Source organism: Myotis nattereri (assembly GCF_964212035.1).
Source record: "Myotis nattereri genome assembly, chromosome: 9".
Lineage (NCBI taxonomy): Eukaryota > Metazoa > Chordata > Mammalia > Chiroptera > Vespertilionidae > Myotis > Myotis nattereri.
In genome coordinates, this window is record NC_138084.1 from 33,944,960 (window position 1) to 34,233,317 (window position 288,358).

At 42.7% G+C, this 288,358-nt stretch overlaps 5 protein-coding genes and 5 pseudogenes across 17 annotated transcripts; 5 read left to right on the forward strand and 5 right to left on the reverse strand.

The window, feature by feature from the left end:
* Positions 1-8,364: 8,364 nt before the first annotated feature.
* Positions 8,365-12,008, forward strand: LOC308525636 (parathyroid hormone-like; the record flags this gene model as incomplete). The annotated part of the gene is made up of 3 exons (XM_081100401.1): positions 8,365-8,422; positions 11,543-11,633; positions 11,747-12,008. The coding sequence occupies exons 2-3, from the start codon at positions 11,548-11,550 to the stop codon at positions 12,006-12,008; spliced, it is 348 nt and encodes a 115-aa protein (XP_080956527.1). The 5' UTR covers positions 8,365-8,422; positions 11,543-11,547.
* On the reverse strand, positions 10,205-10,480 carry LOC308525409 (non-histone chromosomal protein HMG-17-like; annotated as a pseudogene). Its single transcript has one exon. The product of its transcript is annotated as a non-histone chromosomal protein HMG-17-like (transcript).
* A 5,738-nt stretch (positions 12,009-17,746) lies between the features above and the next one.
* Positions 17,747-18,022, reverse strand: LOC308525410 (non-histone chromosomal protein HMG-17-like; annotated as a pseudogene). The gene has a single exon. The product of its transcript is annotated as a non-histone chromosomal protein HMG-17-like (transcript).
* Positions 18,023-22,236: 4,214 nt separating this feature from the next.
* On the reverse strand, positions 22,237-23,208 carry LOC308525413 (non-histone chromosomal protein HMG-17-like; annotated as a pseudogene). Its single transcript has 2 exons — positions 22,932-23,208; positions 22,237-22,295 (listed from the first exon to the last, which is right to left on the reverse strand). The product of its transcript is annotated as a non-histone chromosomal protein HMG-17-like (transcript).
* A 1,264-nt stretch (positions 23,209-24,472) lies between these two features.
* LOC308525603 (parathyroid hormone-like) lies at positions 24,473-24,925 on the forward strand (the record flags this gene model as incomplete). The annotated part of the gene is made up of 2 exons (XM_081100370.1): positions 24,473-24,558; positions 24,676-24,925. The coding sequence occupies 2 exons, from the start codon at positions 24,473-24,475 to the stop codon at positions 24,923-24,925; spliced, it is 336 nt and encodes a 111-aa protein (XP_080956496.1).
* Positions 24,926-31,394: 6,469 nt separating this feature from the next.
* LOC308525414 (non-histone chromosomal protein HMG-17-like) lies at positions 31,395-32,366 on the reverse strand (annotated as a pseudogene). Its single transcript has 2 exons — positions 32,095-32,366; positions 31,395-31,453 (listed from the first exon to the last, which is right to left on the reverse strand). The product of its transcript is annotated as a non-histone chromosomal protein HMG-17-like (transcript).
* Positions 32,367-33,650: 1,284 nt separating this feature from the next.
* LOC308525415 (parathyroid hormone-like) lies at positions 33,651-34,104 on the forward strand (the record flags this gene model as incomplete). Its single annotated transcript, XM_081100241.1, has 2 exons — positions 33,651-33,739; positions 33,999-34,104. The coding sequence occupies 2 exons, from the start codon at positions 33,651-33,653 to the stop codon at positions 34,102-34,104; spliced, it is 195 nt and encodes a 64-aa protein (XP_080956367.1).
* An 8,331-nt stretch (positions 34,105-42,435) lies between these two features.
* On the forward strand, positions 42,436-105,594 carry BTBD10 (BTB domain containing 10). Of its 4 annotated transcripts, XM_081098891.1 has the most exons (9): positions 42,436-42,611; positions 61,225-61,380; positions 80,059-80,255; positions 82,348-82,633; positions 85,879-85,981; positions 88,547-88,667; positions 97,818-98,015; positions 101,628-101,738; positions 104,468-105,594. In XM_081098891.1, the coding sequence occupies exons 2-9, from the start codon at positions 61,280-61,282 to the stop codon at positions 104,776-104,778; spliced, it is 1,428 nt and encodes a 475-aa protein (XP_080955017.1). In that variant the 5' UTR covers positions 42,436-42,611; positions 61,225-61,279; the 3' UTR covers positions 104,779-105,594. The 4 variants fall into 4 exon arrangements, with proteins under 4 accessions (XP_080955017.1, XP_080955018.1, XP_080955019.1 ...); XM_081098892.1 differs by lacking the exon at positions 61,225-61,380; XM_081098893.1 differs by lacking the exon at positions 61,225-61,380 and having other exon boundaries at positions 42,438-42,611; positions 80,082-80,255.
* BMAL1 (basic helix-loop-helix ARNT like 1) lies at positions 105,490-213,215 on the reverse strand. 5 transcript variants are annotated; one of them, XM_081098886.1, is made up of 22 exons: positions 213,046-213,143; positions 180,490-180,562; positions 149,731-149,774; positions 144,845-144,969; positions 142,150-142,268; positions 141,043-141,189; positions 140,333-140,353; positions 138,678-138,716; positions 138,360-138,401; positions 136,724-136,881; positions 134,922-135,001; positions 129,811-129,903; positions 128,618-128,735; positions 125,846-125,995; positions 121,577-121,823; positions 120,360-120,466; positions 118,881-119,031; positions 117,977-118,065; positions 116,396-116,504; positions 112,901-112,994; positions 108,015-108,117; positions 105,490-106,871 (listed from the first exon to the last, which is right to left on the reverse strand). In XM_081098886.1, the coding sequence occupies exons 6-22, from the start codon at positions 141,180-141,182 to the stop codon at positions 106,711-106,713; spliced, it is 1,902 nt and encodes a 633-aa protein (XP_080955012.1). In that variant the 5' UTR covers positions 141,183-141,189; positions 142,150-142,268; positions 144,845-144,969; positions 149,731-149,774; positions 180,490-180,562; positions 213,046-213,143; the 3' UTR covers positions 105,490-106,710. The 5 variants fall into 5 exon arrangements, with proteins under 5 accessions (XP_080955012.1, XP_080955011.1, XP_080955014.1 ...); XM_081098885.1 differs by lacking the exon at positions 149,731-149,774 and having other exon boundaries at positions 213,046-213,210; XM_081098888.1 differs by lacking the exon at positions 140,333-140,353.
* Positions 213,216-284,185: 70,970 nt separating this feature from the next.
* On the forward strand, positions 284,186-284,578 carry LOC308525143 (small ribosomal subunit protein eS24-like; annotated as a pseudogene). Its single transcript has one exon. The product of its transcript is annotated as a small ribosomal subunit protein eS24-like (transcript).
* The last annotated feature ends 3,780 nt before the right edge of the window (positions 284,579-288,358 follow it).

The following is a 288,358-nucleotide window of genomic DNA, read 5'->3' on the forward strand; positions in this document are numbered from 1 at the left end:
TGGTTTTCAATATTTCCTTAGCAGTAAGATTACTCAAATTTAAAAAAGAGCAGTGTTATTGTAGTGTTCCATTGCTTAAAGGAACTTGTTAAATATGTTAAAGAGAGAATTGATAAAAGTATATTCCTTTAAGTGCCTGTTCTTAAAAAGGACAATGTTGCTTATGAACAGGAAAAGAAATTCCAACTTGAGTGGACAAAGATTATGGCATTTGTCATAACTATCTTGAAGAATTTTATTATTTTATATGGATATTTCTAAATATGCATCCAGCATGGGAGCAAGTGAAATCATCATGCATAGTAATGAAGAAGGAAATCCAAATTCATGACAATGTTCTTTTTTTGTCAATGGGTAACTATTTAAAATTCATTGATTAAGAGACAAAATGTTATCCTAAAGAATGGAAAGCCATTTATGTCATGAAAGATGGTATTGTATGCTTTACAACATCCAATGTGAAGAGCAGTTCTTGGAATTGTTGATTTTATTACAGTACATAGTCAGGATATCAGCTCAAATGATAATGTTGAGCATGTTTTCTTATTATTAATGCACTAGAGGCCCGATGCATGAAATTCATGCAAGTGTAGGCCTTCCTTCCCCCAGCTGCTGTCACCGGCTTCCCTCTGGCACCTTGGACTCAGGCTTCCCTCTGACCGCCAGCAGGTACCTGGGACCTGGGCTTCCCTCGCAGCCCTGGCTTCATCTGGAAGGTTGTCCAGTCTAATTAGCATATTATGCTTTTATTATTATAGATGTTCAATGGAGAAAACCATGAAGTAATTTAGATGTAGAAGCTCTGTTATAATGTAATTGAAACATGAACTCTAACTGCAGGAAATCTTATAAGCCAATGCTACAAAATAGGCATTGTTAAGAAAAGCCAAATCAATCCTAACTGGTTTGGCTCAGTGGATAGAGCATTGACCTACGGACTGAAGGGTCCCAGGTTTCGATTCTAGCCAAGGGCATAGGCCAGGTTGCAGGCTCAATCCCCAGTAGGGGGTGTGCAGGAGGCAGCCAATCAATGATTCCCTCTCATCATTGATGTTTCTATCTCTCTCTCCCTCTCCCTTCCTCTCTGAAATCAATAAAAATATATTTTAGGGCCTTAGAATGGAACAAGAGCAAGGTGGCGGCATAGGTTAACGCCGGAGTTTGCTGCCTTGAACAACTACTTAAAAAGTGAAACCAAAAAACGGAAGGGACATCACCCAGAACACAGGAACGCTGGCTGAGTGGAAGTCCTACAACTAGGAGGAAAGAGAAACTCATACGGACACTCAGAGGAGGCGCAGTGCTGAAGTGAAATTCTGAGGTGCGGAGTGCGCGGAGCGGGCTGGCAGTGGAGGGCGCGGTTGGCGTTTTCAATCGGGAGGGAGTCGCAGACTCTGAGCTCCAGATCCGGGCGAGTGTTTAGGGACCCAGACTCAAACGGGAGAAGCGGGACTGTCTGGCTTTGGTCAGAGCGAGTGCAGCTTTCTCTCTGAGCTTTGCAGCGGGTGCTGGGACTCAGAGAGGCAGAGCCCCTGGGGACAGGACTGAGAGCCGCCATAACTGCTCTCTCCGGCCCACCCTGTTGATCCTGTGCTACCCGCCCCACCCAAGCCCTGCACAAAGGCATTTGCCGGATAGCCTCAGGCAAAGGCTAGATTAGCACCTCCCTAGAGGACAGAAGTTCTCTCACTGCTGACACAGCTGATTCTCATAGCCACTTGGCCTGGAGGTCAAACCCTCCCTGGAATTAGCTACAACAATCAAGATTTAACTATAAGACGGCAAACAAAGACCACTAGGGGGTGCACCAAGGAAGCATAACAAAATGCAGAGACAAAGAAACAGGACAAAATTGTCAATGGAAGATATAGAGTTCAGAACCACACTTTTAAGGTCTCTCAAGAACTGTTTAGAAGCCGCCGATAAATGTAGTGAGATCCTCAAGAAATCTAATGAGACCCTCGATGTTATGATGGGGAACCAACTAGAAATTAAGCATACACGGACTGAAATAACGAATATTATACAGACTCCCGACAGCAGACCAGAGGAGCGCAAGAATCAAGTCAATGATTTGAAATGCGAGGAAGCAAAAAACACCCAACCGGAAAAGCAAAATGAAAAAAGAATCCAAAAATGCGAGGATAGTGTAAGGAGCCTCTGGGACAGCTTCAGGCGTACCAACATCTGAATTATAGGGGTGCCAGAAGATGAGAGAGAGCAAGATATTGAAAACCTATTTGAAGAAATAATGACAGAAAACTTCCCCCACCTGGTGAAAGAAATGGACTTACAGGTCCAAGAAGCGCGGAGAACCCCAAACAAAAGGAATCCAAAGAGGACCACACCAAGACACATCATAATTAAAATGCCAAGAGCAAAAGATAAAGAGACAATCTTAAAAACAGCAAGAGAAAGAAACTCAGTTACCTACAAGGGAGTACCCATACGACTGTCAGCTGATTTCTCAACAGAAACTTTGCAGGCCAGAAGGGAGTGGCAAGAAATATTCAAAGTGATGAATACCAAGAACCTACAACCAAGATTACTTTATCCAGCAAAGCTATCATTCAGAATTGAAGGTCAGATAAAGAGCTTCACAGATAAGGAAAAGCTAAAGGAGTTCATCACCACCAAACCAGTATTATATGAAATGCTGAAAGGTATCCTTTAAGAAGAGGAAGAGGAAGAAAAAGGTAAAGATACAAATTATGAACAACAAATATGCATCTATCAACAAGTGAATCCAAGAATCAAGCGAATAAATAATCTGATGAACAGAATGAACTGTTGATTATAATAGAATCAGGGACGTAGAAAGGGAATGGACTGACTATTCTTGGGGGGAAAGGGGTGTGGGAGATGCGGGAAGAGACTGGACAAAAATCGTGCACCTATGGATGAGGACAGTGGGTGGGGAGTGAGGGCGGAGGGTGGGGCGGGAACTGGGAGGAGGGGAGTTATGGGGGGGAAAAAAGAGGAACAAATGTAATAATCTGAACAATAAAGATTTAATTTAAAAAAAAATAAAAAAATAAAAAATAAATAAAAATATATTTTAAAAAAAGGAAAAGCCAAATTGCCGGGGTCCAACCCCAGAAATATAACTTTAAAAAGAGGTATGTAATTTAGATACTTATCATTGATTTCAGATAAATACAAATAATTTTTAGTATAAATATGTCCTATGTAATATTTTTTTTTTATTTCAGTGTATATATGCATAGGCAATTAGAAATCATTCTAATTTAATTCAGTATCATGTGGGGTTTTCTTAATTCTTTTTTTTTTTCTAATTGTAAAAAGAACATTGAACATGAGATCTACCCTTTCAATAAAACTTTAAGTATACAATATAGTATTGTTGACTGGTTTCCAGTGTTTTTTGTTTGTTTGTTTTCTGGTGGGGAGGAGGGGGAAGCAGGGGAGGAGTAGGCAGCCCATAAGGTCAGAGCCAGTGTCTGACCTGGGCCACGTGCCCACCTGGTGATGGCGAGTGTTTTTATTTGTTGAATCTGGCAACCTTAGTAATGCTGGGATCTGAATTAAGATCTTCTGGATTTAAGTCTAGTGATCTTTCCACTATGACTTGCCTTGTAGTTGAGTTCTTAAAATAACCAACCACATGAGTATGAGTATGTTTGGAATTAAGCCTCACAGTAACTTTTTCACATTTCGTTGGTACCTTAGACACCTGGAGAATGTCCCTGAAGGGGAAATAGAATCTCATCTTCCTGCCTCTCTTTTTACCTATTATAGCATTCTTCTGGACAGTTTGTTGAGTTAAGCCATATGGGAAATTTTCTTCATTGTTGAAAGATGAAGTCAATAGCATTCTAGGGCCGAAACCGGTTTGGCTCAGTGGATAGAGCGTCGGCCTGCGGACTGAAAGGTACCAGGTTCGATTCCGGTCAAGGGCATGTACCTGGGTTGTGGGCACGTCCCCAGTAGGGGATGTGCAGGAGGCAGCTGGTCGATGTTTCTCTCTCATCAATGTTTCTAACTCTCTATCTCTCTCCCTTCCTCTCTGTGGAAAATCAATAAGATATATTTTAAAAAAAAAAAAAAGATGTGAAAGATATTGTATTTTTTTCTAGTATCATAGGGAGAGTAGTGCATCACTAAGATTCTATGTAATCCAAAGGAAGATCCACATTCACGGAGGAAAACATATTATCTGAACTACAAGTCAGAACACTTGCTCTGCAAACTATGAGTACTTTCATGGGACAATAAAAATATATTGTGTAGAATTAAGAGTGATGACATCAATGGTCTGGTCAGCTCACTGAAAAAAGTCTCTAAAAATTTGAGACTTTACTTCTCAATGAAATTTCTGTGGCTGTCCAAGTTCCTTATGATTAAAAGGGGGAAAAAAAGCTCTCAATTAAGCCTACTTTCCCCCTACTATGTCATATCTTTAAGAAACAGAGGAGAAAAGTAGATTAAAGCTCAGGAGCTTTTGAATGAGGAACACCCCAGGACATGTTCCATTCTTAACCTATGTCACAGAGAATGTCACAGAGACATCTGAACAACTAGAAATCTTTTTAACCACGTAAAGACTCTAAGGTTTCCCTAAATGGCATCCTGTTTTACACTGTGACAAGACAGAGACATTCCTTGCTGTATTTAGAAAGATTGCCTCATCCCAGGCATCCAGTATCTCACTATTTACCCTTACTCTCCTACGTATAGAAACGCCTCTTTCTGACTGAGCATGTCATCCTAACACTCCCCCGTTCCATATAAACATGCAGAAGGCTGCAAACACATGCAGGATGGACATTCACTGATAGAGTAGACAAGAAACAACTAGTAGTATTTTGTCTGTGAGGGTAGTTGTATACTAGTGTTTTATCGTCAAGGGCTACTCAAGTATAATGTATCCCAGGGTTTATAACAGCCCAAGAATGTCAAGAGAACAATGGCTTACTAAATCCTGCCAAAGGGTCCCAGGTTCGATTCCGGTCAAAGGCACATACCCCAATTGCAGTGTTTCTCTCACATCAATATTTCTCTCTGTCATTCTCTCTCTCTCACTCTCTCTAAAAAAATCAATGGAAAAATACCCTCGGGTGAAGATTTTTAAAAAAGCTGCTTATTAGAGTATCACACTCAAAGAATCCGTCCATAAGAGGGTTATCAAGAAAGAAAAATAAGGAACTGCACATTACAAAAAGAACTAGGAAAATTCAACAGTTATTATATGTTGTCTTTTGAAGCATTTTTGTCATTGTCTGAAACTATAGATAAATTCAGGAAAGGGAAGAGGGAAAGTTTTCTGTCAGATCAGGAAGAGCTCAGTAGCTCAATACCCCACAGAGGAGCTAAAAGCAAAAAAGTAAGTCAACTTCCCCCATCCTCTGGGGAGCAGAGAGGGTTTGGAGGCTGAATTAATAATCAATTATGCCTATGTGAGAAAGCATCCATAAAAATCCCTTAACATGGAGTTCAGAGAACTTCTCGGTTGGCAAGCATATCCACATGCTGGAAGGATGACACATCTCAACTCTAGGGGATAGAAGCCCCTGCTCTCAGGGACCTCCTGAAAAAGAAAAAAAAATTAAGTCAACTGTTAAAACAGACACCATTTAATCTGTTGATAAAACATGAAATTAGGAGAACTGTGGCTGTATTTTCAAGCCCTGGAAGTTTCTTCAATGCCATACTAATTCTAATTGAGCGAACAGAAGGAAAAACATATCAGTCTCAAATTAAACCTCCTAAAAAGCAAGAGAAAATAACACATGACTCTTCATTCTTCCCAAATGTGAGGCATACAGTAGGTTGTCAGAACGTGGCTTTGGAGAACTTGAGAGTGCTGAGAAAGGCTGAGCTATTCAAAGCAAAAAGCTGTGCTCAGCTCTTCTCTGTCACTGTGACATCAGCCTCTTGTGCCCACATAACCCTGAGTCCTCTTTTTCGTTAAATGATTTCCTTCTATCTAATGCCTGCAGTCCCATGGCCTGATGGCTCAGATAAATCATGTGCAAAATCTTGGCAGCTATATCTCTTCTTTGTGGGAAGGTCATGTAGTCCCTTAAAAAATCTGAAGGACACAAAAATATTACTAATACACATATGGGTTTAAAGGGGACTACAAGATAAAACTCCTTGGCATGCAAACAAAAGCCTTCCATAATTTGTAACCAACTTCCTTCTTTAGGGTCCTCACCCATTTCTCCTCTCCTTCCACTAGCACATATTCTGTCTACTGCCTCTGTGTCTTTGCACATGCTGTTCCTTCTGTCCTTTCTCATCTTCTCCTATGGAAACCTCATAATCATCCTTAAGAACATTTCAGATTCTCTGTAAAATATCTTCCAACAACTCCAGGGAAATTTAGTCACTTCTTTGTGCTTTTATAAAGCTTTGTTCATTTCTTTACTATAATGCCTGTCACATCATACTGTACTTATGTGTTAAATTTGAGGACAGAGATCATGTCTTAATCATCTAGTGATTAATGCAGCCCCTGGCAGATAGTAGGTACTCAATGCAATTTTTGAATGAATGAACATCTAAATTGTTTGCTTTATTTTTCTGTGAAACTAGCTTAATACTGTGGTTGTCTCCAATATGACAATTTATTCTTAAATACCTATAATAGGAGGAAGACAGTGAACAAACTAATTGCATCTCTCCTGGAAAGCTGCTAATTCTGTTAAATTTACCCCTCAAAGTGGGGGAAATGTACAAATTACAATGTTAAATGTGGCTTTATAATTATAATGAAAACGGTGTTTATAAAACCATTTCCATTTCCAATTCTCCTTTCTCTCAACAGAGTAAGTATAAGAAAAAAAAAGATACACAAATATCCAGTATAGACTTCATCAGAAGAGGTCTTTAAAAAGATCAAATCAATAGATTTTACCTTCAAAAGAGACCGCTTGGTCATTTGATCAATTCTGTCATGTATGAATCTCTATACTAATCTCCCCGATAAATGCTTACCTAGTCTCTACTTGAACATTTCCAGTGATGAGAGAACTCACTATTTAGAAGGTACTTGATTCCTTATTTTAACAATGATATTATCCAAGTTAGCTCAAATCTGCCTCCTTGAATTCGTTAACAATTGAAGTCAGTCCTTTCGTCTTAAACCACAGAAAATATACCTTCTTTGTTATGGTTACTCTATAAAAAATGAAAAACAGCTATATAGTCACTCCAAGCTTTCTCTCCCTCCCCCCCTCCCCCTCCCTTCCCCTCCCCTCCCCTCCCCTCCCCTCCCCTCCCCTCCCCTCTCCTCTCCTCTCCTCTCCTTTCCTTTCCTTTCCTTTCCTTTCCTTTCCTTTCCTTTCCGTTTCACTCCACAGCCTCTCACGTCATGTTTTCCAACATTTTTATCAACCTGGTTCATATCTGCAGACACATTGCAGTCTGTCTCTGACACTTCTGAAATTAAGTGATATTTGCCTACTGTAGAGGACTCCCCAGAGCAGGACTAACAGATCTCTCTCATTCAGGTACTATTCAAGCTTGGACTGGCTCTTTACATGGTGTAGAGTCACACCTCGGCAATGGTTAGGAGAAAAAGGGATAATATGAAGCCTGGATAGGACCAGAGATAAGAGAACTGATCCCATTCTGAGACTTTAGCTGGGAGATAAGCTGCTTAAATGAATCCTAGGTACACCAATGGCATTCAAAGGGCCTTGATGGAATACATGGAGACCAGGGTGTGGCCATATTTGAAATCAGATAGGTGGCAGCATTATGCCTCCATTAGGTTTTGGAGCAGGTCTTCCATCATCAGGTGGGGAACACAAGAATCCAGACGTGAGCAAAGCAGCTGCAAAGGGCGAGGCAAATGAAAGTCAAGAAGACTGGAGTTCAAAGAAGGGATATCTGTTAGTTTCTAGGGGGAAAGTGAGGGAGTAAGAATAAAAATGAAGTGCTTAAAATTCGTTATATACTAAGAGCATTTTCTCAAAATATTTTTAACACCTCTAAGAAAAGCACTATATCTATTATTTTAAAAGATGTACAGGATTGATGTGGATTAGTTGAAAATGGCTTGTAAAGTAAGAATAACATAATAGGATTCATTATAATCCTCATAATAACTGTATCAAAAATATGGTTATAAACATATACTTATTTTCAGTTTCTATTTTCAGTGATGATGTTTTACTTAAAATGATGACTTCACCATAAATGATTGAAATCAGTTTTTTGTATAATACAAATTCATTAACCCAGTGAGAATTCAGAATTGCAATTTAACATTTGTTAGAAATCTTTGCAGAATTCTTTTTCCCAGCCACCAACTGTTTTTCTGTTAATATCTAATGATCTAAATCTTAAGAGGAATGGGCACCACCCAATGGGGGTATCTGTTGTTCTGGTCCTATAGTGGCGATCAAGAGAATTGGGAGTGATGACATCTGTAACAGTAAAAGAGCTTCTTTTGGTGAGAAGAAGACCTACATATAAAAGTCACCCTAAAGCGTCTACAATCCAATTCATCAGCTTTCTCAAGTTTAGTCAACTTTAAGAGAGCACCAGCTGCTAATATACCTGAAAGATATTGTCCTAAGACACTGTGTGGTGAGTAATCTTTACTTTCTGTTTTAAATCTCATATAAGATAATTGTTATAATCTAGGTATTATTTGATGTGTATAATTTTCTACAAGTAGCATGCTGTTTGTTCAAGTTACAATGTGAAAGGAGGGTTAGACTTATGTTTCATATAAAATTTCACAACACAAAATAAATTTATGCTACTAAAATACTCTGAAATCATTTATTCTTGTGATGAAAGTCTTTTGAGGGGCCTTGCTTTTTCTAAACTTATCTGAAATTACCCACAAAAAAATTATAATTTGGCATCATATGCTTTACTGGTATCTTACTGAAATTTTCAAATAAAACAGACTAATGAGGAATAAATCATTCTGATTTAAATAACCAATATATGTTTATTAAATTGAGTTAGTAGTCCATTTTTCTTGCAGAATATCCTTATCAAACTGTTGGTTTTATGACTCATGGAGAACTCAAGTTGCATACGAGAGCTGGAGAAACAGTTTTACCACTGAATATTTATTCTCTTTAATAAAATTTTTTTCTAATTTTCTATTCTGAAAACTGTACATGAATTGTAAAAAGCTGATTTTTGAGCTTTTTCATGACATTCTTGTAAGAAGCTTGTCTCTATTAGGAATAGGAAACAAAGCAGAGATGTCTGACGTCACTAGGTGAATGTGATAGACCTAGGATTAGACACCGATGCTGCCGTCTTCTAGCTACAGTGCCTTTTTAAAAATAACATAAACCAAAATTGAGGTATACGTATTTGTTGCTCCACCAATAGCGTTATATTATATCGCACAGTGAAAATAAATGTAGTAGATCATATTTCTCATACTACTTCTTTTTTTCCCCCCGACTGCATCCAGCTTTATTAAAGATACTTTTCATAAACAATCATGGTATTTCAGGCAGGATATGGGCAATCGTTAACAGTATACAACTTTCAAACTCCCTTCTTCAATGAACTACCAAAATCAGAAAGCCACCATAAAACCCAGTGAAGTCTTCATCTGATGCTGTGAATAGGGAAAGTTTAGAGTGCGGGTTGACATTTCACATGGAGCATGTTGTGTAACAACTTTTCACAAGCCGACCCTGACTTTCAGGAAATGAAATGAAAATGGCAGAGCATATCAGTAGATCCACAATCTACAAAGGAACTGCTGATCTTTAGAGGGAGGCCATCTCAGTGGTGACACTGGAAAGCTCAGATTGCCCAACCGACTGGAAATCAACGTTTTTGGGACAGGTCCCAATAGGTCTCTGGGCTTAAGAGAGCCAAAGTCTATGTATGCTAAAGTGGAGAGGGAGAAATGGACAGAAAAACAAATTTTAGTTTCCCACACGACAAGGTGTTTGTGCCAAGATGGCTAATGTGTGTCAACATCAAGAGATCCTCCTCCCAGGAACCAAGAGGAAGTTTCTCAAAACTAGAAGGGAAAGGTATTTCTCCCCATGTCAGTCCAGCTTTGAAGACATTCTATTAGTACTATATGTCCTTCCCCCAAAATAACAATGAAGTGTTCTGTGTGCTAACAACATAGCTTAAAAAATAAAAGAGTAAAACAAAATTCTGCATTTTTATAAAACTTGATAAAAAATAGTATTTCTAACTGTACAGTCACCAGAAATACACAGCTATCAAAAATGCACACACTTCACCTGGCATCTCCAGCACCTTCAGCTTTCTGTGCCTGGTCTGCTTGGCATCTCCATTTTCTGCAGGGCTATTCCCATCTTTGCCAGCATCAGCTCTCCCTTTTCCCTTTCCGTACCTTCTCTCCCTTCTTTGCAGGGGCCTTCTTAGGCTTGGGCTCTGGTTTTGGAGGAGCAGGTTTAGCTGATAACCTGGCAGATCTTCTCTGTGGTTCGTCCTTCACCTTGACTTTATCTCCTTCACCTTTAGCATCCCCTTCAGCCTTCCTCTTGGGCATGATGGTGATGGTGGCAGGACATCAGAAGGGATGCGGGGCGGGGGTAGGGAGTGGCGGGGGTGGGAGGGATGAAATGCAGCAGGGCACAGGCTTTGCTGGGACCTGGGTCTATCTTGCCTCCTCATAGTGCTCTATTTCTTATACTACTTCTGAATGATGCACCACTTCAAAAATAAATAAATAAAGCCATTTCCCTTTAAAATATGAGTGCATAGTGACTCTATGTGTACGTTAAAAGAGAACAGTAAGCATTAAGAAAAAGCACTTCTGTAACAATAGGCTCTGCAATTACTGAAGTGCAGATTAAGATAAGACTATTCTATTTTGAGATGAAAAGCTTCATGAACGAAAGAGGAAAGTGCTAACAATTATACTTAGGATAGTTTTAAAAGAAGCTGAAGAAAAACAAACAAACAAGCATTTTATATGAAGCCAAAGCTCTAAATTCTTATAATTAATTAGATGATTTCTAAATACTTTGACACATTTTTAAATGGTAGAAGTATGCACTAATTTAGTAAAAATATCTATAACAGAGATTATTAATTTGGTACTTATGGTTATTATTGCAGTGCCTGAAATGACGTTGATTTATGATAAAGAAATTTTCTAAGTAAATAAATAGTGTTAATAATTTACCTAAGTAAGAGAATTAGCCATTATCCAAGCAAATTATAAGAACTTGGTCATAAGCAACATAAAATGTAGGAGGAAATTCTAAAAAGTAAGCATTTTCATTCCTCATGTGGCTTAAAATTCATATATTAAAACTTGCACAAGAATTCTCAAAAAGATCGCTAAAAAGTAAAACTAATTTACCTAGAAAGTAAAACTAATCTGTGTGATTTCTACGTCAAATTATGTGTATATATGATACATACTAATGTATCTGTAAAATAAAGAGGCTGATTACAAAAGTCCTTCATAAAAACCAATGCAATTAGTTGCTGTACCACTCTGTGTACAGTTGTGTAGTTATAAATGTAAACTGCTAAAGTTAATTACATAATGTGTAATAGTAAAAATATTTTTAAATGCCTGCATTTTACTTTTCCTTTTTAGTGAAGATGATGTCTGCAAAGGACATGGTTAAAGTAATGATCGTCCTGTTTGCAATTTGTTTTTTTGCAAAATCAGATGGGAAACCCATGAAGTAAGTACTGTTTCTTGTTCTGCATGGCGAGGACTTGGGGATGGATTTTTAGGGCTGGCTTTATGAGAAGCGGAGAGCTAATGGAGTGGCTTCTCTGTTTCTGTGCCCTACAGGCGGAGATCTGTGAGTGAAATACAGCTTATGCACAACCGGGGTAAACACCTGAGCGCGATGGAAAGGACAGAGTGGCTACGGAAGAAGCTGCAGGATGTGTATAATTTTGTTTCCCGCCAAGCATCTGTGGTTCCCAAGGATGATGCTTCCCAGAGGCCCCAAAGAAAGGAAGACAATGTCTTGGCTGAGAGCCATCAAAAAAGCCTTGGATACACAGACAAAGCTGATGTGGACGTATTAACTAAGGCTAAATCCCAGTGAAAACACATCTCTCAGAGCACTGCTCCAGTCAGCCTCTAGGTCTAGGGCAACAATATTACATGCTGCTAATGTTTCCACCCTCTATTATGGTTACCAAGTACCAATATTTCTAATATTACCAAACTTTATATGTAATCCATTCCTAGCCATGATAGCTATAATTTAATTGATTATTTTGATTTAATTTTATTCAAGAGTCTTTTAATTATCCTATTTCTGTGCCAGCCTGGCTGTTTATTCTTTTTAAAGTATGTATTGCATAATTTATAAAAGAATAAAATTGCACTCTTTAACCTCTCTCTCATCTTTCAATGCAAAATAAAATTTAATGATCATGGTTCTAAAAACGTGAAGTAAAGAATTTGTTATTTGTTATGAAAATATCTTTTTGGCAGAAACTGGTTTGGCTCAGTGGATAGAGCGACGGCCTGCGGACTCAAGGGTCCCAGGTTCGATTCCGGTCAAGGGCATGTACCTGGGTTGCAGGCACATCCCCAGTGGGAGATGTGCAGGAGGCAGCTGATTGATGTTTCTCTCTCATCGATGTTTCTAACTCTCTATCTCTCTCCCTTTCTCTCTGTAAAAAATCAATAAAATATATTTTTAAAAAATATCTTTTTGGTTATAGGTAATACCAACATGTTTAAATGGATCATGACTAGGAAGAACAACATAAAATGGTTTTATTTCCAGTTTTATTGAAAAATAATAGACATACATCACTATATAAGTTAAAGGTGTACAACATGATGGTTTGATTTACATATATTGTGAAATGATTATATATTGAACATCATCCTTTCAGTAATATTATCAAAGTACCAGGTCCCCAAATCTTAGTAGCTAGATACTTTTGTCCTCTTCATTTCAGGAAAGATAATGAAATACTCAGCAATGGAGAAAGTGATTTGAAACTTGAATGCAAAGGTATTTGCCTATGCCCAATCCTACTGATCATATTTCTAGTCTGAACCCCAAATTCCATGGAATAGAGTTTTTGTATGTTTTAGAATATAACTTTATTTATTTGTCATTTGACACATCTATTTAGGGTTCATTACTTGCCGTGTACTATATTAGGCACTGGACATACACCAGCAAGCAAAATAGACACAGTTCTTGTCTTCATGGGGCCAATAATTTAGTATGGAAGACAGACATTAATTCATTATTAACTTTGATAAGTGCTCTAAAAGAAATGCACAAGATACATCAGGAGTGTAAAATACACAGCCCTGATCTACTTAGGTCAATACTGTCCAATACAACTGCCTGTGATGATGGAAATGTTCTGTGTTCTATGCTGTCCAATACCATAGCCACATATGCATTTAAAATGTGGCTTATGCCCAGATGGTCTCACGCAGTCACAATCCCCACTAGTTTTTATAGCCAGAAGTTATGGGGACTTCTCTCCCTGGTACTGGAACTCTGTTTAGGAGGCCTGATGTGAGGCTATGAGCCCTCACTCCTCAAGAGGGGGCTTCACAACCAAGATATCCCTCTCACACACGTGTTTTGTGTCACCGCCCCTCCTTCCAGTCTCAATGAGGCTTCTTCTTAATTCCCTAGTTAGAGGACTTCCAGTCAGCTAGATTTCAGGTAGTTCTGAATGATGGTTGATCTGTACTTTTAGTTTAGTTGTAATTTTGATGTGTTTCTAGGGGGAAATTGAGGTAGTAAGAATAAAAATGACTCTGGAGTCATAAAAACCGTTGTTGAACTCCATTTTCTTTACTTTCCAAACCTCAGTGTCCTCACATGAAAATGGGGCTAATGATTGTATTTATTGAAAGGATTGCTACAAAACCTCAGTGGAATAGTATATGTAAAGTCTTCATATAGTTAGTGTGTATCAAATGTTTTATTATTGCAAATTAAATGCATGAATAAAATGTAAGTTATATAAAGGTTCAAATTATTTCACCTTTGAAGCCCTTACAATTCATTATATACTAAGAGCATTTTCTCAAAATATTTTTAACACCTTTAAGAAAGGCACTATATCTATTATTTTGAAGGATGATAAGGACTGATGTGGATTACTTGAAAATGGCTTGTAAAGTAAGAATAACATAATATGATTCATTATAATTCTCATAATAACTGTATCAACAATATGGTTATAAACATATACTTATTTTCAGTTTTTATTTTCAATGGTTTAAGTTTTAGTTTAAGTTTTACTTAAAATGATGACTTCACCGTATATCATTGATATCAGTTTTTTTAATATGTCAAATTCATTAACCCAGTCAGAATTCAGAACTGCAATGTAATATTTGTTAGAAATCCTTGCATAATTCTTTTTCCCAGGTCCATACTGTGTTCCTATTAATATATAATGATCTAAATCTTAAGAAGAATGGGCACCACCCAATGGGGTTGTCTGTTGTTCTGTCCTATACTTGTGATCCAGAGAATTGGGAGTGATATCATCTGTAACAAAAAAAAGCTTTTCTTGCTGAGAGGAAGACCTACATATAAAAGTCACACTTAAGCGTCTACAATCGAATTCATCAGCTCCTTCAAGTTTACTCAACTTTAAGAGAGCACCAGCTGCCAAGATACCTGAAATATATTGTCCTAAGACATTGTGTTGTGAGTAATCTTTACTTTCTGTTTTAAATTTCATATAAGATAATTGTTATAATCTAGGTATAATTTGATGTGTATAATTTTCTACAAGTAGTATGCTGTTTGTTCAAGTTACAATGTGAAAGGATGGTTTGAGTTATCTACACTAATAAAAGACAAACATGCAAATTGACCGTACTTTCACTATGCCTTAAGCCACGCCCACCAACCAATCAGAGCGACTATATGCAAATTAACCAACCAATATAACAGCCACAGCCACAAAGCTGAAGCAAGCTGGAGGCTTGGTTGCCCCAATGATGGAGGAAGCCAAGCTTCCTGTCTGCCATGGCAGCTCTGAACTCCACTCAAAGAAACAAAGTTTCAATTATAGAAGGTAAATACATCCCAGATACCTGCTTTTATCCAGCCGTGGCCACGGAGCTGGAGCAAGCAGGGGTGGGTTGTCCCTGGAAATGGAGGAAGCCAAGCTTCACCCTTGTCACGGCAGCTCTGAGCTCCACTCAAAGCAGCAAAGTTTTAATTATAGAAAGTAAATAAATCCCAGAATAAAAAAGAAAAAAGGAAAAAAAGGAGAGGCTGGGAGCTTCTGTTGCCGGGGCGGGGGCGGGGGTGGGGGGGCTTGGCCAGCCTGAACATGGCCCTCAGCCCCTCAGTCAGACTGGCCAGGCACCCCAGTCAACCCCAGACCCTGAAGGGGGTGTGACCAGCCTGAAAACAGCCATCAGCCCCTCACCCAGGCTGGCCAGGCACCCCAGCGGGAACCCCACCCTGATCCAGGACACTCTTAAGGGCAAACCAGCCGGCCCCCACCCATGAGCCAGGCCTCTATCCTACATAATAAAAGGGTAATATGCAAACTGACCCTAACAGCAGAACGACTAGGAATAACTGGTCACTAAGACATACACTGACCACTAGGGGGCAGACACTCAATGCAGGAGCTTCCCCCTGGTGGTCAGTGTGCTCCCACAGGGGGAGCTCTGCTCAGCCACAAGCCAGGTTGATGGCTGCCAGTACAGCAGTGGTGGTGGGAGCCTCTCCCTCCTCCTCAGCAGCGCTAAGGATGTCTGACTGCAGCTTAGGCCTGCTCCCTGCTGGCAAGTGGACATCCCCCGAGGGCTGCCGAGATGCCAGAGGGATGTCTGACTGCAAGCTTGGACCCGTTCCCCCAGGGAGCAGGCCTAAACCAGCAGGTCGACATCCTCCGAGGGGTCCCAGACTGCAAGAGGCCATAGGCCGGGCTGAGGGACCCCCCTGAGTGCACAAATTTTTGTGCACCGGGCCTCTAGTGTTTAATATAAAATGCCACAACACAAAATAAATTTATGCTACTAAAATACTCTGAAATCATTTATTCTTGTGATGAAAGTCTTTTGAGGGGCCTTGCTTTTCCTAAATTTATCTGAAATCAACACACAAAATTATAATTTGGCATCATATGCTTTAATGGTATCTTACTGATATTTTCAAATAAAACAAACAAAGGAGGAAAAAATCATTCTGATTTAAATAACCAATATACATTTATTAAATTGAGTAAAAAGTGCATTTTTTTCCTGAAGAATATCCTTATCAAACTGTTTGTTTTATGACTCACAGAGAACTCAAGTTGTATACTAGAGCTGGAGAAACAGTTTTACTGCTGAGTATTTATTCCCTTTAATACAGCTTTTTTCTAATTTCCTATTCTGAAAACTGTACATGAATTGTAAGGGTATTTTACACCTGATTTTTGAGCTTTTTCATGACATTCTTGTAAGAAGCTTGTCTCTATTAAGAATAGGAAACAAAGCAGAGATGCCTGAAGCCACTAGGTCAGTGGTTCTCAACCTTCCTAATGGCGCGACCCTTTAATACAGTTCCTCATGTTGTGGTGACCCCAACCATAAAATTACTTTCGTTGCTACTTCATAACTGTAATTTTGCTACTGTTATGAATCATAATGTAAATATCTGATATGCAGGATGTATTTTCATTGTTACAAATTGAAAATAATTAAAGCATAGTGATTAATCACAAAAACAATATGTAATTATATATGTGTCTTCCGATGGTCTTAGATGACCCCTGTGAAAGGGTCGTTCGACCCCCAAAAGGATCGTGACCCACAGGTAGAGAACTGTTGCACTAGGTGAATGTGATAGAGCTAAGATTAGACACCAATGCTCCCATCTTCTTGCTACAGTGCCTTTTTAAAAATAACATAAACCAAAATTGAAGTACATGTATTTGTTGTTCCATCAATAGCTTTATATTGCACAGGGAAGCTTCATATTGCACAAGGAAAATAAATGTAGATCATATTTCTTATACTACTTCTTTTTTTTTTCAAAATGCATCCAGCTTTATTAAAGATATTTTTCATAAACAATCATGGTATTTCAGGCAGGACATGGGCAGACAATTATTAACAGTATACAACAGCTTTCAAACTCCCTTCTTCAATGAATTACCAAAATCTGAAAGCCACCATAAAACCCAGTGAAGTCTTCATCTGATGCTGTGAATAGGGAAAGTTTAGAGTGAGGGTTGACATTTCACATGGAGCATGTTGTGTAACAACTTTTCACAAGCCGACCCTGACTTTCAGGAAATGAAATAAAATGGCAGAGCATATCAGTAGATCCACAATCTAAAAAGGAACTGCTGCTCTTTAGAGGGAGGCCATCTCAGTGGTGACACTGGAAAGCTCAGATTGCCCAACCGACTGGAAATCAACGTTTTTGGGTCAGGTCCCAATAGGTCTCTGGGCTTAAGAGAGCCACAGTCTATGCTGAAGTGGAGAGGGAGAAATGGACACAAAAAAGAATTTTAGTTTCCCACACGACAAGGTGTTTGTGCCAAGATGGCTAATGTGTGACAACATCAAGAGATCCTCCTCCCAGGAACCAAGAGGAAGTTTCTCAAAACTAGAAGAGAAAGGAATTTCCCCCCATGTCAGTCCAGCTTTGAAGACATTCTAGTAGCACTATATGTCCTTCCCCCCAAAAAACAATGAAGTGTTCTGTGTGCTAACAACATACCTTAAAAGAAAAAAGGTAAAACAAAATTCTGCATTTTTATAAAACTTGATAAAAAATAGTATTTCTAACTGTACAGTCACCAGAAATACACAGCTATCAAAAATGCACACACTTCACCTGGCATCTCCAGCACCTTCAGCTTTCTGTGCCTGGTCTGCTTGGCATCTCCATTTTCTGCAGGGCTATTCCCATCTTTGCCAGCATCAGCTTTCCCTTTTCCCTTTCCGTACATTCTCTCCCTTCTTTGCAGGGGCCTTTTTAGGCTTGGGCTCTGGCTTTGGAGGATCAGGTTTAGCTGATAACCTGGCAGATCTTCTCTATGGTTCGTCCTTCACCTTGGCTTTATCTCCTTCACCTTTAGCATCCCCTTCAGCCTTTCTCTTGGGCATGATGGTGATGGTGGCAGGACATCAGAAGGGATGCGGGGCGGGGGTAGGGAGTGGCGGGGGTGGGAGGGATGAAATGCAGCAGGGCACAGGCTTTGCTGGGACCTGGGTCTATCTTGCCTCCTCATAGTGCTCTATTTCTTGTACCACTTCTAAATGATGCACCACTTCAAAAATAAATAAATAAAGCCATTTCCCTTTAAAATATGAGTGCATAGTGACTCTATGTGTATGTTAAAAGAGAACATTAAGCATTAAGAAAAAGCACTTCTATAACAATAGGCTCTGCAATTACTGAAGTGCAGATTAAGATAAGACTATTCTATTTTGAGATGAAAAGCTTCATGAACGAAAGAGGAAAGTGCTAACAATTATACTCAGACAGGATAGTTTTAAAAGAAGCTGAAGAAAAACAAACAAACAAGCATTTTATATGAAGCCAAAGCTCTAAATTCTTATAATTAATTAGATGATTTCTAAATACTTTGACACATTTTTAAGTGGTAGAAGTATGCACTAATTTAGTAAAAATATCTATAACACAGAGACTATTAATTTGGTACTTATGGTTATGATTGCAGTGCCTGAAATGACGTTGATTTATGATAAAGAAATTTTCTAAGTAAATAAATAGTGTTAATAATTTACCTAAGTAAGAGAATTAGCCATTATCCAAGAAAATTATAAACACTTAGTCATAAGTAACATAAAATGTAGAATTCTAAAAAGTAAGCATTTTCATTCCTCATGTTGCTTAAAATTCGTATATTAAAACTTGTACAAGAACTCTCAAAAAGATACCTAAAAAGTAAAAACAATTTACCTATAAAGTAAAATTATTCAGTCTAATTTCTAAGTCTAATTATGCGTATATATAATACATACTAATGTATCTCTAAAATAAAAAGGTTGGCCCTACCTGGTTTGGCTCAGTGTATAGAGTGTCAGCCTGGGGACTGAAGGGTCCTGGGTTAGAATCCAGTTAAGGGCACATGCCTGGGTTGTGGGCTCAACCCCCCAGTAGGAGGCATGTAGGAGGCAACCAATCAATGATTCTCTCTCATCATTGATGTCTCTATCTCTCTCTTCCACTCCCTTCCTTTCTGAAATTAATAAAAATATATTTTTAAAAAAAGAGGCTGATTCCAAAAGTCCTTCATGAAAACCAATGCAATTAGTTGCTGTACCACTCTGTGTACAGTTGTATAGTTATAAATATAAACTGCTAAATTAAATTTTAGTTTGGAATACTAAAAATATTTTTTAGATACCTGCATTTTGCTTTAGCTTTTTAGTGAAGATGATGTCTGCACATGACATGGTTAAAGTAATGACCGTCCTGTTGCAATCTGTGTTTTTGCAAAATCAGATGGGAGACCCCTGAAGTAAGTACCGTTTCTTGTTCTGCAGAGCGAGGACTTGGGGATTGGATTTTTAGGGCTGGCTTTATGATGGGAAGAGGCGGGCTGATGGAGTGGCTTCTCTGTTTCTGTTCTCTACAGGAGGAAAACTGTGGGTGAAATACAGCTTATGCATAACCTGCAGAAAAATCTGTACACGGAGGAAAGGCAGGATTGGCTACTGATGATGCTGCAGGAAGTGAACACGGCAGGTTCTATAGTTCCCAAGGATGATGTTTCCCAGAGGTGCTGAAGAAAGGAAGACAATATCCTGTTTGAGAGCCATCAAGAACGCCTTGCAGAAGCAGACAAAGCTGATGCGGACGCATTAACTCAGGCTAAATCCCCAGTGAAAACACTTCTATCCGAGCACTGCTCCAGTCAGCCTAGCCCGAGGGCAACAATGTTTACCGGCCGTTAATGGTTCCACCCTCTATTATGATTACCAAGCACCAATATTTCTACTATTACCAAACTTTACATGTAATCCACTGCTAGCCATGATATTGTTTTTGTTTGTTCATTTTGGTCTTTCTGAAACGGTTTTTAGGTGATATTCATGAAGAGCAGTCCGTACCTAGAACTGTGCCACTAATGAGAGGAAAACTGTCTGAGAACGTGTGTCTCCCACCCTTGGGGCCTCTGCTGGGAAAACAGAATCAAGTCTCAAACAATGCCTTCTTAATTGTACCTCTAGTATTATAGACGTAGGGCAGTACGGTATCATACTTCTGTGAATGGAAAATACCTTGTACCTGCTTTATGATACGTAATCGTGACCGTGCTTTATCAGAGCTGTTTTTAAAGACGTTATCCTAGAATGTTTTCTTTCCAGATGATGATGGAGAAGCTTAAAAAGAAAATGGTGCCAGGAACCACAACAGTAACAGAACTTTGCTGTTTTCTGGAGATTTGTTTTTTACTTCTTTTTTTTATTATTGGAGTGTGCTGGATGTCTATAATTTTGTTCAGATGACTACAGAACCTGGAAAAGCTGTTGCTGCTATTGATGCATAACATACTGCTATTGGCCTTTATATATATACATATATATACACACACACACACACACACACACACACACACACACATATATATATATATATATATACAGATATACACATACATACATATATATAATTTGAATTTTTGGAAACTTTAGCTGTGCTGTCAACTTTGGAAAAACTATCCCAGTTGTACTGTGTTGGGTTGGCATTGTACAGAAATTAACAGCCATATTGGTCTAGAAACGTTAAACATAATTTTTTCCATTTCTACAGGGGTAACGCACTGTATAAAATATGTAAGGTCTTAATCTGCATGGGTTTGATTACAGAAACTAATAAAGTATTCTTTAAATAATGAAAAAAAGAAATCAGTCTTTTTTAATAATACAAATTCATTAACCCAGTCAGAATTCAGACTTGCAATTTAATATTTGTTAGAAATCTTTGCATAATTCTTTTTCCCAGCCCCATACTATGTTACTGTTAATATCTAATGATCTAAATCTTAAGAAGAATGGGCATCATCCAATCGGGTTGTCTGCTGTTCTGGTCCTATACTTGTGATCCAGAGAATTGGGAGTGATATCATCTGTAACAACATAAAATCTTCTTTTGCTGAGAGGAAGACCTACATATAAGTCACACTGAAGCATCTACAATCCAATTCATCAGCGTTCTCAAGTTTACTCAACTTTAAGAGAGCACCAGCTGCTAATATAGCTGAAAGATATTGTCCTAAGACATTGTGTGGTGAGTAATCTTTACTTTATCTTTTAAATCTCATCTAAAATATTTTTTATAATCTAGGTATTATTTGATGTGCATCATTTTCTACAAATAAAATGCTGTTTGTTCAAGTTACAATGTGAAAGGAGAGTTCTATCTATATAATAGAAGAATATGGAAATTAGCAGGGACACCATAATTTCACAACTGAAAGAAAAAGTAGCAATATTGAAATATTTCCTCTAATTAATTCCCTTTAAATGTGCACAAATTTCCTGCACGGGGTCACTAGTGTTTAATATAAAATTCCACAACACAAAATAAATTTATGTTTCTAAAATACTCTGAAATCATTTATTTTTGTGATGAAAGTCTTTTGAGGGGCCTTGCTTTTTCTAAATGTATCTGAAATTACACACAAAAAATTATCATTTGGCATCATATGCTTTAATGGTATCTTACTGAAATTTTCAAATAAAGCAGACTAATGAGGAATAAAACATTCTGATTTAAATAACAAATATACATTTATTAAATTGTGTTAGTAGTCTATTTTTCCTGCAGAATATCCTCATCAAATTGTTTGTTTTATGACTCACAGACAACTCAAGTTGTATACTAGAGCTGGAGAAACAGTTTTACTGCTGAATATTTATTCCCTTTAATAAAGATTTTTTTTCACTTTCTATTCTGAGAACTGTACATGAATTGTAAAAAGCTGATTTTTGAGCTTTTTCATGATATTCTTGAAAGAAGCTTGTCTCTATTAGGAATAGGAAACAAAGCAGAGATGTCTGAAGTCACTAGGTGAATGTGATAGAGCCAATGCTCCCATCTTCTTGCTACAGTGCCTTTTTAAAAATAACATAAACCAAAATTGAAGTATATGTATTTATTGCTCCATCAATAGCTTTATATCACACAGTGAAAATAAATGTAGTAGATTATATTTCTTACAACAACTTTTTTTTTCAAACTGAATCCAGCTTTATTAAAGATACTTTTCATAAACAATCGTGGTATTTCAGGCAGGATATGGACAGACAATCGTTAACAGTATACAACAGCTTTCAAACTCCCTTCTTCAATGAGCTACCAAAATCACAAAGCCACCACAAAACCCAGTGAAGTCTTCATCTGATGCTGTGAATAGGGAAAGTTTAGAGTGAGGGTTGACATTTCACATGGAGCATGTTGTGTAACAACTTTTCACAAGCCGACCCTGACTTTCAGGAAATGAAATAAAATGGCAGAGCATATCAGTAGATCCACAATCTACAAAGGAACTGCTGCTCTTTAGAGGGAGGCCATCTCAGTGGTGACACTGGAAAGCTCAGATTGCCCAACCGACTGGAAATCAACTTTTTGGGGGGTCAGGTCCCAATAGGTCTCTGGGCTTAAGAGAGCCAAAGTCTATGCTTAAATTGGAGAGGAAGAAAAGGACAGAAAAACAAATTTTAGTTTCCCACACGACAAGGTGTTTGTGCCAAGATGGCTAATGTGTGACAACATCAAGAGATCCCTGCTCCCAGGAACCAAGAGGAAGTTTCTCAAAACTAGAAGGGAAAGGTATCTCCCTTCATGGCAGTGCAGCTTTGGAGACATTTTAGTAGTACTATATGTCCTTCCCCCAAAATAACAATGAAGTGTTCTCTGTGCTAACAACATAGCTTAAAAAAAAAGTAAAACAAAATTCTGCACTTTTATAAAACTTGATAAAAAATAGTATTTCAAATTGTACAGTCACCAGAAATACACAGCTATCAAAAATGCACACACTTCTCTTGGCATCTCCAGCACCTTCAGCTTTCTGTGCCTGGTCTGCTTGGCATCTCCATTTTCTGCAGGGCTATTCCCATCTTTGCCAGCATCAGCTCTCCCTTTTCCCTTTTCGGACCTTCTCTCCCTTCTTTGCAGGGGCCTTTTTAGGCCTGGGCTCTGGTTTAGGAGGAGCAGGTTTAGCTGATAACCTGGCAGATCTTCTCTATGGTTCGTCCTTCACCTTGGCTTTATCTCCTTCACCTTTAGCATCCCCTTCAGCCTTTCTCTTGGGCATGATGACGATGGTGGAGGGAGGTCGGACCAGGACACAAGGGTGAAGCTCCCTGCGGGCTTTGCTGGGTCCTGGTTTGATCGCACCTCCTTATATAGCTCTATTTCCTATACTACTTCCATATGATGCCACCACTTCAAAAATAAATAAAGCCATTTCCCTTTAAAATATGAGTGCATTGTGACTGTATGTGTATGTTAAAACAGAGAACATTAAGCATTAAGGAAAAGCACTTCTATCACAATAGGCTTTGCAATTACTGAAGTGCAGATTAAGATAAGACTAGTCTATTTTGAGATGAAAAGCTTCATGAACGAAAGAGGAAAGTGCTAACAATTATACTCAGACAGGATAGTTTTAAAAGAAGCTGAAGAAAAACAAACAAGCATTTTATATGAAGCCAAAGCTCTAAATTCTTATAATTAATTAGATGATTTTTAATAATACTTTGACACATTTTTAAATGCTAAAAGTATGCATTAATTTAGTAAAATTATCTCTAAATCAGAGACTATTAATTTGGTACTTATGGTTATTATTGCAGTGCCTGAAATGACGTTGACTTATGAAAAAGAAATTTTCTAAGTAAATAAACAGTGCTAATAATTTACCTAAGTAAGAGAATAATTCATTTTCCAAACAAATTATAAGAACTTAGTCATAAGCAGCATAAATGTAGGAGAAAATTCTAAAAAGTAAGCATTTTTATTCCTCATGTGGCTTAAAATTCATATATTAAACTTGCACAAGAACTCTCAAAAAGATCCCTAAAAAATAAAACTAATTTACCTAGAAACTAAAACTAATCTAATTTCTAAGTCAAATTATGTGTACATATAATACACACTAATGCATCTGTAAAATAAAAAGGTTGGCCCTACCTGTTTGGCTCAGTGGATAGATGTCGACCTGCAGACCGAAGGGTCCTGGGTTTGAATGCAGTTAAAGGCACATGCCTGGGTTGTGGGCTTAACACCCAGTAGAAGGCATGCAGGAGGCAACCAATCAATGATTCTCTCTCATCATTGATGTCTCTATCTCTCTCTTCCACTCCCTTTCTTTCTGAAATCCATAAATATATATTTAAAAACAAAAAAGAAAGAGCCTGATTCCAAAAGTCCTCCCTGAAAACCAATGCAACTAGTTGCTGTACCACTCTGTGTACAGTTGTGTAATTATAAATGTAAACTGCTAAAGTTAATTATATAGTGTGGAATAGTAAAAATATATTTAAATGCCTGCCTTTTGCTTTTTCTTTTTATTGAAGATGATGTCTGCAAAAGAAATGGTTAAAGTAATGATCGTCCTGTTTGCAATTTGTTTTTTCGCAAAATCAGATGGGAAAACCCTGCAGTAAGTACCATTTCTCGTTTTGCAGGGCTAGGACTTGGGGATTGGATTTTTGGGGCTGCCATTATGATGGGAAGTGGAGAGCTAATGGAGTGGCTTCTCTGTTTCTGTTCCCGACAGGAAGAAAACTGTGGGTGAAATACAGCTTATGCATAACTGGCGTCAACATCTGAACAAGAAGGAAAGGCAGGAGTGGCTACAGAAGTTGCTGCAGGAAGTGACCATGGCAGGTGCTATGGTTCCCAAGGATGATGTTTCCAGGAGGTCTCTAAGAAAGGAAGACAATGTCCTGGTTGAGAGCCATGAAAAACGACTTGCAGAAGCAGACAAAGCTGATGTGGACGTATTAACTAAGGTTAAATCCCAGTGAAAACACATCTATCCGAGCACTGCTCCAGTCAGCCGAGGGCAACAATACTTACCTGCTGTTAATGTTTCCACCCTCTATTATGATTACCAAGCTCCAATATTTCTACTATTATCAAACTTTACATGTAATCCATTGCTAGCCATGATAGCTATTATTTAATTGATTATTTTGATTTTATTTTTATTCAAGAGTCTTTTAATTATTCTCTTTCTGTGCCAGGAGGGCTGCTTATTCTTTTTAAAGTATGCTATTGCATAATTTATAAAAGAATAAAATTGCACTCTTTAACCTCTCTCTCATCTCACAATGCAAAATAAAAAATTAATGATCATGATTCTAAAAAAGTGATGTTAAGTATTTTTCACTTGTTATAAGAATATCATTTTGGTTATAACTAATACCAACATGTTTATATAAATGGATCATGACTAGGAAGAACAACAGAAAATGGTTTTATTTCCAGTTTTATTGAAAATTAATGGACATACATCACTATATAAGTTAAAGGTGAACAACATGATGGTTTGATTTACATATATTGTGAAATGATTATATATTGAACATCATCCTTTCAGTAATATTATCAAAGTACCAGGTCCCCAAATCTTAGTAGCTAGATACTTCTGTCCTCTTCATTTCAGGAAAGATAATGAAATACTCAGCAAGGGAGAAAGTGATCTGAAACTTGAATGCAAAAGCATTTGCCTATGCACAAACCTACTGATCATATTTCTAGTCTGAACCCCAAATTCCATGGACTAGAGTTTTTGTATGTTTTAGAATATAACTTTATTTATTTGTCATTTGACACGTATCTATTTAGGGTCCATTACTTGCCATGTACTGTATTAGGCACTGGGCATACACCAGCAAGCAAAATAGACACAGTTCCTATCTTCATGGGGCCAATAATTTAGTATGGAAGACAGACATTAATTCATTAATAACTTTGATAAGTGCTCTAAAAGAAAAGCACAAGATACATCAGGAGTGTAAAATACACAGCCCTGATCTACTTAGGTCAATACTGTCCAATACAACTGTCTGTGATGATAGAAATGTTCTGTGTTCTATGCTGTCCAATACCATAGCCACATATGCAGTTAAAATGTGACCTGTGCCCAGATGGTCTCATGCAGCCACAATCCCCACAAGTTTTTACAGCCAGAAGTTATGGGGACTTCTCTCCCTGGTACTGGAACTCTGTTTTGGGAGGCCTGAGGTGGTGCTATGACTCCTTCACTCCTCAAGGGGGGGCTTCACAACCAAGATATCCCTCCTGATTTTTATCCACCACACAGGAGTTCTGTGTCTCCGCCCCTCCTACCAGTCTCCATGAGGCTTCCTCTTAAATTCCTTAGTTATAGTACTCTCAGTCAGCTAGATTTCAGAATAATGGTTGTTCTGTAATTTTAGTTCAGTTGTAATTTGATGTGTTTATGGGAGGATTAGGTATCACATTTACCTATGCCACCATCTTGACTAGAAGTCCTTTACTTTTATTATTGTACTGGAGGCCTGGTGCATGACATATGTGCACCGGTATGGTCCTTAGGCCTGGCCAGTGATCAGAGCCGAAGAGGGCCTTTGTGTTTCCCGCTGGGGCCTTCCTTCACCAGTTGCTAGCTGGTGCCTTTCTTCATTCCGTGCCGCCCCCTGGTGGTCAGCACATGTCATAGTAAACAATCGAACTCCCAGTCTCTGTGTCGAACTCCCAAGGGACACTTTGCATATTAGCCTTTTATATATATAGATATACAAAAGCATCAATAAAACATAAATGTAAATTTTCAAAAATATATAAAAAGTGAACGCCATTACTCACTACTGAGATTATGAAACAGAATATTGCCAGTATCTTAGAAATTCCTTGTTAGCCCTTCCTCAGTCACATCCATCTTCCTCCTGGCCTCCTTTTTATATTTATCATTATTCTCTTCTCCTTTCTCTTTTCTTTCCTTCCCTTTCCTTTCCTTTCCTTTCCCTTCCCTTCCCTTCCCTTCCCTTCCCTTCCTTTCCTTTCCTTTCCTTTCCTTTCCTTTCCTTTCCTTTCCTTTCCTTTTCCTTCCTTTCCTTTCATTGCCATTTCTTTTGTTTTCCAGTTTCACTCAACTTTTTCTCACATGTCATGTTTTCCAACATGTTTATCAACCTGGTTCATATGTGCAGACACATTGCAGTCTGTCTCTAACACTTCTGAAATTAAGTGATATTTGCCTACTAGAGAGGACTCCCCAGAGCAGGACTAACAGATCTCTCTCATTCAGGTACTATTCAAGCTTGGACTGGCTCTTTACATGGTCTAAGTCACACCTTGGCAATGGTAGGAGAAAAAGGGATAACATGAAGCCTGGATAGGACCAGAGCTAAGAGAACTGATCAAATTCTGTGACTTTAGTTGGGGGATAAGCTGCTTAAATGAATCCTAGGAACACCAAGAGCATTCAAAAGGGCCTTGATGGAATACATGGAGACCAGGGTGTGGCCATATTTGAAATCAGATAGGTGGCAGCATTATGCCTCCATTAGGTTTTGGAGCAGGTCTTCCATCATCAGATGGGGAACACAAGAATCCAGACGTGAGCAAAGCAGCTGCAAAGGGCGAGGCAAATGAAAGTCAAGAAGACTGGAGTTCAAAGAAGGGATATCTGTTAGTTTCTAGGGGGAAAGTGAGGGAGTAAGAATAAAAATGACTCTGGAGTCATAAAGACCTTTGTTGAATTCCGTTTTCTTTACTTTCCAAAGCTCAGTGTCCTCATGTGAAAATGGGGATAATGATTGTATTTATTGAAAGGATTGCTAGGGAAACTAGGTGGAATAATATATGTAAAGTCTACATATAGTTAGTGCTTATCAAATGTTTTATTTTTGCAAATTAAATGCATGAACAAAATGTAAGTTATATAAGGGTTTAAATTATTTCACTTTCGAAGCCCTTAAAATTCATTGTCTACTAAGAGCATTTTCTCAAAGTATTTTTAACACCTTTAAGCAAAGCACTATATATATATTTTTTAAAGATGACCAGTACTGATGTGGAAGTTAAAAATGGCTTGTAAAGTATGAATAACATAACATGATTCATTTTAATCCTCAGAATAACTATCAATAATATGGTTATAGACATATGCTTATTTTCAGTTTTTTTCTTTTTTTTTAATTAAATCTTTATTGTTCAGATTATTACATTTGTTCCTCTTTTTTCCCCCCCATAACTCCCCTCCTCCCAGTTCCCGCCCCACCCTCCGCCCTCACTCCCCACCCACTGTCCTCATCCATAGGTGCACGATTTTTGTCCAGTCTCTTCCCGCATCTCCTACACCCCTTTCCCCCCCAAGAATAGTCAGTCCATTCCCTTTCTATGTCCCTGATTCTATTATAATCACCAGTTCATTCTGTTCATCGGATTATTTATTCACTTGATTCTTAGATTCACTTGTTGATAGATGCATATTTGTTGTTCATAATTTGTATCTTTACCTTTTTCTTCCTCTTCCTCTTCTTAAAGGATACCTTTCAGCATTTCATATAATCCTGGTTTGGTGGTGATGAACTCCTTTAGCTTTTCCTTATCTGTGAAGCTCTTTATCTGACCTTCAATTCTGAATGATAGCTTTGCTGGATAAAGTAATCTTGGTTGTAGGTTCTTGGTATTCATCACTTTGAATATTTCTTACCACTCCCTTCTGGCCTGCAAAGTTTCTGTTGAGAAATCAGCTGACAGTCGTATGGGTATTCCCTTGTAGGTAACTGAGTTTCTTTCTCTTGCTGCTTTTAAGATTCTCTCTTTGTCTTTTGCTCTTGGCATTTTAATTATGATGTGTCTTGGTGTGGTCCTCTTTGGATTCCTTTTGTTTGGGGTTCTCCGCGCTTCTTGGACCTGTAAGTCCATTTCTTTCACCAGGTGGGGGAAGTTTTCTGTCATTATTTCTTCAAATAGGTTTTCAATATCTTGCTCTCTCTCATCTTCTGGCACCCCTATAATTCAGATGTTGGTACGCCTGAAGCTGTCCCAGAGGCTCCTTACACTATCCTCGCATTTTTGGATTCTTTTTTCATTTTGCTTTTCCGGTTGGGTGTTTTTTGCTTCCTTGCATTTCAAATCATTGACTTGATTCTTGCGCTCCTCTGGTCTGCTGTCGGGAGTCTGTATAATATTCTTTATTTCAGTCAGTGTATGCTTAATTTCTAGTTGGTTCCCCAATATAACATCGAGGGTCTCATTAGTTTTCTTGTAGATCTCATTAAGTTTATCGGCGGCTTCTAAACAGTTCTTGAGAGACCTTAAAAGTGTGGTTCTGAACTCTATATCTTCCATTGTCAATTTTGTCCTGTTTCTTTGTCTCTGCATTTTGTTATGCTTCCTTGGTGCACCCCCTAGTGGTCTTTGTTCGCCGTCTTATAGTTAAACCTTGATTGTTGTAGCTAATACCAGGGAGGGTTTGACCTCCAGGCCAAGTGGCTATGAGAATCAGCTGTGTCAGCAGTGAGAGAACTTCTGTCCTCTAGGGAGGTGCTAATCTAGCCTTTGCCTGAGGCTATCCGGCAAATGCCTCTGTGCAGGGCTTGGGCGGGGCGGGTCGCACAGGATCAACAGGGTGGGCTGGAGAGAGCAGTTATGGCGGCTCTCAGTCCTGTCCCCAGGGGCTCTGCCTCTCTGAGTCCCAGCACCCGCTGCAAAGCTCAGAGAGAAAGCTGCACTCGCTCTGACCAAAGCCAGACAGTCCCGCTTCTCCCGTTTGAGTCTGGGTCCCTAAAGACTCGCCTGTATCTGGAGCTCAGAGTCTGCGACTCCCTCCCAATTGAAAACGCCAACCGCGCCCTCCGCCGCCAGCCCGCTCCGCGCACTCCGCACCTCAGAATTTGACTTCAGCACTGCGCCTCCTCTGAGTGTCCGTATGCGTTTCTCTTTCCTCCTAGTTGTAGGACTTCCACTCAGCCAGTGTTCCTGTGGTTCTGGGTGATGTCCGTTCCGTTTTTTAGTTTCACTTTTGAAGTAGTTGTTCAAGGCAGCAAACTCCCGCGTTAACCTATGCCGCCATCTTGGTTCTCCTCAGTTTTTATTTTCAATGATGATGTTATACTTAAAATGATGACTTCACCATAAATGATTGAAATCATTTTTTTAATAATACAAATTCATTAACCCAGTCAGAATTCAGAATTGCAATTTAATATTTGTTAGAAATCTGTGCATAATACTTTTTCCCTGCCATACTGTGTTCCTGTTAATATATAATGATCTAAATCTTAAGAAGAATGGGCACCACCCAATGGGGTTGTCTGTTGTTCTGTCCTATACTTGTGATCCAGAAAATTGGGAGTGATATCATCTGTAACAACATAAAAGTTTCTCTTGCTGAGAGGAAGACCTACATATAAAAGTCACCCTTAAGCGTCTACAATCCAATTCATCAGCTTTCTCAAGGTTACTCAACTTTAAGAGAGTACCAGCTACTAATATACCTGAAAGGTATTATCCTAAGACATTGTGTGGTGAGTAATCTTCACTTTCTCTTTCAAATCTCATATAAGATATTTGTTATAATCTAGGTATTATTTAATGTGTATCATTTCCTATAAATAGTATGCTGTTTGTTTAAGTTAAAATGTGAAAGGAGGGTTTGAGTTATGTTTCATATAAAATGCCACAACACAAAATAAATTTATGTTACTAAAATACTCTGAAATCATTTATTTTTGTGATGAAAGTGTTTTGAGAGGCCTTGCTTTTTCAAAAATTTATCTGAAATTACACACAAAAAATTATAATTTGGCATCATATGCTTTAATGGTATCTTACTGAAATTTTGAAGTAAAACAGACTAATGAGGAATAAAACATTCTGATTTAAATAACCAATATACATTTATGAAATTAAGTTAGTAGTTCATTTCTTTCTGCAGAATATCCTTATCAAACTGTTTGTTTTATGACTCATGGAGAACTCAAGTTGTATACTAGAGCTGGAGAAACAGTTTTACTGCTGAATATTTATTCCCTTTAATAAAGATTTTTTTCACTTTCTATTCTGAAAACTGTACATGAATTGTAAGAGTATTTTACACCTGATTTTTGAGCTTTTTCATGACATTCTTGTAAGAAGCTTGTTTCTATCAGGAATAGGAAACAAAGCAGAGATTTCTGAAGTCACTAGGTGAATGTGATAGAGCTAAGATTAGACACCAATGCTCCCGTCTTCTAGCTACAGTGCCTTTTTAAAAATATAACATAAACCAAAATTGAAGTATGTATATGTATTTGTTGCTCCATCAATAGCTTTATATTGCACAGGGAAGCTTCATATTGCACAGGGAAAATAAATGTAGTAGATCATATTTCTTATACTATTTCTTTTTTCAAACTGTATCCAGCTTTATTAAAGATACTTTTCATAAACAATCATTGTATTTGAGGCAGGATATGGGCAGACAATTATTAACAACATACAACTTTCAAACTCCCTTCTTCAATGAGCTACCAAAATCAGAAAGCCACCACAAAACCCAGTGAAGTCTTCATCTGATGCTGTGAATAGGGAAAGTTTAGAGTGAGGGTTGACATTTCGCATTGAGCATGTTGTGTAACAACTTTTCACAAGCCGACCCTGACTTTCAGGAAATGAAATGAAAATGGCAGACAACATCAATCTGTAGATCCACAATCTAAAAAGGACCTGCTGATCTTTTGAGGGAGGCCATCTCAGTGGTGACACTGGAAAGCTCAGATTGCCCAACCGACTGGAAATCAACGTTTTTGGGTCAGGTCCCAATAGGTCTCTGGGCTTAAGAGAGCCACAGTCTATGCTAAAGTGGAGAGGGAGAAATGGACAGGAAAACAAATTTTAGTTTCCCACACGACAAGGTGTTTGTGCCAAGATGGCTAATGTGTGACAACATCAAGAGATCCCTGCTCCCAGGAACCAAGAGGAAGTTTCTCAAAACTAGAAGGGAAAGGTATTTCTCCCCATGTCAGTCCAGCTTTGAAGACATTCTATTAGTACTATATGTCCTTCCCCCAAAATTACAATGAAGTGTTCTGTGTGCTAACAACATAGCTTAAAAAAGAAAAGTAAAACAAAATTTTGCATTTTTATAAAACTTGATAAAAAAATAGTATTTCTAACTGTACAGTCACCAGAAATACACAGCTATCAAAAATGCACACACTTCTCTTGGCACCTCCAGCACCTTCAGCTTTCTGTGCCTGGTCTGCTTTGGCATCTCCATTTTCTGCAGGGCTATTCCCATCTTTGCCAGCATCAGCTCTCCCTTTTCCCTTTTCGGACCTCCTCTCCCTTCTTTGCAGGGGCCTTCTTAGGCCTGGGCTCTGGCTTTGGAGGAGCAGGTTTAGCTGGTAACCTGGCAGATCTTCTCTATGGTTCGTCCTTCACCTTGGCTTTATCTCCTTTAGCATCCCCTTCAGCCTTTCTCTTGGGCATGATGGCGATGGTGGCGGGATTTCAGAGCAGGACATGGGGGATGCCGCAGCGCAGCGTCTTTGCTGGGTCCGGGGTCGATCTCTGTTTCTCATACTGCTCTGATTCTTATACCACTTTTAAATGATGCTACCACTTCAAAATAAATAAATAAAGCCGTTTCCCTTTAAAATATGAGTGCATAGTGACTCTCTATATGTATGTTAAAACAGAACAGTAAGCTTTAAGAAAAAGCACTTCTATAACAATAGGCTTTGCAATTACTGAAGTGCAGATTAAGATAAGACTAGACTAGTCTCTTTTGAGATGAAAAGCTTCATGAACAAAAGAGGAACGTGCTAAAAATTACACTCAGACAAGATAGTTGTAAAAGAACCTGAAGAGAAAAAAAAAATGACAAGCATTTTATATGAAGCCAAAGCTCTAAATTCTTATAATTAATTAGATGATTTTTAAATACTTTGACACATTTTTAAATGGTAGAAGTATGCATTAATTTAGTAAAAATATCTCTAAATCAGGGAGTATTAATTAGGTATTTGTGGTTATTTATGCAGTACCTGAAATTACGTTGACTTATGAAAAATAAATTTTCTAAGTAAATAAACAGTGTTAATAATTTACCTAAGTAAGAGAATTAGTCATTATCCAAACAAATTATAAGCACTTAGTCATAAGCACCATCAAATGTAGGAGGAAATTCTAAAAATTATGATTTTCATTCCTGTGGCTTAAAATTCATATATTAAAACTTGCAGAAGAACTCTCAAAAAGATCCCTAAAAAGGAAAACTAATTTACCTAGAAAGTAAAATTAACCTGTCTAATTTCTACGTCAACTTATGTGTATAGAAAATACATACTAATGTATCTGTAATGGCTCAGTAGATAGAGTGTGGGCCTGTGGACTGAAGAGTCCTGGGTTTGATTCCAGTTAAGGGCACAGCATGGGTTGCGGGCTCAACCCCCAGTAGAAGGCATGCAGGAGGCAACCAATCAATGATTCTCTCTCATCATTTATGTTTCTTTCCTTCTTTTTTTTTTTCATCATTTATGTTTCTATCTATGTCTTCCTCTTCCTTCCTTTCTGAAATGAATAAAAATATATATATTTTTAAAAAGAGGCTGATTCCAAAAGTCCTCCATGAAAACCAATGCAATTAGTTGCTGTACCACTCTGTGTACAGTTTTATAGTTATAAATGTAAACTGCTAAATTTAATTATATAGTTTGGAATAGTAAAAACATTTTTTAAATACCTGCATTTTGCTTTTCCTCTTTAGTGAAGATGATGTCTGCAAAAGTAATGATCGTTAAAGTAATGATCATCATGTTTGCAATTTGTGTTTTTGCAAAATCGGATGAGAAACCCATGAAGTAAGTACCGTTTCTTGTTCTGCATGGCTAGGACTTGGGGATTGGAATTTTAGGGCTGGCTTTATGATGGGAAGACAAGGACTGATGGAGTGGCTTCTCTGTTTCTGTTCCCTATAGGGGGGAAACTGTGGGTGAAATACAGCTTCTGTATAAGCTGCGTAAACATCTGCAGAAGTTGGAAAGGCAGGAGTGGCTACGGAAGTTGCTGCAGGAAGTGATCCTCGGAGAGTCTACAGTTCGTAAATGATGTTTCCCACAGGTCCCTAAGAAAGGAAGATAATGTCTTGGTTGAGAGCCATCAAAAAAGCCTTGCAGAAGCAGACAAAGCTGATGTGGACGTATTAACTAAGGTTAAATCCCAGTGAAAACACATCTATCCGAGCACTGCTCCAGACAACCGAGGGCAACAATGTTACATGCAGCTAATGGTTCCACCCTCTATTATGGTTACCAAGTACCAATATTTCTAATATTACCAAACTTTACATGTAATCCATTGCTAACCATGATAGCTATAATTTAATTGATTATTTTGATAAAAGAGTCTTTTAACTATTTTATTTCTGTGCCAGCTGGGCTGTTTATTCTTTTTAAAGTGTGTTATTGCATAATTTATAAAAGAATAAAATTGCACTCTTTAACCTCTCTCTCACCTTACAATGCAAAATAAAATTTAATGATCATGATTCTAAAAAAGTGACATTAAGTATTTTTCACTTGTTATAAGAGTATCTTTTTTTTAAAAAATATATTTTATTGATTTTTTACAGAGAGGAAGGGAGAGAGATAGTTAGAAACATCGATGAGAGAGAAACATCGATCAGCTCCCTCCTGCACATACCCCACAGGGGAAGTGCCTGCAACCCAGGTACATGCCCTTGACCGGAATCGAACCTGGGACCTTTCAGTCCGCAGGCCGACGCTCTATCCGCTGAGCCAAACCGGCTTTGGCAAGAGTATCTTTTTGGTTATAAGTAATACCAACATGTTTAAATAGATCATGACTAAGAAGAACAACATAAAATGGTTTTATTGAAAAATAATGGACATACATCACTATATAAGTTAAAGGTGTACAACATGATGGTTTGATTTACATACACTGAGTGGCCAGATTATTATGACCACCCTATCAGTACTTCATTGACACTTCCAAAAATAATGAATATTGAAAACTTCCTAAGCAAATACCCTCAAGGTTTTATTATTACTACTAGAGGCCCAGTGCATGAAATTCATGCATGGGAGGGGGGGTCCCTCAGCCCAGCCTGCACCATCTCTAATCTGGGACTGCTGGCTCCTAACCGCTCACTTATCTGCCTGACTAACTGCCCCTAACCCCTCTGCCTGCCTGATCACCCCTACCGCTTCTGCCTGCCTGCCTGATGCCCCAAACTGCTCCCCTGCCTGCCTGCCTGATCACTCCTAACTGCTCCCCTGCCGGCCTGATTGCCCCTAACCACCTCTGCCTTGGCCCCCGCCACTGTGGCTTTGTCTGGAAGAAGTCTGGTCTAATTAGCATATTACCCTTTTATTAGTATAGATTATTTGCATAACTAATTCACTTCATTGTACTGATGGGGTGGTCATAATAATCTGGCCACTCAGTGTAAATTGTGAAATGATTATATGTTGAACATCATCCTTTTAGTAATATTATCAAAGTACCAGGTCCCCAAATCTTGGTAGCTAGATACTATTGTCCTCTTCATTTCAGGAAAGATAATGAAATAGTCAGAAAAGGAGAAAATGATCTGAAACTTGAATGCAAAAGCATTTGCCTATACACAAACCTACTTATCATATTTCTAGTCTGGACCCCAAATTCCATGGACTAGAGTTTGTGTATGTGTTAGAATATAACTTCATTTATTTGTCCTTCGACACGTATCTATTTAGGGTCCATTACTTGCCGTGTACTATATTAAGCATTGGACATACACCGGTAAGTAAAATAGACACAGTTCTTGTCTTCATGGGGCCATAAATTTAGTATGGAAACAGACATTAATTCATTATTAACTTTGATAAGTGCTCTAAAAGAAAAGCACAAGATACATCAGGAGTGTAAAATACACAGCCCTGATCTACTTAGGTCAATACTGTCCAATACAACTGTCTGTGATGATGGAAATGTTCTGTGTTCTGTGCTGTCCAATACCATAGCCACATATGCAGTTAAAATGTGGCTTGTGCCCAGATGGTCTCAAGCAGCCAAAATCCCAGTAGTTTTTACAGCCAGAAGATATGGGGACTTCTCTCCCTGGTACTGGAACTCTGTTTTGGGTGGCCTGAGGTGGTGCTATGACCACTCACTCCTCAAGGGGGGGCTTCACAACCAAGATATCCCTCCTGATTTTTATCCACCGCACATGTGTTCTGTGTCTCCGCCCCTCCTACCCGTCTCCATGAGGCTTCTTCTAAAATTCCTTAGTTATGGGACTTCCAATCTGCTAGATTTCAGGTAGTTCTGAATGAAGGTTCTTCTGTAATTTTAATTAGTTGTAATTTTGATTTGTTTATGAGAGGATTGGTATACCACATTTACCTATGCCACCATCTCTACTAGAAGTCCTTTACTTTTATTATTGTATATACACAAGCAGGTATAAAACATAAATGTATATTTTCAAGAAAAAATACAAAATGAACACCTTTTCTCACTGCTCAGATTATGAAACAGAATACTGCCAGTAGCTTAGAAATTCTTTGTTAGCCCTTCCTCAATCACACCCCTCTTCTTCCTGGCCTCATTTTTATATTTATCAATTATTCTATTTTTTTTCCTTTCCTTTTCTTTTTTTTTCCTTTCTTTTTAAAATCTGCTCCCAAGGATATTTTTAAAGAGATTAAGGCAGAGAGACAGAGAGAAAGAGATATGAAAGAGAAACATTTATCAGTTGCCTCCCCTACACACCCAGCTAAGGTTTTCTTGCTTCTCTTGCTTATCTTTATAAAATGTCAAGATCCCTTAATTAGATGAATAGTCTAAAATCATTTTTTTGTTTTGTTTGTACTCACCTGAGGATATTTTTTCCATTGCTTTTTCTGAGAGGATAGAAGGGAGGGAGAGAGGGAGAGAGAGAAACATTGATGTGAGAGAGACACATCAACTGGTTGCCTCCTGCACACACCCCAATTGGGGACAGAGAGCAAACCCCAGAACCTAGGTATGTGCCCCTGACCGGGAACTGAGTCTGAGATCTTTCCATGCGGAGGCTAATGCTTAACCACTGAACCACACTGGCCAGGGCTCTAATATAATTTTTTAAATGTATACTTTTGTATAACATGGACTCTGTCTTTCTAGCTCATGATATATATTTTCTCACTGTCCACTATAGCTAATCCCTGCTCCATATGTTTAGGTTTTTGTTAGTGTTTAACATAAAGGTACTCATTTCTGAATTAGTTAGTGTGAACAAATTGCTGTGACAAAAGTATAGCCACCTAAATTAAATAGAAGTTGGTTTCTTGTTCACATAACAGTACTGGAATGTTACATTACTGGGCTGGTTAAGAGGTCAACAGGGTGGCTAGGAACTCAGTTTCTATCATTATAACCCCAGGACTGTCTCCATTCCAGTTAGTTGAAATTAAAAATTTAGAAATGTCATGGGGGAAGTTTTTACCGGGTAGGCCTGGGAAAGGTGGCACCATCTCTTCATATTTCAAATAGCTTAGGGCCCTCACAACCTAAATGACCAGACAGACGACCAGTCACCAGGAAGTGTATGGAGCACCTCTTGGTTCCTCCCCTGAGGCCCACAGGCTCCTATCACAGCAAGGCTGGCAGCAGGTGGGTGGGCAGGGCGGCGGGGGGGGGGGGGGGGGAGCAGGGTGAGGTAGGCACAGCAAGGTCGTTAGCCTCCAGCCCAGAGAAAGAGAGAGGCGGGGCCTGATTTGCAGGTGCTGTGGAAGTTGTGGATCAGGCCCAGAGACAGGCTGGGAGGGAGAGATAGCTGTCAGCGGGGCCATCCTGGATTTTCCAGAAGAGCCAGTGGCTGCCTAGGAGGCAGAGCTTTTGATGCTGACTGGCATAGAAACTGACCAATCAGAACCTAATCTGGGTGAACTGCGAGGACAATTAGGCCAGCAGGGGAGGGCAGTTGGGGGCAATCAGGCTGGGAGGAGAGGGCAGTTGGGGGCTAGATCAGGCCGCCAGGGAGGGTAGGTGGAGGCGAGATCAGGCTGGCAGGGGAGGGCAGTTAGGGGCGATCGGGCCGGCAGGGGAGAGCAGTTGGGAGCAATCAGGTTGGCAGGGGAGCAGTTAGCATGATCAGGCAGGCAGGCAGTGGTGTTTAGGGGCAATCAGGTAGGCAGACAGAGGCAGTTAGGGGTGACCAGGCAGGCAGGCAGGTAGAGAGGTTAGGGGCAATTAGGCAGGTAGGGAGAGGCAGTTAAGGGTGACCAGGCAGGCAGGCAGGTGAGTGGTTAGGAGCCAGCGGTCTCAGATTGCAAGAGGGATGTCCGACTGCCGGTTTAGGCCTGATCCCATAGTCAGACATCCTCCAAGGGGTCCCCGATTAGACAGGATGCAGGCTGGGCTGAGGGACCCTTCCCCCCCGCCCCCATCATGCATGAATTTCGTGCATCGGGCCTGTAGTTGATTATAATATAGTCATACTTTATATTGTAATATTGTAATGGCCTGGGGCAGCTGGAAAATGTAGTCTCTGGTTGGGTAGATATTTCCCTGTGACAACTCTATACTGTTTTCCATACATGGTATGCCAATTTACATTCCCACCAACAATTTACAAAGGTTCCCATTTCTTCATATTTGCTGCTCATTGTCTTTTTGATAATAGCTATTCTAACAGGTGTGAGGTGATATCTCATTGTTGTTTTTTAAACTTTATTTATTTTTGTTAATCTTCACCTGATGATATATTTTTCCATTGATTTTTAGAGAGGGTGGAAGTGGGGGTGGAGAGAGAGAGAGAGAAACATGGATGTGAGAGAGACACATTGATTGGTTGCCTCTCTCATCTCAATCAGGGGGCAAGGCTTGAACCTGAAACCTAGGTACATGCCTTGACCGGGAATCAAACTGGACACTCTTGGGTGCACAGGCTGATACTCTAACCACTGAGTCACATAGGCCAAGACTCATTGTTGTTTTGATTTGTATTTTCCTAGTGATTACTCACATTGAGCACCTTTTCATATACCTGTGGGTCATACATACTAATACATGTCTTCTTTTGAGAAATGTCTATTTAAATACTTTGCCAATTTATAAATAGGGTGGGTTGTTTATTTTGTTTTGCTATTGAGATGTGAGTTTCAGACATTTTAAAAAGTAAAACAGCCCTAGCCGCTTTGGCTCAATGGGTAAAGTGTCGGCCTGCTGACTGAAATGTCCCAGGTTTAGTTCCGGTCAAGGGCACATGCCCAGGTTGTGGGTTCCATCCCCAGTCGGGGCATGCAGGAGGCAACCAGTCAATGATTCTCTCATTATTGATGTTTGTATATCTCTCTCTCTCTCTCTCCTTTCCTCTCTGAAATCAATAAAAATATATTTAAAAAATAAAACAGTATAAAAAATGGGACCCAAAGAGTTAACTGTGATATGCAATCCAGTAGCATAGCTCTTTGAGGTATAATTTACATAAAATTCACATATTGTATGCAATGATATTTAGCATTTATAAAGTTGTGCCACTATCACTCATCTAGTCTTTACCATCACTTCAAAAGTTTTCTTGAGCCTATTTGCAGTTAATCTTTGCTCCTACTCCTAGCCCCAGGCAACCATGGATCAGCTTTCTATAAATTTGCCTTCTTTGGTCAGTTCATCTAACATCCTTATACAACATGTGTGAATCATATCTCTTCTTTAAGGCCCCAGATCAAACATCCTCCCCTTTCATTCCTCTTTCCTGCACTTTCTTCATCTCTTAAGAGTAATCTTTTTTATCTCTGACTCCCTATAACACAAATCATTTTCCTTTTATTTATCACTTAATTACATAAGTCATTTATGTCAGTAGAACCTGTATATTAATAATGTTTGTATCTCCCCTAATGTTCTTACCCAGGGTCTTAGCCAATATTTGCTGAAGAGTACTTTTTGTGTGAATATTATTTTCATGTTCCTGCCATTAGGTGGCAGTGCTCAAATCTTACAGTACAAAGAAATCCGAAATTTTAATGCAAAGAGGATTCTGTGTCTGTGATTTATCATTAATTTGTTGAGTTAGTATTTAACCATAAGTCTACCTTATCCTCTGCTGTGAAACTATCGTGAGTTAGCATGTTATGAGGTGCAATGATACAGACAACCAAAGAAGCTTGTTTGTTCATTGCTTCTACATGAAACATTTTTTCTCTTAAATTGGAAATTCCGTATTGACCTCTTTGGTACATGCATTGATATTGTGGGAGGAAGACTTTCATTAAGGGTCTGAACCTTAGCTTATTCAGTTAGCATTTACAAATTATTGTGCAGAACAGTTTGTGATGGTGTGAATCAATGGCATTACCTACTGGATATATAGCTGCTACCCATGCTTCCAAATTATAAAGGTTTGAAACGTTAACTTTCCTTTTAAAGCAGACAACACTGGAACTTTATCTCTCTCTCTTTCTCTCTCTTTAAGGAAAGAGATGAACTACTAGTATAAGTCCCTCACAGCAAGATAAAATAATTTGACTGGATTCTGTCATACAACAAAGTCTCTGTATTTCATCTGAAATTTCTTGCTGGTATAATTTTTCCAGAGTTTTCTGAAAAGTTCCTAAAACTTGGGTTAGCACTTGTGAATTATGCTAAGCGGAGCACTTGATTGGCCCACAGCAGGGTTAGAACTACTTTTTGTTTGTTTTCTTATTAGGTGTTGGGTTTATTTGTAGGAAGAGTAGGGTGAGCCAAATGAAACTATAGTATACATAAATATAGGTAGTATTATGAAAAGAATGTGTCTAAAGCAGTGGTTCTCAACCTTCCTAATGCCGAGACCCTTTAATACAGTTCCTCATGTTGTGGTGACCCCCAACCATAAAATTATTTTTGTTGCTACTTCATAACTGTAATTTTGCTACTGTTATGAATCGTAATGTAAATATCTGATATGCAGGATGTATTTTCATTGTTACAGCTTGAACATAATTAAAGCATAGTGATTAATCACAAAACAATATGTAATTATATATGTGTTTTCTGACGGTCTTAGGCGACTCCTGTGAAAGGGTCGTTTGACCCCCAAAGGGGTCACGACCCACAGGTTGAGAACCGCTGGTCTAAAGGGAGATTGGTGGAAACTATATAGTGGATTACCAGAGACTTTTTTTTTTTTTTTTTTTTTAGAAAATGATGGTTTCTATTTTGATATAGGGAAATATTTCCTGTTTGACAGACCTCACTAACCCTAACTTGCACTATAGAATTACCTCCCTGGATCTTATCTTACAGAACAAAATTCTGATTGTTAATCAAGATTGGTGACGTTTTTGTTGCCTGAGGATTTAAAAAAATTTCTCCATGAGATTACCTGTCCTACAACATTCCTGCTTAGATTGCTCTTCTTTCTTAGAAATCTTCAAAGATTACTGACAATTTCCAATGTCGCAGAATGTTGGCAATAATAACAACCTGCTATAGTGGGACAATAACCTGCTTCCCTTAGGTAAGGACTCTGATATCGAGGTGTCCTTAGAGGAGGACGAGAATGTTTACTGTCCTACGTTGCTCACGTTCAACTGTTCATCTCAGTATACATGTTGCTTGGAAAACACTTTGGTTTTTCACACACGAGGGAGTCTGGGAGTTTTTTTTCTTTTTCTTCCGAACTAAACAAAGATTCAAAGTTGTTGTTTTTTAAACCAAATTCTTCCCGCAAAAATCCGTTTTCAACCCGAATTAACTCCAACCAGGCTCTCTTCTTTGCTACCTCAGCTTGCAAAGCCCCTCCCACTCTTCTAAAAACTGGGTAACTCTTACTCATCCTTCCAGATTCCGCTCGAATGTCCCTCCCTGGTGGAGACTTCCTCGACGTGGCAGGTAGAGCCGGTTACTCCCTCCGTTCCCACAGCGAGCAACTCGGCACATGGGATTATCACCCGTGTGGGATTATCTGTTTTCCGGCGGTAAACACCCCCCTTCCCCCCGCCCCACGCCTCGGGTGTGAGCCTCGAGGGTGGAGACCGTGTCTTTTTACTTTTTCCGTTTTAACAGTCCAGCGTTCAGCACATGGTGGGTAAAGTTGCGCGACTGCAACTATTACTCGGCGACTTTCTGCCCACAGGGAGCAATACCGCATCCAAGTTACCCGACCGGCGGCCGACTGACTGCAGGAGTTCCCGCGGGCACCCCGGTTCCCGCCAACCCAGCGTTTAAAAACAAACAGCTGTGCACGTTCGGGAAGAGAGGGTGGCCCTCACGACGACCGCCGCAACAAACTCGGGATCCCAGCGGTATTTCTGGGCTGCTAACGAGGTCCGCTGTTCTCTCAGGGCGATAAGAAGTCCAAGGAAAAGACTTGGGCTTCACACTAAGGGGGAGCACGGGGGCGTATAACGCTGATCGCAGCCACGCCTCCCCCTTGGCAGCACCAGCCCCCAGACTGAACGCCCACCGGCGCTGCAGCTGCCTGAACTGTCGGAGCACTCGGCGCCCCGCCCACTCCTGGGCGGCGAGCAGCCATTCTCGCGAGAACGCAGCTCAGTCTCGCCTCTTTGAACTGCGGGTTCTCGCGAGAAGAGGATTCGGAGCCGGCCAGCAACCTGCCGGGCGGCTCTAGCAGCCGCGGCCGCCCGAGTGGCCGTCCTCACCGACACCTCCGGAGGGGTCCAGTTGAGGAGGAAGCGGAGGTGTCACTGGCCCGGGCTTCTGCCTAGGCCCTTCGTGGACGCTCACGGAGGACGACAGGTTCGGGGGTGACTGGGCGCCGCTGGGGAACTCGGTGGGGGCGGTGCCGGAGGCTGGGCTTGGCGGGGGCGCAGGAGGAAGGGGGAGGAGGGCGAATCTGGGCTTGAGGACTGGGCTGCTGTGGCTACCGGTGGTCTGGGCGGCGCCGACCCTGCCAGGGGACCGAGGGTGGGGTTCTGGGCTCCGGTCGCTGGCGCCCAATTTTGAGAGGCCGGGCTGGGGCTTGGGTCCGGCGGTGCTGTTTTTGGGCTGGAAGCCCGGAGGCCTTTCCCCGGGGGTGACGGGCGGTACCCTCATCCCTCTCTCCCGGGGCTGAGGAACCCCGTGCCCCGCCCCTTTTCTGTCGTCCCCGGGCTCACGCCGCGACACCCGGAGGAGGGCGCATCACAATCGGGCATAAGGTGGCAAATAGTCTCCCTTTGGGCGAGGAGGAGTGAGACCCCAATGATGTGTTGCGTGCTTTTAGGCTGTAGTAGCATCACGTGTGGTAAAGGTTTTTGGTTTTTTTTTTTCTCCCAACACTTGCACAGAAAAACTTCTCTTTTCCTTATTCAGAGGCAAGCGTCCTAACTCCCTGTATCTTCTGGAATGGGGTGCGGGGAGGTGAGACCTCACTTGGTAACTTGTCATGTGGGGGCAGTGTGACCACCCTGGTCCTTCAGATTTCGTACTTGCCCCTGCTCCCCAGTATTTTGAGTCCATGAGGAAAAGACACCAGTCCAGACATGCTAAAGATAGAGCCTCCCTCACCTGTTTGTCACTTGGTGTACTTAGCGTGCAAAAATTATTTAGTGTATCCTGAAGCGTCTTTATGTTTTTTGTTTACATTTACAGTCAATGAAGCAGCATGGTATATTGATTTTATGTGGACAGTTGGGTACCTTCCTTCCCCACCCTTCCACTACACAAATCTGATCAAAATTTTTTAGAGAGGAGGTTAGGGATACATTTTGAATGAAATAGACGGTAAAAGTTGAAATAAGAGATAATATAAGGAATGAAACCGGGAGGGCCAACAAATATTTTCTGTTTTGGATAGCCCAGTGGTCGGCAAACTCATTAGTCAACAGAGCCGAATATCAACAGTACGACGATTAAAATTTCTTTTGGGAGCCAAATTTTTTAAACTTAAACTATATAGGTAGGTACATTGTTATTAACTTAATTAGGGTACTCCTAAGCTGGCCTTTGCTAAAAAAGTCCTCAATCTGATTGAGGTACGTTTGCTGAGGTCGACCCCTTCCAACTCTCCCATCCACACTCGTCTCATATACTTGTTTCAGATAGACCAGTGTGGATGGGAGAGTTGGAAGGGGTCGACCTCAGCGAACTACCTCAAAACAATGTAGCTCCCCCGCGCTGCGTATCCCGCTGCCCGCCTGCCCCGGGTCTCCCATGGCCTGACCCACTGACACCCCCCACTTCTTGTAACGCCACTTCTTCAAAATAGACTCTCCCAGGCCGAAAACGGACTTCTGCGCATGGGCGAGAAGTTTCAATCGCACGTATGCGCGCCTGCACGTGGTGTTTTGTGGAAGAGCCACACTCAAGGGGCCAAAGAGCCGCATGTGGCTCCCGAGCCGCGGTTTGCTGACCACTGGGATAGCCCATCCAGGACTGAAGTACAGGCATTGAAAATGAGGGCCGCAAGTTGTCATTTCAGTAAAAGCAGAAAGCAGTAGAAAATACCTGGGAAAGGATTTGATGGTGGATTCAGGCTGTTAAAAAAGTGTGAGACTTACTTTTAAGGTCTAAATGTGTTTCATAAATGTTTCTGACATTTCTCAGTTTGTGACCTAACTGCTCTGGTTATACAGAAAGAGAAAGCGGGAAGGGAGGGCCTGAAGCATTGAGCTGGTAAGAGGAACCGTGGAGTAATGTAGTGTTCAATCAGGAAAAGCTTTGGGTGTCTCAGAAATCCTTTTGAGTTCTTCCACCTGTTTTTCCTCACTCCCCAAAAAGCTTTCAGGTGGGCCTTTTACTTTCTGTATTCCACCCTTCCAGCAGTCTGAATTTCTTTCTCACCCTTCTAAGCCTTATGAAATTTTAAAATAATTAACTATGAAGTTGCAAACTGCTATGGTCTGTTTTGTGGCTTTTTACATTTAGGTGACTTGGCTGAAGTGTGGAAAATATTATGTACCCTTTCAAAGAAATTGTTTATGAATAGCAAACTCACATGCCTTCAGGTACTAGGCAGATGAAAATGAAAATGAGTGAAATGCACTAGAGAGTTTATGCCTCATCTAAGAGGGACATCCAGTTCTCAGGCCCACTTGATTAGTGCCCTACATGAATATGGGGCCAGAGAACACAGGAAATCGAGATTTTTGCTTGAAGCCTCTTGATTTAAAAAAATATTGACCATGAATTAAAACACCTGAAAATAGCTTCATGTGTCCCAACCAAACCCAAAGCTGTCAGTAGTTGTATCCTGTTCTCCATTTTAGGACCTCTTTTTTTTTTTTTAAAATATATTTTATTGATTTTTCACAGAGAAGAAGGGAGAGGGATAGAGAGTTAGAAACATCGATGAGAGAGAAACACTGATCAGCTGCCTCCTGCACATCCCCTACTGGTGATGTGCCCACAACCAAGGTATATGTCCTTGACTGGAATCGAACCTGGGACCCTTGAGTCCGCAGGCCGACACTCTATCTACTGAGCCAAACCGGTCAGGGCTAGGACCTCTTGATATATGTGAGAATTAACAGTTCACAACTAAAAAAAAAAAAAAAAAAAAAAAAAAAGATTTAAAGCAAGTATGCCAATTCGTTTGGAATTCAAACCTAGGAGGACTTGAGAAAAATGTCACGTCTAATGAAAAAAGCCCTGGTCAGGTGGCTGTGTTGGTTGGAGCGTTGTCCTGTGCACTGAAAGGATTATGGGTTCCATTCCCTGGTATGGACACTGCAGGAGGCAACCAATTGATGTTTCTCTCTCTCCCTTCCTCTCTAGAATTAGTGAAAGTATGTCCTCTGGTGAGGATTCAAACAAACAAAACACTAGATAAGTTTAACAGTCGAGTTTAATAATCTTTAAATAAAGTAGGGCAAATTGAACTGGTCCTTATTAACATTGATTTTATTTTATTGATTTCAGAGGGAAAGGGAGATCCAGGAGAGAGAGATAGAAACATTAGTGATGAGAGAGAATCATTGATTGGCTGCCTCCTGCACTCCCCACACTGGTGTCAAGCCTGCAAATGCCCAGACCTGGAATTGAACTGTGACCTTCTGGTTCATAGGTCGAGCTCAACCTCTGAGCCATGCCAGCTGGATCTTATTTATTAACATTTTAACTGGAAATAACCGAAAGAAGAAAAAATTTCAGTATTTATAATTTAATAACTCAGGGTTCTGAGCAGAGGTAAATTAAAGGTATCTTCTAAGGAAATTGATTTATTGAGAAACCCTTAATTGTACTTGCAATTAATATGTAAAATTAAATCCAGGAGACCCTCTTCTACTTAGCTATGATTTTGAATGTTTAATGTTTGCTATACCATCCACATTTTCCCACTAATTGACTGTTACTGGAAGCAATTTTGAATCCTTGGAAATTCTTCCATGACTCGTGGGATCGGAGGGTGGAGAGAAGGGTCATCAGGATGGAAAGAAAAGGGATGGGGAGAGTGTGATGTGAAGCAGACACTCATGTGTCTCTCTTAATTGTCCATTAAAAGATTGAATTAAAGTATTTTTTCTTGTACTTTGGTAAATTAAACACAGTGCCATATATATATAGTAGAATTTAATAATATTTGTGGAATTGAACCATGGTGGGTTAAGCCACATTTACTTATTAGTATGAAGTACTTTAATTAATTCATACTTAGTCGGACTGTGGGGAATGGGAATATAGTGATCAGACCTAAGAAAGAAGTGGACTGTAGGATGCAGAAGGCAAGGTCAATGTCTTCTATTGGGGTGTAAGGGTGAGAAAGGAGGCTAGGTGAGGGAAAGAGTTTTGAAAAGGAAGATAAAATGGTTAAATACCTTTCTGTCTACATTGCAGTTTTACAAAGAGCTCTACTTTTTACGACTAGATTGATCATAACTAATGCAAAGGCTATACAAAGAACATTAGTTTTTAGCCAGGACTACTTTGGGGAGTTTGCTGCCTTGATTTTCTTTTTTAGCCTAGTCTTTACAGGTCAAACTAGTCTAATATTTTCATCCAATCCCTGCCTCTCTGGTATAGGAAGTGAAACAGGAGCAGATTATGTTTGAATTTGTTGTATAGTTATGGAGGTTATATTTGTTTAGGGGGAGCCATCATTTCCCTCTCTGCTTGTTTCTACCATGACTTGTAAACTAGGAAGTTCTTTCTGATAAGTATCTTTCCCCCTTCTTTTTACCCCCTCAGATCGCTTCCTAAGGGAGAATTAAATGAGGTTAGGAGGAATTGAGTATGCTTTTTTGCACAGTGCCTTCTGGCTCTATTTTGGAGCTCCCAATTCTTAGGATATGCATTTCTTTATTACTCTAAATGGTAGATTTATTTGAGCAGACTGGACCCTGTAAGGAAGAAGCAAATGCTTCTAAGTTTAATTTACAATTGAAATTAATTTGGTAACTGGTTTCAGCCATATTTTTATCTTCATCTGACTCCTTTATTATGTTGTTTCTTGGTTGGTTGTGAACCCATCGTAATGGAGGTAAAGGTTGTTATAGATGTTCATTAATACACTTAGAATTTTTTATTCTTCTTGGATAGAATGTTTATGAGGGGTCAAGCTAATGTTGGTTTGCTGTGGTTTAGTTTAGCATCCTTGAAACTGTGACCTACCTTGCTAAGCAGGTGTTAATATAGAATTCAGAGATAGAAGGTAAGCAATCAGCATTCAAAGAGATGTTTTCTAGGAGAGGATTAAGAGGTTGGCAAATGTTAGTTGCAGGTTGTGGGAATATAATGAGATGAGTACAGTAGTCCCCCCTTATCTAGGGGGATACATTCCAAGACCCCCAGTGGATGCCTGAAAGCTCAGGTTGTAACAAACCATACACACGCATGCACACACGCACGCATGTGCACATGTGCGCAAGTGCATACCTGGCTGCATGTTTTCTGTTCATGTCTTCCACCCATAGAGTTAATGCAGTTTCCATCTTAACTAAGCACTTATCATGTACTGTGGCCATCATTTGCAGTATGAGGTGTGACAGCATGAATTTCCTTTTCCTTCACAATTTCATGGCTAGAAGATTTCATTTTTACTGTAGATTTCAGCAACCTCAGCATAAGTTTTTTTTCTTCTTATTGAGAATGTTCACTTTTTCACTTAAAAAGTACTTTATGGCTTCTCTTTGGTATATCTGAATTGCCAGCATCACTATTCTTGTAGTTTGGGGCCAATATTAAGTAAAATAAAGGTTGTTTGAACACAAACACCAAAATACAGTCACTCGGATAATCAAGAAGGCTATTAGTAACTGATTAATGGACAGGTAGTGTATACAGTGTGGTTGTGCTGGACAGAGGGATGATTCACATCCCAAGGATGATGAGAGATTTCATTACACTACTTAAAACTTATGAATTTCTGGAATTTTCCATTTAATATTTTGGACTGGGTAGTGATTGAAACCATGGAAGTCGAAACTGCAGATAAGGGGAGGGAGGGGGCTATTGTACTTGAAAAGAGGAAAGATTTTATGTCAAATATGTGATCTTAAGTCACAGTAGATTTCTGAAGATTGTAATATGCTGAAAGCGATCTTTGCCTTTAAAAGCATCTTTCTTTTATATATATTTAACTTTATTGTTGAAAGTATTGTAGATGTTTCCTTTGTTTTTTCCCATTGACTCCTCCCCCCACTCCACCCTACACCCGCCCCTCGCAGGCATTCACCACTCTATTGTCTGTGTCCATGGGCTATGCATAGCCTCCTATATAATAAACGCCTCATATGCAAATCGACCGAATGCTGAACCACCACTCGCTGTAATGCGCACTGACCACCGGGGGCAGACACTCAATGCAGGAGCTGCCCCCTGGTGGTCAGTGTTCTCCCATAGGGAGAGCACCACTCAGCCAGAAGCCAGGTTCATGGCTGGTGAGTGCAGCTTCGGGGGCGGGAGCCTCTCCCGCCTCTGAGGCAGCGCTGAGGAGCAGTGAGCTGAGCGGTAAGCAGTGAGTGGGCGGTGGTAAGAAGCAAGGGCTCTCGGACTGTGAGCTGGCAGTTAGCCATCCCCCGAGGGGTGCCAGGCTGAGGGAACACCCCCCTCCTCCCCCCCCCCCCCCCCCCCGCATGAATTTTCATGCACCGGGCCTCTAGTATGCATTTAAGTTCCTTGGTTAATCACGCCCACCCATCCACTCATCCCCCCCTCTGAAATTCGTCAGTCTGTTCCATGTAAAAGCGTCTTTCTTTATCCTTAATAGTTTATTTTTCTGTTTAAAATATAAAATATCTGATAACTTGATATTTATTTTTATCTTTGTAGTTGAGTGATCTAGTAGTATTTTTGTCACAAACTGAAATTAAGAGTATTTGGGGATGAGATTCTGTCGTAGTGAATCTCTGATTGTAATATTACTTGATTAGAAACTATGAATAAAATTGTAATCATACTTTTCTGCTTGGAATACCTTATTTGGGATCATTTAGATCTGGGTTTAAAGCCAACTTTTAACTTTATGACATAAAAGTTACTTAACCTTCCTGAGCCTTTATTTCCTCCCAGGAAAAGTGGAGATATAACATTATTGTTAAGAGTTTAAGAATGAAATGAAATAAAATATATAAAAGTGCTATGTAAATAGTAAAATAAGTATAACTTGTTAACATTTTGTTCTGATTTATTCTTAGAAAATGGTATTCTTGCCAGTGATCTGAAAACACATATATCAAGTAAATTTACATGTAGCTGTTTCATTTAGAGGGAACAAATTTAAAGTGTAGAATTTACAGCCTTGCCAATATGACTCTTCCATTGTCAGTTACAAAGATTTTTTTTTTTAATTCTAGTCAATACTGAACAATAGACCTTTTCATTTTCTTGCTTTCATGTTGGCTTCCATTGATTGGTACCTGGTATTCTATATAATTTGAATGCCAGGTGGAATAGTAGAAAAAAGGGAAGGGAGAATAGATTGAAGAGAGAGATGGTGTGGCGTTTAAAAAATAATCTATTGGGCCAAAACCGGTTCAGCTCAGTGGATAGAGCGTCGGTCTGTGGATTGAAAGGTCCCAGGTTCAATTCCAGTCAGGGGCGTGTACCTGGGTTGCGGGCACATCCCCAGTGGGAGATGTGCAGGAGGCAGCTGATCAATGTTTCTCTCTCATCGATGTTTCTAACTCTCTCTCTCCCTTTCTCTCTGTAAAAAATCAATAGAATATATTTTAAAAAAATCTATTGGGATATTGCTATCTACTTCTTAGACATAAAGCCATTTCATTTTTATTCGGGTTTTTTTTTCTTTAAGGTTTTTGACTGCCATTGCTAGTAGCAAATAAGTAGAAAACTATCCTGAGTTTTCTATTTGTAGGCTACATTAAATGTCATCTTAAAAATAAATCTTAAAGCCCAGATGACTGAAGAAGATTCTTGGGCACAAGATTGTGCAACAGAACATTTTTATAATTTTTTAAAAATTCATGGATGGTCATACAAGTAGTGCTGAATTATTTTAAAGGTAATTATTTCATTTGGGGCAGTTTGCTTTGATTTTTCTCACATCTAGAGAGCAAGCAATACAATCTGTTCCATCCTTTTGGCTCTTCATTTGTTAATTTAGTTTGCTTAAAGAAATTCCTATAAGATGAGTAACTGTGGGGCACTATTGTTTCCTTCTTGTTGAACTGTCCAAATTGCTAGGGTTTCTCTTTTAAAAGAATATTTAGTTATTAGAGGCTAGTGGTATTATAAAACCATAATTTTGAAATTCACTAATCTTCTAATTTTTCGAAGAGAAAACTGAAATTCAGATTAAGCCTTCCCTTACCTGACTTAAAAAAATTTATTTTGTAAGAGTTTATTTGAGCCCGGTTTGGCTCAGTGGATAGAGTGTTGGCCTGGGGACTTAAGGTCCCAGGTTCGATTCCGGTCAAGGTCACCTACCTCAAGGTGCGGGCTTGATCCCTGGCCCTGGTTAGGGTGTCTGCGAGAGGCAACCAATCACTGATGTGTTGTCTTATATCGATATTTTTCTCTCTCTGTCCCTCCCCCTCCCTTCCACTCTCTAAAAATCAATGGAAAAATATCCTTGTGTGAGGGTTAACAACAACAACAACAAAAAAGCTTATTTGAACCAAACTGATGACATATATCTCCCCTTACTTGATTTTGATAAAAGATACTGGCTGCTAGTGGGAAAGCAGGTCTCCAAGTCTCCTGATTCTGAGGGGTTTATTCCAATGATCCCCCTACTGGGCTGCATGTACTTCTGGGAGTATATGAAAACCTTGTTCATTGTGCCATGTGAAGAAAACAATAGAACTTACTTTCATTTTTATTTTTTGTGTGTATGTAGTATATTCATAGTACTGGTGTGAAAGTATATGTGCATTATTTAGAATTTTTTAATATAGATTTCAGAGAGGAAGGGAGAGGGAGAGATAGAAACATCAATGATGAGAATCATTGATTGGCTGCCTCCTGCACACCCCCCATGGGAGATCGAGCCCACAATCTGGGCATGTGCCCCTGACCAGAATCAAACCCGGGACCCTTCAGTCACCAGGCTGATGCTTAATCCACTGAGCCAAACCAGCTAGGGCTTTATGCATTATTTATGTACATAGATAGGTGTAGCTCAAGCATGTCAAACTCTCGGCCTACGGGCTGCATGCAGCCCACAACAAATATTTTTGCGGCCCAGCCAATATAATGACAGTATGTAAGAAATGTTTTAATAAAAATTTCATAACTTAATTTTTACAATATCCTGTTACACATAATTATTAATAACGAGCTACGTTTGCTAATGACGGATTACTATACTCATCACCCTTAGGTGCAGGTGCACCATTTCTCTCCACTAATACTAGCAGTGAATATTTTAGCAGCCAATTACCATGTCATTAGTCTTGGACTGACTTGTTTGGTGTGCGCAACAGGAAATATTTCACTTTCGGAGAACAAGAAAAATAGGTCTGTTTGCGTTATGCTTATTTATTTGTGCAGTTTCAATGTTTGGTAAGTTAATGTTCAAGAAAAAAATACTAATTTTTATTAAAATGTTCTATTTTATGTTAACGATTACTCATTTATTTCAGCCCTTTGTTTTCAGCATGTCTCTATCGAGATAAAACTACGTTTCTATGAAAATTGAAGCTTTTGTTTTTTTTTTGCAGCCCACATAAACTTAAACATGTTAGCCTTTGAGTTTGACATGCTTGGTATAGCTGTTCAAGTTAGTTGAACTCAAATCATATTAAGAAAGGGAAATAGTGTCATTTTAGAAGAAAAGTGGTATGATATCTTTGATCATCTTTCCTTCCCTAGTGAATGATATTTAGCAGTAGCCTTGAATGCTTATTGATTTAAAAATTGTTTTATTTTTTAAAAAATATATTTTATTGATTTTTTACAGAGAGGAAGGGAGAGAGATAGAGAGTTAGAAACAACAATGAGAGAGAAACATCGATCAGCTGCCTCCTGCACATCTCCTACTGGGGATGTGCCCGCAACCCAGGTACATGCCCTTGACCGGAATCGAACCTGGGACCTTTCAGTCCGCAGGCTGACGCTCTATCCACTGAGCCAAACCGGTTTCGGCTAAAAATTGTTTTATAGTAAGTATTTACAAAAGTTACTTATAAAAGTAGGTTTTTTGAGTAATTATAAAAATGTAGCCCAGCCGGCATGGCTCAATGGTTTAGAGGCGACTTATGAACCAGGCAGTCATGGTTCAGTTCCTGGCCAGGGCATATGCCCAGGTTGCAGGCTCCATCCCCAGTGTGGGGGATGCAGGAGGCAGCTGATCAATGTTTCTCTCATCGATGGTTCTAACTCTCTATCCCTCTCCCTTTCTCTCTATAAAATCAATAAAAATATATTAAAAAAATAAAATGCGCCGAAACCGGTTTGGCTCAGTGGATAGAGCGTCGGCTTGCGGACTGAAAGGTCCCAGGTTCGATTCCGGTCAAGGGCATGTACCTGGGTTGCGGGCACATCCCCCAGTGGGAGATGTGCAGGAGGCAGCTGATCGATGTTCCTCTCTCATCGATGTTTCTAACTCTCTATCTCTCTCCCTTCCTCTCTGTGAAAAATCAATAAAATATATTTTAAAAAAAATAAAAATAAAATGGAACACTACCTATAATATTGAGAGTCTTCCTTTGTAAGTATTTTGTCTGAAGAAATATTAGATTCCTTAAAATGAAGCATTTAGTGGAAAAATAACATTTTTGGTAGAAAAGGTTCTGATATTTTGCTTCTAATCATGCTGGCATATATGGTAGTTACTTGTTTGTTTTTAAACCAGGACATGGATAGCATATTCATTTTTTTATTTCAATCATCTAGCACATTACAGGTGCTCTAATGTTGAGTGGTTATTTAGGAATTCTGTGATTTCAAAAGGCAAATAGAAAGTGATGAATGTACTAATGAAATATGCAAAATTTATATTCAGTGGTCTAAAGAAAGTCAGCAATGTGCCTATCACTGTGTTGTTTACAGTATCCTGTCTTATTCTTTACAACAATTTAATTGGAAGTTATAGTAGTAATATATAAAATAATGGTAATGAGAGTTGTGTTATTTTCTTCATTTCACATTTAAGTAAATTGAGGTCTTGGGGGTTAAGAAGCCTGTACAAAGTCATACAGCTAGTTTTATCTGATTCCAAAATCTTTTCTCTTAGTCACTTACTATTGTGGCAGAAGTAGAAAAGTTCTTACCAGTTTTCATTATCAGAAGTTTTTGTATGTCATTTTTGGCAATGGGAAGATAGCTTATTGGTTAAGTATGCTTGGGATGGTAATGGGGGCAGTATGACTTGGGGTTTTGATCAAAAAGTGGTGTAATTATGTGATGCTAATGTATTCGATACCTCTAATGTGTTTGGTATCTCTGATTTTTTTTCTTTTTAAAAATTTCTTTTTAAAGTTATGCACAATAAAATTCCTTTTTTGGTGTAAAGTTCTATGAGTTTTGACAAAGGCATACCACCACTATCCAGATACAGAATAGTTCCATGATTCCACCCCCCCCCCCCCAAAAAAAAATTACCTTGTGCTGTCCCTGTGTAGTAGTAGTACCTTCATCCCTAACCCATGATTGCTCTGTTCTCTATCCTTATAGTTGTTTTTTTTTTTCTGTCTTTTTGAGACTGTACAGAATTATATGGTATGGAACCTTTGAGTCTGTCTTTTTTCACTTATAATGCTGTTAACGTAAAAACGTTCAAACCTGTAAAGAATTTTTGTGAGTTTATTTGAGTCAAACTTTTGACAATTGCCAGGAAGCAGAATCTGAACAGATTGGGATAATGCTCCAGAGAACGGCGGTTTATCATCTTCTTTTATACATTGCAATCAAAGGAGGAGACAGAGGTGGGTTACCTGGAATCCATTGGTGATAGACAAGAGAGGTGGGAGAAAACAAAGGGGTGCGGTGGGGGGACCTCTGGGATTGGATAAAGAGTAAAATGATAGACACTTCTGTAGGTGGGTACAGGATAGTTAACAGTCAGACATGATAACAATAACAATGAAGTAATTTGTGGTATCTATTCTGGCTCCCAGGGCATTTGGTGGTGCCCTGAGGGGTCTGGAAGAAAGAGAAGTTAGAAGTTAACCTGACATTTTAATAATATGCAAAAAGACAATAAGCTCAATTAAGGTAAAGGCTGACCTTGTCAGGGAAGATACTTGCCTGGGAGGCGACTACCCACCATAACTGCAATTAGTTAAAGTTTAATTTCTGACCATACTTTGTGGTTACTTTAGTTTTTTGATTTTGCAGGACTGCCATGCAGGACTTCCTTGAGCTTGTCAGGTTACTTTAAACGATCTCCTGGATTTTTGGGGGGCTGTGCCCTCCCCCTTTATGGTTGCCATTTTGGTTCCTATTGCTCATGCTGCATAGTTTTGCTTCCTCATTTTGCTTCTATTACCCATGCACCTAGTAAAAGGAATTCCCTTGCCATTTTCTCCTTTTCCCCCTTTCCCATTAGTAAGGTGGACTCCCCAGGGTGACTGTAAAGCTGTCTTTCCTGCCTACTCAAATTAAAAAAAATAAAAATTCTAGAGGCCCAGTGCACAATTTCATGCACCTGCGGGGTCCCTCGGCCTGGCCTGCATGATAGGGCCTAAACTGGTTCTCTGACATCCCCCGAGGGGTCCCGAATTGTGAGAGGGCGCAGGCCAGGCCAAGGGACCCCATCAGTGCACGATCGGGGGCAGAGAGGGACACGGGAGGTTGGCCAGTCAGGGAGGGACCACAGGAGGGCTCCAGGGAATGTCTGGCCCATCTCAGTCAGTCCTGATTGGCCAGACCCCAACAGCAAGCTAACCTACTGGTTGGAGCGTCTGCCCCCTGGTGGCCAGTGCACATCATAGTGACTGGTTGACTGGTCTATTGTCTGCCCCCTGATGGTCAGTGCATGTCATAGGAAGTGGTTGAGCAGCCTTAGCATATCATTAGCATATTACGCTTTGGTTGAAAGGATGACCAGAGACTGGACACTTACCATATTAGGCTTTTATTATATAGGATTTTTATTGGTTTCAGAGAAAGGGAGAGGGGGAGAGATAGATAGAACATCAGTGATGAGAGAGAATCATTGATTGGTGCCTCCTGCATGCCCCATACTGGAGCCCACAACCCAGGCATGTGCCCTGACTGGGAATCGAACCTTGATCTCCTGATTCATGGGTCCATGCTCAAACACTGAGCCACACTGATGGGGCCCTACTTGATGTTTTGTTCTGTTTGGCAGAACGATGATGTTTTCTCCTGTGGGGTGACTGTAAAGTTGTGTTTTTCTACTTAATCAGATGTCTGGTTCCTTTGCTCTCTGCTCTGTTGTTAATATTTGACTGCCTACTGTAACAATCCCCCGGCTGGCGATCGAGCCTGCAACCCAGGCATCTGCCCTGACTGGGAATTGAGCCGTGACTTCCTGGTTTCATAGGTTGACGCTCAACCACTGAGCCATGCCAGCTGGGCAGAGTTTATATTATTTTTTTTTATCATGCCTAAAAATATTAATGTTCTATGACATTTTTTAAGAACTTTGTTTTTAATAGTCCAGTAATTATTTTTTGTTAATTACAAGATCCAAACAATAAAAACCTTTAGTTTGCCTAATATAAAGTAGACATTGGGTATCCAAGTGTCAGATTTTGAAGGAACTTTTTAATGGTAAAGAGTTTAGATAGAGGAAATGGAAAGCCATTAAACATTTTTAGAAAGGTAATTATCATTACAGCAGAGCAAATACAGAATTGAAGGGTGGTAAAGAGGTCAACCAGGAGACCTATTGATGGCTGTTAAGGGTTTTAAATGAAGGCAAGTAGCTTTATGAATGGGAAGCGAAGAAAATTTTGAAGTATATTTGCTATAGGGAAAACGAGACGTCATGCATGACTTCAGGGTGGAGTTACAGTATAAGAACTATCCAGGTAGGAGGGAGAGATGGGTGAAATGGTAAATGGAGCCATTGGTGGAGTCTTTTCTCTCACTAGAGTGGGTTTTTTGAGAACAGGAATAGTGTCTGACTTGCTTCAGCCTCTTGTCAATTGTTTGGCATATTGTAGTAGGTGTTCAATAAGTGCTTGAATGAATGAAATAAGATCAATATAATATCATTTAGTATGGGACAGAGTGGTTAAAATAGATCATTAGACATTTCAAAATAGTATATAATGTATGGTTTACCTTTTATGTATTTGTAGTTATAGGTATAGTTTATTGATACTTTTAAAATTCACTAGCATGTATATGCAAACACAGGCATATTATTTTCAGATATCTCCAACTTTCATTTGTTTTTAGTATGCTTGTATTCTAGACTATTGAGAGTGAGGAGTGGGGATGTTATCAAAGAAATGTGTGGATGGTTTTTCTCTGTTTGCTGTTGGGAGTGAGGTCCTTATGGTATTTTGAGAAAAAGAATTTTCTGAGACTTACATGGGAAGATGAATGATTTTTTTTTTTTTTTTAGTGATAAAAGTATTTTATTGAAGATTCTTTTTTTATCTTTATTTTTATTTATTTTTTATTGCTTAAAGTATTACAAAGGGTATTACATATGTGTCCTTTTTTCCCCCCTGCCCTTGACAGTCCCCTAGCCTCCCCTACCCCCCAGTGTCTTATCTCCATTGGTTATGCTTATATGCATGCATACAAGTCCTTCTGTTGATCTCTTAGCCCCCTCCCTCCTGCCCCCCAACCCTCCCCGGCCTTCCCGCAGTTTGACAATCTGAGGCAGCTCTGCCTCTGTATCTATTATTGTTCAAAAATTTATAATGGTCTCTATTATCCATGAATGAGTGAGATCATGTGGTATTTTTCCTTCATTGACTGGCTTATTTCACTTAGCATAATGCTCTCCAGTTCCATCCATGCCGTTGCAAATGGTAAGAGTTCCTTCCTTTTTAGAGTAGCATAGTATTCCATCGTGTAGATGTACCACAGTTTTCTAATCCATTCATCTACTGATGGGCACTTAGGCTGTTTCCAGATCTTAGCTATGGTGAATTGTGCTGCTATGAACATAGGGGTGCATATATCCTTTCTGATTGGTGTTTCTGGTTTCTTGGGATATATTCCTAGAAGTGGGATCACAGGGTCAAATGGGAGTTCCATTTTCAGTGTTTTGAGGAAACTCCATACTGTCTTCCATAGTGGCTGCACCAGTCTGCATTCCCACCAGCAGTGCACGAGTGTTCCTTTTTCTCCACATCCTCTCCAGCACTTGTCGTTTATTGATGATAGCCATTCTGACAGGTGTGAGATGGTACCTCATTGTAGTTTTGATTTGCATCTCTCGGATGATTAGTGACTTTGAGCATGTTTTCATATGTCTCTTGGCTTTCTGAATGTCCTCTTTTGAAAGGTGTCTATTTAGGTCCTTTGCCCATTTTTTGATTGGATTGTTTATTGGGAAGAGGAGTGATTTTTATTGATGTAAAATTATATCCTTGGGTTTGAAAAGTCCCAGTTCCCTTAATCCAGTCCTGGAAGGTGTGCAGCTGGGGATTCAGTAGAGCTAGATGAAAAGCCCATGTCCAAAGCTTTCATTCCATGGTGGAGCTTGGTCTTGTTTAGCCTAGTTGCAGTCGATGGGATCTGTATAGTTGTGGGCCATCTGGGCAAATTCAGAGAGAACCAAGCTTGCAGGTCCCCTGCAACAAGAGTCCCAGGAGTGCCAAGCGCACAAGAGTGAACTCCTTTGTTCAGGAGATTAAATGTCTCATCTTTCTCTGCTTGCAGTGGCCATGCTTATTCTGGCCAATGACCTGTTCCCAGGTGTGACTGACAAACAAATACCTTCCCTATTTTTTTATTTATTTTTTCTTTATTGTTGGAAGTATTGCAGATGTCCTCTTTATGAGTACCTTCCCTATTTCACTCATACCTTTACTGAGCGTGCATCTAAACTGCAGGTTCCTGCACAAATGAACTGCCTCTACTAATTCGCCTTCCTTTTGCTGCTTTCTAGTTATTCATAAGTAGGTTAAATTACAATAGTTTCAGAGAGAAACCTCTCACATGGTGATAACCAAGTTTTATTGACAAATGAAATAGAAATGTGATTTTTCAATTCATTTTTCTTTTTTGATAGCCTTTATCTGAACATTCTTTACTTTCTTGTGGCTGGCTGTAAAGTACATGCTTGTTAATTTCAATAAGATTGATTATGAAGACATACTGGAATTTCCCTGATGCTAGATGTGCCACACACTGTAAAAGGGTGGAAAATGGGAATCTGAATTTACCTTATCCATTCCTTGTGGTTATATTTTTTAGTCACTGCATCCCATGATTTAGGACCCTTCTCTCAATGGACATTTGTGTCTATCTTATTCATAGGGTTACAGGTATGGGTTAGGAGGAGAAAAAATACTCTTGTGAAGAAATGTTAATGCCTGAAATAGTTTACTGGAAGACCTATGAAATAAGGAGAAAATGCTCTAAATATCATTCTACAGAATCTTTTTTATTTTTTTAATGTTGATTTTAGAGGAATAGAGAGAGAGAAACAACAACTAGAGAGAAACCGCATTGATTGGCTGCCTCATGCACGCCCCCTGCAACCCAGGCATGTGCCCTGATGGGGAATCGAACCATGACCTCTTGGTTCCTAGGTCAGTGTTCAACCACTGAGCCACATCAGTCAGGGCAAAAACTTTCCTTTTTAGTAAATATATTTTTATTTTTATAACTAAAAACTCAAATGAGCTTGAGAATTTTTTTTGTTTTCAAAATAATTTTATAGTTTTTATGTCATCTAATACACAATTAATTTTCAGTTTTTCAGCGATCCTTAAGAAAATAGGTTTCTTTTCCAGTATTATTCAGCAAGTGAACTGTGTGACATTTGCTTAGGATTCAAATGAGCCATTATGTATGCAATTATTCTCCTTTCTCCTTTCTGTTATTTTTATTTCATTGACCTACCTACTTATTTATGTATTCATTATATTTAAATGTTCACTTACAAGATTTTCTTTTTCTTTTAAAAATAATTGTATTTTTATTTATTTAAAACTAGAGGCCCAGTGCACAACATCCGTGCACTGGAGGAAGGGGAGGGGGGTTCCTCTCGCAGTCTGGGACTCCCTGGGGGATGTCCAACTGCTGGCTTAGGCACGCTCGGACATATCCTGAGGGGTCCTGAGCGCTGCTGTGGAGGCAGGAAAGGCTCCTGCCACTACTGCTGCGCTCGCCAGCCATGAGCCCGGCTTCTGGCTGAGTGGTGCGCCCCCTGTGGGAGCGCACTGACCACCAGGGGGCAGCTTCTGCATTGAGCATCTGCCCCATGGTGGTCAGTGCACATCATAGTGACTGGTCGTACCACCGTTCAGTCGATTTTCATATTAGCCTTTTATTATATAGGATAATTCTTTATTGTTCAAAGTATTGCATATGCCACTTATAAGAATTTAATTGTTTTTGTAAAAAAAAGTACTAAGTAACTATAATGAAAAAAGTATAAACATAGCAAAATAGTATCTTTAAAACGAAAGGGTTTCTTTTAATGAGTTCTGAGATAGACTTGCAATTTTAATGTGTTTATCTTTGCCATTTTTTTTGTGTGTGAAATTGTGCTGGTAAACTTTATAAAACTCAGGAAAATACAGTCTTTTTTTTAAAAAATATATTTTATTGATTTTTTACAGAGAGGAAGGGAGAGAGATAGATAGTTAGAAACATCGATGAGAGAGGAACATCGATCAGCTGCCTCCTGCACATCTCCCACTGGGGATGTGCCCGCAACCCAGGTACATGCCCTTGACCGGAATCGAACCCGGGACCCCTCAGTCCGCAAGCCGACGCTCTGTCCACTGAGCCAAACCGGTTTCGGCAGGAAAATATAGTCTTTTCTTAATTCTGGGTTCCCTTTGACTTTTATGCACATCTCCTCCTCACTTCTATCAAATCCAACTTGGAAAAGTTTATAGAAAGTGTACAGGTATAGGAGTATCAGGAAACCTTGGTTCTAGTCTGACTTAACATAACTTTGTTCAAATTGTTTAATTATGTTTGGTTTTTCTTTTGGTGTTTGCAATCTCTAAATGTCAAATCTGACCTATTTCCAAATAAAATACTATAGTCAGAGCATTTTTCGAGATGAAGATTCTGTATAATAAATTCTCATTTTCATTTAAAATCCTGCCATTTATAAACATTGTGACCTTTAGCAATATTGCTAAACTTCTGAGACTATTTTCTATTATGTACATAGAGATTATAATGCCTACATGTAAGGTGATTGTGAAGATTAAATTGGAAAGTGAATATACTTTAAAGTGCTTAGTCCAGGTATTTTGTAAAGGTATTGAGTTTTCTTATAATTTCATACGTCTGTTGTACAAATAATTCACAAACCTCACATATGAAAAGACATAACATATATGAATCATATTGATAAAATATTTTTGTGGTAATTGCACTATAAGGAAACATCAGGATGCTTACATGCTTTATTTGGGGAAAATATTAAATTTCCATTCAAGGGAATTTCTACAAGGTCTTTAACTTGGCTAAAGAAATAACAATATTGGTATTTGGTCTTACTAGATGCTTTATTAAGCATCTTAAACTTTCAGTATTAAGCAATGTATTTTAAGTGAAATTTCATCTGAAAGAATCATTTTCTGGAATTGTTTTTGCCTTTTTTGCTACTATATTGATGCTTGGAAATGTGATGTACACAGATAGTAGTTAAACATATTTACTGAATAGCACATTATTAAACGTTTGCAGAATGGTAGCAAATTTAATACAATAATCAAATGAAAAGTATCTAAAAAGACTTCTGGTGTTTATTTTAATCTAATTTGTGGTATTTTATATGTCTAGTATTTTTAATCCTGTATATCATTTTTTTAAAAAAATGTCACAGTATTGCCTGAAAGTATTTAAAATTCTGTGACTCTTTTATTCTGCATGGAATAGACTTAAAGGTCAACACTACTTTTTTATGTAGGTTATGGGTGCTACATGTGTGCTCTCAGAGCAGTAGTGAGAAAGCTTGAACTGGGATGGCAGGACGCCCTCATCCTTATGACAGTAACTCCAGTGATCCAGAGAATTGGGATCGGAAATTGCATAGTAGACCTCGTAAACTTTATAAACATTCAAGGTAGGTATCAAATATGTATTTCACATATCAAAGCTTTGATAAAAACCAGACTGCATTTGGTTGTGACAAGTCCTGTCAGAGGATGGGGCTTACAAAATATTACAAATATTTGTATTTCTCCTTAAATAACCTTTAGAAGAATATTCCTTTCAATTTTCTTATATTTGTATTTATTTGAATTTTCATTTGTTTGTAAATATGTAATGTTAAAACTCCTTAGTTAACACCATGAATAAATGAAATATTTAATTGGGAACTCTGGCAAGACAGTTAAGTGTTTTGTATTTAAAACTCTATTAGGAATTTATTTCATTTTCTGAATACATTATGTATAGATTATATATAATAATTTATAGGCTCTTGATAGTCTTTGCCTCCATACATTCTTAACTATGAATTTATATTGTGTAGTCATCGTGATCTTAATGGGAAAAGCAGGCTTTATGCCGTGACTCTACTGGGTTTATTTAAAGTTTAATGCATTAAGTAAAATTTATTTCAAACGTTTCAGCTCATTTATAATTTTATAGTTTTCATTTTGTGCTGTGTGGCTTAATAAGGAACACCTCATTTAGAACACTTTATGATCTGATATTTTAAGGTGCTAATTAACAGCTCATAAACCTCACATTTATTGCATGTTTATTGCATGTAAACATGTTTTCAGAGTATTGTGCTTTATGAATATTAGGGGATATTGAACATTTAACTTATGAATGTAAAATTCTCCTGATGTTAAATAATATCAGCTTTCTTAAAAAAATTAAAAAATGCTGTGATATTGAAATCCATTTTGTGATTTTAAAGAAATGATTCAGGTACTTTTAAACTGTATGTTACCTAGCTAGAAAATATGAGTGACTGGTACTGTTTTAAGTCTCCTGATAAGATGTCTAACTTTATCGTGGACTTTTGATATGGTGAGATATGTAATGAAAATGTTAGGTTGACTTTATTTATAAGTACATACAAATGGTATGAGTGCTTTTTGGTTTGTTCATTTTTCACGTGTGTGTGTGTGTGTGTGTGTGTGTGTGTGTGTGTCTGTCCCCTTCACCTTGTGGCTCTAGTTCTTTATATTTGTCCTACTTACATGGATAATTATTTGAGATTAAAGAGATACAGGTTTTATCTCATTAAGTGTGGGGCTATATTTATTATCTCTGTTACGTTGTATGCTTATTTTCTGGTGAGTTGAAAGTTATCCTTCCTAGTTCTTAATATTTTGCTCGCTGATGTATAATAGTGCATCATATATGAAGTGGTGACAAGATGAAAATAAATTGTTTGCTTAATGAAAGCAAATACAATGGGAAAAATTTATAAAAATTAATGATACTTTTTTCATTGCTGTTATTTCAGTAACATAGCTCTTAATATCTAGCATCAGTACCTTTTTGGTGTTCTTTTTAGGTACACTACTACAGTATTGGTTGTTTAAATGAAAATATAATGATAAATAGAAAATAAATACCAATACATTGATTTTTTTTTTTTTTTTAATGAAAAGATCATGAAATCCTTTGAGCTTATTTTTCACCTCATTTGTGAAAATATGCCTAAGGGAAAATAGCTTACTTTTAGGGACCTCTTGTTCTGTGTACTTAGGAACATATTTAGGATACTTTAAAAAATATATACAATTTGACTTTTTTAAATAGCATTTTTTTAATTGATAGTAAATTAATTATCTGAGAAGTTTTAAATACTAACAGTCACCTAATATTGTTGAGAACCTTTTCTCAGTTCAAAAGAGATTCAGAAGTTTGTCAGAGTATCATCACAGGATGCTTTAATAACCACATGTGGAACAATTAGAGGATAGTAGGACACTAAACTATGGTAATGAGTTATAGTAAAATAAGAGTTCAGAGAAGGAATCCGTGTTGGCTTGAATGGGTAAGAATGAGACTTGAGCTAATTCTTGGATGATTAGGTAGATGGTGGACATTCTTTCCAGGGACCTTTGGAGATTATCTTGACCGGATTTGAAGGTAGAGTTCTCTTAATAGTATTACTTGTCTGAATTTGACAAAAGAATGAGGTTAATAAATTGCCCAAGGCTATCCTACTTGTAAATGGCAGAGCTAGGATTTGTACATTTTAAATAACTTACTATGGTACATTTTAAATACATATAAAGTAGAGAGATCAGTCATAATGAATCCCTATGTATGATGGGCAAGATCAGTTATAATGAACCCACCCACCTCTAGCTTTGAGTTATTAATTCAGATTGATTTTGTTTCACCTATGCTTCTGCCTACTCACATCCTTTTTTTTGAATTTTGTGTATTTTATTTAGCGATGTCTGAGTAAAAAAACACACACAAAAAACAGGCTAAACATTCACTTAAGTTACGGTTTTATTTTTCTTGTATATAAGAATTCCACATAGGCAATGCCTGATGTAGATTTAGTACCTTAAGGATGTTAGGGTCAAAAATCTTTTATTTTCTTCCTTTTGCTTATGATCACAAGATGGCTTATTACAGCATCAGCTATCAGGTCCACCTTGCAGGCAAGGAGGAGGAGGAAGGTAGAAGGGGACAATGGGAAAGGGACTTTATTTATATGAGGAAATTAAATTTTTTAGTAATTTCCACAAAGGCATCTGTTTATAAATTATTAGCTAGAACTATGTCATATGATCATCTGTGGATGAGGGAAGTTGAGAAATATAGATGGGCACATTGCCACCTCAAATAGAATGGGGAATTTAAATTTACAAAAAGTAAATGTCTCAGTCTGTTCAGGTATACTGTTATAATAGTACTAGAGGCCCGGTACATGGATTCATGCACCAGTGGGGTTCTTCGGTGTGACCTGTGGGGATCGGGCGGAAACCAGCAGTCCAGTGTTGCCTGCCGCTCCTGCCTGCTGCTCCCGCTCATCCCGGCCCTGCTGCGCCTGCTGTGGGCTCGCACCCAGTCAGTTCCGAGCGGCACTCACCAGCCGTGAGCCCTGCCTTTGGCACCAGTCGGTCAGCTGAGCGGCGCTCCTGCTGTGAGAGTGCACTGACCACCAGGGGATAGCTCCTGCATTGAGCATCTGCCCCCTGGTGGTCAGTGCACGCCATAGTGACCAGTTGTTCGGTTGCTTAGGCTTTTATATATATAGAATAGAGGCTCGATGCATGAAATTCGTGCAAGAGTAAGCCTTCCTTCCCCGACTGCGGCACTGGCTTTCCTCTGGCACCTGGGACCCAGGCAGGCTTCCCTCCGGCTGCCCACAAGCACCCGGCACCCGGGCTGGCTTCCCTCTGGCCCTGGCTTTGTCTGGAATGATGTCTGGAAGGACGAATGATGTCTGGAAGGATGTCCGGTGTAATTAGCATATTATCCTTTTATTATTATAGGTACCATAGACTGGGTGGCCTATAAACAACAGAAATTTATTTCACTTGGTTTTGGAGCCTGGGAAGTCCAAGCTCAAAGTGCTAGCATATTTGGTATCTGGTAGAACTTACTTCCTGGTTCAGATAGCCCCCGTTTTACTGTGTTCTCACGTGGAGGAAGGGGCTGGGGATCTCTCAGGGTATCTTATAAAGGCACTGATCCCATTCAGGAGGGCTTTGCCCTTAAGACCTAACTACTTCATCTGCAAGTGCCATCACATTGATGGGAATACGTTTCAGCATATGAATATTTGGGAGACACAAACTTGTCTTTATCAGTAAAGAAATAAGAATACTTTATTCAGTTTTTATAGTTAATCTATAAGGTACTTTTGTTTACATTTGGTTTTTATTCTACTCACAATTTAGAATAGCCTCTTTTTTCCATCTTTTTCCTTTGGACCCCCCCTCCCCTTCTTTCCTACTGGCAAGAATAAAAATAAATTTAGTAAATTATAAAAGTAACAATAATACTATTTTATATATGCTTATTTTTTAGGTTTGAGAGTTTGGTGGGCATTGCCGTATGGTTTCTCTTTCATAAAATAAAACTTTAATGTATTTTCTTTTTTGAACTTTATTTTGAATGTACTAATAGGTTTGATGTATATAACACTGATATAAAAGGCAGGACAAGACTGGAAGCTAATCGGGACATGGATGGACTTCAGGGGGCCTATGATCCCTCTGGAAGTGCATACAAATGAATCACATAGTTAAAAAAGTTACTGAACTTTGTTTCTTTCTGAGTAGTTTTATAGTTAATACCTGTATTAACTTTGGTAGTTTGCTGAGCAGTTAAAGATCATTTCAGTTGAAGTATATTGGGCCTGAATTACTACAACTTTTTAAAAATTATAAATTAGAGACATTTTTGTTACTTAAAAAGGAAAAAGAAAGAGCATCCTTTCTGTATAAAGTTAAAAGGCCTATATTGACAAAATGCTAAAAGCTCTTGAATGTATGAATCGGGGGGTCAAATCTCACTATTTAAAAACTCAGATCTGCAGTCTGCTCAAGTTACTAAAGATAAATGCATCATACATTCAGTATCAGACTTTGCCGCAAGGTTTCATTTCCACATAAAAATATGCATGCTTGCTTCTTCTGAGACTGCATGAAGATTGAGCTTTCCATTTTCTTTTTTTAAGTCACTCTGCAGTACTAACAGCAGTTTAGAAATGGAAAAGTTTCCTTGTTTTGCAGTAGTTCTTGAGTGGATTCTTAAAGTATAAATAATATTTTTTCTTTGGTTTTAAGGATAAACTTTACTGTCCAGAGTGGGTATACAGTAAAATATTGAAAGGGAAAAAAGAAAGCTGCATCCTAATTTTCTAAAACCTGGCAAGCTGGCAGAGCTAGAATTAGCTTTACAGATGGCATTTGGCAACACATCTACATATCACTAAGCTTTCATCTCCTGAGTTTTCTTCAGCCTGTCTATCAATTACAATAGCCAATCACTGCACAGAGATGGGGAAATGGGATGATCACAGCTCACAGGATGCTGTTTGGTTAGAAACGTCAGTGCTGCACAATCCGCGGCTGAGTCAGTGTCTGAGAGAAAATGAACTGAATATAGAGAGGGGGTTGTATCTCTGAACATTTAAAGCCTAAATAACCACAATAGCATTATTATACAGTAGAGGGAAGAAAGCCAAAGGAAGTCTGTGGACAGGTGAGGTAGGGGGAGACTGTGAAATTTTCTGATTATTCAGAGGAATTGAAGATGATGGAAATATCAGATGTGCTAAAGTTTCCTAGTAATGCCCAAGGATGCTGACCTGGCTTTCAGTGCTGCATTGTTTGAAAAAGCAGAGTCCTTTTATACTCTGATTTCAAAATATTTTTCTTGTTTTTGTGTGTCTACCCTGGCATATGCTAAAGTAAGGTGTGTATTCATTTATTACATGATATTGCTGGGTTATAATTCTATACATGTATGTATATGAGTGAGAGGTGTTTGGCCTTTGTTTATTGTTCTCATTTGCATTTCTGGATGGAAAAGATCATATGTCTTGATGGTCAGTTTAATGGCAAGTTATTTAAAATAAATGTGTGTGTTCTTATGGGTTTAATATTTTGTTTTTTATTTTGTTTAAAGCCTTAGTAGAATCTTCATGTAATTTGAGAATGCATTATGCTTGGTACTGATTATGAATATCAAAAAATTTAAGGAAAGCCTAATTTTGAAATAATATTTTTGATATATTTGAAGTTGTTTTATATAGAGAAATAGAGTAATTGAAATAATTTCCCAAAGAAGAAGGTGAGTGTATTTTTGTTTTTGGATGAATTAGGATTAGTTGAACCACTTATCTGTAGTAGTGTTTACAGAACCAAATGTATTTAATTGGTTAAAATGACTTTTTCTTTTTTAGTTTATAGGACATAGTCTTTGAGTAGATGATCTAGATACTGCCATGAGAGAAAGTAATCAGATAAGTTTTTTGCTTATTGCAGATTGACCTTCAAGCAGACAGTATTTTAAATAAAGATAATTGTTCTTGCTGTGAGATTTTAAATATTAACAGGTGACATTGCTTACTTTATTAGGAAATTTTAGCACAATTTAAAACATTTTGAGTAGGTGGTTTTTAAATCTTCATTACCCTTGTTTTGAATCTTCATTTTGTAGGGATATTGGGGGATAGACATTTTAAAATTATTTTATTCTTAATGTACTTAAATATTAAACAGTTCATAACTATATCCTTTCCTTGAAATGTCAGAAAGTTCTTGTGATTGCACCACTTAATTTCTAGAAATTTGAATAGTCATTTTGATGGTTATTATGATTTATTTATATAGTTAGACTAACTAGTATTATCTAGTATTGGCTTTTTTTGGTGGCTTGGTGTCTAGAAATGATTTTCTAAGCTTGTTTTAGTAGTAGAGTTATAAAATCAGAAATCTCAAGCTAGACTTTTTTTATACTTTATAAGAGTATTTTACTCTGATTTTGCTGATTCTTTTAAAATAATGCTAGTGTTGTAAAAATGATACATGCTTATATAAATTTGATAAATACAGAAAAGCACATGGAACAAAATAATTTATTATGATCATAGGAAAATACTTTATTTTTGCATATAACCTTATTTTTCTGTGTATTTTTACAAATATAAAATCACACATATGCACTTAATGATTTTGGGATATTACTGTATGTACTATTATATAATCCATACCTTAACCTATAGCAGTGATGGCGAACCTATGACACACGTGTCAGAGGTGACACGCGAACTCATTTTTTTGGTTGATTTTTCTTTGTTAAATGGCATTTAAATATATAAAATAAATATCAAAAATGTAAGTCTTTGTTTTACTATGGTTGCAAATATCAAAAAATTTCTATATGTGACCGGCACCAGAGTTAAGTTAGGGTTTTTCAAAATGCTGACACGCCGAGCTCAAAAGGTTCGCCATCACTGACCTATAGCTTTAAAAACAACAACAAACACTTAAATCATGAACATCCCTATTATGAAATAGTTTTCTATAGCATATTCTAAAGAGTCTCATATAATGTTTTCTTACTTATATTTTATAGCATTTTCCCACCAATCTGAGTTTTTCTGATTTTTGATCAGAGGAAAGACTAACATGATTCTATAGTATAAATTTCTCCAAAAAGGAAGAGTATTTTATCGAGTTAAGTAAACAGGTACTTTTGATATTTTTCGGATGGAAAAAGATCCTTAGTGTTATTACACAATTAACTCTTCAAAGATATGCATGCTACTTTAAAAACAAAGCAAATATCTAGTATAGAAAATAAACGTTTTTATTAAAAATCAGGAAAATGAGCTGAGACTTAAAAAAATATGCTAATACCAGCCAAAGGGGTTTCTGTGTCACATTTAAAAAGGTAATCAAGGAAAGTATAATAATAGTGTTTGGCATTAAGGAAAGAAAACAACAACACCCATTTACGAAGAGTACACCACCACCACCAGTAATAATAATAACAAAGTGAACATTGCTAAGAAGGACATAAAACTAACATGGGTATGGAGAAATAATCTTTGCATCTGTTTAAATGAGTTGTTTTCTGGGCAAGTTGAAACATCTTATAAAAGAGACTGCTTGCAAAATCTTTAAATTATTGCTATTATTTGTGGTCTTAAAAGGTTTTAGAGCAGTGGTTCTCAACCTTCCTAATGCCGCGACCCTTTAATACAGTTCCTCATGTTGTGATGACCCCCAATTTCATTGTTACAAATTGAACATAATTAAAGCATAGTGATTAATCACAAAAACAATATGTAATTATATATGTGTTTTCCGATGGTCTTAGGCGACCCCTGTGAAAGTGTCGTTCGACCCCCAAAGGGGTCGCGACCCACAGGTTGAGAACCGCTGCTTTAGGGGCATACGAGAAATGCTGATTCTAGGCTTAATTTTGAAAAAGGTAGAAGATTTTAGGAGAAGAAATTGGAAGGATAGTTTATGACTTGAAGAAAACTGGTTAAAAATGAACCAGGAAAAAATGAACCAGAATGTGTTTGCTAAAAATAGATTGTCAGAGCAACTTTGATTTTTCTCTCATGCAATTGATAGACTAGTGGCAATGTAATGTATTTGGACTTAAGTTTAGTTTTTTGTATAGTCATTTTTTTAATATTCTTGGGTGTGAGATGAAGGAAAATTGAGTTAGACACTAATTCAGTGATGGCGAACCTATGACACGCGTGTCAGAGGTGACACGCGAACTCATTTTTTTGGTTGATTTTTCTTTGTTAAATGGCATTTAAAAATATAAAATAAATATCAAAAATATAAGTCTTTGTTTTACTATGGTTGCAAATATTAAAAAATTTCTATATGTGACACAGCACCAGAGTTAAGTTAGGGTTTTTCAAAATGCTGACACGCCGAACTCAAAAGGTTCACCATCACTGAACTAATTGATTGTGTTAATTAATCAACAGTTTTTATTTTGAATGATGCTACTAAAGGTTATTGATGTGGAAAGTGGCTTTGTTCTTTCCTTTGTCTTCTGCTCATCTGGAGCAAATTATCAGATTTATAGGTGACAATAAAAAAAGGACAGTAAATAATAACTAAACTAACCAAAATCATCTCTGAATTTGGATTGTTGGAATAAATTTAAATGAACTTTTTAGGAGTACGCAGAAGGCCTGAAAAACACTAATATACGTTAAGTTAGCATGGCTTTACACCATCATGTATTGAAAAGAGCTGAGGGTGGTTTTTGGTAGTAAATGATGTAAAACAGAAGTACACTATGGCTGCCATCAATCCATCTTCTACCCACCTTATGCCCCCAAAAGCCCCATCATAATTAATGGGAAAAGAAGACAAGAACCATTCTACAGTACACCAAAGTATGTTGTCTTTAGTTCTGTGTATATTCAACGGGAAGGGTGTGAAGACATTGGAAGCTTTGTCAGCTTTTAAAGAATTGAGGAGTTAGAGGTTTTGGGGGCAGCTCTGGCGGATATTAAGGAATTTCACAATAAGAGCTATCTTTAGATTTGTAAAGAATTAGAGTTGGTTTAAATCAAATTGGATTAAAAGCACGAGCTCCAAAATGAATTCGTTAGGTCCTATCTCAGACCTGCCACTTAATTAGCTTAATTTAGGCAAGTTGCTTAGCCTCTAAGCTTCCATTTTCTCAACTATAAAATTGGGATGGTTTTGGTGATTAAGTGAAAATATATACAAAAGTGCTCCATATTGTGCCTGGCATGTACCAAATGCTCAAATGTTAGGGGTTGTTACTTGGTTACTTAGCCCAATTAGATGGAACTAGGGCAGTGGTTCTCAGCTAGAGGGGTGATTTTGCCCCTCATTAGGCATTTGGCAATGTTTGAAGATAGTTTTTGGATGTACAACTGAGCGATGGAGTACTTGCATCCTGTGGGTGGAGCCCAGCAAGCTACTAAATATCCTACATCCTACAATCCACAGGACAGCTCCCTTCACACAACAAAGAATCAACTGGGTCTAAACCCCAAACTGGGGTCAGGTAAAAAAAAAAAAATTGAATTAAGCTTTAATGTTAAGAAAAAACTGCCTAAGAGTCAGAGCTTTCTAAAGATAGAACTAAATTGTAAAAAGAAAAAAAAGTTACCCTTCCTTGTCATTAACAGCAATAGGTAAGCCAGTTCATGGGGACTTTGTAGATGAGATTCAGAAATTAGGTTGGTGTTTGGACTAAATTTTCTAAACTTAGATCTGTGTTTCTGGGTATTTCTGAGAATAGTTAGGCATATTGAATAACCAACATCAAAGGGACTCTGATGCATATTCTCTCATCCTTTAATTTTATTAATCTAATTGAAGTATAGCTTAGATTTTAAAGAATTCTTTATTGTTTAAAGTATTACATGTGTCTTCTTTCTCCCCCACCAACCTCTCCCCAGCCACTACCACCCCCCCCCCCCCCCCCAGCACATGCTTCCTCTCCCTCACTGTCTGTGTCCATTGGTTATGCTTATATGCATGCATTCAAGTTGTTTGATTGCTCTCTTACTCCCCCCCTCCCTGGCTTCCCTCTGGGGTTGGACGGTCTTTTTGATGCTTCTATGTCTCTGGATCTATTTTTGTTCATCAGTTTATGTTCATTATATTCCACAAATGAGTGAGCTCATGTGATATTTATCTTTCTCCGACTGGCTTATTTCGCTTAGCATAATGCTCTACGCCCATCCATGTTATTGCAAATGGTAAGAGTGACTTCTTTTTTTATAGCAGCATAGTATTCTAGCTTACATTTTTAATTTTAATTCCTTTACAATGCTTTAAATTTTAGTATGAGACATAGAGGGAATTTAGTGGAACAAATCAGTTTGTATTTTCAAAAGGCCATTGGAAGTATGAGTGATTGTGGGATTGTTGTAATTCTGTCTAAAAACTTGTTTTGTGAAACTAATTGGTCAAAGTATTTACAATCATTTGACAAATATTTCTAAAACTAAATCTTTTATTTATACTTCATATCTTTTTAAAATTGATTTTATTTTCTTTCCCCCTTTAGTAGTAAGTAGAAAAGATGTCCCATAAGGTTTTAAAAAGTAATTATAATTTTTAAAAGCACCATTAAAGTACTTGATTGTGTTTACATTATATTATTCTCAATCATGAGCAACACCCAAAGGAGTAACTGGCACAAAGTATCATTTAGTAAATATTTGAGGTTTGAATGACTGATCAGGAGATACAAGATATATGTCTGCCCATTAATTTAGATCTCCACAATTATTAATAGTGGTTAGCTGTTTTTTAGAAATGCTTTATTATTTTTTATGGTGAAGAGTTGCTTGAGAATGTTAAATGATTTCCAACTCCCCAATTTTTATCTCAACCCTGAACCTTTCCCCTGAACTTTAGACTTTTGTATTTAACTCCCTATTTGGTATCTGTACTTGGATGTTTAAGAAACATCTCATTCTTAACATGTTGCACTTTCTTTTTTTCTTTTTATTTATTTTAAATTAAATTTATTGGGGTTACATTGGTTAATAGAATCATATAGGTTGTAAGTGTACATTTCTATTGTATGTGATCTGTTTATCGCCTGTGTGCCCACCATCCAAAGTCAAATAATCTTTTGTAGCCATATATTTGGCCCCCTTTATCCTTTACTACTCTCCCACTCTCTTCCTTCTTGTAACCACCACACTGTTGTCTGTGTCTATTTGTTTCAGTTTATATCCCACATATAAGTGAAATCATATGATTCTTAGCTTTTTCTGACTGACTTATATCACTTAGCATAATATTTTTGAGGTCCATCCATGTTTTCACAAATGGCAGTATTTCTTTCTTATGACTGAGTAGTATTCCATCTATATAAATAAAAGCCTAAGTGACCATTACAACTGAACAACTAGAATGACTGGTACGATTGGTTGACCAATCGCTCTGATGCGCACTGACCACCAGGGGGCAGACACTTAACACAGGAGCTGCCTGCTGGTGGTCAGTGTGCTCCCACTGTCAACTTCCCACGACCCCTACCCTAATCTGCCAACGTCCTGCGGCCCCTCCCCTCGCCAGCCGCCCCCTTATCGCTGGCCAGGCCAAGGGACTCCACCCATGCACAAATTCGTGCACTGGGCCTCTAGTAGTATATATGAACCACATTTTCTTTATCCAGTCCTCTATTAAGTACACTTTGATTGTCTCCATGTCTTGGCTGCCATGATAATGCTCTTTGCGAATAAATGTTTTAGAACTTTTCTGGTAGATAGCCAGAAGAGAGATTGCTAGGTCATATGATACTGTATTCTTAATTTTTTGAGGAACTGCTATACTGTTTTCCATAATGGCTGTACCAGTTTACATTCCCATCAGCAGTGAATGAGGGTTCCTTTTTCTCCACAACCTCTCCAACACTTGTTATTACCTGTCTTCAGGTAACATTCTGACAGGTGTGAGGTGGTATCTCATTGTAGTTTTGATTTGCATTTCCCTAATAGCTAGTGAAGTTGAGCATCTTTTCATATATCTGTTGGCTGTTTGTATGTCTTCTTGGGTGTGTTCAGGTTTTCTGCCCATTTTTTAAATTGGATTGTTTGTTTGGTATTACGTTGCATAAGTTTTTTATACATTTTGGATAATAACCCCCTGTCAGAGCTATTGGTTATAGATATCATCTCCCATTCAATTGGTTACCTTTTTGTTCTATTGATGGTTTTTTTGGCTGTGCTTTTTTTTTTTTTAAATCTTTATTGTTCAGATTATTACATTTGTTCCTCTTTTTTCCCCCCATAACTCCCCTCCTCCCAGTTCCCGCCCCACCCTTCGCCCTCACTCCCCACCCACTGTCCTCATCCATAGGTGCACGATTTTTGTCCAGTCTCTTCCCGCATCTCCCACACCCCTTTCCCCCCCAAGAATAGTCAGTCCATTCCCTTTCTATGTCCCTGATTCTATTATAATCACCAGTTCATTCTGTTCATCAGATTATTTATTCACTTGATTCTTAGATTCACTTGTTGATAGATGCATATTTGTTGTTCATAATTTGTATCTTTACCTTTTTCTTCCTCTTCCTCTTCTTAAAGGATATCTTTCAGCATTTCATATAATCCTGGTTTGGTGGTGATGAACTCCTTTAGCTTTTCCTTATCTGTGAAGCTCTTTATCTGACCTTCAATTCTGAATGATAGCTTTCTGGATAAAGTAATCTTGGTTGTAGGTTCTTGGTATTCATCACTTTGAATATTTCTTGCCACTCCCTTCTGGCCTGCAAAGTTTCTGTTGAGAAATCAGCTGACAGTCGTATGGGTATTCCCTTGTAGGTAACTGAGTTTATTTCTCTTGCTGCTTTTAAGATTCTCTCTTTGTCTTTTGCTCTTGGAATTTTAATTATGATGTGTCTTGGTGTGGTCCTCTTTGGATTCCTTTTGTTTGGGGTTCGCTGCACTTCTTGGACCTGTAAGTCTATTTCTTTCACCAGGTGGGGGAAGTTTTCTGTCATTATTTCTTCAGATAGGTTTTCAATATCTTGCTCTCTCTCATCTTCTGGCACCCCTATAATTCTGATGTTGGTACGCTTGAAGCTGTCCCAGAGGCTCCTTACACTGTCTTCGTATTTTTGGATTCTCTTTTCGTTTTGCTTTTCCGGTTGGGTGTTTTTTGCTTCTTCACATTTCAATTCTTTGACTTGATTCTTGTGCTCCTCTGGTCTGCTCTTGGGTGTCTGTATAATATTCTTTATTTCAGTCAGTGTATGCTTAATTTCTAGTTGGTTCTTAATCACAACATCGAGGGTCTCATTAGATTTCTTGAGGATCTCACTACATTTATCGGCAGTTTTTAGAAAATTATTGAAAGACCTTAAAAGTGTGGTTTTGAGCTCTATATCTTCCATTTCTGACATCTGTGTCCTGTTTCTTTGTCTCTGCATTTTTTATGCTTTCTTGGTGCAACCCCTAGTGGTCTTTATGCGCAGTCTTGTTGTAGTTAAGGCTAGATTGTTGTAGGTAATACTGGCGGGGATTTGACCTCCAGGCCAACTGGCTGTGAGACTAGAAGCTTTTTAGTTTGCTAAAGTTCCATTTATTTATTTTTGCCTTTACTTCCCTTGCCTTTGGGGTCGAATTCATAAAATGTTTTCCAAGACCAAGATCCATAATTTTAGTACCTATGTTTTCTTCTATGTAATTTATTATTTCAGATCTTACTAGTATATTTAGGTCTTTGATCCATTTTGAATGAATTTTTTGTATATGGGAACAAACTATAATCTAGTTTCATTCTTTTGCATGTAGCTTTTCAGTTTTCCCAGCACCATTTATTGAAGAAGTTTTCTTTTCTCTATTGTGTGTTTTGGCTCCTTTATAAAAAATTATTTGCCCAGATACATGTGGGTTTATTTTTGGACTTTCAATTCTGTTCTATTGGTCTGTGTGTCTGTTTTTCTGCCAATACCATGCTGTTTTGATTATTGTAGCTCTGTAGTATAATTTGAAGTCAGGTAGTGTGATACCTCCAGCTTCATTCTTTTTTCTCAGGATTGTTTTGGTCATTTGGGGTCTTTTGTGGTTCTATACAAATCAGATGATTTTTGGTTCTATTCCTTTTAAAAATGATTTTGGGATTTTGATGGGGATTATATTAAATCTATATATTGCTTTGGGTAATATGGCCATTTTAACTATGTTGATTGTTCCAATCCATGAACACAGAATATCTTTCCATTTTATTGTCTTTTTAAATATGTTTTAAAAATATATGTTTTATTGATTTTTTACAGAGAGGAAGGGAGAAGGATAGTGTTTTCAATTTTTTTTAGATAAATACCCAGAAGTGGAGTTTCTAGGTCATATGGTAGTTTTATTTTTAAGTTTTTGAGGAGCTTCCATACTGTTTTCCATAGTGGCTGCATCAATTTACAATCAAACCAACAGTTCATGAGAGTTCCCTTTTCACCACATTCTCACCAACACTAGTCTGTTGATTTATTGATGATAGCCATTTTGACAGGTGTCAGGTGATATCTCATTGTGGTTTTAATTTTCATTTCCCTGATTTTTAGTGGTTAGGCATCTTTTTACATGTCTATTGGCCATCTGTATGTCCTCTTTGGAGAAATGTCTATTCAGGTCCAATGCCCACTTTTTAATCATATTGTTGTTGTTTTTGGTGTTAAATTGTATAAATTCCTTTTATATTTTGGATATTAACCCCTTTTGGAATGTATCATTGGTAAATATCTTCCTTCCATTCAGTAGGCTGTCTTTTTGTTGTTGTTTTTATGGTTTTCTTCGCTGTGCAAAAACATTTTAGCTTGATGTAGTCTCTTTTGTTTTCCTTGCCCAAGGAGACACAGAAAAAAAAAAATTGCTGAGTGATGTCATAGAGTTTATTCTTCATATTTTCTTCTATTAGTTTTATGGTTTCAGAGCTTGCATTTAATTTTTAACTTTTTTGTGTTTATTTTATTATATGGTGTAAGAAAGTGTCGTCATCGTCTTCGTCGTCGTCTTCTTCTCCTCCTCCTCCTCCTTCCTCCCGCCTTCCTCCCGCCTTCCTCCTCCCTCCCTTCCTCCCTCCCTCCTCCTCCCCCTCCCCCTCCCCCTCCTCCTCCTCCTCCTCCTCCTCCTCCTCCTCCTCCTCCTCTCCTGCTCTGCATTTATCTGTCTAGTTTTCCCAACACCATTTATTGAAGTGACTGTTTTTACCTCATTCTTGCCTCCTTTGTCATAGGTTAATTGACAATATAGGCGTGGGTTTACTTCTGGGCTCTCTATTCTGTTTCATTGATCTATATGTCTGTTTTTATGCTAATACCATGCTGTTTTGATTACTATAGCCTTGTAATAAAGTTTGATATTAGATAGCATGAAGCCTCCAAATTTCTTCTTCTTTCTTAAGATTGCTGTGGCTATTTGGGGTCTTTTGTGTTTCCGTATACATTTTAGGATTATTCCCCTTCTGTGAAAGATGCCATTGGCATTTTTATAGGGGTTTCATTAAATCTGTAGACTGCTTCGGATACTATGGACCAGCGGTTGGCAACCAGTGGTCCATGGACAAATGGTGGTTTGTGAGGTCTGAAAGGTTGGTGACCGCTGCTATGGACAGTTTAATGATATTAATTCTTCCTGTCCATGAGTATGGTATATATTTCCATTTATTATATATCGTTTTTATTTTCTTTCTTCAATGTTGTACAGTTTTATGGGTATAGATCCTTTACCTTTTTGGTTAAATTTATTCCTAGACTCTTTGATGTAATTCTAAATGAAATTGTTTTCTTAATTTCTCTTTTTGATAGTTATTGGTGTATAAAAATGCAACTGCTTATGAATATTAATTTTTCATCCTGGTACTTTACAGAATTCACTTATCAGTTCAAATAGTTTTTTTGTATGGAATCTTTAAGGTGTCTTTCTCTATATAGTGTCGTTTCAGTTGCAAATAATGACAGTTTACTTTTTCCTTTTCAATTTGGATGCTTTTTATTTCTTATTATTGTGGCTAGGACTTCCAATATTATGTTAAATAAAAGTAGTGAAAGTCAACATCTTTGTCTTGTTCTTGATCTTAACACATTGTTTGCGGGTAGTTTTTATCACGCGCTAACAGGTGGCGCGGGCCATTTTTGCTAATTTTTTTGCGCAAATGGCAATGCTCAATAAAATTACGATAACTTTAGTTTACGTATTTATACGTTACCCGCATTCTACCGCTAGTCTATAAAAAACGTATTAATACATGTCCCGCACTCTACTACACTGGTAGGTAAAATGTATAAATACGTAAAACGTGTAAACACGTTTCCTGCATACAGTGTGTTAAGGGAAAAGTTTTCACTGTTCACCCTTGAGTATGGTGTTAACCCTTGAGTATGGTGTTTGCCCTCTATAGCTTGATTATGTTGAGGTATGTTTCCTCTATCCCCACTTTGCTGAGTGTTTTAATCATAAATTGATTTGGGCTTTTTCCAAATGCCTTTTCTACATATATTTAAATAACAGAATTTTTATTCTTCATTTTGGTTATTTGTTAATTGTTTTGTGGATATTGAACCAACCTTACATCCCAGGAATAAATCTTACTTGATCATTGGGAATGATCTTTTTAATGTACTGCTGAATTCAGTTTCATTGAGGATTTTTGCATCTATTTCATCAGGAATATTGGCCTATCATTTTCTGTTTGTGTAGTATCTTTATCTAATTTTGATATCCGTCCTCCTAAATGCTGGCCTCCTAAAATGAGCTTGGGAGCCTTCCCTCCTTTTTAGTTTTTTAGAATAGTTTGAGAAGGTTAGGTATTAATTTTTCTTTGAATGTTTGATAAAATTCACTCCTGAAGCCATCTGGTCCAGGACTTTTGTTTGTTGGGAGTTTTTTGATTACTGATTCAATTTTACTAGTTTTCAGTCCCTTCAGATTTTTTGTTTCTTCCTGGTTCAATCTTGGGAACTTGTATGTTTTTAGGAATTTTTCCATTTCTTCAAGGTTGTCCAATTTTGGGGGGCATATAATTGTAGTATTTTTTGTAATCTTTGTATTTGTGGTGTCTGTTGTCAGTTCTCTTTTATTTCTGGTTTTATTTATATGAGCTCTCTTTTTTTCTTGATGAGTCTGGCTAAAGGTTTATTAATTTTTTTTATGTGTCCAAAGAACCAGCTGCTCGTCTCATTGATCTTTTCTATTATTTTATAAACTATTTAATTGGTTTTCGCTTTGATCTGTATTATTTTTTCCTTCTACTCACTTGGGCTTTGTTTTTCTTTTTTGTTTTTAATATATTTTATTGATTTCAGAGAGGAAGGGAGAAAGAGAGAGGGAGAGAGAGAGAGAGAAACAGAAACATCAATGATGAGAGAGAATGATTGATCAACCGCCTCCTGTACACCCCACACTGGGTTTGATGCCCTGACTGGGAATCGAAGCATGAACTCCTGGTTCATAGGTTGAAGCTCAATCACTGAGCCACACCGGGCTGGCCTAGAGGTCTTGATTGCAGTGGTAGGAATGTTTCTATCAGGAAACAACACAAAGACTCCATTGAGCTGGAAGTTAATACTGCTACCCCGCTGGCTACTTTGGGATTCTCATTCCTCTGAATTTCTAGGCAAAGAAGGGAGATACTGTGCTAACAAAGGAAAATTGGGCTACTACTCCACAATGAGGTGTGGAATAATACAGAAAATCTCTTAGGGCATTTTCTAGTATTACCATGCCCTATAATTAAGGTCAGTGGAAAACTATAAAACCCAATCTAGGTAGCACTACTAATTGCCCTGATGCTTCAGGAATGAGGGTTTAGGTCACCTCACTAGATGAAGAACCACAATCCTTGTTACTTTGTGTTGGCTGGAAGCAGATTTTGAGGCTGATGTACTTTTCATCTCCTTACCTGCCCTTAATTCATATATCTCAAAGTCTTTTAAATGCAATATGAAGCAGAAATATCTCCTCTGAACGTGCTCATCCTCATTTTATATTGCACACATTAATTGTTTTTACCCTTAGAGTACTTTACTGATCTAAAATTATTTAATTAAGTAGAATAGGACATAATTAGTCTTTCATGGCAATTTTTTTAAAAAGATATTTTTATTGATTTTCAGAGAGGAAAGGAGAGGGAGAGATAGAAACATCAATGATGAGAGAATCATTGACTGGCTGCCTCCTTCACACCCCCACTGGGGATCAAGCCCGCAACCAGGGTATGTGCCCTCACTGGAATCGAACCATGACCTCTTGGTTCATAGTTTGACACTCAATTGGCCCACCCCTGGCCGGCCTGGCCCCGATTCTGCCCCCAGCACCCCAATTGGGGGCGGGGCTGGCTGGCCAATGGCCCGCTGCCCCTCCCTCTGCCTGATGGGCCCCCATCAGGGCGGGCTGGCCTGATTCCACCCATGCACAAATTTGTGCACTGGGCCTCTAGTAAAAATATAGAAAAACATAATTAAAATTAAAAAAATAAAATGAAAAGAACATTTAGAGCAATATTTAGGTGATTTGGGTGGTTGCTGCTGCTGCTGCTGCTGCTACTGCTGCTACTACTACTACTACTTACTAAAAAATAAATTAAACTTTCTGGGCTTTAGTTTTCTTATCCTAAAAAATCAGTTGGATTATGTGATCTTTAAAGATAGAGTGCTCCAGATTTTATAAAACTTAGAAGTTCGAGATAAATTAGGCTTATTTTAAGGGTTGTAAAGTAGCATTTGATTCTTGCCCTTTAAGATACTAAAAGTTTTATGTTAATTTATTTTTTTAAAGTGTTTGTATCTCATGTTCTACTTTTATGGTTAATTTTATTTTGTAACTTATCAGTACTCCCTCACGTGTTGCTAAAGGAGTTGTCGACCACACCAAAATGAGTCTACATGGTGCTAGTGGGGGACATGAGAGATCAAGAGATAGACGACGGTCAAGTGACAGATCACGAGATTCTTCTCATGAAAGAACAGAGTCTCAGCTCACTCCTTGTATTAGAAATGTTACTTCTCCAACACGACAGCACCATGTTGGTATGTAGATGAACTAAACCTTCCTAACAATTTTTAAGCATGCATTTACCTTTTTAAAGTAGTAAGGATAATGAGATGTGTCTAGTACTTCAAAGTAAAATTAACTTGTTACTTTTATTTAGTTGATTTTATTTTAGTTTAGCTTGGTTCTTGCTGTGAAAAAAACCTTCTTAAATGAAACAAAAAAGAATTTTTTAAAGAATCTGGGACAGACTTATAAAAGAAATAACTTGAAAAGCCTTTGTAATTGTGATATCTAGATTTCAAATTTTTTCAAGTTGGTTTTTATCTTATGAGATGTATAGCAGTGATTTATTTTAAAGTAGTTTGTATATTACTGTAATAACAAATTTACTATAAATGTCAATAAAATTATCAGTAATAGTCATTATTGATAGGGATTCTTGGCTAATTATCATGGATAAAAGGAATTGAAAGGTAGAATACCCATTAGAGTAATTTATTTTGATTTTTGACAGTACATTTAATAATAAAAATAGAAGATGAAAGAGAAAGTGAAATGTTTTGCTTTCTTGACAACTAGCTCAGGTCTTTCTCTTCCTATCCATTGCTATAAATCAGGAGTGGGGAACCTTTTGTCTGTCAGGGGCCATTTGGTTATTTATAAGATCATTCGTAGGCCATACAAAATTATCAACCTAAAAATTATGTTGCTATGAAAAAAGCCCATAGATTTATTGAACTTTGAGTCCCGCCTGCAGTTGCTTTGGCATTGCCAGACCAAATGATATAGCCCTTGGGCTGGGTGTTCCCCACCCCTGCTTATAAATGAATGCTATTACCCCAGGTAAATATGTGTGACTGTAAAACACTAGTCTGAAGCAGAGGTATGTAAGCAATGTGAACTTGCTGATTTTCATTTTCTCCTGGGAAGGGACAAATTTAATACCTTGACTTACTATATGAGGTAGTTTCTGATTGTTATAAAGTAAAATCATTTCTATTAGGGTCAAAGCATGTGCAGAAGTTGTCAATATCTAAGTAGGTCCTTAAAGTCAAACTAGTACTGATAAGTTAAAAAAAGAAAAAAGTAAGAGATTTAGTTTGTTATATGCAAAGTTCAGCATATGGGAAGATAATAGAATGATACAATTATTTTATTAACTTTAACAAATTCTGCTTTTGGGATGCTACCAGCATTGTGGAAACATGTAATAGAATGGAGGTGTCAGAGTATCTCTGGAGATACTGCACATCTAATTATATAATCAGTAAAGCTGTACAGAGTGTTCTAAGTAGCCTGAGTCATAGAGGAATTTGGCAAAAGCTGATGAAGCTGAGGGGATGGAGGTACATTTTTAGGTCACCTTTAAACTGTGATCTAGCCTGTAAAGGAAACTTAATCATAAAATCTCAGTTTTAATTTTTCCTCTTCAGAATATTGGAACCTACCTATTAAAATTATAAATAGTAATTATTTGGTTCTATAAAATTTGCAGCAGTGCTTTATTCAACAAAAGTGAAAATGAAAAGAAAAGCAATATATCATCAGCTATTAAAGCCACTTAATTTGGTAGACATTAAAAGTCATTTGAAAAAATAAATACTTCTTGCTATCCTTATTGAAATTTTTTTCTTCTCTCAGACCTTCCTATTGTGAGATAAATAACTGGTTTTGAAATGCCTTTATTAACACAGCGAGATTCCAAAAGTATGAATACTTTTAGTATTTGGGAGAGTTTAAAATTGGTATTCTTACTACTCTTTTACTAACTTTCAATGCTTACTTATTTGACTTGTGATTCTGCTCCTTGGGTTTTTATATATATTGTTAAGTAGAGTAGTAACATAAAATTTATCTTAATTTTGACCTTAGTCTAGGTCAACATTAGTAAGGTCTACATCTTTTTAAAATTCTACAAAGTTAATTATTTTAGAAAGTATTTTGATGTTTTTAATCCTGGGAAATAAATTAGTATTTTGGTATTCTGTGGAAATGTTATTTCAGATAAAAAAGCAGAAATGCTGTGATTTAAAACAACTTTTCTAAATCAGTAATATTAAAAGATACATGGATCTTGAATTTTTTAGAAGAAAATTCGTGTGACTTTGTTTAACATCTTTATTTCAGAACGAGAAAAAGATCACAGTTCCTCTCGTCCAGGCAGTCCTCGTCCTCAAAAAACATCTCCAAATGGTGGCAGTAGCAGTGCTGGGAACAGCAGCAGAAATAGTAGTCAGTCAAGTTCAGATGGTAGCTGTAAGACATCTGGGGAGATGGTGTTTGTTTATGAAAATGCAAAAGAAGGCGCACGGAATATAAGAACATCAGAACGAGTGACACTAATTGTGGATAATACTAGATTTGTTGTAGACCCATCCATTTTTACTGCACAGCCAAATACAATGTTGGGCAGGTTTGTATTATTGTAGTTGTTTGTGTTAATGAATTTTAAAGCACTTTCACATTTGTTTTTTCCATTTAAGTTTACAGTAATTCTCTGTTGGGGTGTAGTGTTCCTATTTTACAGATGTAAGAACTGAGCTTTTGAAGGTTAAATACCTTGCTCAGGTTAATAGAGCTAGAAAGTGGTAGAGCCAGTTTTGTTTTGTTTTGGTTTGGTTTTTGTTAATCCTCACCTGAGGATATTTTTCCATTGATTTTTTTTCCCCCTTTCCATTGACTTTTTTAGAAAGGGTAGAAGGGAGGGGAAGAGAGACAGAGAGAAGTATTGATGTGAGAAAGACACATTGGTTGGCTGCCTCCCACAGGCACCCTGACCAGGGTTGGGGTTTGAGCCTGCAACTGAGATATGTGCCCTTGACTAGAATTGAACCCAGGACCCTTCATTCTGTAGGCCAACTCTCTATCCACTGAGCCAAACCGGCTATCAGTCTTGTTGAAAGAGAAAAAAACCCAACAGTTTGGTTAGCTGAAAAGTCAGCATTTGTCAGTTTGATATCGACACTTAAAAAAAGGAATCTTCCCCCCTCCCCTTTTTTTAAAATTGATTTCAGAGAGGAAGGGAGAGGGAGAGAGATAGAAACATCAATGATGATAGAGAATCATTGATTGACTGCCTCCTGCACACTCCCCACTGGGGATAGAGCCCACAACCTGGGCATGTGCTGGGAATCGAACTGTGACCTCCTGGTTCATAGGTTGATGCTCAGCCACTGAGACACCCGGCTGGGCAAATAAAACCTATTTACAAAATATAAAATGAAGGGGCATATATATGAAGTAGAAGTTTACACAAGGTAAAAAAAAAATTTTTTTAGGTTGCATATGAATATTTGGGATATGTGCATACTTTTGTGTGTGTGTATGTGTGTGTGATTTGTCAGTGTCTCAATATAGAATAAATGCCAGCATATGACACTACACATTTTGAGTAGATATATATTTACTTTTAACATTTGCTTTGCATCTGCTAGTAGAGAAAGATTGGTCAGCTGCCTCCTGCACGCCCCCTATTGGGGATTGAGCCCGCAACCTGGGCATGTGTCCCTGGAATTGAACCCAGGACCCTTTCGTCTGCAGTCTGATGCTCTGTCCACTGAGCCAGACCAGCTAGGGCTTTTATATATTTTTTAGTAGCACAGGGGAGATTATTTGATGCTATTAGGAGGATGACTTGACACTATTAATACTTTATTTTTTACCTGCACTTTAAAGAAACAGTTGAAAAGTAGATATTTGATATTTTGCCTCAGTTATTAAGCTGTTTTCTTTAAAAAAAAAAAAAAGTTATTTCTGTGTGTGTCCATTATTGACCTGAAAAGTATAATTTTCTCCTTTTGAAAAAGTTCACGTATTAGAGAAAGTTGCATGACATTTGATTTCTGAAAGACTGTCCTTTTTACATCAGTGAAGTTTCTTTTCATATGAATTGAACAAAGCATATCTTTGGGGATGAAAATTAATATTCATGGGAACTATTAAAAAGCAGTTGCATTCTTTTGGAAATTCAAATAAAAAAGCTTTGTTCTTTATAGGTTTATGTGTTATAACAAAAGGGGAAACCATTTACATTGGGAAAGTGTTGAGTAGAGTACTTAGATCAGCCATATCTACTTTAGTAATGGTGTACCAGGTTCAGAGGGTCTCCGTTTTTTTCATGTAGTTAAGTACAATTTAAAGGCTATCATTTATTCAGAGATTATATCCTCCTATTTTTTTCTTGTTAGAATGTCCTGTCTTTTATGAAAAGACTAGTGGCCCGGTGCACAAAAATCTGTGCACTTGGGTGGGTCCCTCAGCCCGGCCAGTGCCCTCTAGCAGTCTGGGCCCCTCGGGGGCCCCTTCCCCTGGCTGCTGGCACCAGTTTTCCTCGGGCGCCGGAACCCAGGCCTTCGCTCTTCGCCGGTGAGGGGCTTAACTCCTCACTTGCCGCACGCGGGCCCCGGGGGCATGGTGGAGGACGGAGCGCAGTGAGCAGCGAGGAGCTAAGCCCCTGGGTGCTCGCCACATGCAGGCCCCAGGAGCGTGGCGGAGGCCAGCGCAGCGGGCTTCCCTCATTGCTCTTCGCTCGCCACGCCAGCCTTCGCTCACTGCTCCTGCCTGGGGCCAGCCGACTTTGCTCCGTTGCTTGGCGCCTACGTATGCAAATTAACCACCATCTTTGTTGGCGGTTAACTGCCATCTTTCTTGGCAGTTAATTTGCATATCGCCCTGATTAGCCAATGGGAAGCGTAGCGAAGGTACGGTCAATTACCCTTTTGTCTTTTATTATATAGGATAGTGATAGCAGATGGTACATAATGCCCTTATTTATGAAAACAAAACATAGGCAAAACTTTGGCAGCTCCCCAAATTTGTTCTGAAATTTTGTTATCCATGAAATGCTTAAATCTGGAAATCTGTGGACTAGATGTTTTTGGAGGAGACTTTACTTTCTGCCCTAACCGGTTTGGCTCGGTGGATAGAGCGTCGGCCTGCGGACTGAAAGTTCCCAGGTTCGATTCCAGTCAGGGGCATGTGCCTTGGTTGCGGGCACATCCCCAGTGGGGGGTGTGTAGGAGGCAGCTGATCGATGTTTCTCTCTCATCGATGTTTCTAACTCTCTATCCCTTTCCCTTCCTCTCTGTAGAAATAAATCAATAAAATATGTTTAAAAAGAAATAAATAAACTAATAAATAATAATACAAGAATAAACTCTGTTTCACGTATTCACAAATGTAAACCTACTTTTACCCACCCCTGTACACTACTGTTTCCTCCCATCATAAAGAAAATACTTTAAGCCCTAACCAGTTTGGCCCAGTGGATAGAGGGTCGGCCTGCGGACTCAAGGGTCCCAGGTTCGATTCTGGTCAAGGGCATGTACCTTGGTTGCGGGCACATCCCCAGTAGGGAGTGTGCAGGAGGCAGCTGATCAATGTTTCTTTCTCATTGATGTTTCAAACTCTCTATCCCTCTCCCTTTCTCTCTGTAAAAATCAACTATATATACATATATATATATATATAAAATACTTTAAATATTCCTTTGTTAAATATGTTTGTCAAGATAAATTTCTGATAAAAATTCTTGAACTAATTTAATTATATAATTTAATACTTAAATTACAATTCCTTTTTAGTTTTGTGCATGAAATCAATTTTCCCTTTTGAAGAAAGTGTCCTAATGATATATTTCTTAATTACTTCCTATTATAGGATGTTCGGATCTGGCAGAGAACATAATTTTACACGTCCCAATGAGAAGGGAGAATATGAGGTGGCAGAAGGAATTGGTTCCACTGTATTTCGAGCTATTCTGGTAAATTTTTGTTGCTTATGTGTTTTGACTTAATCATATTCATATGACCCCTTCTTGGTAAGTACTTGAATTGAAATCAGAGTTTGATTTGGATATCTTTATGGAGGTATGTAGGATATTGTTTTTTAAATAACATTTAATTTGTCTTTATTTTAGTACATAAAAATAATATTTAACTAAATGAATTTTATGACCTTTGGAAAGATAGGATAGCGGATGATTCATCTCTTGGGTCTGCATAGGCATTTCTTTCAAAAGGTTTTAATGTTAACATATATTCCTCTCTCCTTAATTCTCTTAAATAAAATAAGTCAATTTTTTGGTACCCAAGAATTAATGTGGCTACTTGAATTCTAATATTTTATTGCACATAAGCAGTATGGACATTTATAAACATTTAAAATTATTCTCTAAAACAGTGGTTCCCAAACTTATTTGGCCTACCGCCCCCTTTCCAGAAAAAATATTACTCAGCGCCCCCTGGAAATTAATTTTTTAAAAATTTTAATAGCAATTAAACAGAACGATATATGCCCCCAAATGCACCAGTGGCCATCACCGCCCCCCTGGATCGCTGCAGCGCCCACCAGGGGGCGGTAGCGCCCACTTTGGGAATCACTGCTCTAAAATGAATTTGTTGCCGAAACCGGTTTGGCTCAGTGGATAGAGCGTCGGCCTGCGGACTGAAAGGTTCCAGGTTCGATTATGGTCAAGGGCATGTACCTGGGTTGTGGGCCCATCCCCAGTGGGAGATGTGCAGGAGGCGGCTGATCGATGTTTCTTTCTCATCGATGTTTCTGAGTCTCTATCTCTCTCCCTTCCTCTCTGTAAAAAATCAATAAAATATATATATAAAAAAGTTATCTTTATAAAAAAAAATGAATTTGTTAGCATCTTTGTTTTAAACCTTTATTTTTATTTTGAAGTTTTAACCTTTTATTTTTGAGGAATATTTGTAATTTCTCTACTTGTAATTTCAAATCAGTGATAAAAATTTGATTATAGTGTGTTACAGTTTATGCCACAGTCTGAAAATACTGTTTCCTCAAATCGTTTTGGGAAAAAAGAGGAGGGAGGATCTTGAGGTACAAGACAGGAAAAGTAATAGTTGACCCTCGAATAATACAGGTTTGGTTCCACTTATATGCAAATGTTTTTCAATAAATAACTAGAAGCATTTTCTCCTTATACTTTTAATAATTTTCTTTAGCTTACATTATTGTAAGACTAAAGTATATAATACACACAACATACAAAATATGCGTTAATTGACTCTTTGTTATTGGTAAGGCTTCCAGTCAATAGTAGGCTATTGTTAATTAAGTTTTGGGGGAGTCAAAAGTTATACATGAGTTTTCAAATGTACAATGTGTTGGTACTCGTAAGTCCGGTGTTATTCAGGGTCAGCTGCATTGATCTTGATTGAATTGTTAGTACTTGGAGAAACAGTTGTGAATACCAGAAAATATTTTGTTTCCATTGATGCAGCAGCTTTAGAAATTATGTTACTGTGGCTCTGAACCTCAAGAACCTAGAGACAGATCTTAATTTGGTGGGGGGGATGGGGGACGAAATGCTTTTTCAGCTGTCAGTACTTCCATTTGACCCCCAAGGAGTTGACAAGTAAGGAATATTTTCATAATTTAGCTATGAAGTAACTTATTTGTAATGCCGGGGCCAGCCCCTAATAACATTTTAAGTAGAGTTGAAATAATTACTATTGATTGATTATAGTAATATGGGAAATACAAAGGATAGTATGTGGAAGAATAATACCTAAGTGTGCATTCTATTTTAGATATTTTAATAGTTGGATATGACTTTGAAGTTCTTTACTAAAAACTTTAAATTTTGCTCAATTCTCTTCAAGCATGTCAGACTCGCTGCCAGCAGGTTTAAATGAGGTATGTGGCCTGTTTGCCGCAAGTTTGACATGCTTGCTCTAGGTAATTAAGGTAACTTAAAATACGTTATTCAACTTTCTTACTTTAAAAAACACTTATGCCCTGGCCGGTTTGACTCTGGATAGAGTCAGTCTGCGGACCAAAGGGTTTGATTCTGGTCAAGGGCATATACCTTGGTTGCAGGGTCCTCCCCCGTGTGGGCTCTGGTCGGGGTGTGTGCAGGAGGCAACCAATCAATGTGTTTCTCTCACGTCAGTGTTTCTCTCTGTCTTTCCCTCTCTCTTCTACTCTTCCTAAAAATCAATGGAAAAATATCCTCAGGTGAGGATTAAAATAAATAAATAAATAAATAAATAAATAAATAAATAAATAAATAAATAAATGTAGGTTCTTAAAAAACAACTTAAAAATATGTGGTAGTTACATAAAGAAATAACTCATAGGGGGGAAATACATATAATTTAGCATGGCATAGTAGAGAGATATGTAAATAATTGGGAGATTTAGATTTTTATCTTACCTGCTGTTAAATAATTTTATGACTGGGTGAGTCAGTGAAGCAATTGGGCCTTAATAATAAGTTTTGGCTACCTCATGCTCCAAATGTTTTACAAATGTTTTATTCATTCTTGCCTTTTTTTTTTTTTTTTTTTTTTTTTAGGATTACTATAAAACAGGAGTAATTCGTTGTCCTGATGGCATATCTATTCCTGAACTGAGAGAAGCATGTGACTACCTTTGTATCTCTTTTGAATATAGCACTATTAAATGTAGAGATCTCAGTAAGTATGCTCTTTCGTGTGTGGCTAGTCTGTGGAGTTATACTATATATTGGAATGAAAAGGCTGAAATAGTGCTATTTACCTAGACTTCAAATATTTAACTGAATTGTAAAGTATTCTAATACCATAAAGATTATTTATGGAAATCTACAGAGGTGTTTATAAGCTCCATGTGCAATTTTCCAAAACTGTTTTCAACTTTTAATAATTTATTTTTTTGATAGACTCTTCCAGATTTCCTCATTGACTGTTTTCCTCTATAATTTGTTGCTAGTCTTTTAACTACCAGCTTGGGAGCCCTGGCTTGGGTCAAGTGTGGTGTTTGGCTTAATTCCTCAGATCACATCAACCAGTATTTCAGAAATTTTTTGTACTTAGCCTATAAGATAATATTCTAAGCCACAAATTCTCAAAACCAGTATTTGTCATTAAAGGTTTTAGATTGAATACCTAGTCCTCAGTTATGCAAAGGGCTAAAGGTTCAAGAACTTCAAACATAGTCTCAGAGCAAGGTCCAGAACTTTGGAATCCTATTTCTTTGATATTTTCTTCTCACAAGAAGAGAATATCAGCCCCCACCATTTCACCGTTATGCCATGCCTAAGAAGAAAAGGTGATTGATTATATATATAGAAAAGTCAAAATAGTATATGAGAATTGTCCAATGTTGACTTGATATTAAGTGGTTGGAGAAGTTCAGAAGAAGGAGTGGTTATTGTGGGCTAGAGGGTTTAGGGATGAGCCCAGAGGATACAGGTAGTAAAGAATGAATAGGAAAGATTTAGAAAGAGTAGAGTAGGGAGGTCATTCTGAGAGCTGGGATTTTTGGAATAAAGATGCAAAATATGTACTTTGGAAATAACCTAGTTGGAGCAGAGACTTTATATCAGGACCAGAAGGAGACAGGAATAAATAGGTGGGCCAGATTATGGGAGGTCTTTAATCCAAACTAATGCTCTTACATTTTATTTTATATGCAATATAGAGGCCATTTTTAAAGTTTCCTATACGTGGTTATAGCCTTATGTTAGCCCCAGACATAATGGTTATCTTTATTACCTAAATTCAATCCTAGCTTGGCAGAGTGGTGTTATACCTTTTCAGAGATTGGTGTGTTGGAAACTGAACGGGAACTTTTATTTAAAAATTTTAAGGCACCTCCTGTATACTTAAATATAACTAGCCTTCTTCATGCTTAGTTATGAATTAACTCTGAAAATGAGTAGTCTTATTAAGTCTCTCCCTAAGTACAGTTTTAGTTTTGCCAAACATTCCTTAAAGTGTCCATAAAAATATCAGTAGGTGTCACAAAGCAGTGAATGGTCCAACTCAGTCCATTTCTCTGTAAATAATATTTAAAAGTTTAAAGTCAAATTGTTGGACGCCTGGAACATACAACTGTAAACTTGAATAAAGTTGCTATTTTTTCACATTTAAAAAATGTTTTTTAGTTGAAACCATGAGCATTCATTATTCTAATTATAGATCCTAGACTTTTAAGTTTAGTGTATTTATTCATGGGACAATTTTAATTTAACTTTATATAATTAGATGTTGAATTTTGGTGACTGTTGAATAAAAAAAAAAAAACACTAGAATTTCTTAGAGATGATTTGTATTTTAGTTCTGTAATCCTTTGGACATAGTTACCTTGTCGCTATTAAGTTTCATTTATTTGTTGTGGAATTAAGGGTAAAACCTTTATGTAAAATATATATAGTATGGTTTTTCTAGACTTCTGACTTTTTTTTTAATTATTATTAGTTAAGGTATTACAAATGTGTCCTCATCCCCCCCATTAACCCCCAACCTCCCCCCCCCCCCGCCCCGCACACTCATGCTCCCATCCCCCTGTTGTCCATGTCCATTGGTTTGGCTTATATACATGTATACAAGTCCTTCGGTTGATCTCTTCCCCTTACCCCGCCCTCCCCTACTTTCCTTCTGGGGATTGATAGCCTGATCACTGTTTCTCAGTCTTTGGGTCTGTCCCTTTTCATCAGTCTATGTTGTTCTCTATAATCCACAAATGAGTGAGATCATGTGGTATTTATCTTTCTCTGACTGGCTTATTTCATTTAGCATAATGCTCTCCATAGACTTCTGACTTTTTTTTTTTATATATATATATTTTATTGATTTTTTACAGAGAGGAAGGGAGAGAGATAGAGAGTCAGAAACATCGATGGGAGAGAATCATCGATCAGCCGCCTCCTGCACATCCCCCAGTGGGGATGTGCCCGCAACCCAGGTACATGCCCCTGACCGGAATCGAACCTGGGACCCCTCAGTCCGCAGGCCGACGCTCTATCCACTGAGCCAAACAGGTTTCGGCAACTTCTGACTTTTAAGTAATACTTAAAATTATTTATAGGTTACTTGCAATATATGTTGCTAAAAATTTAAGATTCTTATAGATTAGTAAAACAAAAATATATAGAATGTGAAGAGACAGAAATAGTCTTTAGAAATATAAAAGGATGCTGTGGGTGTATAGCTTTAAATTTTTTTCCTGAAAATAAGTGCCTTTACTGACCATTGGAATGACACTTGACATTAAAATGTCTTTTTGTCTCTTAACTTAAAAAGAAATTATACAAGTACTAAATGCTTATCAAATAGAGTTCTCCATTTCTTGGGCAAATTACTTAAAACCTTGTTTCTTAGTTTTCTCATCTTTAAAATGGAGATGGTAATACTTATCTCACTAGGTTGTTGTGAAGATTAAATGAACTGTGCTTGACACAGTGTTAAATAAGGGTTTACTTAAAAAAATAAGCAAAATTAGGAAATAAAGGAAACTTAGAAAAATATTAAAGGGTCATATTGTACTGTACATGCTATTTATATTTTCACATGGAAAAATATATTGTGAATAACTATATTAGTAAATATTTTTAAATAACATTGTTTAATGATTACATAGTAATCAATCATTTTCTGCATTTTTATTGAGCACTCACTTTATAGCAAATATTTGGTCTATAAAAGACAACAAAAAAAGATAAGGTCACTGTTTGCATGCTTGTAGTCTAGTGGGGAAGACAGATAAGTAAATTGTATTTTGGTGTTAGAGGAAGAATAGGGTGTTAAATGAGCTTGTAGGAACAGTACCTAACTCGGGTGTGGGGGCTTGGGGAAGCTTTCTGGAGGAAAGGGAAGAAGTGTGTTCCAAGCAGAAGGAATTGTATGTTCAGAGGTAAGGTTAGTACAGGGAAGGACTGACTTCTCAATCTTCTGGCATGGAACTTAATGTAATGAAGGAAGTCTGTGGTTTATAGTAGCTCCCCAACTAGGCTGTAGATTTCTTCAGTGTATACATTCTCTTCCTAGGCAAGCACTGTAACCCAGAAGAGGTTTTGAGAACCAGGGTTGAACTCAGGAATGAAGGCCTAGGGCTAAAAGAAATAAAAATACATGTTAAGTTTGAAATAACCTGTTAGACACTCAGATGGAAATGTTGAGTGGGACATTGGTTATACATGTCTAAAGTTCAAGAGAGAAATGAGTCATCAATATATCAATAGTATTTAAAGAAAATATTTTTTAAAAGTGCACACTTATCCAAAACCTCCTTTTTCAAATAACAGGGCTTTATGGATCAAGGTGAAGATTTGGGACTTTTATTTTTTAAAATATATTTCTTTATTGATTTCAGACAGGAAGGAGAGAGTGATGGAAACATCAGTGATGATAGAGAACCATTGATTGGCTGTTAACTGCACGCCCCCTACTGGGGATTGAGCTGGCAACCCAGACATGTGCCCTTGGCTGGAATCGAACCTGGGACCCTTCAGTCCGCAGGCTGACGCTCTATCCACTGAGCCACGTCGGCTAGGGCATGGGACTTAAGAACAGCACAAGTTATGAAAGGTTTAAACTAAGAGACACATAATTAGATTTGGCTGCTGTGGGGAAAATGAATTACAGTAGTTCCCTCTTATCTGAGGGAACTGTATTCAAAGACCCCCAGTGGATCCCTGAAACGTCATATACAGATATACATTTTCTGTTCATGTCTTCCACCCACAAGTTTCATGCTTTTTAATTAAGTACTTATGATGCTCCGTAGTTTTAACTTTTGCAATTTTGAGGTATAACAACAAAACTAGCATGAATTTCTTTTTCCTTTTTCACAATTTCACAGAAGATTCGTTCTTACCATAGATCTTATCAACCTCAGCATATTATTTTTTTTTTCTTTCCTTAAATCAAGAACTTTCACCTTTCCACTTAAAGGAAATACTTCATGACTTTCCTTTGGCATGTCTGAATTGCCAGCATCACTGTTCTTGTGCTTTGGGGCCATTATTAAGTAAAATAAGGGTGACTTGGATACAAGGACTGTGTTACTGCGACAGTGGACCTGATAACCTGGACAGCAACTAGTGACTAACGGGCAGGTAGTGTGTGCAGCGTGGACATGCTGTACAAAAGGAGGATTCATATTTCTGGGTTGCACAGAGCTGGACAGTACAAGATTTCATCATGCTGCTCTGAACAGCATGCAATTTAAAATGTATGAATTGTTTCTTTCTTTCTTTCCTTTTTTTTTAAAGAGTTATTTGAGCCAAACTGACATCATATGCCAGGAAGCAAGATTTCAAATGCTCTTGGTATTTTTCATTTAATATTTTTGGACCATGGTTGATTGTGGGTAACTGAAATCGCAGAAAGCGAAACCATAGATAAGGGGGTACTTCTTTATAGAGGGCAAAAGCAAATGTTGGGGAGTTTGATTAGAAGGTTTTACAGTAGTTTGTGTGAAAATTGATGACTTGGTCTCTGATGGGGGCAGATGTGTTCTGTTTATTGCTGTTTAACCATTCCAAACTTAGTAGCATCAAGTATCATTTTTGTTCTGTGGGTCAGGAATTCAGATGGTACAAAAGAGGTGGCTTGTCTGTTCTACAATGTCTGAGGGCTTATTCTTGTGAAAAATTGAAGGGCTGAGGTGACTCAAATGCTGGATTCAGCAAGGACTGTCGAACACAGTTCCTGTATGTGGCCTCTTCATGTGTCTGGGGCTTCTCCAAGCCTGGAGACTGGGTTCAGAAAGAAATCATTTGGAGAGTGAGCAATCCCCAGACCATGGCAAAACTGCAAGTCATACACCAACCATCATCTCTGCCATGCTCCGCTGGTTACAAGCAAGTCAGTATGACCAGCCTAGATAAAGGGGCGGAGAATTAGACTATACCTCCTGCAAGGAGCTGTGAAGGTCACATTGCAGAAAAGCATGTGGCATACAAGAGTTGGTAGCTTTGCAAAACATCATCTTCCGGAGAAGGAAATGACATAATTCAAGATGTATTTAAGAGGTGAATGTAATAGCACTTGGGGAATGATTGAATTAAGAGATGAAAGAGGAATCAAGGGTTCATTCATTTATTCCACAATTATTTAAATGCCTGTCAATGCCTGGCACTCTTCTGAGGTGATTCTGAGAACTTGAGTGGATGCTGATGCTGTTTACTGATTTAGAAAACACTGCAGAGAGATATAGAGAGGATTCAGTTCAATTCTGGATGTATTGAGTGAGTTTGAAGTAGATGCCTGTGAGGTGGCATCCAAGTGGAGGTTTCCAGAAGGCAGTTGAATATAATGCATCTAGACTACAGAAGGCAGAATATTCATAGAATACATTTGGGAATTGTCAGCATAAAGTGAGAAGAGAAAAGAACTTAAAATTGTGCACACTTTAGAGGAGAAAGAGTTGGCAGAGGTGACTAGAGAAAAACAGCCAAAGAGGAGAAAGAAAACTGGTAGCAGAGTTCTTAGGGATAAGAGCATTTTAAGGAGGAGGGGGAGAGATTCAATCGAGAGATCAAATAAGATTGGAATGAAAAGAGGTTCATTGTCTTTAACAATCTAAAAGTCATTTGAAGACTACAGTGAGAGCAGTTTTAAGGAGTGTGGAGGCCAGATTGGAATTGGTTCAGAAATTAGGTCAAAGAGAATGTGTTCATACATGTAGGAGTTTTGCTATAAATGGAATTTTTTTTTCCATCTTACTATTTATATTTTTTAAGCAAGTTATTAACAATCATAAATGAAGACATGTAAATGTATTTTCTACATATAGATTTGGTTTGGAAAGTAATTAGCAACATATTGCAAAGTAGTTTTAATTTTGTAACAATATGTCTCACTATTAATAATATGGGCATTGTTTTCCATTTCTTTATACCATCAAAATAATTGTGATTCAAGTGTAAACATCTAGCATCATCTACTGGAATTCATATCATAAGCAATTGACAACATACAAATGGATTGTATTTCAAATATCCATTTCTGGTCATTAAAGCTGACATTCGCACAGCACTTTAGAAAGCAGTGGCACATACAGTACTCTCATAAGACCTCTCAGGGATGAATATTATACCCATTATAAAAGGGCTATACCACGTCTCGCATTATTGCCACTCAGTGTACTTCTATGAAGAATCTGTATCATAAGTTGTGATTGAAAATCCACAATTACAAATATTTAGAATCCCAGATTTTTGACCAATTACATATGTATTGACATGAAAAGCAATTGGTTAAAGATATCTAACAGTTTAGCTACACTATTATTGACACTTTTATGGCAGTTACTAATGAAACATGCCATCATATCCTCAAATAATCAAAGTGCATAGTGTAAACCATAATTCTGATCATTAGCAATATGGTTAATATCTCACTGTGAGTTGGGATCTCATGCACTGGGGGTAGGAGGGTGTCCCTCAGCCTGGCCTGCTCCCTCTCGCAGTCTGGGACCCCTCACTCCTTACTGCCCAGCTGCAGTAGAGGCGGGGGAGGCTCCCGCCACCACAGCTGCGCATGCCAGCCATGAACCCGGCTTCTGGCTGAGCGCACTGACCACCAGGGGGCAGCTCCTGTGTTGAGAGTCTGTCCCCTGGTGGTCAGTGAGCATCATAGCGACCGGTCATTCTGCTGTTCAATCAATTTGCATATTAGCCTTTTATTATCCTATATAATAAAGAGGTAATATGCAAATTGACTGCACACCCTCGCACAAGATGGCCGCCTCCATGTGGGCACAAGATGGCCGGCAGGGGAGGGCAGTTGTGGGCAATCACGCCAGCAGGGGAGGGCAGTTGTGGGCAATCAGGCCAGCAGGGGAGGGCAGTTGGGGGGACCAGGCCTGCAGGGGAGGGCAGTTGGGGGGACCAGGCCTGCAGGGGAGGGAAGTTGGGGGGACCAGGCCTGCAGGGGAGGGCAGTTGGGGGGACCGGGCCTGCAGGGGAGGGCAGTTGGGGGGACCGGGCCTGCAGGGAAGGGCAAATGGGGGTGACCGGGCCGGCAGGGGAGGGCAGTTTGGGGGGGTACCAGGCTGGCAGGGGAGAAGTTAGGCATTGATCAGGCTGGCAGGGGAGTGGTTAGGGGGTGTTCAGGCTGGCAGGCAGGTGAGTGGTTGAGAGCCAGCAGTCCTGGATTGTGAGAGGGATGTCTGACTGCCGATCCCCTGTGGTATCAGGAGAACCAGCAGTCGGACATTCCCCGAGGGGTCCCAAATTGAGGAGGGTGCAGGCTGGGCTGAGGGGCCCCCCCGCACCCCCCTCCCGTGCACGAATTTCGTGCACCGGGCCTCTAGTATAGGATAAAATATCCCAGAAGGGGAAAAATCACTAATATTTATAAAGATGTGATTGAAAATCCACAATTATAAATATTTAGTGGCAGTAATCAAACCTGGGACCCTTTGGTTTGCAGGCTGACGCTCTATTCACTGAGCCAAACCGGCTAGGGGAAGAACTAATTTTTAATTCCCAAGGACTCTTAAATTTGTGCACCCTTGAACATCTCCTTTCCAAGATCTTTTTATCTAAATGGACCATATTAGTTTAAATGGAATTTTTTAAAAATGGGAAGCAGCTAGCCTAGAGAGAGACATGGTTAAAATAATAGTATAGATCAGTGGTTCTCAACCTTCCTAATGCCGTGACCCTTTAATACAGTTCCTCATGTTGTGGTGACCCCAACCATAAAATTATTTTCGTTGCTACTTCATAACTGTAATTTTGCTACTGTTATGAATCGTAATGTAATTATCTGATATGCAGGATGTATTTTCATTGTTACAAATTGAACATAATTAAAGCATAGTGATTAATCACAAAAACAATATGTAATTATATATGTGTTTTCCTGTGGTCTTAGGCGACCCCTGTGAAAGGGTCATTCAACCCCCAAAGGGGTCGCGACCCACAGGTTGAGAACCTCTGGTATAGATGGTTAATCATTATAATGATGTGTTATTAATAGTTATGTAATTAGACAGCATGTTGTAGGTGGGGGGGGGGGATACACCCCCTTGGGAGATGCAGATTTGAGTTCTAGTGCCCTTCTCTAACCTCTCAGTAGTTCCTGAGATGGTAGAGCCTTAGGCAATAAATAGGACATTGCCATTGAAATAGGAATAAAAGAAGAAACATTAGGTCAGTTTAGGTGAGTTTGTGTGGCTGTGTATGTTGAAGTTGTTCGTTATGTCTATACTTAAGGAGGGTGAAGTATATCTTGCACTTTTCTCAAGGGTGAAAGGTCTGCTATGTAATTCCTGTACCTTGCTGTATTTTGCTTTGCCTTTTGCCTTCCTTATCTCAAGCCAGTTGACCCTTCTCATCTAACCCCTCTTTCTACACTGAAATATTAATGCAGTTTGTGAATAATTTTCTGAGAAAGAAAACATGTGGGAGGTAGAGTAATATGGGAGCTATTTTAGTTTATATTGATAATCTGAAAATTATCTTTAATATCTTTAAGATATAATTGCATATTCTGATGGAAGTCAACATGATGTAGTAAAGAAATAATCCCTGGGCTATGGCTGGGGGTAGGGGCAGATTTAATTCTGACTTTGTGTAAAGTAGTTTTGTAACCGTAGACAGATTATTTCATGATGTGTGAAATGAAGGGGCATGTTGTTGCATGCCTTTATTGGCCCTTTTTTGCTGTATAATTCTACAGTTCTATAAGAACTCCCCCTAGGAAAAGCTTTGCTTACTAAAGAATAACCACAATATTGTCTATGGGATCTAAAAATAGATGTTGAACTAATCTGATGTTGTGTATGTTGCTTCTGCTCTTCTTTTACTTATCAGTCACCCCCAAAAAAGTTTTTTGTGGGTTTCATTTCAGGTGCCCTAATGCATGAGTTATCAAACGATGGTGCTCGTAGACAGTTTGAATTTTATCTAGAAGAAATGGTCCTGCCTCTCATGGTAGCGAGTGCCCAGAGTGGGGAACGAGAGTGCCACATAGTGGTGCTGACGGACGACGATGTGGTTGATTGGGATGAAGAGTATCCACCCCAGATGGGAGAAGAATATTCACAAAGTAAGTATTGTGACATGTTTTCTCAATCTAGAATCATAAAAATTCTTTTTTTTAAAATAATGATTAAAAGGACAGTTTTTATAAAGAAAGTGCATTGAACTCTTAACTATACCAGGAGTGTGCAGACTGGTTTATGGGCCAAGTCCAGCCGATTGCCTGTTTTTATAAAGTTTTCTGTATTGTCTATGGCTGCTTTTGTGCTACAGTGTCAGAGTTCAGTAGTTGCAACGGAGACTGCATGACTCGCAAAGCCCAAAATACTTACTATCTGGCCCTTTACAGGAAAAGTGTGCCCACCCCTGACATACACAGAGATGGTCAACTCTTTGTTCAATATCTGGATGTTGATGGATGTTTTTTTCTTTGAATTTGGAAGCATCCTAGCGAAGTAGATCCTGGGGTAGTATATCATTAAAAAACCATTTTTAATTTTTATTTATTTATTTATAAATATATTTTAACCCTTTGCGGTCGTTTGTCTACTCTCAGCCACCAAAGCTTTTTTACCGTTCCGGTCGTATATCTGCTCTCAGCCACCACAGCAAGGAACCGTACGAATCTTAACTCCTTTCATGTATCAGTTCATAATTTCTCTGAAAGCTCTTAAGTGTCTAAGCGACCTTGTCACGAACCAAAACATTGCCCTGACAAATCAGAGATATCGAAACTCAATATAAACAAACGCGGTCGTTCCACACTCGCTATGCAAAACACCGTGGCAAGTCAGTCGCCTTTTGAGAGTGAAGAAATCGACAAGCTTCGGAGATACTTCGCAGAATTTCAAATAAAGCTTTACAGATTACGTTTAACTGTAATTAGGCATTCTCGCTTGTTAAGATATTTCAAAATAATACTCCAAAATGGCAAAAAGAAAGTTACCGAAAAAGTGTACTGTGAATCTGAAAGTAACGATGAAGAGTTTTATTTTGGCACCTTGAATACTGACTCTGACATAGACAGTGATAACGTTTATAGTGATTCTACTAGTAGTGACGTAGTTCCAAAAAAGAATTAATAAATCTTGTTTATCCTTCATAATCTTGCATGTTATGTATCACTGCTCTTTCAATGGAAATTAATTCCGACCAGTACGACACCCATGTCCAAATTTAATACGACCGCAAAGAGTTAATTGATTTTGGAGAGGGAGAGGGAGAGAGAGAAACATCAATGATGAGAGAGAATCATTGATCGGCTGCTTCCTGCACGCCCCCTACTGGGGATTAAGCCCGCAACCTGGGCATGTGCCCTTGACCTGAATCGAGCCTGGGACCCTTCCGTCTGCAGGCTGACGCTCTGTCCACTGAGCCAAACCGGCTAGGGCTAAGCAATTTTTAAAGATGAATTTTTATTTGTATATAAAATGAGAAGCTTCAACACATTGATTTCAAGAATGATTTTAATTTCTAAGATGTTCCTTTTTAAGTATATGTGTTTGGAGGATACAATGAGCCTTCAGAAAGCTTTGTGGAACTATAGTTAGGTAATTCTGACCAAAACAGTGTGTCTTGAGCAGCAGTGACAAACTTTTTTTTTTTTTCCAAAATATATTTTATTGATTTTTTACAGAGAGGAAGGGAGAGAGATAGAGAGTTAAAAACATCGATGAGAGAGAAACATCGATCAGCTGCCTCCTGCACACCTCCTACTGGGGATGTGCCCGCAACCATGGTACATGCCTTTGACCGGAATTGAACCTGGGACCCCTCAGTCTGCAGGCCGAAGCTCTATCCACTGAGTCAAACCAGTCAGGGCGACCAACTTTTTGCTTGCTTCACTTTCAAACGTTTTCCATTAGAGCCTTTTGATTTCTTTTTGTTAGAAAATTTATCTTATTTTCATCTTCATGAACCCAATAGAGTATTTTTGACCAGTTTTATAGACTGAAAAAAAGGGAGAGTAAAAAACAAAACAAAAAACATTTGAGGAACTAGGTAAAATAGCCCAGCATCTGTAAGTCTGTGTTGACTCGGTAAGGTTTAAATAAAAAGTGTAGGAATACAGAAAATGCCAAAACCCTTAAATGATTTTTTTTCATTTTACTTGTTACCCTTTTCTAAAAACAAAACAAAGTAGACTCCAAGTGGTATGCTTTCTGACTTCTAAAGATTTTCAAAGACTGTTTTTTCACAAATATTGGTAGCACTTTTCAGAGTTTATATTGAGACATTTTCATTGCATGATGTACTTAGATAAGTGATTCTTTTGTCGACAATTGTAGTAATAGACATTTCTGTTGTTATTTCCTCATTCGTAGGCCCTTTGCTAACCATGGGTTTCTATAATAATATGTGGAATAAAAAGTTGAATGAAACACAGGAAAAATGAAAGATTACCAAAAATTAAGAGAGATATCTAAATGAACAAACTTATAATTTGTATTTTAGTTTTCAAAAAGTTTGACTGAAAGAGTAGAGCCAACATAGAACACAGAAATGACATTCTGGTGATGTAGAGGTTACAATATACCTGGCTTTTCCTTAATTGTGAGCTTTCCAGTTCAGTGTTGTTGTTTTTTTTTTTGTTTGTTTTTTGTTATCTTAAGCTTTGACGCTTAAAAGGACTGAAAACATTTTTTACTTGTCTAAATGGTTCATTTTGTGCCAAGATATTCCAACCTGAAAGAACATTCATTTGAGGAGACAGAGATAGCCTCTTCACGCCTGATTTTCCTAAATGTGACATTATGACACCATCCATTCTGAGATGTCAAAAATATGTATCTTAACATATCAATAATCTTAAGGGCATAGTTAATAATCACAGTATACTCCATGAGTAGCATCTGTATACGTATTTTTCTTTTATTGACTCTTAAACCAGCATGTTTGGTTTGTGAGTGTTTTTTCTTTTTTTTTTTTGAAAAAAACCTTTGCAGTTCACCTTTTAAGGGAGATAACTCCACCTGAAAGAGAGAAGGCGAGGAAGGCCCATCAGTCTAACTCCCTGAAGTTCCCAGCACATGTGGAAGACTCAACATGTTGTCAGTGGAATGTCTATCCTTTGCAAAGCCAGTTTGCTCTAAACAGACTAACCTAGGCAGAACATGCTCGAATCTGCCATTTTTAACATCAGTTTTAAATGGGGCTGTTCGCCTGAATGGAAAACACTTGTGGGGAGGGTCTTTGCCTTTTTGGGGAGTTATTATTAATAGTTGCTCAATCCATGAAATGTAAGATGTATCCATTTGTACTTCCTAACAAGGCATTTGTTAGTCTCAGCCAAGGCCTTGTAGGCATCATAGCAAGTCCTTGAACTTTGCCTGCTGGAAAATGTGATCTTGATATCTTCTTTTGGTTCTCTGATTTGAAGAAATATGGGCAGATCCTCTTCCAATAAGTTTACATATGATATATCTTTCAGAAGGAGCTTCTTCCTATGGATTGGGTCACCTGATTGGTTTTAAAGCTTTTCTTGTTTCAACTGCAGTGTTGCTTTTACATTAACTGTACTGAATTGTCCTGTCATGTTGGCCAGCCGTCCTTTGGCATCACTGCATCCACTATGTGGGCTTTCAGGGTTGTGAGCCCCATTTGATTATCAGAATAAAAGTTTCTTATATTCAAGTACTTTGATTTTTAACAAGAAAATATTTTTCCTTTTTGTTTTCAGTTATTTATAGCACAAAATTATACAGATTTTTCAAGTACATTGAAAACAGAGATGTGGCCAAATCAGTTTTGAAGGAGCGGGGTCTAAAGAAGATTCGATTGGGAATAGAAGGTAAGACATTTTCATTATATTTTGTTAATTTGTTTTGAAAAAAAAATAAAAATTGGATTTCATTTAGAATATAGTTTGAGAGGAAAACTCAGATAAATGATTCTATCAAATGATCATGTAGATCTATTTGTTTATAATAAGCTTCCTTTCTGAGAAAATAGGCCATTAGAAATTTTTATTCCACAGGATTCCCTAGCAATGAGAAATATGAATTACCTTTTCTGTTATAACTTGCCCTAATGATTTTTTGGCTGAGCCCATGTGTTTTTAGATTGCTTTTTACATTGACTTAAATGAATTTTTCCAGATGCTGTGTCAGATGCTTCTTTTATTTAAAGTCCCCTTGTAAGAATAAAACATCTTTCTTGGCATAACATGGCATAGTGTAAAGAATAAAGCTTCTGGAGCCAGATTGGTTGTGTTCAAATCCTATGACTTAATAATTGTTTGATGTTGGCCACCACACTTCTCTATGCCCGTTTCCTCATCTAAATACTTTATAGGGTTATTGTGATGATAGGATGAGTTGATACATGAAAAATACTTAAAGCAGTAGTAATGTCTCAGTTTATGTTTGTGGTGGTGATAGTGACGATAATGGTGTTGATCACTGACCAAGTCAAGCTGTTGGAGATCACAATACAGCAGATCCTCGAACAATTTTGTCACAACATTGGTGAGATACTATAGGAACTTGACTCTTGTTTATATCTATTAGCCTTTGGTAGAATTGGTTTCATTTTATCATTTGCTTAAAGTCACAAAACCTATTGACAACATAAGTGAAGGCTTACTCTAATGGGCTGCTGAGACATGGGGAAGATTGTAGAAACAGGGTCTTTGCTGGAAGAAGAAACTTTGGGCTTAAAAAAAAGTAGTGAAATTGCTGACAGTTTTACCAGTTTGTGTCTTCTGTCATTTGCAAACATTGAGATTTAACTGCTTGATCTCAGCGCAAGAGTAAAAGCAACTGGGAGCTACTTTAGACTGGGAAGACAAGGATGGCTTCTGTAACGCGGTGGCATTTTAGTTGAAGCCCAATGACAAGTAGGTTGGAACCAGGTTATAAAAAGCTTTATATACTGTGCTACAAAGTACGGACCTCCCCCTTTAGGGTTGAGAAAACTATTGGTATTTTTTTTAGCAGGATATAATATGATTACACTTGTGTTAGAGTTGTGTTCTGTGTAGAGAATTAGATGAGATGGGAATTTTAAAGACTTACTAATAGCCCCAGAGGAATCCAGGACGAGGGAATACAGATGGAGACCTTTCTGATCTCTCGTGCCGTCCTTCAGGTGGTAGTTGGCTGAAGTGTGAAATGCAGAGGACATTCTGCAGAAGGTCTTTAGTCTTGCTTGCCCTGTGCCCTCCTCACCTCAACACACACACACACCCACTCCACACGTGGCTAAATAGATACATTACCTACCACTACTGCCCATATAGATCCCCTTATGCAGTAAGCATTAATTGAGTCCCCATTATTTGAGGCCTATTTTTTTTTCTGATTCTAACTATGGCCCATGGGCCAAATCCAGTCCATTGCCTGCTTTTTATAAATAGTTTATTGAAACATAGTTCATTGATTTATGTATTGTCTGTAGCTGATTTCACTTTACAGTATAACATAGTTGAGACAGCAACTGAATGGCCCACAAGCCTCAAATGTATATTTATTTTCTGGCCTTTTACAGAAAATGTTTGCCAGTCCCTGGTCTAAACTAGCAATTCTTGCTAATAGGAAGGAGGAAAGGGACTCGTAATAATTTCTAAGGATATTATGTCTTTGGAGAATTGCATTACCTGGTAAATGACCCAGAGTTTTCCAAATCTTACTAGTTAGTTGTTTTCAGTGATTATGATCCAAGAGAAGGAATATATAATTAGTTAGGAAAAGCTACTTTGGAATTGCCAATCTAGATGAACTGCTTGGTTGTTGGAAATAGTAGCAATAAAATATATGGGGTTAAAATACTGGCTTTGCTTACCTACGTGCAGAAGTATCTAGAACAGGGGTGGGCAAACTTTTTGGTTCGAGGGCCACAATGGGTTCTTAAACTGGACCGGAGGGCCAGAACAAAAGCATGGATGGAGTGTTTGTGTGAACTAATATAAATTCAAAGTAAACATCATTACATAAAAGGGTACAGTCTTTTTTTTTTTTAAGTTTTATTCATTTCAAACGGGCCGTAGTTTGCCCACAGCTGATCTAGAACCAGTGAAGCTGGAGAGCTCTACAGCTCTTTGTCATTTAACCAGAAAAGGAAAGAAAAAAACCAGAGCAAGATGAAAATGTGATTTAGGTTTAAGGAAAGTAGAAGGCAGATGTGGCAGTAAACTTCATCAGGTCATGAGGCCAGATAATCAATCCTGTGAAGGGAAGGAAGGGTGCAAGAGTAGTAAGATAGAGCCCAAGATGCACTAGATTACATACCATTTTACTGGGGACCCATCCTTTCCATGCTCTTGAAGAACATTTTACTGGTGGTTGGTGTAGTGAGTAGCTGAGAGAGGATGGCAGACAGTCATCAGTTCAACAGCCAGAAACTAAAATTCTGAAATAATTCAAACTAAGGAAATGCAGTATTGGCCTTTCTTTGTTTTAATATCTGCTTGTTCAGGAGCTACAGCAGAAAAGCCCTCTAGACTAAATTGGATGAGAGGTGTGGGGGGCCATGTATGTGGGAGTATGTATCTTCAGCTTCTAAAGCCCCTCTCTCCTCCAGGTTATCCTACCTATAAAGAAAAAATAAAGAAAAGGCCTGGGGGCCGCCCAGAAGTGATTTACAACTATGTCCAAAGACCCTTTATTCGAATGTCCTGGGAGAAGGAAGAAGGAAAGAGTCGGCACGTAGACTTTCAGTGTGTAAAGAGTAAATCTATCACCAACCTTGCAGCAGCTGCCGCAGACATTCCCCAGGACCAGCTGGTAGTCATGCACCCAACTCCGCAAGTGGATGAGCTGGATATTCTCCCCATCCATCCCCCTTCCGGCAACAATGACCTCGATCCTGATGCACAGAATCCAATGCCGTGATGCCGATGTTCCTTGAAACCACAGCATGCTACTGTTCATGGTGACGTTGCACTCTCCTCATTCTGCACTGCAAGGCCACTCTTCATCATGAGATGCCCATCATGTTTAGGATATTGCAGTGTAGGCTTTTTTAAAGACCAAAGGTAGCTGAATGGTTTTTAAAATGCATACAACTCTAGCATCCTGAGGTTCTAGTTATATAAATGTATTTGTTTACCAGTAGGTTTGTGAAATTGGTTCTTTGTATGGGGGACAGTCCTTTTTCACACAATTAGATCTTTTCAGACGTGGTGGTGGAAATTGGCAGCTGGGGTACTTTCGGTCTAGACTGATATGTCACACCCCAGATAAAATGCAGAATATTACATAGTTGCACTTTATAAATGGTGGTTAAATGGAACTGTTGAAGCCATTTTTATAGTTGTGATGCACAATGTAACTTTAAGTGCTTCTATCAAAGTATTCCTTCAGTAAAATGTGTATAGTTTACTGCCCATGATGAGCAAAAAAATATTTATCATTGGGCTTATCTGAATGATTAGAATGAGATTCAGTGCCCATATCTTAAGAGTTCAGTTATCTCCAGTGCCGGCTTCACCCTTTTAGAGTGAGTCACACGCAGGGAGTGTGAACATCAGGGGTGGTTTATTATCCAGTCTGCCTTACCCTTAATCTGTTCACAGATATTTATTTACTAATTTTTTTCATAAGAGTTATGGGTTAGGAAAATGAAGTGTTTGCTCTTCATTTACTAAATGATTGTAAACTCGAGTTTTTCATCAAAATAAAATTCCATTGTTTAATGTTTCTGATCAACTTTATAACCTTGACCATTTTTACTCATAATTAGCAGACTTCGTGTCTTCATGGTGTCAATATAATTGGAAAACAAAGCAGTGCATGGACTCAAATTTGGTATGTATGTGATGAGGCACTTAGATTCCCTACTAATCATAAAATAGATCTGAAAAGATGACATTTTCTAGTTCAGCCTGAAATACCTTGACTAGATCATACAGTAAGTTTCAGAGCCAGTTTCTGACACTAGTTCGGTGCTTTTCCCATTTTTACTCTGCTTTGTATTATTACTTGTACAAATGATATTTTTAAAAAATATTCTGTGACCCATGAAGAAGGAACCAGATGTAGCAGTCAGGTGCTTTGGGTTTGGGGTCACAGTGTTGGGAGTCATCCAGCCGTGAGCACGGGGGGTGGGGGGGAGGTGTTATGTCTACGTTTGAATTTTGTGTAACATCTAAATTGCAGCAATTTGGAGATCAACTACTTTAACAAAATAGCTAATCTTTTAACATAGGAACGATGCCAGTTCCAGAATTGGCATGGATCATCCTTAAAACCCACGGGAGAAAATTGATGAACCAGCCCTGTAGCATGTTTTTATAATTATTTGAAATGTGAACAGTATTTATAGAACAAGGGAAACATTTATTAAAAATATTTAACTGTCTAATACATTATACTTTAACCCATATTTATAGTAAAGGATTCTTACAAGGAAGAATAAACAGCTTTATGATACAATTAGTATAAGAAATATCCACATGGGGGACTTCTTTGTAGTGTAAAAACACCATACATCTGAAATGACCATTTGCATATAAAAGCTACCAATGATGCTTCTGTGCACAATGATTAAAAAATTCAACACAAACAGAATCCAAAATATACAATTAATGCAAGCTATACACAGCTAGCCCAATCAATGATGAGGAAATACTGGAGCAGGCTTAGTTCCATTGTGTCTGAAGTTACACATAGTAAGATTGACTTGTATCAATGGCTCTGAGATGGCTTTTATGAAGACAGTACATAAAAGCTGTTCTCTCCTTACCCAGTAAGCTTCGCAGACTGTAAAGCTCCACCAGTAATGCACTTTGATACTGTAGCTGTTGCTAAAGCAACACGTAGTGTTTACAGCGGCCATGGCAAGTCGCTAAAGTCAACAGGGCCACCCAGCCCAGCATCTGCTTCCAAGAGGCTCATTATGACAGCCATTGCTGCTTCATCGTTACTGGGACTACTTGAGCCTTGATCATTGTCTATCATGTCTATGCCTATATGAGGGTTCTCCCCTGTGGGAAGAGAGAAAGAGTGGTTAGTGGTGATACCAAAGTGTGTTTACCTTAGTAAGCAATTCCTAAGCACACGTTATATCTTAATAGTAGGATGAGAGCAGCTCCTTTTGGTGCTACATTGCCATATTTATATATATATATATAATAAAAGGGTAATATGCAAATTGACCCTAACAGCAGAACGACTAGGAATGACTGGTCACTATGACACACACTGACCACCAGGGGGCAGACGCTCAATGCAGGAGCTGCCCTCTGGTGGTCAGTGTGCTCTCACAGCGGGAGCTCTGCTCAGCCACAAGTCAGGCTGCCAGCTGCCAGCACAGTGGTGGTGATGGGAGCCTCTCCCACCTCCTCAGCAGTGCTAAGGATGTCCGACTGCAGCTTAAGGCCTGCTCCCTGCTGGCAAGTGGACATCCCCTGAGGGCTGCCAGAGCTATGTCTGACTGCTAGCTTAGGCTCGATCCCCCAGGGAGCAGGCCTAAGCCAGCAGGTGGACATCCCCCGAGGGGTCCCAGACTGCCAGAGGGCACAGGCTGGGCTGAGAGACTCCCCCGCCCCCCCAGTGCACAAATTTTTGTGCACCGGGCCTCTAGTATATATATATATACTTTTTAAACTCTGGGTTTTTAGAGGGAAGAACCAACTTTTTAGAAACAGTACTTCAATAATAAAGATTAAAAGCATCTGAGTTGACTTCAATTTAATTTTCTGATATAATTATAAGGATGGAGTTACACAGGGAAAGAAATAGGAAGGAAGGTAGAGATTAGGGAAAGGACATCTAGAAAGATAATTATAGAAAAAGACAGATGGGATGGGAGAAGTGGACCCTTTACTACCCTCTGAAACGCATGCTATCACCCTTCTGGGCTTTATCTCTAAACCTCTGAAGAGGTTATGCCCTAACATGGTGGAGAAAGCCTGTGCGTGTCTAAGCTGCTTTAATCTTCTGAGTTCAGGGACAAACTTGGATACTCCACTCAGAACTCAACTTGGAAGTAAAGTTTTAAAGAAATTTTAAACTTTGTTATCAAATTTATCTAGAACAAGCTTGTTTGGTACATTTATATTATTAAAATTGACATGTCAGATGTATTGAAAAGTTATTGTCATGGAAATGAATAAAATGCCACTTACCAAGAATAGAAGAACTATCAGAATATGGATAACCTGGGTGCTCCTGAGCCTGCCCTGGTAGTAGGCCACTGGAAGGAATGTCTGGAGTCCCTCCATTTAAAATCTACAAACAAAAGTGAAGTTTTCACATCACCAGCAGTTTCAGTCAGTATATGCTTACCAAGGGCCATGCTGAAAAAAAGCTTCAAATGGCTGCAGTTTCCTATTGGATGATTTCAGACAAATTGTTAAAAATGGTCAAAGAAAAAAAAAAAAACTCTCCCCAAAACTTCTTTTCTCTTCATTAGATTCCACCCACACAGGCGATTTAAAGGCTGAATAAAATCCCTAGAGCATTCAGTTACCTTGGATCATGCTGCTCACATGTTTCTTTAGGGCCAAGGACTAAACCTCAGTGAGCCCAGCTGGGCAGTTCCCCTATAAGGGAGTAAAACTTACAGCAACAGATGTTGCTGAAGGAGAAATAAGAGCTTGTTAAACTGGGAAGAGGCACCGCTCTGAGGAATCACAAATGAAAACGAAGAACTAGAAGTAAATCTCTCCTCACCAGTTAACTACAGGTCCCGCTTCCAGTAACCAGTGGCTTAAGGCCCTGAAAAGCATTATTACTCCTCAGTGGCAGAATTCTCACTCTGTCTGCTTCCTCCCCCACCCCTCCCACCCACCGCTTCCTTCCCCACTGAGTCTCCTGGGAGAGAAGCACCTGGGAGAAGTATTTGGATGCAGGTGAGGGAAACTGGTAGCTCCTTGAATTTCAGGAGAGTCGGTGACTTCAGGCCTTGCTAGTAGGTGGCATTACAACTTCCTTATCTCTGCAGTTCAAATATTTGGTCTGGTGATCCCTTTATACAATTTAAAAAATGAGGACTTCAAAGAACTTTTGTTTATGTGGGTTATATTTATCAATGTTTAGTATATTTAAAGTTAAAAATGATAAATTCTTAAAATAATAAACCTATTACATGTTAACATGAATACCATCTTAATGAAAAATAACTTTTCCAAAATAACAAAAAATTAGTGGTGTCGTTGATTTACATTTTTAAAAAATCCAGTGTCTGCCTTAGTAGAATTTGACAGGATTCTCATATGCTTCATTTAGTCTGTTTAGATGTGTTGTTTGAGCATAGTATATGAAGGAAATCTGGTCTCCTAGTTATATAAGTGGAAAAGGAAGGTGTATTTTAATAGTTGTTTTTTTTTTCAAATAGTTGTGGAATTAATCTTTGATATTACATCAAAACTCAGTAAGTGGAAGTTTCTCAAAAGATTAGCTGCAATGTGGAATCTGAAACCACATCAATGAAGTTTTTGTACTCCGGTTAAAATCCATTGGTATATCCATCTTAGCATGGATCTTTTAACTCTGCATGATTGTAAAACACCTTGCACTGGGCGCACTCTCTGTCCCTCGAGCATGCCTGCACCTTTTCCACCCCCCTCCCATTCCCCCACTGGTGGGCATCTCCTAAATTCTAAGGGACCCCATGAGACTGCAACCAGGGGAGTGATGGACATTGGCATCTTCCCAGGCTTAAGCCCTGAAACTGTCTCCAATGTTCCCCTTTCTCTGACTTTCCAGTGAGCTGACAGCAGTCCCTCCTGTTGCTTCTGTCCTAAGCCTCTCCTTGTTTCACTGCCCCCAGCGTTAATAAATGTACTCTCAAAATAAAAAATAAAATAACCTTGAGTTATTGGTCATTTGGAAAATACCGGTTCACTGTTATGCAAATCTTTCAAATGCTGACACGTTGACACATTTCATTGTACAACATCAAAACATCCTATTTGTTAATACCTAAATCCACCCTAGCCGATTTGGCTTAGTGGATAGAGCGTTGGCCCTCAGATTGAAGGGTCTCTGGTTCGATTCCAGTCAAGGGCTGCACATACCTGGGTTGCAAGCTCAACTCTGGGGCACGTGTGGAGGCAATCAATCAATGTGTCTCGAATCGATGTTTCTCTCTCTGTGTGTCTCTTCCCCTCCCCTCCACTCTGTGTAAAAATTAATGGAAAAATGTTCCAGGGAGGAGTGGTGGAGGAGGGATTAACAAAAATAAATAAATGCCTAAATCAGAAATATCTTTTAAATAGGTTCTTACTGATTTTTAGAGAGAGAGGGAGAGAGAAACGTCAATAATGAGAGAGAATCATTGATCAGCTGCTTCCTGCAGGCTCCCTACTGGGGATCAAACCTGCAACTCTGCATGTGCCCTGACTGGGAATTGAACTGCGATCTCCTGGTTCATAGGTCGACGCTCAACCACTGAGCCACACCGGCTGGGCAGAAATATTTTTTAAGTTTTAGAAAGCTGTTGAGCTCAAAGTAGCAGATACGTTTTCTGAAAATTCTAATTTTTGCTTGAAAGCTGTAATTTTATCATTAGCAACAAATACGGTCAGTTGTTTTCCTTGAAGTCACAGGTTCACTTCATCATTTTCAAGGAAAATGTATGCATATACCTAGGTCTGAACAGCCATAGTTTACAATAGGAGACATAAGTGTTCTGTGAAGAAAGCTGTTCGTGCAGCTCAGAACTCACACGGTCAAAGGGGCTTTTCCTGAGACGGCTGTGAGCAGCACAGGTGCTGCATGCGTACTTCCTAGTGTGTCCCAGTGCCAAAAAAAATTACTCCAGGGTTTTATAAAAGCAGTTATTTTTACTGCTTCATTAGGGCATTCTTAAATGAAACTGTCTTTAAAATTTTTATTGCTTTTTTCATTTCGAGTATATGGCAGTGAGAAAATACGACTACTGCTAGTGCAGTTTGGTGTCCCTGCCCTCATTTTTGCAAAGGCACCAGCAGTTTTACCCAACATTGCTTTTGTACTATTTGTTCACATATCAACACAGTGAGAAAAAATAATCTTTCAGCCTTATTATGAAAAGAGTTCAGACCTTGCAGAGCCCTGAAAAGATCTACAAAAAACGTTAAGTTTTCACATCACAGATGACACATAAGGACTGGCTGCTTTGTGTGGACCTATTGCCTCTGGAGCCCGGACTCGCCTGGAAACAGGCTCACTTAGCCTCCCCTTCAGCTGAACCCGACTAAAACACTGGCAGGCTAAACGGCTCATTTTCAGACCTGCCAAATTTGAAAGTGGGGAGGGCTGGAAGCATTGTGGCTCTAGTGTACTGGTTACTGCTGCTGTCATTTTTAACTCTATCTTGTTTAGGTGCTCGTAGGAGTTCTGTTGAGGACTCAGAATACATTCAGAATTTCTTCTCATACCCACTTGTATAAGCTCAAAGAAAAGGGACTTTTTTTTTTTTTTTTTCTAGAAATGCTTTAAAAATACTTGGGGCTTTGTGATGCTGAACATGCTCTTTCATCTCTGGCAGTTACTGGTGTAAAAAGGAATCAGAAATCAAGAGACCCCAAGATAGTTTGGAACCAGACTTATTAAAAAATGCTGGGCTGTATCTTTCACACTGGGGAGCCTAGATTTTGTTACCTATGAAGTTGTGAGGATAAGATGAAAGAATGTACTAAGCATTATACTGGATTGATACAGTGGGATTCCTGGTAGTACCAGGAAGTCAAGTGCCTAAAAGTTCAACTGAGAAGTAGAGGAGGGGAACCGGCCTAAAAAGACGGGATCCCATATGGAGGAAGGACCCAGGAGTGCAACAGAACAGCCAGGAGCACAGCTGCAGCCCAGACTTCATCTCATCAACGCTATTTCTATGTTAGCAAAGGCTAGGCACATTCACATATCTATAATAATAAAAGTGTAACATGCTAATTAGACCAGACATCCCTCCGGATGAAGCCGGGGCTGCGAGGAAAGCTGGTGCCAGCAGCCGGGGGAAGGAAGGCCTACTCTTGTACGAATTTCATGCATCGGCCCTCTATTTTATATATAATAGAAGTAAAGTTGCACTGGTAAAAGATACATGTCATCAGTGGCCTTTGGGGGCGGGAGGTGGGGAGTAAGATCCTTTCAGGGCTCTGCAAGGTCCAGAAGATTCATGGACGTGAAGCTGCCCTGGTAGAAGACACAGAGTCCTGGCCTTCCCTCTTCTCACCAGTGGCCCTGCCCCATCCACTGGCAGCAGCACAGCTCCTGCTACCTGAGCCTTGGAGGAGCCCAGTTTTAAAATCCCACGTCCTGCTTCTGCTACAGTTTGTGCTTTATTAGTCCCATCTATGTAAATTACTAATACTCTTTCTTTCTGTATGTGTTCTGGAAGATAGGGGAAGACTGTCTAAAGATGCTGGCTGGCCCTTGAGTCAGCCTAACATTATTGACATCAGACACCATAAACGGATTTATGATTTACAATGAACACGGACCTAGACTTGGAAATTCTCTGACAAAGATGACACAGATGAGTGGTTTCTAAGCCTATTTAGTGTAGCCCTTAGCTAGCTTTGTGAGGGGGCGACTGATGAACTGCGTGCACCCACGCTGCCACGCCACAGGAAACGCAGGCGGCAGGTCCCCAAGCCCTGCAACTGCAAAGGCATGGCTTGCCTTCTGAAGCCCTGCTGGTAGCATCACTGTTTCCGATCCCTGCACTAGACACTAATGGTGTTTTCGCCCTTGAAAACTGGCAGGGAATTGGATGGTTCTCTGTGTGTGGTGCTCACTAATCCTTCCCTCATGGGAGCTCTTGAATTGCTCCCTCAATGCAATGGACTGATAACTCCCCACTCCTTAGAATAAGCTCTCTGCTTTCCCCACTCACAGGCAATTAATCCTTTAAGGATGCCAGCAAGCCACCCTAGCTCCACCAGTATGCTTTGTACCTAGCCTCACAATCGTGCATTTACTCAAGGAGGAAAGATGTTTTAGCAACCACAATTGTAATTGTATACTCTCACCCCAACATTTCAGAACCTGGGCAAGAGGCTCTCTAGATTAAGAAGGGGCTTACCTTCTTGCCTCCTGGGGAAGAGGCATCAGGGGGAGGTGTACTTGTGATGTTCAGTGGGCTGGAGCCACAGCTGGAAGGAGAGGACCCTCTTATCCTGTCAGAGAAAAGAGGAGTTAATTACATTGCCTTTCCGTTTTTTAGAGAGGGAGGGTGTGTGTGTGTGTGTGAAAGATGAAGGATGAATTGGCAAACTTTTTCTGTAAAGGGACAGAGAGTAACTACTTTAGGCTCTCTAAGTCACAGTTACTCAACTCTGCCATTGTAGCTTGAAACAGCCATAGATCATTTGTAAATGAATGGGTGTAGCTGTATTCCAAAAAAACTTTACATAAAAAAAACAGGCAAGCTTGGCCAATATGGCTCAGTGGTTGAGCATCGACCTATGAACCAGGAGCTCATGGTTCGATTCCCGGTCAGGGCACATGCCTAGGTTGTGGGCTTGATCCCCAGTAGGTGGTGTGCAGGAGGCAGCTGATCAATGATTCTCTCTCATCATTGATGTTTCTATCTCTCCCTTCCTCTCTGAAATCAATAAAAATATATTTTAAAAAATGAAATTAAAAAAAGCAGGTGATAAGCTGGATTTATCCCATAGACACCTAATCTAGGATGCAGACCCTGGAGTCAAGCATCTCACTGACAAAGCCCTTGGATTATGGTTTGGAATTCAGGGTGGAATTTCAAGTAAGTGGCCAGTTTTGTTTCCTTACAAAACCCAGATCAAGAGCAGGAGGGAACTTTAGAAGTTCAGTCTCTATCTTTGATACCATGAACTAAACCCATAGCAATGATTTATCTTCTTCCCTGCAAACACTGTTCAGCCAATGAATACTCTTGGGACACGGAGGTGCCAGGATGCTCAGCCACACCTAGAAAGTAGCTCTGCAGTAATAGTGGTCATCTTCTAAGGCAGTGGTTCTCAACCTTCCTAATGCCGTGACCCTTTAATACAGTTCCTCATGTTGTGGTGACCCCCAATGTCATTGTTACAAATTGAACATAATTACAGCATAGTGATTAATCACAAAAACAATATGTAATTATATACGTGTTTTCCGATGGTCTTAGGCGACCCCTGTGAAAGGGTTGTTCGACCCCCAAAGGGGTCGCGACCCACAGGTTGAGAACCACTGTTTTAAGGCAATAGAGAAATGATGGTCCTTCCAGGCCCTTCTCAGCGAGTGTATTTCTCAGCATAGGTTTACAGAGGGGAAGACTTAGAACCATAAACCCACATACACTTGGCAGCTGCAGGACCTCAGGAAAGTGGCCACGGCCTGGTGCTGAAGCTGGAGTTGAGGCAGAGTATGGTGGCAGCTGCGTGGCCACCAGGCTCCTAGCTCCTCATAGATGAATGCGGCTTTTGGGCCCTCAGGGACCACTCTCCACTGCCCAGCAGCCTTTTGGCACTTGGCCTGCACTGCCTAGTTCTGTGGATCTGTGAGTGAACAAGTTTTCTCTCTCCTGGATCATAAGCTTCTCAAAGGATAAATCTATATGCACCTTTAGGACACACAGAGGCCTACTACTTGCTTACTGCAAAGTGCTGTCTCCACCTTTTCTTACCTCTCCCTGTGAAACCACTTTTTCCCAGGTTCCCCATCTTGGAATTGCCTTTTCATTGTTTCTTGTTTCATCTTCAGTATCTAGTCCTTATATTATTCATTTCTCTTTTGGAGAGCATCACCGCTGTGGGATGGGCCTCGCTCCTGGGTTATCAAGCACGCTCACCTTCCTCTCCTCCCATTCCACTGACTGCCACAGTGCTTGCCAACACCTGCTCAGCATCCCATCATGAATGGGGTGTTATCATTTTCCAGTGTGAACTACTCAGCATCACTTCTTAGTGATATTAGAAATTTCCCATCAGAGCTCGGTGGCTTTTTACAAAGAAGACTGCCCAATTAGGCGGCCAGATTCCTGACCCTGAATATGCCACTCATGTGCCCACCCAGCATGTGCCTGTCTTTTCTAGAAGCAATGCCTACCTTCATCACAAACCCAAGCTTCAACCAAGTTCAAAAACTCTCTTGCCTGCTTCAGCCCATGTACTTTCCCTTTTCTCTATTATAAAGAAAACAGGCTTCTCAGAGACTGTGAGATCATCAAGGTCAAGGGCTGGTTTACCCTGTTCTTGGATGGTCTCAGCCAAGCACAGGGTATGCAGTGGCTGATGGCAACCTGGTCATCGCTGACCCCACATCTCCCTCCTGAAGTGTCATCCTTCATTCCTGTTGGGTTGGAACAGAACAGCTACCCGCTGGGTCGGAGCCCCACTAGAGCCAACTGGAACACAGAGCCAGCCCCATTCACCTGCAAATCCAGTGGCAGCAAGAATTAGCGGTCGTTTTTCCTTTTCCTATGATTATGTCCCATTACGTTTGCAGGACCTGGTTTCCAACTCTCCATTCCCCAACTTCAGATGGACTCATAATAACTACTTCCTTCTCAATGGCTGCTCTTAGAGACTTACACTTAAGTGACAATTCTGAGCCCTCTCTTTCAGTTTCTGTGCCAGGAACTGTCCTGAGTTTCCTCACGATCCCACAGCAATCCCTGGAGATAGATATGCCTCCCTTCCACGGCCTAAGTCAACAGAGACCAAGAAGCTAAGTGAATCTCCTGAGCACCACCAAGTGCCAGTGCAGCAGTGATTCTCAACCGGGTGCCCCAAGAATTTTTAAGACATGCGATACCTATTTAGTCAGAGCACTTTTTCAAATAGAAAAATGACAGTCAACACAATAATGGCTGTCCAGTGTGAATGAATCAAAATTATACCAATTTTTTTTGTTAGATTGGCAAAAAATATATTGTTGTGGTGTGCTGCAGAATTTTAGTCATTAGTTATGTATGCCATGAGAAGAAAAAGGTGGAAAATTGCTGAAGTAGAGGTCCAGGACTCACACCCAGTAAACTTCCGTCACTCCTATGAAGGAGCAGTCCTGCCCGAGGAAGCTTCCATCAGGAGCCAAAGGGCCTGGTCTCCACTACACCCAGGCAGTTTTGTGATCGGAGAAGCGAATGCTTTGAAAACCAGATCTCGGCTCTCCTGCATTCCTGGGGTGCCAGTGTTCCCCGTCCTCACTGGGAAGCACCCTGAGCCATACACCAAGTCACTAGAGAGTGGAGCCTCCCACCGAGTTCCCTTTAGCTCTGGGCTGTTTGGGTTTAGCCTCTTTATTTAAGGCAGGATTTCTCAGTCTCAGCACTATTGACAGTTTGGACTAGAAATTATTTTTGTTGGGGGTGGGGTGGGGGAGAGGCAGTTCTGTGTACTGTAGGTTGTAACTATATACACCCAATGATGTAGGATGTTCAGGAAGCAGCACCCTGGCCTCAATCCAGGGATGTTTAGTAGCATCCTCCCACCTATTTGTGACAACCAACTATGTCTCCAGAGATTATAAAACATCCTCTGGGGGTGGTGGGGGGTGAGAATGCTCTGGGTTGAGAACCACCAGTTTAAGGGAACAACTAGAAGATGCTACTTGCCTGTGGATTTCCATGATTTCCTCAGCAATCATTCGACCTATTTTTCCTGCCCCAGCCCTGGTTCCCCCTGGAATCCCTGGGACAGTGGGGTGGGTCCTCTTTGGGCCACCTACAACAAAGGAATCAGAGAGTGAGAAAGGGGAAACTGAGGAAGAAACACTACTGTATGTTAAATTACAATCAGTTCATCCCATGATGCACTTGAAGTTCAACCTGAGGGCTGTGCCTTAGGGCTTATGGTTAGAACCACAGCTTGGCAGGAAAAGGCTCAGGTTTCCTTCCAGGTTCAGAGGCAAAGCACTGAAGAACCCAATTCCTCCCCCCCCCCCCCCCCCCCCCCGGCTCAGCATACCCTCACTGAATGCACTGTGCTGCACAGATAAGGCAGCTCCCTGCCCTCGAGGCTCACAGCCTCTGGGGTGGCAGACAAGATGAACAGTGGCAAAGTGGGACAAGTTTGACAAGTAGGCATGAGGCACCCAACTCATCCTGGCCAGGGGCAGCTTCCTGAAGATTTCAACCCTGAGCCGAGTCTTGAGAGAGGGAGCATACATTAGCTTGGCAGAGAGGCAGGGAGGGGGAAGCATTCCAGGCACAGCAACCAGTAGATGCAAGGGTACTGAGGAGGACAACACTTGGGAGACCACTCCAAGAGATTCATCGTGAATGAGGATGAAGCAGTGATGGAGGCAACGGGGGAGGCGGGTACCAATCAGACCATGAAGGGCCTTGGATGCCAGACTAACAGATTTGGACAGATGCACAAAGGAATCAGGAGCACCAACGGACCCTACACAGAAAGGCAATGACTCAGATTTGGTTGTTAGACAGCCAGCTGCATGGAGGATGAACTGCAGCGGAGGATGGGGGCAGGCAGAGTGAGACGGGTTAGGAAGTTACCAGGCACAGATGAGAGGGTGAAGGAGTGGCAGTGGTGATGAGAGGTTTGAGACAGAAGAGGCAGGTTCCATGTTCAGACAGAAAGGGAGAGCAGGAGATAAGGTTTCTGGCTTAAGCAACCAGAGGGGCTTGGGGAGAATTGGTTGGGATGTGCTGACTTCCTGGTGCCTTTGGACTCTGGGTGGTCCTTTCCAGGAGGCAGTGCAGAGACAGACCTGGAGCTCAGCGGGGCCTGGATGCAGGTCACCCATGGAGGGGGTCCTGCAGAGCACGTGCAAGTGCCCACGGAGGACGTGGCAAATGTGGAGAGCAGGGGGCAAGGCCGAGTCCTGGGAGGGAGCCCCGGGCACAGCACCCCCTCCCACACAGGGGCCTGTGACAGTCATGAAAGAGCACGTCAGTTGCATCACAGCCAGCGGGCAGCACGAGGGAGAAGCAGGAGAGGAGCCAGACTTTGCTATTTCAAGAGCTTCCAGGACCCAGCAGCCTCCAGAAAGACAAAACCAAGTTTCGGGTATTCCAGGCTCAGAGGGAAGGTGAGAAGACCGTGTCCTTCGTGCTCATCCTCGCGAGGCCTCCCTTGTTCCACAAAACAGGGTGGCTGGGGACCCCAGATACCAGAGGCCTTTTGTTCACAAGCAGCTTCTAAGGGGCAAGCCCCATGCCCTGGGCAACAGTTACCTTCTCCAGGGGGCAGCATGCCGTCCATGCTGTGGGGGGACACTGTGAGCTGCGGGAAGCCTGGGTCCCTGCCTTCCAGGACGCTGGCTCTGTGAACATCCCAGCAAGAAGGAAACGTGAGTCAGGCCTGCTCAGACCATGCACCTTTCACCTTGGCCAAGATGTCCGGTGTCCACTCTGGACCTGGACAGGCCAGAAAATGAAGTGTCTGTCTGAGTGAGTGGCCCAAAGGTTTCCTCGCTGAGCGGTAACACGATGGATGGCATCCTGGCCTTTGGCCTCACTGCCTGGGGGCCCTTCTGACCAGTGGTGACTGCAGCAGCCCCTGCCCCAGCTGCAGGCCTGCTCCCTGCCAGCCTGCACTGCACCTGCCCTAGCCCCTCGCTCAGCCTGAACCACAGGTGGGGGTTTGGACACCACAGGGAGGGAGATGTGGGGAGTGGCCTGGCCAGAGCAAAGGTCTTTCCCTTCCCTGCTTCTCTAGCAGGTGGCATTCCAGCTGTAATGCTCAAGCCACCAGCCCGGTGGCCCCCCCCTCAGCCAAGGCCAGGCTGAGCTGATGCCCATGGGAGCCTTCCATGGACGGCCAGCCCTTCCCTCAGAGATGCCCCGGGAGCCCCGGGTAAAGGGCCTGCAGAATTCAGAGGTTGGCTGCTTTATCTGGAAGGAGGTGGTATGGGTTCCTGGAGCAATACCATAGGCCTGGGGCCTGCACAGTATGAGTACTAAGCTTGTCCCCTGTTAACAACCCGTTTGGCTTCTGCAATCCTGAGGCTTCACAGGGTATTAGCAGTTGGCACTAAAGGATGTGATACTGGCTGTGGCTGCACCCCTTTCCCTGGTAAGGAGCCCAGGGCATTTCGTGTTGAAGCGAAGAAACTTCTGACATAGGAGAAACACTTACAAAACAACAGTGTTGGTTGAGACAATGTATTCTACTTCCTTGGTCCAAGGGTTCATGAAACTGAACCATCGACTCCGCAGTGTGATGAAAGAACCATCTTTGATTTTAAACTTATAGCAGTTAGTTGTAATCTTTTCTCTCGTCTGTAAAACTGCAAATGCAAAGAAACCATGAACATTGTTGTTTCCTCAGGTGAGGGTATGAAAAGCACCAAATCCTAACGCATCGGGCTCCAATGCCACCTCTCCAGTAAGCCAAGGTCGTTTCTAAGGGGCTGACTCAGAGCCTTGCGATTCAGTTGCGAGTCTGTCCCCGTTTCCCAGTGTATGAGATGATGGCTCCAGGAAATGTCTGGCTGCATTGCAGACATCGGCCAGAATCAGTGGTGACGTGGACACCAGCTAATGAGAAGGCGCGGTGCAAAGGGACCGTGTTCTTCTCATCTCAAAGCCCGAGGCAGTACAGCTCTTTTAGGACATCTTCATCCAGAGAAGTCACTCACCTATTTGAACCTATTCTTTTATGTAACTAACACGAAACGAGCACCTTTCATGTGCCAGGCCTGGAGATAGGAGACAGACTATGACACTTGCCCGCAGGAGAACAATGAGGCAGCTATGCAGAGGAGGCGACTGGGGCCTTGAGGGATGAACAGAAGTTTGACAAAGGGAAGAATGCAGCAGTGCCCAGTTGTGACAGGGCCAGGGAGGCGGCAGGGGACAGTGAGATGGTCGGCGCGGCTGCGCACAGGCCTGGGCAGGCAAGGATGGGGGGTGAAGCTGAGGAGGTAGGTTGGGGCCAGGTGGTAGAGGGCCTTGAACGCCTATCAAAGGCATTTGGCCTTGAGTGTAAAGGTGAGTTTTAAGCAGAAATGGGACATTGTCAGGCTTGGTCTACCACAGAAATGGGTTAACTATGGACAGAAGAGGGACTGGGAGCAGAAGGGAGGCCTGTCAGCAGGCTCTCGCAATTAAAAGGTGGGCACAAGGGCCCGAACCAGGACAGTGGAGGTGGCAAAAGGGTCCTCTGTGGACATTCATGTCTGAGGTGAATGAACCGATCTGGTAAACGATAACGTAAAGGAAGGGTCAATACGGGTTTCTCTCTGAGGAGGCTGCATATGTGGCCGTGCCATTAACGAAGAGGTAAAGACAGGCAGCAGTGCAGGGTTTTATGAAAAAGAGAATTAGAACTGTTGGGCCGCACCAAATCTTCAGGGGTCCAGGTGGATCCTGTGAATAAGGGATGCCCTCTGGAAATCAGCCGGACCTCTGTCCAGAAACGGCTGGGCAGGCAGGGCTGGGTTCTGGAGGGGATGAACAGGGCCGGGCCACCAGCCTCCTCTCCTCACAGATTCTTGGCCTCGAGACCCCTGGGCTGGCTGAGGCTGCAGCCCTGGGGCTGATTTCCCGGATGTCCGTGTGGACCAGTGCAGAAGCGGGGCATGCAAACTTAGCGTCCTCTGTGCAGCCGGCTTACCTTGCCTGTGACACTCTGCGAGATGGCCTATGTCATCTTGGTGAAAATATTCATAACATGATGTGCCTAGAAGTTCTTGTGGTAAATATGCCAAAATAGCTGTTGCCCTGGAAGGGAATATTAAAATAAAAAAAAGCCAGGCAATTACTCTGTGGAGATTTTATTTATATGTACATATGTGTATGTATACACATGTACATGACACATGATGTATGTGTGTATATATGACAGAGTCAGCCCTCTGAAAACCACCCGGCTTTGGCCTTGTTCTCATATATATATATGTATTTCATGCAACTGAATTACACTAACGTTATAAAAACTCAGGGACAGAACGCAAAGAAGCCTTTCAAAGGGGTTGTTATAACAAGTAATCAAGTTTTGGGAGGTTTAAAAATGGTAACTATATTAGATAAAAATGTGGCAGAAATCTACACCCCAGTGCAAAACTTATCCATTTTACTGCCAACTTTTTATCAGGAAAACCAAACACCAGAAGGTCCAGCAGCAGGAGCCATCAGGACCTTGGAAAATGTCTTCTTTCCCCGCACGGAGTGACTTTGCAGGAGCCTGAAAATGACTAGCCTGCGAATATCCTTAAGAGGCAGCAGAGGGCAGTGGGAAACCTGGGGCCGCTGGGCCTGCAGCCCAGGTCTACTACCACCGAGTGCAAGTCCCGGAGGAAGCCAGGCTCCAGGCTGGGCCTCCGTCCTCCATAAGCGATGAGGCGGACAATCAGTGCTGTCCACCAGAACCTTCTGCGATGATGGCAACGTTCCATATCTGAGCCAACAGCCACATGCAGCTACTGAGTACTTGAAATGTGACCAGTGAGCCTGAGGAGTTTTATTTTAATTGATTAAATTAAAACTTGAGTAGTCACATGAGCTTACCAATAGCCTCAGGACTACTCTTTTCCAAGTCCTAGTTCCCGAATTCCCATCACAGGAGTGGTCCGGGAACATCCCACATGTGCTGTGCCTACGGGTTCTCTGGCCACGGGCATCCAACCACCTACTTCACTAGCTCCACACGCCAAGAATGAGAGGAAATCTCTGCATTTACAATGACATTCTTATGGATCTCAGATTTTAGCAGCGACCACATCACTTCCTCTCGCTTTATTCTTAGGAAAGCCAGCTCGTTGCCCCATTGTCTCTGCTTTACTCGGGGTTGAACTCCCCATTATCATTCAAGAGTAACATGCAGGCACTCACCTCTGGTCTACAAAAACAAACTTCCCGTCGATGGCATGCCGAGAAACATATTCCATAGACTTCACCCTGATTTCCCCGTTCACCGGTTGTGGAACCACATGAGAATGCAGCCGTCCTATCGCGACAAGGCAGCTGAGATTACACCCCTCATTGTCCGGCTCGTTGTCTTCATCCAGCCCCATCTTTGTGGGTGGCCAGCTTTTCAAATAGCCAGTGCTGTGGATTGTGCAGAAGCTTTTTCGATCTGCTAGAAAGTAAAGTCCACGGTTAGTGGCAGTTGGCTTTAGGGGACGGAAAGGAAGACTGAAAATTAACTATCATCCAGTGTCATGTGTGTTTAGTCGAGCTGGTTAAACCAAGGGAGAGGTATGAGTCTACCTGGGGAAAGGAAGGCTGCCCAGAAACACAATGTGGAGGCAGATCAAGAAGGATGGGCTCGGAGAAACTAAGATGGCGGCATAGATAAACACCGGGAAATAGTCGCCTCCCACAGCAATTGAAAATTATCCCAAAGGACGGAGCAAACATCGTCCAGAAAAACAGGAAGGCTGGCTGAGTGTAATTTCTACAACTAGAAGACAAGAAAAGCACGCTGAGAGCCAGAGGAGCTGCGGAGGCTGAGTGCAGAGGTACGGTGGCGGCTCTCGCGCGCGGAAAGGGGGTGGCACCTGAGGACACGGCTGTCTTTTTGAATCACAAGCTCCCGACTGCTCTGAACTCCGGTTCTGGGAAGTCTCTGGGGACCCAGGACTCATACGGGGAGAGGCTGCTCTGTCAGACGGCAGCGGGCGAACTTGAGGGCGGATTTCCCTCAGAGGTGCTTGCAGCCGTTACCGGGACACTGAGACGCGCGACTCTGGGCGCGGAGAATCAGCCATAGCTTCTTTCTCCGCCCTTTTGACTCCCTGAGACCCCGCCCCACCCAGGCTGCAGCAGAGGCTTTTGCATGTGAATATACCTAACTATAGCCCAGCCAAGCAGACCCGGAACTTCCAAGAGAAGGCCCAAGGCCCCGCAGCGGCTTGCATTGCTTCACAGCTGAGCCTCTTCGTGGCCCCGGCTGTGAGGCCTCAGGCAGGGGATGAATTAGCACCTCCTTAGATCCAGGAGCCACTGTACCCAGTGGTCAGAGGGGGACCATTCTCCCACTTCAGACACAGCTGCTTCCCACAGCCAATTGGCCTGGAGTCAATTCCTCCCAGTGATCCTACATCAACCAAGGCACCAAGAGTGCACCAAGAGTGTCCACCCCAGGTAACTGGGGAGGTTGAGCCACTGGGCCCTACAGGACACCTGGCGCGCAGGGCCACTCTATCAACACAGGGAAGCAGCCAAAATGCGGAGACAAAGAAACAGGTCACAATTGTCAGAAACGGAGGAGGACAGACGACTGGATATAGAGTTCAAGGCCACGTTTATAAGGTTTGTCAAGAATTTTATGGAAACCGCTGATAAATTTAATGAATCCCTCAAGGAGTATAGTGAGACCATGGAGGACATGAAAAAGGACCAACTAGAAATTAAGCATACACTGACTGAAATAAAGAATAATTTACAGAGATCCAACAGCAGACAAGAGGATCCCAAGAATCAAGTCAAAGATTTGAAATACAAAGAAACAAAAAATACCCAACCGAAAAAGAAAAAAGAAAAGAGATTCCAAAAATATGAAGATAGTGTAAGGAACCTCTGGGACAACTTCAAGCCTACCAACATCAGAATTATAGGGGTACCAGAAGGAGAGAGAGGGCAAGATATTGAAAACCTTTTTGAAGAAATAATGACAGAAAACTTCCCCCACCTGGTGAAAGAAATGGACCTACAAGTCCAGGAAGCGCAGAGAACCCCAAACAAAAGGAATCCAAAGAGGACCACACCAAGACACATCATAATTAAAATGCCAAGAGCAAAAGATAAAGAGAGAATCTTAAAAGCAGCAAGAGAAAGACAGTCAGTTACCTACAAGGGAGTACCCATCCGACTGTCAGCTGATTTCTCAACAGAAACCATGCAGGCCAGAAGAGAGTGGCAAGAAATATTCAAAGAGATGAATAGCAAGAACCTGCAACCAAGATTACTTTATCCAGCAAAGCTATCATTCAGAATGGAAGGTCAGATAAAGAGCTTCACGGATAAGAAAAAGCTAAAGGAGTTCATCACCACCAAACCAGCATTATATGAAATGCTGAAAGGTATTCTTTAAGAAGAGGAAGAAGAAAAAGGAACTCTTACCATTTGCCACAGCATGGATGGAACTGGAGAGCGGATAAATACCACAAGATCTCACTTATTTGTGGAATATAATGAACAACATAAACTGATGAACAAGGACTGATCCAGAGACGGAGAGGCTTTGATTGGACTGTCGGGCCTTGGAGGGAAGGTAGGGGAGGGTGGGGGCAAGGGGGAAGGATCAACCAAAGGACTTATATGCAAGCATATAGGACTAACCAATGGACACGGACAACGGGGGGGTGAGGGGATGAGCGGGGGGGGGGGGGGGGGTAGAGGGTACACATATGTAATATCTTAATCAATAAAAAAAAAAAAAAAAAAAAAGGATGGGCTCTGGCTCAGGGACGAGGATGTGCCAAGGCTGAGGATGTGCAAAGACTGAGGATGTGCCAAGGCTGAGGATGTGCCAAGGCTGAGGGTGTGCCAAGGCTGAGGACGTGCCACGGCACAGAGCAGAGCCGGTATAAGAAACAGCACGGAGCTCTGTGTGGTTCAGTGAAAGCGAGGGGCTGGGGGTGCAGCTGGAAAGGCAGGTGGGGCCTTGGATTCTTTGCTAACAATTGCGCTGGTCTTTTCTGTTAGGAAATGAAGATCTCCCAACGGGATTTAAGTGGAGAAACAGCAAGATCAAATCAGGGGTTGGAGGCTCTAGAAGCAGAGTGACAGGTGAACTGAAGAGGAGACCAGGAGGAGGATCGCAGCGAGAGGCGAGGGCTGCGCTGGGCAGTGCCCTGAGGAGGCGGCAGGGGAGGATGTGGGAGAAACTGCTGAGAACTCCTGGGATTTGGTATGATTATCCAAGTATTTGGCATGAAAGAAAGCAAATGAAGGTAACTTGATTTCACTTTGGGACATAGTAAAAGTGTGGAGCACCTTGGGTTTCAACCATGAAATCCTTGGAGTGTTTAGCAAGCATCAGGTCTGTGCTAGTGACTGGGAACTGTAGAAACCAAATCCTGTTAAGGATTTAACTTTTCTTCAAGAGCAATGGGAACAGCCAAGGGTTTGAAGTAGGGAACTGATCAGATTTGCATTTTAAAAAGGTCTTTCTGGCTGCTGTGTGGAGAGATGGAAGGTGTGTGGGGTCTACTTTACAAAGACAGGGGGGAACTGAGTGCAGCCTGGATCTAGGGATAGTGGTGAACGTGGAGGTGGATAAACAGTTCAGATACCTTCTGCAGAAGGAATTCACTGTGGCAGGGCTTTGTAACTGTGGGGTGAAATGGGGTGAGGGTGCCTCTCGGGTGTCTAATATGTGCAACTAGGTGGATGGCGGTTTACATTTTGCTGTATTATTAGTTTTTTGCTGCTATTTATATCAAGGAGAAGCTCAGGTGGTTACTTTTACATCTATCATGTTTAGAGATGCCCTTGAGATATCTAAGTGGTAGATTTAATAAGCAGTTAATTTATGAATCTGGAGTTCAAAAGAGAAGTCTAGGCTAGAAATATAAACTTGGCAGTTACTGACATATAAATGATATTGAAAGCTAAGGGATCACCTCTGGATGCAGCAGATACAGAAAAGAGAAGGTGGCCCCAGACAGGTGAGGAGCCCGCAGCAGGAACCAGGAAGAGGCTGGAGTGGCTGAGGGTGGGGAGACGAGAATGGGGTTTCATGGGATCTGAGGAAGAGAACACTTTAAGATGGCAGAAAAATGAAAAGTGACCTTTGCATTCAGCATGAAGGTCACTGATGAATTCAGCAAGAATAGTTTTGATGGACGGGCGGGTTGCTCAAGAGGCAGTTAGAATTGTGGATGAGAGTATCTTTCCCAACCAATGACAACACGCAGAATGCAAGCAGAGGAAGCCTTCCCAGGACTCTGTTGTCCTGAAAGCCCATCAGGGCTTCCAGCTCTCCCTGCCCCCTTCTCCCACGTGGTAGGTAGCGGGCAGTAGGGTCCTGGCTGCGGTCCTGGGACTTGCCGCTCTGGCCAGCAGGGAGACGCTGAGCCAGTGCCCTGCTGAGCGCACCCGTGTAGAAGCGAGAATCACCTGGGACAGGAGGTGGCAGAAGTGTGAAATGGTTACCTTTTTTCTTTGAGCAGGTGGAGGGGAACTCCTTGTCTTCAACCTTTACTGAAGGCCTGTTACACTTCATCCTACAGAAGAAAGAACGCCGTGCTCCAGAACATAACCGAGATGGCCCAGGGGTTATATCTGTTTTAACTGGGAGTCCAGCTGCAAATCAATACACAAAACGTGATAAACTGAGAGCAGTGTTGTCTGTCAGGAGGGGAGTGTGACCTTGAAGAAAGCCTTTTCTTTCCTGCCTCCCTGCTTATAGCGGTGACATGAGAATAACATTTCTCCTCAGGTTAGGCCTTAAAAGATGCCATACGGGTAGGTGTGTGGTCTGGCAATGTTTCTAGTCACGTGGAATGCAGCCCCTGGAGGAATGGACAGGGTGCTCTGGGGGAGAAAAAGAAACAGCACAGGCTTCCTGTCCAGCCGGAGCTCAGGGCTGAGAAGGGGAAATGGAAGTTCATCATGAAAACACAGGGTGATGTATGATTAGTGCCAAGCGAATGGCAGACACAACCTGTGCTTTCCAGGGGAGAAGAACATAGGCTGGGACTTGATGGGCAAGATTTCGATGCTGAAGTGGAAAGGATGAAGCAGAATACTCTTAGCCTCTCAGTCCAGATCCCTGGCCCCCACTTAGGTCTGTGCTGTCTAGTTTAGCAGCTGCCAGCTCATGCAGCTGTTGCACATCTGACGCACAGGCATGCTGGCGGGGTGTGCTGTGCGAATCCACACAGGATTTCAAAGACTTAGAACTAAAAAAGGTAAAAGATCCTCATTTTGGATTTATTGGGTTAAATAAAATATAGTATTACAATTAGTTTTACATTTTTTACTATTTTTGATTGCAAATGTGACTCATTTGTGGTCTGCATTTGTGTTTCCCTTGGACTGTGCTGTGATAAACCAACTGAATTGGAGTCTTGGGGGAGGGGGCAGCGTGACTGTGACCTTGACAGAAACACCGGCTACTTATCACTGCAGAAGCTGCTGCTGCAGATCCTGTTGGGGCAATGCGCGCCCACTGACCACCACGGGTCAGGGCCAAGGCTACTGCCCAGGGCTCCTTCTGGTCTTACCTCCTGCAACCTCCCTCCCACACTGCCGCCTCTGATCTTCCAAGAATGCCAGTCCAAGCCTGAACCACCTGGTCAGAGCCCCTCCCTGTGTCCCCACCACGGAGAGGCCTTCGTATCCAGCCCTCCCCTGCCCATGCATGGTTTTTTCCAGCAGCATCAAGCAGCCGCATGGCAGGCACCACACCTCTGCACCCACCCACAAATCATTTCCTCGGCTCTCTTCCTCTCTTTCTCACCCGGCAAACATTAATTCATCTTTTCAAACCCACTGCAGTTGTCACCTACGCGGTGATGCCTGTCCCGGCGCCCACATGAGAATTAATCATCCGCTCTCTCTGCCTGGCACCACTTCTGTGGCTGCACCTATTATGCAGGGAGCTGTCTGACTCCTTATCTCCAGGACTATCTGGTAAGAACCTCAAAGGTAGGGGCCAAACACCACTCATCTCTTTCTCCTCAGGTCACCAAAACGTTCCAAGGGCCAGATTATAAAGGACACGTCGCAGAAATCGCATTGTACTTTTAGGAAGAAGAGGAGTGCCTTAATGAAAAGGATAGTTTAAAGGAGATTCCTCTGGTGGTATTTCCCTCCAGGGATTAAAACAGGGAGCTTGGAAGCAGGAAACTGGTTAGGCCATGACTGCACTGGGCCAAGATGTGCCAGGAACTGTCCCATATGCTTTATGTATATTATTGTGTTTAATCCTCGCCATAACTCAAAGACAAAGGTACTATTTTGCAGATAAGGAGGCTGAGGCACAGAGAGGATAAGTAACTTGCTCAAGGTCACACAGCTGGCCAATGGTGGAACCAGGATGTGAGCATGACAATCTGACTCCAGAGCCCACATTCTTAACTGCTGTAGTGCACAGCCTCCCCTGGGTCTAAAGGAGAAGAAAACTACAGGCCCTCACATAGGAGGCAGGAGAGGATGCAGGAACAGGAAGCTGGGGGAGTGTGCACAGTGGTTCCACTGCTGCAAGAAGGAAGCCAGGAAGGGGAGCCAATCTAAGGAGGAACCACTGTAGTCAAAGAAAACTAGCTATATTTCATTTCAAGTTTTCTTACTTTTGTGAGGCTGCATGTATACAACTCAGATAAACAGAGATGATTATTTTTGGGGAGAAACAAATCAACCTGGTGTGAGACATTTAGGGGCATATAACTGATTCTGAATTCCTAGGGGAATTTCCAGATTCTTAAAAAAAAAAAAAAAGACTGAAAATCAGTCTGGCCCGGTGTGCTCAGTGGTTGAGTGTCGACCTATGAACCAGGAGGTCACAGTTCTATTCCCAGTCAGGGCCCGGGTTGCAGGCTCGACCCCAGTGTGGGGCATGCAGGAGGCAGCTGTTCAATGATTCTCTCATCATTGATGCTTCTATCTTTCTCTTTCTCTCTCTCTCTCTCTCTCTCTCTCTCTCTCCCCCCTCCTCTCTGAAATAAATAAAAATATATTTTAAAAAAGACTAAAAATCAAAAATAATAAAATCGAAGTAGTTGTTTTCCTCTCAATGAATTTGGACATTGAATGTTTTCTTCTTTATGTAAACAAAACAAACACAAAAGAATGCACATAATTCCATTTTGCCAAAGATAGGAGGGAAGAGAAGGGACCCACACTCTTAACTGAGTGCGTTCTGCGGTCCCTGGGTGTGCAGTTGCACGGCGCTGAGGAGGCAGCAGCCTTCTCTGTACTCACTTTTCGCATCAATGAGGCGCTCCCGGGGGGCCGTGTCAGAGGAGGAGAGCTGCTCCTTGACTTTGGCAATGTCTTTAGGATGCAGGTAGTCAAACAAACTCTGGCCAATCAGATCATTCTGTGCGCATAAAGTATCAAAAATGACAAGTCAACAGCATATAGAGTATAAATTATCTAAGTGCTTTCCCTTTATGTTGTATTTTAAGCATGACAATTTCAAACATTTCATATGAGAACTTGCACACATGTGCACTTTGTCTAGATATGGACATTGGGAGGTTGGTTCTGACAACACAGGTGGGGAAAGGGCTCAATTACATAAATAGTTCATGTTCCTTGAAGACAAGACTCTGTGCATTCTTTTTATTTCTGATGCCCACAAAGTCCCTTCTGAGATCCCTGGGGGTGGACTGTAGGCATGGGCTCTGCCTCTTGCTCCTTTAAGTCTCTCTGTCCCTAAGCAAGTTAGGTCACACCGAATGCTTCCATAACCTATTCTGTTAGTAGAGATAACTTTCTTGTAAGACTAAAATGAGTAAAATATTTGGAAAACATGAAATTTACTTTAATTCTAATTCATACAAGTGTTGACTCTGATTCTGCCCAATCCAGTGTTCATGCAAACACCAGCATGCCACGACTGACAGAATGAATGAATGAGTGAATAAAACCTCTAGGGACACAATAGGTGAATAGCTAAGCCCTAGAAGCTTCCATAAATGTTATTATTTGATCCTACAAACATTCCCAGATGGTATGGATCATTACAACCAGATTTTAGAGGAAGCTGAGGTTCAACAAAGCTAGTAAGTGGCATGTCACTGAAAGCACAGCACAGGTGGGTTCCATTTCCCTGTTCTCTGGTATTGTATGATCTGCCTGGCCCCCTTCCTCCACCTCTGCCCCGCAGTTGTGGGGTATTTCTTTTGCAGCAATAAGAAAGTTAGAAAGCTGCTGCTGAGATCAGAGTCAAACCTTTCAAATGGTGAAACATGGATCATACATATGTTAAACGATTTTTGTAAGTTTAAATTAATTTCTCTGGTAACAAAGAATTTTCTGGAAGAAGGATTGGTGGGAGGACAAAATAAGCATTTCACATGTGACTTGTATGCTATAATTATTCTGCAAAGTGGGGAGACCTTTTTGGCTGCTGGGCGGCTGCCCACCACCAACAGGGGCACAAGCAATACCTGGCTGTAGTTGAGGATCTTGAAGACAGACTCTGAGACAAAGAGTATCTTCCCTCGGTCACATCCTACGACAAACAAAAATCCATCTGCTGCCTAATCAGGAGAAATGGATAATCAATTTATCACACTTCAAGAAACATGACTGTAATCACTTTGATAGCAATTAAAGATTAGTGTTCTAAGTAACCAAAGCACTGGACTGCTCTCATGGACGATTTCACAGGTATGCTGAGCATAGGATGCTTAAAGCAAATGTCTGATAGAAAAACAAGATTCTCTCCAAGGCAGATCTATATCATCTATGTCATCTAGTGATTACAGGGGAAAGTCCAATTATTAAATTCTGTTTCACAGCAGAATTCAGCGTAACAATGTTCCTTTGATTACATTATGGTCCAGAGACGTCATATGTTATAGCTCTAATTAAAACAACTCTACGCAGTCTGAGATTGGAAGGATCTCTAAGTTCGGAATCCCTTCTCCGATCTCGGCTACATCTGTCCACGATTTAAATGGCTCCATTTTGGGGGAGCACTGGGACAGTGGTTTTTGTAAGATTTTATGCTGACATTTGGAGTAGGGCTGCATCATTGGTACTGTTTTAATCCCCACTTCTGCCCCAAAATGACTCTAATGTACGCAGGATTGAAAGCTAATGCTCTCAAATATTATCCTTTGTTTTATTTTAATTTTTATTTTAATATATTTTATTGATTTTTTACAGAGAGGAAAGGAGAGGGATAGAGAGTTAGAAACATCGATGAGAGAGAAACATCGATCAGCTGCCTCCTGCACACTCCCTACTGGGGATGTGCCCGCAACCAAGGTACATGCCCTTGACCGGAATCAAACCTGGGACCCTTGAATCCGCAGGCTGACGCTCTATTCACTGAGCCAAACTGGTTAGGGCTCAAATATTATCCTTTGACCCATGGCTAGGCTGTTTGTTCCTAAGTAAGATAAGAAAAGCAAAATTTTCCCCTTAAATGCTTCTTACTCCACTGCTTTACATACAAGTAAAAATCTACAGTGCCAGTAAGGACAGGTGTAGAGACAAGACAGTATTTATTAGAGAGACTGAAGCAGGTAACTACCAAAGCTGCAGCATTCGAGAGCTTAGACTATTTCATATGTGAGCACGATTCCTAGCCCCCTTTTCAGATGGGCAAACTGCTCATCTCCTGCTGGGGTCTCTCTACTGCCCAGGAATCTATCCCAATCTCTCGGGGACTTGCTCTTTACTCACCCCCCTGCAGTTCTAATATATGGTGGGTCAATCTTGCTTCGTTCACTAGCTCTCAGTCTGTTCTTGGGAAAAATATAGAGAAACTCCATTCTCTTTTCCACAAAAGGACCTTTGGGATACAGCTTAATTCAAGGAACTAGGAAATAAATTCATGCGCCAGAGGTTAAAGAATGGCACGTGCACTCGTGCTGGGGTGAAAGGAGTGAATGAGAAGGGGAACAACTGCAATGGCTGTGAGAGAAGCCAGTGGGTCACCCAGCTGGGAGGAAGCCAGGATGACCCTTTCCTAAGATAGGCTTCTGAGTGGGTCCAGGGGCAAGGAATGATGGTGAAGGGGAAGCAACTTTGCAAGCACCATCTGCTGGAAGCCTCATTCAGTAAAAAAATAAATAAATAAGGTATTAATAACTTCCTCATGTGCCTTGCACACAATCATTTTCAACCAGGTAAGTGGTTTGAGGCTTTGCATTGATGAAGTGATGAGGCACCCAAGGTGCCTATGAAGAAGGTGACTGTGGCATCGTGACACCTGGGTCTCCAAAGGCCAGCGACTAGTCAGTGTGAGGATGGCTCAATGCATCTGACCCTGCTTCACTGGGCAGATGACGCCATTAGGGGAAGGTGTGGGGTGAGGGGACTCAGGAGCAGAAGGGTAAGGACACCTGAGCACTATGGAGACTCAGGAAAAAGGCTGGCTCGCTCCTGGAGAATGGTGCTAGCAGGTAATCCAGAGCCCTGGGAGGGTCTGCCTATTTTTCAAACCATGGGGAAGCAGGGTATCTAGATATTATAAACAGTCCAGGCCGTTCATTAATGGTACTCGGAAAGCACTTAGTGAGGCAGGCAGGCATCCTTGTAAGGAGAAGCAGAAGTCCAGTTTCTGCTGCCAAACTGTTCAAAACAGTCTGAATGGTCCTTGCTTCTGTTGAAGCAAATTCCTGGGGACGGGGTACCTGGAATTGGCAAGAGTTTAGACAGGACTTCACAGCCACTGTAATGCGCCGGAGAAGAAAGGAAAGTTTTATGGGGGTAGAGAAGACAGATCATCACTGCTATTATATGAAATGGAAGAGCAGAAAGGCAAGTCCAAGATGAAGTATTTAGCTTGAATAGCATACCCTGATAAGTTTGGACATCTGATAAGAAGTTATTTAGAAAAGCAGCAACAAGAAAATTACTAAGCATCTGTCACTATAAAAGGAGCCTATTTTATATATAACATATTCTATATACAATTATTTTTTCCTTAAAAATGTCATATTACCAATATGGCAATCAAGACCAGCCACATAATTTGTAAGGCTCTGTACAAAATGAAAACGCAGGGACGCTTGTACAAAAATTATGATGTTCATGCTGAATCTCAGAGGGAAGGTGGGGGTGGGTGGATGGGTGGGAAGAGATCAACCAAAGAAATTCTATGCATACCCCATGGACACAGACAATAGTGTGGCGAAAGCCTGAGATGGAGGGTGGGGCGGGTTAGAAGGGTTCAATGGGGGGGAAAAAGGGGACTTATGTAATACTTTCAATAATAAAGATTAAAAAAAATTATGATGTTCAAAATGGCAATAGCAGAGCACAAAAGCCAAGCCTGGGCCTGGGTGACTGCCTAGGTCACATGCCCAGGAAGCCCTGGTGGTTTCTCTGGAGATGCAGCAGACAGTTTCTATCTGGAACTTCAGCAAACATCCTCTGAGAACAAGGACATCTGTTGGAAAGAAATGGAGGTGAGGGCAGAGTTGGGTCTGAGTAACTGTGCCCTGAGAGGGGTGATCCACAGATCGACATGAATGTGAGGGAAGCCATGGCCCCACCCTAACATGTTTACCTGTGAGTGGGTATGCCTAGAATAGTGCCGCGCAGATAGAGTAAGTCCTCAAAAATGTTTGAATTAGTGAATGAATGAAAATGAAAGACACAGAAGGCATGCCTACCAGATCTACACGCCACATGAAGCCTCAAAGGATTGTTACTCATGAGCTGGAAGGCGGGACCATCTAATAAGTATATTTCGACAGAGATAAAAAGAAGTTCCAAAAAGTGAACTGCACCTATACAAGATGAAAAAGACCTGGCCTAACAACAATCCATGTGCAAGAGAGTCGGGGAGGGGCAGGCAGTACTACAGGTGCACCGAAAGGTGGCACTAAGACAGCTTCCATGGCAAGGGAGGTACCAACCAGGCCATGCAGCCCCAGTCCGACTGGCCACAGCTGACGTTCTGTTTTGGGCTATGAGGGCCACTTCTGGAGGAGAAAGCTAGCAAACAGGTTCTGGAAAGTGTGTGTGTCAAATGCTGCTGGGGCGGGGGGAATTGCCCCCCCCCCTTACCCCCTCCACTGTGGAGGCTGGAAAATCTTAGCCTGGGCTCTGCCACCTGCCCTGCTGCTAGGGGTGACCAGGCGAACCTTCTCGGCAAGTTGAAGTCCACTCCTGGGCTTCCAGGAAGCGCATCCTTTCCTGATAAAAAGGACCACTGGCCTGCAGCCTCCCCTGCCCTTCTTTTCTGGCTGGTCTGACTACTGAGACCTGGCACAGCCAGCTTGCTACCCCGAGGAAACAGCTGCCCTTCTAGTCCAGCAAAGGTGTGTGGGAGACGGAGCCTGGTTCCTGCTGACCTCACTGGAGCCCACTCCACCCCCACACCACAGCCTACCTAGAACCAGCTAAACTTGAGAAGCAAAATGCTGTTAGTTACAATATTATTGACGATATTTCCTATGCTATATTTTACATCCCATGACTATTTTCTAACTTCCAATGGTATGGTGCTAGGTGGGTACCGGAAATATCAGGGGGAACACTTTATAAAGTATATGATTGGCCAACCCCTGTGCTGTACACTTGAAGCTAATATAAAATAATATTTCATTTAAACTATAATTGAAAATTTTTTAAATAAAAAAATAAAGTAAAAATGAAAATTTAAAAAACCCCATTTGTTCATCAGGCCTTCTGTTCCTCGCAGTTGAAAGCTTTCCAACGCAGCACGTCATGAAGGGATGGAGAGAGAAACTGGAGTTAGCAGGGAGGAGCCAGGCTGAGCCGAACATGGGTACCGACGACACAACCATCAGCCTGGACTACCTCTATCCTGGGCTTTGCAAACATCTGCTCAGAGAAGGGGGCCTTGATTCCATAGGGGCCTCAGCCAGTGAGGTCAGCCCTGGCTGTGCGCGGCGGGGGCAGATACCTTTCCTCTTCGTTATGTTTTCCTATTTTGCTTGTTACAATTTGCAAGAGGACATGTTTCTGAATTCCATTTCTTCCCCTTCCATTGACTCTTGCTCTGCCGGGAACACACCTTGGAGCCCGCACAGGCCCCATTCTGCGGAAGGCACGTTCCCATGGTGCCGCCTCAACTGCCTCTCGCAGAGACCGAGGAGATGAACGAGGAGCTCCAGTCAAGCAGGCGCAGCGTCACCGCCTCCACTTATTTCCCTCGCTGGATCATGGAGTCTTTTCAAGTTTTGCTATTTGGAAGGGAGTCTGGTGTAAAGATTTCGGTGGATGCTTTTGCGCTAGTGGTTGAGAATCAGAGAAATTCTCAATTGTTCAGTGTCAGTCCCTTTCTACAATCTTCATGCAGGAATGTGGTTCTTAGCTACCGCCTATTTTTAACAAAGTCCTGCCTCTTCTGATTTAAAACCACAGTAGCACAGACCTTCCATTTTTGCTAAGCAAGGGCAGAAGGGAGGAGGGAGGTCTCAGAAGGAATGTGAGGCCTGTCCAAGCAAGAAGATAAAGAGGAAGTGGCCTAGGAACAGTTCAGGGTTCAGACATCAAATTCCCACATGCTGGGACTTAACCCTGAAATCTGTAAAAATAAGTGTGTGTAAAACAGCCCGTAATTGGCACATACCCTGAGGATGAGGTGTTTCAATTCATCATCTGACAGAAAAGTTGGTTTGTAGTTTGCTTCCGTGTATGGATTGGTGGCACCTTAGTGGGGAAAGAGAGAAAGAGTTGGCACATTTTATATTCAGATAATGTCTCATTTTATTTCACTGCCTCTAACCTACCACCAGGGATTTAAATTTGGCCGTCTTTTTCCTTAACTGAGATAAGGCAAGACCTGGTTTTGAACAGAACCCTGTAATACCAAAGAGAATTCCGCTGAAAAGAGAACACTGTTGCCCACAGGAGACTGAACGAGCGTGCTTTTGTCACCACGGGGAAAACCAAGAGGTAACAGAAGGAAGTTACACATCTGCTTCTAAGAGAGAAGGCAGCTCTAGAAGCAAACTGGCTGATGCCCCTGTGACGGTCCCCTCCTCCCAAGGTGTGTATTCAATGCGCTGTCTAGCAGCCCTTCAAATAACCACTCTACACGCGTGGGAAGTCATCCGGTCTGCCAGGCAAGTAAATATATTATAGAGGGCATTTAGTGTGAGCTCCCCTTCACTGCTGGTGAGCTAAATGAGCTTGGCAACCCAGAGAAATGCATCACTTCAGTAAATGCAACTCTAGGTCCCGGGACTGAAATGGAGTAAGACTTGTGTTTAAAAGGCTGTCAGTTGGGCGTCTTTCAGAAGAACAATAACTTAACAGAGAAAAATGCCAGCAGTAAATGACTTGGAATCTGCAGAATGATGAGTGGAAGAGTGAAGAAATAAAATGAAACAGGTCCATAACAATTCAAAGTGCCAAGGGGAAGGAGGTAAACAGGACGTGTCTGACCTCCATGTCAACCAGCAAGCATGGATTATTGATTCACACCCACTTCTGTGATAACTGGAGTTTGCACTCTTCTACTTTAATAGAAACTGGCTGATAGTAGTTTAGTCTCTACCATCTCAGCTAGTATAAATTTTTAAATGCCATTCTCCAAGCACAGGATACAATTATATTTTTGAATAACAATCAAAAGTCAGACAAAACCGGCTACGTCTTATTTTTGGTGGCTTTGTAGAAATAAAAAGATGTAGTTCTTTTGCCACACAGCTTAGAGATCTGACTGAGCGCCCACTTTCCAATTGCCTCAAATAGCCCAAGACTAGCTATGGAAAATTCCAAGAACAGCATTCACTAAAAGGCTGATAATGTTTCAGATTTCTCCTGTGGTTTGGATAAGTCACTTCCACAGTTCTGCCTCGTTTTCTCAACCTCACCACACTCAGAGAAGAAGGAAAATACTGCCTCTCCCATAAAGGGTCTGGCTAGTTTGGGAAAATTCCAGGAAGATGACTATGTCAATGTTCATTTCTAGCAATAAAAAAAAAACAAAACAAAAAAAAACGCAGCAAGAATCATGAACCAGTAACTCTTCAAAGGAACCATGATGGATTTTCCTCTTAAACATGAGACTGACTTTTCTGGGTCACTCAGTGCACGTAGATTTCTGATGCTTGTCATGTATGCATGGGGTCTGACTACATGCACACATATGGGGCATCAGTGGTGCCCTCTCTGATATGTGCATAGTCTGACCACACACACAGACATGCTCACAGCCTCTACCCTCTGGGATAAAAGGCTGTGGAACTGCATCTTGATACTCACTTCATTGGGCATCGTGTCTACTGCTGAAAATTACAGGCATATTACTCAAGGCGACACATTTGCAAGTCATAAACATTTGCCATAGGGACGTAGGAACATTCTAGGCAAGGGTGGTACATTTGTGGACAAGGGCGTAAAGGACAATAAAACCTGGGGTCTCACCTCGTAGTGTTTTCATGTGCTGAACAGCCATCCTTAGCACAGTAAGTTTATCTAATTTCCTGGACATCGCGTTGCATGTGGGTACCAAGGAAGCCAATTCGTCAATAAAGCTGTTCATTTTATCCCGACGCCTCTTTTCAATTTGACTGTGAGCTTCCCTGAACAATAACATGAATAACGAATTCTATAAAATGTAACCCAGCATTAAGGAAACAAAGACAAAAATAAGATATAACTGTTTTCAGTAATCATCTGGCAAGGCAAATTCAGAATTTGCAGACTACTTCAAACTGGACTTTTTTATTAAAGTCACTAAAAACGTGGCCTCTCTGCCAGGTCAGGATTAGTTTTTTTAAATGCTTATCTCATCCTTCCTTAGAATTAAGAAATATTTTTTAAAAACTGTCTTTTCAGACTAAACTGTATTGTTAATTTCTCATTTCTTTTCCTCTCAGCCTCTATAAATTTGGATTTGAAGATGGAGGCAGATGAAAAAAGGAGGGTGGTAGAGTTTTTAAAGAGCAAAACATCCAGAACCGCCATCATATCAGCAAGGGTCCTGTGGTCCCAGGTGAGCCGTCTCTGAGGGCTGGAAGGAGCCTGCTGTGTGGCTCTCCAGGCTCACTGGGTGAGCTGCCAGGTAATTAATGCTGCCATCCTTGGATCAAATATGACCCCACATAGATACAGCAGATGCTACATCTGTCCCCAGAACTTCCTCCAAAGAACATCACGCTCCTCCCTCCCAGGAGCTGCTGCCCCTGCACACTCCCTGACTGGTTTGCACCTGCCATTTGTGACAGCCCCCTAAAGAGGTGCATCCACGGTGGAAATGTAGTTCCCTGCTGCCCTGGCCAGGTAGCTCAGTTGATTAGAGCATTGTCTTGATATGCCAAGGTTGCAGGTTTGACCCCTGGTCAAGGCACGTACAAGAATCAACCAACGAATGCATAAATAAGTGGAACAACAAAGTAATGTTTCTCTCTCTCCCTTCCTCCCTCTAAAACCAATGAAATTAAAAATAAAATTTTTTTAAAAAGAAAAAATGTGGTTCCCTGCTGCTGCCATAGCAACAGAACCATGAGAGCGCCTGCCAAGGCGGGTCTGCCAGAGAAAAGTGAGAAATCTCGGGTTAGTCAAATTCTGCCTCTCTCAGTTCTGTCATGACGGCCTCAGAGCAGGAGGGTTGAGGACCACATGGACAGGGATAAGCAAGTGTGGTTGGAGGCAGGAGGCACTATGTTAGAGCACCTATTCCAGGGAGCAGGGCATCCCCCGTTCTGCCTACAGGAGCAATTTTCAGGGCAACATGGGCCCCTTTCAGAGGCGAGGGGCGGCCCAGGAGCTGCATCACTGTGCCCGGTCTCCTCCAGGGCCCTGCAGGGAGGAAGGAGTAACCTGCCAAAGACTAGAGGGAAACCTTAGCCTTGATTTATTTTCTGCTCCCTCCAAAGTCCTTCGGGTTACCCATGCTTAGACAGGAAAGAGTGAAGGCAGCACAGCCTGCAGAGAGGGAGGGCAGGAGGCCACAGACATGACTATGTTGAAGGAACCGCTAGACGGGGACCAGAAGCACAGAGCCTCCTCGGCGGCCCCCAGGAGACCAGCAGTGAGACAAAATGAGGCCCCTTCTTACCTGGCGTTTTTTATCCTTCCTTGGTGCTCTGCGAATTCTAACCTGGAAAAAAAGGCAAAAGATGAAAACACAAACCAATGTCTTCTTCCCTTTTCAATTAATTTCTCTGTTTAATCCCTGTCATCTCCACAACACACAATGTTGATTGTCAGCCAAACTGGGGGCTGGGGGAAGACAATCTTGAGCCCACAGGCTCACAGCCTCCTTGTTTATCCCCCATCCAGGACATGGTAGAACCTGCACCAACTAATAGAATTTGCGATTATGCAAGGAAATGACTATAAGGACGCTGAAGTTAAATGACTGGGCTCACGGTACCTTCCATGGGGGTCATCTTTGTCTGTGTCCATGCTTTCCCTGAAAAACAGACAAGCAAAAAAACACAGAACAGAACATGACTATTAAAGACATACACAATACCTTCTAATCATAATGCCAAAAGCTCTCATTCATCCAGAAACCAAACAATTAGAAAGGTCAAATAGCATAGTACTGATTATGGATACGTAATAAACATATATAAGTAAAAACAACTTGAAACTATATAAAACTCGGACTGGTTTTCCAGATTACCAGATGAAATTTATATATAATCTCAATAGAGTTTTCATGTTAACATATTTTACCACATTGTGTGAAAATTGGGAATAGGTTGCACTTACGGAAACTGTTAGTTCATCAGCGTAGCTAAGTAACTACAATACCTACAATAACTCATTCTGGATAAATGGAGCTTATTCATTTGCAAAACATATCAAGCATCAGATATCTGTGCATACATACAGACTGGATTGTGTGGGGGACTGAAGTGAGGAGGGGAATCAGAGCCCCGAGGCGCCTTTCAGAGGCACTGCTGCCCAGTGTTCTGGTTCTCAGCATGTGGGGAACCCCAAGGAACGGGACAGAGAAGGGACTGGGGCAGAGGCTGTGGGACCCTATTTGGCTGCAGAGGTGCTGGGGTCCCAGCATGAACCTGCCTTCCTTCAACAGACTCCAGAAATCCAAGTTTCCTGGCATCTTGTGTTTCAGTAGAAAATTGACTAGAATTCTCAGAGAAAGGAGTTCAAGGTCCCCAGGGTCAGCTCACAGCCTAATTCAGCTCCTAAATTTATCAGGCAGGCACTGACTCCCTCCTGGGCCTCTCCCCTTTCTCCTTATCCCATATAAAGGAGGAAATGCACCCTCCACACAAGGTGTTTCTAGGGCAAAAATGACTTTTCAGAAGCACTGAGTCATGGCATTCTGGAGCAGTGGTTCCTGGCAGCGCCCTGGATGTCCTCGCAGACAGTGTCTCTAGCTGGTCCTGAGTCCGGAGGAAATCACATAGCCACACAGGCAAATGGAAACTTCCATCCCCTTTGTCTGGGCGTGTGTCTGCTTACTAAGGCCAGAGTGACCATCTCAGGGAAGAGGAGCTCTGCCAGGAAGGTGTGACGTTAGTACAACAAAATGATAAGGAAAGGGATTATGGTTGCTCCATTAACAGAATCTCCATGATTTCAAAAGACTTGCAAACTAGGGTCCCTGAGGGAAACCTGATGGTGACAAGGTTGGAAACCACAGATAGCAGAGGTCTTAGAGCATGTCAACAGTCCATAGAAAACATCTCCTGGTCTCTCTATTGGGGAATTACTGCCACAAAAGAACACCCTTCCGGTCTTCACTCCCATCCCTGGGCATTTGCTCTGAATCATCTGAGATAACTTGCATATTAACCGCAGCATCTCCACTGTGCTCCCCAAGTCTGATCTGTGAACTTTAGCATAACGGACATCTGCTGTTGGGGGGACTCCTCCTTGGAGATTTTCCCTCCTTAAACAAAAGCAAACCATTTAAATGGCCATTTTGGTAAGATTCCACACAGGGGCCTCAACAAAACAAACGTGCCTTTGACTGTTCTCCATACACTGCCTTACGCCCTAGTGTCTGTGCAGAGATAGAAAAGTTGTCTGTAAGTGTGAAAGTTTACTTACTCAAAAGAAAAGTCATCAAGTCTAAAAAAAAACACACACAAAAATACTATTTAATATAACAGGTACATACTCGTTTCAATGATGTTTAAGGGCAATATCAATGTTCCTATGCTGTTTTTGGAGATGACCACTACTTACTTGTTCTGCAAACACAGGGTGTTCCCAAAAATGTATACACACACTTTGAATAATTATAAAGGCAGTGCTTGTTCAAATACATTTCATTTTCAAGATCGAGCTATTCAAGTGTATATACATTTTTAGGGGACACCCTGTATTAACCAACTGATGTCTTCCTCAGGGAGGGGCCCTCAGGCAAAGCTCGTTCTGAAACCGCTGAGGTTACACCCACGGCCTCAGTCACTTGCTCAAAGGAGCAAAGGAAGGTAAAGGCGGGGTCAAGGCAGGAACTTGGCTTTAAGGCTCTCTCCCCGCCGCCCCCCCCATCCCCCCCCCCCCCCCCCCCGGCATACGGACAGTCTGGGAGGGGCTGATGCCTCAGCAGTGCTGGCACTAGAGGTCCCCCCCCCCCCACTTGCTTCTGGGGCAAAGTAAAAGAAAACAACTGTGTGGCCGCCTGGATTGCATCTTCCACTCCCATCCCTTTCCCCAAAGGGGCTCCCTCTTCCAGGAGGAGCAGCCCCCCGATGCTCCATGCCCATGAACTGCCACTGTGTTCGGCCAGAAGAGGACTAGTCTGAGGGCCTTACTGGTAGTCGGTGGAGCTGCCTTTCCGCTTGCGGGTGCAATCCACGCCACTGGTGCCCAGGGAGCTGGAGAGGAGGTCCGTGGCGCCCGGGGACATGAAATCACTGATTGTTGAAGAAATGTCCATCCTCTGGTCCGCCATTGGGAGTCTGGAATTGGGACAAGGAGGCACAGAGGCGAGTTTATTTCCACGGGCTCTTCTAAATGCTGGAGGGCCCAGTGGTGCTGGGCAGTGACAGGGGCCTGTTTGCAGCACCCACACCTCTCACCCAGCCCCTGGAACAGGCCCTTGGCAGGAAGGGAAGAGCAGTGTGCCTACTTTAACACTAGTACAGGTGATTTAGGCTCACTGTGCGTTTTCCTGATGAAAAACCCGGAGGACCCAGGTGAGGGCGTGGAAGAACTAAACCAGAGCCCAGGGCTCCGGGAGCTATGGCCCATGCTTCCCCCCCAAGGGGACCAAGTGTCCCAGATGTTCTATGAGAGTCCTAACTTCATTTTCTTCCAACCAAGAAATCAAATCAATGAAATAGATGATTTACTTGTTATCTTTGTATTTTTGTTACAATTTTTGTAAATGTCATAGGAAAGTAGACAATATACAGTGGGGCCTTGACTTACGAGTGTCCCGACTAACGAGGTTTTTGAGATACCAGCTGTCTCTCCGCCGATTTTTTGCATTGAGTTGATAGAGTTATTTGAGTTAACGAGCTCCTTAACGAGCTCGTTTTCAAACGAATTAAACTCGTAAGTCAAGGCCCCACTGTACTTCCCCAGACTATACCGGAGTGGGGAGAGGGGAGTAAAATAAGTTTACAGTTGTTCGTAGGAAAAATAACATAATAATTAATAAATAACAATACAAGAATAAACTCTGTTTCGTGTACTCACAACTATAAACCTACTTTTGCCCAGTTTGGTCCCTCTCTCAGCAGCCCAGGCAAAGTCTGTCCTATCTTCCCTGACTGTCCTTTCATACCCAGCATCCCCTGCAAGAAAAACCTTGCATAATGAAATGAAGACACTATAAAAAATTTGCAAAACATTTTGAGAATTCGTATTTTAAAAGCACAAAGTGAGCTGGCCCAAAGGAAGAGACTGACAGGTACCTTATAAGGAACTCCAGCTCCAAACCAGGTTGAAGAGGGCTGGGTGCTGCCCGCAGTCGGGGCCGGGCTGCCCAGGATGTGACTGGGGCTCACTCCTCTCTGGGCCCGAGCTTCCTCATCTGCAAAGCAATGGCTAAGTGTGAGCGCTTGTTTTCACTGTTACCATCAGGCTCACAGATTCAGGAACCAGGCCCACCTGGTCAGGTTTGCGCCACCTTTTCACTTTCTCAAGCACTGCTGGAGTGAACATCTTGGTGTGTATCCTGTATCTCCATGCACTTGAGCTACCATCTCTTAGCATAAATTTTGGAAAGTAGGACTGACAGAGCAAAAGGGGACACACACTGTACGCTTGGTACACACTGAAACACTGTGCTCCGGAGAACTCCAGTAATTTATATCCTCAACAAGAGCTCCTGTCAATCTGAAGGTAAGTACAGACCTCATTGTGTTTACTTGTATTTATTTTTTTATTTTAAATTTTTTAAATATTTTATTGATTTTTTACAGAGAGGAAGCGAGAGAGATAGGAACATCAATGAGAGAGAAACACTGATCAGCTGCCTCCTGCACATCTCCTACTGGGGATATGCCCGCAACCAAGGTACATGCCCTTGACCGGAATCGAACCTGGGACCTTTCAGTCTGCAGGCCAACGCTCTATCCACTGAGCCAAACCGGTTTTGGCTACTTGTATTTTTAAATGACTACAGATGGTGCTCCTATGTTAGAGGCATCTCTCTGTTTTCCTTTGTGTCTACTCATGGCTCATTTTCCAATAAGTTGTTCTCAGTATCTACAGGCCTCCAGACCATGTTCACCTGGGCATGATGGGAGAAAAGCTTACAGTCCACCTCCTCAGTTCTGTACTGCAACAGTTCTATACTGGAGGAGAAGAAACCTCTGAACTTCATTCCCCTCCAGTTACTGCCCCATTCCTGTTTCCAATTCCTTTCCTCCTACTCTATAAACCAACCCCAATCAGGCTTTTGTTCCCATCATTCCAATAAGACAGCCTCCACTGTCATGAGTGACCTCCTCACTGCTAAGTCCAATGGCCCGTGTTCCATTTGCTCCCTATTTGACCCAACAGTGACATCTGATAGTTCTGACTTCTCCCTCCTCATCGTCTCCTGGTTTCAGAGATGTCACTTTCTCACAATTTTCCTTCTACGTCAGTGACCATCCCGTTTTGGTCTCTTTAGCTAGTTCTTCCTCATCTCCCTCCCCTCTAAATGAGGGTCCCATGGTGTCCTTGCACCTCCCCCTCTGTCTATACTCCTTCCCTAGGAGATCTGTTTAGTTTCATTGCTTCAAATACTAGCTATGCTAGGACAACTCCCAAATTAACATATCCAGCCCAGACCTCTCTCTGAATTCCAAGCTTGTATAACCATCTCCCTCTGAATGTACAATAACATCCTCGAACTAAAACATCCACAACCAAAACCCTGGCTCTCCCCAAGCCAAGCCTTTCAGTCATGCCGATGTCAGTAAGCAGTATTTCAATCCTTCTGGTTCCTCAGCCCCCAAACCTGGAAGTCATTCTGACTCCTCTCTTTCTTTCACAGCCTGCACCCAATCCATCACAAATCCTATTAGCTCAATGTTAAAAAAAAAAAAAGAAAAAAAATCCAAAATTCAGCCACTTCTCCATTTTTACCTTTACATTTCTACTCAAATATCACTTTATCAATGATGCTTCCTTGAATATCCATGTAATACAACTCCCTGCCAATCCTCCTTAACCACCCCTACCCTGCTTTATTTTTTTCTATAGCCCTTATCAAAATTTGGCCCACAGTAATCAACTTTATTTCTTCTCCATTAGACTATAAACATGAGAAAAGCAGGGATTTTGTGTGGTTTACTGCTTGCATCCTTAGTACCTGGACCACAGGAAGCACTCAATAAATGGATGTTGAATGAATTTATTTGTATATTAGAAATATATTCTTTGTTCATCATAGATGTTATAAATACTTACCCCCCTTTTTGCCTTTCAACTTTATGGTATTTATATAATAAAAATGACATTTTAAAAAAAGCCTTTTCTTACCCCCCAAATCATAAGGATATTCTCTTTGCCAATATTTTTTACAATTTTACTTTATTTAGTTCTTCAATCCACTTGGAAATGATTTCTGGTACACTACGAAATTCCCAACCTTATTTCCCTTCAATGGATAGATAACCATCCCAACACCAATTACTAATCTACACATCCTGTTGCCAGTCATTTGAAATGCCATCTTTACTGACTCATTGCCTATCTCTGGACTTTTTAATCTGTTCCTCCGATCTAGTTATTTCCATTCTAGTACTACACTATTTATTATTGTGGTCTGATAATACATTTTACTACCTGGTAGAATAAATCCTTTCCCTCATTCTATTCATTTCCTGTATATTCTGATTTATTCTTTGAGAAGCATTTTATAATCATTTAATCACTGTTACATTATTACTGACATTAAGAGAAGTGGGTCGGGAATGAGAACAGAGCCCTGCCGTCAGGGTCCTGGTGGTGGCCCTTCGGGCTGTGTGTTGGGCATGAGTGCCACCTCCAGCCCACCTCTCTTTGCATGAGGCAGAATATTTGAAGTTTCACCACTTCCTGAAGGAAGAACTACCATGGAAGCTTCCAATAAGCCAGTGGGTGAGGGGGACGGTAGGAAATATGACGACTTATTACCTGAAGTTAGAGTTCTTCAACCTCCGATCCACCGTGGGGGAGAAAGGAGCCACTGGACTTGGTCACCTCAGGGCGATTTTCATGTTTTGCAGTTTCCTTTCAGGCAGTCAACTTCTCTCAGAAACCTGCAGCGGGGCCCACCGGAAAAGAAAACGCAGATAGGTCAGTCTGGGGTAAATACGTTTTAAAATCTCATATTAGGTAAGGGAGATGGGGGAGCCAGCTCAGAGCTCCTCGTTACAGGGAGTAACTGGGCTGCGCACAAGCCCTCCTCCAGCGGCCTGTTAGACTAACTACAGACACCTGAGGGGGTCACGTGTTGGTGGTTTAGTTTAACAAGAAATATGTTAGCAGATGTTTTCTGTTAAAAACAATGGCTTTTAAATTACTAAACATGGGTTTTGGGACATGGCCTTAAGAAAGATAATTATATTTTTCACTTCTCATACTGGGCCAAGCAATAATAACACTCAAGCAGTAATTGAGTACTTTGCATTGAGCCCTGTTCTTATTGCATTGTATAGATTAACTCACTTAAACCTGAAGGATAATGCTATGAGGCAGATACTATTGTTTTCTTCATTTTACTGAGGAGAAGGCTGGGACAGAGAGGTGAAGGAACGAGGCAAGTTCACACAGCTGGGGTGGAGGGGAGCCAGGGGCCACCCTCACTGCTAATGTTGTCACTCAACCCCCCCAGGTGAAGTCAGTTACCTAAACGCAGACAAGGAACAAGGGGAAACAAGTCTTGAGAAAACACTGAGCCAACACAAAATGGGAGCAGAGCCAGTACTTTAAGCATTTTAGCTTGCTCCCAGAAGGTTTAAGAAAATGTCCGTGAACCTCAAGCACGTCTGTGCACACACAAAGCTAAGGGAGAAATCCACTGGGAAAAGGCACCTGCTCATGTGAACAACGTGGGCACTGCCCTGCCCAGCTCCTCCTGGCAGGACAGAGGGGTCTCCTCTCTGCCCTGTGTTCCCTGCATCTGGGAGGAGGTGGCTGGAAAGGAAGACGAGAGGTGCAGCCACCCTCTGCCTCCTGCCCCGTTCTGCCCTGAGATGGCAAAACTTTGGTTTTAGGTGGGGCTTTACTGACCTCGCTGAAGCAAGAGTTCCGGCGTTACACATTCCACTGGCTAATTCCTGCCATCTGTGGACTATCTATCTTTGTCTTGATCATTACAGAGGCCTTCAGATGAATATCCAGGAATAGAACTGATTTGTCCTCTTAATTTATGCCCCTTTGCAGTCTGACTCAGAAACCTTCACCGTCTGCCTGAGAACCCCATGTGCAAACAACCTGACCGGAGCGCTGGACTTCTAGTTCCTGAGCCTCAGGTGACACAGCAGCAGGAAATGGACGCAAAGTCCCCAGGAAGTGCTGCTGGAGGCAAGGCTCACCGTGGGACTCCATCTAAGTCCCATTCCCCGCCAGGTCACACACTATCCTCCCACCCCTCAAATGAGTATCCCAAGACCCACCCTGGGCATCCTTTCCCTCCTTCCCACACTCCACAACCCCCAGTGAGCCCTCCGCTGGATGGGTTCAGCCACTTCCCTCGCCCCCTGGTTGCCTCCAACCAGGCTGCTTTCCTCTCAGCCCCCTCCTCACTGTGGCCAGAGACAGGACACCCCCTGCTCAAAATACTTCAGCAGCTTCTGCTCTGCTCCATGCCTTCCAGATAAAACCTCGAACTCCAGGAAACGCCAGGCCTCCACCATGGCTTGCTCGCCCTCCAGCCCAACCCTCCTCATCGGCTGCCAAAAGCTCGAGGCCACTGAGATACTTAAGTTCCCAGACTCAGCTGTGCCCACAGTGTCCTGCAGGTGTGGCTCCCTTTAGCCACTCCATCACCTGGTGAGCTCCTGCTTCCCTTCCCAGTGCCCTCAGGCGTCACCTCCTGTTCGCTCTCCAATGTCGCTCCTACCCTTCCTGACACACCCTGTGGCCTCCATCTACCTCTGCTCCCCGCCCCACTGTGATCTTATTGTTAGGTGTCTCCCAGTACCACCCCTCACTCCCCACCCCCGAAACTTAGATGAAGGTTCTAGGTACCAAAAGCCATGTGAAATTTCTTATTTTGATAAATGTTTCCAATACTCAAATTTACTTTATAGAAATAACAAATGGTAACATGGATTTTGGCACTATATTTTGCAAAACAAAGGCCTTTTGGCCTTTCTTATATGTTTGGACAAAGTAAGGAAACTAAATCAGCTGTGATACTTAACAATTATTTTTGGAAAAGTGTCTTCTCTCTGAGAAAGTATTCTTAGATGTAAGACAATAAACGATACAACAAAAGAAAGACCACGCTCTCTTTCTGTGCTACCTACTTTGAAAAGAGTCTTGACTCCAGGGAGGGGGCTCCAGTGGACAGAGGTACTGTGAGCGGGGCCCTTGCTAGGGGGGCAGGGCCAGCTCTGATGCTGCCAACCAAGTGGCACATGGCAAGAATGCTTTGGGGAGAGCCTGCCCGGGAGTCAGGGCCACATGTGTGCCCGCTTCTGAGTTAGAGAACCCAGAGGTAGGGGAGGCTCACTGGCCAGCCAGAAAAAGTGAGGCACAAAGGGACTTGTGCAGTGTGCCTGGGAGGAACTCAGCACCCTCTGTCCCACCGCAGTGCCTTGAGCTCCTCAGAGCACAGGGAGGAGACTCTCAAAGGCTCCACAAGGAAGTCAGGAGGCTGGAAGGAGGGGTCACAGCTCAGGCGCTCCTGCAGAGAAGCCTGCAGCTGAGAAGGATGAGGGTATCAACCACTCCAGAGGGAGACACAGATGCTCCTCTGAGCAGAGTGGGAAAGGCCCAGTGCCCCTTAAGAAACCCACACAGACTGTATACAGGAAGATGGCCATATGCAAGACCACCAGTCACACAGCAGGGGTCTCTCTGCTCCCGCCCCCTGCCCCAGCACCCCAGAATGCTGCAAGGAGAGAAAGGGCACCTACAGGCTCTATTAACGTTCTAACTATCAGCTGCCCGCCCTGTGGGGAGCGTCTGCAGGCCGCCTGGGTATCAGGCCCGGCCTTGTGACTGGACTTGACTGAAGATAAGATGGACAGGACAGCCGCCAGTTTGGAACAGAACCTTTGGCACATGTTTCTTTGTGCCAAGACCAGTGGTTTTCTGACTAGCTCATGTTCTGGATGGACAAAAACATGAGGAAGAGATCAGCTTTGCTACTGTTAAGCCATTGAGATGCTGAGGTTGGCTATTACTAGGGTGACCAAGTCTTCTGTTTGCCTGGGACCTCCCCATTTTAGCACTAAAAGTCCTGCATCCCAGGAAACCCCTCTGTCCCAGATGAACCAGGATGGTTGGTCATCTGGTTCTTATTGCTGTATCACTCCTCCTAAGCTGCCCGACACAGGCAGGAGGAAGGAAATACAGAGCAAGATCCTGGAGCCACAGACCCAGCTGACATGGGAGGAACCAAAGGGAACAGCCAAAGGGAACTATCTAGTTCCATCTTCACGATAACCTGCCCATTAACTGTGATTATTAACAAATATTCCAGGGAAGAGGCTACAGATTGAAGGGTCCAAGTCATCTTCAGATGGCACAGCTGGCTAATGAGGACTGAGCTGAGGTGTGTCTGGCTTTGGTTCTAACCACCACCCTGCTGCTAGTGCTGCCTCCAAAACCACCCCTGCAACCGTAACGACGAGACCCCCAACCAAGCACTCTTGGGGACAGAATGAGGGGAAATGCTAAGAGGGAGCAATCCTGGTCCAGAAAACCGAGCACATAAGCCTTCTCTGGGCTTCCTGGCGAAGAGGACAGAGAGCGACCCCTGGGTCCTCTGCCAGGCTGGGGCGTGTATCAGCTAGCCCACTGGAACAGGATGAGCCAGGAGGCGTATCTGCCAGGGAGGGTCTCCATGGGACCTGAGCAATGCTGTGCAGAACGGCTCTGGGGAAACATGCTTCGAGAAAGAACACAGGTCTTCCCCCTTTAAAAATGGGACCCCAGGGAAAGCCTGCCCTGCCCTCTCACTGAATAGAGTTCTGTTAAGACCACTTTGTGAAGCCCCAGGATGTCACTGGAGCAATAAATGGGCACAGCTTAGGGAAAAATGGGCGAGAGTGAAATCAACATCTTTGATTACCTTGCCTGGTAGCTATGTGCTAATTAACCTACTTCCTCACAGCATCCCAGACCCCAGGGTTACTGAGGGGATGAACGTGGACTTGCTCAGGTCTGTTCAGATGGTGGTGGCCTTTGAGCTGAAGGGGCCCTGTCCCCTCTGCAAGTCCCCCGGACCCTTCTTACTCTGCCAGCCTGTGGGGAGTTTGGTTGCCTTTTCCACAGATAGATTTAGAGAACATTCACCCAGTGAGACTAGGTACCAGCCCTAGAGCAAGCATGTCAAACTCAAGGGCTTCGGGTCACATGACTCACTTATTTGGTCTGTGTTAGCCTTTGAGTTTGACATGCTTGGCCTAGAGGTTTGCACCAGGATTATTCGACAAGCATTTCTCTAGCCTCCAGTGGAAGCCAGGGCACTGGGGACACAGAGAGGAAGCAGCAGTTCTTATGTTCAAGATTCCTTCTATCTGGCTGGAGAGACAGTGTTTAAGTAAAGACATGATGGCAAGACCCCTGCAACAGGCAGGGCCATGCTCACAGCTGTGTGAGCAGCACCTGACTCCAGGATGTGCCTTTGCCTTTCAGTGGCAGAGATTTGTGGAGCCATTATGACACATCTCCAGTAGGTGGCAGTCAAGTGTTTTGAGGAAGGTGTGCCTTATCTCCTAGTTGTGGGCATGTATAGCCTTCGCTCCTGACTTCCTTTCTTCTTTTTAAAAATGCTACAGAGTAAGGGAAGAGAGCCTGGTCCTAAAAACTCAGGGGAAGAACACTCTTTTCATCAAAAAACTTACTGCCTGAAGTTGAAGCAAGTTCTGGGAAACATCTGCATCTTGTTCTAAATGAAACAAAAGGAGTGAGCACCACTGTCACTTGGTGGGAAAGGGAAAGGTGCTGGGTGAGGGAGAGCCCAGTGAAGAGGGGGTGGCACCAAAGGCTCTCTGTGCTTCTGGTTGGGCTGCAGCTGGGGCAGCTGGGACAGGCACAGGGGGTGGGCCCAAGGAGGGCGGAGACTCAGAGACAGAGAGAGAGGCCTTTCTGAGATGGGGAAGGTTGAGAGGACAGAAAATGGGGAGAACATTAGGCAGTGGAGAAAAGGGATGCCGGGGGATCTTATATGGAGTGGCCTGTACCCTGCATCATCGCAGAGTGAGGCCAACTGTGGCGCAGGGAGGGCCCTGTGGACGGCCGGCAGGGGTGCGGGGGCAAGGGGTGCACAGCGGCAGAGCCTGGCGGGCGAGGCCACACTGCAGGCACTTATTCAGAGCCTGCCAGCCAGGCCTGTGCCCTCCCTGCCACCTCCACAAGCAGCAGAGGAAGGGCTGGGATTCTCCCCCAGTGAGGGGCAGGTGGGAGTGGTCAGTACAGAGCCTCTGGAGCCAGAAGCCTGAGTTCAAGTCCCAGCTCCACCACTTACTAGCCCTGTGTCCTGGGCCAGTTCCATGACCTCTGGGAGCTGCAGTTTCCTCACAGACTGAAGGAACTCAATATTTATTTTTTAAATTATTATTTTTTAATCCTCACCTGAGTATATGTTTTCAGTGATTTTACAGAGTAAGGAAGGGAGAGAAACATCAATGTGAGAGAGAAACTTGAGTGGGGTGCTTCCTGTATGTGCCCCGAACAGGGAACCTGCAACTTAGTTATGTGCCCTGACTGGAAATTGAACCTACAACCTCTTGGTATATAGGACTATGCTCCAACCAACTGAGCCACCCAGCCAGAGGATAAGTGGTATTTTAAAAATCCAATCTCTTCATTTTATGGTCAATAAAACTAAAAAGACATAGCCCCTCTTACAGAAAGCTGGAAACAGGATGAGAATGTTAAGTCAGTGGATGATAATAACAGAATTATGGAGTTGCCCAGGGAGATGAGATGCTGAAAGCAAAGGACCATGATTTCCCTACAGAAATGCACCCGGGGCTTTGGGGTGAAACAGTGACCCCTGGTTAAGAGGTACTGGGGGCACTGGGAGCTGGGCATCCTCCTATGTCCCACCCACATAGGTTTTGGCTAAGAGGTAAGAAGGCCTCAGATGACTACGATGACCCCAACACCCTAAAGCAATCCATCCAACACAACTTATTGGGCACCCACACATGCCAGGTATTTTCTAAATTACCACCACAAATTGTATGTAGCAAACTTACATTCAAGACAATTTTGTAATAAAGAAGACACTGTTAGTGGGCTTGCCTACAAGCATTCATTAATCTTTCAACAAATATTTTGAGGGCATCCAAGTGCCAGGCACTGTTCTCCATGGCAGTGCTGGGGGTGTGGAGTGGGGGAGACAGATCCCCGTGCTCACACATTCTGATGAGGAGGGCGAGCAAAGATAAATAAGTAAATAATGCTGGGAAGTGGCAAGTGTTGGGAGGAAAGTCAGACAGGGCAGGACGCACACTGGAGAGGAAAGTCGACTAAACATGAAGAGGTGAGGGGTCAAGGAAGGAGCGTTCCGGAGAGAAGAGCCCATCAAAGGGCTGTGGTGAGCCAACAGTGTTAGAGGATCAGCACTGATCCTGCTTGGGTTTTTCTTCTTTAAATTTTTATTGCTTTTGAGAGAGAGAGGAAGGGAGAGGGGGGAAGAGAGAAACATCGACCGGCTGCTTCCTGCACACTCCCCAACCAGAGCATGTGCCATGACCAGGAATCAAACCTGCGAACTTTCTGTGCACAGGACAACACCCAACCAACCCATGCCCAGCTTGGGTTTTAAATCTGGCTTGAGTGCTGAGAAGAGGCTGTGGGGAGGAAGGCTTCTTAAGTGGGGACCTTGTATGACCAGGGGAGGAGGGACCATGTGCATGTGTGGGGGCCTGTATGTTTATGTTGCATGGTGGTTTGCAGGTGTGTGTGTATATGGTGGAACAGTAAAGGTAGCACAGGAAGAGCAGTAAGGACACGATTAGCATAGCCTGGGCAAAGATGCTACAGCTGAGCTGTGGTCTTAGGAGTGGAGGTGGTGAGAAGCGGTCGAATACTAGGTAGTATATTTTCAGGCAGGCTGTGCTGATTGACAGCAATGAGGTATAAGAGGAGTCCAGGCTGAGTGGCCATGGGGGGGAGTGATGAGAAGTTGTTGATTCTTAGTATACTCTGAAGGAACAGCCAACGGGATTTCCTGACAGTATTTTTCTGATGTGAGGGGCGACAGCCAGTCTGTGAACAGCAAGGGGCCGGCAGACGGGGGAGAAAAGACAGCTTGAGTGGACTTGCCAGGCAGTGCACCCTGCGTGACAGCTGGAGGAGTCCACCCAGCAGGGACAGGAGCCATTGGTTTGGGGAAATGGCTCAAGTGAGAGGAGCCTGTGGATATCTAGGCTGCATCACAGACCACACGGCTGCAGTGCCCCTGCACCCACCTTTCTGGAGCGGACACTACCTCCCATTTACTGAGCTCCAAATGTGCCAAGGGTGGTGCTGGCCCTCACACAGCCCATTTGGCCCTCACAATGACCTTTTGGAGAAGGCATTGTTATCAACATCCTGTAGGAGATGGCACTGAGGCTCAGAGAGGTGCAGCAACTTGTCCAAGATCACTCAGCTGGGAGGTGGGGAAGAGGGACTGAACCTAGATGTGCCATCTCCACAGCTGGGACTCCACACAGGCTTTGCTGCTTCAGTGACTCAGCAAAGAAAAGCAAAAGCAAAAGCTCTGTCCCAAGTAGGAGAAAGAGGGCAGGACAGGCTTGTGCCCATCCACCTCCCACCTACACTGCAAAAATGCCAAAACTGGTAACAAGGACACCAACCAACCAAAACTCTGGGGGAATGGCAGGTGTTTAACTGGTAAACTCACAGTTAACCAGGTGATCTTTTCTGTTTCGACTCTGAATTACTTTCTGACATGCATTGCCCACTTGCCTGCCCGGGCAAGCACAGCTTGAAAAAGACGATTTGATCTTGTGACCAGTCTCGAGACTGTCCAGCTAGGCCCCAGGCCTAAGATGTTCATCTGAGTGTGCCCTGACCCCAGGAATAACCCTGCCAGTTCCTCCTTAACTGAAACAAAATCAGCTTGTTTTCTTTCATCTGCCTCTTTCCTACAGGAGGCATAAGAAAAATGTTTCGGTGATTTCAGTTTCGTTTTCCTGAGCTTTGATTACAGCAAGTGTTCCATGTCTAAGGATCTGAGAAAGCATGGGCGTCAGAGCTTCAGATATTTTTTTGAGAGAATATTCGTTGCAGGAATCACAATAAAAATAACAAGGCAAAAACAGTAGCAGCAGAAACTACACATTAGGATTTTACTTTGTGCCAGTCATTGTTGTTTCATTTTGTTGTCCAAGAAGGAGTAACTCATTCTCAAAGAGGCCAAGCAACCGGCCTGGAATTCCTCAGCTCCCGGGTGAGAAAGCCAGGATTCAGGCCCAGGTCTGTTGGACTCCAGAGCAGGTGAAAGGATATTATTCTTTCTGAATTAAATTAATTAAAATAAAAAATAAACCTCCTATCAATCAATAAAAAGACAAATACCTCAGTAGAAACATAAGTCAAGAATATGAAGAGGGAATTCATAAAGTTTGTGCAGGCAGAGGCCACAAAGCACCAAAACAAACTTGGTAAAGAGCAGGGAGCCTGGCTGGTTTTCCTTTCTCTAAAACCTAAACATGAACATTAAAAATATATGTACAGGTGGGAGGGGTGAAAAAACAGATGATAATAAAAACTGTTTCAGACTCTTTAAGATATGTATTTTCAAAAAGAGGAGAAACATCAAAACACCTTATTTCTCTGAGAATGGGTGCAGGTAAGAATTCTGATTTCCATCACAAATCTAAGAGAAATAAAAACACTTCTTTTCATTTCAAATCTCTACTAAGGTTTCTCCACCTAATTTATAAGCTATTACAAACACACACACATACTCCCTTTCTTATACTTTCAAAGATCCAATACATATATTTTTAACATTCCTTTTACTCTCTTGATATGAAATTTGTAAATAATATAACCTACCAACACTTATAATTTCAAAAACAATCAAACATAATAACTTAACTGTAATACAAAGAAGAAAGAAAATGTTAGTTAGAATACGATAATACATATGTCAATAAGCAATGTTGTGCATGACAACCCTAGAAGATAATGAAAGACGCTTATACCTATTTATAACAAAAAGTAAACCTCTCAAACCTCAGAGGGAAGGCAGGGGAGAGCTGTGGGGGGTAAGAGATCAACCAAAGGACTTGTATGTATGCATATAAACATAACCAACGGACACATACACTACAGGTGAAAGGACATATGGTGGGGGGGGGGGAGAGTGGCTGGGGAGAGGTCAATGGGGGAAAAAGGAGACATATGTAATACTTAAAAAAAGTAAACCTCATATAAAAAAATGGTGGTTGTGTTCCTTGAAAATTCCATATACGGTATGTCCTTGGATAATGTCATTTTATTCAATGTCATTTTGTTACAATGTTGATGAGAAAAACAAAACTGACTTCTGGCTAGGTTTGCTGTCTGCATGGAGTGTGCACGGTCTCCCATGTCTGCATGAATTTTCCCTGGTACTCGGGTTTCCTCCCACATCCCAAAGATGTGCACGTCAGATGAATTGGCGTGTCTACAGTGTCCCAGTCTGCGTGAGTGTGGGTGGAAGGGCGTCTTGTCCAGGGCTGGGTCCTGCTTTGTGCCCTGAGCTTCGGGGATAGGCTCTAGCCACCGGTGACCCTGAACTGGAACAAGCAGGCTGGAAAATAATTATCTTACTTGTTTTTACTAATATTTCTTAAATGTATGTACAGCTCACATTTATTTCAATGTTTAATATTAGAAGTGTTTTGGGCCTTTATTTAAAATCTTGGTGATGTTTTGTGACCAGAAATCTGCTTTAGGAACTTAACTCTTATTTCTGTCACAGCCTATGGCAAAATCAGTTTTGTCATACATTGTTTTGCTTAGAGTCGCAGTTTCCAAGAAGCTATCAATGATGTTAAGTGAGGACTTACTGTATATTAAAATTATTTGTGTTCATGTGTGAAAATAGAGTCCGATTCCAGGCTCAGAAAATTATAAACAACACTAGGGGCCCAGTACATGAATTCGTGCACCTTGAAAGGAACCATGGGCCATGAGGCTGCAGTGGGCACAGGGGTGGGTCTTGGCCCATCCTCCAGGCCCCTGCCCAGCCCCTCCCACTGGGCCCCCCCATCCCCTGTCTGCTGGTAGCCTGCTCCCAGTGCCACCGCTCACACCCACTGACTGCGCGGAGCGATTGGGGCCAGCGCCATCAGTGGGTGCGATGGCTGCTGCCCCGATTGCCCCTCAGGAGCGGGGGGAACGGGGGAGTGTGGAGAAGCCCTCAGGGGCTATCAGGGCCAGCAGCTGCTGCTCACACCCACTGATGGCACTGAGCAATTGGGACCGATACTGGGCACCAGCAGCAGGTGCGAGCAGGGCCGGCACCAGCAGTGGGTGTGAGAAGCGGCTGCTGGCCCAGATAGCCCCTCAGGAGCAGGAGGAGGTCGAGAAGCCAATGGCAGTGCCAAGCGATTGGGGCCAGCACCAGGCACTGGCAGTGGGTGAGAGTGGTAGTTCCAGCACAGGCAGTGGGTATGAGTGAAGCCGACGCCGGCAGCAGGTACAAGCGCCAGGCGGGACTGCTGTGCACAGGAGCAAATAATTTTCAGTAACCACCAGAGGCTCGCGCCAATGACACAACCGGTGCCCCACCTGGTCTGGCACCCCAGCTCACCTGCTCCACCATCCCACCGCAGCCAATGCCTGCCATGTTCCGGGCTCTACAGCCGGCTGTCAATGCCTGCCATGTTCCACACGTGCCCCCTGGTGGTCAGCGCACGTCATAGTGACTGGTTGTTCGGTTGTTTGGTTGTTCCGCTATTCGGTCTATTTGCAAATTAGCCTTTTATTATACAGGATTACATCTACATAAATGCCCAGTGAACTTGAAGAATTCATGTAGGACAATCCTTTCCCTCTCCCCCCACCCACCCCCCCACATGTCACGACTAGCATCCCTGGTGTCCCCCTCACCCCAGTGAAAGCCCTGTCACCATTGTGACAGCCAATCACCCCACACATTCCCCAGATTTCCTAGAGGGGGCACTATGTACTCATTTAGAACCCCTAGTGTGGCTCAACTTTCTTTACTACCAAAAGAGAAAGGACAAAGAGAGGTTAAGATATTTACACAAAGCCATATAGAAAATCAACAGCAGTCAGGACTAGAAAAGCAGAAAGAGTGGATAGTGGAGAAAAATGGTGTTCTAATATTTATGATTATGAATTGCTAGACAGTGTGCTAGGTACCTTTTCTTATGCCCATACAGGATCTTATCTAATGCTCCTATCAACCTTAGGTATTAGTTCTACTACCATCCCCAATTTTCAGATAGAGACACTACATTTTGGGGAAATAAGGTTACTGCTCAGGGTCCCACTTTTGGTAATGATATAACTGGATTCTATCCAGTCCTTCTTCTATTGCTGCCAGCAGCTCTCCCTCTAGGTCTCTGGGACCACAGGTCTGGAATCAGGTCCCTCACTCAGGAAACAGTAACTGGGATGCATGCTATCTGAAAAGCAACCGACAAAGAGAAAGATGGTTCAACCCCAGCTTCTTGACCCTCTTGGCTCAGCCAACCTGTGGTCAGTGCTCTGACCAAGAAGCGCAGAGGCTTGAGCACAGGAAGCCAGCTCTGGATGAAGTCATGGCTCATCTTTCCCTAGACTCCTGGGAGAGCTGGCTTGAGCTGCCAGAGGTCAGGACAGGACAACCAATGTGACTGCAGGGACTGTTCCTGCCCCGGAAGGCCCAGGCCTCCACAGTCCCCTCCACGCTCCACAGGATGGCAGGCAGCAGAAGGGCTGGGCCTGTGCCACCAAAGCAGAAAGGGCCGGACAGTGAACAAGGGCTTGGTCATCAAACCTTGAGGTATCAGGTGTGGGGAACAGCCCACAATGGTTACTGCAGCTTCATGGCACACCGGCCTCTGCTCATTTAACCCTCAAAACATCCCTATGAAAAGATAGTGTTATTTCCACCTTACAGAAGAGGAAATTGAGACCACGAGTGACTGGTACTTAGTTACACAGCTGGCGAGGGGCAGGGCCAACACTCAAGCCCAGGTCAGACCGGCCCCAACCACCTTCCTCTTCTGTACCTTTAAAAGCACTTCCTGATGTATGCACGTCAGGAAAATAAATACTGATAACCTGTATTTGTCACCTTGATCTAAACCCTCCCTGCAGGGCCTGGCAGGGCTAGGATGAACCCATCTGTTGGTGACAGTGCAAAGGCCTCTGCCCCACAATTTGTTCTGTCAAAACAAATTCTGTGGAGGATCATAGGAAAATGGTTCAACTCAGGCTCCTGTCAAATGATTTCTTGCAAAATAAGTCAGTTGGGCCAGCCCAGTCGAATGCACCATGGGCTTACTTGTAGAGCTAAGGCTGTGAGATACAACCCCACAGCCAAGAGCACAGGCGCTGGAGCCAGACCGCCTGGATCCATCTATGCTCTGCCACTTACCTGTGTGTCCTCTACTACTCAGTTTCCTCGTTGGTAAATAAGGATACTGACGTCATCCACCTCATACAGTAGATAAGACAATTCCTATAAAGTGTTTAGAACAGTGCCTGGCACATGGTAAGCACTCAATTAATGTCGCCCATCACTAATATTAATATTGACTGCATGCCACATAAAGAATAGCTGAAGGTACTGGAGAACATATACCCTGTGGAGGGAGATAAAGAGGGAGAGGGAAGGGGAAGGGAAGGGGACCCATGAGCAGACTTCCAAACTTGGAAAGTAGAATGAGTCACGCCACGCCTACAGACTTTTGTTCTGTGTTGCTACAAAGGGCAGAACTAGGTCAATGAGGAAACAGTGCCACGAGGCAGATTTGAACTAGAATAAAGAAGGATTTTCCAGCAGGCAGACATGCCCCTAAGGGGGAACAGGATGCCTGGTGCATGGGGGCCTGCAGGGTGAGGGACGTGTCTGTCATGAGCAGTACAGATGGGATTTTCCCGACAGGAGGGTGACCAGAGGACATGACCCCTGATGCTCCTTCCCCCTGGACCATTCTATCACTCTGATAACGGGCAAATAAGTGTGATAGCCAGGGTGTGGCTGATTAGCCTGAAGGAAGGAGGATGGACTTTGGACCAGTCTTAACATACACAACCTTCAGGACTTGCACTGAATGGTAGTGGCAGAGACAGTGGCTGTGACCAGCAGTGGGCCAGGGAACCAAATGTGGACACCTGCTGGGTGCCTGGCAAAGTAATTCAGAGAAAGTGTGACATGGCAGGGCCGTGGCAACAAACCACCAACATTTTCGAACTTTGGAGAATTTGAAGACAGCATCAATTACTCAAGGGACACACAATATGAAGTGGTCGGGTCGGCCAACTCCACCAGCCGGGGCTGAGACAGGAAGACTGGGGGTCATTTCAGCTCACGGGCAACTTCCCAACCTCCTCTCAGGAAAAGGTTTCAGTCTTCTTACCACCAAACCTTTTACTGACACAACCCACTGACCTGGACCTGAGTACTGGGTCTCTCGGGCCCAGCCGCATACAGTGAAAGACAAGGGCCTCGGAAATGACCAGGGGCAGGAAACAGGAGCAAAGGGGGAAGTCGACTCCTTGAAAGTTGATGCAGAGGTGGGACACCCAGGAGACATCCTCCATCATGAAATATTATTACCTTTATTGACTAAAAATAAAAAATGTTTTTAAAACTAGAAACTATTTTATTAACAAAAATATCACTAGACTGTATCAAAACTATAATACAAATACAAGAAAAATATAAAATTATCAAAGGAAAAAGCTCATCAGCCATTTTCGAAGTATTGGGAAACTGCTAATGTATATATTTTCAACCCTGAGAAGTCAAGAGCAGGTAAGTGGCTGGAGGTATCAAAAGATTAAGAAAAAAAAATGTATGCAGATGACACTGAGGACATTCTATGTACTGATTTCATTCTTTGCCACCTGGAAAGACCTGGCAACATATTTAACCACTGTCCAGGTGGCTAGGAACTCAATGGGCAGGAAGACAGACCATCTCTTCTCAGAGGAAATGTGCTCAATAATTTAAAGGCTCCGGCTTCAGTCACTCGGGCTCCTGAGCTGCTGGGTCTGGGGGACCCGATTCCTCCCTCCCCGCCACCAACCTCATTTACAGCAGGTCCATGTCCCAGCACGTCACCATCCTTTACCCTCCCGTTGGCTGTCTGCCTGTAGCTAATTCCCACCACTTCTTCCTCCCCTGAAATCTCCCCTCTCCCACTGGCTCCTCTCTATGCTGACTGTGACAGCCTTAATTTAGACCCAGGTCACCCCCTCACATCCTCCTAAACCACTGGCCTCCAGCATTGCCCAGAGTTGAGTTTTCCAGTAGCTTTCACAATCCATCCTTCCTCATAAAGGTTGTTCTCGCTCCCTCTGCCCCCTCCCAACCTCAGAAAGAGAACTAATACCCAGGACATCAGACAAGAGAGAGACAGGTCCCAGTTCCCGTGTCATTGATCCCCGCTGCCAGAGGGCTGCATGAGGAAGGATGCTGAGGGTCAGACAGTGATTACTCTTCTATCTGGAGCCAGAGGACTGGAAACGGCAGCCCTAGTGCCACCCGCATGCTGTCCAGCACAGGGCAGAGCATTCCACTGAACTCACCTGTCCCTGGACTGTGCCCCGGACCCTTTGGTATTCCTGAGACATGTCCTCAATGATCCACTTTCAGGGCTCCTCCCAAACTGCCATATTTACCTTCACTGGCACCGTGCTTTCCCTCCCCAGCACCCAGCAAAGGGGCTGCACCTTTCTCCATCAAAGCTGCACAGCATGCTTTTTCCAAGTGGGTCAGAGAGCAACTGAGTTTACCTTTGCCTTGGCATCCTAATACTCAGATGCCAAAATTCCGCATCCTCATCATTTCCCCTACTCAACTAACTGTTTGTTGTACACATATAACTCTGTCTGCGTATACAAATAGTCATCATTCCACTGTCTTGATGCCTGAGACTGTGAACCCTGAAGGACAGTAACCTGACCTGTTCAACTGACTGGCTCTGAGTTCAGCACAGCAGAGCACCATCAGAGAAAAGCCAGAGACTGCGGCCCCAGCCCCAGCTCTGCCATGACTCACTGTGGGGCCCTGGGCAAGTCGCTCTTCTCTGAGCTCAGCTTCCCCATGGATAGTAAGACTTACTTGATCGAGAGGGCCTCTGAAGTCTCATCCAGCTCTAACGCACTATGAGAACACAGGCCAAAAGCGCTGGATTCATGTCTTTTCATGACTACATGGATAATAATCACTCAGGGCTGGGCTCAGTGAGATATCACAATATAGCTCCTTTGAGTGGCACGGAGCCGCCATTGTCATCAGTGAACAAGCCTGGAGTGGATATTTAGCGCTACGGAATGTGTGCTTGTATAGCTAAGTATAATGGACAATGAAGAATGATTTTATCTCCCTTTAGGAACATAAGTACACTATTCTATATTTATATCTTCCATCTCCTAATTTAGACAGTGTAGAACTTTTCCTGATCACTCACTTGCCAATAATTTCACTCTACATATAAATGAAGAATAGGAGTCATATAAGTTCACAGAGTGAATGGATGGTTGATTTACAGAGCCCCTGAAATGTGTGGCTGCAGGCTGAGGCTGGCAACCCCATAATTAGATATGGCATGCTCTGCGATGATGTATTTTTTACTGTTTTTTAATAACTCAGTTCTCCTTCTGGGAAGAGGGGGAAAATGGAATTTGTTAAAAATAAATTGAGATTTAGTGGCTTTTCAGCCTTCTGCTGCTTGTTGCTCACAATATTCTATAAATAAAAGAAGCCCTGCCCTATAATGCACTGTAAACACCCACAGACACTCAGAGCCAAATTCTTCCAATTATGACCCTGTGCCAGTTGCCAAGCTACTGCAAGGACCTACTTGAAAGGCAGCCATCTAGGCCATTTCCTGATTAAGCTGCCCTGTAGCGAGGAACTGAGGCCTGCTGGCCTGCTGCTTTGGCATTGTATCTAGTCTCAAATAATTGTTCCATGTTCTTGAAATTGAGCCCTTTCCTCGTGATCAAATTATAATTCAGAGGTAAGTGAAAACTAACTGTCCATCCATCCATCCATATGCCTGGGTCACGTGTGTGAGGATCCTGGGCTGTCACACATTGAGCTTAAACCAGATGGCAGAGGTGCACTCACAACAGTGTTTTTAATTGCCCCGAGCAAATCAAGGTCAAACAAAAGTAGGTCAGCGATGGCATGACAAGTGAGTCAGAGGCAGCTGCCCTTCTGCTCAATGGCTTCCCTCACTAATTGGTTTGGTCCGATTTAGCAGCAGGCGAAAATGGTCGTTTAAAAATCCATACTATACCCCACAAGGGGCAGTGCGGTTGGCATTGGTGTCTAGCTGACTGCTTTGTGGCTCAGATGCCAATACAGGTTGGGCAGCCCCGCTTTCAGTGAGCCCTTAAAAAACTGCACAAAGAGAAGCAGGAGACTGCGGTGTGCCAGAGTCGCACTGAGAGAGAAATCGTTTCCAGCTCCTTAGATACCAGGATGCTCAAGGCAGGACCCGGAACAAAATGGGCCCTGGCTAGAGATGAACGAGCCCCCTTCCAACCCAGAAGCCTTCATTCAGTGTCAGCTCAACTGGGGGAGTGCTCGGGGAGGGTGTGAACCCGAGGCCTTCCTCTAAAGGCCCCAACATGATTCCCGGCCCTAGGAGCTCAAAGTCTGAATGGGGAGCCAATTCGTAAACAAGAACCACCCAAAAGAGAACTGATATATTCTCTGTGGTTAGATTTTCCAAACTCAACACTGGCACCTATACTTATAGGGCAGAATTGTTCAAAGAAGGAGTGTCCTGGAAAACTTGGAACCCAGGGGCCACAAAGTATGGAGCCTCCTCAGAGAGGCTCCTCTGGTGTCCAATCTAAAGTGGCCATTCCTATGACTCACACCCCACCCGTGGGTTCTGATTTGTTAATTTCTGAAACGACCTTGTTTCTTTGTGTCTCTGATTAGCATATGAGCATCATGAGAGCAGAGACCCTCTTCTATCTTGTTCTCCAGTGTTTCCAGAGCAACTAGGCCAGTGACTGGCTCTTAGTAGGTGCTCAATAAATATTCACTGAGTACACAAATCCATGTCAAACCTCAGGAGGAGCATTCTATGTCCCAAACCCCCTCAATCCTCACAGCAGTGTTATGAGGTGAAATCCTTCTCTCTCCTGTGTAACGAGAATATCAAAGCCCAGAGAGGGTGCGTGTTTTTCCCAGCCCCACACATCTAATGAGTTGATGGAGCAAGAATTCCAAGCCAGGCGTGAAGAGTTCTAATCCTGACTTTGAAGTGAGCATCTGTTGCTTTTATAATTTAGGAAAAGCAAAAAAGAAAAACTTTAGAGGAAAACCTACAATTCAGAAAGAGCTTTATATCAAATGATCTCATACATGAGGGATTTAGTTTCTACGCCCCAAATCCCAGTGTCACATCCACCTTCAGAGGCAGGGACTACAGCTGGAGCAGAGGGAAGGACTCTGGAGCTCCTTTATAAAGGGTTCATTCCTGTATTTCAGTGGAACCCCAAAGGCCAGGCTGGGAGGGGAGAACACATCAGCAGTGACACCCACATTCCTGTCGCTGTTGGAAACAGCGGGCTTATTCCATGGTTTGCTGGAAAGATTCCGGAGAGAGGCCTACAAGCAAGTTAGAAGACAGGGGAGTGAAGGTACTTGGAATTTGCCTTCTCCCAGGAATCTGCTTTCACCCATACTTTAAAAACTGAAATTTTTTTTTTTTAAAAAAAAAGGAAAGAAAGCATATTTCTTAGTATTAAAATTTCAAAAATTTTTAAATTGGAAAGTAGAAATTTACATTTATCTCAATTTGAAATGCTAAGCCCTTCTGAAGCTCAGCATATGCACCTTTATGATCTAGGTATTACAATGACATTTTTATTAGTCTGATATTTGGGGCAAAAAACCACAACCACCTCTCCTGTCTGTCTGCTAGATGCAAGCTATGCTGGAATGTATGTGCAAATCAGCAGGTTCATCTCAGCAAAATGGCCAGGCCAGTTCTAGTGTCTGAATAACATCTCAAATATGGGAAAGAAACAAAAACAGCAAATAGTATCAGTAAAACAGGTCTTTCCAAATGCTACCAGGATGGCCTAACAACCTTTGAATAAAATACCCTATAGAAACAGAAAACCCTTCCTGGTTATGAGCGAGGAGCAGTGGGATGACAAAAGAGCACATAAGCTCTCTCTCTGGATCTGAATTTCTCAACTGCAATCCGTAGGTGGCCTTTGGGGGAAATCTCTCATGAAAAATGTTGGGCTTGTGAGTTGTATATTTTTGGAGAGAGGCTTCATACATTTCTTCAGATTTACAAAGTGATCTGAGACCCCAAAAGACAGGGACGCCCACCAGCTCATTCTGCTGCTGCTCCTGCTTTCTTTGGACAATCCTACTGACAAAAACAACTATATAGGAAGCCCCGCTGGCTTTCACAGCAGGCAAGGAGACATCGACAATCAGGGAAAAGTGTCCGAACTCTTGCCTGAACAGCCCCGCCATAGGGGAGAGCTCGGTCAGTGACTGAGAAGAGGGCACTGGCGGGAAGGGACCAAGGAACTGCTGAGCCTTAGCCTGACCCCACTGCCCAGATAGGAGCAAACGGCACAACCGGAAAGAGCAAGAGAGCAAACTGCGGGACCAGAAAGTCAACAGGCCAGATGCACTTGGGAGCAGCAGTGTGGGAAGAAGAAAAGACAGGGCTCTGGAGTGAGGCAGGGTTATGTTCAAACTCTGGCTCCCCCTACATACTAGCCATTGGCCTTGGATGGGGAAGACAATGATGAAGATGACAGCATCTATGATGACCTATGTAGCATACAGCAAACAAGTACTTATGTATTTATAAAACAATATGTTATTTCATTTAATTTTCACAGCAACCCTATGAACCCTCTCTATATTATCTCCATTTTCTAGATCTGAGAAAAGAAGGCTAAAAGGATTAAGTGGCATAGCCAAGGTCCACAGCTAGTTGGGAATCAAACCCAGGTTTGTTTGACTCCAAGCCCACGTTCTTAACTACTGAGCTCCACTATAGTGTGCGGCCTCAGCTTCCTCATCTGCTAAAAGGATAATGAAACTCACCCCTGCAGGGTCATGAGGGTTAGATAGAATTCATGTAAAGTGCTTAACATGACACCTGGCACACGGGAAGCTCGACAGTGTAGCTATTAATGTCGTTTGGACGACATCTGGACCTTTGGAAGAGAGAGGGAGATGTGGGCGGTAGCATCTGGCTATACAGATGGTATGGCATTTCCTTTCACAGGGTGCAGCAAACAGGACTGGGCACACTGAACCAATGTCTGGGGTAGTATACTCCTGGAGAGGGACAGAGAGGGGGACACCTCAACAAGATGGGCAAGAATGTGCTTACTCGAAGATGAAAGACTTTCCATTAAAAAATCTTTGGAGAGGACTGGGAACTTTTGGAAGAAGAGATAACTCAAGCTCAAGAAGAAAGTTCTCAAGAGGCGGTACCAGACTGCACGCCTGGGCCGGGAATGGTGCCCATTGTCTGACTCCCTGATACCCGACAGAGCATGATAGGTCCTGTGCATGTTAGGGGTAAGGGACATGTTGAACTCAAGTTATCAGTAAACGAGCCTGAAACAGGGGCAAAACCTAGGTATTCTTAAAAAAAAAAAAAAAGGAGCTTTTGTTAGAGCAAGTGTCCTTTGAAGTTATTACGGAGAAATGCACCCACCACAATGACTCAGTGTGACCTGCAGTGTGTAAGATCAAGGGACCGTCTGCAGGAAGGAGTCAGGCTCACTGACACCACCACCTTGACTACACTCTTAGAGAAGATCGAAGAGGGGGCTTCTATGGAGCAGCAGTCACTCCTCAGAGGCCAGCAGCACTGCTCAGGATGTGCTTCCTGGGGCCGACGTCTGCCTGGGGAGAAACTCATCATGGAGTGTTGCCAGCCTCTCCCCAGATAAGCTAGTCCCCTCCTGCTTTTCTTAGAAAGGAATCACTCCACCAAGTTCTCCCAATAGGAACCAAAGATATTCAAAACGTTTCACATTCTGTCATGGGTCCCCTCTTCTCCATCTCCACAGCTCTACACAGGGCTCAGGAGCAATTCCCTGGACCATTTTAACTGCCTCTAACTAGTTTTGCTGCCTCCCCCTCTAGTTCAGCCCCCGCATGGCCACCAGCTGGCTTTCTAAAATAAAAGTGCTGACCACGTCACTCACCTCCTGAAAGATGTCTACTAGATTCGCACTGCCCACGGGATAAACACTGAAGTCTTAAATTGCATAAACTCATTCATTTTTGCATTCACCCATCTAGTGTATGATGATCCCCTACTGTGTGCCGGCTTTAGGCCCTGGAGAAAGAGTGGTAAATGAGACAGGTAAGACAAGATCCCATCCTCACAGCTTTATATTCTAGTGGAGTAAGACAAACATATAATATTAAGTCAGGTAAAGGAGAGTGCTAATGAAGAAAAATAAAACAGGGTATGAAGGCAGAGTGATGGGGTAAGGGATGGGGTAAGACAGTGCTTGTTTAGATAGGTTGCTGGGGTCCAGCCCCAGCGGGTCCAAGGGTTCCCAAAGGTGTGGACGGAGTCGGCAAAGAATGTTTTACACGGAGACAGCGTTCAAAACTCTCTAGCTTTCCTTAGTCTCCGTGGATCTTCCCTGTGCCTGGTTGAGGCCACAGAGAGAGAGATCCCAAGGCAAGCTGAGCCTTTATTTTATAGTGAGAGGTAAACAAGGTAGTGGTTTCCATTAGTTACACAGTTCTTGTGAGTTTCACTTGTTTTGACCATGGTTATACTTCCTGCACTTCCTCAGCCCATTAGCTTCCCAGATAAGATCTAGGGAGCCTCATAAGGTCAAGCCTAATTATGCTAAGAGGACTGTGCCCTCTAAGCTGGGAATTGTTTGTGACATTGCCAACAGGTCAGTCCGAGGCTTAACCCTATATCAGCTCCCTACAATAGGTGAAAGACCACTTGAACAGAGACCAAAATGGAGGAAAAGTGAGCCAGGGAAAAGTGGCCCAGACAGAGAACAGCAAGTGCAAAGGCCCTGAGTCAAGAAACACAGTGGCTGGAATGGAGTGAGCAAAGTGGAGAATGCTAAGAGATGAGACCAGAGAAGTAGGAGGGGCTGGCAGGCCATAGCGAGGAGTTCAGATTCTATTCCAAGGATTCTAGGAAATGACTGACGAGTTCTGAGCAGGGAAGTGATATGATCTTATCTACTTTTTAAAAGGTCACTCTGCCTGATTGAGTGATGACTGAAGCAGCGAGGCCAGAGTAGAAACAGATGGGGTCATCTGGATGAGGGTAGGGAGGTATGGTGGTTTTTAAGACATACTCTCATGGAACAACTATCAAGAATCATGAAGAGATAATGTGAGGACTGAAGGAATGAGCAGGATCAAGAATGATGCTTATAGTCTGGGCCTGGGTAACCAGGTAAGTGGTGGTGCCACATAATATGGGGAGTCTGAGACACCCTTTAAACATCAAAGTGTGGATGTTGAGTGGGCAATGGTATGTAAGCTGCGGGCTCGGGAGAAAGGTCTGGACTTGTCAGCTTAAGGATGACCACAGGGATGTGGCACTCAGGTCCTCATCTCTTGGCCCCAGTTCCAGGCACGTACCCAGGTGTCACCTCCTCCAGGGCTCTCACTCAGCCCTGTGGTTCCTACTGCCTGGAATGTCTGCCTGGACTTTTGCAGCGTAGACTCCTACTCCTCTCTCTCTCTCTCTTTTTTTATTATAAGAAGAATTTTTTTTTCTTGTTTTAAGATACGGTACATTTTCTCAATGGATCTTGAATCCTTAGTGAAATGGTGTCTTAATTATGAAAAGACAAGTCTCCTTGGGTTTCTAATTGAAAAGGGTTTGGTTTTTCTTTTCTCTTTCAAATATATTTGTTGGGGGTCTACAGTATGCCATGCTTTGTCCTAAGTGACAGAGAAAGCAGAGGGTAGATTACAAATGACTAAATGGTATTTGTCAATGGATTGACAATCATTTGGTCTCTCTCTCCTACTCCTCTCTTAAGACTTGCTCAAAAGTCACCTCTTGTCTATGAGACCCCTCCCGATTCCACAGAACAGAGCCACTTAGTCCTCTCTTTCCCCACGGCACCCTGTTGCATGCCCTGATGATGTCACAAGCCCAAGTCTCACCACAATCTATTTGTACCTTTGCTCCCTGAGAGCTCCTTGAGGGCAGTGAGTGTAAGTCTACTCTTCTCTGTGTACCACCTAACATAAGGCCATGGTGAACATTTGCTAAATAAATGGAGTTCTCTCTGCAAAGAAGTGCAAAAGAAAGTATATCCATGTAAACTGACTCACATTGCAGCTGCCGTGTGCAAGGGGAAAATAAGGCGCTGTCACTAAAGCACTAATAAAGCTCAATGGGGTAGAACCAGATCTTCCTTTGAGGAGTTTCTTAACACAAAATAGCTTCAAGAAATCTAAGAGTTGAGCATCTCAGGATGTTGGGAGGTGTAACTGTACCTGATAAAGGTGTTTTGGGTTTTACTGTGGAAACACCCAGCAAGTCCAAAGCCATAGCAATTGGGAGTTGGAGACAGAGGGAAGGACACCTGGAATTCTGACAGTGACCCTAGAGGGTGGTCCTATCTGCCCTCTTTATAGATGTGGACAGTGAGTATCAGAGAGGTTAGGTGATTTGCCCAGAGTCACAAAGCTGAGAAGACAGGAGCCAGGATTCACACTCAGGTCTTCTTGATACCAGTGCCTGTGCTCCTTCCAGCACACTCCACAGCCTCACTCTATGATATGAGGTCACATGGCGAGAAGGATCTTTAGGGACCACCTGGACCCCAAACTGCACCAAGGAAATGTAATTCTGCAGAGGGGTGTGGTTTTCCCACTGTGACTGAGGAGGAGTCAGCAGAACCCAAGCCGGAAACTGTCTCTGAACCCCAGGAGCACTGGGTCTGCACTCCCTCCTATAGTCCTCACAGGGCAGAGACAAAGCAAAAGATAACATTTTAATGGTCTAACTTATCTGCTTACAAGTACCTTAGAAATAAAAGTGAGAGGATGGGAAATTGCGTTTTTCATCACTTATTACTGGCTGTGTGATTCTGGAGCTCCACTGATCTGAGAAATGTGGTCACCTCATCAAGTGGGTTACAGAGCCACAGGAGGAAGTGAACTGACCAGTATGTGGCCGCTCTCTCATTCCTTCAGACAAATTTTTGCTTCCCACCTATTGTCTGCAAGACCCTGAGCAGCGGAAAGGGAAAAGAACACTAGAGTTGAACTGTGGCTCCTCACTTGTGTAATATTCAGTATGGTAACCTCTTTAAGCCTCAGTTTCTTCATCTATAAAAAAAAAAAATTAACATTCCCTGCTTTACAAAGTTGTTCTGGTAACTAAATGGGATGACACATGGCCCTGGTATAGGAGTGACTCAGTAAACACCAAGTGGCTGGTGGTGTATTCCTTGCCAAGAAAGAAAAGGAACTTACTCATAGAAAAGGGAACGGAACAAGTTAGCTCCACCAAAGCTCTTGTGAAAAACTCAGCAGAATGAAGTAGCATCGTACTCCAAAAATTTACTACAGCATCAAGAAATTCTTTAAGAAGTTTTTAGTGGCTGAGCATCTTAAGGTAGGAGAGAGAGAAGGAGAGGCAGAATGTGAGAAAAGAGAGGATGAATTTGAATACACCACTGTATTGGTAAGAGTCAGGAGAAGTTAAAGTATATACATAAAAATAATGCAACTTTATCACTAAAGGATAAAGTGGCCTATTAATTATATATGGGCCTATCTTTTCTGTCAAGCTCCTATTCAACCTTCAATACCCTACTTGTTTGATGACTTCTTCCATCCCACTGCACCTAGAGGTTAATTAATCATCCCTCTACTAACTGATTCTTATTATTGCCCATATTACACCACCTCTGCTCATTAGGCTCCTCCACCAACACTGAGCTCCTGAGAATGAATATACATTGTATGATTCATCTCAGGGCTCATGTGGTGGCTTTCCCCTGGCTGCAGGATCCCCAGCCATCAGCTACCAGTTCGGGGCATCTCCAGAGGAGAAGTTTCTTTCTACAGCAGGAAAAAGAGAGAGGACTTACATTTATCAAGTGTCTGTTCTGTGCTGAACATCTCAGAGGCACCTTTGAATCTTAAATCATGTATTCCTCGAAATACCCCTATGAGGGAATTATCCCTATTTTTGTAGAAGGGGGACCCTGAGTCTCAGAGAGGTGAATGAGGTTAACAGCCAAAAGTTTGTGATGCTAGTATAAGTAATGGGGCCAGGATTTGAACCTGGGTCTATCCAACTCTTGATCCCTGTTTTCACTGGACCAGACCACCCTGCCTGTGTCTAATGAAGCGGAGAACATCCTAGGACGATATGTGGTCTGGGCATCAAATCTACTGTCAGATTCAGAAGTGAGGTCTGTGTTAAGAAGCTTTGGCCAACACAGGACAACCTGTTAGCAAAAGCCAGACATCAGCTCAAAGAGGCAGAGAGGAGGTTCTAGAGGAGGCAGGATTCAAAGTTTCATATGCAGTTAGCAGGTGGTAAGCTAACCATCTCCAGAGACCTGTCCTTTCCAAAGAGAAAAAGATATTCCAGACCAGCAGTTCTCAACCACGTGTAATCCGTTAAGGTTCCTCATCAAGAATTCATAGACCCTTCCCAAATGCTAAGGAAATGTTCTAAAACATGACTGTAAATGCCAGTACTCTGAGGAGAAAGCTGTGGACGAAAGTCGCCACAGGAAGTCTGGGAATGTCACTTCCCTTTCCGTTCTCCACCCTCGGCTCAGTGAAGGAAACATCCATGGTGTGCCGCAGGCAAAAAGCCTCACAGTGGTCTGACTCCACTACCTGTGGAATCAGAAGACTGTGTCCAAGGCACAGTCACTTACCAGCTGTGCGACACTCAGTGAGCCAGACCTTTGAGCTCAAGTGTCCCCAGATATAAACAGAGAGGAGAGGGGAGTACCTGCTTTATAGGGAGGCCATAGGGATGCTATGAGAACATACACGTAGGAAGAACGTGGTATCTAGGTACAAGGAGGCGATGTAGGGAACCCTTGGTACCTCATTACATCACTTGTCACCTCCCTCTCCTCAGATCTCTTGGGCCTGGCACTCCCTGGTGCAGCCATTTAGATGCTGACCCAGCCTTGGTGGGAAGGACGAGGCAGCCCTGGGAGAGCTGTGGATAGGAAACTGTGATTTGGCTGTTATTCTTCCAAAGGTTTCCTGGCACAAAGACAATCTCTAGATAAGTAATAATTACATTGGTTACAGTAGTTGGGGAAAATTTTTGTCACCTTACCAGATGATATTCACCACCAAAATCAAGGTATGAAAACCATCTAATTACATCTCTAGCTTAATGTATTTTGAATGCTCTTCTAAGATAAATATATCATTTTGATGGCATATCTGTGAATTTTTAAAGTTTACTTTTTTAAATACATGTTTAAGCAAAAACTAAATTATTGGAGTAATAATGGGACACTCTTGGGAGGAGTATGAATTGGTACAGCCTTTTTGGAGGGTAATTAGGCAATACTGATTTAAAATTTAAATGGCAAACTATTCAAGCCCAAAGTCCCACTTCTAGGTATCTATAGCACAGAAAATCTCATGCAAAAATTCACAGGTTTGTGCTACAATGTCCACAGCAGCCATGGTGGCAATGGCAAAAGATCAGAAACAACCTGGGTGTCTACCAACACAGGAATGAGTAAATAAACGTAAAATGCATCCATACCATGGAGTACAACTGTTAAAAATAATGAGGCACGTTTATCTGCACATGTTGAGTTGAAGAGATAATACAGGAGATGGAAGTTGGCTATAAGAAGGAAAGCTGCAGAACCGGATGCATAGGTTCTGTTTTTTACAGAACACAAGTAAAAACCAATATGTTGGAGGTGAGGGCAAAGGAGACAGGGATTGAGAGGTGGGGGGTGGGGCATAAGCAAATGAAAATGTCCAGAACTGTACTCAACAAAGTCTCAAAGGTGACTATCTTTGGGGAGATTGGGAAGAGGTAACAGAAGACTTTCTTCCTTTAAGTTAATGCACACCAGTGTTGTCTGAATTTGTTACAAGTGTGTACTCTTTCATGATGACAAAAGCATAAAAATATACAAGCTCAGAGGATAATTGTTTTTTAACTGTCAGTGTTGGCAAGGACTCCCGTAAAGTAACTACTGTGGGTTGCAGCACCTCCTCCCCATCTCTGCTGGTGGCCACCAGTGCCCGGGTCCTCACTGGCTGGAAGGAGGAGGGAGGGACCTGCCTCAGAAACAGCCACAAAGGGGATCCTATCCAGGAGGGAGAATCTCAGACTCCTCACCTATTTCAATAAGGATTCTGCCAAATTAAGACCATTTCAACCAGATGGCTAATAAAAAGGGCTAAGTGTCTTTAACTGTTCAAATTTACAACATCATAAATTACTGAATTAAAGCATGCACTTGTTTTCAACCTCCCTTAAAGAGAGGTAATCAAAATTTATATCCTGCATTACCCAACATTTTATGTTGACTTGTAAGTCTTGCTGAGGACTTCTTAAAAATTGTTAACGAGAAATCCCCACAGGGAGGAGAGAAGGTGACTGACTACTAAACCCAAAAGGGCCTTCATAAAACACCACAATGGCCCCTGGGGTTACCATAAAAAGGACAACGTAGTGAGTGAAATAACCTTCCTCCCGTGATCAAAGTTGCTAGTGAATATGTTCTAAATTAACGCACAGTGTCTGAGAGGTGCTGGCTACCTGTAACACACTCGATTCCCTTCAGGCCAGGGAGAAGGGCAGCAGCCGGGTGGGGCAGGGAAACAAGAGAAGCAAGTCCCTGAGGAGGGGCCGCTCCGCAGCAGGGCTGTGAGGGAGGATGGACCCAGTGCCATCGCTTCGATTTTCCATGAAGACCTGGCAATCCCGACGTCTAGACAATACCTACCAACTTCTAAAAGTCAGTCACTAATTTAGAAGTTTTAAAACACTGTGAGGATGGGCAAAATATATCTCCAGGCCAGATGCAGATAATGAGTAGAGTTTTCAACCTCTGCTTAAAAGTATCTACATTTCAATAATAGATCGTTTTTGTTCAGTTTTAATTTTAGAAAGATGGGTGAGGCAAAAACAGTATAGACTGGAGATAAACACAAGAACAGTTGATCTTAAAAAGATATTTCTAACATTGAGACAGCAATGGTAGTTGTCTATATCAAATATCAAATTCTGAATAAATCATTTACATTTATTCAGCTATACTAGGCACAAAGTTCTGAGAGCGAGAATTTCTCAGGTCCAGAGAGAAGTCCTACAATTTACTGTCAATGAACCTATAAGAACTTACTATACTACTATGTATTAAATGTTTACCATTAAACCTTTAAAATACTAACAGCGCCCATAGAAACACTTCTCTGTGCCAGGTGCTATTCAGGCATTTGGTACCCAGATCACCAAGGTGCATCACACAGCCTCTGGGCAAGATTCCAAAAATCTCCCTCCAAAACAAAAAGCAAAACAACAAACTTAGTCTCAACATCATAAAACTGTGCTCATTTTCTCCAAAGCCAAAATGATAACAGCTTTTTGTGCTAATAATAATACTGCACATAATTTACAACTCACAAAGTGCTCTTCTTACACCCTCACTCCTCACAGCCTATAACTACATTCAGACTGTATCTCATCCAAAGCCTTCTTACAATTATCATTCACAATACAACTTTTTAAAAACAACAGTAATAGAGCCCTAGTTGGTTTGGGTCAGTGGATAGAACGTCAGCCTGCAGACTCAAGGGTCCCGGGTTCGATTCTGGTCAAGGACACATGTCTGGGTTGCAGGCTCTATCCCCAGTAAGGGGGCGTGCAGGAGGCAGCCAATCAATGATTCTCTCTCATCATTGATGTTTTATCTCTCCCTCTCCCTTCCTCTCTGAAAAAAAAAAAAAAAAAAATATATATATATATATATATATGTAAAAAATAAATAAATAAAATAAAATAAACAGTAATGGTACAGATATTTGGTGTTTTCTCCATGTCTAGTACAATGCTAAGCACGTTTTCGTTTCACCCTCACAAGAACCTCATAAAGGTGATTACTATTATCACCACCCCAGTTGACAGGTGGGGAAACTGAGGCTTAGAGAGCTTGTGTGGTGTGTCTCAAGTCACATTCCTAGCAGGCACAGAGTTGGCATTCTGCAGCAGGTCCCACTGAGACCGGTGTGATGAGTGCCCTTATTTAAAGGCATGCTCCTCGTGGAGGCAGCTGCCCTCCAAGCCCATCTCAGTTTGCAGCCAGTAAATGCACTGAAGGCGCAGGGCGGCTAAAGTCCTCCTCCGCTCCTCCCCCATGCCCCTTTCCCCACTTGGTCAGAAGCCATTTTTTTTTTTTTTTTTTTTTGGCCTGCTCAAAACCAGTGTTACTCGGAGCTCAGCCAGCCTGGCTCTAGGCAGTGGTTCTCAACCTTCCTAATGCCGCGACCCTTTAATACAGTTCCTCATGTTGTGGTGACCCCCAACCATAAAATTATTTTCGTTGCTACTTCTTAACTGTAATTTTGCTACTGTTATGAATCGTAATGTAAATATCTGATATGCAGGATGTATTTTCTGGGGTCGCGACCCACAGGTTGAGAACCGCTGCGAGGGCTCTGGAGGACCACAAGGTCCCCCTGGAGAACTAGGCTTCTCGGCAACAAACCAAAGTAGCCAGTCCCCTGCCCAGCCTGCTGGAGTCTAGACAGGGCTTTCACATCACTGCTGCCTGAATGGGATCTCGGAAGAGGGTCCTGGCAGTCACAACAACCCCGTGAAATGGTCGCCAAGGTACCAAGGTGGGGGGCAGGGGAAAGAGGAGGCACCTTCAGCTTGGGAGAGGAGAAAAGGTTTATTTAGCCATCAGCTATAAACTATTATTCAAGGTGCCACATTAGACCCTCAAGAGAGGGAGAACTGGTCTCTAATGCACACAGGGATGAATTATGCAAGTAAAACAATAAGCAAGAAACACACACACACTCACTCACTCACTTCCAGCACAGGCCCACATGCACAGAAACTGCATCATGGATCAGCCACTCTATGTCCACCCTCACCCCTTCTGTAGACCTCTCAGCCTGACTGTACAGCCTGTCGGCCATATCACAGTGAGCACACTAGGAAAGACGGGGAGGTCATGATGACACATGGTGGTCAGAGCCATCCCCCTGAGTGTGTCCCAGTCCAGAGGAGCAAAGGGAAGCTAGCTCTGTCCTGGGAGGAGAAAGTGGTCACTTCCTTACAAAGGGAGGACGCAGGGTTGGCAAGGTGGAAAGAAGGAAGGTGAGTGTGCAGAGGAACAGACCTGTTCAGGCACAGATGCTTTCTTAGCACAGCTGGCTCTGATTTGGAAACCGGAGGTGAGGGTGCAGGCTAAAATGTGGGGGGCCCTGGGAAGCCCCTTTTATGTTCATAGCCCAGACTCCCATGATGTAAGTGGTTGTCTGGGCAGTCAGGCAGGCTGTCAGTCAACTCTCTGGTCAGGCTTCTGCTATCATGAGACAGGCAGGGGCTGCCCAATGGGGAACAAGGATTCACTAATCTAGACCGACACAAATCAATGTAAAATGTGAATAGTGGATAATGGGCTACTGGAATGCGTGGCAGAGGGACCATGGGGTATGGAAGAATGGGTAAGAACACCTACCCACTCAGGCACTGGGGGCCAAAGTCCTGCTCGCATGTCCTCAATTGATCTGGACCTCAATTCCCTTGAATGCCATCTCTGGGATAATAATGATAACACTTACCTCAGCCAATACCTGCTGAGGCCCTAATACTAAGTGGTTACCCACCAAGCACTCTGACAGTGCTGGCCACAGGGTGAGCAATCACTAGGCAGTATAAAAAGATAATGGTAATGGTGAGGATAAGGCCTTATCAGGGAGGTGGGAAAGGCTTCCCAGTAAGAGGCAAATCGGCTGGTAACTGAAGGGCAAATAGTCATGAACGAGGCATATTGGAAGGAAAATGCATTCCATGTGGAGGGGACCAGCTTATGGAAAGTCCCTCAAAGGGAAAGACGCATAAGTATTTCCGGGCAAGGACAGCCGTCCCAATGCCTGCTGGAGCACCCTGGTCAGCAGAACACCTCTGCTTTAAGACAGCTTCTTCTTCTAGAAAATCCTCCCAGATTACAGTGAAACCCCAATAAAATCTGCATTCTCAGCAGTTTCCCAGGTCTGTGGCAGAACTAGGAAGTGAAGAAGATGCAACAAGCATCAAGCTGAAGGCCCCAAATGGAAACATGAGAATGTATTGCCTGTCTCGTTGGTGCATTGTGCCAGCACCCATGGGGAACCCAGTCATGGACTGGCATCCCTGGGGCCAGAGTCTATGTCTCAGTATCACTGAGGACTGAGTGAAGATAAAGAGGCTGTGGGCACTTCCACAGAGGACCACTCGCTATCCTCACGCCCCCAGACAGAAAAGCATTCTCAGCTGAGCTGTGGGAGCAAAGCTGTCAGCTGCTAGCAAGAATTATTTTCGCTAATTTATAAAATTTGGAATTCATCCAGGCTGAAGCTGGGCAGACCTCATTCCTAAGCATTTCTTGATGGATTATTTTTCATTCTGAATTGCTATTACTATCCCATCAATAGCAGGAGTTGTGGTTGTTTTGTTTTTGTTTTTGTCAGCATAAAGAATACAGAGAGGTTCAATGCCCTAAGCCTTGGGATACTGGGAGACACAACAAACAGCCACAAACCCAGCCCAGAACAACCTATGCTGCACTCAAAACTGAGAAGAAGGGACCCCACCAAACCCAGTGGCCAATGAGCCTCCAATTTCATATACATCTGTTCATGTTATAAATCTGCTGTTTGGCTGCGCAAACAGACATTTCACTCCTTTACAAACATTTCCTGAGCCAGGTGAACTGTGCTGGCACCGAGAACCAGAGATTGTGTGTGTGTGTGTGTGTGTGTGTGTGTGTGTGTGTGTGTGGTCCCCACCCTGAAGGAGCTCAGTTTACTGAACATAACAGATAGTAAGTAAATCAACAGTTATGCTGATAAATGCTCTGGGAGAGAAAAATGCAGGGTGTTCTGGAACCAGGAGGAAGGTCATCTCCAGGTCACCGAGAAGTGCAGGGTGGGGAAGGACGGTGTCCGGAGAATGGAAACTTGACTGAGTTACCAAAATGGGGAGCAGGGGTGGGTCACTCCTAGGAGAGGGCCCAGCAATGGCAAAGGCACCATGAGGCATAGGCTGTTGGAAGGTTGGACTGAGGTTAGAAATATGGGTTAGAAAAAAAAGTGAAATGAGGAAGGTGGCCCAGGGCCAGATTATGAAAGAACTGTAGGCCTGCTGACGGGACTTGGGTTTTCTTCTAGAAGCAATGAGAAGCCCTTGGAGAGTTATAAGCAGAAGAAAGCCATGGTCAGATTTGTGAATTAGAAATATTTTGCTGATAGGAGTGTGAGAGTGGCATGAGGGAAGACAAAGATGGACACAGGAAGACAAATGAAAAGCCTGTTTAAAAAAATTCCCTACGATGAGTCCCAAAATGAAGGAGTGAAGAGGGAGAAGGTGTGAGGTGACAAATTGAGAGATGGTCTCCACAGGATGTGGCAGCTGGTGGGTGATGACAGTTGAGGGAAAGGACAAAGCCAAGAATGACTCCTCCAGGAGACAGAACTGAGGGAGTGTAGTCCCACCCAAGGCAGGCAACAGACACACAGAGAGAGACACATTTGGTACCAGGGGAGGGATGAGTTTGAGATACCTGCGGGGCCACAGCTAGGAGGGAGGGCTGAGAGGGGGTTTGGGGCTGAATATGTACATGTGGGTGACTCCCAGATAGAGGAAGCAGTAGATGAGCTCACCTGGGGAGAACACTTAGGGTGGCATGAAAGGGACCAAGCAGAACTTTATTAAGCTAAGGACTAAGAAAACGGGCAAAGCAGACTGCGAGGCTGAGGTCTGGAGGACAAGGAGAGGGCAGGCCAGATAAGGAGTGAGCAGACCCAGGAGGGGAAGGGAGCGCTCAGCACGGTCAGAGACGTGAGGTTTGGAGGGAGCCCTGCTGAGGGAACAGTTAGCTGGGTGCTAACCACCACAGCCAAGCAAAAGAATTAAACCTCAGTAGCACTATTATGACATTTTCCCCCAACAGCCTCATTATCTCACTTCCTATCTTGGTGAGGCCTTCCTGGTGACCCTAACTAAACTGTTAGCCCATTACCCTCCACCCCCCTCTCTCACTTTATTTCACTTGAGAGCATTACCATGCTGCCTGCCCTTGCACTACTGTGTATCTCAGACCTCTAGACTGTCTGACTGCCCCACTAGGACATCTGCCTGACGAGGACAGAGCACTTGTCTGGTGTCATTTCTATAACCACAGCGCCGAGAGCACCTTGTCCCAAGTTGCCTGGCTCATTAGAAGCAACAAATATTTAGTGAGCACTTACTGATACCATGTAGATGCTGGGAGCACAGACGCAAACAAGACAGAATAGGGCCCTGCCCTTGGAGCTTGAAATTGGAGGTGAGCAGAGAGAAATACCAAGTATCGAAACAGAAAGTAGATTATAATTGCCACAGAGCTAGGACCGAAATCCTACTGACAAGGTTCCTTTCCAAGCCCAGGGCTGCCGCCTTCTCCACTAAAGGAAAACAGTATCTGGTGAAACAGTTAAAGTTAAGTGTGAAGTTTGGGCTTCGTCTCTTCCAGAGATCCCACACTCCTTCCACCCTTTTAGTAGGTGCCTAGGAAGTGGAAACACCCACTAGAGTCTTTGAATATTTAAGCGGAAGAGCTCAGTCTGTCTCTAGTAATTCTATGTAAGTAGGAGGAGAAATTCTGACTTAGATGGGAGAAAACAGGGAGCAGCATAAACCAGGGGTCAGATAGAACTGGGTTCAAATCCCTTATAACCTTGGGCAGGTTATTCAACCTATGGCTGGATTTCCTTATTGCTGAAATGAAAATAATACTTCTCACGTCACAGGCTGTTGCAAAGATAAAATAAAGTGACAGCTAGAGAGTACTCAGCAGTGTACCTGGTACACAGTGAGCGTTCCATAAATGGTGACTCTAATCCAGTTACGCCTGTTGTTTTTATTACTCTCTTTTAATTGCTATATTCACATAAACCAAACCACAAATGACTTAGAATTCAAACCAAAGAAGGTACACTCAAAATAATCAGAGCATAAATTGATATCTAGTTGAATGACCTGAAGAATTACTTCAAATTACCATATTTGAGCAGACTCTGCAGTAAGAAGTTTTATTCCAATTTATTGGTCCTCCAAACTTAGGCAAATCTAAGTATTTCCCCAACAGATCATATCTTGTCTCATGGCAAGAGTCCAAACAGGACTGGATTCTGCAGTGCAAGTTGCGGCAGAGCTATGCACACCACGCCTCAAAGGGAGCCTAAGAACACAATGCAGCCCAATGTACACACAAACTCCCAAACACAGCTTGGCTCCAGAGGAGGAAGTGAGAACTGGCCCCAGCATGCTTTACCGGCCTCAAAGCTAAAGAACAGGTTACTGAGACATGCAAATGCTGAAATCTTCTGTGTCGCCTTTCTTTTACCACCCAAACTCTAGGAGTGGTCCACTTTACTAATGCCTCTGATTCTTTATTCCTTATTTCTGTGCAACCTGTGCAACTTGGCTTCCTTCCACTTCCTCCTGTCCTCGGCCCCTCACGGCATCACATGTCTCAAGGCCGCTGTCACCACCTTGTCACAGGTTTGGTGCCCTTCTTTCAGGTCCTTTCTCCCTTCCTGGGACTCCCACCTTCCTGGCTCTGGCTCTTTTCTACCTACTTCTCTCCATCCCCGAGTTGGGTGCATTCCCCAAGGCTCGGGCCTCTGTTCACCATGGGAGAACGTATTTAAGCCGATGGCTCCTGTTCTACCTCTCCAGGCCTGCCCTCTAAGTCCAGGCTTCAGCCCTGCTTTTCCAGCTGTCTATGAACCACTGTCATCTTGAATTCAGTGAGTCTAAAACCAGACACATCAACCACGCTTCTTCACACCTGATGTCTCCCAAGTTTAAATTTCTTTCTTTGGCTCCTGTCGTTAAGAAGCCTGAAAATCCTATGGTTCTTCCTTTGCAATCTCTCTTCGATTGGTCCTGTGCTCTCATTCTAACCACTCTTAACCACATGACCTCATGCCTGGATCACTTTGGTTGCCTTTGAATAGGGCTCATGCCTCTTGTCCAGGTATCAGATGAATGTTCCTAACATGTCACTCTGCCATTTCACTTCTTTTGCCCAAAATAATGTCAATAGTTCCCTACTGCCTACAGGAAAAAGACCAAATGCGTTAGACTGGCATTTAGGGATTAGAAAAGGAGTGGGCAAACTACAGCCCACAGAGCAAATCTAACCCACTACCTAGTCTGTAAATAAACTTTTATTGCAGGGTGGGGAACATCTAGCCTGCGGGCCATATAAGACCTGCAAAATCATTTGGTCTGGCCCTACCAAAGCATTGGGGTGAGTTAATTGTTTGACCAAATATAGCAGGTTAATGTTTTTGTTGTTAATCCTCACCCAAAGCTATTTTTTGAATGAATTTGAGAGAGACTGGAAGGGAGGGGGAGAGGCAGAAAGAGAGAAACATCAATGTGAGAGAGACACATTGACTAGTTGCTTCCCACACGCTCCCTGGCCATGGCTGGGGATTGTGCCCTTGACCGGAATGGAACCTGGGACTCTTCAGTCTAAGGGCCAACGCTCTATCCACTAAGCCAAACTGGCCAGGGCTAGCAGACTAATTTTTAAGTTAACAATTTCAAATGGCCCAGAATGATATTATAAATATGCAAATGGCTATTGAAGAAAAACAGTTCCCCACCCCTGCTTTATTGAAACACAGCCACACCCACCATTTATGTATTATCTATGGCTGCTTTCATGCTACAATGGCAGAGTTGAGTAGCTATGACAGAGACCACATGGCCTATGAAGCCAAAAATATTTACCATTTCATCCTTTACAGGAAAGTTTGATGACCCTAGTCTAGAATAATCAAACACCAGCAGCTCCTGTCAAAGTTCTTGCCCATGACTCCTCTGGATGAAGTTCTCTACAGCTGAGACCACTTTCACTGTGTCTTACACCCACCGTCTCAAGCCCAAAAAGCTTATTTCTCTCCTCCCTGGACTTCTTCCTTCAAAAAAAGCCAAAGTTCTACCTTTCCATGAGGCCATCTGTATCCATCCCCTGCCTCCCTGGATGGCCTTCTCTGGCCCCCTCTCTGCAGCTCCCACAGAAGCCTACACTGACACTCCATTTCTGTGGATCTGTTCCTCCTTGACTACAAGCTTCTTTAGGGTTCAGGCTTGGTAACTTCCACAGAGCACCAATGACAACTACTGATCCTTGATAGCATAATTTCGTAAGAAGGCATCAAACAAACTTACCAATGAAGGCCTGGGATTCCACATTTGAAAAGTTAAGCTTGGGTCCAAAAGTATGCACTCTAGCCAGCACCACCTACAAAATAAGCCAATGAAATGAGTTTAGCTTTAAAATAGAATATTTATACATTTCCTTTAAACTTACAACTCCCAATAAGTTTGATTTACCTTCCTCCCAGGATGCCCATCTCTGCTTCTCTGCCTAGAAAAAGCTACTTATCCTTCAAATCCACTGAACAGTCCTTCCCTGGAAGCCTCCCCAGGGTCCTAGGCAGGCCAGGCACACCCTCCTCCCAGCTCCCATAGAGCTCTGGTGAGATGTTTATGGCAACACTCTGGCACAATGTAGCATAATTTCTTATTTAGGAAAGGGATTTCTTACACTGTAGACTTATCAAGAAAAGAGATTTAGTAAATTCATTCCTTCCCTTTCCCCCACTGCCTAGCACACTACGGGCATTTAGACAGTCCTCAATAAATATTTGTAAAATGGGTGGAAAAATAACCTACTCAATTCATTAACACACTCCTGAGTATCTAACATTCTGCTTGCCTGCAATTTTTACTATACAGATGCATGCCTCAATCCCACTGCTTTTAATAGGCAATGGTTTAACGGGAAGAATTAATGAGATTAGCCTTCTAAATGCACACCTTTGGAATGACACTCCCTTGGGCAGAAACCTCCAGAGACTCCCAGAATCTAAGAAGGCAAGCCCAATTCTAGAGCCAGGCTGCCAGGCCTGCACCAACTAGCCCGGCCTGATTCTGCAAGCTCAGCTTGTATGGTCTCCCCCCATGAGCCCTAGGAACCAGGCAAAAAGGACTGATAGCTAGTCCTTTCCCTCTGGCTGGAGGTCTTCCTCTGCTTCTCTCCATATAATTTCCTCCTACGGAAATGCCATCCATTTCACACATCATATTCCCAATCACCAAGTCATGGGATGGGGAAAGGGGTTGCATGGAGATAAGGTTTTTTTCTCTCTGATTTTTTTTTTGACTGTGATAAAGTACATATAACAGAATTAACAGGTCTAGCCATTTTTAAGAGTACAGCTCAGTGTTATTAAGTACATTCATACTGTTGTACAACCATCACCATTCATCTCCAGAATTCCCTTCATCTGCAAAACTGAAATTTTATACCTTTATAACAATAACTTCCCCTTCCCCCTTTCTTCTAGTCCCTGGCACCCAAAAATATTTGTGGAATGAACAACTGAAGGCATCAATGAATTTGGCCTCAACTCTCCCCATAAAAGCCAGAAGTACTGTCCCCTTCTGCTGGACTCCCATGCTACTATCTGCTCACCTTAGATTTATTTCAATCAATCTTAAATGATCATTTTTTTTGCACAATGGAATTCTCCTCAAGGCAGGAACGATGACTTACTTGAAAGGTTAAGCTTGGGTCCAAAAGCACAAAGACCTGTCCTCCATGTTGCTAGATCTGATGGGCAGGTCTTAGTCCTCATCTTACAGCTTTTGCTACCAGTTAGTCATTCCCTCTTGTTTGACTACTCTCTTCACCTGGCTTCCAGGATGGCAATCTTGGTTTTCCATCCACCTCACTGACTGTTTGTTCCCTTTGTTGGTTCTTCCTTGTCTCCCCGCCTCCTAATGTCAAAGTGTGCCAGGGTTCCGTCCTTATTCTTTTCTCTTCTCTGTATACCCTTGGTGATCTCACCTCATCTCAGGGATTCCAATATCAGCTATATGCTGATGATACCCAGATTTCTCTCCAAGCCTGGACCTCTCCTCTGAACTCCTGGCTAGTATGTCCTATTGTCTGCTTCAAGTCAAATGGACAAGCGGTCTAAGACTTGTCCAATGTCTCAAGCTTCACATGTCTAACACAGACCCCTGAGCTTCCTCCAGACTTGCTCCCTCCGGAATCTTACCCATCTTACTTTAATCCACTGACTGTCCAATTGCACAAGCCAACAGGTTTGGAGTCATTTTTGTCTCCTGTCTTTCTCTCTTATTCCACATCCAATCCTCACCAAAACTGTTTTTTTTTTTTTTTACCTTCAAAATATATTCAGAATATGACCATTTCTCATCCCCTCCACTATTACCATCCTAGATTATTGCAATAGCCTCCTAACTGATGTCCCTGCTTCTACTCTTGATGTCATTCTTACCTCCATCCATAGTTTATTCTCAATAAGGGAGGGACTCTGTAACAACGTAAGTCAAATTATATCATTTCTTTGCTTAAAATCCTTCAAAGTCTTCCTAGCAACGACAATGTCAAAGGAATGAATGTTTCCAAAGTGGTTTAGGGGAAGGTCGGTGGGGGAAGTAGGGTTTTCAGGCCACTGTCCTCTTCCCGTCCATGTATTTCTTGATTGGCAGTCCTGATTACCTCTCCTATTATCTGATTTCTTAAAGAAGGGAACCATTTTAAAGGGAGAAAAATACAATCAATCAGTTTCCCTTTTCAGTTCATGTATCACAAGAAGCCAATAACACTCACATTTCTCAAGAAGCAATTAGATATGCCAAGTATGCAACCACTTAATAACTAGTTTCCAAAGACAAAACTAGCCTTCCAGAGAATAGTCATTACCCCCTTGGTGGTGGCAAATCCTCCTTAAGCCCCTCTTCTCCCTGCTCCCTCCAGCCGGTCACCCAGCCTTGTGTGCCTACTTGTGCCTAGTCTCTATCCCTCTCTTCCATCTTACTGATGCTGTGGCTGGAGGTGAAATCCAAATGAATTAGCTAAGGTCTCATCAGTATCCTTGGAGCTACAGCAGCCTCCTAATCAGTCTCCCCACTTTTAGTCATTTATTTATTCCAACTACAACCTCAAACAGTTTCTGAGATGACTTTAAGTAAACCTGAATTTGATTAAGTCCCCTGCTTAAAATTCTCCAAAGAGTTTCCTAAATTTACATACTATATGTTTTTCAAAAAACATAGTACAGCAAGCCATAGTAAATATTGTTTTCTTTTTTAATCTTCCCTGGATGCTTTTATTCTGCATTCTTCTTAAAAGGACCTTGTTGGCCCTAACAGGGGTGGGCAAATGACCCAACACAGGCTAGAATGCTCTCCCCTCGAAACAGTGACTGGTCCAAAAGGATTAGCACACTACCCAAGCCTGGCCAACCACAGCCTTTCTCTGGAATTGATGTATGGATTCAGAGAAAGGAAGTCTCCCTTCCCTGGAATGGTTAACCTGGCGCTGTCAGCAGGGAAGCCCCCAGAAGAAGGGTGGCCTGTCTGTAGTGGAAAAGACTGATGCCAACACACAAAGAACAGAAGGCAAAGAACCAAACAGACCACCAGCAATATCAATGCCCATTGTGAAACCTCTTCATTTCGTGAACTCCTAGAGCGTCCTTTCCAGTTATGGAACTAATTACTCCCCTTTATGCCTCAGCGAGCTGGAGTCCCAACAGGCCCACCATGCTGTCGCCTGTATCGATGCTTTCCCCCCACACTGTTTTCTTTGCCCAGAATGCATACTCTTGGATTTGTGCACAGCAGCCAGGCTTCCTCTGGGGAGCCTTCCCTGAAGGGAGGCACAGTTAGTCCAAATTTCCTGATGTGCTGTAAAATGCTTAGACTATACCCACTCTGTTGCACTTACACTCCTCCCCTGCCTTTCCAGGTTCAAAGCTAGCTGCCCACACTAGAAACTACAGGCTCAACCTCATCTCTTCACACTTCCTTGTTGCCCATGTAGACTTTCATCTTTCTTCTGCCCCAATGTCCACTGTCACCTCCTACCACCTACAGAGTCAAATCCTTGGTATTGGGGTCCTTCACAAACTGGCCCCAACCCAAGTCCTCTAATTTCTACCAACCACTTCCACTTCCAGGAAGATGGAGTAGACATACCTTTCTCTATTCCACCTGCTATGCACAACTAAAACTCTGGATGTTATATATAAAACAAGCATAAGAAGACTCTGAAAGGCAGAGTGAAGAAGGCAGACCTGTTAGGGACCTCAGGACCCAGGCAGGACACTGTGGTGAGTTCCCTGCATTTTCTTGTTGCCTCACGTAACCAAGACTTGAAACTGAAGAAGCCGGCAACCTGGAAATGCCAATAGGCACAGAAAAAAAAAAAAAAAAGCCCCAGGAAAAGCTTGCTCCATCCAGCAAGACAAAAACTTTTAGATAATAAGTACTCTATTTCAGCCAAACACCACAGAAAACCTCATGTCCCACCCACACCCCTACCAGCAAAGTGCAAATGACATTTGGAAAAAACTCTACAGCTAACAATATACTTAATGGTGCAAGACTGAATGCTTTCCCCCAAGATTAGGAATGGAAAATAATGTCCATCCACTCTTATTCAGCATAGTATTGGAAGCTTCAGCCAGCACAAGAGGTAACAAAAAGAAATAAAAAACATTCAGATTGGAAATAAATAAATAAAACAATTTCTATTTGCAAATGATATGACTGTCTAGGTAGAAAACCCTGAGGAATATACACACACAAAAATGCTTATGACTAATTAGTGGGTTTAGCAAGGATGTGAGGATACAAGATAAAAATAAAAAGCAATGAACATGTGGACACTGAAATTAAAAGTACAATACCATTCACTATCACTGAAAAAAATAAAGAAATAAATACTTAGATGTAAATATAATTTCTTTCAACAAATCATTCTGTGTACAAGGCACATGAGTCTATCTCTGTCTTGAGGGTGGAGACAGTATTTGTTTTCCTCTCTAATGAAACCAAAATACCTAGCCATTGCCTAGCACCTACTAGACGTGCAATATTTATTGTCACATCTCATACCCTGCTCTGTTTAACATAGACTTTCTTCCCCTCTATGCTCTAGTGTGATCACTGTCTATTAAAAAGTGCCATCTCTAGTTTCTACCTTGGCAGGTCATGATTGCCAAGGAAGAACCAGGGAAACTGTCTGCTCCCACTCCCAAACACACTTATGTCCGCACACGGCAGACAATAGGGATTTGAAGTGGCCTCTGTAGGCATCTCTCAGCCTCACAGTCCAGGGGGTCCTAAGGCTTGGCCCAAAGGCTCCAGAGCATGATGTAATGGTGTGAGACCACTGCCACTGTTGTCTCAACCATGCTCTGTGCTGGAAGGAGCTATGAATGCACCCCCCTCCCCCATAACAGCTCAGTTATAAATGAGAATTTCTTGCCTGTGTTGAAGAAAGGGCTGTGGAAGGGAAAAGACTATGGGAGATAGGTCAGGGCCCAGAGGGCATATAGATTCTTTTTCCACAATCTTTCCTTTTCTTCTTACTCTGAGGTTAGCAAGTGAGAACAGTTAAGCAAAAGCCAAAACCTCAGAACAATCCTGATTCCTTTCTTCCCACACCCCACGGTCAATCCCACAGCAAAACCTGTTGTTTCACTTTTATTATGAATTGAAAATCTAACTACTTCTTACCATCTCTACCATTACCACCACTTGGGACCTGGCTCCTCTCATTACTAACCTGAATAACTCCAATATACTCCAACATTTTCCCCTGAGTCCTGCTTCCTCCCTCAGTCTATTCTCAACACAGCAGCGAGAGTGATCTTTTCAAGATGTAACACAGATCATAGTTACATCTTTCAAAACCCTAAAATGTTCCTATCCTAGCTCCCCTGGTCATTCACAATAGAACCAAGTCCTGAAAATAACCCCAATGGTCTGGCCACCATTACTTCTTTGGCCCCACTTTCTACCACTCTCTTCCTCACCTTCTCCTCACTCCACTCCAGCCACCCTGGCAACCTTTACTTTGCTGTTCCCATTGCCTAATGTTCTTCCCCCAGTTAAACATGACTCACTTCACCACCTTCACTATGGGATTCACTATGCTATGAGTTCACCAAACCCATTTCCTTTTTCTTGTGGGCAAGACTACACATGACTAGACTATATTTTCTAGCCTCCCTTTCAGTTTAAAGTAAACATGTGATAGAATTCTGGCCAATGGGTGGGAGAGATGTATGCTTCTTTCAGACTAGCCTATAAAAATTCCACCACAAAATCCTCTCTCTTTAACCCCATCCTCCAGCTGAATGGAAAGAAATTTGAGAGCCTTAATGAGGGCAGAGCCACAAGATGGAAGGAGTGTGGGTTCTTCAATAATCATAAAGAAGTATGGCTGCTAACCAGGAGCAGTCACACTGGAATTTTTCTGTGCAAGAAATAAAGTTATCTTGGGTTCATACACTGAGATTTGTTTGATACTTAACCTAACAATTTTGTTTCCCTCTCAGTGAGGCCTTCTTTGACTACTCTATTCAAAATCCTCCCAATACTTCTTAGCGGACTACCTTGCTTTTTCTCCATAGTCCTCATTACCATATAGCAGTGATTTTCAACCTTTTTCATTTCATGGCACACATACACTAATTACTAAAATTCTGTGGCACACCAAAAAATATATTTTTTGCTGATCTGACAAAAAAATAGATATATTAATGTTGATTCATCCACACCAGATGGCTATTGTCATTTTTTTTTATTTGACAATCTAAGGGACAAGAGATCAGTGCTCCTGACTAAATAGTCAGAATTTGCATGTTCTAAAAATTCTTGTGGCACACCAGTTGAAAATCACTGCCATATAGCATAATGTACATTTTATTATTACTTTTCTCTATATCCCCAAATTTGAATGTAAGTTGAAGGGAGAACTTTTGCTTCTTTTCCTTTTCCCTTTGCTGTATCTCCTGGTCTAGCACAGTGCCTTGCATGTTATAAAAATGTTCATTGTTGAATGGATGAATGGATGGATGGATAGATGGATGGATGAATGAATGAATGGAGCACCTGGGTTCCAAGATCAGAAAAGTCTGAGTTGAGGCTTGGCTCTGCCATTTACTAGCTGTATGACATAGGGCAAGTTACTCTACCTCTTTAAGGCTCATTTTCCTCATCTGTAAAATGGGGGAAATAACAGCACCTTCTGTATAGAGACTGGGAATAATTAACATCATGAAAGTAAGTCCCTTAGCACAGTGTCTAGTAATAGTTAAGACTCCACAAATACTAACTGCTTTGTTATCAACTCAAGGCCAGAGGACAAGACTGGGTGTCAGGCCCTTGCAAAGTTATTGGTAGGGATGTATGTCAGAGAGCAAGGAGCAGAATGGATATTTACATGCACAGACTCTTTTTTTTTTTTAAATATATTTTATTGATTTTTTACAGAGAGGAAGGGAAAGAGATAGAGAGTTAGAAACATCGATGAGAGAGAAACATCGATCAGCTGCCTCCTGCACATCTCCTACTGGAGATATGCCCGCAACCCAGGTACATGCCCTTGACCGGAATCGAACCTGGGACCTTTCAGTCCCCAGGCCGACGCTCTATCCACTGAGCCAAACCGGTTTCGGCGCACAGACTCTTCTGGAAGAAATTATGGCAAACACCTAGGTAGTGAGAATCAAGAGCTGCCTAAAAGTTCTCAGTAAATTGCCAGCAATTAGAAAAACATGACAACTGGTGTTGAGGTGATGAAAAATGTGTGTTGAGTCTGCAGAAGAGTGTGCTGGGGGCGAGAACACTACCCAAATGATGAGGGATCACTTTGTGCCTTTTAAGAAACAATTTTCACAGCAAAGCTAGAGAAAAGAGAAGCCTCTTGCATCATGGGAGCAAGGTAATAAGGCTATAAAAATGGAACTCAAATAAACCACACACAGGGCCCACATGGGCCCAGTTTTCCAGGAAAAATAGCAATTGCCACAGCACTCAGATGAGAGAGTCACACTTGTGCCTCAGCAGAACAAACAGCTTTCAAAAATCGTTAGGCTGCAGGAAAGCCATCGGGTTTGCCAAATCAGCAGTACCAGCCCTCACTTGCCCCTCTCTGTCATGCTCGCCTCTTTCTCCTGATAAAAGGATATACCCAATGCCTGTGCCTGCTTCACCATGTTCAAAACACAGAATCCTCCAGAATGAATAGCACTGTGCAGTCAGGAGGGCCCAGGCTGCACTCCTCCCATGTGCAGCCAGCTGCTCCCTCCCACAGGCCTTCTAGGCTTTCTCCTGGGCTCAGACCTGCTCTCAGTCTTAACTCCGGCATCTCCATGCAGCATCGGGCCTTGTTCATAAACCCCTTTCTTAAAACTCTTTCTTCCTCTGGCCCTTCAGGCTCTCACTAAACTCCCCCATCCCCACCTCCGCAATGCCTCTCATCTCCATCTGGAGCCCCTCTTCCACCTCTGCACCCCTAAATGTTGGTGCTATAAGCCTCCAAAAACGGTGTCTGCCTATCTTTCTGGTTCTTGAACCTGTTCTTCCTGTGTATCCAAGGCAGGAGAGCTTGGTGGTTAGAAACAGATTCCTTTTTATTTTTGTTAATCCTCACCCAAGGATATTTTTCTATTGATTTTTAGAGAGTGGAACAGAGTGGAAGAGAGAAACATTGATGTGAGAGAGATACATCAATTGGTTACCTCCTGCATGCACCCCGAACAGGGCCAGGGAACCTGCAACCAAGGTATGTGCCCTTGACTGGAATCGAACCTGAGACCCTTCAGTCCATGGGCTGACGCTCTATCCACTGAGCCACACCGGCTAGGACTAGCAACAGATTCTGAGGTCAGACCCACTGGGCCTAATCTTAGCTCTATAGCAGTATGATCTTGGGCAGTTAAGTAATTGCTTTCTGCCTATTTCTTCACCTATGAAATGGAAACAATGATAGCACCTCATTGGATCACTGTAGGGATTAAATGAGTTAATATGTACAAAGCTCTTAGAACCATGCCTGGCATAAAGCACTACCTAGGAACACTGGAACATGTGTCCATTACTCCAGCCAAATCCCAAACATACCCCACGTCCTTCCATCTCCATTTCCTCTACTCAGGCCTTTTATCTTTGCTGGGAATGTTCAGCCTCCATGTCAGCCAGCCCTTTAAATAGCATAGTTGACAAAAGCAACCATTCCATAACACCTTTCTTGATTCCCCTGCCCCAGGCGCCCAATGAGATGAGATTCCTCCCTTCTCTTAACAGGGTGGGCTGTTGGAAAAGAGACCTCCCTTGCGTATCCGTTTTAGATTTGTTTTATCCTTCCCACTCCCAGTTCATGAGCTCCTCAGAAACAAGGATGCAGACAAGGAGGTAGCGGGTTTTTCTTCCCAAATCTTTATTCCCTGTAAACTTAAGACACTGTAAAGACTCAATAAACATTTACTGATTAAGTTAAAATGCACAAGCCAACCAGAGACTGAAACAAAAGATCAGCAGGAGAGAGGATTTCAGGCTCAAAAGAGTACTGGGGACCAAGTCAGTGGTGTTTGGTTGTTGGCTTCATTTTAGTCATTTCCTAACAACCAACAAAAAGCCAAATCCTTTCAGCAAATTTGCAACCCGCTTCCACTGCTAAGAGTAATTTCTGATAGGCTCACTCTGGCTTAGGGAGACATGTTCTCCTAAGAAATCCCATTTAATTATCCTTTTTTAGGGCATTTCTTTAAAACAGCCTTAAGAAAGGATCACTGTTTATTTTATTTTGCTATTGTTTTAATCAAAGCATCAAAGATATAGGGATATAGAATTCCTCTATTTGAGCAGGTAGGTTATTCCTTAAGAGAGCAAGCAGCAAATCATGTATTACTTGTAAGTACACAGCCTTTCACTTACATCTAATCTCACATTACCGATAACTTGCTTCTTCATTCATGGAAAACACAACAAAGGTGTTCCTGACATTTAAAATAAAAATTTAATATAGACTCATGACATTATTCTTGAAAAAAAATTCTGATTCTCAATCTAATTTTGGGCCATTGCCATTAGCTAGATAAATGCCAACCTAATGAAATGATTCTGTAATACACAAAGATGGCTTAATGCAGCATTAGCTGAAAGAGCAAAAATTAGAAGCCATCTAAATGCCCCATTACCAGCTCATAGCTTATTGAAGACATTCCCTTGATAGAATATGATGCAGCCATCTTAAATGAGCATAATGAAAACCAGAGAACCCCATGGAAAAGGGCTGAGGTTGCAATCTTAAGAGTAAAGGGCATGCAAATGTGTAGGGATACGTGTTTGTGTTATCAGGCTGAACAGATGAGACCCAGGGTTTACAGTCAGATGCAAGGAAAGTTAGGGGAAAGCTAAGAGGAAATCTCAGTAAATGGGGCTACAGAGGATGGTGGCAGCCACAGGAAAATCAGAACCCTTCGTATGGGGCAGGGGCCCTACTTAGAAGTGTAGAGTGGGAGGCAGGAAAGGCTCCACCAAGCCAAGGTCATTTCAAGAATTCCATCCCAAAGTAGGCCGGGGGATGGGAAGAGAGCCCTCTCTAGTTTTTCAGAATGTCTCAATCCACGGACAAGTAAACAATTTTCAAAACCCCAAAGATGCTCAATGTCAAGCCTTGTCCTTTCCCTCATGTGGCCACTGGGCTCCACCTGAAAGCTCGGTCCCTCCCAAGCCTCCGAGGCTAATTCTGACCCAAGGCAGGAGGAATTTAAGGGGCTGTAGCCTAGAACCCAGGGATTTAGCTTGCTTGCTGCTAATCTGGCAGATAAAGAAAGTGAACCCCCAAGAGAACAAGCATCTTGGCCAAAGCCACACAGAGAGTTGCTGGCCGAGCTGACACTTGAATCTGAGTTTGCCTGTATCTGAGTTTAAAGCTTTTCTGGTATGAGACTGACTAATGAGTTGGACCACTTGGCACACAGTGCAGGGGCCCAACTGATGCAGTGAAAGAGTGGCTCGCAGTGAATAGACGAGCCTAGGCAGGGCAGAGCAGGAAAATCCCAGTGATGCCAGGACACTCCAAGAAGAAAAAGCTCCCTCCTGCACTCCAGCCCATCCATGTCAAACCCCAACCTCTAACTCCTTTGTTGGTTCAGCTAAAGCTCTGCTGCCCTGTGGGTGCCAATGCTGGTCCCTCATGGCATGGCCTATACCAGTGATGGCGAACCTTTTGAGTTCGGCGTGTCAGCATTTTGAAAAACCCTAACTTAACTCTGGTGCCAAGTCACATATAGAAATTTTTTGATATTTGCAACCATAGTAAAACAAAGACTTATATTTTTGATGTTTATTTTATATATTTAAATGGCATTTAACAAAGAAAAATCAACCCAAAAATTGAGTTCACGTGTCATAGGTTCGCCATCAGTGGCCTATACCATCATCTGTGGGTCCCACAGACAACTCCATCTCTGGATAGGAGAAAAATGACTCCAGGATTCTCTCTACAACCCATGTCCCCCTTGATTCCTACCCCTACCCCATCAGAATCCCCACTCTGGACCCAACCCCTCCACACTCACCTAAATACAAGAGACCAAACTCAGTACTCTGGCATTTAAGGTCCTCCCTCATATGGTCCTAACCATTTACCTAATCATGCCTCCCAAGGCACTCACCCCTTCCCAGAATGGACAGGGGCTGCTCCCCAGTTCCTTACGTCACTCCAGAAGCCATGCTCTCCTCCCCACCCCAAATCCCCTAATGGCCAGCTCAAGCTTTCTCTCATTCTCCAAGTCCTTCTCCAAACATGTTGGTATTGCTCACACTCTCTCCACTAAATGACTCCAACCACTTGGGTCCTGAGCAGCCAAAGAGCTAGACTCTCCCATGTGAAACAATCAGGTTATTCAGATGCTGTCACTCAAAGAACTATGCACAGGAGGTCCTCTTCTCCCTCAAATCTGCTCTAAATATAACCGGAGCAATTCCATCATTTAAGTGGATGTCAAACTCTCCCTTGCACCCCGTGGGAGGGGTGCAAACATTAGGCAGGATGCAGGAGCCAGGACCACCCCTGACAGATTCCGAAGCTTCTCTCACCTGGCCTGGCTATGCAGTGAGCACTTCCTGAGCTCCTATCACGCGCCGATCAGAAGGCACAGGGCACTTAAGACACAAATCCGAACAAGCCAGTCTTTGCCTTGCAAAAATTCGGACTCAAGCAGAGAAAAGAGTGAAATAATCCCCACTAACGCAGTGTGATAAATGCCACACTGAGAAAGAAGGCACCAAGGGAAGAACAGCAAGGAGCCGAGGCAGCATGGTTCCATTCATCCAGAGAAGGGGCTGAGAGAGGGTGCAGAGAAAGCCAAAGTGGAGCTGGTCCCTGCAGGGTACTCAACAACAATGATAAAGATAATGGCAGCCAGCATTTATTGGGTACTTAATGAGTGCTAAGCACTGTACCAAACACTTCACTTGCTTGACTGCAAATTCAATTACTTTTCATGATTGAGCCCCTACTAGTTGTCAGGCACTGTTTTAGGCACTGGGGATGGAGCAGCGAACAAAATAAACACTAGTCTCTGCTCTCAGAACTTGGTTCTATTGAGAAATGATAGACAATAAACCAAATAGCTAAGTAAACTGTAGAATATGTTAGATGGTGATAAGTTCTAAGAGAAAAAGATAAAGCAAAAAAGGGAAATAGTGAACACCTGTGGGACAGTGGGCTAGGTTGTACAACTTTACACAGGGTGACATATGAGCGAGGAGCTGAAGAAGGGGAGAGTGAAAAAGCCAGGCAGACACCTTGGGCAAGAGCATTGGAGGCAGAGGGGCAGTCAGAGAAAGAGCTTGAACAGGAAGCATGCCTGGTATGTTTGAAGAACAGCTGGGATTCTGATGGCTGGAGCAGGAGAAGGGCAGGAGGATCAGCGAATACAGCCGCACAAGCTGTGCACTAATAACCCAGGCGGGCACCACTCACACGCACCACAGGGTGCTAGGCAGGACCAGGCCTATTTAACCATACCCCAGGCCTGGGGCAGGCGAGGTCAGAGAAAAACCGGGAAAACCTTGTGGATCATGACGAGGGTTTGGCTTTTCCTCTGAGTAAGACAGGAAGCTACTGTCTAGAGGGTTCTAAGCCACAGGCATGCCCTGATCTGACCCCTTCTTCATGGGCTCACTGGGCAGAGAACACATGGTATTGGGGCAAAGTTGGAAGCAGGAGACCACTTCAGAGGCTACTGTAATAATCACACTCAACTATATACTGTCATTCTCACAATCCCCTGAGGTAGGTTCAATGATTACTCTTTCATAGATAAAGAGATTGAGGCTCAAGAGAGATCTAGTAACTTGCCCAAGGTAGGTGCCCTTGACTGGGAATCGAACACGTGACCCTTTGGTTCTCGGGCTGATGCTCTAGCCACTGAGAACACTGGGTGGGGCTGCAGATATATTTCTAAAAGGAATGGTAATAAAACCAAAAGAATGGGAATAACAACAAGCTTCCCTCACCACCCACCAGAGAAAATTTAGTAACAAAGCCGTCCTAGTGGGCACTGGTAGGAGTGTTAAATGATCACTGTATGAATGAGCTGTTCTTTGGTTAAATGCCACTGTTCCTGGGTGGGGAGCTGTGGAAGCCAAGTGAGTCCCCAGACCCCTGCAGGGGGCAATAACTTGAAGTTTCCATACTGCACCAAACTGGTGCCAGGCAAGCTTTTGAGGCTTTGTTCTTTGAACAGGAAGGTGGGAGGAGAAGGCTCAGAAAAGCAGTCATTAATGTCTGTAGGAGAAAGGGTGCTGAGTCTCCATGGGGGTGAGGGTCCTGTTTGTCCTGGTTTTCAGAAAGAGGGGACACAAAGAGCAGGGCGGATGGCCAAGTCCTAGGTCTCACAGAGAAGTATAATGAAAAGGAGACTCAGCAAGGATGCTCAGGGAAGTCACTCCCATTTGCCCAATTCCAGGCTTTTCTGAGAAGCCAAGCAGACAGTGATGCATAAAGACCTGTGAGAGTTGGTCAGCAAGTTTCAGAAAGGGCAATAGCACAGAAAAATAGTATAAATACATGCCAGACTCTGGGCCACCAGGAAAAGGGCTGGGGAGTGGCTGGGTGATGAGGAGGCAAGGAGGAGTTCATTGCAACTAGTTTCCTGAAGGTAACAGCCCAATATTCCACTGGAGGACACCGACAGGCTGGTCCTCATTAAAAGTTGAAAGTAAGGGAGAAAATACAAGCTTGCCTTCAGACAAAGCTGCAGCCTGCACAAATCTGGACCCCTATGTGCAAACCAGCTCATCACTCTTCAGAAAGACGGGCATGCTGCTGAGGCAGGCCAGAGATGGGCAGGTAGAGTGACCAAGAGAACCAGCCCGCGCTCAGCTCTGCTTTCTCCTGAAGGCCCTGGCTGGGTCCAGGCTGACTGAATGGGAGAAGCAGCTCAGCTTTACCTTTTGGTTTTATCCGTCCCAACAGAAAGCACTGGGGACACACAAGGAGCCAGACCGCGGATCGCCCCAGCTCCGACTCTCCTGCTCCCCGACAAACGGGCACATGTAACCACCCCAGGGGCCATTTTCACAATCTGTGATTATAAGCCTGAGAGCAGAGGTCAGGTCTGCCTTGCTCGTCACTGTGCCCATCCAGTATCCAGAATAGTGGCTGCCACTCTGCAGGATCTCAACAGATGAATACATGGTTCGGGGGCTGCCTGACGTCAAGTACCAAGCAGTCATTTCCAAGAGCCATGCCTGAGCCTGCCCTGCTAGGTATGGGCCAAGTGCTAGAAGGATGGCCAGTGCCTTCCCCAAGGTTCTCAGCCAGCTCAGCGCCCTTGCCCCTTCCCTGCAGCCTGGAGCGCAGCTGTTCACTGCATCCCAGGAGCACTGCTCAGGCTACTCACATGAGCAATGACAAGGAGCAAGGAGAAGCTGTTGCAGGGAAAGAACAATGATCTCTCTTCAGTCTATAAAAATGTTGGTGGGAAGAAGTCACAACCAAATCTATCAATTCATGAACAGATGGAGGGGATGTAAACTGAGAACACTAGAAATGGAAGGGGCCTGAGAGAACAAAGGCCAGGGTCACACAATCCCAGGATAACAGAGTCGGGGGTGGCACAGGGACACAGGAGTTAGGCTAAAGGAAAAAGAAAGTCACACAGTGAGCAGGAAACCTGAAAAGTTCATTTCCTTAAGTGACTGTGATAAAAGCTAGCCAACCTTTAGGAGGAGTTACTCATACATCATAAACCTTTAGCTCTCTCTGTTGATTTCCAGAAGGAAAACATCTTCTTTATAACAAGTTCCTTAATGCCTCTGCCGTAAAATAATCAGGATAGGTCTGAGTTAACTTGAGGGTTTACAGCTCAGGCCAGGTTGCTAAAAATAAAGATTCTTGCTCTGGCTAGAGAGTACTAATTTGTGGGACTAATTTTTCACTGAATGTTTATGATTACAAAAGTAATACATGCCCACTGTCAAAAAATAAGAAACCACAGAGAAGGACATGAGAATAAAAATCTCCAATTGTACGAGATGAGAACCACTATTAACATGTTGGCGCCTTTCCCTCCTTCTATGCCTGAGAGTTTAACAGAGCTGAGTGCATACTGTGAATATAATTTCAATTCCTGCTTTTGCCCAGTGAAGTCCATTTAAAAACGCTCCAATGAGTTCTGAGAAAGAAGTTCACCCATAGTGAATAAATAAATTAAGTAACAAAGTGAATAAAAGAAACCCTTCATGAAGTTTAAAAAATCCTGATTATTCCACTGAACCCCCATTTTCCCAGCAAAAGACAAAAATCCTATTGCTAGAACAGACATAGCCCATAAACCAGAAACATTCAGCTCATCTTTGTATCCTCTTATCTCTACCATCAGTTTCAACAAATACTTGTTTTGAATAAGCCACACATTTCCCCAAACCAACAGAATTTTATAACTGCACCTGATTATTTTGAAGCAAGAAATAAAGTTTTGGTGGCCTTGGGTAGATTTCATCTTCCAGTCTTCAGGTGGAGCAAACCATTTAAAAACTATCAGTTCACATTCATGGACCATCACATGCAAATGAAAGTCCTACTGCCAGTTTTGTTGTACTCTGTCACCTAAACTGTAGTGTCAGCAAATGGTCTTTCCAAGGACAAATTATATGTCATATGCCACCCAGTCAGGAGTTGTCCCGGTGTGCGCCCACGTCCTGGTGGGGTTTTACGTGTGGGCCCAAGGCCTTGGCTAGTGGAGAGCAGAAAAACCTTTCTGCCAGCAGAGATGACTGGGATCAAGATCTCCTCACCATAATGCACTTTCCTCACCTCTCACAATATTTCACACTTCATTCAATAACTATGTCCATGCCAGGCATTGGGCTGGGGGCTGGTGACACAAAGGTGAGTAACACAGATGCTATGCCCATTTCCATAGGGCCGCAGTTTGCACAACACTTTCCCATCCATTACCCTCACATTAAGCCTGGGAGACAGGTAAGGCGATTGCCGTTATTACCATATCCTAGATGAGAAAGCAACTGGTCATTGGAGTTTCGCCCCAGGCTATTCAGTGGAAGAGCTGGACTCAAACCTTAGGTCTTCTGATTGCTAGTCCAAGTGCTCTTTTGACTGTACCACTCACACTGATGAATTTCCTCTTATTAATAACTGAAGTCTTCTGGATTATTCTCATTCCCTCTAGCACCTGGGTTCTACGTGGCTGCCTAGCTTCTGAGCAATGAACTGCCCTGACCTCTAGACGGCTGCATATGGCCTGATTTCTGTGTGCCTGTCTAGATTCTGACCCTAGACTCTTATCTCCCCAGCTATCCTGGCAACAAATTTCAAACTCGACTTATTCCCTCCCACTGGTACCATGATGTAGCAGACTGCTCATTTCCCACAACGTTCTATCCCCTCTTCATCCTTGAAAACACAGATTTTGCTGGACTCATGGTCTCTCAACTACATTTATCTCCTAGCCTCCTTTGCAGGTAAATGTAGCGATATGACTAGGTTCTGGTCACTGGGATAAAGGAGTATGCGATTTCCAGGTCTAGACCTTAAAATGACTGCATGTGTGCCCCCTGATCTTTCCTGTGGAAAATGATAAAAACCAAAGCTTCTACTTTCAACCACCACGTGGAAGCCACATGCTGAAGACAGATGGCCTGGACCACTATCTACTCTAGATTGGTACACGAGAGAGAAATGAGCTTCCACCTGGTTTCAGCCATTGTGTCTGTGTGTCTCTATAATACAGGAACTTGCTCTGTGCCCCAAGTAATACAAGAAGCTTGAGTGAGACCAATTTTTCATTCTCCTAGTAAAGCCCTTTGTCACCAATGACATACTTAAATTTTTTTTCTAAAATATGTTTTTATTGATATATTTAGAAAGAGAGGAAGGGGGAGATGGAGGGGGTGGGGGGGGGGGAGAGAGAGAGAGAGAGAGAGAGAGAGAGAGAGAGAGAGAGAGATATGAGTGAAAAACATCAACATCAATTGGCTGCCTCCTGCACACCCCTGGCTGGAGATTGAGCCTGTAACCCGGGCATGTGACCTAACCAGGAATCGAACCAGCAACCTTTTGGTGCACACTGGCCAGGCACCAATGACATATTTTAAAGGGGATATTCAAAACCATATAAGAAAGGGTTCCATTAAGGTTTATTTCATGGAAAACTTTTTAAAAAATGAAACCAGGACCTCAAAGATGATTTATGTTTCGGTCACAGGAAAAATTGAGAGGGCCCAGAAAAGCAAATCAACCTCCTGTAGTGACAAGAGGGAGAGAGCTCTGAGTAATAAGCATGACCAGTCCTCTCTCCTTCAGCAGTTCTCTCCATTCCTAGAAAAGGCACTGAGAGCTGACACGATGTGAGCCACAGCCAATTTCACCATGGAAACAATGTGATAATAGGAGCTTGTGTTCCTAACCAAGACCTCCATGGTCAACTTTTAAAATAAATTATGTAAACTTGTGTTTTACTATCTATTAAAGCCTTGGGACTTTTAAAACCAGAAGGGCTGTTGACCCAATAATATACCACAAAGGATCCATGTATAGTCTGAACCATAGAAATCAGGTGAAAAGCAATTAAACCCAACACAACAACCAATCACATGACCTTTTATTTATTCTGAATCAGTAATTCTGATTTGGTAATAGTGTGCAGCACAAAATACTTCACTTTAATGATGACTTCTAAATACAGTAAATCGTAACATTTGAGAACATCTTTAATAAAGAAAGCAGAGAGGAACTTGGGACGAAAGAAGTTAAAGTCAGAAAAAGTCTGGCTCTGTCACTGACTGGCTTTGGGTCCCTGAAAAATAGCTTAAACTCTTATCTTTATTTCACCTCTTGTCATAGGGTTGTGGTGAAGACTAAACAAGACAGTGCAGTGAAAGTGCTCTGTAAATCACACAGAGGTAAATGGTGTCACCGGGATTGTGACATTTGAAAAGACTTTTGTAGGGAGATTGTGACAAGCATTAACATGAAAACTGAGTAGACTACAAGCTACCCAGCTACTTTTTTGCAAAACTGACCCGGAGCCAATTTCTTTTGCTGTCCTCTTTTTCTCTCTTTACAATCTCCCATGTATATCAGTTGACAAGAGTATTCAATCTGCTGCATTAATTGTTGGCATCCATTGCTCATGAGCCACAGAGTAGCCAGCAAGAGCTGCTAGATGTCAGCCATGGCTGTGAAGAAGGGAGAGCTGCAGTGAGCAGAGACCACCGTGCGGTGACATGTCTATCAACCAAAATGCCTCCCAAAGACCCACTGCCCTGTTAGAAACCCCCAAATCAGAGACAGGAAGCATTTTAAAGCCAGGAAAAGGAAGAAGAAGATTGATGATGTTAAAGGAGTGCAGGCTCAGGAGCCTGTCCTGGGTTTGAATCACAGCTTCTCCACTTGTCATCTGAGGCACCTCTAGAAAGTGGGACTGACGGTGCCTACCCCATAGGACTATGGTGAAGATTAAATGGGAAAGGGCCTGTAAGCACTTAGCACAGTACTTGGCAGATGGTCAATACTTGAAGGTCAGGTGCTGTTATTAATAATCTATACTAATAAAAGGGTAATATGCTGATTAGACTGGATGTCTTCTAGACGTCCTTGCAGACAAAGCCACAGTGGTGGGCGATGAGGCAGAGGGGTTAGGGGCGATCAGGCAGGCAGGCAGAGAGGTTAGGGGCAATCAGGCAGGCAGGCAGAGGTGGTTAGGGGTGATCAGGGAGGCAGGCAGAGGGGTTAGGGGCAATCAGGCAGGCAGGCAGAATGGTTAGGGGTGATCAGGCAGGTAGGCAGGTGAGCGGTTAGGAGCCAGGGGTCCTGGATTGTGAGAGGGATGTCCAACTGCCAGTTTAGGCCCGATCCCGCAGGAACCAGCAGTCGGACATCCCCTGAGGGGTCCCAGATTGGAGAGGGTGCAAGCCAGGCTGAGGGACCTCCCCCCCACGCACAAATTTTGTGCACCAGGCCTCTAGTATCTACACTAATAAAAGAGAAACATGGTAATTGGCGTACGACCGCTACCCTTCCCATTGGCTAATCAGGGCAATATGCAAATTAACTGTCAGCCAAGATGGCGGCCGGCAGCCAGGCAGCGTGAAACTAACATGAGGCTTGCTTGCTTCAGTGACGGAGGACTCCAATGTTCCCCGCAGGATGCTGCAGGCCTCTGAGCCTGCAGTTTCAAACATTGTAACAAATACAAACGCTAAACAAAACTCCAGAAACCAGCTTTCAGCTAGCCGGGATCTCAGACCTGGAGTTGATACAGAGTTTCGAGAACCGAAACAAACCAGATACCTGCTTTCAGGAGCGGAGGCCTAAGAGCTGGAGCCTCAGAGCTAAAGCTGGCCCAGAATAAATAAAAAAAGAAAAAGAAAAAAAGGAGCAGTTGGGAGCTTCAGTCCTAGCCTGAAAACAGCCCTCAGCCCCTCACCCAGACTGGCCAGGCACCCCAGTGGGGACCCCCACCCTGAAGGGTGTGTGACCAGCTGCAAACAGCCATCATCCCCTCACCTAGGCTGGCCAGGCACCCCAGTGGGGACCCCCACCCTGATCCAGGACACCTTTCAGGGCAAACCAGCCGGCCCCCACCCGTGCACCAGGCCTCTATTCTATATAGTAAAAGAGTAATATGCCTCCCAGCACTGGGATCAGCGGAGCCACGAGGCCTCCTGGCACCGGGATCAGCGTGACAGGGGGCAGCGCCCAAACCCCCTGATCGGCCCTGCTTTGTGGGTGATAGAGGGAGGCGCCCCAACCCCCTGATCCGCCCTGCTCTGTGTGTGACAGGGGGGAGCTCCTCAACCCCCTGATGGGCCCTGCTCTGTGCGTGACAGGGGGGAGCTCCCCAACCCCCTGATGGGCCCTGCTCTGTGCGTGACGGGGGGCAGCTACCCAACCCCCTGATCGGCCCTGCTCTGTGCGTGACAGGGGGCAGCGCCCCAACCCCCTGATTGGCCCTGCTCTGTGTGTGACAGGGGGCAGCGCCCCAACCCCCTGATGGGCCCTGCTCTGTGCGTGACGGGGGTGGCGCCACAACCTCCCCATCGACTCTGCCTTGAGTGTGACAGGGGGCAGTGCCCCAACCCCCAATCGGCCCTACCCTGAGCGTGACTGAGGGTGGCATCGCAACCTCCCAATCTGCCCTGCTCTGTGCATGACAGGGGGCGGCGCCCCAACTCCCCAATTGGCCCTGCTCTGAGCCCGACCAGGGGCTGCACCTAGGGATTGGGCCTGCCCTCTGCCACCCGGGAGCAGGCCTAAGCCAGCAGGTCGTTATCTCCCAAGGGGTTCCAGACTGCGAGAGGGCACAGGCCGGGCTGAGGGACCAAATTTTTGTGCACCGGGCCTCTAGTTAATAATAATAATAACAGATACATGATGCAATACTAACAAAAATTAGGATTTGGCAAATCTTCCATCCTTCATGTCAAGACTTTGGTACAGGCTTTGCAGTCAGATATTACCTGGACAGCCTACTGGCTCACCCTTTAATCCATCAAGCTAATTAAGGTTTTTCTGGACCTCTGTCTTATGCCCCAGGATAGGTAAAACATCCAAGAATGCCCCACTGGCTAGCTGGCTAGATCTTAACAATATTTTTTCTGATTCACAGCAGAGCATCACTATCCTGAGAGGTGTGTGCAGAGAACAGATAACCTTGGATGTCTGCATCTAACTTTTCCATCCATGCTCAGGCTGTGGCTCCTCATATCTAAAGATGAAATGTAATAACACCCTTAAAATATGGCCCTACTCAGCAAAATTAGGTCTGTCAGCACCCACCTGGTGGACAGCGCCACATCCCTAACAGTGCCCTGGAAGTGGACAACTTCCTTCTGCACCCTCCAAGCTATCCTTGTAAGGCCAGTATGCCTTGTTAAATCCAGAAAGCTGCTCCCTACAACCATGGAAAAACTTTCCAGCTTCCAAAACCTTTCCTTATCTCACTCCAGCATCAGAACCACATTGTAGGGGGCTGGACAAGAATTGTTATACCTGTTTCACAGATAAGGAATCAACCAGGCTGAGGTATTTAGCGATTTGGCTCTGTTGCTTAAGTAGCAGAAGCAACCCAGAATGCAAGTTATCTGGTTCTCAATTCAATGCTCATTCCAGAAAATGTGGATATTTGGTTTTAAACATTCAACTTTCATAATGGCTGGCGTTTTGCTTCAGGAGAATTCATTAACCGAGGTATCACAGTCACAGTTCATTGCAGATTCACATACTTAAAAGCCACTTACACAGGCAGATGTTCCCCGCACTCTAAAAATCTAAAGGGTGACTGAAAACAACCATGCCGATTAACATAATAGACAATTAACTCCTGGTTCTGGCTTCCTCTCACCCTCTGTCTGGACTCAGTTAGCAGCCTCCTATCAGCGAGTCCCTCTTTGCTCCAATCCAACAGGAACACTCACACTGGACTAATGCTCTAAGGAGAATTATTTCATGCCACTAGCATAACAACCATAATAAAACAAATTCAGTGGTTCTCCACTGCCTATCAGTCTCTACTTCACTAAGTAACCTTTGACCTGCCATTACCTCGCTGAGTTTCTTCATCTGCAATATGAAGGAGTGGGTTCAACAGAGTCTTGTCCACTTCCAGTGCATGACTCTAAAACCACCCTAACCAAGCCCAAATCCTGCATTTGGAGGACATTAGGAGACAACAGAGTCCACTGAGGCCTGGTTTTTACACCTGAATCTACCACTTACCAGCGATGTGCCCTTAGGCAGGTTACTGGATCGCTCTGTGCCTCAATTTGCTCATCTCTAAAATGAAGCTAATAATAAGACCTACTTTGTAGGGTTTTGTAGAATTAGATGAGATAACACATGTGAAATGCTAAGAGCATCATAAAAACTCTCTGTTAGCAATTATTATAATCTGAAAGACATGTTTCCTGAATGATCTTCCAAACTTAAGTTTCCACATTATTTGTGAACCCTTCATTCCAAGTAAGTTTATGTCCCTGAACACAAACTGGTCATTCCTACTTCTGTGCTTTTATTGCCACCCATCTTTGTGCTGTGTTGCCACCCATCCATCCCTGGAAATACCTGTGCTTTCCTTGTGTGTGAATCTAAATCCTACCCATCCTTAAAGGTCAGGATTCAAACTGGTCACCTCCATGAAGCCTCCTCCTCCTCCTCGCAAAGCTCTTTCTCGTTTCTAAACCTCTGTAGCACTTACAGACAGTCTAGACCACTATATTGGCATTATACATGGCCAGGGGTTATCTTCTACCAGTAGGTGAAATTGCAGGCTCTTTGGCCACAACAATCATTTCTGCTCTTCCTCTGGGTCCAGCATGATGCCTGGTATATAGCCCTTCAGATATTTGTTGACTGAACAAATAAATGTGTAGTACTATGCCCAAACAAATACATGTTTTCTTTGAGTTGATGTGGCTCAGCTATTAATTTGCTGTACTTTGAAGCCAAGTTAAGATAACATAAAGATGAACATCAGTAGGGCAGGGACAACCACTGCCAGTTAATTCCTGATACTCAATAAAAGATACTGATATATGGCCAACCTGAAGAATAAAATGTCAAAAGGAAATGGTGACCTAAACTCCAAGGTCCCTTGTAAGACCAAGCTCACAAGTCTGCACTATCAGAAAGGGAAGGAGTTGAGGTTTTCCCAACTGAATTCACTCATTCAACTACTGTTTATTAAGTGACTATGCTGCACAGCCACTGTCTTAGTTGCTGGGGATATAGCAACTAAATGGACAAAATAACTGCTCATATTCCAGAATCTAAGGAGGAAGACTGGTTATAATGCCACCTTCTAGTTCCAAAGTGAAATCCACAGAGCAACAACTTTTTGTACCAACTCCTTGCTATGCCTTCAAGCAAAGAAAAAAGAAAAAAAAAAGGAAAGTACCATACTCAACTGACCCAACAGAGGCAGTGTTAAAAGTGCTCTGTCACTCCCAATGAGGAGTCCCTCAGTCTAGAATTGAATGGGGAAGTTCACAGCATAGCATTCGGCATCCTAAGTCACTTAAAATCTAAGTTCCTAACACCCTAGCTGAGCTCTGCTTCTATCATTATTTAAATATCAAACCTCCCAAATAGCAAATGTGGCACTTGATGCAAAAAACACACACACAAAAACAAACAAACAAACAAAAAATACCAACAACACAAAACAAAACTCAGAGTGGGAAAAGAGGCAGGGTTGGTAATAGAGAAGTAGGTAGTTTTTACCACAGCAAAATCTGAGGCTCTTTTCTCCTTTGGAGCAAAAACTTCTTGTATCCTCTAAAGCCTTACAAAATTTTTTTTTTTTCTTCCAGCAGGATACTGAAAATAGCTTTGCATTTAACATTTAAAATGTTTTGATCCCACACTCTTTCAGCTCTGCTCTCTCCCGCAAACTCATTTCATTTCCTAAGGGCACTTATAAGTATATTTCATAAGCAACAAAACATAGTCACCATTTTTATACTTAAGAGTTAAAAAGAAAAATGATTTAATAATTACATGGAAGATAAGTTGGTCAAGAACACAGGAATCTTATCTGGACCAAAAGTTCTAGGACAAAATTTCTTTCAATTCATCAAGACAGATAGCAGATTAAAATCAAGGTTCATGTTGAATGCATAACTGTTGAGCACTATGCATGGGAACTTCTTGAGTTCCTCATTTTTGTGTGATCTACTTCATCAGAAAGAAATTTGAGGTAGCCATATGAAGGTAGGCTTAAATAATAATAATAATATTAATAATAATACACACACACACACATATTTTCCTGTAACAGTGAGAAAACAAGATTTCATAGCCAACAAGGACCTGAGAAATCAAAGTTCAATGAAGGCAACTTACTCAAAGTAACTCAGTAAGTCAATGGCTTGGCCAAGACTGGAGCCTGGACCTCTTCCAACTCCCAGTTCAGGGCTTTCCCCACTCTCCACACCATTGTCTCATTTGTAACACATGAAACAAAATCTTAAAGGCACAAAGGTAAAAATCTCCTTTATAAAACTTTCTGACAGACTGAAGAAATAGTAAGAGATGTGACAAAGGAAAATGGGTCTCTAATGAGTAACACTAAAAGTAAATGACCTATAATGCCATGTAGATGAGGGGTCTAGCTTCAGAAGGCTTAATTAGTTCTGGTAACGCTTTAGTACTAAACAGTATGGTTTCAGCTACAGGCAGCACTAAGTGGCTTTTGTGGGCTTCCCTGGGAACTAAACCACCATTTAGTTCATTTTTTTTCTATAGAAAAATTTATCCTAAATTTCCATCAACTGCCTTACAAATGAACTGTTGGAACAAAACCTGTTTTTAAGATGGTTGTGCATGTGAAACAATTCTGAAGCCTGAAGCTCTACACTAAACAGACTTAAAACAGTAATAGTTGGTGATTCACGCTAAGGGTACATTTATGAGAAAGCCGTTCAAACCCTTAATTTGCTTACATGTAATATGTTTTAGTAAAAGTCCTCTGAGCAGAGTACAGTAAACTGCTATTTGTACAATATTAAAGGCCCGGTGCATGAAAATTCATGCACTGGATGGGAGCGGTCCCTCAGCCTAGCCTGCCCCCTCTCACAGTCCGGGAGCTCTCAAGCACAGGAGGCGACTCGGTGATCAGGGGAAGGCGACACCTCCATCACACTTCTGCTGCTGCCACTGCCGGCAGCGCAAGCCTTGGACAGTCCTGGGCAGCTGGGCAGCCGCCATCCAAGGCTTGCCTGCGCCTCGGGCCAGCCCTGGGTGGCTGGGGGATAGAGGGGACTGGGGGACTCCAGAGGAAGGCGTGCGGCAAGGCTGGGGGCGGGCCCGGCCTTGCCGCATGCCTGCCACCCTGGCGGGGCTGAGGGGACTGGGTGCCGCCATCTTGTGGCTGTGGGCACTGCCATCTTTGAGGGTGGGGCAGTCAATTAGCATATTCCCTCCTTATTGGCTGTGGGCACCGCCATCTTTGAGATGGCATGAGGGTCAATTAGCATATTCCCTCTGTATTAGAAAGGATATAACCAAGGGCAAATGCTCCAATTCTGTATGCAAGTATTTACGGGGCCTTTCTAGCACTGAGCTAAGGGATACAGGGAGGATAAAACATCTGAACATAAGGAACTCATAACGGTTACCCGGGCCTTTACTTTCCTCAAAAACAATCAAGCTACCTCTAACCTTAGGGCCTTTGCACTTGTTCCCTCTTCCTGGGATACTTTCCCCCAGATCTTCCTGCAGCTGAGCTCATATGTTACCTCTTCCCAGCTAAAGCAACCTCCTTCCTACCATTCATCATCGCTATTGTTTTACTCTAGTTGATTGCTTTCCTAGCATCTATCACTGACAGGAGTTAACATGTTTAACTGTTTATTGTCTGTCTCCTCTTAATGGAACTCTGTTTTGTTCAGTGCTGTATATGCATCCAATAAACTTCACCGAATGAGTAAATGAGTAGAGCTGGAGAGTGGGAAATGAGGACAAGATAATTATTCATGAAACAATTTAAAAATGAGAGAACTGGCCATCTTGATTAAATACAATATGATAACTTTCATACCAATGAATGGCTGAATGGCTGGCAATCAAAAGGGGAGAGAGAGAGAGAGAGAGAGAGAGAGAGAGAGAGAGAGATCATAAGAGGCTTCCAAAGAAGTGAGAGACTCAAGGCAGGTCAAGGCAAAGAAGAGAACCTCTCAGGTCAACAGAGTGATGTGAATAAAGACATACAACAACAGAGAGTATATCATGGGGTGGCTCAGCCAGGGCAGGGCAGAAACAAGCAAAATTGAACTTTAGGCACTAGGCTCCTCTGGGAATGGCAGTGGGCGGGGGGGGGGGGGGGGGGGGCAGGATCAGATGGGAGAGCCTTGAGGATTGGACACAGGGGAGTCAACCACATGCCGCTGGCAACAGGGCTGTTCTTGGAAGGCAAAGTTGGCCATATCGTGTGGGAAGAATTGAAGGATGTAGCAGGTAAACCAAAAACCTGATTAGTACATGTTTAGACCATTACCTGAATGGTCTGAGTAGGTGGGACAAAAAGAGCTTCCTTTTGCTTAGACCTGAGAGATGTTAGTGAGCAAGATATCAAGGCATTTTCCTCCTTAAAAATAGATGATTTCCAGAATATGTCACAATAGATTCCATGGCAGATTCAGGTCAACTTCCCATACATCCTACACTTGGAGCACTCAAGGAGGATTAACAGAGGTTCAAAACGATGCTGTGAGGGAAGAGCATGTCTTTCCATGCCATCCAAATCCGAGATTAATTATATCCAGTATAGCTTTTGTTTATCCTTTTTTATTATTTAAAAGAAATGTAGAATCTAACTTCCCTGTGCAGTATATATTTTAACATTATATAATATATTTTTATATAACAGGTTCTTGACATAAAACAATGTTTCCCTTACTATATAAATGTATTTGGGGAACAACTGGCATTAAAAATACACACACACACACACACACACACACACACAGTCCAAGGCTGCAAACGTCTGTCTTTAGGGTAAGGAGCTGAGGAGAGGAGGAGGAAGGTGAGAGACTTTGAAAAGGTCTTTGCCCCAGTGAGGAGATCTGCAGATGGCTATGATGGGGACCCGGGGGTGGGGGTAATGAGTTCTGTTCAGAGTGTTCATCTCACACAAGAAGCTGCCTGGGGAGGGGCTAGCTGAGCCACACAAGGCCTGTGTAAGAGCAACGCTGCAGAAGGGCAGGAATAAGCAAGAGAGACAGAAATGCACAACAGGATATGAGTGAGAATAATGTTCACAAGCCCTTGTAACTGCACTAGGGTAGTAGCCAAACATGCAGCCTTTGCGCCCACTGCCAAGGACCTCAGTCTTGCTTAAAAGGAGGTGCATACCCCATTTGTCAACAATAAGATTGGTCACCAATTATTGTGGGCCTAGTAAGCTCCTGGCATGGTGCTGGAGGCTCGAGTACAGGATCTAATCAGTGGTTCCTCCCAGGAGACAACTGCTGCAGTGGTTAGAGAGCAGACTCTGGAGTCCCCATGAAAAAATCCTGCCCCACCCCACCCCAGCTGAGTGACCTTGGGCAGTTGACAAAACCACCACACTGTGGGTAAGTGAGGATAATCATCGCACCTACCTCATGGGTTGTTATGAGGATTAAGCAAGTTAATAAACATAAGATGACAAACATAGAGTGTTCAATAAATCTTAACTGCTATTACCATCATTATTATTATTCCTGTTTTGCAGATGAGGTAAATCAGACTCAAAGACGCTAACTAATTTGCCTAGGTCACACATTTCAAATTAGTGGTTAGCAGCTAGAGGCAGTTAGCTCCATAAGATTTCTCTTGCCTTTTGAAAACATGTAAATGTTTTACTCAGTATATGTACAAAATCCAATGGGTAGAGTATTAACCAGAATATTAAATTAGGCAGACTATCCAACCCCTTCTTTAACCACGCTGGATAAACAAGAATTTATACCATTTAAAAGAACAACATGTACTAACATAAAAATCATTTGCCATCAAATGTCAGCACTCAACATTCCCCCAAAACAAAGATGACTAAAGCTTATCCAATTCCATCTCCACAGCGGTGAAGTCCCCAACTCAAACTCTCCTTCCATGTACTCGTGATCATGTCCATTCGTGCCCCTGTTGCATTCCTTATCTCATGCCCCCACCTCTCCACTGGTGTAGCCCCCTTCCCTCCAGCTGCTTCGTCCCTGAGTGCCTTACCCATCCCATCTCCCCCAGACAGTTAATTGGAATAAGCATATCCTGAAGGCTCCCTGTGCCTGTCATTTTGGAAAACCAAGGTGGACTCCCAGCCAAGTGAGATATTCCCAGAGACAGCCCAACACAACATGGAATGCAGCAGTACCTAAGAGAATCAGGTAGACCAAGGGCTGGGGCACATGACTGCTAGATATGGGGAGGAAGAAAAACAAAATGAAGAGCTCCTGGGGCACCAAGCATTTGAGCTGGCTCTTAAAGCCGAGTAGGATTTGGATATGAGAAGGTTGGGACATGGGACAGGCCAAGGGCTGGTGCAGGGAATGGAAAGTCCTTCAGTTTGACTGGACGGTCCTGTGCACACAGCAAAGCCTGGTAGACAGGTGGGCTGGCTATGGAGAGGCAAGGAGCAGCAGCAATGCAGACAGCTAACATTCATTGAGTGTTTACTATGTGCCATGAATAGCTTCTGCACTTTTAATGTTTCAACTCACTTAATCCACACTGCAACTCATTGAGATAGGGACTACAAAGACTCCAGTCTTGTAGATGAGGACACCACGACATAGAGAACAAAGCAACTTGACCACAGTCATAAACCTGGTAAAAAAACAAAACAGGATATGATATCTGGCTCCAAAGTCTGTATTGTTAACCACCCAACCAAACTGTGTCTCAGGACAGCTTAGGGGTGAAAGGTACAGCACCAGGACGCCAGGAGGATGACAGTGCTTGCAAGCAATTTGCAATCTAACTCCAAGGCCACAATGCTGGCTACAGGCTGCTGCGAGTGTATGCAGTGAACCTGCTGGCAGCTGAAGCCGGACAGATCAGGACTAAAAATGGGACTCTAGGCAAAGGAGATAATGTGAAGAGTGGAGGCCAGGACAGACACCTACCTTGAGGGTATGCAGGAAGAGAACAACAACAACAAAAAAGCATCATGACCCAAAGATAGAGGAAGGAAGGGATTTCAAGGAGGAAAAGACAGGCAGGGTAAAAGCTGCAAAGGGGCCAAAAACAACTACTTTTGACAAAGAATGGCCGCTGGAATTCAAGATTTAAAGTTTTGAGATCTTTCAGAAGAAATATAGAGAAGGGTGGTAGAGCGAGAAGCCAGAGAGCAGGACCTAAGAATGGAGCAGATGACAGAGCAGAGGAGGTGAAAGTTTGCAGCCTTGTGAGAGGTTGCCAGGCAGGCAGGAGGGCGAGGGATGGAGACACAGGGGGACCAAGTATAGACATGTGAAAGCAGGCTTGTAACAGATCTGTTTCTTTGCCTTCCATCCTTCCTTTCCTAAATCAAGACAAAGGTTTTTCTGGGGTTTAAGGAGGCTGAAGAAAAACAATACGGAAGGGTATTCCAGTGAGAGGGCTCTGGCAGCAGGCACTGGGGGAGGGCTTCCTGTGTGCCAGGCATTTCACACGCATCATCTCCCTTGTTCTCTTGATCCTCATACAGACCCATGAGGCAGGCGCTGTCACTACACCACAGAAAAGGAGCTGCCTGCCGTCAGAAGGGTCAAGCACTTGTCCAATGCAACACGGCCTGAACCCGAGTCCTAGTTCCTGCTACCAGACACAGGCTCCCGCCGAAAGTGAGGATCCAAGAAGAGGGAACAGAGGAGAGATCCACTTGCTTTTCCTGAACTAGAAGGAGAAGAGAAGATGGAGGGGCGGGGGGAGGGGAGGGGAGGGAAGAGACAGGACATTATGGGCAGGAAGGAAGAATACCAAGGGAGCTTAAGTCAGAGAGAGAGAAAGAAAGAGAAAGAGAGAGAAGAGAGAATAAAGAAAGAACAGTCAGGGTGGATGGAAGAGAATGAAAGAACAGCTAGGGTGGATGGAGTTAGGAGTGTCTGGGTATTATGATAAAGTGGCGATGAGGACAGAAAGGACTGTGGGAAAGGGCAACATACCTATTTCTGGGCTCCTAACTGAACCTTATGGTCTACAGAGGATTTTTTTTTTTTTTTTTTTTTTTTTACTTCCCTGCAAATGTTTATCATGACAGTAACTAAAATCACCACCTATAATTATAACATTGTGAGGGGCAATGTTTCTTTAATATTGACTTTCTTTCACTGCAGTGAAAGTTGATGATGGAATCACAAATAAAAGTAAGCTCATAAAAGGAAGGCAACCGTTATGTCAAAGACAAATGATATTTAGTTTTTCATATTCTCCCAGAGTCTGTTAACATAGCCAAGTCTTTCTATACTGTTTGTCCATCACTTAGTATATAAACTGGGTAGAGACTATCGGTGTGGAGGGATAAATCTGAAAGCATGGCCACTTCCTTTTCCTCCCTGTGGTAGGCAAACCTTTTTTTGCAAATAGTAGGCAAACTCCTAAGAAGTCATTATTTATAAATCATTTGAAATGGATTCTTTGAAACACCATGTGTTTAAGTTTCTATGAAACTAGGACTTCAGCTCAGATATTCCAGGGGTTTCAGCAGGTAAAATACCAACCTGAATTCAAATGTATGAAATATTTAGAGACACACAGAACTTTATAGCAGAAGAAACTTTTGAGATCACCTCGTTTAACTGCCTTATTTTTCATCTGAGGCAACCAGAACCCAGAAAAGCTCAGCAACTTGCCCCAGCGGCATAGCCATGAAAGCCCACATCTGGGCTGGAACCAGGGTATTTTAACTCTCAAGCTAGCGCTCTTCCACCACACCTGTTGCTCGCTCTCTCTCTCATTTAAAATTTTATGGGTTGGAATAATGTACATATTTAACTATGCTTTTAACCTATTAATATTATCATTATTCACTGGCTACAGTTACAAACAAAACCAAAATGCCTCTACAGATTCAGCTTCGGATCCTACAGATAATTTCAAAATCATTTTAAAGCCTTTTAAATATGTTCAACAAACTGCTTTAAAGACTTATCAAATAAATGACTCAGTAACAGCACGGATTGAAAGATTAAATTTTGTGTTTTAAAAATACTTTTTGGAATTTCATTGATATGAACATCAAATTTAACAGCAGCGATTTCTTGCAAGAACAGAGAGCATGAGATTATTTGAAACTGTTCAGGAGAAGCAATGATTATTTTAAGCTCATGATTCAACCATTACATTAAAAACTCCACCAACCCAAATTGACAGATCCTGATATCAATGGGACCAGAAGAATTAAAATAATAGCTGTCATATAAAAATAGATTAAAGGGAGAACAACAGCAGATGTCAGAAGGGCAGATGACAAACAAGTGTTAAGGGAAATGAGATGCATCAGTTTTTATGGATTTTTTTTTTAAAAAAGAAGACCCTGGAAATACAGATATAATAGTCAAGAAATGTTTCTTCATCAATATCGAATCTTATTTCTGGGAGCTGGGCGATAAAACTTGGCTAATAATTCCTGTTGAGCAGTAACTATGTAAGCAGAGGGATCACAAGCACCAAAATGCCAAAACAGCGCTAGGTGACTGAGAAGGACCCTAGCCCTTGAGGGAGGGAAAAGGGAGCAGGGACTGTGGTGTGAGGGGCGTCAGCCTGGTGCCCCCACCGGCCAAGACAAACTTGACAACAGACGCCAAAGGCGGGTGTCACCCTTCCCAGATCTGAGCGCCGAGCGAGCGCCGCCAGCACCTGCGCGTGTCCCGCAGCCAGCTCTCCCGACCCCGGGGGTGGTTGACGCGTGCCCCATAAGGTCGGCATTAATTTCTATTCTACTTTTCCTCTAAGCAAACGAAAGCTCTTTTGGCTGTCAACGCCCCGGCAATCAAGAGCGGGAACCTTTTTCTCTTCTGACATTTGTCAAACCTGGCGCTAAAGCCTGCCTCGCTGCGCCCTCCGCGGCGCTCCAGGGCTCCAGGACCGGCGGCGGGCCCACACCTGGACGCCGGGCGACATCCCCGCGCCGTGGGGCACCTGCTCCCATACCCACACGGGCTCCTCCTGGGGCTGCCCAGAACCCAGACTGGACGAAAGTTCGAACGCTGGGGTCGGCCCCCGCTCGGACCGGGGATTCCCGGGTGCAGCACTAGCACCGACGATTAGGGCCAAAGGGGCGGGCAGGCTCGGACTCCCTAAGCCCGAAGGAGACGCCCTCCCCGCCCCCACCCAGCCCTGCAGGCTCCCGAAAGGGAAGTGAAGGAGAGGAGGAGGAAGGGCAGAAGCGGCATCGCTCGCCCAACGCCCTTGGGGATGCAGCCGTCAAGAATAGACCCCTCCGGGGTCCACGCAGCTCCCGGGGATACATTCTAGGACTCGCCCTCAGTCGGTCATTGCTCCCAAAAGGCAGAGCTGTCCCTTTAAGGGGCAGCTGGCTGCTCCCTCCCTGCGGCAGGTAGCGATGCCCGCGGAGGGGACGTAGGTACTTTCCCGGTCCCTTCAGGGACGCCTGCGGCACCTCTGCCCTTCCTACCCAGCAGCGCCAGCCCCCGTGAGGGATGATGAGGGCGGACGGGCGCGGCGCCTTTAAGGGGCGCAGCCTCTTCACGGCCCCGGTGGGGGCAGGGAGCGGGCACGGGCCCTTTAAGGCCGGCAGCGGGCACGTCGGGCAAGGTTCCCGGGCGGCCGGGCAGCGACCCGGGCGGCGGCGGGGTCGCTGCGCCTGCCAACGTGCTAACGGCCCCCGGCGGGGTGCTCGGGGCCATGCCACTTCCCGCAGCCAGCCCGACACTCACCGTGGCTCGCCAGGAGCGCCCGCGCCCGCGCCCCCACTTGGATCCCGCGGCGGCGGCGGCGGTGAGTCCGGCGCGGGTAAACAGGCACCTCCGTCCCTGACCTACTTTCTGCCTTCCCTAAATGTCGCACCACTAACCTACTTTCCGACCAATCCGCTCCCCGCCGGCCCAGGCCCGGCCCCCCGCCCACCAATCACTGTGCCCAACCCCCTTTCCCCGCCCACCAATGGAGGAGACGCGGAGGCCGGATACCTGCCTCTTCCTGCCAGCCAATCCGAGCGCCCGAAGCAAGCCGGCCTCGGCCCTTGCCCCCGGCCAATCCGCGCACGGCTCGGCGCTCCGCTGGCCAGTTGCGTGGCTGCTGAAGAAGCCTCTGGCCAATGGCGAGGCGGCAGGGGCTGGTTTACCTGCCACTTTCCCGCCACCAATCGCTTGGCACCCGAAGAGCACGCCCCGAGCAGAGGGCCAATCGGCGCGCTTTCCCTGGATTTCCTCGCCCCTGCCCTCTCCCTTTCCCCTCACGTCTGTCACTCGAGTTGCCTCTGCGGGTGCAGACTCCGCATCCTTGCTGGCGCCCGGGATGTCCCTCTTCCCTGTGTCCGTGGCTGGCGTCTGGCTCACCTCTATCACCTCTCCTCCTTCCCCGTCTTCATTTGGGGCACCCTGACTAAAAGCATTGCCTCACTTCCCTGCCTCCAACTCTATCGAGGAAATCAATTTTAGGAACTCGAGTGCTTAAAACACCCTGGTTTGCCAAAGTCCAAATGTGAGAACGAATACTTAGTATTTCTAGAAGGCTTTTCCATCCAAGTGTTCTTACCTTCTCATCGTTACTCTGACCTCCAAGCGTCCCGTTGGAGCTGTCATTCTCGTTCAAAAATGAAAACTGACACCTGGAGCGATTCCACTGCATGTTCTTCCAGTAGCTGGGTTTTGACCACCTACTGTGTGGCAGACACCATCCCAGCAGCCGCTGTCTCTACCGCAAACATCTGCCCCCTGAGTGAGACAGACAGAAACAAATAGTTACAGAAAATGAACATTTCATAATAAGATACAAGTTGGGTACTGAGCGGACAGGATCTGTCTTCTGCATTTCAAGCACTCAGCATAGGGCCTTTGGCACAAAGAACTCCCACCCCTTCCAGATGTTAAGCTCCCTGAATACAAGGACGGTGGTGTCTTCTTTTTTGTTATACTCACCCACACCCCTTTTAGCACCTAACAGGGGTGAGATGGCACTGAGTAAGAGCCCCCTCCATAAATGTTTGCTGACTAGATAATGATCGAATAGAACTAAATCACTGCACTCAATTCTGTGACCCAGATTAGCCCCTAAGACTCTAGAATGCTAGCCTTATTCCTTGAACACAGATACTGCATTTAATCATTGTACAACTTTTGCATATCCCCAGCTCATTGCCGGGCACAGAGAGGTTGCCCAATAGTGCCTGTGGCCCAAATGTGGACTGCTTTCAAGGTCAACCAGCTTCATTGGTAGCTTACTTTCCTAAGTTTACATGCAAGTGGAATCATACTGCCATTTACTTTGTCTCTGCCTGGATTTCAAGAGGAGACGACTGTACGTAAGTGGGATTTTAGCAATGCACTTTTTAAGATATTGTAGACAAGATGAAGAAATATGGGCCTGGATTCTAGTATAATTAATTGGACGAATAACTGGTTAAGTAACCACAACCAAAAGATGCTGATTAATGAGTCCATGTTGACCAGAACAAAGGGTGAAGCGAATCAATATTTGTGCAGCATCTACTCTGTGCTAAATGCTTTCCCTGCATCTTTTCCCTTGATCCTCACAGCTCCATTTTACAGACGAGGAAACTGCACAGAGTTTAGCTAGCTAGTCCAACGTCACACAGTAGGTAGCAGAGCCATAATTCAAGCCAGGTTTATTTGACTTTAGAACCTTTGTACCACACCAGTTACCATCTGGATGACATAAAGCTCTCTCCAGGGCCCAGATGTCAGGACTTTTATCAGTGTTCTGAATGAAACCCCAGAGGGTCTGCATCACATTTCCAGATGACACAAAGCCAGGAGGGGAAGCGACACCATTACACAGCACAAGCCAAATGCAGTGTTGTAGCAATGGACTGACTCTAACAGGGATAAATGTGGGGGGTCCTGCCCTAGGAAACCAACTGCTGAAAGCGGGGGCAGCAGCAGAGGTATCTTAAAAGCTGTATGTAAGACCAAGACTAAAAGGATCTTGGGTGACAGACAACTCAATCTGAGTCCTCAGTGAAGAGTGGCTGCCAAAATAAATGAATGCTGTCTTAGGCTGCATTGATAGAAGTGTGATATGTAAAGCAAGATGGGTGTTACAGTGCTGCCCAGTGCTGGTCAATATGCACATTGAATATTGTCTCCAAGTAGGGCTTGGCAAAAAAAAATTTCTACATGCACAGACAGAGGGATGTAAACAGGCTGGGCTGTAAAGAGAGGAATGTAAAGATGTCATATGAGGAAAGATTAAAGGAAGCAGAAGGTTTTGCCCCAGGTGGTACAAGGTAACTGTCTTCATATATTTGAGCGACTGTCAAACAGAAGAGAAATTAGACTTATTCTTCACGGCCCTATGAGTATAAAGGGGACCTATATGTAGAAACCTTACATGAATAAATATGAAGAAAATTTTCTAACAATTAGAGCCGCCCCTGCCTTGATAAGTTTATTGTCACAGAAAGTATCCAAGTAAGAACTGGATGAGGATGTGGCAGAAGTGGGGCTGGAATAGGTATCTGTTTAGGACTCTGCCCCTGAGATGATGAGGTTCTGTCCTCATGCCTTGGTTTTCCTCTTTTCCTATCCTCACAATAATTCTGTGGCCTCCGTGGTCACGCTGCTGTTTCTGCTCACGTGCACCTGTTCTTCCATATATAATTATGCTTTCTCTTGTTTTTCTCTCTGTTAGAGATCCCAAATACCACCATCTCCACGGGTACCTAATTCCCCTTTAATGTCTGACTTTCAGGATATTGAAGTTTCAGTTCTGTGGGCTCTGTTAAAGATCATATCTTTGTCCTCAATCTAAAAGTCACTGGGCATGAACAGAATCACATGGATAAAATGAAGATAAGATAAAACACTTATTTGGTACCCACTGTGTGTCAGTGCTTTAAATACACTATCTAATGTAATCTTCACATTAACCCCAGTAGTTGACATGCTCACTCTCCACACTTGCTAGCTGAAATGACTTCTATCAATTAATTTAACCTCTTTGTACCTCCATTTACTCATATGTAATATAGGAATAATATAGTATCTACTTCATGGAATTGCTGTGAGAATTAAATGAGGTAATAAAAAGCTCTGAGCACAGTGCCTGGCACACAGTAAAGATCCATTTATTAGCTTAACAATGATATGAAATATAATAATTACTTTACTGCACCATTTTGGAGATAAAGTTAGCGAGGATAAACTAGTGTAATTCACAGTAGTTCCCCAAACTCTAATTCAATGGCCAAGTCCATTAGAATTAACTGAGCAGTTTTTTAAACTACAGATTCCCAAGTCCCAGTCTGGAGGATTCTGATTCAGTATCACTGGGATCTGAGTTGCAGTGAAATTTGGGGCCTCCTGGTCTAATGGGAAAAGCACAGCCCTGAGGTCCCACAGACCTGAGGTCAATGGAGAAGCCAATGGCAGGGCCAACGAGTGATGCAGGTGGGCTCTCTTCGGAAGGAATTGGGAAGTCCTGAGATGGACATGCTACAGTCCTTGTGGGAAGCCAAGTGGAAATGTGCTGCTATAAACAACAACAACAACAACATTTACTGCAGGTTTGCAATGTGCCAAGCACTGTTCCAAGAGCTTTATATGCATTACCTCATTCAATTCTCACAAACCCCAATACCAGCAGTTCTCAACCTGTGGATCGCGACCCCTTTGGCGGTCGAACGACCCTTTCACAGGGGTCGCCTAAGACCATCCTGCATATCAGATATTTACATTATGATTCATAACAGTAGCAACATTACAGTTATGAAGTAGCAACGAAAATAATTTTATGGTTGGGTCACAACATGAGGAACTGTATTTAAAGGGCCAGAAGGTTGAGAACCACTGCCCTATACAGTGGGTACTTTAATTATTCCTATTTTATAGATGAGAAAGTGAAAGCACAGGGCGGTCCTGAGGTCTCAGGCTACCTAAGCAGTCTGACCCCAGAGATCACACCCTTATCTACTTCAGTAAATTGCCTTGTCCTCTGGACAATTCCTCTAGAAAACAAAGACAATAATTCAGAGATATACAGAGTGGGGGGGAAAGGAGGCTTACACTTGTGAGTATGGAAAACACTGAGTTTATCCTTGCATTATTATTTCTTAATTATTATATTATTTTCCATACTAACAATTGCAAACCTACTTTTGCCCAACCCGGAATATACAGGAGTCATCAATTCAAAGGTGATGACTGTTATTTTTTAAAATTCTCCAATTGATTGGGGTTTCATGGCGGTGGGGTGGAGGGGAGAGAAAAATACCCAGGACTCGAAGATAAGGGTGTTGTTTCACATTTCGGGGATGCAAAAAACAGAAGCCTCTTCAACTAACTTAAGCCCAAAGGGTAGACTTATTGAGGGGAGACACAGGTATCTCATGGAACCTAGCGTAAGAAGCCCAGCAAGTCCTCACAAAGGACTACGGGAACTGAGGCACCATGAGGTATGAAGTTCTCATCTCCTCCTCTCTCTGGGCTCATGTGGCCTCTGAAATAGTCTTCTCCCCGCCCGTCTGCTTTATGATTTTCTTTTTCTGTAGCTCTACCATTCAACCCATTTGTACATGGGCCTTCATGAATGCTCTCAACAGCTAAGGGGGAGAGAGAGGGGAGGGCTGGGGAGGAGAGAAGGCGCTCAAATAGGTAATTCTCAAAGTGGGAGGCATGGGCTGAACAAGATTCTCCGAAGGTGCTTACTGGAGTGAAAGAAGAATCAGAACAGGAGAAAATACAGAATAACAAGAGCAAAAGGAGAAGCAAGAAGTGAAGGGTCAGGTTTGGAAAAGTTTGGAAGAAAGTCTCAACAGACAGATTTGGAGCAAGATAAAGGAAACTTACATTTGAGAAAAAGGTTTTGGTTAGAACAACAGAGATTTGACTGTAAGAAAGCTGTTTTACTAAAACAGCTTCTAGAGCCAGAAGATATAGGGAAAATCAGGGACAGAAACAAGCGAAGATGGCATGATGCCAGAGCAGCGAACTCAGTTGAAAGTGGTTTATGTTTATAGTAGTTCGCTTTCTTTTTAAATCCTCATCCCATTGATTTTTTAGAAAGAAGGAAATATGTGAGAGAAACACATCGATTGGTTGCCTCCTGCATAAGCCCAGACCAGGGCCGGGTCCAGGGAGGAGCCTACAGCCAAGGTACATGCCCTTGACCAGAATCGAACCTGGGACCCTTCAGTCCGCAGACCAACACTCTATCCACTGAACCAAACTGGCTAGGGCTGATTTTTTTAAACCAAGGTTGACCTACATGGGCATACAAAAATGGGTATTTAAAAAAAATCAGACATTAATGGGTTAACCAGTGTTTATAACTCTTTCAGCTGCTTTTTAAAAGACTTTCCTTGGCTCTTTTTTTTTTTTTTTTTGAATGGGATGGTCACAGCAGCTCAGAATAGGAGAGCAGTAATATCTCAGTTGGAATATGTCCTAGACCATGTAATTAAGCTTTAGACCAGATCTTGTCTGCAGACATGGCCAAGCTTCCAGAAATCTTGCTCAAATGTCAAAGGGGCTTTTCCATTTGGCTGAGGGGTGTTTGCTAGAGGGAGCTAAAGCGCCAGTGACCACATCATTTCTCAACAGAAGCCCTGGAGAACAAAAAGACACTGTCTTTACAAAGCTGGCATAGTTCTGCCCTATTTACTAGAGTGAGCAGCACCTAAAACTCACTCTCTGGATGATATTTTTTTTAAGGGAAAAATCCATTTCAGTTAATAAAGCAAAGTGAGGTATTAAGTCAAGCTATTTAAGAAATGCATTAACTAAAAACATCACAATGTACTTTTGAAAAAGAAAGGGGGTTAGAGGGGATAAGATGGGTTTGCAGGAGGGGTGGGATTTGATCTAACATTATCAAAGCATACTACAAAACTGTGGTTATTAAAATAGTCTGGTATTGGCTTAGAAACAGACCAACAGATGAATGAAAAGCATAGCACCCAGAAACTGACCCAAAAGACAAAAACATTGAGTATAACATAATGGTGAATTTTAACTTCTTGGGGAAAAGATGGATTTTCAATAAATGCTATTAAAATAACTAGCTAGCCATTTGGAAACATATAAATCTTGCTCTCTACCCAAATCCTCACACTAAAATATAACCCCCAGTTATTTAGGATGTAACGAGTGAAAACAATAAAAACACTAGAGAAAATATGGGTAAAATGTTTATAAACTTGAAGGCCTTTCTAAGCATAACAAAATTTAGAGACCATAAAAATAAAGGTGAATTACACACACACACACACACACACACACACAATGAACAAAAGAAAGGGACAAACGGCAAATAGGCCCACACAGAATGTACCATACACATTCCAGTTAAAAGGTCAGAAATTGGGGTAGTGAGATGTAAGTGATATTTCTAGGAGTGCTATTTAAACCTGTTATTCGTAATAGAAGAATTACTTGATACAAAACATTACTTCTTATGGAGATGTCTATTTCATTGGCCCTATTTTTTTTTCTTTTTCTATTTTTTAAATAAAAGTCATTACTCCGACTCCCCAAGCAATGAAGCCTGTTTGAGTCCTCTGCAGCAACTCTGGGTCCTTTACTTTACTCACACAAAAGGTACTGATTCGAAACCTACCTAAGGAAAACTCTCATCTTGCACACGAATACGTGTGCATTATAAGAATGATTTCTACTCAAATCTCCTTCCTCTTTGCAATAAAAAAACAAAGACAAGAACATCCGTTGCTTCTTTTCAGATTACAAAAGCAATATATTTTCGACAAAATTTTTGGAAAACACAAACATGAAGAAGAAAATAATCTATAATTTTATTAAGCAGATAGACCCCCTGATCAAATATTGATGTATTATCTTTGTTGAGATTTCTTTGTAACTATATTATGCTGCAACCTAATTTTTATCACATTGAAATATTTTTGCCATTCTGCTATTTAAAATTAATCTATTGTGAACATTCCTTCATGCCATTAAGCCTTTCCTACAACATGCCTAAATGCTACAGCATTTTGCATTGTATGAAGGAACCACACACCATTGTACAAAAACCCCACATTGTTTCTAATTTTTCTTTATTATGAACAGTTTTGAGTAGAGCATAGGCTTATGGGATGGGCTCACACAGCTTTCCTACCCTACGTCATTACTGTACTAGGTTTGAAAGACTCCATTAGGATAGACAAAGAATAAAACTCACATATTTTTCTAAGGTTTTAGTGTTTTCTCCTGCTACTGCTTCTTTGTCATAAATCTATGTTAAAGACAAGAAAATTTATATGCTATCCAGTTAAAAACAAAACCGGAAATGATTATAGGTTGATGAGTGTCTTTAAAAAATTTATTACCCAATTCCATGTTTCAAAGGGCACTCCAGCTATGAAAAGGATTGACTGACAATAAAAGTTACTGTAAATAAAGATATCCAAAGCTTGAGTACAAATAGAGTCATTTGGTTTTGGTCATATTGCTATTATTTTTGTCCCCTATGCTGTCCTTACCTTTATCTACTGCTGAATTGTTCCTTTGTGGATTTTTACATCTGCCGGAGAGAGGGAAGGAAATATGATTAAATGATGTTACCTTTTAGCCCTTGGGAGATTGGCTAGGTAACAAAGGTGAAAGTCATCAGCAAAACAAGGTTGTACAGTGACCCATGTGCTTGTAAATTTCCCTTTCTCAGTGCCTTTGTCCACATTAATCTGGTTCACACCTGCTTCTCTGCTTAAAGGTCACTTCCTCTGGGAAGCCTTCCCTGACCTCCCGCCATAAAAAGCACCCTGTACTTCCTCTCTCAAAGCACTATCACTCTTGTAATTTCTTGTCTTCCCACAAGCCATGCCTGCATGCTTCACCCAGGTCTCCCATAAATATCAAACTAGTAGCGTCTTAACAAAAACAAATATTGTTTGAATGATAAATGAAAAACAATGAAAGATGTAAAAGTGAGCTGTACTTCTTCCATACATACACACAAGACAATTCCTTTCCTACAAAAATGTAGGAGTCACTCCCTCAATTAACCCCCATCAGCGAAAAGTCCCACCGCATTTACTCCTCCATTCTCTCCCACTAAGGCAGGGGCCTTGTCAGCATCTGGGAAGGCTCACCAGGACTCTGGTTTGTTACAATGTTTAGGAGTTAACTTTTCCAGGTAGGTGAAGCTGAAATTCTTGGCAACCTCCCTATTAAAATCACATTTCATCCCACCTCTGGCTAATCCTAGGAATTAAGGATATATTTGATAAACAACAGTTTCATTGTTCCAGGAAAAAAAGAATACATTAGGCCTCCCATTCTATTTATTACTTCAGGCTGGGCCTTAAGCATCCAGCTGTCTTCATTTGCAAGGCACGGAATATTTTCACATTCCATAAACGGGACTGCTGAACAACGATGAATGAACGAAGTGCAATGCAACTATTTTCAGTATGGTAGTTGTAATTAAAAGGCAGCGGAATGATAACCTTGCCCAAGCATGCCTGAGGTCTCCTTCCCATTTTCTCAAAACAAGAACTTTCTATGTCTGGCTGTAGAGACTTGTTGCTTATTTTCCTTCTGGTGAAGAATAGGTAACACTGACATTCTTCTCAAACCAGGTGAATGGCGCATCTGAAATTGTGGTTTTGGCTAGACACAAGCCTTCCTTCTCTCTCCATTTCTCCATTTGCACATTCTGGGGCATAAAATTTCTTTTCCATATATGGTGGTAAATTACCATGAACCAAAATCAATTTCTTGATCCTTCCTTATCCTCCTATAGGCCCATTTTTCTGAAGTCAAAGGGCTTTCCCTTAGTTTTCCGTCTCCTTACTTAATAATAATTCTATTATCCATCTGTACTTTTTAGTTTAGGATAGGTTATTATTATTGTTTAAGAAGAGACAGGAAGCATATCTAATAATAAATAACACTTTTATAATTCTTCTCACATGCTAAGTAATATTCTAAGCACTCATCTATACGGTCTCAACCTAACACAAGTGACAGAACAACTCTGGGGGTAGGTCTCTGTTTTATCCTCATTTTAAACCTTGGTGAAATAACCTGTCCAAGGTTTCTGGCAAGTAAATGGCAGAGTCTGAAATCAAAACCAGGTATCTGGCTTCAGAGTTTCTGCTCTCAACTCGTGTCTGTCCTGGCGGAAGCAACCTTGAGACTCCAGCATTATCCATAATTTATGGGTGAGGCCACTGAGGCTTGGGTAGGCAAAATTATTTTCCCAACTTCGTAAACCTGGTAAGCAGCTAACCTAGATTTCAACCCAGCCTTCAGGTCTTTTTGGCTCTAATATCTGTGTTCTTTCCATCCCCGAAATAACGCTGCCTCTGCACTTTTTATTTTGACTGTCCTTTTAAGTGTATCATGGCTCAACTAGACTTGTGTGGACTAGTGTCAAAACCCGGTCATCGCAAAGAACCTTCTTTTCCCCATGAGAAAATGTTTTCATACTTCCAAAGGATCACCTTATAATGACTGTTTGCAATTCACCACATGTGGAAGTTATGGGTTAATTAAGACTAAGACAATAAGATCCTATTCTAAAATGTTAGGTACTGCAGTCTTTCGAAGGGCAAACATTCCATTTTTGTTTCTTATTCTGCAAAGGGTCTGTCAGGTTGGTTGAACTAGAAAAATACATTTTCTCTAAAATGAAAGAATAGAAAAACAAAAAACACAAATAATGCTTTAATATTTGTCTTGGTTCATTATTAACCATGCTTCTAAACTGTGCTTATCCTCTGCAAAGCAAGCAGCAAGAGGCCATTAACTGCAATGCAGAAAGCTTTTTTTTTTTTTTTTTTTTTAAGCTTCCCTCTCCAAGTTTCTGTTTGCAGGCAAGTCCTTGGTGCACACTTGAACACACTGGGGAGAGGGCACTACACTAGCTTGCCTGGAGAATGAATAAAGATAAAAGCTCTTTGGAAAACAAGCAGTCAAACCTGATTATCATAGGACCCTGTAGAATAACATATCACTCATATATTTTTGTACACATCAAGACCCAAAGGGCTTCATGTACATTTTTATTTTTGTTTCAGCAAATTTTAAACTGAAGTGCAACTTCCATGTTCAGCATTAAAGAGGCTTTTGCTGTGCTTTGAAATTTGCTGTCATCCGTTTCCTGTGCATTACTGTTTTTAAGAGCAATTCAGCCAATGAAAGATTCCTTCTTGCTCTCTCCTGCCCGGGTCATTAAACCTGATTTATTGAACAGTGTTCTTCCTCTCATAAGGTGCTGCCCATTTAAAAATATCTAGCCTTCAGATATTTTTAAAAAGCGGATACAAACCTTAAAATGGAAACATTTTAAGTCCTGGTTAAAAGAATATGCTTGGGAATCCATTAGCAAAGGAACCACCCTTGCAGTGAAACATTAAAATGAGCTATATGTGTATTTGACATTTACTTCAGAAAAAAATTGTAAGACTGAGATTTAAGAATGCCTGGTGCTCTGGCCGGTGTGGCTCAGTGGTAGAGCATCAGCCTGCACACTGAAGGGTTTCAGGTTTGATTCCAGGTTAAGGGCACATACCTGGTTGCAAGTTGGTTCCCTGACCCTGGTCAGGGTGAATTCAGGAGGCAACCAATCAATGTGTCTCTCTCACATCGATGTTTCTCTCTCTATTTTTTCCACTCTCTCTAAAAAACAATGGATATGCTTGGGTGAGGGTTAACAAACAAATAAAAAGAATGCCTAGTACTTTGTGTTAAAACCATTTCAAATCTGGAATATATATATATATATATATATATATATATATATATAAAACTAATGTTAATGGAAACATTTATTTTTTTATAGGTACATTATCCAACAAATAAAACTACTATTCTCTCTCTTTCTCTACTTGTTGGCACACTTCTCAAAAAAACATTGTCTATATGTGTGGCCTGTTATTCACTTCAGAATCCTTCCTTATTCTCCTATGTACCCATTTTTCTGAATGACATCCTAAAGTCAAATGGCTTTTGCCTTAGTCTTCAGTCTCCTTGACTTAACAACAAACATTAACAGAGTATAATGTTGTAAAAATAATTGTCAAAGCTAATTCGACATATTTTAAGTGATACGCAAAATAGTATTTTGCTGCGTAGTAATAGGGCATAAATATTAAACAGATATGGTAAAAAGATTTAATTGACAGTGTTACTTTTTACCCAGTCTAATCAATTTTTATTTTTCAGTTGTTCTTTTTGCTTTATTTGATCAAATATTAAATTTCATTTTATGTTATCTATGTGTCAATCATCATGCTAAAATTCTTATACATATTATTTTACTTAGTCCTTACATGCTAAGATTATTGTCTTTATTTTACCAATAATGAAACAGGCTCAGAATGATTAATTTATCCAAGATTACATGGCTAATGGTGGAGCAAAGATCTGAACCCATCTTTTTCAGGCAATAAAGTATTTGCTCACAACTCTCAATACCTACACACAATGTCAATTGTGATAGTTTTTCCTGGCATCACATTCAACGTATCCATGTAGCCAATTAGTTGTCTGGCAGTCAATAAACATTTAAGTATTATGTGAGATTCCAAGATCAATAAGACACAGTCCCACCTCTCCAGGCATTTGTGGTCTGGTAAGGAATATAGGTCAATAAACAAATTCATAGACCAATACTAGTAAGATAGTTATCATAATAGTGAGGTGTATTAAGTGCTGTGAGAGTAGAAAATGCCCAAAATCTGCCTGGGGAAGTGAGGAAAATTGTCAGAAAATGGTTTTGATTTAAAAAGGTACTGGAAGGACACAGAAGTTTGCAGGCAGAGAAGAGATGAACTGGGATCAAAGGCAGCTGGGTTCCAGCATGGGGAAGCTGATGTTACTATGCCTTCAGATTCCTCTGAAGTCCCACCCAAACCTCTGGAGTTTGTGCGCTTAACTGGAAGACCTGCTGGCTTGTCCTTATCAAGGAGAACAATATATCTTAGAGATAAGTGATATCAGATTCTTCTGACTCAAGGCTCTATTAATGCTCTATTCCCCTTCCTCCTTAATACTCTTCCAGTGGTTCTCACAGGAACACCAGCAGCAGCATCACCTGGGAACTTGTTAGCCATGCAAAGTCCTAGGACCTAGAGCAGCCATGGGCAAACTATGGCCCGCGGGCCGGATCCGGCCCATTTGAAATGAATAAAACTAAAAAAAAAAAGACCGTACCCTTTTATGTAATGATGTTTACTTTGAATTTACATTAGTTCACACAAACATTCCATCCATGCTTTTGTTCCGGCCCTCCGGTCCAGTTTAAGAACCCATTGTGGCCCTCGAGTCAAAAAGTTTGCCCACCCCTGACCTAGAGTCTCCTCTCCAGATTTACTGAATTGAAAATTCAGCAATCTGTTTTAATAAGCCCTCCAGGTGATTCTGATACAAACCATGGTTTGATAACTACTGCCGTGCACTTATTCTCTTCTGTATGCTTCAGAACAGTAAAGCTAATTTCCACAAAGTGTCTGTTTTATTCACCCTTGCACGTCCAGCACTTAGGCCAGCACTGAACACATAGTAGGTATTTAATAGATGTTTGTGGAGAGAAAGAATGAATGGGTAATTAAAAATTAATTCCACAAGTGTATAGAAAGTTTCAGGTTCCAATATTCCTAGAAGAGCTAATGTAATTCCACGAAACTGTAAATGTCTGATAAGAATGGGAGGGGCCAAATGTGAGCGGTCTTGGAAGGGAAAGAGAATGAATATTTGTTGAGCACTAACTGTGTGCAAGGCACTATTTAGACTTTAGAGTAGCCGTGGGCAAACTATGGCCCGTGGGCAGGATCCGGCCCATTTGAAATGAATAAAACTATTGAAAAAAAAGACCGTACCCTTTTATGTAATGATGTTTACTTTGAATGTATATTAGTTCACACAAACACTCCATCCATGCTTTTGTTCTGGCCCTCCGGTCCAGTTTAAGGGCCACGAGTCAAAAAGTTTGCCCACCCCTGCTTTAGAGTCTTCCTAATACAGTGGTTCTCAACCTTGGCTGCACATTAGAATCACCTGGGAATCTTTTTAAAATCCTGATTTCTGAGCTTCATCCTCCGGAAATTCTATTTCTTTGTTATGGGGTGGGGCCACAACATTAGTAACAAAGAAACAGAATTTCCGGAGGATGAGGCCCAGAAATCAGGATTTTAAAAAGATTCCCAGGTGATTCTAATGTGCAGCCAAGGTTGAGAATCACTGTCCTAATATCTTCACAACAACTCCAGGAGCTAGCTATTAGCATCCTCACCTGAAAGATTAAAACACAACCAAACCAGTATTACATGAAATGTTGAAGGGTATTCTTTAAGAAGAGGAAGAAGAAGAAGGAAAAAAAGATAAAAAAATATGAACAACTAATACATAGCTACCAACAATTGAATCTAAAAATCAAAATAAATAAACAAGAAATCTAATGGGGAAAAAATAAACTGGTGAGTAAAATAGAATCAAAGGCATAGAAACATGAAACAAACTGAGGGAAATCTCAGGGGGAAGGGGGTGGCGGAAACTGAGGGAAATCTCAGGGGAAAGGGGGAGAGAGGGTGGGAAGAGATTAACCAAAGATCTTGAGATCTTACCTATGGACACAGACAGTAGGGTGGTGAAGGCCTGGGGCAGGGTTGGAACTGGGTGGAGGCCAATGGGGAGGAAAGGGGGGACATCTGTAATACCCTCAACAATAAAGGTTCAACACACACACACACACACACACACACACACACGAACCCCACTGATGCTCAGAGAGGAAGTGGTCCCAGAGTCACACAGCTGGGGGCGGGGGGGACAAACCAGGGCCCTCTGGCTTCTTACTCTTTTTCGTAAAGACCACTAGCAGCCAGGGAGGAGATAAATGGAAGCAGAAAGCCCTGAGGGAAAGACAAACTCCTGTAACACAACTTTGCTTCTCTTCATCAGCATCACCTCCATATATCTGGTCAGGACACTGAGCTGAGCAGAATCTTTAAACTGTGCACAGTGGCTTCTTAGGCATTTTATACCATTGTTGGGCTCTTCTTTAGAACCCTCCCCCTTTTCCTCAGCCCTGACATCACACCATGTTCCATCTTCTCCAGTCTGAATGTCTCAGCTACGTGCATTGAGCCTGAATGGATTGGCCAATCCTGTCCATGTCTGGGCTAGGGGAGGTTTCCCATGCTGGGTCAAATTAAGCTGCAGGCGCCAACTCCTGATGTTGCCATTCATGAATTCCTTTAGGTTTTAGTTTGCAAGCACCGTCCGCCTGGAACCCAAATATTTTGGTTCCCAGAAATTGCTTTTCTTTTCCTTCCTTCCCTGTCCTTGAAGGATTTCGTCCATTCTGAGAGCTTCAATAACATTTGCATGGTTCTCCGACTGGCAGCTCTAGCCCCAGTCTGGCCTTGAGTTTCACTACTGCATTTACCTACCTACTGGATGTTTCATGGGGCATCCTGCATTCACTTTAAATGCAACGTTTGAACTGAGCTCATCAATTTATTTTCTAACTTAATGTTCCTTCCTAAACTGTTACTGTTTCTGTCATTGGCACCCCATTCTACTTGTCATCAGGCTTTTAAGCCTATCCATTGAGTACTTCACTTTTTTACTTCCTTTGTAGTTTTTTTCTCCCCTCCCTCCCTCTTTTCCATTTTTCTTTCCTTCCTTTCTCTTCCTCTCTCTCTCCTCTTCCTGTTTCCACAAGAATTTATTGAGCACTTACTATGTGACAGCCCAGGCATTATCTTTGCCTCCCTAGATCCTGTATTTTAAAAAAGAGAGAATGCACACAAGGCAGCAAATAAACTAGTAAACTTGTGACAAGTACAGTGAAATAAACAAACAGTGGTTATGTAGAGATTAATGAGGGGGGGGGGGCAGGAGGGGTCTCTCTGAAGAGGCCACATTTAAGCTGAGACCTGTGGGGAGCAGGAGTGGAGGAGGGTGGGGCTGAGGCCCTGTGGGGGCCTAATAAACTGTAGAGAGGGGAGAGGACAGAAGTGGGCAGTGGGAGATCATGTGCAGCAAGGTGGACAAGTAAGGAGAAGGACTTCATTCAAAGTGCTGTGGAAGCTTTCAAAGAGATTCATGTGAGGAGTGGCCAAATCTAAATTTCACTGAGAGCCGTGACTGGTTTGGCCCAGAGGATAGAGCGTCGGCCTGCGGACTCAAGGGTCCCAGGTTCGATTCCGGTCAAGGGCATGTACCTTGGTTGCGGGCACCTCCCCAGTGGGGAGTGTGCAGGAGGCAGCTGATCGATGTTTCTCTCTCATTGATGTTTCTAACTCTCTATCCCTCTCCCTTCCTCTCTGTAAAAAATCAATAAAATATATTTTTAAAAAAATAAATAAATTCCACTTAGAGGAAAGATGAAGTGGACACTGTTCTTCCCAGCTGTTCTCTGGAGGGAGAATTGGAGAAGTGAGGAAAACTGTGAATTTTTCTTTATCTCTTAGCATCTTCCTGATTGAATGCCCTTCTAATTAGACTGCTACTTTCCCTTCTGCCAAAGGGGAGAGTGTTAGCTTCTGCACCACTTAACAACTAGGTTTCAGAGAGAGAGGGTTTGGGACATTTGTGATGATCAACACCATCATCATCAACAACAGTAAAGCTTTATTGAGTATTACTATGTACACTCATTATGAATACTTGCATGTCTATGTTTTAATGCTCAAAAGGGGGTATATGATTATCTTTATTTCACAGGTAAGAACAGAGAGGTTGATTAAGTTGCTCAAAGTCACACAGCTGCCAAGACAAAAAAGAACAGAGACCATTTCCAAATAAACATGGTCAGGCTTTGATTGTTTTTTCTCCTTAGTGTTTTTCATGTCCATGGAAAATTTAAATTGTACGAAACTACACAAAGTAGAACGTTAAAGCTCCCCGTAATACTGCCTCTAAGATGTGGTGTTGAACTTTCCCTATGGTTTTGCCCCCAGCAATACTTCATATTAGGACTACTGAAAAGTTCTCAGATACCCAGGTCCTATGAAGGGGCTAGTCCTCTGTGAAGCTGGTTTAGAAACAAAGGGATATGGAGCCACTTTCTTACCATCTCTGCTACAGAAAGTAGACGCCAAATTGTTCTGCCTCCAAAGGGAGCCACACCCATTTGGGGTTAAAGAACTCTAGGGAGTCTACATCACTACTTGCAGGATAGGCCAAAAACAGCAGGAAGAGGACAATGAGAGGTTACCTACACCAACAACAGAACAAGAAAAATTTAGAAGCGAAATCTGGTTGTTCATTCCTCCTAATTTCCATGTCTCATTAAGAGACATCATTTGGATTTCCTCTGTAGCAAAAACTACAACTTCAGCAGGAAAACTAAAACAACAAAATGATATCCTGGTGTCGTTTCATAATTCTGAATAAAATTTGGAGGTGTTCAAATTTCTAAACCCTAGAGTACAAAGGCAGTTTTCCAAGCAGGGCCAGGCCATGCTCTCTGTTGAATAGGAAAACTAATTAGCATCCTGTATGAACTATCTTGTCTTTTTTTAGGACCGGAAATCAAATGGGAAGGGTTCCCTCCTGTTCCAAGTGAGTTCCAGAAGAATTACTCATGTTCCTTAACCTATGAGTCAGACAGGAGTCTAGGAGAATGTTTCCAAAACAGGCAGACAATTAAATAAACACAGCAATTGATAATGTGATAGTCTGGAGAGGCAGTGGCTGTACTTGACCAAGGCAAGTGATCAGGTCTACAGCGAGAGGACCGTAAGCCTGAATTCCCTGCAGAATCCATGGATAACTGGAGTTCAGCAAACCAACTCGAAGCATTTCCTGAAAGTGAACGTCCATAAGGTTTGTTTTCTGAGCCTTTATTCAATTTCATTGATTTCGGGTAGGAATTATAGCATCTTTCCCCAAGTGAACCAAGGGGCTGACTGCCATAACACTGCACGGCCTGGCTCTCTGAAGCTTTGGCTGTCCGTGTGTTTTGACATCTCACAACACAGGATGTTAATCATTTCTGGACGGCGCTGGGTCTGCTCCCAGTGTCCATGTTAGCCACTGTTGATCTGCAGCCAGAAAAATAGCTTCTAAATGACAGAGGCTTTCCCGATTCCAAATATAAAGTAATCAAGAAAGCTCAGCCCAGGAAATAACACAGCACCAAGCTGGATTCTCTCCTGGGCACATAAAAGATAGCCTCTTCTTTGCTCCCTCTAAAAAGGAGTCTGAAGCCAGGTTTCAGCTCTGTCTGAGCCTGTGAAGGGCATCTCCTGAGCAGGGGTGTCAGAATGAGGGCACTACCCCACCCTCCTGATTCTTCTCATCTCTAGGGAAAATGGCAAGGTGGGTGTGCAGGGTCCACCCTGCCGTGGAGGAGGAGTAAGGGCTGACTGGTGTTTTTCTCCATCCCCCATTAAGCTCTCTGGGGTACAGAGACCAGGCAGGGGTGAGGGTGGGGTCCTTCCTCCACACAGGAGGCAGAATGAACTTACTAAACACTGCTCTGATCACTGCCTTCCTCCTACAAACCTTAAAGGGAAACCTGCCCACACACACCTACTGGAGAAATTCCGAAGTTATCCTAAACCATTCAAGGCCCTTCACTCCTTGACTGTCTGCCTAACTTTCAGCTTCATAGACCTGGGTATCTGAGAAATTATCAGCAATGCCAATATGAAGTATTGCTGGGGGCAAAACCATAGGGAAAGTTCAACACCACATCTTAGAGGCAGTATTACGGGGAGCTTTAACGTTCTACTTTGTGTAGTTTCATACAATGTAAATCTTCCAGGGACATGAAAAACACTAAGGAGAAAAAACAATCAAAGCCTGACCATGTTTATTTGGAAATGGTCTCTGTTGTTCTTTTGTCTTAGCAGCTGTGTGACTTTGAGCAACTTAATCAACCTCTCTGTTCTCACCTGTGAAATAAAGATAATCATATACCCCCTTTTGAGCATTAAAACACAAACATGTAAGTATTCATATTGAGTGGATATAGTAACACTCAATAAAGCTCTACTGTTGTTGATGACTGTGTTGCTCATCACGAATGCCCCAAACTCTCCTTCTCTGTGTACTGTCAGCTCTGCTTTCTTTGTTTATGCTGCTCCTTCTACCTGGAATGCCGTTCGCCTACTCTCGACCTCCTCCCCAACCCTCCAACATCACCTTTTGCTGCAGGAGGGCTCCGATTCCCACCCCTCGCTGAGCTCCTTGCTCCCTGACCTCTGTTCCCTCACACTACAGGCAGCTCTCTTCGAACAGTTATTACTTCTGTGGGATTGTTCCATGTGTCAGTCTTCCCTCTTGGACTGTGAGCTCTCTCTGTCTGCTCTATCTTTGGCTCTTAAAAAAAAACTGACAATGCTTAATTGAATCGAGGAGAATTTTACACATCAGTTTTTATGCTCTTTGGTATTCAGATAATAGCCCAAAGTTTAAAAGAAGCTGCACTTGAACAGGTTAGGCTCAATGCTCTCCTTCCTGTCAGCTTTTCACAATTTCAACCTGACTTTTAGTAAAATTTATGGTATTCGGTTTCAAAAAGCTAATGGTTTGAGGGTGCATGGATTTCTGTGTTTAAGTGTTCAAGATAGGAACAGATAGCATACCTATATTATACTCCAAATTTCTCTCTCTTACACACACACACACACACACACACACACACACACACACTGCCCTTGGAGATAGAAATCCCTAACAGTACATGAATGAGACATAGGGTATAACATTTAGTATGTAATAAAATTTTAAATGCCGTGTCATTAAAAAAGCTGATTAGTTGGCAGGTGCTTACAGGAGGGCGGGGCAGGTCCTCAGGAGGGCTGGTGCCATAAAGGGACACCGGAGAAGGCAAATGCAGGGTGTTATTTTGGAGATAGTCACACCGATCTGTCCTAACCAAGCCTTTTTCCTCCTCCGTGTTTGTACATGCTGTTCTCTTTGCCTAGAAAGCTTTGCCCTTTATCCAACCCATTTATTAAGTGAGCCTTCATCTTTCAGGTTTCAGCTTAAACATAACTGCCTCAGAGGGGTCTTTCTAGACCCAACCGCCTCATACTCTATTTCAGCACTGTTGGTATTTTCTTTAAGGCCCTTGCCAATTATTTTATTTTGTTATTTTATTATTTTTTAAAAAATTTATGTCTGACTCTGGACTGAAAGCAACTTGAAAGAAAGTAGATTCTTGTAAGTTGTTTTTTTTGTTTTGTTTTTAATTGTATGCACAACACATAGTAGGTGCTCAGTAAATACTTTGGGCAACATTTCATTTGGAACTTAGGGGAGGTGATTTCATCAACTCAGTGCCTTTTCCTGCCTGGCCAGCAAGCTGGTCCCCTGCCCCCTGAACTTGCTTCCCAGGTGTGCACCTCTCTCATCCGGGAATGCCTTTCATTACCTTCTCCACTTAACCACAGTCCTGTGGGAGGCAACTAATCGATATGTCTCTCTCACATCTCTCCCCCCCTCACACACCCCCTCCCACTCTCTAAAAAAAAAAATCAATGGAAAGAATATCCTTGGGTGAGGATTAAAAATAATAATAATGATAATAATAAATTGAAAACTGGTAAAGTGCACATAACATGAAATTTACCACCTTGACCATTTTAAGTGTGTAGTTCAGTGGCATTAAGTACATTCACATTATTGCACAGCCATCACCACCACTCATCTTCAGAACTCTTTTTATCTTGCAAAACTAAAACTCCGTAAATAATATCCAAATATTATTAAATAACATCTTTCCATTTTCCTCTCCCCAGCCCCAGTATTTTCTTTCTGTCTCTGTGCACTTGACTACTGTCATGGCTTTTAAAATAGTATGCATATAAACTTCTGTTTGCAACAGAGGTTAAACATATTTTACTGAATGTTGAGCTTGCTTTTTAACCTTACAATGTTTCTTGTCACATAGAAGGTACACATTTTTTAAAGCTTCACATTTTATGACAGTAAATATGACCATCATTTGCTTTATAGCTTTTGAGGTTTATGTTTTGTTTGAAGCACCACCTTACCCTAAAATAATCATGTATTTTCCTGATTTTTTTCATGTAATCAAAGTACTCTAGTCATACCTGTATTTCAGCACTTCTCCTTTTATATTGTAATGAATACTAACAACTAGTGTTAAGAAAACCATGTTCCAGGCATTAAGTTCTCTTCATGTATTATCTCATTTAATCTTCATAGCAAGTCAATGAGGTGGGTTCTGTTATCCCTGTTTAATGATGAGACCATTGAGGCTTAGAGAATTTAAAAAACTTGTCATTCCACGTGGCAAGTGGTAAAGCTGTGATTTGAACTTGAGCGATCTGACTATACTCTCACCACAAAGTTATCTTCTCTGTTAAGTGGTACTCCCCAGGGTTGTGAATGTCGTCTCATCTGTATTTCAACTCTAGTGCATAGGTTCTCAACAATTATTTTTGGAGTGAATTAATTCTCATTATTTCAACTCAGCATTCTATGCACAGCCTCAGCTATTGCCATTTCTCTCCCTCCCTCCAAATCAGCTAGTCCTCTATGAATCCAGTCTTGACCTTCCTGATATGCACAAAGCACTGCTTCCTTTGCACTGGGAATTAACTCCCCTGGGTGGTCAGTGATCTCAAGCATTACTGCTGCTGTTTCCAGGAAATCTGACTGCTTGTCAAAACATCGCTCCCTTCACAGAGTTCCCTGCTGGAAAAACTCACACTGCACCTCTCTGTCCTCTTTCCTCTTTAAGAAATAATGATGCACCTTCCTCACTGGCTCAGGGACCATGATTCTGTCATTGTCCTGCAGTGACCTTTCCTCTCTGGAGTCCACTCCATTCATTTAGCTCTTCCCAAAGCTATGACTTACTGATTTCTGGGTGGTCCCCCTCCTTCCTTAATTCTAGAGCCAGGCTCACAGTCATCTTCTCGCTAGCTTTTCTCATCTCCCTTAAACACTCCACCCGAGTATTGATGACCTTTCAAAGCTCTGGCCTCAAAACCTCTATTTTCACCATTAGATATTCTTCCCTTCCTAATGTTGTCTTACATCAGTCCAGTCCTGACCCCTGATTTGGTCACTGCAAAGATGTGCCTTTCTTGTCTGGCTCTCTTGTCTTTCTGCTACAGTCTCCCTGCCCTCAATTCTCACCCCCCACCCCCACCCTGTTGCTAATTTCTAGGCCTGGACAAACCCTTTCTATTGTCTCCGCTCCTCCCATTGCTGGGGAAGTTCAGGAAACCAGGCTGTTTGGATCTGTTACAAATTCATCTGGCTCCACTTCAGAAGGACCCTCCCTGCTGCTTGGCCGCCTTCTCACCGCCAACATGCTTCCTCCTCCACTTTGTAGCATCTCCTCTAAACCTTTCAATCTCTTAGAGCCGAACTCCACTTTTCAAAGATGCCTTTGCCTCCTCCTATCCTTTGGAGGACAGGGCATCTCACTTGAGCTCTCTCAACTTCCCTGCCCTCCACCACACCCCCTTCTTTCCCATCTCAGAGGGGTAAATCTCTTCCCCTTCATCCTTTGGGGTGTTTATGAAGTATAATGGAGAAAATGGGCTTGAAATCAGCTCAGGTATCGAGTGGTTTTGTGTCTTGGAACAAAAGTTACTCAGTATTTTAAGCCTTACTGTCTTCACCCATAAGTGGGGGTGAGAATAGTACCTGACTCGCTCTAGCTGGTTTGGCTCAGTGGATAGAGTGTTGGCCTGCTGACTTAAGGGTCTCAGGTTCTATTCTGGTCAAGGGCACATGCCAGGGTTGTGGGCTTGATCCCCAATAGGGGGCATGAAGGAGGCAGCCGATCAATGATTCTCTCTCATCACTGATGCTTCCATCTCTCTCTCCCTCTTCCTTCCTCTCTGAAATCAATAATATATATTGATTGATATACATATAATAGTACCTGCCTCAAAGGGATATGTAGATATGTAGAGAGGATTTCATGGCCCTCATGTGTGGCATGAGGCATCTGCCTAGAATTTCTAACTTTTCTCCCACCACCACACCTCCAACTTGTCCATTTGAGTCCCCAATCCCATTCCTTTTCCTTCAGGTGCTTTGCCCCATCCACTTACCTCCTACTTATTTATAAATATTTTTATCTTTCCCTTTGACTAAATGTTGTTTCTTGACTTCTAAAAATGTGAACTTCTCCTTTACCTCCCAAATCTTTCTTGTGACTCTGTTAACAACTTCAGCCCCATCCTCCTCCCCCACCCCCTTTCTTAATTTTACTGCCAAATCCCTTGAAAGATCAGTCTCACTAGCTGATTCTCTTTCTCTCCCAACCATTCTCTCTTGCACCCTTTGCTGTCAGGCCTCACCACCTCTTCTCCTTCCCTCATCACCATATTTAAATGGATTCCTGAAGCCACAATCATTCAGGCGCTTGGATACTTCAGTCGCCACATTCAGCTGCTGCACTGGACAGTGACAATGCCCCGCTTCTGCTGGGAAAATCCGCCCTGCCCTCAGGTCACTCTACGTTTTTTTTGGTTTTCTTACTTCTCTTCCTTCTCCTTCAGTTCATTCTTCTATCATGTTTTGTTGAGCATCTATTATATCCCACAGACATCACCATTGACCCACTGGCCCCTGAAGTGTGTAGCCTAAGAGGACAAATAGTCATACATTCTCTGTATCAGCTACCTGCTCTCTGTGTGTGTGTCTACATATTTACAGAGTGTTACAAAAGCATATAACAGGGAGGAAGAGTGGAGGAGAGGAAATGAAGGAAGGGCAATCAGGGAAGTAATATTGAAGCTGAGACCTGCTGGATGAGTAAGTGCTAACTGGGTGAAGAGCGGCGAGATCGGAGGAGTAGCTTCCAGGAAAAGGAAGGAGAACTGGGAAGATTCTGCAGTGAGAAGGAACTTGGCAAATTCAAAAATTGAAAGAAGGCCAGAGTAAGGGGAGTGCAGGAAACAAGGTGGTGGGGAGGTGAGATTGGGGCCATGAACAAAGGGCAGCTCGTGCAGGGTCCTGTGGGGCCTGGGAGGGTTTGGGATTTACTCCCAAGAGCAGTGGGCAGCTATGGAAAACCTCTCTTCAGCTGCCCACCCGTTTCCTCCTTTCGGATGTGCCTCAGAGACAGGTATTTGGTGCTCTGCCCTCTCTTGGCCATTCAGATGCATGGCTGAGTGATCACCTCTCTGTGGTTAATTTTTGAACCCTATTGCCTCCTGAATTCAGTCCTTTTCTCAGCTACCGACTAGGATTACCTACTGGGGTTTCTTGCTGGTACTGCAGATGTAAATGTTGGAAACTGACCTCATCTTCTTTTTCAAAACTCTCCTTTTCCCCATATTTCCAATTTTGGTCGATGACAACTCCACTGGCCTCAAATTTTCCCAAGCTGGAAATGGTGGTGTTTCCTTGACTTGCCCTCATTATTCATTTATTTATTCTGAGGATAAAGCAGGAACCAAAAATGATGGAACTTGCATTCTAGTAGTGCTGGCCAACAGTGAACACACCAATCCTATATAATAAAAGTGTAGTGTGCAAATTGTCCCCTCCACCAGGAATTCTTCTAGGAGTTTGACCAGGGGGCAGGGCCAGCTGGGGGAAGGAAGGGAGTATCCAATGGCTACCGCCAGCCACTAGGGACCCTACCAGTGCACAAGTTTTGTGGACTGCGCCTCTAGTGTATGTTATACGATCAGTGAGTAAATAGTGCTGTAAATAAAAATAAAGCAGATAGAAAATGACAGGGTGGGAATGCTGCTTATTTCATCAGAGAAGGTCTCTTTGCAGAGATAGATTTGAGCAGAAGCCAGAATAATGTGAAGGGCCCAGTCATGTGGATATTTGGTATTTGGACAATGACTGCAGCAGGCAAAGGGAACAGCAAATGCCAGGGCCCCAAGGAGCAGCATGCTTGAGGAGCAGCAAAGAGGTTAGTGGCTGGATTGCATCCAGTGGTAGGTGGAAAGTGAATAGAGGAGGCCAGAGAAGTGGCACTTGCTGTAAGGTATGGAGAGGGGATTAAAATTTAATTCTAAGTGAGATAAGAAACCTTTGGAGGGTTTTGCTCAGAAAAGTGACATGACCTTATATACAAAGACCACAGGGCCCCTCTGGCTGCTGTGTGAGGAATAGACTGCAGGGACAAAGTAAAGACCACCCAGAAATCCATGTCTTCTCCACAGGCACAGGGTCTCGCCCACATTCATGCCCCTCTCCCATGCTCACAGCTACCCCCTAAATTAACTCCATCTATATCATATCCGAATTATTATTGTGGTCGCATACATTATATTCCTGAATCCTTCTGGATTTAGCTTCCAGTTGCACAAATTTGAGCCAGCCATTGCCTTCTTCAAGCCTTCAGTTGCTCCCCACACCAACTTCTTCAGTCTTATATTTGAGGCCTCCCCTGGCTTCCAACCTATCTCCCACTGCTGCCTTTCACATTCCTCAAGCGAAAGTCACACTGTACTGCTCAGTTCCCCCTATAACCTTCTTGACTCTCCACATCCAAGCTTCTGCCAAACCTGCTCCATCTCCCAATAAAGCATTCTCTCGCCATCCCCTATCTCTGTGAGATCCAGATTTCCTGAACCTTTCCTGATTACCCCAGGCAAAAGTGATTCTTCTAGCCTTTGGACTCTTACATTGTTCTAATGACACTACTCACTTTAACATGGTTATAACTCTTTATTGTACACACATTATCTTCTTTATTAAATGATAAACTCTTAGAGGTCAAGGTCCAAACAATATATCTGTGCGCTTTCCATCCACACTGCCTAGCCCTAGCCCAATGTGCATGGTGACGACACTACAGATATTTGTCAAATGAATGAATCGCTGGCTCCAGAACATTTAGGCAGTCTGTTTAGAGAGACGCAACCAGGTCCTAAATCCATGCAAGTGAGCAACATAAGACAGCATATAATGCAGGGATGCATGGAAAACACAGTCTGTGGACTGCAGGAATCAGAAGGGAGACCTGTAGGAGGTGGACTGGTCAGGAAAGAGCTGAAAACAGCTGGTGTTTCTGAAGTGCTTACCACAGGCTGGCCTCTAGGCTGAATGCTTTACATGCATCATCTCATTCTTTTCAACTACCTTATGCTACAGGCACTCTGTATGATACTCGCTACGATGAGGAATCTGAAGTAGCATGGTGAAGTAATTTCCTTGAAGTCATGGTGTTATGAAATCTACAGAGGTGGGATTTGAACCCATGTCTCTCTGGTGAGCCTCTACTGACCACTCCAATATTCTGCCTTTGAGAACAAATAAAAGGCTGTGCTGTGAAAACAGGGTTTGTATTTTATTTTCTGTCTCATTCCAAAATGTGTTTGAAGCAACTAAATACGAGCTGAGTTTCGTCTGAGAAGATATATAGAATTTGAAGATGAGATAGGTGGTCGGGGTTAGGGAAGCAGGTGTTTGTGGGCTATAAGGCAGATTTGTTTCTGGGCAGAAGCAGCGAGCTGCCTAAATTGGAGAACATATCTGGAGACTGGATGGGTGGGCAAATGCAAACTGTGTGTGGAAGGTGTTGCATGCCAAGAAGAATTGTTGAGTGTCGATGTGCTAGGACCCAAGAAGATGTTAAAGATTTGATTAAAAGGCCAGGACATGACTCCATTCAAAGAACATTCACTGGGACAGATTTCGCACTAAACAGGCAAATCAAACTGTAGGATTTCATGAGTAAGCCCTTGTTCTCAAAGAGCTGACAATCTTTTGGGAGAAACAGCCTATAGGATACAAACAAAGCACAGAAATCCAGAGCTGGGACAGGAGCGTGTTAATGAAGGATTTGGGAGAACTTCCTAAGGCTGTGGAGATGCGTGTGTATGGAGTCTGGAAGACAGTGGCCACTTCTGGGCTTTGGGAAGGTGGTTTTTAGAGAGGTTTGTCAAGTACACGCTGGGCCACTGAGCAGCCTCTAACATATTTCAGGGGGAGAGATGCACTTAAAGCCAAAACCCACCTGCACAGGCAGCAGTAGCAGCCATGAAAAAGACTTAGGAGGACTTAGCAGTCAGCAAATTCTGTGTAAGAAGGAGCTGCTTAACCATCATAGGAGCTAAAGTAATCTGCAGCCACCTTAAAAGATGGTCAGTGTTGCACATCCAGCTCTCAGATGATCTCCCAATAATTTTGTCATTTTTGGGGGGGCCACATTCTAGACCAAGCATGTCAAACTCGCGGCCCACAACGGAATATTTTTGCGGCCCAACCAATATAACGGTATGGAAGTAACGTTTTAATAAAAATTTCATAACTTAATTTTTACAATATCCTGTTATACATAATTATTAATAACGAACTACAACGTTCGCTAATGACTGATTGCTATAATCGTGTTGCGTTCATTTCCCTTACACACCTTACGCGCAGACACGCCATTTCTCCCCACTAACATTAGCAGCGAATATTTTAGCAGCCGATTGCCACATCATTAGTCTTGTACTGACTTGTTTGATGTGCGCAACAGGAAATATTTCACTTTCAGAGAACAAGAGAAAAGTTTATTTGTGTTATGCTTATTAATTGGTGCAGTTATTAAGTGTCTGGTAAGTTAATGTTCAAGAAAAAATATTAATTTTTATTTAAATGTTCTATTATTTTATGTTAACGATTACTCATTTCAGTCCTTTGTATTCAGCATGTCTCTATTGAAATAAATCCACGTTTCTACAAAAATTGAAGCTTTTGTTTTTTTTCGGCCCACATAAACTTAAACCTTGTTTATTTGGCTCGTGTTAGCCTTTGAGCTTGACATACTTGCTCTAGTCTCTCTAGACTAAGCAGTTCACAACTAGAGGTGATTTTGACCTTCAAGGGACATTTGGCAGTGTCTGGAGATACTGTTGGTTGTCACATTGGGAGGGGATGCTACTGACCTCTAGTGGGTAGAATCCAAGGATTCTGCTAGACATCCTACACTATACAGCACAGCCACACACCCCCCTTGTTCCCCCCCCCCGCCCCCAACCAAAAATTATCCAGACAAATGTCATCAGTGCCAAGCTTGAGAAAGCTTGCTCTGGAGGATGAAGAGTCCAGAGCATGCAGTGAAGGGAACCATCTTTACCAGAGTGTCTGTCATAGGAGCAGCTGCAGAAACAGAGTGTTTACCCTGCAGGAGATTTAGGGACCTGAGAAATATCTTAGGAAAGCAGGAAGAACTGAACTGTCCAGAACAACTGCCCACATTTCCACTATCACTCACCCTGACTATTGCAATAGAAGTCCAGCCAGACTCAATGTTTGGAAGAATAAGAAAGTCATTAGAGCCCCAGCCAGGTAGCTCAGTTGGTTATAGCATTGTCCCCGAGATGCCAAGGTTGTGGGTTTGATCCCTGGTCAGGGGAATCAACCAATGAATGCACGAATAAGTGGAACAACAAATCTCTCTCTCTCGCCCCCCTTACCCCATAAATAAATAAATAAATAAATAAGAAAGCCATTATAATAGCAAACACTTATACACCATTTACGGTCTTTCTGTCACTATCCTAAGAGCTGTACATTTATTTGTCACAACAAACCCACCTCAGACATTTTTTAAATGGGGAGACTAAGACACAGAGAAGAGGATAAATATATTTCCTAAGATCGCAAATCTTAGTGAGCTCTAGAGTCAGAATTTGAACTCAGACAGCTGTACTCTTTTTTTAAAATATATTTTTATTGATTTCAGAGAGGAAGGAAGAGGGAGAGAGAGAGAAACATTACTGATGAGAGGGAATCATTGATTTGCTGCCTCCTGCATGTCCCCTACTGGGATCGAGCCCACAACCCAGGCATGTGTCCTTGACCAGAATTGAATCTGGGACCCTTCAGTCCACAAGCTGACGCTCTATCCACTCAGCCAAACTGGCTAGGGCAAGACAGCTGTACACTTAATCACTTTGCAGTATTGCTAGGCTGCATTTGAAAGAGATAGGTCTGGGCTCAAATCCCAGCTTTACAGCTGATTAGCTGTGTAACTACGAGCATGCTGCGTAATCTTCCTGAGCCTCAGTTTCCTCATCCAGCATAATATGGATACTAAGATGCCAAACACCCCTGTGATCCATGTAGTTCTCACAACTCAAGAAGGTCTCTGGTTATTACCCTCATTTTACATACATGAAGATTATTACGTAGCTTCGAGAAGTTGAATGACTTGCCTTGAGACACATAGCTAGGAAGCGAAGAGTCAGGACTTAAACCACATCTGTCTGACTGCAGAACTTGTTTTTAACCACAAAGCCATTCATTTGCAACCTAGTGGTGAGAGTGGCATGACAAAGCATATGAAAATTGCCTGGAACATAATAAGCAATTAACAACAGCAGTTTATTATTATATTAGTAATTATAGTTATCATCTTCATGGCCAGATCAATCAGGTATGCAGATGGCAACAGAATATTCTAGCCAAAAGAACATGACCAGCAAAAAATGAATGATGCAGTTTGTGTGTGTGGATCACACCCCTCAGCCAGCTATAGCATAATCCTGTGCTTCAGTCTCCCTGGTAAGGAGGTATCATGTTTGAATCATATGTTCTGCTCTCTGCATAGTCTACTATTCATAGGCTAGGAGTGGGAGGAGCAGGGACAGTGTGAGGCTAATTTAATGTCAAGGTTCCATAGTCCATACATTTCATAGGTGACACTTAGTCATAATTTTTAAAAAAAAGATGAATGTAATGCCTCGTGCAACACTCTAATGTTGCATTGTGAATAGAACCACAGCTCACTTGATGGTTAATTCCACCCGGGAAGGATTTCATTTTTAAATAATTGCCTGATTTCATTGTAGGGAACGCTGTGTGAGTGTTTTCCACAAAGAGGGGGTGGCATCTGCTAGCTGGAGGGCTGGCAGCTCACAGAATCTGCCTGCAGCGGATTCTTAAGCATGGAATCATGACCAAAGGGATAGCAGACAGGAAGAGACTGGGGAGTTGCTTGGAGTTTTGGAAGGAGGTACAAAGGGGAATGGGTACCCCGGACAGGGGGCCACCAACTGCCTACTTGTAGAAGAGTGATTAGAGAAACTGTCACATGGAGAGGGTATTTGAGCTAGATCTTGAAAGATGAATAGGAGTTTGTGGGCTGGAGAAAGAGGGAGGTATAGAAACAAAAGAGAAAAAAACTGCAAGCGTTCTGTGTCCTGGGAGAACATGGCTGATTGGGGCAGGAATTCAGAGACAGAGGGTGATGAGTAAGGGTGATGAGGCCAGAAATTTGGGCTGGAGTCAGTTCATAAAGGGCCAGTAGGTCTACAGAGGCTTCTGGGCAATGTGCTATAATGGAAATTATTTCTGGCAGTGCAGTGTAAGGAGAGATGACCCAGGGGTTTGGAGTGAGTCAAATCTGCTTTTGAATCTGAGTACCGTTACTTACTGGCTAGATGGCCGAGGACAAGTTACTTTACCCCTCCGATTCCCAGCATCCAGATTTATACAATGAGGACAATGCCGACCTCTCAGGGATGTTGTTAGGATGAAACAAGGTGAAGTATAAATTCCTAGCACAGTCGTAGCCTGTTGCAGGCTCTCAGTGAATGTTATTCCCCCCTTTATCGCATAGGTGAGGAGGCATGGTTTCCAGCAGCGCAGAGTTTCAACCAGATTTCTATTTTAGGATGCTAACTCCAATGGATTGTTCTGAAGGGAGACCGGAGGCGGAGAGAAGGCTCTGAGGATGGCTTGCTTTGCTAGTCTCAATCTATAAATGTTGAGTTTTAATAACTTCAGTTTCAGGGGTTAACATTCTCATTATCAGGTACCCGCTTTGAGGCCGTACCTGTGATTTTAACATCTGTACCTCCCTCGTTGAAAACTGAGTAATGAACTGGCTTAGCTGCCTCAGTTTCCCCAGTGTGAAGAGACCGGGTTGAAGGGAAACAATTTACCCAAGTTCAAGTTTATTTGGCCACATAACAAACTGTCTAACTCCTGTTCTTCATTTGATTTATTTATTCATTCATCTAGCAAACATTTATTGAATAGCAATCTGTAAGTGGGTTGCGTGGGTGTTAGGGATACAGTTGTCCCCTCTCCCATCTGTGTGGTTTTACATGATCAGAACTTGAAGAAACAGTGATGCCCTCCACTCCCAGTGCCCACACACTGCTGAAGCTCCTTCCCACGGGTCAGTCTGATGCATTCCTGGCCTTTGGAGAAGGTCATTAGCTGGACAGAGAAACACAGCCCAGCAAAGACAGTCCTGTTGGAAAATTACTGCACTGTGCCTCACTTTGTCAAGCTCTACTTTCTAAAATCTCAGCAAAGAATTGTGAATCTGAGATCAGAGATCCTTAACTCTTTCTGAGAAAGAGGTTAGAGACAGGTATATAAAAAGAAACAGCTGATGGGCAGTGCTGGATTTTTACTCCTGATTGTATTTAAAGAAATATACGCAGAGAATAAAGTGGAGTCTTCAATTTGATAAATCAGGAAACTTGCCTTAAGTCAAGAAAATTTAGAGAGTTAACCAAGAAACACTATTTTAATGAGGTTAAACAACAAGGCTATCACCGAAAGTAAAAGAGTGGAATCTAGGACTTCAAAACTCTCCCACATTTCATAAGACACCCTCAAACACTTGCGTTTTCCTGGTGAATCCAAACCATTGCCTCTTAGTCATACGGACCATTCTAAGAGCCTCCTGTGGCATCAGCATCTTCCGATGAATTCTCCACAGCGGGTTGCTCCTAGCTGACCCCTCCTGAGCTCTACCTTCTGACAGGTCTTCCTTTATTATTCAGCAGGACAGGCTGGGGAAGGATGCTTAGAGTTACTTTCTTTTCCATCCCCCATTTCTCCAGTGCCCAGCACAGGCACTGTTCCCTTGTCTCTCCCTCCAGAGAGCTAATCACTTCCTCACCTGCAGGGCAACTCTGCATTCTAATGTCTGTACTTTGGCATTTTCAATACTGTATTATACTTTATTGGCTGATGTGTCTTTCTCACTTGCAATGACCTTTGCACACAAGTGCAAGGACACTGCTATATATTTCCCTGTTTCTCCACTGCCATGCACAGTGCCCAGCACACAATGGACAACTCCAGATGTGATTTTTTTGTGTGTGTTAAACTTAATGATGGAATGGAAGGAAGGGAAATAGGTATTCCAAAATAGAAGAAAGGAATTAAGACCAACCGAATAGGGCTCCTCATCAGGCAACACCCCTTATTGCAAGGGACTTCCTTGTGCAAGGGGCTGGGAATTGGGCCCTGAGGACCATCCAGCCCTTCCCCTCATGGCATATTGCTTCAGAGTGTGGGCTGGAGCCAACCCACCTAGTGTTCATTGCTACGTCTGCCATTGCCGTGTGACCATGGTCTAAGCTACTTAACTATACCTCAGGTTTTCAACTGTGAGACCAGGTTAATGATGGTTCTTAATCATAAAAGGTTTGTTTTGAGAACATATGAAAACAATCCTTGTCTAGTACCTAGAGCAGTGCCTGGCACAGCGAGCATGGGATAAATGTCAGCTATTATTCAAAAGCTCACAGTCAAGCAAGCTTGAAGTCACATGAAGATCAAAAGGGTCATTGTGAGCAAATGCTATTTTCTTAGTAGAATCTGCATGCGCCTGCACATGCTCTCTGGATCTTGATGAGATGCGCAAGGATAGGGCTTTGATGCCAGAGACATGATTGGGGGTGGGTGGGAATAGATGTGGTGGTTGAAATGCTTTTGCAGGGAGGGGGCTGGGACCAGCTAGCTCTCAAGTTTTAGTGGGAAATCCATAGCAATGGCTAGAGCCAAATTGCTGGGGACACCAAAAAGGAATGGGTGATCTGCAGGAGAGGAAGGGGAGGAGATCAGACTGTCCGTATCAGGGAAAAGGGCTTTGGCAAGGAAAGTGAATTTTTAAAGCTGAGATTTTGATCTACTTTTCTGTGTGGTGCACGCTGCAACCCTCTCCTCTGCCTTCCCACTAGGTCCTCGGTGGAGCCCCCTTCTGTCTTTTTGCTGCGGAGTTAACTTCCTTTTCTGGAATGTGAAGTCTGGGCTCCAGATGAGAGCAGTGGTGCCCCCAGGAGGCCAGCCACATCTGGGCGGCAGAGAATTACCACCCTGTGTGAGAGGGTTGATGAGAGGGACACCTTGGGTACACTGAGGCAGAGAAGCAAAGCAGCCTTGGAGCAGCTGCAGAGAGTCAGGAGCAACTGGCAAATGTATAGTGAAGCAGAACAACAGAGTCAAGTTCCACTGTCTCACCGCTACCCCTCGGGGTGCGAGCACCAGGTAAACTATCAACACTGAGCACTATACGTCTCAGGGCAGTTACCATCATCCCTCATGTTATATCCAATCATGCTGTTTCCAGCGGGAACCAATAAGGAACGTGGCACCTGTCCACGGAGTTGGCATTGATGGCTCTGTGTGCCCGAAATGCCAAAGTAGGCCAAAGACAGCACTGGAGAGCCTCTAGGGGCCTCCGTGATATTATGCACTCTAACCAATGGAGCACTTGGATGCCCTAACTCAAATCTGAGTTCAGAACTCTAAACTCACCTATTTGTAGACATTGTTTATCTTTTCCATTATTAGCTGACTGACTACTTACCACCTGCCTGATGCTGTGCTACCTGCACCATTTCTTTTCCTCCTCCTTGAAACCTAAGCCTGGTAAAATCATTTAGCTCCACACTACAGATGAGAAAATTGAGGTTGAGAGAGATTAATTGACTGGTACAAGGTCACACAGCTGGTAGAGTAGTGGAGCTAAGATATGCACCCAGCCACATCCTTTGGAATCCAGAGCCCGAGATCTAAATAACTGTCAATCAATATGGAAGGGATCAGAAATTACCCAGTTCAACCAACTGTATACCTAGAGCATTGGTTCTCAACCTTGGCTGCACATTAGAATCACCTGGGAATCTTTTTAAAATCCTGATTTCTGGGCCTCATCCTCCGGAAATTCTGTTTCTTTGTTACTAATGTTGTGGCCCCACCCCATAACAAAGAAATAGAATTTCCAGAGGAGCTCGTTAAGGAGCTCGTTAACTCAAATTACTCTGTCAACTCAATGCAAAAAATCAGCCCAGAGACAGCTGGTATCTCAAAAAACTAGTTAGTCAGGACACTCGTAAGTCAAGGCCCCACTGTATAAGGAATGGAACCCAACGAAAGCCAAACCTCATCTTACACAGACTGCAGGCATAATCGAGTCATCTTTTGTGGGGTAGCTAATTACATCCAGCCAAATGTGGTTAACAAGAAAAATTTAATATAGAACCACTCCTTTTTCTGACTCACTAAGAAAATGAGGTAATCCTAAATACTGCATTACGATAAAGAATTTAGACGCTGAGTTTGGTTTTTGGCTGCTTTATGCCAAGCATTTTCATCTGCACTTAATCTCCAGTTGAACAAAATGAGGCTCCTGGTGGTTAAGTGATTTTCCTCCAATCATACAGCTAGCAAGCAGTGAGGATTTGAAACCAGCGTTGCCTGGTTTCACCTGTAGGTGCTTTTTCATGGAGCAAGGGCTGAGACCAGACCCACTGGGTTCAATAGGCGCAAACAATTATCTTCCTAGGACCCCATGTGTCAAATAACGTCACCAGGAATGCTCCTAAGGTCTCCAGGCCCATGAAGTAGAAGAGTTTATGGTTTATCCTCTGCCATGTCAGAGCCAAAAATTTGAACCTCAGCTAAACAAATGAACCAATCAAACTGTAGAAGAGCCAACAGAAATAAAAATGTGTCACTTGCTGAAAGAGAACTTTCACAGCTTTGACTGTAAACAAGGGATTACATTATTAAAGTTATGGACTATATTGAGTGTGAAATTTATTTAAAATGTAAAACAATGACATGAAATTGAAAGGTAGACAACCAACTGAGAAAATATTTGTACCAAGGATGATTAAGTACTCAACTACATGATATGTACATGAAAAATTCAAATTAAAAAAAGAATCTCAACATGTCAACAGACCAGTGACCTGAGGACATGAAGAAAATATTTATATAGAACAGAACACAAATGCTTATCCCTGTAAACATTTTTTCTGAGTAGTAATCAAAGAATTACAGTTTAAAATAAAATCTTTATCATCAGAATTACCTATGAGTTTTATAGTTCTTAATATTTACTAAGTGCTTAACATATGTAAATTTACTTAAATTCTGAAAACCACCTTAGGAGATGGTGCTACTTCCATTTCATAGGTGAGGAAACTGAGGCCCTGTGAGGTTTGGTAACTTGCTCAACACAGGCAACTGATTGGGGTACAGCTGAGATTTAAATCCAGAGAGTCTGGCTCTTACAACATAGTACATTTAGAAAATTAACAAAAATAGAGATATATATAAAAGGAGAATATTCAGTGTTAGTAAAGTTCTTGAGAGACCAGTGCTATGTCTTTATAAATTGGTACAACTCTTTTGAAAAGCAATATAGTGATAGGTAACAAGAGCCATAAAAATATACTTTTTTTGCTCTAGTAAACTCACACACTAGAATGTAGATTGAGGATATAATTAAACAGAGCAGAAATCTATATAGGCAATTGTTCATTGAATTGTCATCTAGACCAGCCTAACATAAATAGCAAGCAAACCACATATGTAACTTAAAATTTTCTAAGAACCCTATTAAAAAGGGATTTTAAATGTGAAATTAAGAATTTATTTTTATCGGAGAAACTAAGATGGCGGCATAGATAAACACCGGGAAATAGTCGCTCCACACAACAATTGAAAATTAGCCCAAAGGACGGAGCAAACATCGTCCAGAACAACAGGAAGGCTGGCTGAGTGTAATTTCTACAACTAGAAGAAAAGAAAAGCACGCTGAGAGCCAGAGGAGCTGCGGAGGCTGAGTGCAGAGGTACGGCGGCGGCTCGCGCGCACGGAAAGGGGGTGGCACCTGAGGACGCGGCTGTCTTTTTGAATCACAAGCTCCCGACTGCTCTGATCTCCGGTTCTGGGAAGTCTCTGGGGACCCAGGTCTCATACAGGGAGAGGCTGCTCTCTCAGGCGGCAGCGGGCGAACTTGGGGGCAGATTTCCCTCGGAGGTGCTTGCAGCCATTGCCGGGACACTGAGACGCGCCACTCCGGGCGCGGAGAATCAGCCATTGCTTCTTTCTAGGCCCTTTGACTCCCTGAGACCCCGCCCCACCCGGGCTGCGGCAGAGGCTTTTGCATGTGAATGCCCCAGAACTTTGCAACCTGATAATTGCCTAACTGCAGCCGGGCCAGCCAGACCCGGAACTTCCAAGAGAAGGCCCAAGGCCCCGCAGCGGCTTGCATTGCTTCACAGCTGAGCCTCTTCGTAGTTCCTGCTGTGAGGCCTCAGGCAGGGGCTGAATTAGCACCTCCTTAGATCCAGGAGCCACTGTACCCAGTGGTCAGAGGGGGACCATTCTCCCACTTCAGACACAGCTGCTTCCCACAGCCAATTGGCCTGGAGGTCAATTCCTCCCAGTGATCCTACAACAAGCGAGGCACCAAGAGTGCACCAAGAGTGTCCACCCCAGGTAACTGGGGAGGCTGAGCCACTGGGCCCTACAGGACACCTGGCGCGCAGGCCACTCTATCAACACAGGGAAGCAGCCAAAATGCGGAGACAAAGAAACAGGTCACAATTGGCAGAAACGGAGGAGGCCAGACGACTGGATATAGAGTTCAAGGCCACGTTTATAAGGTTTGTCAAGAATTTTATGGAAACCGCTGATAAATTTAATGAATCCCTCAAGGAGTATGGTGAGACCATGGAGGTCATGAAAAAGGACCAATTAGAAATTATGCATACACTGACTGAAATAAAGAATACTTTACAGAGATCCAACAGCAGACAAGAGGATCCCAAGAATCAAGTCAAAGATTTGAAATGCAAAGAAACAAAAAATACCCAACCGAAAAAGAAAAAAGAAAAGAGATTCAAAAAATATGAAGATAGTGTAAGGAACCTCTGGGACAACTTCAAGCCTACCAACATCAGAATTATAGGGGTACCAGAAGGAGAGAGAGGGCAAGATATTGAAAACCTTTTTGAAGAAATAATGACAGAAAACTTCCCCCACCTGGTGAAAGAAATGGACCTACAAGTCCAGGAAGCGCAAAGAACCCCAAACAAAAGGAATCCAAAGAGGACCACACCAAGACACATCATAATTAAAATGCCAAGAGCAAAAGATAAAGAGAGAATCTTAAAAGCAGCAAGAGAAAGACAGTCAGTTACCTACAAGGGAGTACCCATCCGACTGTCAGCTGATTTCTCAACAGAAACCATGCAGGCCAGAAGAGAGTGGCAAGAAATATTCAAAGAGATGAATAGCAAGAACCTGCAACCAAGATTACTTTATCCAGCAAAGCTATCATTCAGAATGGAAGGTCAGATAAAGAGCTTCACGGATAAGAAAAAGCTAAAGGAGTTCCTCACCACCAAACCAGCATTATATGAAATGCTGAAAGGTATTCTTTAAGAAGAGGAAGAAGAAAAAGGAACTCTTACCATTTGCCACAGCATGGATGGAACTGGAGAGCGGATAAATACCACAAGATCTCACTTATTTGTGGAATATAATGAACAACATAAACTGATGAACAAGGACTGATCCAGAGACGGAGAGGCATTGATTGGACTGTCGGGCCTTGGAGGGAAGGTAGGGGAGGGTGGGGGCAAGGGGGAAAGATCAACCAAAGGACTTATATGCAAGCATATAGGCCTAACCAATGGACACGGACAACGGGGGGGTGAGGGGGTGAGCGGGGAGAGGGGGGGTAGAGGGTACACATATGTAATATCTTAATCAATAAAAAATATTAAAAAAAAAAAGAATGAAAAAAAAAAAAGAATTTATTTTTATCTAACCCAATATATCCAAATATAATTTCAGCATCAATAATCAATATAAACAGTTACATTTATTATTTTTAAATCTTTCTAAAGCTGGTGCACATTTTATACAGCAGTTCCCTCTTACCTAGGGGGATACGTTCCAATACCCCCCACAGATGCCTGATATCATGGACAGTTTGGAGCCTTATATGGATTATGTTTTTTCCTATGCATATATATCTATGATAAAGTTTAATTAATACATTAGGCACAGTGGGAGATTAACAACAATAACTAATACTAAAATAGAACAAGTATAACAATATTCTCTCTATATAAAAGCCTAATATACAAATTGTCCCCTCAGAAGTTTGACCAGGAGTTCCATTGCTTGCTGTGACATGCACTGACCACCAGGAGGTGGTGCAAAGCAAAGGGAGGCCTGGCCGGCAGCTGGCAGCTAGGGAAGGGAGGCCCCAATCGGCTCTGGTTGCTGGCCAGGCCTAGGGACCCTACCCATGCACAAATTTCATGCACTGGGCCTCTAGTACTGTGATAAAGTTATGTGAATGTGTTCTCTCTTTTAAATATCTTTTTGTACTGTGTTCACCCTGCTTCTTGTGATGATGTGAGATGATCAAATGCCTTGTTTAGTTGACAACTTTCACCTTTTCACTTAGGGGAAGCACTTTACACTACTTTTTGGCATATCTGAATTGCCAGCATCACTACTATTGTGCTTTGGGGACATTGTTAAGTGAAATAAGGGTCACCTGAACACAAGTACTGTGATACCTTCACAGTAGATCTGATAACTGAGATGGCTACTAATTGACTACTGGGGAGTGAGGCAGCCCACACAGCGTGGAGACACTGGACAAAGGGATGACTCACACTGGGGTAGAACAGAGCAAAGGGTGCAAGATTTTATCTCGCTACTCAGAATGGCACACAATTGAGAATTTCTGGCTTGGCCTGAACAATGAGGTGATTCCAGCTAGTCCTTAGCTGTGACTCTGCTCCCTTCTGTCCTTTGGATGTGGTGATGGCATTGGTGGCCCTGGTGGGGATGCACTGAGAAGAGCTCGGCTGCACAGAGGAGCCTCTGTATGACCTGACAGCTCGCTGTTTTTATAACGTGGTAATTGAGTTGAACACAAGGTACAGTAACTGATCTTCCCTGCTTCCTGGCCGAGTGAGTGATACCCAGAGTCAGTGTGGATTTCTAGAGATTAAAACTAATGAGTAAAATCCTAGCTACCTCAGAAAAATATATACATTTTTATGTCAGCTTTCATTAACATGTCTATGTCAGAAGTAGAGGAGGAGAGAAATGGAAGAGTTAGATAGAGAGGGATGACTGGAATCACAAAAATGACACTAGAGTAGAATCCAGAATCCAAATGGATTTCAGAAATGTGTGGGTTAGACAAAGAATGATAACTGGAATCATAGGTGTGATCCTGAACTTGAAGAGGCAGCTTATGCAGAGGAGAGGCCATGAATCTGAGGTCAGGGAAAACAATTCTCCGCCCTCTACTGCCTTGGGAACTGCATCTTCATTCCCATCTCTGTGAAACTGGAGGTATTAGCCTTACCTCATAGGTAGAGAGGATTAAATACAAGAATCCACTTCTCTAAGGATGTATGTTTATCAGAGATCATTAATTGCACCCTCTTATTTTACAGCTGAGGAATGTAAGTCCAGAATGGTGAGCATGAACTTGGATCCCAAATGTTTCACTTGAGTCAGGATTCCTTGAGAGCAAAGGCCAGGAACCCAGGTGCTGAGTCACAGTGTTGGCTCTGCCGGCTCTGACACTGTGACCTTGAGCAAGTAGCTTGCACTCTCTGTCTCAGTTTCCACATCTGGAAAGTGGGATAATAACTGTGTCTAATTCAAGACTGAGTGTGGCAATTTAAAAAGTCAGACTAAGTATGGTGTCTGCACATTGCAAGCTCTCAGTACTGTTCCCTATTATCAGTGAGAGACGGAACTTTCCACGGAACTTTCCTTGAATGCTTTCAGTGTCCCCAAACCATTTCTTATGATCATCCTTATTTTACACTCAGCATGTATATTTTACTCATCAACTGGCTGAATCTTTCCTCTAGAGCAGCGGTTCTCAATCTGTGGGTTGCGACCCCTTTGGCGGTCGAACAGCCCTTTCACAGGGGCTGCCTAAGACCATCCTGCATATCAGATATTTATATTACGATTCATAACAGTAGCAACATTACAGTTATGAAGTAGCAACGAAAATAATTTTATGGTTGGGTCACAACATGAGGAACTGTATTTAAAGGGCCAGAAGGTTGAGAACCACTGCTAGAGCTTAATTGCTGAGGAATTAAATCTTGGTATTTCACAGGGAAATAAAATAGGCATTAAACTATTGTTGTAGCCCAGCGTGGCTCAGTGGTTAAGCGTCAATGTATGAACCAGGAGGTCATGGTTCGAGTCCCAGTCAGGGCACATGCCCAGGTTGTGGGCTCAATCCCCAGTGCAGGACATGCAGGAGGCAGCCAATCAATGATTCTCTCTCATAATTGATGTTTCTATTCTCCCTCCCTCTTCCTTTCTGAAATCAATAAAAATATACTTTAAAAAAAAGCTGTTGTTGTAAAGTGGGTCCTTGGGGTCTTCTGAACTATAGTTACTAGCCACTGACATTTCATTACCTAACCTTTATTCTGGAACAGTCTGTGACAAAAGAAAACTATCGGAACGCTAGGCTTGGGCAGCTCTCTTCCCTCTTTGTAATATGCCATTTTCTTAACCCAACACTTTATGAAGCAACGTGGCTATCTCTTTTGGCTTCTAAATTCATCGGTGGTGTCAGTTGGTGATGAAATGTCAGAGAACTGGAATCCAACTGTCCCCCTGCCGTTCTCTAGCTTTCCCTGGGAGAATGGTAACATTTTCAAATGGCTAAAAATCTCCAGGCAACGCTGCTCTCCTCCTGCAGAGCAGATTTATTACAGAGTGGTTGGCATTTCCACATGCTCCGCATTTGTCAGTGTCAGCTTCATATGCTTTCTCAGGTCTCTGTATATATACAGGCATAATTTAAATCTCCGGCGAACAAAGACTATTTTTCTAACTTGGAGACATTCCAAAAGACCTTTGCATTCTGTCTATTTTTAAATGTTTGTGCAATATAAAAGTATGGTAATATCAAATAGTACAGGGAGGACTGAATATTCTGCTTCCAGCAATGGATCATGTGCACATGTTAGGCACTTTAATATACAACATTTTATTTAACTGTAGGATGAATATGCCTTATTCTCAGTCTTCAGAAGAGGAAACTGCGGCTCAACAACATGACCTACTTGCTCAGTCACACACACACACATGCCACACTAGCTGAGAGTGGCGAAGATGGGACATAAGCCATTCTGATCCATGTTTGATGTTCTTGCCATTTAATCACAGCCACCTCTGCAGAATAGTACTTGTTCATCATTCATTCAACAAGTACTATTTGCTGAGCACCTACTATGTACCAGGTACTATGCAAAGCTCTGGTGATACAGCAATAGAAAAATAAGCCAAAATCCCTGCCCCCAAGGAGCTTACATTGTAGTGAACAAACAACACAATTCTGTGAAAGGTCATCTTCCTGGGTGGGATGGAGGTAGAGGGCACCACAGAATGCAAGGATGGCTGGGAGCATGGTTCTGTTCCTCCCCAGATCATACCAGTGTGGGACATGTCCAAGGTAGGCATTTAGGAAGGTTTGAGAAGAATGACGGTGCATGAAGCTGTGACAGCTCCTACCAGGACTCTATTCTCTCCCCTGCAATATTTAGATTGGTCTCTTTGGGGGCTCAGGATATATATATATATATATATATATATATATATATATATATATAGATTTCATAGAGGGAGAGGGAGAGTGAGAGGAAGAGAAAGATAGAAACATCAATGATGAGAATCGATTGGCTGCCTCCTGTACGCCCCCTACTGGGCATCAAGACCACAATGCTGGCATATGCCCTGACTCGGAATCGAACTGTGACCTCAACCACTGAGTCACACTGACTGGGCTAAGGGTTTTGATAGCACACATTGCTGTTCTAGGAAAAGTAGAGATAAAGTGGGCAATTGAGCAGAAGCCATGGGGCAAGGCGTTATACAGGCAGCGAGGGCGGGGAAGAAGTGGGAGTTCCAAGATGCCCAGGGCAGGTGCTTAATGAGAAACAGTGAACACTCTGTAACCACAAATACCCCTTTCCTCAAAATTCTGTAGTTGATAAGGGGTCAGTGGGGAGAGGGGGGAGGGGACATATGTAACACTTTCAACAATAAAGATTTTTTTTAGAAAGAAAAAAATTCTGTAGTTGAGTCCATGGAAAAACAAAACATTTTCCTGTTGTTATTTTCAACAGCAACACTGAAGCTACCATTCATCCAAGCAATTTCCCTGTGCCAGGCATGTACTATGTTCTTTGTGTACATTGTCTAATTTAATCCCAACAATTGAAATTGAGACTCCAAGGAGCTAGTGAATGGAAATGAGATTTGAACTTGAATCTCTATAAAGCTCTTGTTTTCCCTCCCTCCCCCCACACACCAAGCTGCCTCTGTGATTCCCCAGAAGGCTTTAAAGATAATGTGGAAATAATTCATGATGTGCTCTGTCTTCTATATCTCTTCTACAACTCGAGCTGTGGTTCACAGACCAGCACAGGGGACCCAGTTAGCAATGCAGAGCCTCAGGCCCGCTTCAGACCTAAGGAAGCAGAATTGCTTTTTAATGAGACTCCTGGGCACAATCAAGTTTAAAAGGCACTCCTCTATATCTATTGCTGAAAGATATGACATAAACACTCTGAAAGATGGTGTGGGGATACTTATCTCTGACTCCAAAAATAATAATTTCTAGGAGTGAATTGATGGTAACTGTTCAACTTAATCAAAGAATGAAAATTTAAAAACTTGTCTGGGCACCTGTTAAATAAAGTTGGAATGGAAGAACCACTGAGTGATCTAAGAAGTTAGCTAAAGTATAAAAGGTGAATTTCTGCTTCAAGAAGTTTTCATAGGCTTTTTACAAAAGGGGTGCTCTTTCATAATGACAATTTCCCAAGTGGGGATCTCAGTCTTATAGACAGGTTAAAGGATGAATAGTTTGTGGGGTACAGCTCATTAACCTGGATATAAAGATAAAGTGTGGTGAACTTGAGCTTTTATTTCAGTCTAGAGCAGTGGTTCTCAACCTTCCTAATGCCGCAACCCTTTAATACAGTTCCTCATGCTGTGGTCACCCCCAACCATAAAATTATTTTCGTTGCTACTTCATAACTGTAATTTTGCTACTGTTATGAATCGTAATGTAAATATCTGATATGCAGGATGTATTTTCATAGTTACAAATTGAACATAATTAAAGCATGGTGATTAATCACAAAAACAATATGTAATTATATATGTGTTTTCCAATGGTCTTAGGTGACCCCTGTGGAAGGGTCATTCAACCCCCAAAGGGGTCGCGACCCACAGGTTGAGAACCTCTGGACTAGAGGCTCAGTGCACGAATTCGTGCACCAGTGGGGTCCCTCAGCCTGGCCTGCGGAATCAGGAGAAACTGACTCTGCGACATCCCCCAAGGGGTCCTGGATTGCAAGAGGGTGCAGGCCAGGCTGAAGAACCCCACTGCTGTATGATTTGGCCGGGTAGGGACGGGAGGTTGGCCAACAACAGAGGGACCATGGGAGGGCTCCAGGGCATGTCTGGCCCATCTTGCTCAATCCCGATCAGCAGGACCCCAGCAGCAAGCTAACCTACCAGTTGGAGCGTCTGCCCCATGGTGATCAGTGCACATCATAGCGAGCAGCTGAGCGGCCTTAGCATATCATTAGCATATTACGCTTTGATTAGTTGAACGGCCGACCGGACACTTAGCATATTAGTCTTTTATTATATGGGATTTGTCCATTGATTCACTTTACAGTCTTTGGCAAATCATCAAAAACTTCCTATTTTACTGGTGGTCCTGACCTGGTAAAATTCAGCATAATGTATGTGTTCTTATGCCACTGTAATGATGAAATTGGGCACCTTCTTTTTAAGGCAAGTATATTAAGTGGATTAATGTTAAGAAATCTCAAAAATTCATAGGAGCTTACTAAGTTATTTGCTAGTCCCTTCCACCAATTAACAACCCAATTAACCAAAACATAGAAAAGTATATATTGGAAAGTTGCCCCGTGTCTTGGAGTTCAAAGGGAGCAATGCTCCTGGGACTGCAAACAGAAATTATGAATCACTTTTCATCTGCTCTATGTTCCACAAAAGCTAAGCACAGTGATGAGCATGGGGAAGCCGAGCTGCAGGGCCTGCGCGCTGGGCACTAGGTGGGTGTCAGGACTCTGGTTCTCTTCCTGTTCTTGTTCAGTCTGGCTGGGCCCCTCTTGCCTGGGCTCCAGAGGAGAATGTCCAAAGGCCTGTTGAGCATACACCTGGGACACCAATGGAGCTCAGGTGTCATGCTACGAAGGGAGAGGACATAAAGGCTTGGAGTTATCTCAGCCCTTCCTCTCTCACTTCTACATCCAAACCCTGAGTCCTAACCATCGTACCAGAAATCTTTTCTACTTGCCCTCCACATGCCATTCATGAACTCAAGCCCTCAGTTTTGGGGCCTTCCTAAATCCAGGACCAATCAGGCCCCTTGCTTCCTCACCAAACTTTAAGGCCCCCCTACTGGTGTCAGAAGTAACTCCTGTACCTTAGCTTGGCATTGGGAATCCTGCAGGACTTGGCCCCACACTCTTTGCAGCCTCTTGTCTCACTCTGGACGTCTCTTCCCAGTCCCAAGCTGTGATGCTTTAGGCACGTGTCCACACTACACCACACCTGTACCTACACTGCACTTATGTCCCAACCGCTCATTGCACCTAGATTGCCCCTCTGACCTCTCTACAAATAGCAAATCCTCCTTCTCCCTCAAGTGAGTTTATACTTGGAGTTTGTGAAGACTTTCCTAAGCTGTACTTACTACTTATCAGAACCTGTTTGGCATTATGGCTTATCAATTTTTTTTTTTCTCCTTTGTCAGGCTGTGGGCTCCCTGAGGACAGTGATCATACCTTAAGCATCTTTGTGTCATCGGAGGCTACCCAGTCAGTGCTTCTTAGATGGAGAAGATTGCTGAGAAAGGGCCGTGGCCCACGGGACCCTACAGGGTGAACTCAGTATGACGAGACTCTGGAGTTTTCTTCAGACTCAGGCAGAATGGTGCCATCACTCGCCAGCTGTGTGATGATAGGGAATTGCATTAGCCTCTCTGTGTCTGTGTTCTCCAGGCTAAGCGGGGATTATAATAATGTCTGCTTCACAGAGCTGTTGCGAGGATGAACGTAAGTTCAGGAGCTTGCAGGTCCTGCTTTCTGAAGATTTAGACTTCTGTGACCTTCACCCTTTCCTCTTGCCACACCCCTTCCCTTTCCCTGGACCTCTCCTACCAATTATTTAAATCTCAATCTTGATGTCACTTTCCCCTGCAAATGTCCTGACTCCCCCATATCTGTGGGCAGTGCCACTGGCACACCTTCCTCCAGGACCCTGGCCTTCCTCCGTCACACACTCATCTCACTGTGGCATGATTCCTTGTCAATAGGTCAACAGCTAGAGCAAGAACGGTACTATTTATTGAGCTCTTACTATGTGCCAGGGACCACGGCAGGTTTTTTTTCAGGCACATCCTAATCAATCCTTGCAATGACTCTATGAGCCAAGGTTTTATTATTCCCACATTACAAATGAGGAAACAGGACAAAATAGATTCTGTAAATTGTCCAAGATCACCCAGCTAGTGAGTGTCAGGACTGAGATTCAAACCCAGCTCTGTCTAACTTGGACCCATGTTCTTCACACTAGGCTAAGGGCTTCTGCTCCAACTCCCGTCATGCTCTGGAATATGCTGAAAACAAAACATAACACACAAAACCTGAAACCCAAACCGTGTTTAAAACAAGTGCTCAGTAAATCAGTAAGCTCCAAGACTCCTCTGCCTTTCCCGTTGTCCCTTGGTTTGCAGCACGGCCGGGACCAGAAGCTGCTGCTGTTGACTGAGCTCATTACAAACCTACGGAAGCGAATTGCAGAGACCCGGCTGTGCCAGCCTCCCTAGCCTCATTGCCGGTTCCCGGGGCATATGGGCACCAGCTCGTTTAGAAGGCATTTTAAACAAAAGCCCACAGCAGAAATGTTCAGCATATGTTAGAGTAGGTAGGGATTCACGAAATATTAAATCAACTTGCTTTTTATAGCCATTCGGAGAGGGGCAAGTGAACACGCCCTGGCTTCCTTCAGCACACACTGAGCCCGGCCGGGCTGAGGAGCAGAGGAGTAGCCAGCATCAATGCTTGTGGATCCGAGGGTCCCAAGCTCCCAGCCCCCACCCTCTCCCACCATCCTCCCCAAGACAGTGCCAGCTATAAACACACCCTCAAGAAATTTTTTAAAAAATGACATAAGTAATGCATGTTAACTAGAAGATAGGTTTAAGCAAAAAACAAACAAACAAACAAAAAAACACCCTTACTCCCATTTCCCTAAAGACATTTTGGTTTTTACCCTTTTAGTATTTTGGGTTTCTTTCTTGCTTTTTTTTTAAAATAATATATGTGATGTTATATACACACACATAGAATTACACATGCACATATACACACTTATATACATACATGTATGTATTTACTTCCTTTCCCAAATTGTGATTATATTAAATATCATGTAATTTGCCCCCCCCCATTAATACTACCATTTCTAGTCAATAATACACATCTACATGTTCATTTCAAATGGTGCTATGGCATTCTGTTGTATGGCTTATTATAATTTATCTAACAATCCAGTGTTGTTGAATATTCACATTGCCTAACGAGATGCTGTCGTCAACAGCACCTCCAGGAATACCCTCATACATACCACTGTGAGCACCTGTCCCATTATTTCTCAAAACAGATTTCCCAGGCACCATATCTTAAAAACAAATGACTACTTACCACTGGGGGTTGTAATCACTCCTTAATAGTCTGATGTGAATTAATTTTAAAACTCCTTTTTTATAACAGTTATGAGCCCTGATAATAAAAGGATGCTTGTTGAAGGTGAGGTTGGGCAGGTGTTTTGAGAAAGGGGGACTGGAGAAAAAATGTCTTGGAGATAGAAGGCATCACTAGAGGAAGGTAGGACTTGGTGCCATGGGCTAATTAAACATGTTAGGGTCAGGCTGAGGATCTTGGATTAAAACAAAACAAACAAAAACCAGAGAAGAGAGATGGAAAGCCCTCTACACTGACCTCCTTGATTTGCAATTTCACCAACACTGGACTTTTGGCATGAAATCTGGGAATGGTCATCTTTGTCAATCTTTTGGAAAATATTTTAGCAATCAAGAGCAACAAAAATATTCAGATTATTGGCTATAGTAATAGTACTTCTGGAAGTATATTCTAAGGAACTAACGTCAAAGAAAGATATACCAGCTATTGCACAAAGATGTCCCTTACAGAGTTACTTAAAGCAACAGAAACTTGTACTCAATGAAAATAGTCAATAGTTATTTTGACACACTTACCTGATAAAATACCATGTAGTCATCCAATACTAGCTGTGTGATCTTGGGCGAATTATTTAATCTCTCATCTGTTAAGTGGGGGTAACAACATTTATTCTTGCAGGTTTGTTGTCAGGATTAAATGAGACAGTATTTGAAAAGCACGTAGCATGGTGCCTGACACATGGTAAGTGTTGAACAAATAGCTGCTAAGTGTACAGAGAATATGTGACACTTACGGGAATGAATGTGATATAAACAAAAAGCTGCCCACCACGCATACATGCATTTGCCAATAATGGGGAATCCCTGAGTCTGGAACTGTATATCTCTTCATCTCAGTGTGGACTTTGTGGGTCTCCACTTTCAAGACCTGGACACTCTGTCTTGTCAATGCCCAGGGTGTCAGGCTGGGAGAGTCCGTTCTTTCTGTAAATTATCAAAAGCCTGAGGTAGACACTAGAGTGCCAATGTATTGACTTACTGAGGGAAATGTAAACACCATGTGGAACAGAGAGACCTGCCCCAGCACTACGATGCTTTCTCTCCCGAAAGGCAAGAAGCAGAGGGAGCCAAAGCAGCAGCCACAATATAGGATGCAATTACGGAAACATCAAACCCTAATGCAGCAGTTCTCAACCTGTGGGTCACGACCCCTTTGGGGGTCAAACGACCCTTTCACAGGAGTCGCCTAAGACCATCAGGAAACACATATATAATTACATATTGTTTTGTGATTAATCACTATGCTTTAATTATGTTCAATTTGTAACAATGAAAATACATCTTGCATATCAGATATTTACATTATGATTCATAACAGTAGCAAAATTACAGTTATGAAGTAGCAATGAAAATAATTTTATGGTTGGGGGTCACCACAACATGAGGAACTGTATTAAAGGGTCGCGGCATTAGGAAGGTTGAGAACCACTGCCCCTAATGAGAGAAAAAATACCAAATGTTCACGGAGGGATGAAAGGACAAACAAAATGTGATATATACATGCAATGGAATACTATTCAGCTTCCAAAAGGCAAATGCAATTCTATGCTACAACATGGATGGACCTTGAAAACATTATGCAGAGTGAAACAAAACAGACACAAAAGGACAAATACGGTAGAAGTGTACTTATATGAGGGATCAAGAAAGAATAGAGGTTGCCAGGGGCCGCTGGGAGCAGAAATGAGGAGTTATAGCTTAATAGGTGCAGAGTTTCAGTTAGGGATGACAGTACAGTTCTGAAGGTAGATGGTGGAGATGGCTGCACAACAGTGTGAATGTACTTAATGCCTCTGCATTGCCCACTAAAAAATGTTCAAGATGGTAAATTTTATGTTATACACATTTTACCACTAAAAAAACTCTAAAACCCCAAAGCCTAACACGAGAGGCAGTGGCGCATGGTGGTAAGAGCATCACATTCTGGCTCAGCCTGTTCATCAGCCATGTGCCATTAGACAAGCTGCATACACTCACCATTACCTGTCTGCAAAACTGGGACTCTGATAACATGCAGTGGTTCTCAACCTTCCTAATGCCGCGACCCTTTAATACAGTTCCTCATGTTGTGGTGACCCCCAACCATAAAATTATTTTCGTTGCTACTTCATAACTCTAATTTTTCTACTGTTATGAACCATAATGTAAATATCTGATATGCTATACGTGTTTTCCAATGGTCGCGACCCACAGGTTGAGAACCGCTGATTTACAGTTCCTGGAGTTGTCGTAAGGATTAAAATGAGTAGATATATGTGGAGCACTGAGTCTTAGAACAATACTGGCCGCACAGTGAGTCCTATGTAATTGCTAGCAAAAATACATACATACATACATACATACATACATACATACATACTTCCTTGGTTTCTCATGAAAGATGGGGATCAGAAATACTCCAAGTCAGTGGAACTGGGGCGTTATCTTTGTAGAGCAGATCTACAGGAGTCATCAGGTTGCTTGGCAAACATGGCACAGAAGAAAGAATTAGAGAAATTGTGTGTCTAATAGTATCCAGCTCAGACAGCCTGATTTTATCAGAGGGATGTCTTGCCAGCAGAACTGAAAACACTGAACACCCATTGACTAAAGCTCAGTGTCTCCCGAGAGGCTACTGGTCAGAGTGGCTGGGGCTTGCTTTTGCCTCTGTCCATTGTCAGCACTTCCAAGGCTGGCCAGTTCCTCTCCCAAGCCTGTGAACACCCCACTCTCTGCCCTATTTTAATGTATTGTCTTTACAGCTTTGTTCCCTAAGAGACTTCTATTTCTCTGGAAGGAAACATGGAAAATGACAGCAGCCTGATTTATTGATGATTTCAGAATTGTGGGTAAAATATTTTGAGTTCCATTGCTGGAGCTATAATGGCTGTGAAATTTTAAAGACCAATTTTAAATGCATCATTGTTGCCCAGTATTTTCCTGTTTGTAAGCGGTTTTCGCTTGGTGTCTGATTGTTCGGAGGGCTGTGTGCAGCATGAGTAATGAACAGGCCACTGGGTCTCACATTCATTCCAGCCTGTTACATCCCTGGGTTGTCTTCAGATCCTAAGCAAGTGTAATGAGGGGCTTGATGTGGTGTCTGAATGTATGATGAGCCCCATTCATTTGCTTTTACACTCTGGTAAACAGCTGTTGAACTTCTCCTGAGTGCTTTATTCTTAGCTTTCTATGGCTTGAAGTCACTTCAAAACCAGCAGTGCTCTGCACACCTGTGTGTCTACATGTCCAAACTCCTACCCCCAACCGGATCAGGAGCTGTTGCTGCTCTTAGGGTATGATTCCCAGATGTGGCTCTGTCTGAATGAATGGTGCCTTTAAGTCTTACCTTACTAAACAGGGGCTTGTCTCTGGCCACCATTGGAGTCTGAGATGATATCTACTTGTGCTGGGCTGGTAAGGAGAGGAAGGCACAGCTGAGGCCAGGCTCCCCTAAAACATGGGGTAGTGGACAGTGTCAGTCCATTATTCACATCGCTTCGGGCTGAGTCAGGGTGTATGGGCCAACCTCTCTGTGCAGGGTGTCTGAGGACTTTTCAGACTGCAGCCGGCTGGAGTGCAGTGGAGTTAATCCACCGGGGAGCATCTCTCTAGCAGGGATCCTTGATAACTGGGGCATAAATATCCAGCACCCTCTCCCTGGTATGGGATAATTATCAGACATGTTTTGTATTGTTCCCCAGGTTTTTCCTATGGGATTAAGCTCCAGCTGCCCACTGTGGTTGTTGCTCCCCCACACGTGGTCCTGGAATTATCCAAACACACCCATTGCCCTTGAATCCCTGTCTCCAGGTCTGCTTCTGAGAGAACCCACAGTCAGATGCATGCTCTTGAGAAAAGAACACGAGGTTTAAGAGTAGAAGAGCTGGTTTCTTTCAGGCTCTGCACATGCCACATGCTTTAGGTCACCAACTTTAATCTCTCCGAGTTATTGTTCTCTTAACTATAAAAACCAGAGCAAATAAGCCCTATGTCATTCACTGGGCCATTTGTAAAGCCTGAGTGTGAACATGTAAGAGGAGGGGCTCAACAGGATAAAGGTCTTTAGAAATGTTCATGGAATTGTTTTTTGTGGTGCTGCCACTTCCCCATTGTCTGTAGAATGTCCCCCAAAGTACTTATCTACACTCTTTTTATCTGTAGTCATACTAAACCTTGTGGACAACTCCAATGAATCAGCATTGTTATGAAAAACTTCAGGATTTTAGTATTTTTGTGGCTATTTCTTTATGATTTCTTATTCCTGTTTCTTAATACCAAAATTTCAAATATAAAGAAAAGTTAAAAGAATAGGCCAATAAATGCTGGCGTTTGCTTCAACAATTGTAAACATTTTGCCATATTTGCATTGTCTGTTGGTTTGTCTATCTACCTATCTATCTTTCTGTACTATTTGAAATTAATTTCTAGACCCCATACACTTTACCTCTAAGTACTTTTCCCAGCTAGGCCAATATCCCACAGGTACAATATGCTTCTTGTACCTAAGAATATTAGCCTGATTTCAATATCTAACCGTGCACCTGTATTCAAATGTTCCAATTGTGCCAGAAGGTCTATTATAGTTTATGCATTTTTTAGCCAGGATCCACTCTAGGTTCACTGCCAAATGCCTTTGCTTAGAAACAACCATCCTGGCTCTGACTGTGTGTGTGTGTGTGTGTGTGGTGTGTGTGTGTGTGTGTGTGAGAGAGAGAGAGAGAGAGAGAGAGAGAGAGAGAGAGAGAGAGATGTGCTTGAGCATTCTTTTCCAATGAAGCCAGTGTTGTGGCTCTCTGGGCCTTGGGTGACAATGGGACAAACCTTGTCTGGACATGGATCTTGCTCAGCTTGGTGGCCTCTGCCAGCAGCAGAGGGTTCCAAGCAAGTGGCACCTGCCAAGTCTGCCTGGCCATTCATGTCAGGGCGGCACTAACCACCTCTGTGGCCGTCTTCAGTGGTCACCTGCCAGACACTCCCATGGAAGTGCTGCCAACAGCATCAGCTGCCGGTGGAGGAAGAAGGCACCCTGCCCGGTGGCTCAATGAAAGGTAGATTTTATCCTTTTTGGGGAAAAATATCAAACCGCTTGGCAGGTAGAATGCCTGTTTAGACAAGTTAGTATAGGCTGTTATTCCCAATTGCCAATGTTCTTCTGTTCCTTCCTATCTTCACACAGATGATGAAATAAGGAAGACAAAAGATGATGGAGTTTAGAGAGCAAGCAAGCACACAGACCAGAACAACAGTAATAAATACTAATCTCACATGGAATTCATTTAAATCTTCTCTGCCAAAGCCGTCTCCTTTTTCTATACTTTATATTTTAATTCACAATAGCACCATAGAGATACTCAAACTAGAAACCTCATATCAGGAAAGACAAACAGATTTGCATTTTACTATCAGAGCCAATCCGGTTGGAATGGGTGCCTGGTCCACCATATTGAGGAAGATTCTGAGGCCACGTCATGGCTCAGGGGAGGGAGTGGAAAGGTAGGTAATCCTTGCAGTGAGCATGGGGAGAGGACTCAGGGGCTCGAGGGCCTCGTGTTGACTAGCCGAGGCTTGTAACTAGCTGAACTCTTTTCTTTTCCCTCACCTTTCAAATGCACAGGGTCACAGAGTCCTGTTTCTCTAGCTCTGATTCCTTTCTCGCCATCCCTCCTGTCCCTTCTTAGTTCTGGTACCCTTGTCTCTCACCCAGCTCTACCACTGGGCTCCCTGCCTCCGGGCTCTCTAAGTTCTAATTCATCTTTCCCACAGAGCAATTTTTCTAAGCACATTCCCACACTGCTGACAAGCTTCCATTGCCTCTCCACCACGTACAGGATAACATCTAGAGTCTTCAGCAAAACATATTAGAGCCTTGGTGATCTAGTCCCTGTCCATTGTCCTATCTCATTTCTGCCACTCCATGATTTCCTCCTCAGGTAAATATTTCAGGCACATTGAGCTATTTGCAGTTCCCAATAGGCCATGCTTTTCCATGCCCTCCAGGCTTTAGCCCATGCAATTTCTCCTTGTCTGATATGCCCTTCTCTCAGGCCCCTTAACATGCTGATATTGTGCACCATCTCCTCTGGAAGCTTTTCTTAATGGCAAGTCTCTCTCTTTCACCTTCCCAACTCAGATTCTGTGGCTTCTTCTTCCCTGTGCTTCTTTAGGGTTTTGTAGATTAGGCTGTTATTACTTACTTCACTGTATTTGCACTTACACATAGTCTACTCATTTATTCATTCAGCAAATATTTATTGAGCAGCTTCTATATACCAGGCACTATTCTAGGAGCTGGAGATAGAGTGATGAACCTTATTGGCAGAGTCCCTGCTCTCAGGAAGCTTGTATTCTTGTGAGTGTCTTGTATGTATACAATATGCAAGTAAGTAAATATATAATTTAATGGCAGATGAAAGAGAGAACAGAAAGTTCTTTGTTTGGCAGAAAGTGGAGTGCTGTTTTAGCTAGCTGGTCATGAAAGACATTTTTTTGGTCAAGTGACCTTTGAGCAGAAATTTGAATAAAGTGGACGAGTGAGCCAAGCTGACATCTGGGGAAGGAGTTATGTTGCAAACAGAGGAAATGGTGTGCAAAGGCCCTGTGGCATTTCTGAAGGATGTATGAGGAAGAGCTAGAAATGAGTGAGGCTGAAGAGGAGGGAGTGACAGGGATAAGGTCAGAGAAGGAGCAGAAGTGGGGGCATAGCATACTGGTCCTTCGGGAGCAGAACAAGGGCTTTGGAGTTATTCTGCATGAGTAGGGAAGTGTGTGATGCATGTTGTGCCGAGGAGTGACACAATCTACTTTGTTCTTTAAAAGCATTGGCTGGCTTTTGTATTGAGAATAGACTGTAGGGATGGGGTAGAAGCAATGATCCAGGCAGACATGACGGCATGACCAGGGTGGTACAGTGGTAACTGAGAGGACAGGATGAGTTTGTGACAGGTTTTCAAGGCAGAGTCACTAGGATTTTCTGACAGCTTGGATGTGGGGGGTGGGGGGATGAGTCAGTCAATCAAAGGTGACTGCAGGAAACTGCATCTTAACAATCAGTTCACACACCACTATCTCCTTCTAGCTCGGTGGTTCTTGACCACCCCTCCCCCACTTCACTTTTCTTGAATTCTGGATACCTCTGAGAATCTGATCACAGCTATGGATTATTCTTCCTGAAAAATTCACAGTGTGCAAACACATAAACAATTTTGTCTATAATTTCAGAGGGTCCTGTACCCACGGAGTCCCACCCGTGAGTCCTGGGGCCACAGTCCCTGCCCTGCCCTGTGAGCTCCTTGGAGCTGGCCACACCACATTCAAATACCATATTCATCTCTGTTTCCTGAGTAGAGTAACCTGAAGACAGTCACTGCTCAGGAAATGTGCCGAATGACTGGGTGACAACCAGCTGCTTCTTTATTCTAACTCTTTATTTGTCCTGGCAACAAGGAAGCATGCCCTATTTACACCCCTACCAGTAACTGGAGCCATTAATGCACTATAATAATAACCAAACCAAAGCAACAAACAAAAAAAGCTAGGGAGCGGGGAGAAGGAAAAACGAGGCAAGGGAATCACAGCAGAAAAGCATTTTTTTTAAATGTTCCTTTCAAAAAGCGTTGGTGGAGATGCATAAGGGAGGAAAACATGTGAGTAAAAATGTTGTCATTATACTGGTAACGCTGGGACATTTTCCACCTCCACTGCAGGCAGAGGGCATGGCTTGCTTTAGCATTTCTGCACAGGAAGAGGGAGATTCTGGGGTTCAGGTTGCAGCCAAGCCCCAGGCTGGGCTCTGGGAGGGAGGGAACACTTTATCCTGAGTATTCTGAGCTCGAGAACCCCTGAGGGGGTAGGGGAGGCTGGGGCGGGCTGACAGAGAAAGGTCTAATGGGATTGGTGACCAACACGCAAACATGTCACCTAAACCCAGAGGCAGGGCCGTTTGAAGTGATCACCCCAACGCTGAGTCAGAAGATTAACCTGGTTGTGAGGACACTGATCACGCAAAACCAGTGGCCTCTGGAGGGTGCCAAGAGGATTTAGTCAAGACAATGGCCCCTCTCTCTGCGGGTTTAACAGGAGCCTTATTTAGAAGTTGAAGAAATCCAGGAGGAAGTCTTCCTCTCCTTTTAACTCCCGTTAACAAAGGAGTTGGAACCACAAAAAATAAGGAAAAGCCGTTTCAAACTGTGCAAATTAGGCTTGTTATTCCTGGATCTGCCTGTGGAAGGTAACTGATGACTCCTATGTAGTAGAATTCGGGAGTCTGGCCCTTCCTGTTCCATTATTTCCTCTAACCCTGACAAGGATCCGTGAGGTTGTTCTTATTTCTCTTCCCCTTTATAGGTGAAGGATATGAGGCTTCAGAAGTGTTCCCTGCTAGAAGGTTGTAGAGCAAGAATTGGGACCCGGATGTGGCTGCTCCGAGTTCTCTCATTCATGAGGCAGCCTTGTTAAATGCCTACATTGCTCATCCAAGAGAACAACAATTAGCCTTCCCTTGTCCTGTGAGTCAGAGGGAGGTTGGAAAGGGCTTGCTGCTCACCACCTTCTTCCCAGCTTACACATCTCACAGAAGAATGCCATGGGGAGCCCCAGCCCCGTGGGAGCCAGGCTAGGAGGGCGGGGGTCATCTGCTGGGAGCTGGCGGCCTGGGTCCTGCTGTTGACATCTCAGTGCCTGTTTGACAGCTCCTGCTGGAGCAAGGCTGCTGTGTGGGGAGAAGACATGTTCTCATCTCGCCCTTCTGTGGGATGAGGCGGCTGGCCCAGTGGAGACACAGCAGTCAGAACCGATTCCATTCAGATCCTGTTCATTTCACTCCTGTGCCCAAGGGCTCGTGGGCTGCTTATAATTTCAGTCTTTATTTTCCAGACTTTTTAAAAATTTGCCTCAAAGTGTAAAAAGGCAGCACTAACTTTTAAAATAAGGTACGGCAAAGAACAAGAGAAGGCGGTGGGGGCGCTCGGCAGAGAGAAAACTACCCGATTCTCTAATGTGTCTCTTCTGAGCTTCTTACAGTGAAGAGAGAAGAGCTCCCAGACAGGGGAAAAAATCTTAAGAGGCTCTTGATAGGAAATATGCTGGCACTTGTCATCTACCCAATGGCTCCTAATCCTCTTTTATAAACTGAAACCCCCTTGAATTGGATTATAAAATTCCTCTTGGTAGAAGGCACTTTGCTTGAAAATGCAAAGCTCTTGATTGAGAGAGAAAACAAACACTACTTTGAAATGCCTTGCCTTAGGGAAGAAGATGTGGGTGGAAGCTTGAAGGAGTCCTGCTCCTGCCTTCTGACCGCTCAGTTTCCAGATGTTGGATGAGCACCCAGACCTGAAGACGAGGGCATCCCTCCCTCCGCCCTCTCAAGTCAATGGACATTTCCATGGGAGCTGCTACTTTGACTTGTTTTTAACAATTACTTTATGTTCAGCAATGGGAAAAGAAAGTCTTGTGCAGAAGCCAAAGAGCCTGGTTCAATGGCCCATTAATTGGATCAAAGCTCCCCTCAAAGCAGGGATAATTGCTGGTAACTGGCTAAAGTCTGTGACCTGGGATTGGATTGACAAATATCAGATGGCAACTCAGGGAGATTAGAGATAAACTGGCAACTACTGAAGACTGGGGGGCAGGGAGGAGGGCCGTTGCTAGGACATTTTCTCGCTGCCAGCAGCTCAGTTTGCTCTCTTATGGACCATAAGACCTTTTCCTAGATGCACATCTCACCTCTGATCTGTGTCCTACATCTTCCACCATTCAATTCTGTGCTCTCTTTTGACTCCTGCTTGTAGTTGGCAGTGGCATACCCTAGTTTTCTGAACACCATGCCAGGTTTGGGATTGGGGGGAGGGGGGGGGCGCAGGCTGGGACTCTGCTGTGCCTGGAGGTGGGAAAGTTGGGTCTGGAAAGAGCTGGGCATCGGTTAGGAGCAGAAAGGGGTCCCTTAGTCCCTAGGCCCGTGCCAGGGCACTGCCTGTGGGATGCCAGTAAGCACCTCAGCACCCGGCAGAGGGAATGGAGACACTGCCGTTGGGTCACTTTGTGCTTAACATTGTGCAGTTCTGTAAAGGGCTGGCAATTCTGTGATCTCATTAGTCGGCTGTGTTAGGATCTGCAGAAGCGGCGGCAGTCTCCATACTCTTAGGAGCCTTTTGATGATCACACAAAAAATCAGGAAAGGTATCCAGGAGCAGATGGGCCAAAGGTCTCGCTCGCCCTTTTTCCTTTCAAAATCTATGCTGACTCCTGCCAGCCCCTGACTCAGCCCAGCCCTGGCAGGGCTTCCTTAGTGAAGAGGAAATCCCAAGCTCCCAGTGACAATGCTCTCTTGCTGGATCTGGATCGGATGACAGTGTCTCTCCAATTCTCAAAAACTTACAAGTCAAGCAAACAAGATTTCTAAACAAGGTGGGCTTAAACAGGATTTTCTGTGATCGCCAGTTCTCCCAAAGCCCAGCTCAGCCCTTCTCTGGAGGAGCGTTCAGGCCTGCTTGTGGGAGCTGGGAGCCAAGAGGCCATCTCCCCTGTGCCTGGAAACCACATGGCAGAGCCCTGAGATTCTGACCCAAGGTTGGGAGATTTCTGAGAGTGTCCAACTCACATGAGACAACATGGATAAGGAATATAGGCTTTATTTCAATTGATTCATTTCAAAAAATCCTTTCCTTTTTAAATGAATAATTTATGCACATGATGCAAAATTTGAAAGATCCCAAAGAGTAGATAGTAAAAAAATAAGCCCCTTCCCCCTTTTCTGGGCCCTAATTAATCTTTGTGGGGACAACAGTGTCTGGCAGAGATGGGGAACAGGAGACAGGGGCCAGGCACTCAGCTCAAAGTGGGGATGTGAGGAGGAAGGGCCGCTGTGGGGAAGGGCACGGGGAGCTGGTATGAGGTCGCTACGGAGCAGGTCTTGGGGGTTGATTGGAAATGAGGAGTGGAGGTGGGGTGCAAAATGTCAGAAATGGGGTTTCTATGAATAGAGAGTCAGTGAGGGATGGGACAACACCATTCTAGGTTCTGGAAAGTGCAAAGGAGGCAGAGCAAAGTGGGGTTTGGTTTTATAGACTGTGTGTGTGTGTGTGTGTGTGTGTGTGTGTGTGTTCTGTGTTTCTTGCTGCTGTCTGTCTACCTTAGATGAGACAGAATTTCTGCAGGGTAGGCAGGCCCACAGAAGAAACTGTTAAGTCAACTCAGCCATGCTTGGTGGCTTTTCTACCACAGATAGTAGGGCTCAGTTTAGCATATTGACAGTAACCATGTTTTTCAAACCCCAATTAGGGGCTCAGTGTCTCACTGAGCTCTGAGACCTGCTCTGTGAATGGTCATGTGAATTTCTCACCAAGATATGTCGCCTGTCACTAGCCATGCTACGCACTGCCTTCACGGGAGGTACAAAGTCAGGACGCACAGGGTACAGGGACAGGCAGAATTGCACCCTCTGAGCCAGTGGTCTTGAAGGGGAGAGGGTTGCAGACGCTGAGTGGAGTCTCTCTGCCCCACAGACGGAGCAGGCATCAGTGACATGACATTGCTCAGATCCCTGTGGTTAATGAGCTCACCCTGGGCCGCCGGCTGGTCTGCTGTGAGCCAGTTGCCAGCCTCTTGGGCTGTGAGTCAGTCATGGGCTGTCCTTGATACAGAACCTCTGCGTCTCCCAGACCCAGTGCTGCTGTGCTGCCTGCAGTGGGAGTGTGGCAGGAGGCTGCCCTGCCAGGCCACCTGTGGACTCCCTTCTCCCAGTGCCAGCCGGGGAGCAGCACAGTTGTTTAGACCTCAGGGCATTGTTGAGGAGCCCTTCTTCCCGCTCACAGCTTCCTGTCCCAGCCCGAGGAGCCAGCCCAGCTCTGAAAGAGCACCACTGCACAGTGTTTCTTTGAAGCCCTCCAGAGATTTCACTGCATTAATCTCCTTTGTCCTTCACATAATTCCAGGGGCATTAGTCAGCTTTCATGGGCAGCATCTCAGCCTACTGCCCTTTTCACTGGAAGCATACCCACTGGCTTCTCCCTCCAAACCCTTGTGTTTCAGCTCCTGGTTGGTGGCTCTTCTGAAGGTGCTGTTAACCCTTACACAGCCACACTGGACGGAGAGGGGGAGGGAAGGCGTATGCATTGACATTTACTGAGGCAGCCGCTGTAGCAGGAGCACTGGCATGTCCCATCCTGCTGAATCCTCACCTAGGCCTCCAAGGTAGGAATCACCATCCATTTCATAAAGAAGCTGAAGGTCACACAAGCTATACTCAACGTCAACAGCTAGTGAGGGGCAGAGCGTGGATTAAAATTGGAGTCCATGTGATTCCTGAAGCCCTGCTAATTCTACTAACCAGCAAAGCAGCCAAGCTGTTTGAAGAAATCTCTATTCCCCACATTATTCATTTATTTATTTATTTTGAGGAAAAAAAAAATTCCTCCCAAAGTTTCTCACTTTAGGAAAACTTCTCACTGACTGCACAACCCTGTTCTCAGTCATGGGCTGGTGTTTGGCAATGTGATGACACAATGTCGCAAAGCAGACAGGGTACGGTCTCCGTTTGTCCAGGCCCCGCACCGGCCTTAGTGATACAGACAGAGATCCATCCGGCAGAGCGGGAGATCAGGCAGTGCCTTTCTTTCAATCCTTTGAGTTCAGAGGAGAGTCACTAACCGAGCCTATGTGCCTACCTGCTCCTCTGCTCCCCAACCCAACCTCCCCACTCTCCTAGCCTGGCCTTCAGGTTCTCTGCTCTGGGCTCTTTCTTCCACACTCGTCCAACTGGAATTTTCTAAACAACGGTTCATATAGCATCATCTTCTGTTTATCAACTGCCAGATGAACCAGCAATCTCACTCTGAGTATGGAGCCAAAGGAAATGAAATCAGGATCTCGAAGAGATATCTGCACTCCCATGTTCACTGCAGCAATAGTCACAATGGTCAAGGCATGGAAACAACCTAAATGTCCACTGATGGGTGAATGGATAAAAATGTGGTGCACACGTACAATGGAATATTACTCAGCCTTAAGAAAGAAGGGAATTCTGTCATTTGCAGTAACCTGAATAAAACGGGAGGGCATTGTGATATGCGAAAAAAGCCACAGAAAGACAAATACTGCATGGTGTCACTTACATGTGAAAGCTAAAATAGTTGAAGTCATAGAGTAGAATGATGGTTGCCAGAGTTTTGGCATTGGGGGGCAGGTGGGTGAAGTGGGGAGATGTTGGTCAAAGGGTAGAAAAATCTCAGTTATGCACAGTGACTGTAGTTAACAATACTGTATTGTATACTTGGAATTTGCTAAGACGGTAGATCTTACGTGTGCTTCACCAAAGGAAAACTATGTGAGGTGATGGGTATGTTGTCTGGCCTGACTGGTAATCATTTCACAATGTATATGTATATCAAGACATCGCACGGTACACCTTAATGATACACAATTTTTATTTGCCAATTATACCTCAGTGTAGATGAAAAGAACCCCAAACTCCCATGGTTCCCACACCTATGGGGAAAAGTCAGAATCCCACAGGCAGTCATGCAGGGCTCCTTTGCCAAGCCCGTCTCCTACGTGTCCACATGTGCACCAGGATTAAGCCACTGGGGAACTCGCACTGTCCCCGATTGGGCAGCATTTTCCTGTCCTCCAAGCCTTTGATGGTGCTCATCCTTGGACCTGGATGGCCTTTACTCCTGCTCTGAATGGCAGCCCCCTACCCTCAAAAGCCAGCTCTAATGTCTCTTCTGCTGAGATGCTGTACACTTTCTGCAACCCGCTGTGGGGGCCAACCATGCCCCTGTCTCCCTGAATTAGTGTCTGTTGTTCACAAGGGCCCAGCAGCCCACAACAGCAGTGGCAGGGTTCACTGGCACGTAGCAAGTAATTTACATTATTAATAGTAAAAGCACCAAAGTTTTCGGATGAGCTGTTTTTGTTATAAATGGGAGCAGATTCAACGATATTCTTATAATAATGTCATTTTCACTTATTTGCATGTTTTCCTGAGTAGGCAAGAAAGGGGTGGGGTTGCAGCCAGCTTGCTGATAATTGTTCCAAGTGTTAAAGAAAAAAGATTAAGAAGGGATTGACAGATCTTGAGATGCATCGGTAGCCTGGGGCTAATCTGTGATGCAGGCAGGGGTGCATGTCTGCATGAAGAAATCTAGTGTGTGTGTGTGTGTGTGTGTGTGTGTGTGAAAGAGAGAGAGAGAGAGAGAGAGAGAGAGAGAGAGAGAGAGAGAGAGAGAGCTTTATGTATTCACGTTAAAACAAAATACTCCCAGCTAAGAGCAACAATTATTTCCACCATATTAAAAATTAACTGTGATAAACATAGAACAATGTGGAAAATAACTGGTGTAATGTTAAGGGGGAAAAAAGAAAAAATCTCAAACTCCGTGTACATTATAAGTACAAAAAAGGTCGATGTGATCTGGAAGGAAGGCAGAAAAGAACAGAAAAGCTCCCACTTGTCAGATGGTGAGGTTTTACTAATGGCTGGACCCTGTAGTGGGTGTCCTGCAGCTATTACCAGACCACCTGTCCAGCTTGGTGTCCTAGGACTTAAGGGGTAGCAGACAACCCCACCTGCAGCCAGTAGACCTGGTGCCCACCAGCCACAAAGGGATAGTTGAAATGAAATCCTCTGTGCTGGTCCTCCCTGTCTCAGTCGGTCAGTAACCCAAGTCTGAGTCATCCCAGACATCCCTTTGCTAACGTTCCATCCTTCCATCATGCCCTGGACTGTCTTGCCTTTGACATGGCCCTTATCTCCCACACTCTATGACTGAGCCCTCTGGAATTGCTTGTTCCCCAACCACCAAACCACCAGAGATCTACAACTTTTTCTCTGCATGCCCCTTCCCACTCCCTCCTCATAATAAAGGCGGGCTTGCCCTGAGGATACCTGGCACCCTCAGCCCTCTCCAGTCTCAGCTGCTCATCCTCCACACCCCACAGCCTCAGGGTTGGAAAGTGTCATCACCGTCCTTGTTCCCAAACACTGCTTCTACAGTATTGCTCCTCTACCCTCTGAGGGTCATGCTGCTCAGCCCACTGCTTTCTTCCCCACTATGTAGCTGTCATTTTCCAGCCACCATCCTGGCCGTTCATCCTCCGAAGACTCAAGCACTTGGCTTATCATTTTCCTCTACACTCTCATGTCTGCTTTCAACCTGGTTGGCTGGTTTCTGCGTGAATGTCTCACCCAACTCCGTGGCCCCATCTATTTCTTTCTTTTTCTTCCCAATTCCTCCAAAGAGTTGTCTCTACTTACTGTCTCTATTTTCCTTGCTCCCTTATCTTCCCCTCAGCCACTCTAAGCAGAATGCCAGTCCTGTGTGCCACCAACACGGCTCCAATTTAGGTCACTGATATCCTCCATGTCACGAAATCTAAGGGACATTTTCCCAGGCTCACCTTACTTGCTCTCACAGCAGCAACTGACACTGTTGACCATTCACTCTTTCTAAATAGATTTTTCTCTTGGTATTTAAGATGAAATATTTTCTTGGCTTCTTTCCTAACTTTCCTGTATGCTTTGCAGGCTTACCCTTCTCATTGTCATCATCAAATGTTGCTATCCCTCTCTCCTTCTCATTCTATAATCTCTTCCTATGTGATCATACCCTTGTCCCCAGCTTCAGTTCTCTATAGAGAACATGGACATTTTGTATCTCTAGATTCAACCTCTTCTTTGAGTTCCAGACCCATAGATCCAACTCTTGACTTGATATTTCCATGTGGAAGCCTCAAAGGTAGCTCAAACTCAGCAGACCCTAAACCAGTGATGGTGAACCTATGACACGCGTGTCAGAGGTGACACGCGAACTCATTTTTTTTGGTTGATCTTTCTTTGTTAAATGGCATTTAAATATATAAAATAAATATCAAAAATATAAATCTTGCGGAAACCAGTTTGGCTCAGTGGATAGAGTGTCAGCTTGCGGACTGAAAGGTCCCAGGTTCGATTCCGGTCAAGGGCATGTACCTGGGTTGCGGGCACATCCCCAGTAGGAGATGTGCAGGAGGCAGCTGATCGATGTTTCTCTCTCATCGATGTTTCTAACTCTCTATCTCTCTCCCTTCCTCTCTGTAAAAAATCAATAAAATGTATATATATATATATATATATATATATATATATATATATGTATTTGCCATAAAAAATCCATTATATAAAGTTATGACAGTAACTGCCAAATTTACCAAAATGCTTACCTTACCCTAATCCTATATAATAAAAGGCTAATATGTAAATTGTCCCCTTGGGAGTTTGACCACTTGTTATGACATGCACTGACCACTGGGGTTAGCATGGAACGAAGGAAAGCCCCAGCCAGCCCTGATCACTGGACAGACATAGGGACCTGACCCATGCACGAATTTCATGCACCAGGCCTTTAGTTAATATATAGAATAGATATCCTTGGTGCTATCTTTGAAGACAGAGACTTGTTTGTTTGCTTATCTACCATTAAAATAATTCACTAATTGCTCCCCAAAAAGGAAATTCAATAATTATACCCATAATTCCAGTGCTATCTTTTAAGTGACTCTTGAGTTATTGTTTGTCACCTCCAGGCTAAGTGTCCTCCTTTTTTCATAGGTACTGCTGAATTGTCCTTCAAAGGGGTTTTACTAATATTCATAGCCACTGGTGGAAATGGGAATGCTCATTTTCCCCACAGGAAGGAGGGTTTTCAAAGAACAAACTGGCCATAGTGAGGGTGGATTGAGGAGGATGGAGAACAGAGGCTGGGAAGCAGATGTCTAGGAGCTGAAATCATAGGGAAGAATACTGATATCTGCCGTTATGTCTTATACCAATAGGACAGGGAAAAGGGGCTCAGGATGATGCTACAACCTCTCCTGTTTTCCCAAACCTTACCTTGTGACTTCTGAGGTGATGCCTGAAGAAATATAGGTCACTTGTGCCACCTGCTGTCCAGATTGGAGAATGGCTGCTGACATCAATGCCTCCAGATTTTTGTTTCCAAGAGATTTTACTCAGCTCTCTCCCTTATCTGCGAGTTTTTTCTCCTTTTCTCCCTACAGCACACCGTCCGAGCTATGAATGGACACAAAGGCACTGTTTGAGAGAGTGGCTTTGGGAAAAATGGGGCTTAGAGCTTCCACCTGTTCTTATTTCTGGCATTGTTTTAGCCACTATTTCCCTAGGCTCTGAGGGACCAGCAGGGCTCACTGGTGGAAAGGAGGATTCATACCTTAGGCAGATGGAAGGGCATATATAAAAGCAGGGCAGAGAAAACCGTTACAGCCTATTCTGGGAGCAGCAAAAAGTTGGTAACTACTAACAATCTGTTCTAGATCCTTTCATGCTTTTGAGATGCATTTTTTCAAATATGAATATCCGAGGGCAGATGTCTGTGTGTGTCTGTGACTTCCTTTCATTTTACTGCACATTTCTGAAATTTCTCCATGTTGGTGAATCAAGACTTGTCTCATTCTTTTAACTTCCGCACAGTGTCGATCTATCATAGTCCCTCTTTAATGGACATTTTAGGCAGTTTCCCACTTTTCACCTCGTATGCCTATCTGTATAAACATGTGTAGGTGTTTCCTAGAAGGGAAATTGCTGTGTCATTTAAATTTTGCTAAATGTTGCAAAACTCTTGCAGAAATCTTGCCATATCTAAGTTTTGATTGATATTTCTTAATGACCTTCTACCCATTAACATTCCTTATGGAGTAGCTAGCAAAAGTCATGTAAGTTAGTAAGTTTTCCAAATTTTTCCCTTTCCGGTTTAATCCACGTGCATAATGTTTTTCTCCCTAAGATAATAATTCTGACAGGAATCCTTCATGTATTGAATGATTCATTTTTTACAGTCATTGCAACAACTGTCTAAGACTGTTGGTGTTATCCCCATTTTACAGATGACAATAAACTGAGGCTCAGAGGAGTTGGGTCTTATTCACAGTGCCCCAGGTAGTCAGAACCAGAACTAGAACTCAGGCCTCCTGAAAGCTCTTTCTACTATTCTGTTGCTAGGCAACACTTCTCCCTTTTGATTCTTGTGCCAGTGCTACTTGTTGCCATGGTACTGCTGGGACAAGGAGCAGTAAGTTGTAATTAAGCAGTGAGCTAGAATCTTTGCTCTTAGCAGAAAAGGATCTTTATGCCCTTATGTGTACTTAGACAGAGAGGGACAGCTGGTTGAGATGGCTGATTATCATTTGAGTTTCACGTGGGGGCAGATATTTGTCTTCACCTTTGCCCCCTTGAAACCACTGCCCAGGAGTGCCCAGGCAGGAGTGCTGTGTGGGGTCCCTGCACTCACACTGTCTTGTCGAAAATCAGCCTCCAAATTCAGCGTGTGCCTTCTCTGCTCAGTCTAGAAGAAATAGGGGCATTGTTGTAAACAGCACCATTTTGGAATTAGACAGACCTAAGTTCAAATCCCATCTCTGCCACTTTCCTGCAAATTACCTATACATTCTGACTCCCAGTTTTCTCATCTGAATGAAGACAATCATGCTCATCTCATAAGGTTCTAAATGTGGACCGAGTGAGATAAGAGACACCAGTCACATAGCCAAATGTCCAACATTCACTACCATTTTTTTTTAAAGCACTCAGTACATGTAGCCAATGCTAGAATGGCTATTTTATGTCTCACCCACCCATTGTTCTTTGGATGCTTTGCAGTAATCAGAGAGGTTCTAAAACATCTTTAGCATCCCATCACTCAACACTGAGCTGAGGGATTACACAAACTCGTTGTGTTTTTGTCATTGGAAAAAAACACTCATAAACAAATTTTCAAAAGATTGGATGTAGTGAAGCTCTGTACTTAGAAATGCATTGTCTACTCCAGGAATGAGTCATCTGTAGTAGGAGGAAAAGTGAAACTGTTTTTCAAAACAGCACAATGGAAATTGCACAATTCAAGTTACTGCAATTGCCTTTTCAGCTGAATCCAAGGAATTTTTTTAAAAATTCATTCACTTGACTTTTTGAACGCCTATTATGTCAAGCCCCATGCAAGCGGTGGAAAGATGAATAGAATATGGCCCTTGCCCGAGGGAGCTCGCAGATTAGCAGCAGACAGGCATTTAAAATAATTACAGCAATGTGATAGCTGCTGTAATGAGGTCTGTGGATGGTATTCTAGGGACAGAGCAGGCACAGGGGCAGTAGAGGAAACACTTCACAGAGCTGGAGCCAGCTGAGCAGGAAGACAAGGCAAAGGCACTTAGAGAGGGGGATGGGGAAGCAGGAGCGAGCATGTGTGCTCAGCCTGGAGTGCAGGCTGCACGCAGGGAGGGGTGAGGAAGGAGACTGAAAAGGCAAGTTTATGCGCCCACATACCTCTCCCATGGCCAGGCCTGGCCATGCACTGCAGAACTCACCCCTCTTAGAAGCACTCCCTGCCTGCTCTCAGCTATAGATAGGCCTGAACCTCCTGTTTGCCCTACGTCTGCTCCCCATCTTGCTCCAAATCCCTGTCTTCTTACCCCATGATTCATTTCTTTTCCTTGCTCTGATACTCAGGCCCATATCTTCTGCAAAGATGTACTGCCTCTGGACTCTTGGCACAAAAAATACCACTTGGTCTGGTCTTTGGGGCAACCCTCTGTAGGCACAGAACCTAATACTGGTTTTGCCCCATCAAGTTATGCATCTCACTCCAGGGCAGCCAGGAGTTGCCTCTACTGGGAACAGTATTGATTCCCCTTCTGAGGCTGTGTCCTGGGGACATGGCTCAGCTTTGAGACCTCTGAGGTAGGAAGGGCCTCATGTTGTCAGGTGGGGCAGAGCCAATGCTATTTCTGGCCTATCACTGACCTGGGAGGGAAAGACATAGGCCAGTGGTCGGCAAACTGCGGCTCATGAGCCACATGCAGCTCTTTGGCCCCTTGAGTGTGGCTCTTCCACAAAATACCATGTGCAGGTGCGTTAGAAGAAGTGGGGGGTGTCAGTCGGTCTGGCTACGAGAGACGCAGTGCAGGCAGGCCACGGGATACAAAGCGCAAGGGGGGAGGGGGGACGTGATTCATGGAGCTGAGTGAGCCAGTCAGTCAGCAGTCTCATTGTGCAGTGGTTAGTGCTAGTCGTGTCTGCAAATTGCGCGCAGTTGACAAAGTTTATTAAGTTAATTTTAGGGAACGTTGTGGAGTGAAAGAAGATGTAGTGTTGAGGATTGAGAAAGGTATGTTGAGATGGTTTGGACATATAGAGAGGATGAACGAAAGTAGATAGATGAAACAAGTATATAAGATGAGTGTGGATGGGAGAGTTGGAATGGGTCGACCTGAGCGAACGTACCTCAATCAGATTGAGGATATTTTTAGCAAAGGCCAGCTTAGGAATACCTTAATTAAGTTAATAACAATGTACCTACCTATATAGTTGAAGTTTAAAAAATTTGGCTCTCAAAAGAAATTTCAATCGTTGTACTGTTGATATTTGGCTCTGTTGACTAATGAGTTTACCAACCACTGATATAGGCTATCCCATGGGGACCGTGGACCCAGCTGTGCCTGAGGATGCGACTTTTTGTTCTTCCACTTCTGATTAGTGGGGGAACACCAATCAGAGGTGCTCTCATCATTTCTCCGGGAACATTGAATCAGTCAGCTATTCCTCCATGGCGTTCTTTCTTGAATGGAATTGTCTGCTCTGTGAGTGCAGTTCTGGGAAGGACGATGAACCTGTCCATGATGAACTATCCCAGAAACTGAGGGCAGATGACTGTGTGTGGATGCTGGTCTGAATGCCTCACTGAATGAACCTACACTGGCAGGGCCAGGCTTCGGACTGCATGACTCATGGTGACGCCATGCACGTGGACTGGGATGTGAATGTCACCTCCCAGAGCTGTGCAATGCAGGGTCCTCTATTCCAAGATCTGGGGCAGGCCCCCTTCAAGGCTGAGAGGGTACAGATGTGTGTGCGTGTGGGTGAAGAGGGGAGAGGGGCAAGGGAATACAGCAGCACCACACGCACCCTCGTGATGGAGCCTGAGTGGGCAATGGGAGGCGTTGGGCATCAAGGACTGGGTTGATGAAACTCCATGACCCGACACCTCCCTTTCCAGCCCACTAGGACTCCCTCTCAAATACTGTTGTCTGGATGGACTCAAGGGCATGAAATTTATCACAATGGTCTTAGTGCTTAACCTTGGCTGCTTGGAGGCTAGGTTCTTGTCTACTTCCTGGAGCTCCTAGTCCAGATTAAGATACAGTGCATTTATGAATCACCCATTCCTCACAACACACACAAATGCATCTCACTGCTGGTGGTCTATTATTAATCTTTTCCCTGAGTATGTTACGGATAGTGTCAGTGAACACTGACTTCCTGATGAGTAGAAAATGCTTGACTTAAAACTTTGGTTTTTTCCTGCATTATCGAGTGTTCGCTGAAGTAGCCTTGGCAAATTAATCATCCTTGAGTCTTATTTCTGGCCCAGTGACCCCAAACTGTTCTTTATTTCCAGGAAATAAAACGGAAAGAAGAGTTCTTCCTGCCCAAATAAATACATGCCTGTGCTTCCTATCAATTTAAAGATTCTTTGAAAAATGTAAATACCCACCAGGAAGCAGCCCCATGAATTACTCTGGAATGCCCCATCAGGCCACGTGGGGAAGCAAAAAGATCAAAGCCTGTGGCACAAACTAGAAGCAGCTCCAAAGTGGCTTTTCTGCCACTTGCTGTAAGGTCTTAGACAAATTGCTAAAGTCTCCATTTTCTCAAACAGGTTTAACAATAGTGCCCACCTTAGGGCTGTTTCCAAAATTAATTAGATAAATCAGAGGTAAAATAATTAGCACTGGCCTGGCACAAGGATCCTCTCAGGAGTATTAGCTATAGTGCTTTTGTTGCATCAGAGTATTTCTCATAAGGGATAAAAGATAAATGGACAATTTGGGGTGGTGGCCCACATCACTGTGTACAAACTGGGCTGTGAACTGACTCACCTGACATATACCATCCCATCCCATTTCTGATTTTAAAAAGTGCAAGTTCAAAGCAACAGCCAATTGTCAAATTAAGCCAAGAGTGGGGTCACTGTGGTTAGCATTTCTCAACGGCCTGACAGGCATGTCCCTGCTTTTCCATTCAAGTCCCGAGTTGATGACAGTGGCCCTGTCATGACTGGCCAGCCAGGATGGGTACAGAGAAGTCTGCCTTTGTAGCCACTCTTTTCTGCATGAGAGGACTCCAAAGTATGGCAGTCCTTACCACCATCCTACCCTTGCACTCATAGGAGGGGAAGCAAATGAAAGGGGATACCATAATCCCTGAGACCTGGGTCCAAGTAAACGGTTCTCATTGTCAGGGACCAAATGTCAAGAAAGCGTTCCCATGCCCTGGCTGGCTTGGCTCAGTGGATAGAGCATTGGCCTGCGGACTGAAGGGTCTCAGGTTCGACTCCAGCCAAGGGCACATGCCCAGGTTGCCAGCTTGATCTCCAGTGTGGAGTGTGCAGGAGGCAGCCAACCAATGATTCTCTCTCATCATTGATGTTTCTATCTCTCTCTCTCTCTCCTTCTCCCTTCCTCTCTGAAATCAATAAAGAAAAAAATATATATTAATATATATTATATATATAAATATATATATACACACACACACACACACACACACACATACACATATATATATATTTTAAAGAAAGCTTTCCTTGAACTATGCTAGGAAAACAGTAGCTGGAGAGGTTGGAGATGAGTTCTTCCTACAGCCAAGACAGTAATGGTAGACTTATCTACTGGTAGCTCAACACCATTCCCTGTCTTATCTACTCTCCCCCAAACTGTGAGGGCTGGATGCCTGCATGGGAACTGGGATATCCCAGCATTCCCTTGCCAGGGTTCCATGTGAGAATCAGAGATACCTGCACAGGATTTGGAATGTGGCGAACAGGTGGACACCACTGTCTGGCTCCTCAGCTGAGGGGAGCAGATGTGTGGCTTTGGCAGATGGAGGCAGCTGAGAGGTCTGCACTGTCCCCAGTGAACCAGCTGCCCTGGCTCAGCCAGCTTGAGCTGGCTCGCTTCCTCTGGCTGCTGTGACTTCCTGCCCTGAGACCTGGAAGTGAGCCCGGGAGTGAGCAGCCGTGGCTTCCCCGGACTTTTGCTCCTCCAGCCCCTTTAAATTGTACAGTCAGTATAGAATATCCTAGATTAAACCCATTCTGCTTAAAAGACCTAGCAAGGTATTTCTGTTTTCCCAGCCAGCAGAAAATGCTTGGCTTAGAACTTTGACTTTTTCCTGAATTGCTGAATGTTCACTGAAGCAGTCCAGGCACATTAATGGTCCTCGAGTCTTATCTCTGGCTGTTCTTGAGTTCCAGAAAGTAAAAACAGAGAGAACACATCTCAAAATATATACAATACCTGTGCTTCCTATCAATTTAAAACAGTTTTTAAAGATAGAAGTACCCACAGGGAAACTATGCCCCATGAATTGCTTTGATTTGATAATCACCTCGTGTAACCCATAACTCATACCATTTAGGAAAAAAAGCTGAATTTCACTTTATGCATAAAGAGCGCTATAGATGCATTCACAGTTGCGAAATGAAAGGAAAAGCACAGCCATATTTTAAGCATCTTGACAAATCGGTTTTTCTTGTTGCCTGCTGGCCTTATCCACTGCAGATGTAATTTTATATGGTGTGAACTATTGTGAACACACATTTTTATAGCTTTCTCTTTGCACTTCACAGCACATTAATGAAATCCACATCTTGCTATAGAGACGTCCTGTCATATGTACTTACTTCATAGTGTGTACTTGACTCACTTGCTCCTAACTTCCTAGCCTTTCACCCGGGGCTGGACCCTGAGGCAGGTCCTAACCATTGTTACTGTGGGTAAAGCCTCAGCGAGCATCCGAGCATCCGTAGCTCTGCCCATCGGTCTCCTCCTCGGGAGAAGGGCCCCGAGGGGAAGTGCCGGCCAGGAAGTCTAACTGCCACCCCCGGAAGGAGTTCCCAGCTCATCTCACCGAACCCCTCGGTTTCCGCTGGGACGGGACGGAAGGGAATGAGAGACGCCATCAGCCATCCTGGGGTTCTGCCGAGTGGAGCTGACAGCAGGGGAGACGCTGGCCCCCAACAGCTGCGTGAGGAGAGCCCGCCGAGAGAGCTGGAGCGGGAGAGGATCCCACGATCAGGAAAGACCCCGGGTAACCCGTCTCCTAGTCCGTCAGGGCAGGCTGGCGGCGGCGACACGGAGCCCGCCTTGAAACGTGCTGCACGTGCGTGTTCTTACGGTGGCGGGCGGCGGGCCCACTGCCTGCGGAGGCACTCAGGCCTCAGGCTACTTCTTCCCGCGGCGCCGCGCAGCCGCAGATGGAGACAGCGAGTGCGTGTGGCGGTCCCCCTTCTTCCACGTTGTACCTTGTGCCGTCTCAGTTACCTGTGCTCAGCCGCAGGTCAAAAAGATGACATGGAAAATTCCAGAAATAAATAGTGAGCTTGGAGTTGCGCACTGCTCTGAGGAGCACGAGGAAATCTCGCGAGTCCTGCTCCGTGGGGCCCAGGATGGGAACATCTCGTTGTCCCGCGTAGCCACGCGAGACCCGCCCGCTCTGGTCGCCTAGTAGCCGACTGGGATGTCAGGTTGACTGTGCCCCCTACCGCAGTGTTTGTGTTCAAATAACTCTTATTTTATTTCATCGTGGCCTCAAAGCATGAGAATAGTGATGCTTGCCATTCGGATAGGCCCGTGGTCGGCAAACTGCGACTCGCGAGCCACATGCGGCTCTTTGGCCCCTTGAGTGTGGCTCTTCCTAAGCCTTAGGAGTACCCTAATTAGGTTAATAACAATGTACCTACCTACATAGTTTCAAGTTTAAAAAATATGGCTCTCAAAAGAAATTTCAATCTTTGTGCTGTTGATATTTGGATCTGTTGACTAATGAGTTTGCCGACCACTGGGATAGGCCAGGGAGAGGCCTAAAGAGCTTGTTCTGTATCATCAGTCGCCTAAGGCTACGTCTCCATGCCTCTGTCATTCATTCACCTCCTTCGTCACATCCCATAGGCATGGTGTCAACTCACATCATCACAAGGAGGGCGATGCAGCACAATAAGATATTTTGAGAGAGGCGTTGATATGATTGGCCAAGGAAGAGTGGCTCTCTTTTCCTCCCTGGCTGCTTGAAGATCAACCCTCATCATGAATGACACGGTAACTGTCCGGACCAGGAAGTTCGTGACCAACAGACTACTTTAGCGGAAGCAAATGGTCATTGATGTCCTTCACCCTGGGAAGGCAACAGTACCCAAGACAGAAATCCTGGAACAACTAGCCAAACAGTATAAGACCACACCTGATGTCATCTTTGTGTTTGGATTCAGAACCCACTTGGGTGGTGGCAAGACCACTGGCTTTAGCTTGATTTATGATTCCTTGGATTACGCAAAGAAAAACGAACCCAGACACAGACTTGCAAGACATGGCCTATATGAGAAGAAGACCTCAAGAAAACAGAGAAAGGAACGCAAGAACAGAATGAAGACAGTCAGGGGGACTGCAAAGGCCAATGTTGGTGCTGGCAAGAAGGAGTAAAGATTCTTCGGTGACTTTATCTGTGATGGTTGTGCAGATTTTTCGTGAGAGGATTAATAAACTATAAACTTTAAAAAAAAGATATTTTGAGAGAGTGAGAAACCACATTCACATAACTTTTATTATGGTATATTGTTATACTTGTTTATCATTACTTATGGTTCGTGTTCTCTTACTGTACCAAATTTACAAATTAAACTTTATCATAGGTATGTGTGTATAGGAAAAACATAGTATACAGAGGTTCAGTACTATCCACGGATTCAGACATCCACTGGGGGTCATAGAATGCATCCCCCGTGAATAAGGAGTGACCACTGTATCATGTCGGGGCGTTTTTATGGGTCAGATGTGTAAGTGGTCTCCATCACTTCTGCTTGTATTCCATTGTCCAGAGCCCAAGTCACAAGTCGCCACTTAACTGCAAGGGAAGCATAGTTTAGGCGCAGGCTCGGGAGGCAGAGGGGACTCTGGATGCTGGTGTGCACTAGCAAATCCCTCCCAGAGTCTTTTCCCCAGTTTAGCCAATCAAGCCTGAAAACAGGAAGGGCTGGGCAGGGGGAGATGTGGAACGCTGCTGCTTACACACACTGTGCATGCAAAGTAATGCACATAGAATGTGCCTTTCCAGGTTCAGGCAGTTTTAAGCACTAGCCGCAGAATCATATAGTTCCTGAGACCTCCTCTCCCCCAGTCACCACAGGAAGAGGGACAAAAGGAGTCACTTTTTACTTTTTCCTGGATTTCAGGGGTGGTGGAGACTAGTAATATTGCTTACTAGCCACTCCCCTTTAAAGCCTGGTTCCTTCCATTCTTAAGCTTCAGATCTTTTCTTCTTCTTTTTATTTATTTATTTTATTGAGAAATAATCGACATTCATCACTATATAAGTTGAAGTATAGGTTGATGGTTTGATTTACATATATTGTGAAATGATAGCAATAGGTTCAGCTAACAACCATCTTCTCATGTAGATACAATTAAAAGAAAAAGAGAAAGAAAATTCTTGTGATGAGAACTCAGGAGTTACTCTCTAACAACTTTCGCATGTACCATACAGCAGTGTTAGCTATAGTCTTTGTGTGGTACGTCACATCCCTGGTCCTTAGCCTGTAACTGCGGTTTGTACCTTTGGACCATCTTTCTCTAATTCAGCGGTTCTCGACCTGTGGGTCGTAACCCCTTTGGGGGTCGAACAACCCTTTCACAGGGGTCGCCTAAGACCATCAGAAAACACATACATATTGCTTTTGTGATTAATCACTATGCTTTAATTAAGTTCAAGTTATAACAATGAAATTGGGGTCACTACAACATGAGGAACTGTATTAAAGGGTTGCGGCATTAGGAAGGTTGAGAACCATTGCTCTAATTCCTCCTTTCCCCACCTCTGGTAATCACAAGTCTGATCTTTTTTTCTATGAGTTTGGTGTGTATTTTGTTTGCTTGCTTGTTTTAGAGCCCATATATGAGCGTACACAGTAGTTACCCTTGACTTATTTCACTTACTGTTTCCATGGTGGCTGCGCCTGGCTCCAGATCTTTAGTCTTATTTTTCCAGTTTCCTGATATCAAGTCTTCCTTCCTTATTTATTAGATATTTATTATGTGCTAGTCATCGTGTTAAGAACTTTATACCTGTCATGGAAAGAAAAAGAAATATTGCTGCAGTTTGAGCTTGTTAACCTACAAAGATGGCAGAAATTCATGAATGGTGAAAACTGTCTTTTTTTAGGGACACACCTTAACAGACATAGCAGGCTATAAAAGTGGAGGCTTCCCTGAGCAGAACCAAACAGGAAGAAGTTTAGCAAACAAACAAACAAACATGAACTGGCTATGTCCCTGCGCTGCAGAGCTCCAGTCCAATGTGCCTTTTCTGCAGCTATTGTCTCTGGGTCCTGGGACCCTCCTCCTTCCCTTATTCCTTCAGGCCTAGACATACCAAAAACAATGAGATGTCCTTTACTAGGTGAACACATGTAATCCATGTGCTCTTTGAACCAGGGCTGGGGAACATCGGCCTATGGGCGGTATAAGGACTGTGAAATCATCTGGTCTCTCCTTGCCAAGGCAGTAGGGGTGAGTTAATCAAATGTTTGGCCAAATATAGCAGGCTAATTTTTAAGTTGATAATTTTGTGTGGCCCATGAATGATGTTATAAATATTCAAATGGCCCTTGGCAAATAAAAGGTCCCCATTTTACACCAATGCAAAGCAGGAACCTCGTAGTTCCTACATTGCATAAAAGCTGCCCCTGCTCTTCACTCTCTCCTTCCCTTTTGAGGAAACCTCCCCGCTTCTCTGTTTGGCAGCCCAGTGGGACTGGAGTACATAATTTGACGCTCAGTGGCAGGCACACATCAGTCAAATGGTTACCCCCTCCCTGTGCAGAGCGGTGGCCTGGAAGTCACTGTCAGATGTCTCCGGTTCTCCTTTGACAATCTAGCAGCAACTGGAAACAAATCACCTGGAGTGAGATTGCTTGGTGTTGGTCTTCCGCTGCTGTGCTGAACTCCTCCAGCAATACCAGTTCCCCGTACTTAAGCATCCACACCCTGTGGAGCCATATAATCCTCAGAAATGGCACCAGACCTGAAATGCATTTCTTTGGGAGCCCTTAGATGCTGTGGCCTGACCATGCACTTGACCAGGGAGAAGTATATGTGACTAGAAAGCATGTTCACATCATTTGAATGCTTCCTGGAGTTAGCATTTGAATGGTTGTCTTCTCCTTAGTATGGGTTGTGATCAATTTTGTGTTTGAATATGTCTGAAATGGCTCTCTGAAATGATCATGGATATCAGTAAGTATATGGATGTATCTCTCTGCTTAATAAATTGTAAGATTATAACCAAGTTGGAGGCAATGTGACATTTAAAAAAAACAACACATGAGGTTTAGCATTCCATAGACCAGAGTTACAATTCAGGAACTTTTCTTATCAGCTGTGTGTCCTCAGCAAGGATACATAACCTCGCTGAGCATTTTCCCTTGAATGTGAAATAAGAATAATAGTATTTTACTTATCTCACACGGCTGTAGTAAGTATTCAATGGGTCAAGCATATAAAGCATCTACTCATTGCCTGTCAAATTTGAAGCTACTCAGTAAAAACATATTATAGGATCTCATGTGCAACAAAAGAAATCTATGGCTATCAGCTGCATTTACAATGATGAACAGTAGAGGGCAGAATTTACAAAGTTATTTGAAAAATGTCTCAAATCAACTTCCAAGAGGAAAGCCCAAATTCCAGAAATGACTTTCTTAAGTGCTTTGGCTGAAAGATGCTTCTATCACTACTTTTAATTTCTTCACAGAAACTGGGGCTTTCCAGTTTTGCAAGAATTTCAAAGGAGGTATTGGGCAATGTTTAACTGACAACTTTAGTCACCATGACGTGTGTGCCTAGTCCCCAGATTATGGTAGGGCATTTTTGACGGAATTCTCTGACCACCTTCCTGCCTGCTGTAGATTTGATGACAAATAGAGGAAATAAAAGATGCCAGACTCTCTTGACATCATTTCAAATTGAATCATTGCATCAAGTTTGTGACAGGAAGCATAGGGAATACGGAAAGTCAACTTGCTGGACTGGAGATCAGATACATTTATTTAGTTAATGATTGGAATGATAGTGGGTGCAAATTCTATTCCATGACAAAGAATAAAGGGGCATTTAGTAAATATTTGTGGAAATCTGAAGAGGCTCTGAAGTGTAAACATGTGTTTCAGTTGACACTGCCATCCTTGGTTTCCATGGGAACCAGCTGCA

Excerpts from the sequence above, each read along its gene's own strand:
- BMAL1 (XM_081098885.1), bottom strand. The coding sequence starts at position 141,182 with ATGGCGGACCAGAGGATGGACATTTCTTCAACAATCAGTGATTTCATG. Across the intron at positions 135,002-136,723 it reads GCACATGAAAACACTACGAG|GTGCCACCAATCCATACACG; the intron begins GTGAGACCCCAG and ends TTCCCCACTAAG. Across the intron at positions 121,824-125,845 it reads CACCTGCTCAAAGAAAAAAG|CAGATCGAAAAAGCTTCTGC; the intron begins GTAACCATTTCA and ends TTTACTTTCTAG.
- BTBD10 (XM_081098890.1), top strand. The coding sequence starts at position 66,544 with ATGCCCAAGGATGCTGACCTGGCTTTCAGTGCTGCATTGTTTGAAAAA. Across the intron at positions 80,256-82,347 it reads AACACGACAGCACCATGTTG|AACGAGAAAAAGATCACAGT; the intron begins GTATGTAGATGA and ends TCTTTATTTCAG. Across the intron at positions 88,668-97,817 it reads TATTAAATGTAGAGATCTCA|GTGCCCTAATGCATGAGTTA; the intron begins GTAAGTATGCTC and ends GTTTCATTTCAG.